The sequence below is a fragment of the Tympanuchus pallidicinctus genome, unplaced genomic scaffold (genome assembly GCF_026119805.1).
Source record: "Tympanuchus pallidicinctus isolate F22 unplaced genomic scaffold, pur_lepc_1.0 scaffold16, whole genome shotgun sequence".
Lineage (NCBI taxonomy): Eukaryota > Metazoa > Chordata > Aves > Galliformes > Phasianidae > Tympanuchus > Tympanuchus pallidicinctus.
The window spans coordinates 530,644-813,564 of NW_026294679.1; the positions used below are offsets into that span (position 1 = coordinate 530,644).

Below are 282,921 nucleotides of genomic sequence, written 5' to 3' on the forward strand. Positions count from 1 at the left end.
TGCCCTAAGGATGCAGTAACCAACATCCCTGTTTCACAACATACCATAAAAGAAAACAGCACAAGTCTTAAATTAGAAACCATGAAGTCAGGTCAGGTACACGCTGCGCCTTCTCGAGGGATAAGAGGTGGAACCAACAGCTGTGCCCTTGCTATGGCTTCAACACACAGCTGGGAGGGCTGTGTGCCATATGGAAAAGCTGACACTTCAACACTGCTTATTTTCCTAATTTAATTTAAATCCTTGCATCGCACCCTGAAATGCTAAAACATGATAGAAAATTCAGCAATAACAGCAGAGTAACGAAGACCAACGCTGCAGCAAAGAACAAGCTGAAGCACAACAACTGAAAACACAAAAGCAAAGGAAAAAAACTTGGTTAACTTTGGAAAAACTACAGGCAGGCAGGGTACCAGCAAGGCACCCTCAGTGCCGCTGCCAGCCCTTACATGAGGTCTGGAGGGGGCGGATCCTGGCTCCAGCCCTTCCTGTCAATCAGGTACATTGCATGCAGCTGAGCTGCCCTGGGCTGGCCCTGCCTCCCACCAGGTGCTCCATCACTGCTTCAGGCCGTGACTTTGCATTTCTGCTGCACACCCACATTGCTCTGTGTTGCACCTGTGTTACATTACAGCTATAAGTGGAATCAGCCACTTCACTCCTGCACTGCAAACTCCAGGCCCGGTTGGCTTTTCCAAATCCAAGCTTAGAATAATGGAATCACAGAATAGCGCAGGCTGGAAAAGCCCTTCGAGACCCCAACTCCACAGTCCCACAGCCCACGTCCCTCAGTACCACATCCCTGCAGCTCTGAACGCCTCCATGGATGGGGACTGCCCACCCCTGGGCAGCTGTGCCAGCGCCGCTCTCTGGAGCAGACATTGCTGTGATACCATCCTGACCCTCCGTGGCGCAGTGTGAGGCCATCGCCTCTCATCCTGCTCATCTCTGCTACCTGGGGCCTCTGCCGACCTCGGCACAACTTCCCATCAGGGCGTTGCTTCTATGGGACATCCTTAAGAGCGCGGCAACAGAGATCTTTCCGGTGGGGAGATTCTGAAACTCTGGGGAACTTCCGTGCAAGAGAAACTTCAATTTTGTTACCAAAAGGACAACGCCCGCGGCTGCCTTCGGACGGCCGGGTTACAGGTCAGAGCCGGCTCGTGCCGACCGATTCCAGCCGCGCGAGCCCCGCTTGCACGCACAGCTGCCGTGTGCAGCCACACTCAGCGCGCGCCCGCGACGAGAAGCTCAGCAGAGCGGCGCCGCCCACCGCACCTGGAGCGCCGCTGTCCTCCCGCCGCCGCCGGGGGCGCTGCGTGCCGCCACTCCCGGCCCTCCTCCGCCCCGCCCCGCCCCGCCCGGCCGCGCTCGCCGTCCCCGCCGCCCCGCGCTGCGGCAGCCGCCGCGGGCAGGAGGAGCGGGGCTGCCATGCGGGCGGTCGGCCGCGGCGCGTTGGGCGGCTGAGCGCGGCTCGGGGCCGTTCGTCCCGCTCGGTCCCGCTCGCGGGAGCCGCCGTTCGGCGGGGAGCGGCGCGCGGGGCATGCCATCCGCTCGGCCCGATGTTCCACTGGGGCAAGTGGAAGAAGAGGATGGGAGCGAGCGCCTCCTCCTCCAAGAGACCCGTGTTCGACGAGCGGGAGGACGGTAAGCGTCCCGTCCGCACCTGTTGCGGGGCGCGGCGGATCCGCGGGGAGCGGCCGGGCGGGCCGGGAAAGTTCGGGTCGGAACGGCGGCGCGGGGCCGCGGGAGGGAAAGTTGGAGCGGGGCGGTGCGGTGCGGGGAGACGTGCGGGATGTGCGCGAGGGGCCGGGAAGCACCGCGGCCGTACGTCGGGCACGGGGAGCCGCCGGCGTGGCGGTAATTCGCCCTCGTTCGTCCTCGTTACCGCTGGGCCGAGAGGAGCTGCGTGTCGGAGTCACCGCCGGCCCCCAGCTCCCGTCAGTTGCCGTAGCCGTGTGTGGGGCCGGCACCGCGCTGCCTGCTCGCGCGGCCCCGCGCCTTCGCGGGGCGTTGTGAAAGGGTTTGGCCGTGGATGCGGGCCGGCGGCGGGAGCGGTGAGCGGTGCGAGGTGGGGACTTTGCTCCGGAATTCAGACGGAGCTGCGCCTGCACGCAGCCTGTGCAGGGAAATGGAGCTCTGCGGGTGAACCGCTGCTGGCCAAAAGCTGCTGGCGCTGATAACGGGGATTGCGAGCGGTGCTCTGCGATGTTCATCGGCACTGCTGCTCCGCGTGCCTGCTGCGCTCCGTGGTGCGGTTCGGCTGCGCGCCTGTTTGCTGCGCAGCATGGTTGCTATGGAGATCCCTTAAGACGTCCCAGTAAGTTCCTGAGATAAAGAAGGCGGTTAGTACTTCGGCTCTGTGTGTGACACTGTGCGGAATGACGGCCAGTGCTGATGACTTTAAGTAAAACAGTAATAAAGGATATAAAAAATGAATAGGTGAGGACGTGACGTTTAACCTGTGGTTTCCCACTGGTGCACGTACAGGAGCCCAGCTGCCCTGAGCCAGCATCCGACTCCTTTCAGTTGTGGAAGGGTGTGTGTAAAGAGGAGGTGAACGCTTATTCTCATAAGTAATAACATAAGGTCCAGAGATTGCCTTCAGCTCAGTGTGCTGCCACGTGCAGGTTAGGGCATAGAAATGCTTGGTGCTGCCTAGCCCGGCTGACTCGAGCAGGGCTGTGGGCTGGGAGCTGCCTGCCCGACTCTGGCCCTCTGCTGCTGCTCCATGCTGTGCTGCTGTGTGACTGCAGTCTGTGGTCCTGGGCTGCTGTGCTCCACTTAATTGTGGCACGGAGCGCTGCTTCTCCTGTCTGCTCCCTCCATCTCTGGCAGCATGGTGTCCTGTTCTCTGCAGGACATCTGGCTGTTTTTCAGGGGTCGAGGCAGTGCTGGGTGCAGCAGTGGTGCAGCCCCGCTCTGCCTTCCTGCCACCACCTGGGCGCTGGGGCTGTGCAGCACCTGCATGGAGCAGGCTGGCACTGACCAGCAGCGTCCTGCTCCTCGCTGCCCTCATGCTGGGTGCCGTGCCCTGTGCCGCCCCAACGCAGCTGCTTCTGTTAGCACTGCTGGGGCTGATCTGAACCCCCTGGGGAGCGGCTCCCTGCCTCCTGCTGATGCTCGTGTTCCTGGTGCTGTGTGAGACTGCAGCGCGTTCTGCTGTTTGCTGATAAAATCTGAAATATTTCTGAGGGTTTCAGAGCTGGGATGCAAAACGTTGGAAAGCTGACTGCGATAGGAGGGCAGCAGCGTGCCTGGTGTTTGCTTCCTGAAGGCAGCAGTACGTGCAGAGATGGGTTCTGTCATCTTTGTGAGTACTGGCATCGGGTGCTTCCAGTGCGCAGACAGCAGCTGATAGAGCTGTGTCCATTTGGGTGCCGCTGCCCAGGGATGTGGTGCCACAAGTGTTGGGCGAAGCTGAGCCTAATTTTCTCAATTGGGTGTAAAAGAGAAAAAAGCATAAAGGAAAAAAATAGAAGGTCTAAAAAACCCAACAAACCCAACCCTGTAGGGCTGAGTGCTCCCAAAGCTGCGATGTGCTGCAGTTGAGGTGGGGTGAAGGAAGCCTGCATGTATGTGGCAGTGTGTTGGTCATTAACTCTGTGAACTGTTTCATATTGAGAAGAATGGATCCCTTTCTGTAAGGGTTTTGTAGGACTTCTTATTTATAACCGTGAAAGCCATTAGAAATCTTGTTGCCTGGCCCAGGAGCTGGCTCTCAGAAGCAGAGGTGGTGCAGCCTGGTGCCTCCATTCCCTCCCGGGGCTCCCTTCAGAGCAAAGGCACTAAGGTTTCCCTGCACAGCATCCATGTGTTGTGGGGCTTATACGTTTTTGTCGTTAATGGAGGCAGGAAGTGTTTTCTGTCCTTACTCTGGGAAAGGAACAAACAAGTCGTTGGTTTGTTTCTATGTTTGTTTGTTTGCTTTCCCAAATGCAGAAAACTGCTGTTGTGAAGCTAACAGGAATGCTTCAACGCTGCTATGCTAGACTGCTTACAGGTGAGCTGGGCTCAGGAGCTGAGCTGAGCAGTAGAAGTGCATGGCAGGGGGGCAGAGCACTGTGTGCGTGTGCCCCGTACCCGAAGTGCGAGCAGGCCGGGGCTCCTCCCATCTCAGGGGCTCCTACGGCCGCGCACAGCACACGAGGGACAACGTGCAAAGTCATCCGGCGTTGTTCTACCTTCGGCTTGCGCTGAGCCGGGCCGACCCCAGGGCTCCATGCCGACGCGGTGGCACTGCCTCACGTTCGCAGCAGATTTACGGGGTGTTAATGTGGCAGCCTAATTGTTTTTGTCGCCGTCTGCGTCGGCGGTTGCATGCCAGCCCTGTGACACTGCGCTCCGCCGGCTTCACCTTTCTCGTTCCCCAGCCTCGCTCCTCATGGAGGCTCCCAGCAGCTCAGCTCCGGCAGGCCGGAGGTACGCAGCACAGCGCTGGGCGATGTGACCGCGGGAGTTCAGGTTTCCCCTCTCGAGGAACGGAGCTCTTTGCTCAGGTGGGAGCAAGCCCTGACCGGGCACTGGGGGACCGTTGCTGGCTGTAGATGGCTGTTGCTGGCTCAGTGCCCGCCCCGCGGTGCCGCTCGGTGCCGGGCCGCCCCGCTCCGCTCGGTGCCGCCGTGCTCGCGCACCCCGGGAGGCGGGTCGGCCCGCGGCTGCTCCGCTCCGTCCCCATGGAAACGGGCGGCAAGTTGCAGATGTGGGGTAACGTGCCGCGACCATCTCGCGGCCATTCCGAGCGCTGGGCCGGTGGCTGCGCGGCGCCGCCCGGCACGGCGTGGCAGCGGGCGGCTCCCAGGCGCCGCGGGGTGCGGAACGGAGCCGGGCCGGCAGCTCCGGTTCCAGGCCGCCCGCTCCTCGCAGCTGCAGCCCTGTCACAGGTGTGAGTTACGGCGTCGGGCTGCCAAGGCGCGCTTTTATTTCTCCTCCTGCTTCCTGTTTTCTGATCTCACGGCAGCGTGTCCAGCTGGAAGGCAGAGCCTGTCTGCAGCCGGACTCGCACGGCTGTGGGTTGGGAGCGCAGAGGCGCTTGCTGCCTGCTATTGAAGAACAGGAGAATAAAGGCTTTCTGTTCCAAAGTGGTAACTCAGTAAGTGTCAGGGGGGAGGAGGAGGGAGTGAGAATTGCAAGGAGGTGTCAGAAAAGCTGTGTTTAGTGTTGTCGTTCGTTTCTTTGTGTTCCTTTTTTTGTAAAGGATCTTTCTTCCTGCAGATCCGTGGCCTTTTTTGGAGCGTAGTTTACCCAGAGGCAGGTTCTTGTCACACGTTCCTGCTGCCTGCCCTGCCTCGAGCAGGAGCCCTTCGCTCCGTCTGGCAAGTTGGAGCTGTTTGGCAGTTGTGCTTTCAGATGGTCAGGTGAAAAGCAATGGGCAGCTCAGGCTGCTTTCCTGAAGTCAAATAAGGAAAAGGTAACAGATCTGACTGCGGTTCATGGGATGCTGGCTTTATTGGAATGGAGAAGGCAGATCAGAGAAAAGCAGTCAAAGATACAGGTAGAATGTCAGATCAAATTGATACTTCGCCTGTTCTCTAAAGGTCCCAATCACTACAGTCTGCTTGAGAATTGAGAATAGCTCTGAAGAACGTGCTTCTAGGGGCTTAAACACCTTCTTTATCACATTAGAATGGCAGAAATACAGAACCTTTCAGGCTGGAAGAGCTCCCTGAGATCCACTGCCCGCATCCCTCTGTGCCAGGTCCCCAGGGGTCTGAACAGCTCCAGGGTCGGGACCCCCAGCCCAGGGCAGCCTGTTTGTTGCCGGTGTGATGACCTCATTCTGCCGCTGCTTCCCCCGGTGCCTGCAGCTGAGTTTTCCAGGGGCTACAAGTGCAATTAAATGACGCTAAACAGGAGCTGTTGTGCTTGGTTCCGGGTGCTGAGACCCAAGGGCGGTGGGTGCCTGGCATGTGGAGGTGCAGGTTGTGTGGTGCATAACGGCAGCTTTTATAAGGTAAAAATTACAACCTTGGAAGTGAAAGGTGTTGATTTGCGTCGATTTGATGCCTTTATTGTGTGGAACTTCTGAAGCGATGAGCACTTCACAGCCGTGTATGGCTGGTGTAGTTCTCACATGATGGTGGTCACAGACATCCAGAGGCGGGCGCGCAGAATGTCTGTGTGTAGACATGGAGAACGGTTCCTTTTCAGTGTTTGTTTCTTGTGGAATGGTTTTACTGCCTTACCCCAGGACCCCAGTGGCAGAGCACCTCTAATCACAGATAACAACTACGTAATAGCTGCCTGCTGTGTGACGTGCAGGTCACAGGGAGGCAACTGCAGCCAGCAGTGCTGACAGAAGCGTGAATCCGAGTGCTTCTGTGCCTGTGTGTGCAGAGGTGTGCAGGAGGAGCTGTGAGGGCGGGGAGCTGAGAGCCAACCTGGGCTTCAGCCTTCATCTCCCTAATGACGGCGGGTGGCTTGTGAGCACCTGAGTGTCTCCTAACAGGAGAAGATAAATGTCAGCATCCTCTTCTGTCCCACTTGAATTCTTCAGGAATTAAGTTGTTTTACGTGACAGTTATGGAAAACTAAAACTGCTTGGGATGTGTGAACAGACGGCTGTGAGCACCGCTAAGCAGTGAGATCTGACAGTGCCAGAACGTCCATGTGCTGAGTCACCTCCCTGTGGTTCTTCGGGGGCTTTTCCCGAAGAAAACCTGGACCAGCAGAGGGATGAGGTGCTGAGTGGTGCTCTGACTTCAGCAGCCCACTGGTCTGGCTGTGCACCGAGTCCTTGTGGGTGACGGTCAGCCAGCCCGTGTAATTAAGTGGGACATCACGTACCAATGTATTCACAGCTCAAATGGCAGTTCTGGAAGCTGATCATTTGTGGTTCAAAAAATAACCCTGTTTGGCTCTTGGGCACCAGCAGCGAGTTCGTGTGCTCCAGGCAGGTCTGTGTTAACCTGCAGCGAGTTCTTCCAGTGAGTGGAGCACATGTTGTCCAGGGCTGGTGCGGAGTGGGGGGCTGGAGAAATGTACTGAGCATCTGGAAGCAAAGCGGTGAGGCTAAAGGCATGGAAGCATGACCCGGTGCCTTGCCCTGGGTCTCCCTGCTGCACTGTCTGTGCAAGGGAAAAACACGGCTGTCTTTGCTCAGAAAAAAATATTTCCATCTTTCTTCATTTCAGGTTCAGTCTCTCACTGAGCCCCTTCTCCCCACCCTGAAGCAAATCCCACGACCGTGCAAAATACTGACTTGTGATGTGTGTCCTGTGAGAGAAGGATTGCATGGCGGTATCAGAAGGCATCGTGTGTATTTCAGACACCCAGTGTGGGGGAAAAAGAGAACAGCAGTGACTAGGAAGGCACTGAATTGGTGAGAAGCCATTGTGGTATGTGGGAACTTGGCACCTGAGACACTTCCTAGCACTGGACTCTAACGCTACTGGTGTAGACAAGTTGTGTAGTATGAGAGCACGGGGGGAGTACTTGGAACCACTTCTATGGTTATTTAAGGGATTGTGATGTGTTTCTGATTTAGAACCTGAATATAGTGACAAAAGTCAGAGCGAAAGGCTTGGGCAGAAGCTCTGGCTGCTGAGAGCAAGCTGGTCTCCATAGGGTAGGCCGGAACTCGGTGAGGAGGGGGCTGCACATGTGCTGCTGCTGAAGGAGTGGGGCTGTTGTGTAGCTGTGTGTGTCAGCTGGCCGTTCGTTGTGCTGGAGGCCATCAGGTCAGTCAGGTTCCTTTGAAATCTCTTTCCTGCTGGCTGCACAAGTAGTGCAGTGTGTGCACACCTCGGAGGGCTCCGGACATCTCATGAGCACATCTTTTCCTTGCAAATGGCACTGCTACTACTATTTTCTGTGCTATTTTGGTGTAGAAAAAGCACTTTCGAAGCATTGGATGGCAAGTGTGTTGCTGAGGTGTGACACTCCCTGGCAGTGCATATTGCAAACACCCACAAGCCAGTGCCATGACAACTGAGCAGGAATGAGATCTGCCCAAGCATATTGATGGCTGTGCAGTTGGTCTTCGTGTGCTGCAAGTTGCTGTGGAAGCATGGTTACCTCTTGGATCGGGCTGTCAGTGGGTGCATCTTCCTCCATGCTGCCAGCATCTCATGCTATCTGGCACTGTCAGAATGGTATCATATCTTATGTGAAAGGTCTTTTTTTTTTTTTTTTTTTGAACCGTGATATGGAGAATGCTAAATGACCTTGTAAAACTATGTCACACGATCCATTAGAAAGAGAATGTGCTGCATGTTTTCCTGGAACCCCAGTTAATGGAGCTGGCAGGCAAGGCTAGAAGGTAGGAAGTGCAGAAAATAATATATATTAGGCTTGGGTTGTTTGCACCGTGGGAGAATGTGCTTTTTGCTCTACAGAAAATAAGGCTAAAGCCTGGTCCCAAGTAATTTGCATTTTAAAGGCTCAGTACTGCGTGTTGTAATGAAATGAATAACTCACAGGTGTTCAAACAGCCCCAGTAACTTCATGTTCCAGGTTCTGGGTTTTCTCCATGCTCCAGCAAATGGGGCACCCAGCCAGGCTTCAGCCCCACGCCTGCCCTGGCAGTGCCAGCAGTCAGTAACATCCTGCCTGGCTTTCGCCAAACACAAGAAGTGTTTGTTTACTGTCGTACATCTCTGCGCCTTTGACCAGTAATGAGCACTTCCAGGGAAGGGAGTGCTGGCTTGAGCTGTTGCTATGAGCTGGGTTTATCTTTGAGTTCCCCAACTGGGAAATGGTGCCTGTTCAGAAATGTGCTCTGTCTTGTAGGAAGAGAGTAAAGCTCTTCACTGCAAGAAAGACATCAAGGCTCTGGAACACGTCCAGAGAAGGACAGCAGTGCTGTGCAGAGTCTGGAGCGCAGGGCTTATGTGGAGCGGCTGAGGAAGCTGGGGTTGTTGGCTGAGGAGAAGAGGAGGCTTGGGGGAATTCACTGCTCCTTACAACTCCTGACAGGAGGTTGTGGCGAGGTAGGGGTTGGCCTGTGCCCCAAATAGCAGCGATAGAATGAGAGGTGGTGGCTTCACATTGCACCAGGCAGGGTCAGGTTGGTATCAGAGCAGTTTGTTCTGCAGAGAGCGGCCAGGCGCTGGCACAGCTGCCCAGGGTGGGCAGTGCCCGTCCATGGAGGCGTTCAGAGCTGCGGGGATGTGGCACTGAGGGACGTGGGCTGCGCTTGGGGATCTGAAGGGGCTTTTCCAGCCTGCAGTGCTCTGTGATTGTAGAATAGCACGCAGTGCTCAGCAGCAGAGGTGGCTGTCCTGCTCCCGCAGCGCGGTGCTGTGCTCGGCTTATCCCAGCACCTGCACACTGCCTGGCAGCCAGCAGCAGTCCTGCTGCGTCTCAGTGCGGCTGCTCCGTACGGGCAGCTCTGGGGGCAGGTGGGGATGTTGCCGTGTCAGTGCTGTGCAGAGGTCCTGTGGTAACTCTGTGACAGCAGGGCAGGTCTGTGTGCAGCTCGGATGCTGTGTGTGGCACAGCGCAAGCTCAGCGTGCCGGGGCGCTGGTGTTTGCTGTTCAGTTTGGTTTTTATCACACATTAGATGCCAGAGTGAGAAAAATTGTGAGCAGGTGTCAAAACAAGCACCGTGGTGAGCAGAACTGAGGGATTGGTTCAGGTATGGTGCACTGAAACGTGCATCTTCCGATGTGGCTTTGTCCTACAGAGATCAGTGTGTGAAATTATGCACCAAACACCAGGTTTCTTTTAACTGGGACAAATTGCTTCTGTTTGTCAAAACGCCAAGTAACAGCAACAAGAGTTGTGTTGTTGTTTGCCCCTCTGTAAAACTTAAGCAGTGGTTTTAGCGCCGTGTTCCTTCCAGCCTTGGCGTAGTGTTTTTCTGCGCTTGGTTCAGCATCTCTTCTCCCATTCAGGCTGGAGGGCGATTCTTTCTCCTTTCCAAACCACGGCAGGCCCTGGTGCTGCTGTGATCCTCTCCAGCTGGGTTTGTCAGCGCTGTGGCCGCGTTTCCCACAGGGCTGAGGCACCGCTGATGGAGAGAGAGCAAACTGGCTCCTCCCTGCTGAAGGTATTTTGGGAGCGCGTGTCTGCTGCTCGTCACTGCCAGGACAAAGATAGGACTGTGCTCCTGAAATAGCACTGCGGGGCCACGTGTGCGCTGCAGGCTGCACTGGTGCTTCTGCTGAGGAGGAAAATCCAGAGTTTGTTTTCGAGTTATCATAATTGTGTTGACAGTGCTGTCGCGTGGAAAGCTGTCTTAACTGGGTAGTGTATAAATTAGCTGCAAGTACAATGTGTGTGCAGATACCACACGCTGCTCACATCACCGTGTGAGTAAATGAAGACCTTGTCGGCTTTTTAAAATGCACGTACATGTAATTGCCTGCCTGGTGAGGCAGCCAGGCCTGCAGTTGCTGAGTGCCCATGTGGGATTGAGCGCAGCACTGCTGGGTGCCCCAGTCTGCTCCTGTGGCTCCCATTATGTGCATGCATTGAGGACATCATCGCAGGCATGAAGTGAATCTCTGTGGTACTCGTCTGTCCAGCTGCCAAGAACTGAGCAGAAAGGAACGGCTCCAGCTCTTTTTCATGAAAGTGTTTTTTCTTTGTTTTCTTGTTAAAATTTTCTTCGCAGTGCTTGAGTGGAGTGAAATGCTGTAGCAGAAAGCTGCAGCAGAGACCGCTCTTAAATCTGTAGTTATGATATGTGCAGCATTTTTAGAGCTGCAGTAAATAGACACTAAAAAAACCCAAGCAAGTTGCATTTTGGTAAGCGCATCTCCAGTTGCAGTTCTTTTGGATAAAATGTTTCCTATGGACTGTTTCTTTTGCACTGGAACAGGCTGCCCAGGGAGGTGGTGGAGTCTCCTCTGGAGATGTTCAAGACCTGCCTGGATGCCTACCTGTGCGACCTGCTGTAGGGAACCTGCTTTGGCAGGGGGGTTGGACTCTGATCTCTGGAGCTCCCTTCCCACCCCTACCATTCTGTGATTCTGTGATTCTGTGACCCACAAATGATGAGCGATGATATCAAAGTGTCTCTGAGCTGCACCACTGCAGGGTTGGTGTGTGCTCACCTTCCCACACAGGGGAGGTGCTGGGTGCTCCTGGCCCGATGGAATTGCTGCTGCAGCGGAGGCGTACGGCCCCATCTGTGCACGGACACACAGTGCCTTTTGCCTTTTCTCTCCTGTGTTCCAGTGGTTGTTACCAGCCACAGTGAAATGGATGTGAAAGACAGTCTTGTTCTTCCTTATGCTGTGGCAAATAGTAAAGTCCCTTTGGATGAAAACCCAGTTCAGGAATGAGGGAATGCTGGTTGGAAGCTCTGAGGGGCGGCTGCACAGCCACAGGTATGGGTTACTGACAGAGTAGGGCTGTGGTGGGGTGTGGGAGCCTGCAGTGCTGTCAGATATGGCTCCCAGCACAGAGACCGTTCCTGCAGGAAGGGAGATGCAGTGGAGCAGTGATGGAGTGCAGCAATAGGCGCAGTTTGGAAGGCGCTGGCAGGAGGCGTGCAGCAGGAGCCCTTTGCAGCTCGCAGCTCCAGTCCTGGCGGTGCAGATGGGGCACAGGGCAGCGCGCCTCTGCACTCCTCAGTTTGAGAGCTGGAAAGAGCCAGAACGTGCTGTGAGGAACCTTGCACCAGGCTGTTGGTGGGGATTGGGTCCCACGGCACAAACGGCCCCGGGGCTGTGTGTGATAAAGGTACGGGGCCTTTTCCTGTGCCACAGGGTCCATCGCGCACCAGTCGCTGCAGAGCCCAGCCGTTTGTTCACCATAGCGCTGCGTTCTGCATAAAACGAGAAGTCAGCCAACAAGTGGCAGCCCCCGTCCTTCCTGAGAGCCGTCTTTGTTGCCTTCTGCGGCTACACACAAAAAAGTACGTGAGGACTTCAGTTACCCACAGTTACTGGGTTTAACGCGAATGACTCACTTTTTCACAGAAAAGCATTTGTTAATTACTAATATTGAAAACTTTTCTAGTGATTGATGTTAAAATTTTTCCGACAACGGCGTGAGAGCCTTTCCAAGCAGCGCAATAGCAGCAGCTCTGTGTAACTCCGAGTCCCGCTGATGTTCTGATACCAAAACGGCTCTTATCCTTTGCTCCCCAAGGGCTCCGTCTCTCGGCGCTGCGTTCGTGTGACGGCAGCCGTTGCCGGCGCTGCCGGGTTGCTGTGGCGCTGGGTTTCCCGCCCTGCTCTGCTGCTCCCCGCCCCGGGAGGCCGCCGGGCTGCGGGAGCCGCGGCTGCTGTCCGTGGTGCTGAGCGCCGCTCCCCGCGGCTCCGCCCTGACGTCCCGTTCTGCAGCCAGCCACCAAAACGTTGTTGTCTCGTTTTTCTCAAGCGGATAGCATCATTTCCTTGCTTCCTGTGCGACTGAATAAGTCTTCTGAAGCGTCTGGGAAGCATCCCAGCTCCACGAGCGGCCTTAGAGCGGCTGAGGAGAGGTGCGGTGCAGCAGGGAGGAATATCTCTGCCCTCCAGTTTGTTCCTTGGAGAAATGGCCTGGCTGCTATTGCTCTCTTGGCGTGTCAGCAGTAATACAACCCGACAGTGCTGTCAGCACGCGGCTGGGGACTCTGCCTGCATCTCAGGGCACCGATTTCCACAGGTTTAGTATTGCTATATAAAGGAGTAGTCCGTTGTTCCTAAATTTACTCTATTAATGTCAGAGAGCATGAAGGAAAAATAGCAAAAATAAGCTGACATTTACAGCAGGGAGTGATACAGGGAACGGGCCAGTTGCTGCTGCGCTGTTTGCACTGAGCAGTCTGTGAGTGTTTGTTCCTGTATCTGGCTTAATTACTCAAGCACGGAATCTCATCTGCGTAGCTGGCTTTTTCCACTTCAGGCATAGCTCCTGAGTGTGTTATGCTGAGGGCTCTGATTTCAAGCACAATGCTGACATTGTCAGCACTTCTAAAGAAACACAAAGGGGAAAGATGGGGAAACCAAATTTACCATCATTGTGGAGCTGGACGGTCGGTGGTGCCTCACAGTGATCAGCACTGGGCTGTGTGCTGCTATGGGGGTGGGCAGGATAATCACTAAACTTAAAGCAGTGCTTCAGTGGACTTAATTATAGGAACAACTGAAAGGAAAGTGTCTTTGTTGGGTTTGGTGCTGCAGAAGAGCAGACCTGCTGGCTTGACGAGGATCGCTCTTTAATTAAATTGTTCTGTAGTTAGAGGGTAGAGAAAACCATTAAGAGGCACTCTGCTGAGGCTGCTGGGGCGATGTTAATTATCGATGGTTAATTAAAAAGCAAGCGAGAGGAACGTTCTTTCAGGGACTTGAGCGAGGGCTTGGGGTTGCCTGTCCCGTTGTTCTGCGTCCCATTGCAACCACGCCCTGGCTCCGTTCTGGGTCTTGTGTAGAAGGAGCAATGCTGTAAGGGCTGTCCCTGAGAACACACAGGCTGCTGTGGCTTTCGCACTGCAGCCCAGCTGTGCGCGCTCTGTGGCTGCCTTTGCTCATCAGCCGGCCCTGCAGCCCATGGCCGTGTTCCTTGTTTTGCCACACGCTTCACTTAAATCCCTCATCCAACACATTCGTTTTGTTTCCTATGCAAATTTATCTGGGTAAATGAGCAAAATAAGTGTTGCTTATATGTTTTGACAATTACAGTACAATTTTCATTACGATCCTTCCTCATATACTGCTGAATGTTATGTGGTGTGTTTGGTGTAAACAAAGATGTTCTGCTAAAGTGCAATGCGGTTACTGGAGCTGAAGCCTCGTTGCTAAAACCCAAGTTAAAATATGGTGAACTTCCAGCTTCTCTGGTTTTACATTCATTTTTGCAGCTTAAGTGCAAGGAAATGACATAAGTAATGCACAGAGCAGTCAATGAGAATGACTCATTTGAACCTTTGGGAAGTGGGCTAAGAAAAAGGAAAGTAAAGGGGAAAAATTAATGCTTGCGTTCGTTTATTTTGAGTTAAAAGTTCAGGTATTACAGTGTGTTAATGCTCCCAGTGAGCTCTGTTCAAAGCTGTGGGCACCAGCAGTTGTTGCTCACCAGGACAACGGCCTGCTCTGCCTGATATTCCTGTTAATCGCTTTCTGCCTCTGAGGGATCTATTTTGAAGCCTAAGCCTATTGTGCCAACACGAAGGCAGCTGTAACGTTGTCATGCAGTGGTAAATTGGCAATGACTTTGCGTTTCATAATTAGTTAACAAGGAATAGCTTGGAATGCACGTGTCTTTCAATGTATCATTAACGCGCGCCTCACACGGTTGACACACTGTTAATTAATGGGATTTTCCAAAGCTCTCAGTGACAGGTTCCATTTTGCCTCACGCAGTTGCCTGACGAACCACTGATGCAGATGGGAGCACGTTAAGGCTGCGGCTGGACTTTTATTTGGTATTTATTTTTTTTCTGACAAATGCTTTGGGACTCCGGGCTGACGAGAGGCTCTTGGCAGCACAGTGCGTGTGACGGTGCGTGTGCCCCAGGTCTGTGGTGCAGCCCCATTGCAGAGGGGTGGGTTGCTGCCCAGAGCTTCGTGGCTGGGGCTGGACGTGGTTGGGGCCCATCTCTGTTCCCTCTGCTCACGGTGAAGGTCGTGAGAAACATTTCGAAGAAGTAATTTGAGAAACTATTTCCAGAGATTTGTGCCGAGTTAAAGACTTCAATTCAAGGTGTCTGTTACTTAATGGCACTTAGAGATGCACTTCGGAAAGAAGCTCTGGCTTCTGAACTAAAATTTGCTTTGCAAACTAGTAAGATAGAGGTAGCTTATTCTGCTCCAGTACAAAAGCCTCAAAGAAATTAATGTCTGTCTTTAGAGGTGTTTGTTGTTGGAAGTGAGAAACGTTCACCTGGGCCTTTGCAGGCATTCTGCTGTGGAGGAGCTCGCAGTGACAGAGCAGACTGCAGCGTTTTGTTCCCAGCTCGATATGGAGCTGATTAATCAATCTGCTTTTTGGACTTAGTACCGCCATACTCTCCTGGGTTTGGTGCTCTTTTCCTTTTCCTTACAGTTCAGAAAATTGTCACACTTTTCCTATCAATCTCAACACCAGCTACTTAGAAAGGGTGCATTCCCCAGAACGGGGAGGTGGGAGCACTGGTGGGAGGGCACCCAGCCTGGGGAGGGGAGGGAAGGAGTGCGACCACGGCGTGCCAGAGGGAGCGCAGCCTGGTGTGCAGAGCACAGCAGCCCTGGGGCGGTGGTGTGCGTTTCTGCACGGCTCCCGATGGCCCATCCCTGTTGCTACTGGTGTTCGGGTTTAGGGTTTGCTTAGGCAACAAAGAAGAAGAAAACTGGCCCCGCTGTACCGGTTGAGAATCAAATCAGTGTTTTTGCAATTTCCCTTACGTCCTCAGGGTATTTTTATCAGCTACCTCATGCTAACAGCCTTGTCTGAGTCATCTCTTCCCTAGTTTGGATTTGTGCTCCTTTCTGTGCCTCTTCGCTGCAGGGCCTTGTTCCACTGAGCACAGCCTGGTCTGCTCTCACTGAGGCTGTCTGAGGTTATTAAATTAGGTGGTGGTTGTGAACATTGATGTGTTTTATTTAGCAGCCTTCTGAATTAGCGAGTGTCCGTAATGCAGCAATTCATAATTTATCACAGAGGTAACAGGTAAGGTTTCGATTTAATTATTGTTTGCTTTGGTAGTTGAGAGGTTTATGTGGAGAAACGCAGAGATGAAAGGCAGCCCTTCCCAATCTGCAGGCCCTTCTTTGAGCAGTGAGATGGGGGAACATTCGGTGCTGCTCCCAGAGCAGGACAGCTTTGCTCCAGAATGGTTGGCAGGATCATGTTGTGCTTCCTAATCAATAGCAAAGCTACTGGGAGAGTTGCCCTGTCGGTGTTTAAGACGTGCTGTCATTTTCTGTGCTCCTGCCATGCTTGATTTCCTTACTTAATGAACAGAAAAATGTCTGCGTGGGAACAATGGACAGCTGTACTGCTCATATTATTCCAAATGGTGACTATTATATTTATGATAGAATGATCCAAATATGAGCCATCTGTTATTAAGATGTTCACTTCATAGAGAACGTTTCCTTATCTCATGTAATGTTCACATGAAGAACCGAGGCTGTAATCTCTTCGTAGAAAGGATGCTAACTGAGAAATTGCTCCAAATCGTACATTTCTTGTTCCTGAAGTGTTGCTGAGGGGTTGCTAAAACATTTCGGTACCAATGACCTCTGACTCACCCCCATACACAGCCATGTGTGCTGTGGGCTCTGCATGCCTCTGGCTCATTGGGACCCCCAGGTGCTCCCAGGGCAGCAGGCAGCTCTGCACAGAGGCAGCTTCACCCAGCGGTGCTGTGGTTACATGCAAAACCTATGGCTGTGCTGGCCCTGGGCACAGCAAGGCTCTGCTGGGTTCTCCTGGGCTTGGTGGCTTCGTGGTGCTGACATGGACGTGGGGAGAGCTTGTGCCTCATCCTGCCCTCAGTTTGCATGGAGCTGCAGTCGCTTGGGCTGAGATCCTGGCTGGTGACCTGATTGAATCCGTTGGGGCAAAAACCTCTAAGAAATCAATTTGTTGCTGGAGGACCTGGCAACATCCAATTTTGCATTGTAGAGTAAGGGGAGCAGAGTCAGGAGTAATCAGGGGAAATCTAGAAGTAACCAGAGATAAGGGCCCAGTCTTTCTCTTTGGGAGCGTGAAGTGTTTGTGATTGATTGCGTGGGAAGCAGCACTGGAGTCTGAAATGAAAGGGAGGTGTGGAAGATGCAGTAGGTCAAAGGTGGGATGTGCTAAAGGATCCGTGAGCTGACAGCTGCCAAGCATAGAGTGTGCCTGAGAACAGTGAGGTGTGAGGAGGTCTGAACTGATGCTCGGGTATGGCCACGTCTCCAGTGATGACAGTAGCAGCAGAGCTTGGGGCAGACAAGTTGGCTTTTGGGCAATATTCTGCAATCCTGTGAAATTTTCTATGCTGAGAACACGTGTGCAGCTTGGAGCCCGTTTAAAATCTGGCTTTTCCATCTTCAGAGCCTGTCGAGGTCACCTGCAAAGAACGTGGATTTTTGTGTGATGTAACTGATCTCGCAGTGCTGTATCCCTGCTGTGCTTCCTTCGTTTCCTTTACTAAAGAGCATTTTTCATCCCTTTGATGAGGCTCCGTTTGTCCTACCTGCCTGGCCCTCCCAGATGGGAGCTGGGTGCTCCCGGCTCAGGGCCCGCAGCACTGCTCCCCATCTCTTGCTTTATTTGTGTTTTTCAACAAGGCCACGTGTGCTCCATGGTAATCACAGGCTTTCAGTGCTTCACAAGTGGAAGGGAGCTGGAGGCTTGCTTCCTGAAATAGAAGATGTCAGCAGATATTGTGTGGTTCGGGAGCACATCTATTATGCCGGTGTCAAGGTAAACACAACGTGTGTGATTTTTAGTTTTGTTAAAGGGAAAATCTGACTTGCACCAGTGTAGATAATTTACCTTTGTTACCGGCTCCTGTGGGGAGATGCGTTCTGCCTCTCGCCTGCCTACCGATGCTCAGCAGCAGGTGTGGATGCAGGCGGCAGGAGCTGGAGGTGCTGCGCTGGGGGGCTTCAGAAGTCATGGGGACGTTTTTGGTTTGTCCACATTAAGGAAAAGATCTGCAAGCGCGCCTGCCGGCTCGGTGTCGTTCCCTGAAGTAATCATCCATGTATTTTAGAAACTAATTTACGCTGGAGATAATTTCTTAAGAGATTTTAATCACCTCAGCTTGAAGTAAATAGATAAACAAAAATTTAGCGTAGTTCAGAAATGTGTTGACACAAACATTACTTCAGCACATTCTTTGATCTGCTCCATGTGTGCTGCGGGGCACGTAGCAGATGGAAATGCTGTGGGCAACTTCTGTGGTTTTTCCATTTTTGTAGCACATTAAATTTTGATTCTCGTCTCTGACGGGGAAAGTGCTGCTTCACAAAAGGGGCTCATAGCTGTGCTGGGAACCACAGGCGTGCTCTGCTCTGGCCGCAGTTTGTGCAACTCTAACCTATTATTTAGAAAATTGCCTTTGTTACTGATAATTGGGATAAAAGGAAGACTGCTTAACACTGGCCAACCCAAGTTTCTGGGACATTAAGTTCTAATGGACAGATATGGGTTGGTCTTAAAAGATGAGTCTGACATCATCCGGCTCTTACTAACTATTAAACCTCGTTTCTGTAATTCTCTTGGCAACTATAATTGTGTTGCCATAGTTCCTTTGTTAATCGAGCAAGGCATTAATGCATTTTGAGTACTTCTCGCTCTAAAGACACACAAAAAAATACCTTACGTTTGACAACGTTAACTGGGACCTCTGATAAGAAGAGGCAGAGTGTGCATTCTGCATACATCTGATGTCCCCACGGGGCCTGCAGTGCTTCATGTGCCAGACGTGGCTCTGCCCAGCTATAGAATTGATGACAGTCCCCCCATGGAGTCCGCGTTTGGTGCAGCTTGTCAGAGCAGTCCTGAGACAGGAGGCGGTGCATTTCGGCACATCTGACCAGTGCTGACTTTCCACTGCAGCAGAAAGTCAAACCCTCGGGGTTGTTCCTGACACCGCGGTGCTGGTTGGCTGGCGCGCGAGGAGCTGCTCCCAGCCTGGTGTCGGTGAGTCGTGTGCTGGCAGTGCTTACTGTGAAGCATCTGCCCCATTTTCATGGCACAAAAGATGGGCTCTTATTTCCCACTTCCTGTGATTCTATGATACCCTCCTCATTGCCTCCTCCTCTGTCAGCCGCCTCTGCATAGTGCCCTGTGTGCCGTGCTGGTGGTACTGGTGAGCAGCGTGGGCACAGAGCTGGGGCCTTGCTGGCAGCTTTCTGGGCGGTGCTGACAGACACGCAGAGCTGTTCTCCTCTCTCCTTGTCCTTCGGGCAGGCCTGTGGGATAAGTCAGTCAAAATCAATTTCCGTCTTCTCGGATGGAAATCTTCCGATTCGGCCCAGACTTACTTAGAGAGGGATCCGTGGGAGATTTATATGGTCGTAAAAGGCTTTTGTGAGTAATTACAGGCTTAAAGGAGTTGTAGCGTTGGGTAGTGACAAGTGGTATTTATTTCATATTTCATTCAATATTGCAAATTACACACTTATTTAACAACGGGACTGCGCAGATAGAGCTGAGTTAAGCTGCCCGGCCGCAGTCCTGGTGAACTCAGTGAGCCCTGGGGCAGCTGGGTGCAGCTCTGCACTGCTGCGCGATGGAGGGCAGGCAGAGCAGGGCTGTCAGCCTGTGCCTCTGCTGGGTGCGCTGGGTGCCTTCCCTGCTGCCACTGGAGCACGGCGAAGTCAGCCGCTAATTGACACGGCAGCGTGAAAAGATGGGAAAATTGCCTACGTATTCACAACATTTACCCTTCTTGTACTTAAGATGGCTACGAGCTGACTGGTGGTTGGTGACCCTGCCCACGGCAGGGGGTTGAAACTAGGTGATCATTGTGGGCCTTTTCAACCCAGGCCATTTTATTGTTCTATGACTTGTGAGGCAGAATTTCATGTCTGCAGATGATTCAGCGCCCATCGTTTGTTCTGTCATCCTTCTTGCAGATCCGAAGCGGGTAGATAAGACACTGTGTAGTCATGGGTTGGGTTTGGTTTTGACGCTGGACGCGTCTGCATCTGATCTCTTGGTCTGAATAAGACTGAATCCTTCGCCGAAAGAATTGCATTAGAGAAAAGCAGTGTGTCCTGAGCACTGCCAGCTGTGCTGGGAGCTGTGTGTGCCCTGGTTCCTCTTGTGCTAAAAGTGGAGAAATCACTCACAGGAGTAATTTTCTTAGATGTTTAGAGAAATGCCAAGACCAAAATCTAATGTAATTAGTGGCTTTGTTTCTTTTAGATTTTTCTTTCCTTTTTTAATTACGCAGATGGGTTATGAATGGTGAAATGCAGCCAATGATGGAGCAGCTCGCGTCCTGCAGGCTGCGATCGGCAGCGCTGCGCTGAGGGGGCTGTGAGCTCACGTAAAGCAGCTCAGGGAAAGGGAAAACACTAAGAAGGGGTAAAAAGGCAAGAAAAAATGTCTCACTCTCTCCTCATGACCCCCAGGTAGCTCTGGTGAACCAAGCTGCGGTAAGAAGGGATTTTAAAGTGGGAGGTTGGACACAGGCTGTGTCCTTGTGGCTTTGCTGGTTGAAATGTGTGCGTGGAGGCTCTGCCAAGCAGACGTGCTGTGTTTGTACCTCACTCCTCTGGCAGCACATGGCTTGCCCACAGTGGTTAATTATGGTGTGAAAATACTGGCGTATTAATATAAGTATCTCTTTATGTATTTAAAGCTGATGGTGGCTCTTTGAATATACCTGGGTGCCATTAAGCTATTTCAGGAGACATTTAGTCTTCCTGTCACTATTTTTAGTCAAGAGGAAACAGATCTTGAGCAATTTTTTCTGTTCTCCAGAAGGTAGGAGATTCATATTTGCCTTTAGGGAATAAGGAGAACACTTTCCCTTCATTAAGTCTAACTGGAAAGTGCTCGAGATGTCAGCGAGGGAAGAGGAGGCTGAGAGGAGGAAAAGGTTGCAATTTATTTTTTTTTTTTGTTTGCTGTCAGTTATCAGAAATTTTTGAAACTGGGAGTTAGGAAAGATGTAAATAACCTGCTCCTAACAGCACGTGTGGCACAGGGGCTATGTGAGGTGCAAACAAACGTGGTGCAGCCACGGGAAATGTGGCAGAGCACAGATAGGTCTGCAGAAGGTTGCAGGGAGGGCAGGCAGAGCATCGTCTGCATGTGGGACAGGGCTTTAATTGCAGGGATCAGCGCTGTGCTCACCTCAGTGCTGAAGTGGAACGATTGCAGAGATAATTGCAGCCCTTTTATCTTGGGGGGATTTTGCATCAGTTTCAGTGAACACAGGACTCATTGGAGCTCGAGTTGTGCATTTCGAGCTTGCATTTAGTGCTCTGCATTGGGGGTTGCTCCTTCACACACACGCTGGGTGCTGCAGTATCACACACACCCTGCTTTTCCTTACTTCCCCGTGTAAGTCACAGCTCGCTGCCCTCCCAGGGGCCAGCAGGGATCCTGCATCCTGTGACGAGGGCTGGCGGTGCTGGGAGTCGGTGGAAATCCATGAATTCACAGCATTGTTGGTTTTAATCTCTGTAATTTGCTTCTAATGAGAGGCAGACGCGCGCCCCTTCCATGCAGCTGATGCAGCGCTGAGCTCCCAGCTGTGTGCCAACCTCTCCTGAGCTTGGCTTATTTTTTCCTTTCCTTTTTTTTTCGTTTTTAATGAATCATTTTTAATGGCAACATTTGCAGTATGTAGCTGCCACGTAAGAACAACATCCTTATTTAAGAAGGAATTGCTTTAAATCCGGTGCATCAGCCGATAGATAATCTGGGAGGTGAAATGCTGTGACATGTAAATGGGAAGTCCATCAAGTCCAGATGGCACAATTTTCTCTTGTTTGTCGTTGTTATGCTGATTATGGCTTCTCCGTAATGCATCTCATTGTTGCTCGCTGCTCCTGCACTGTTACTGAGGCTCCCAGGGGGGCACTGAAGGGTTGGGACTGAGGCCCCAAGGTATGGCCATACAGCATCTTGTCTGCACTGTCCTGTGAATGGCAGCACGTCTGAGACCAGAGGTGTTCTGAACAGGTCATTCACGTTCCCAGCATTCTCTTCCATTCCAAGACAGACCCAGGCCCAGGGCACTGTGCATAATGGAAAGCCCAGCAGCACGTAATGTCAGTACGTGTGGCTCACACAACATTCGCATCTTCTTTCCACACGCAGTGGCATAGGAGGAAATAATAATTACAAAGGCACAGGTGGAACTTGTTGGCACCTGTGTATTATAGACTTCTCACTTCTAGTGGGAGGAGAGAAACGCAGACTTGGAAGAGAAACAACAGGCGAAGGGGGGAGTAAGCAGCAATGGGCAGGGAATGAAGGGGATGAGAGAGGGCTGACTAAAGCTCAGTTTTTATTTCTGCATGTGGTGCTGAGGCCGTGCCATGCTGTGCTTTAGAAATTCTCCGCTTACTCACATGCACACCATAGCATGTCAGTGTCCAGAACGGGAGGGTTCCATCTTGTTTGCAGGCGTGAGTGTTTGTGATTTATGTTCTGAGTAGGACCTAATGGGGCTGACCCAGCGGTCCTTCAGCGATGGAGGAGTGCAAGAGAGCTGCTTATTACAAGGATTTGGTTTCAAAACTTCTGTGCTGGTGTGGGAGGTGCTGGTTGCAGCTCTGTGCCGGCAGAAGGCACTGCCTGTGGCCGTTGGGCTTCTTGGCCCTGCAAGCAGCCAGCCCCAGGCGGGACGTGCTGCTGGGCCGAGCGGGGCACCGTGTGCCATGGGGGCTGCGGCGCCGGGCCCATGGCGGGGGCTCTGCCCCGTGGCTTTGGGCTTTCCTTGTCTCGGGGTGCTGTGCCGTCCTTGCGGAGATGTGGGAGAGGAGCCGGGGGGGCACGGCGGGGAGCTGCTGCATGGCACTGAGCCGCGGCTGCCGGGGCGCCGCGTGTCCGCACAGCTCGGTGGGCTGCGGGCGGCAGCTGCCGGCCAGGGCCGGGCCGCTCCGTGCCCCTGCTGGTCCCAGCAGCTCCCGGCCCCTCGCTGAAGGCTCCGCGTGGCGGCGCAGCTGTGGCTCGGGCCGCTCTGCCGGGGGCAGCCCTGCAGGCACGGTCCGTCTGCTGCTGGGAGGTCAGGTGGAGAGGGCTTTTCAGGAGGTGGTTTCCTCCCTGCCAGAAGGGAATTTCTGTACGCCCTGAAATCTGGCGGGGAAGAGCCCCTGTGGGCACTGGTGCTGGAGCTGATGTGCGCTGCGGGCAGCTGAGCTCAGCCTGGGAAACGGCACTTCATTGCTGCGCCTCGTGTGGCTCCTTATTAAGCGCCTCAGAATGAGTGCAGAGTGGATGGCAGCAGTTTAAAAATGGTGTCCTGTTTGGTGGAAAATACCCTCAAGTTTGGGCTTTTCTGACGGTGACAGTTATATTCTGGGTTCGTTGTTTTTCCCTGACAGTCAGATAACACTGGTGCAAGAATAACGAGCAGATGGAAAAAAGATTTTATTAAATAAGTCAATGCAAATTGGAAAAAAAAAATAACCAGGAGAGCAACATATTGCTGAGTGTTTATTAAATTATTTTAGAAGTAACAAGGTTTGGATTCATACTATTCATCAGTAATATTCTGGTGCAGGTTGGATGGTTTGAAGTCCTTACTGCAGATAACCTGTTTCTCAGAAAGCAGCCCCTGATGCCATAACAAATAACTGAACTGGCTCTCGAGAGCATGCATGTATTCTGCTGGAGCCCTGCTGGCTTCCTGCTGCTGTGGCCAAGGCATCCCACATGCCATGCCGATGGCACCGTCAGCTAGCAGAAGTTCTTGCTGTCCTCATGTGCTTCTGGGGCTGATTTCTGTTCACTTGACTGCTGTACCCTCTGCACATCAATAGTGTTTCACAGATGGAGTAAATTATTTTGTTTATTGTATTCTTAAACTGAGGCTTTATGTTTGTTAGTCTTTAGAACAGTCCATTTTGAAGCGCATATAAGTGAGGGTTTTTTGACTTGTTTCTCAGTTTCTTCTCTTGAAACCAGAGACAATGGTGGATGGATTTTGGAAGCCCAGGAAATGGAGTGTTTAGTTGTTATCTTGCAAAACATTTTCCTTTTTCCTAGCAATCATTACTGGCTGGTTGTAGATTTGGAGAAGTAAGTTGTCTGCACAGAGTCTGTGCTACACAGTATGGCTTCCAGAACATTTTGTTCTTGGTTTAGACAGCGCTGAAAAAGTTGAGCTCAGCTCTACAGGAGTCCTAATTATCTCCATTGGCGTATGTGCAGCGCAATCATTACACGTGCGTTGCTGGGTGTAGCTAAGGAAGGAGGAATATCAAGTGCCACCTGGATGCACATCATTAATTTTAAGGCAAAAGAGCTGGTCCTGCTGTGCGTGAGGAGTTGTGCCACTTCAGCATGAACTCTCCTGGCAAGAGTTAGTGTTGGGCAAGTGCTACGAGTTAGTAGGAGTTGGTGTTGTACTGCTTGCTGTAGAGCCGAACAGGTGGTTTGAATCTAATGCTAGCTTGGCTCGTGTGCAATGCTGTTATTAGCTCTGTTCTTACTGAGGAGGGAACATCACCTCCGTGTGCGGCAGGAACAAAGCGATGCTGCAGTCAGCACAGTGCACAGCCCCTCACTGCCGCCAGGCGATGTCCCACCGGGCTGCAGTGTGTCTGAAGGACCGTGTTCTGCTGTGGCTCCTCTGCCAGTGCCACCTCTGTGCCCTGTGCTGCCAGCAGCCAGCTGTGTGCTGTGCAATGGGGCTGCCACATGTCCCTGTGCTCGTGGCCGGCGCCCCTGTGTGAGGTGGCACCTTCCAGAGCCCCGCAGGGCAGTCGCTGCTCAGTGGGAAGGGCTCCTACTGACTGCCGCTGCCACTGTGGGCATAGCCCAGCTTGGACCCTGGAGTTCCCAGGCTGTCGGTGGGCCGATGGAGCCGGGCCTGCAAGCAGCAAGCGCAGCTGTGCTCAGGCTTCTCACAGTAGCTGTGTAAGGTGAGACCCCGCTGTGCCAGTTCCTTACGTGTGGCACACAGTGAGGGGCGCTTCGCACTGAGAGGAGAGCTTTCAGCCTGCAGCACGGCGGGACGGGGCAGCACTGCTGGGTGAGACGCGTGGCCCGTGGTGCTGCGTGCCCCCACCAGGCTGCGCTTCTTTGCCCTCCCAGCCGTGTGGTGCAGCCTGCAGCCATCGCAGTGCTGCAGGAGCTGTGCTCAGCCTCCAGACTGTTGCTTCTGGGTGGGGTTGTGGAGTCTGCAGGCGCAGCCTGATGGAGCAGCGTGAAAAATGCAGGGAGTTGAAAATTGTCCCGTCCTCGTGTGGAGCAGAGTATAAAGATAGAAACGTTGGGGGGAGCACAAGAAATGTATGTTAATTCTTCTCTGGGATGAGGCTGACCTATTTCTGCAAGTAACTTCGACTGCTAACTCTGGGCAACGAAAACACGCTTTGTGAGCGGTAAATAATTCAGTACCAGTGATTGACACAGAAGGAGCTGCAGAGGGGATGGCAGTGCACAAAGCCGGCAGCCGGCCTCTGCATCCCTCCCACCCCGCCAGTTCACTGCAGGAAGGTTCCCACTGGGAGCAGGTGGGAGATCCGTGCTGCGCTCACTCCCAGGCAGGGGCACTGCAGGCAGGAGGCTCTGCCAGCTGCTGTGTTGCTGCCACTCAAATGGAGGGCTGAGGTGGTTCTGTGAAAAATTCTATTCTTTTCTTGTTGTATTACACAGCACCAAAAACTGGCAAATGCCTGAAGAAGCATGCTGGAGAATCACATCTCCTCCTGCTCTTAATGCACGCACTTACTGTGCTGTGTTGGTGTGTGGTGTGAAGCCTTCCCTGCCCTCGTGCTGCACTGCTGTGGTGCAGGCTGAGGGCTCACAGTGCTGACACTGACTGCCAGGCTTCCCAGAAATTTCAAATAGGGCAATTAAGTTCGGTTGACAAATTGCTTCCTCTCAGAGCAGTAGCAACTGCATTAAAGATCCACTCATCTTTATAGCAGAATTTCAGAAAGCTTCCTGCTCTAAGTGGGAGTAAGGTAAAACCTGCATGTTTTTTCAACACTGTCCATTTTTGCCTGTGCCCTCCGGCTGTACAGCCACAGCCACCTGCTGCCAGAGTGGCCCAGGGGCAAAGCCAGAGGGAAGTGCTGCTGGGGCACTGCAGAGTGCTTGGTGGGACCTCTGCCATGGCACAGAGGAGCATCTGTGCATCCTCTGGGCAGAAGCTCCAGCCAGCAGCTTCTGTGTCACCCCTTTCTGCTTAAGCACGGGTTTGCATGAGTTTAGCTGCAAACCACACTGGTATTGTCATGCTTCCAGACATCATCAAGCGTTGCTGGATTGGCTTAAATATTGCACAGCCCAGGCACAGCTCTTGGGGTGCCGCTCAGCTCCTGACATGCATGGGGTTGTGGGGGGCTGCAGCTCTATTTTGGATGAGGAGCCAAGCAGCAAGGCTGGTGTCCTCCTGCACTGCAGTGGGGGTGGGAACTGCCCCTCTGTGCCTGCAGATGGTCCAGACTGGGCTGCCTTCACTTCCACTGCACCCTGAGTACCTTGCTGGAGGCTTTGGAGGAGAATCGCTCTGGGAGGGCAGCAGGAGGGCCAGGCATGGAGCAGTGAGGGCTCAGATGTGCAGCTCCAGCTCGTACTGTGTTTTCAGGAAATGATTGGAATGTACTTGAGCAGTAAGAGTGAGAAGATGCTGCTGTATAAGCTTGCTCTGGAATGAGATGGTTTGAGTTGTATTTTAGTCCTGCTATCTTAGAAAATGAAAACAGTCTGAAATGAAAGTTGAGTTTGTGTGAGAAACGGGAAAGTGTCAGGAAGGTAAAATCTGGAAAAGGACAGGTGGTTTGGCTGCCTGGTGTGAATATTGCAGGGTGCCTGAAGCTGACTCATGGAAACAGGCTGTAAGAAAGCCCACCTTTGGGAGAAGGGGGCCCTGGTGTTTTTGCTGGGGCTGATGGGCTGTGGGGAGCTTTCAGCAGCACTTGGGGACAGCCAGCGCCATTCCTGGCTTTGCAGCACGTGCAGGAGGAGGAAGTTGCAGCTGACCTGAAGTGCTGGCAGGGCTGGAGCACAGAGGTAACAATCACGTTGTGCTGTGGTGTCGCTCATGAAGATGGATCCTCTGGGCTCCAATGTGTTCATGCAGACTTTCAACAGATTTTTTTTCTTTTCCCCATGTCAGATTTTATCTTTTATTGACTTAAAGCCAGCACAAACCTCAGCAGCCTGCTGCGTCCCTCGGATTTTAGGCAGGAGAGCAAGCTCTCACATCTGCATCAAATTCATGATCCCAGGGGACTGTAAGAAGATGCATCGTTGATAGATATTGATTCGTAGTGCTAATTGTCACAGTAACTTCCCTGGAGATGGAGATGAGCTCCGAGCAGCGCCTTGGGCACAGCCCCAGCCAGGCTGCGCTCTCTGATCTTGTGGCTGGTCCTGAAATAGAAGGGAGCTCCAGGCTGCAGAGCAGAGGTCAGGGCACAAACACCCTGTGTGTGCGTGGCTCCAGTGCTGCAGCTGCCGCGGGGGCTGAGGCTCTTCCAGGCGGATTTATGCTTCTCCATCTCTTGATTTAATTTTGAAAATGATCCTTGAGCTTCAAACATCCACAGTTTTATTACAGATGTTGTCAGCGTTCGCTTTTTCTTGCTCCTCGTGCTTTATGTTTCATCACGAGCCCCTGGTGGCGTGCTGCTCAGCCTGGAGCTGGGAGCGCTGCAGCTGCTCTGTTACAGTGGCAAGGTTTCTTTCTGCACACAGTTTATTTCTTCACTGTCTGCATTTGATTTCTGATGACAAGGTGTCTGCGTCCTCCTATGAGAACTCTTTGACTGCTTTAATCTGGGTTGATCACCAGCCTTGCCCCAAGGGCGAAGCATGGTGTGAGCAGTGGCTGGGCAGCGTACGTCGTCAGCTTTCAGTTTGAGATGGAAATAGCAAGTTGCCCCAAACTCTGTGTTTGGACGAGTTTTCAAGACTCATTTCTTTAAGATTCTTTTTTTTTTTTTTAAATGTCAGTGCTCCCCATCAAACTCCACTGGGGTAGAATGCTCTGTGCTGTGGCCCCAGGCAGGAGGTGGCCCTGCAGCATGCTTTGCCACATCCCTACACGCAGTGAAAAAATGAAATTAAACTGAGAAAGGGGATTCAGTGCTGTGGTGTAGGCAGGTTTGAATTTCTGTTGGAATAAATTTATCTAAAACTGCTTGGTCTTAGTGAGGGTCAGAGGTGCAGCTCAGCACTGAGCACAGTGTGAGGCACCCACAGCCATCCGTCCGTTTGTCTTTTACAGCATATGTTGCAGAAGCGTTAAGTAACATACAGCAGATGCTTATTGCTGGTGTTGTATTGCTGTAAATGTGCTACAAAGCCATTCCTTTTTGATAAATCAATTTTAGTTACTTGAAGCACAATTTCCTGGGCTGGAGGCTGCATCCAATCTGCCCATTAGACAAAATGTGGAGATCGAGCTGGATTTTAGTTAGATTTGTTTTGCAGTGCAAAATGCAGAGCCCTCGATGAAGGAGGGCTGCGTGCATTTCAGTGGCAGCTTTCACCATGGCTGTGGCGTTCACCCAGGGCTGGATGTGTGCTGGGGGCCCCTCGTGCCCCATGTGCAGCCCTGCAGGCTGGCACTGACTGCACAGAAACTGCACAGACAGAAAGGGAAAGGCGAGTGGTGAGGAGGTTTTCTCTCTGCCCCATCTGGGCTTGTAGGGAGGCCAGCGGATGGACGTGGTGGGCAGTGGGGTCTGGAGGCGATGGGTGCCAGCAGAGGCATATGGGGAGCAGGGTGTGCAGGGGTGTGCAGAGAGATGTTTTGTTCCTTCTCTTTTCCCTTTGTGGCTGGAACATCCAAACTTGGTAATTATAATGGCACCGCCCTGGGATTAAATGGCTCAAATAACCTTCCTGATCCTTTTGTTCTATTCTGGGAGAAATAGCAGGGAGAGATGAAGAAAAATAATTACTGGTGCTGTGGAGCAAGAAGCAGTGATTACCCTGCAGCACCGGCCGGTGCTGACAGCAGCTGTGTGGGAAGGAGCGCATCAGAGCTGCAGCACTGCAACCCCTGCTCCATCCTCCTCCTGTCCTGACTCACACCAGGCCAGGGCAGTGCCTCAGAGCAGAGCGGCTCGTCCCCACAGGTCCAGCTCGCTCTGTCTCATGCTCACGGAGGCCTCCCAGAGCTGCGGCTGTGAAGGCAGTTGTTCTCTCTGCCACATCAGCCTTCCCTTTCAGTGTCCTCATGCATCCAAGCCTGGATGTCCTTCAGCATGAAATGTGCATCTGCCCCAGGAAACAGATTTCAGGTTTGTTGCAATGACGCATCCAAGGAGCTGGAGTAAAAGCTCCTGTTGTGCCTGACAGGTCTCTAGAGTCCTTCAGCCCAGATATGACAGTGATGATCAAGTGGCATCAGCTCTGCCCTCCTGCAGCCTTGGTGCACTGTCAGGGTGACAGCTGCCCAGTGAGCTTGGCAGCAGCTCAGCACCCAGCAGCAGCAGGAACACAGCCAGCTCAATGGCCCCGTCCATCCTTTCTTTGGCCACGCATGCAACCAGCTCTCATGGTAGAAGCAGCACTCTTCTCTTCCAAGTGAGTGGTTAGTGTTGGCTTTGTTGCTGCGATCATCATCTTTAAGAATAGTTACTCTGTATGTAGATCTGAAATAGTGTGTTTAATACACAGACAAGTGCATATCCTCAGCAGCATCCAACAGAGAAAATAGCACTTCAGATGCAAGCTGTAGAAATGCGCTAAGCAGCATTTAGAAATCATTGAATTTTCCCTTGCACACTGCCTGCCTGGAGGAAGTGCCTCTACACAGCCATCAGGAGCTCTCCTTAGTTGTGCTGTCAGTGGTGTGGTAGGGGAACATAGGGGAAGGCCTCTGAAGGCTCGGGTTTGGAAGCAGAACTCAGCAGGTGTGGAGCAAACCCAGAGAGAGCAATGAGTGCAGAGCATCCCCAGGCACAGCCCTGCATGGGATGCTCCTGAGTGCAGAGCATCCCCAGGCACAGCCCTGCATGGGATGCTCCTTGCTGCCTCCCGGCTGGTTTGAGGCAGCCCAACTCATCACGCCACGCTTACATGGGTAACAGATGAATCCAGTTTTCCCTTCCTTTGGGGGGCAGCATCTAAGGACAGTCTTGAGTTGGTGTTGCTTGGAAGCTGTGAGGTGAGCCATATCAGTGTAGCACAGGCCAGTTACCAGGATCAGCAAGAGATTTGCTGAGAGGCAGTGACTTCTGCAGTGACTTTCATGTCTGAGCACTAAGAAACAGAACGTCTTTTGTGTTGGCCCCAGGCGCTGGTTGCTCATTTCGCTGTGTACTGGGCACAGCAGTGAGTGCTGCAGGCCTTGGGGATGTGCTGTGCTGTGCTGCAGGGCTGGGGGTGCCATCAGTGCTGTGCAGCTCGGCCTGGCACCGCGTGTGCAGGGAACATGTGCTGTGGGCTCTGCTTCTGGCCAGCATCACCAGGAGCTCATCCAGCCCTCTGCACCCACAGGGAGCTCGGCTGGGTGCTAAGGAACAGTCAGGTTACCTCTCGGGGTTATTGTCATCAAGCATGTTAATTAATCCAGCAGCATTAACACTGCTGGAGATGGAGGATGCCACAGAGAAGGTGCTGCACTGTTACAGCTGTCTCCAGTGCCTCCTGAACTTGTTGGTGCAGAAGCAGATGAATGTAAAACACTGGCACACATTTGGGAAGCATCCTAGTGAATGTAAACAGTATTTTTTCATTAATTAGGAAGGATTCGTGGCCAATGTCAGCAATCCAGTCTCTCTGAGGTATCTTTGCAGTTGGTTTGTATGGTATATTTGATTCCTTACAGAGTCAGGGACTCATTTTTCATCATGCAGTGATTTATTGGTTTTACATGATTTCAGAGCTGCTTCCTAATGGTATGTTTGAATCCTCAGTTTCTAAACACTTTCATTTCTAGCACTGGGCTTGTATTATACCTTTAATTTCTTTCATTATCTACCAGTGTTCCCTGAATTCCTGGGTAGTTAATGCTCCCTTGGGTTTCCTGACAGCCACTATTCAGATTTCCATCTTTCTCCCCCATGTAATCTCCTCTATGGATGTGGATAAGTGAAGCAGCCCCGCATGCCCTGCCGTGAGCTTTGTGCCGTGCAGCCCCCATGGAGCTGCTGCAGCTGTGGAGCTGGCACTGTTCCCTGCTGCACTGCACTGCACAGCCCTCTCCCCGCCAAACCCCTCTGTGTTTCAGGCACATCTGACCTCAATCCCTACTTTTGGTTTTCCTGATCTTTCCAGTTTTATTCTCCATTTTGAGAGCTTTTCATACCAAGCCCCATCCCTCCTGCGGTCCTGCTTCTCTGTCCACCCCTCTCAGCAGACTTACCTTCCATTTGGGAGCTTCCCGTGGGCCTCCATTTGCACTGAGGTGTTTGCCTTCCTTACAGGTCTTCATGTTCCTTCCCCGCCTGCCTGTAGCCCTCGCCCTGAGATCTGCCCCAGCCCAACATCTGCTGACCCCCCAGTGGCTCTCAGGACATCCCCACCTCTCTGCAGCACCCCTTGCTGCCCTCTGTCTGCAGGGCCCTTCCCTCTGCTGTAGGATGTGGAGCCAATGTGAGCTCCTGGCTGTGGGCTGAAGCTCTTGGCATGCCGTGGCAGCAAGTTTTGTGGTTCCTGTGGCCATGTGTTAATGTTTCTGCATCAATTCCTGTGGTGTTTTCTCCCAGAGCTAGGTTGCAGTAATGTAATAGGTAGACAAACACTATGAATTATGCCAACATATAGAAATGCATTGACAGAGAAAGTTAATAGTGCTGCGCTGGTCCTGCAGCTTTGCTGTTAAAAGAAAGCCGTGTCTGCATGCAGTGTGAGGTCTCTAGCACTGTTGAGAGTCATTCTTGGGGCTCAGTCTTCCCCAGTTTCACTGTTGAAGCTGGAGAATATGCAGATAAGCAGTGACGGGTTGCCTCTGTCCTGAAGACGTGATGGTGATTTTCTGTTTTCCTCAGACATGAGGCGCTGGGTGCAGGTCTGCAGGCTGCAGTCATTGCTTTCCCAGGAAGGGCACCAGGCCCTGATGTTGGCCTGCACACGGCCTCTGCTGAGTGTGGAGTTTGACGGTGCTTTTTGTCTTGTCGTACTTTGGGGTATTTCGTAAAGAAATACGGAATAAACAGCAACAATCTCACAAACATTTGCAACGTGCTGCTCCTGTGCCTTCCTCCCTCAAATGTTGAGGTTTGCTTTTTTACTGACCGGGATTGCTTGCTAATTCCTGAAGAAAATAACGGGACTGGAACACGTGCACTTGAGGTGGACAGAGCTGTCTTACATTTATTCACGGGGTCATGTTTGCTGGCAGGCCCAGGGGCCTGGTAAATGTCAGCACCTTGATTTATTCCTTGACTACCAACCGGAGCTTAATCTGGATCAGCTGTAGTCATGGATACGTGGAAAGGACAGTTGGGGTTTGTTTTTTAAGCAAAACGCTCTTCTACACGAGCATTCAAACAGTGTTTTGAAGAATTGTCAGGCTGTCCTGCCGGGCTCAAGCAACACGAGCACTGGTGCATGATCGCTCGGCTCGGTTTTCCTCTGAGTATTTCTTGGTTCAATTCATGGATTTGCTTGCGTGTGGGATCTGTTGCCCACGGTGCTTCAGCACTGCATGCTAGGAGGCTGGATTTCAGCACTGTGCCGCTAGCAGGTTGAGGCCTGGCTGTGCGTTTCTTTGCTGCTGGGGTGGTGGGGAGCCTCGGTGCGGTGCTGTGTGGCTGCAGCCCCCGCTCTGCCCCCCGCTGCCCCTGCCCACATCGCCGAGCCCTGCTGGGGCAGCTGCTCGTCGCCGAGGGTGGCAGAGGTGGGGAGATGGCTTCTGTGTGCCGGGCGCTGCGGGAAGGATGGGGCGGCCCCGCCGCTGGGCGCCTCCCACGCTGCCCTCGGTGGAGCTGCCGGCGGGGGGCTGTGTAGGCAGCGGCCAATGTGCTGTTTTCCATTTCGTTTGGCAAAATCGTCAGAGTTCTTCTGCAGAAAATGTCCCGCAGAAGTGACAATAACAATATTTTGGATATAAGCCGAGCAGAAAAGGATAATAGGAACTCCGCAGGCATGTGTAGGCTTTTGATTCATCCTCAGAGATGACAGATGTGCATTTATGGAGGTATGGGAGTGGGACTCTGCATATTTATGGTGAATCCTTTGCTCCCACTCCTCCTATGTGATTTTTGCCCTGCTCTCTGTTCAGCGCGCTCTTCCCATCCGTGTGTCATTCCTGCTGGAAGCCCCGCAGCTGCTGCCTCCCTGTCCCACCCTGCAGCACTCCTGGAGGGGGAGGTGGTGGAGCGGAGGTCCTTCACCAGGGCAGGGTCTCATGGGGTGCTGGGTGGGCTGGCAGGGCAGGATCACGGGGGGCACCGGCGTCGGGGAATGAGGAGGCAGTTTGTGCACAGGACTGGTGCTGTGCCCATTGTATGGGCTTTTGTGGCCGTATTTCTTCCTTCATTTGTCTGCAAGGCTCTCTGGTCATACTGCACTGGGAGTTGCCTCACCGTTGGTACAAATAGGCATTTTTTATGTATTTAAGACCAGCATTCGATCAGATCACAGCAACAGGTTAGAGGAAGCGGCTTTGTTTGCAAATTGCTGACAAAGGCAGTAACTGAAGGGTTACGTCTGCCTGCTCCTTCCTGTCGTGGCTCCTCACTGCAGCTATGGAGCAAGCAGCAGATCTGGTGCAGGTGGATTTGCACGTGAGGAAGTCAGTGCCATCTGCTAATTGTTGTCCTTCGGAAAGCACAAATAAAGCACCCACTGAATGTGCACAGCAGGGACGTGGGGAGCAGGGGAAAGGAGGGGAGCGAGAGCTGCCTCTGTGCTGATGTCCTGGCCCTGTCCTTTCTGAGCTCACGCCTGTTTGTGGTGCTTCTGTGAGACCCTTCCACACTGCCGTGGCTTTGCTTAGCAAACTGGCACAGGGTGTTTGTTAGCAACTTCAAGCAGGTGAAAACAGACCACTGGAAGAAAAGCAAGCAGTGCTCTGCATCTTCCATGTGAGCCAAGGTGGTGATTTTTAGTACAGCTCAACCAACGCTCCCCACTTTATTTTTCAGTACGAGCTCTTTGCAATAAAGCACTTACAAATTTAAATTCTTTTTTTCTTTATCTTGTAGTGAACTTTGACCACTTCCAGATTCTCCGGGCGATTGGGAAGGGAAGCTTTGGCAAGGTAGGCTTGGACACTCAGCTCTGACGTTCCTCCGGCATTTCATCGGGTAATTGCTGCTGAGTACTTACAGCGTATTGGAACAGTATTGGTGCTGAAATTAATTATTTTTATTGTGGGATGGTGGCTGCTGAATTAAAACACAGGAAAAATGCCTTCAGGAAAGTAGTTTGTTGCCATGAGGCGGTGCTTTAACCCTTGGCATCTTGGGGAACAGCTGTATTTTACAATACCGCGCAGTTCTGACCATCTTATGGCAGGTATTTGTGATGTTTTCTGTTTCCTGAGGAGGTTTGTTGTTAGTGAGAGCAGGCAGTAGGGCAGGAGGGGCTGGGAGCGGTGCAGTCAGGTCTCTGCGGCCTCGGGCAGCTCTCCCACTCAGAAATGAATTCTGCCTAAGAGCTTTTGTTGATTTTTTTTTTTTTTTAAATAAGGTTCTTTTTGCCAAGTATGTGGGAGAAGGTGGGAGAGGATGATCAAAGAGCTGGATAGCTTGGGAAGTCAATTAGTTTGATTTGCTGGTTTATATTCCTTTTTCGTTCCCTCTTTCACTGACTGTGTTTGCTGCTTTTATCACAGCATTTTACACTGCTTATTTGAAGAGAAAGATGAAAGCTCAGTATGCACCTATGGGACTTCATTGTGCTGTTACTGTTTCACAGTTATTTTGTCACCTGCATTCTACTGTGTCCCAGCAGTAGCTGTGCCCTTCTGTTTAGATGAGACACCTGCACCCAAGAGACTGGACAGGAGCCATGGGAGCAATTCAGACAGTTGCTGAGTTTGGTTGTCCTAATCACCTCATGCCATGGCTACGTAGTGTGGGCTTTGTGCTAGGTCTGACTAACACTGGGTCAAGGAAATGCACCTTTGAAGATGGGCAAAACATGGAATATTAAACTTGTAAAATAGCACAAAGTAGCTTAAAGGTGAGTGCAAGAGCCTTGGTATCTCCCTGCACTGCTGAAATAATCTGAAACTCAAGTTGAATCATCAGAAGAAGACTTTATGTCCTCGTTTCCTTCTGGTCATCTGGGCTGGCTTCTCCCTGTCTGTCTCTGATCAGTGAGGGCAGGGGCCCAGGAGCTGGGCCGTGCTGCTGACTGCTCCGCACGGCAGTGGCACAGCGAGCAGCGCGCGTGAGCAGCCTGTCCTACCCTGAGCCTGGCTGCTTGGGACCCACGCAGGCAGAAGCTCAGGAGGTCTATGAGATGTGTTTTGGCAGAGAGCCCACGTTTTTACCGATGGCTCAAAACTTCTGTTAAAATACTTAAAATCTGTGGAGTCCTGGTAGTGTTGAGAACCAGTAGAAGTTCAGAGTGCGCCCACAGTCCTGATGAGGTGCCGTCCAGCTCTGCTTGGAGCTGGGAGAGCAGACGTGTGAGCAGTAGCACTGTTGGTAGCACTGCTTGCTAATGAAGATGTTTTGTCGCGGCCCCGGTTAATGGAGGTATCTGTTGCATCGTTCTGGCGTGCGCGGGGCAGGTCTGCCCACACCGAGCCCTGCCTGCCTTGCTTGTGAATCCCACGGGAGGAGGGCTGAGGAAAATGTTATGCCGAGTGCAGTGCAAGTCAGGGAGAGGGTGGGTTTTAAACAGTCGCCCACATTTGCGCTCATAACTCTTGATCAAGGAGGCAAAAGCTAAAAGGAGAGTTATGTAGATTTGTGAGGTTAGGGGGACCGTGGAGAATGAGGTCCTTCATTTGCATGGTGCTGTAGGTGTAAGGCAGACAGCAGGTGCTTCTGACAGCAGCAGGAAATGTCAGTGTTATGACTTCTGCTCGTTGCCTAGGACAAAAAACTGAACTGGGATTGTTCAGTGCGGAGAAGAGGAGCTCAGGGGAGACCTCACTGCACTCTGCAACCTCCTGAAGGGAGGCTGTGGTGAGGAAGGATTTGGCCTCTTCTCCCAGGCAACGAGCAGCACACGGGGTAATGGCTGCAAGTTGTACCAGAGGAGGTTTAGATTAGACATAAGGAAGAACTTTTTCTCTCAGTGGTCAGGCGCTACAATGGCTGCCCAGGGAGGTGGTGGAGTCGCCGTCCCTGCAGTGTTCAAGAGGCGTCTGGACGACGTGCTGCGTGATGTGGTTCAGTGCTGGTGGTGGCAATGGGGATGAGGAGACGGTTGGACTGGATGATCTTGTAGGTCGTTTCCAACCTTGTGATTCTATGATTCTATAATAAACCAAAACCTGACTAAAAAATAGCAGGGAATGCTTCTTTTGAGGTCATGTGAGGCGACTCATCCTTCCAGATGTGAATTTTCAGCAGAGAAGGGAGTTGTTCTGGTGTGCAGCAGCACTGCGTGTGCTGGAGAATTACTTGTACTGAGAATGAGAAAAGGAGGAGAAATGTTTGTGTCTCAGGGCAGGGTCTTCCTGACTTTGAAGAGACAATCATGGCGGCTTTGGTTTCTGTTTATGTTAAAGAAAGATGAAGTTTACACCATCGCAGTCTTTCAGCCATCAGAACTGTATATCATTTCAACAAAATGCTGAAATGATTCATCTGTCATCTTTCTGGATAATTATGTCAATATGATAAATTTCCTTTGATACTGTGAAAAGCTTTTTACATTCACAAAGTCATTTAGAACGCATTTAATGATGGAAAATGTGGAACTACCTATATGAGAGCTGTTATTTGGAAGCAGCAGGTGAAGCAAAAGGGAGCTCAGAAATTGCCTTTGCGGAGACTGTTTTTTGAGCTGCCTGCAGAAAACAGCCCCTTTTTGTATCCTACAGAAGATCTTAATCGTCATTAAGATACTATTAATCAACTAAAGGTCGTGCTCAATTCCTTGCTCAAACTGTCAAATTTCTAATACTTTCCATGCGTATCAGGGATCGTATTATTTAATTTGCAGTTGTTTAATAGGAGTGCTGTGTCTGTCCTGTGGCGCAGCCCTACTTCTGGCACGGGGCAGCCTGCTGCAGTTCTGCTGGGCAGTGACTGGAGGAGCAGCAGCCTGGGGGGCATTTCAGCACTGGGTCCGAGTTAGGAGCTGCTGTGCTAATGGGAAACTCAGAGTGAGTGCTGGGCGGCTTGTCGAGAGGCTTGGAAGCCTGGCATCAGTTGCATGGTAGGAGCCTTGACATCTCCCTTTGAGAAGCTGACCTTTCCTGGGTTAAGTCTTTTCAGTTCGAGCCAGGAGGCAGAACGGCAGATCATTCTCCCGAAGGTTTCCTTTTATCTGAGCTTCCATACATACTCTGAATCGGCTGCTTTTTCTTTTCTTTTTTTTGCCAAGGATTAAAGAGCTGAGGTTATGGGAAATGCATGATTTTCACTTCAGTGCTGTGAGGACATCCAAGCATATCCATCTTTGCTTTTGAAGTCAGGGGTTGGCTGGGGATCCCGTGGGGAGGAGCGGCGATGGGGGCACGAGGTCTGATGGTGTGGTGGAGCCCCTGCCCCAGGGCTCAGCCCTCCCACCGCCCGCCGTGCCCCTGCCTGCTTTGGCACTGCGTTCCCACTGCATCTGACCTGCTCAGGATGGAACGAAGGGCCGTGAAGCCAATCAACCTACAGATGGAAGGGAGTCCAAGGGTGCTGGTGTTATGTGCAGAGCAGTATTTTGCTGTGCTGCCGATCCCCATTGCAGTTGGCACAGCTCAGAGCTGCCACTGCTCCTCGTGGGGCTCATGCAGCTCAGAGCTGCGCTTTGGAAGCTTTCCTCTGCCTTCCAAAGGTCACCCGTGCCCGTCCCATAGATACCCTGTCAACAGCGTTCCCTTAGACTCTGTTCTCAGCCGAATACCTCTTTGATATCAACGCAAACTTTATCCTTTGTATTTTTTTCACAGCTTTACAAATGTTGAGTTTTCCTTCTCTAAAAGAAAAACTAGAAACACGATCCTTTGGTTTTAAAGCACTGCAGGTTTGGCCCTTTTGTTTCTCTGCCTGCACGGGACAGGCACGAGGCTGAGGTCACCCCAGGCTGTGTGCCCTGCAGGCCCTGTGTCAGCGCCGTGTGCTGGCCCTGCGGTGCCACCAGGCTGGTGGTGCTGTGCTGCGCCCAGCAGTGCTGGGCTGTGCCAGGCACAAGGGCTGTGTTGCAGTGGCTCCATTGCCCTTATGGAGGACTGGTGGTGTGCAGCCCACCCTGCTCTCTCAGCGCCTCCAGAGCAGACCAGGCCCCATCCGGTGGCATTACACTGAGTCTCGGGTGGGGTGTGGGGGTCTCTGGCGAGGGATCTGCATGAGCTCCAGCATGAAGGGCTGCAGCAGGGATGGGACTTCGGCCTCTGCTCCCTCATGACCTGGAATGGTGCATGAGGTGCTGCAGAGCACAGCTGTGGTGACCTTCCTATGGGACTGAAGGGAGAGAGGACGGCAAAGAACTGAAAGCTGAAATGTGCCTTGGGGTCAGTATCTCTGGTCAAGAGCAGTGGGAGTAAAATTACAGAGCAGAAAACGCTGTCAAGTGATTCTGCGTGAGGAAATGAACAGTAATGTCATCTGAAATGAGTCTGGGACATGCTGGCTTACCTCACCGAGGACGTGTCTGGGGTGTCAGAAAGATCAGCCTTCGCAGGATGGTGATTCTCAGTAGGAGCTGCCCCCTTTTGTCCCCGGTGCTGCCCAGTGCCTTGTTAACACTGGCTTTAGAAGCCACTTGGCTTGGTTTGTTCCAGCCCCCGGCATTCCTGGGTGGGATGGAGGAGGGACCGACCCTGCCACCAGCAGTGGGGCTGGGGACTGGCAGAGCCACCTCAGCACAGTGCTGTGCCCAGCTGTGTGCCCCTGGCCTGTGCCCAGCTGAGCTGTGCCAGCTGCAGGTGCTGGGAGCTGATTCTCCACACAGTTCTGTTTGCTGCTTGCTTGGTGGAAGTGTGATACTGGTTGTAAATCATGGCACTCAAGCACTGTGCCTGTTCTCAGGTAGGGTCTGACCCTGAGCTCGCTCCCATTTGTCCGCTGATTCATTACATCATGTCTCAGGGAAGTGTCCTGCCTATTTTGCTGAAGCTTCTTAATGAGGTGAGGATGACTTTTCTAGGGCAGTACTTGTGACTCGCTCTGCTCGTTTGCAAGTGCGTGTCTGCTCCCACACCTTCCTCTTTGCTTCCCACCCCAAAGCAATGAAGGGCAGAGGCAGAGTGTGCTGCGCTGATGCTGCCTTCTGGGCTCGGGTGGCTGGGCAATGTACCACAGGTCGTGTGCGCAGCCAAGACTGAAGTTTGTGCATGAGCTCGTCTGTCTCCTTGGTGGGTGCAGTGTAAGCCCTGAGATGCTTTCATCAGGCTCACTCCCCAGCACTTGTTAGGCATGTTAAGTGTGGGTCCCAGAGTTGTTGGGGAAGGTGCCTGCTTATGCCTCTCCTGCAGTTTTGTCACCTTCTTCTCTTGTCATTTCTCATCAAAATGCTGTAGCGCTGGGGAGGAGTGAGCGTCTTGCTGCCAGAACAAAGCCTGTCTGTATTGAGACAAAGCAGCAAGCCCTGACTTGGTATGCTGAATTCATGAAAATGCCCTGGTGCCCAATAGCATGGGTTAATGGCTGATGGAGCCCTCCTCTCCTGCTGGCTCTGTGTTTTGCACTCTCGTTGCTGTTCACAGAGCTGAGAGGAGATGCAGTATTTCAGGACGGCCCTCCCTCCGTGAAATCTGTCTGAAAGTGGACAACAGTTCCAAGTCAATGGGAGCAAGTATGAAAAAGCCACATGTCCTCATCTTCTCCACAGATGTTTAATTCATGAAGCTAGGCTAGCAGACCGGATCCCTAGCAGCATGAGTCTGCACTGTAATGCAGCTCATAGCAGAGCTCTTCTATGGAAAAACCTGAGTCAGGGCTGTGTGCAGCAGCCGTGTCCCTGATGCTTGGAGCAGCTGTGTGACACAGCTGGGCAGCTCAAGAGGTGTGCAGTTCCCACCAGCTCAGCCCTCGTGGTGGCTGCAGCATGCCAGCTCCATCTGTGTGTCAGTGCTGTAATAACTATTCCTGGTTAAATTCTGGCTCCTACCTGGGACTTCTCTCAGTAGTAAATTCTTCTGCCCGTCCGATTCTAAGCTCCAGTCTAAGCTGCATGCAGGCTGCTGTCTAACATGGCCAACTTTAAATGGTCTTGTTTTAAAGTGAAAAAAACCAGTGCCCTGTTTTTTTGTGTTAATTATAAATCTCTCATTGGCTTAAATATGGTGAGCATTTGGATCTCCTCTGTGTTCTGACAAGCCGTCATGCAGCCCACCCCCACACGCCCATTCATTGTACCGAGAGCAGGGGATGTTTCAGCATCAGATGCAGGATTTGGCAGCAATTAAGCTGAAGCTAAATTGGATGTCCAGATCATCTGCAAGTCCTAGAAGCGGCAGCTTATGTTACACCGGTGGTTGGACAGTCCAGCTACGAACCACTCCTTGTCAAAAGCAATACTTAACAGTACTGCTGCTCTTAGGAAATGTTGAATGTGTTAGCATGATACAGCAAATATTCCCTTATTTCTTTTGTAGTAGTTCATTAAAGTAAATGTCTGTATTCACCCTGAGGGCTATGGGGTGTCCTCTCCTTGTTATCTAGGCAGCGCCGCAGTGCAGCAGTGGCTGTGGAGCGAGGCTTGCTCCCTGCTTCTGGTGCTGTGTTCCTCCTGGTGGGTTGGCCAGAGCTCCGAGCAGTCTGACATTCACAGACTCCCATGTAAGTGTGAGCACCGCTGAGAAACAGATCTGTTTCTCACAGTAACGGTGCAGACATAGAGAAGCTGCAGTGGGTACAGTTCTGTTCTGTTTTCACAGTGGTGACTGTGGGGTCTGCCCACAGACCAGTGACAGTGACTGAGATTCTCCCTGTGTCGAAGTGTAACATAAGAAAGTAAGAGCTGTCCTTGTGAAGGCAGATTGCAGGTAACGCTGCTGCAGTCGGAGCTCTGCAGCGCAGGGCAGGAGGTGCAGCAGGAGCTGCGCCCAGGGCAGGAGCTTCTCCCAGCCTGTACCCCCAGAAGGCATTTTCCCCACGGTGTGCTTTGATTCCTCCAGTTCTCTTGTCTATTTTCCAGTATTTTAGGAATTTGGCACTGGTTTTCCTGGCTTCCAGGAGGACCATGCAGATTGGTCTGGAGATGCACTGAAAGAGAATGTGTTTGGGGACCCTCAGCATCTGCGTGCCTTCTGTGTTCTTGCTCTGCAGGTCCGGTGGGTCCTTGTCCCTGTGTTGTCAGTTCCAGCTCACAGCAGCAGTGATGCTGTAAAAGATCCCACTTCACTGTTACAGAGCAGAAACTGGAAAGTAAAGATGTTTTTTTTCTGTTTCCCAGAGCTGTGAAACTGGGTTGTACTGGAGGGCAGTGATGGATACGAGACAGGCAGATATCCATTGGATATCCGTTTCCACACAAACATGAGATTTCCTTCTCTGGACCAAGATCTAAACTGTGCTCTGGTTTTCATAAGTGTAAGTGTGCTTTTCTCATGTTCTGTACAGTTTTATTGTTGTTGACATGTCACAGTTCTGGTGAAGGATGTATTTTCCTGTCTGGTCAGGATTTCTACCTTCTTCAGTGTACACCTGCACGGTATAGACATGAAGTCTCAAAAAACAAGAACAAAAAGTGAGCACTGCTTTCACCACTTAGTTACAGCTTGCATACAGGATCCAAGAATCTGTGGTTGTTACCATTCCCTCGCAGACAAGCAATAAGATTATTGTGTTATGGTACTACTTCTGACCTAAAAAGTGTTTTTAAAGTACCCCAAATGCTTATAGAACACCTTCAGCAGGTTGTGCAGTTTAACAGCCCGTGCTGAGGACCAAAGAGCACCCAGCCTGTTCTCAGCAGCTGCAGTCCTGCTGGGTGCCGTTCAGAGGACGCTGGGAGCTCGGTGCTCACTGCTGCTGATCTGTGAGGTTGTGCTGGCAGAGCTGCTGCGTGCTGCTGCAGCCAGGGCGCACAGCTGGGCTCTGTGCTGCTGCCAGCAGGGCTGTGCAGGGTGCTCAGCAGGCAGCTGGGGGATGCGATGGGCACTGAGGGAAGGCGAATAACTCGGCAGGATTAATTAGTGGAAGCACAAATCTCCACTAGTTAAAAAAGCTCCACTAAGTGCCTAATGGGAAGCTGCAGTAGATAGGCGCTGTGCCTGGTCGGGTCCTGCGAGCTCTTGGTTTGGGCTGTTCCTTTTTCACAAGGCAGAGGTAGTGGGGGTTTTAATGCCATAGTGTAAAGCAGCTCTGAACAGATGGGGCTGTAACCTGCCCGAATGTCTGTCCTGCCAACTTGCTGGCTCCAGACCTGCACTTGATGGAAGAATTCCTGCTCGGAGCAGCATGCAGTGTGTGTGTGGAGCTGTGTGCTGTCAGGCAGCGCTTGATTGAACGCCCTGTGATTTCTGGCTACCAGCTGGCAGACCCGACACCCAGAGTCAAAATTTGGGAGGTTTTCATACAGCACTGGCACGTTGGCTGGTTTTAATGAACTGAGGTGAGCTTTGACCCCCTCCTACTGGAAATCTCTCCCAGTTTGCTGGCCTTGCAGGTGCCAGCATCTGCAGCATGGCAGCTCGAGCAGCTCCGTGTGATCCCACGTGCCTGCTGGTGTGGGAGGAGCGTTGTGGGGGGCAATGTCTACCAGGGCTCTGTAAGAATCCAGTGATAAACTCATCAGCACAATGCAGTCAGCTCCTGCCAGCGCCACGCTGAGCGCCTGGCTGCACGTTTCATTAGCTCCCTCCTGAGAGTCCGCACCTGGGGCACGAGCTCTGCCTGCTTGGCTGGGAAGCTCGTCCCGTGCGTGCAGCCCTGGCACAGCGCGGTGCTGCCGGCACACGGCCCATGGCACAGCATGGCACAGAGCTGCTGCCCGCTGCGTCTCTGCAAGGAGAGTGGGAGGGTTCTGAGACAGCGCAGGGAGTGTTTGTGCCTTGGGATCAGGAATAGCATCTTCATCAGTTTATGTTCAGGGATTAAATAAAGCCCTCCGTTCTTCGTTGGGAGTAATTAGATTTCTGTCTGCTCCCAGATTTTATCGAATGTGTAACTAAAAAAAATCATGTCTACCTCTTCGACTGGCACATAAACATCACAGATCTAATTATGGCCGTAATGAAAGATGGTTCCAAATACAAAGCTGGACGCAGAATGCACGCTGACCACAGAGGATGTACTTTTCACATGTTATTCAGAGTTGATTCGCAGACAGGAGCCCTGATCTCCACTGGAATCCATGGGTTGCTCCATCCTGCAGTGAACGATGGCTCCAGGATGGACACAGCCAAAAGGCAGAAAGAAGACGAGTCTCACTGTCTTCAGGGGTTTTTCTGCAGGTTGATGTGACTTTTCACCGTTGTTCTTGAAATAAAATCAGAACCAGCAAATCCCAGCAGGGAGATGAGCGCGGTGAAAGCTGTACAAAGCGCTGGAGCCTGTCAGGTTTCTGAAGGACGACTCCAAAGCAGGCTCCCCAGGGTCCTCCTCCCCATCACGGCAGTGGGAAGCACAGCTCCCATCTGCTGTGAGACTCCCAGGGAAGTGCCTGCAGGGCCACACCGTGCTGCACCAAGGGTTGTGCTGGAGGCTGTGAGCAGAGGCTGCCCACGCGCTGCTTCAGTGTTCTGTAAAGGCACCACGTTCTGGGATATCAGTGATTTGTATCAGTGAGACCACAGAGCTGCTGTGCAGGAGGGGAGAGGTGGGTAAAAAAGGCAAAACAAAAAAGCAAGTGCAGCTTTTTCTTTTCTGGTTCCTTGGTTTATGTGCTGTCGTGTCCTTAGCTTTTCCTGGTATGTTTGGGTTCACGTCCCTAAGAGGCTGTGAATAGATAATCACTCATACCCCAAACTCGATTATAGAGACATCTGTGTAATATCTGACTGGATGTTATTTCCTCAGCGTAACGTGAAAAGGAAGCGCCTAATCTGAGCCATCTAAAATTGCTTTTAATCATAGGATTCATAGCTTGTGGGTAACATCTGCAGTGCCTCTCTGTGAAGCCTTAGAGGGAACCTGGAAGAAATCCCATGGTAGCTGCAGATGGAAAACATCCACTCCCGACTTGCTCAGTACAGGAGCCGGCCAGGAGAGCTTTTCCTGAGGTGTTTTTATGTGCTGGCTGTGTTAGTTCAGATGTGATTTATGTAGGTGGCAATATAGGAATAAGAGTCATTTGGAAAGAAAATAATTATGCAGCTTTGAGCACTTGCCCAGCTTTCCTAGCCTCGTGAGTTCCTTTCCCTGGCACACGGAGGGCTGGCCCTGCTCCGAGGTGGTGTGCATCAGTTCTGCAGCCTTGCACAAGGTACGAACACAGGCACAAGCTGAAGTCGGCAGTGTGGGGCATGAGCTCTGAGGCTCACGTTGTGCACGGTGCTCTTTATTTTAGGTCAGACGGGGTTTTCATCTCTATCATAAGCAACTGAGGGAGGGATTTTTCATGGGAGTGTTGACATGACCTGAAAGCATCGGCAGGCTTGCTGTGAATAAAAGTTTCATCAGCTACCGCTACAGCTTGGCTGGAGCAAACAGCGGTATTGAATTAAAGAGCTTTTAATGATTTATGGCGCTGTGGCACACCGGTCCTTCCTCCATCTGGTGATAAAGCATAACTTTCAGCAGGGAAAGAGCAAAATTGTAAGGCTCTGTGAAAAAGATCTTCGGGAATAAAACGTGGTGTTTGGAATAGAAAATAAAACGAGCTCTTGGGGTGAGGACGTGGGAGCAGACATGTCAAGCTGCTGGCCCTGTGCTTACAGCATGTCTCTGGGGATCATTGGCTTTTTCCACTCGCTGCAAGTTCATACCTCTTAACTTCTCTTATACCCGAGTAAACCTGTTCTGATTTTGACCTTTGCCTGTGCAGAGGAGGCTGTGTTATCAACACACTGCTATTGCTGAGATGTCACTGTAACGCGGCCCCAGCTGGCTGAAGCTGTCACCAGCCCAAGGGCTGCCCGGTCCTTGCTGGGGAGCTCAGCTCTCCTGCTGCAGGCTGGCCTGAAAACATGGGGGTTCACAGGCAGCATCTGAGTGCAGCAAGAGGACCCGTCAGTGCCATGTGTCCCTGTCTGCAAGCACCGAGTCCCACTGTGAGTGCAGCAGCAGCAATGAGCTGTGGCTCCTCCTGAGCCAGGCCAGGGCACAGCGATGGGATGGTGGTGTCGCTTTGGTTGTGTCACTGTGCAGTGAGGGTTGTGCTGCAGTTGGAGCTGTGTTGTCAGCTCTGCACTGTGCAGGAGGTTGCTGTGCAGACTGCCTCTGTGATCACGGCTGCAGGTGTCCCATTCTGTTCAGTGGGGCTTTGTGTGCTGGAGATAATGGTCGGGTAAAACACTGCCAGAGACACTATTGTCACAACTGTTCCCAGAATGAAATTCCAGATAAATTAGCTGCATAATGAAAGCAGTGAGGGCTCTTTGTTGTTCTCAAGTCTGTTTGCATTCTGGACCAGACAGTATCATGGCAGCACCCAACCTGGCCACATCTCAGCCCCTCCAGCCCGAGGAGCCCACCCTGAGCAGCACCTCCCCGGGGTCAGTGTGGCTCAGCTCCCCCCAGCCTTTCTCCTTGGATCAGCCGGTGTCACTGCTGTGTGTATCGTGTTCCTTCTGCAGCCTGCATGACTCTCTGCTCCCCATGCTGCCCTGCCAGTTGCACCTGAGGTAACACCGCTGTCCTGCCATCCATCAGGTATTCTTGCCGTCCATTTGTTATTCTGTCCCTTCGCTCCTCTCTGGGCACCAGGAGGCCCTGCAGCCCCATTGCCGGCTGCTCGGGACCCCGAGACATCCACAGCCCAGGGCTGGAGCCCCACGTGTACCCGGCGCAGGGCTGGTGCTGAGGGCAGGCCTGCATCCTGCGCTCCTTCCCAGCTGGACGCGGGCTGCGGTGCTGAGCAGCCTGTGGGAAGTGGGTGCAGGCTTAGCATTGAAAGTGCAGCAGAGCTTTGCTGGGGGGGCCCTTACAGCCCCCTGCTGTGGGCTGGGTGCTCCCCACCAGCTCGGGCTGCCCAGGGCCCACCTGTGGCCTTGGTTAACCCAAGGATGGGGCATCCGCAGCTCTGGGCAGCAGTGCCACGGCCCCGTGCTTCCAGCACTGCTCTGCCCTGCTGCTTGCCGTGGTTTGTGTGCTTGGTGCTTTAGATGTATCACTGCAAATACACCTCGAAGGCAGCTCTAGGCTTTGTTATCTTACCATGCCAAAATAGCATTTGATTGGAGGTTTTATCCTTAACATTTATTCAAAGTGTAGTGCAAATTAACATTATCTTTTAATTACAGTTCTTGCACAGATGTTAATTACCAGACAAAGACTGTATTTCAATTACGATCAGTGCCATCATAATACGAAATGGATATGAAAATTGGTTTGAAATAACAGAGTAACTGTTGCTGCCTACTGTGCAACTGTGATGCTGTGACCACGTCAGCCGTCTTTGGTTTCCTTTCAAAATGATGACATCCCTTGCTATTACTTTCCTGATATCAGCTGAAATTTGACTTTCATTTTTAAAATATAATTGACAACGTTATGATTTCAGTTATTGGTGTAGAGCCACGCTAAAGCAGCATGGAGGAGGCAGGATCTGCAGAGGAGCAAGTCCCTGACAGCCACGAGATGCACGGTGGCCTGGGGCTTTGGGGCCTGTATATTAGGATGACCAGGTGCTGGAAGGTCTGTCCATTGGCATGACCATACGATGGATTCCTGCGCTGGAATGCGATAGGTTGGAAGGCCGTGAACTGGAAGATCTGTGCTGATGGCATTTACTGCCTGCAGTCATTGTGAGAGGACGTCTGTCTGTGCCTTGGAGCGATGTGACAGGGAGGGTCTGCATTGAGGGTGTTGCTTTCTGGGGAGCTCCTGCAGCTTGCTGGTATTTTCTTGGCTGGTTGAAGAACCAAATTCTAGTGGTGCTTTTGCTTGTGTTGTTTCCTAATGACTTTGTCAGGTTGGCATCATTTCTGAGAGCAGAAGCCTGCAGCTGCAGGCGCTGAGTGCTTGGAGGTGCAGCTGGGGTCAGCAGAGCCCTGGGGGTGGATCGCCGCCCATGTCCAGAATGCCCACGTGTAATTGCAGCACTTCTCATCCCTGCAGAGTGGGAAATATAAGGATTTTCTTAACTTCTGAATATCTAATAGGATATTTTGTGTGTCTAGGAGCCCAGACATAATCCCCAGGGGAAGTCAGCGAAAACTGAAGTATAAATCACTGTATTTGGGTCAGGTGTAACCACTCTGAATAAGTGTTTTACAGGCTAGAGCAGTGTCCTCCTGTGGTTCACTTTCACGTGGGATTAGGATGTTTGATGAGAGTGTGCAGTTTGCTGGTGCCGAGCGTTGACTCTGAAGACAAAATAAACAAAATCCAGGAAAATTCCTGACGGCCCTTAGCTGAGTCCAGCAACATTTCTGGGAGAAGTTTATAGAGCGTTTTCTGGTCCTTCAAGGACAGAAGCCCGTGGAGAGGCTCTAGAAGATAACGTACTGCTCCCATGCCCAAAGCAGAAGGAAGATATCTTGGACCCAGCTGTGGGCATCAGATGTGGCAGTGATGTCTTGCAGGGGACGGGTTCACGAGTGCCTTAATTTGACATGTGCATCAGCAGAAGAAAAAATAATCTTTGTGTAGCCAAGAGCAAGCAATCTCAAGTGCTTATCTGCTTCACGAAGAGTGCCCGGCATGCAAAGTGCTTGCTTTTATTGGAGCCCACAGACAAATTGTGATATTCCATTATAATTAGCTTGAGGTAAGTCAGGACACACTATTAAATGACTAGATGACTTTTCATCCAAGTGAAGATTTCAGCCACTGGGTTCGCTCGGAGTCAGCAGGAAAGAAATTGACTTTCTAAAGCCTGGCTGCATAAAAGGTAGCAAGTTGAACTGAAAATGTGCAGAGCAGCAAAAATGCAGAGGATCAGGGAAAATATCCCGAAATAAGAGCGGCAAGGACAGAAGCCTTCCTGCAAAAAATAGCACCTCGTGTCCCCCGGGCACCACGAAGCCCCAGTGACTGTGCTGTAGTTCCGTGCCAGCTGACACCGTGGGCAGGCGCAGCTCGCTGGGCGCTGCAGGGGGCGGCACGCCGTGCACTTGCAGCAGCCCAGCCATCCCCAGGACCCGCAGCAGCAGCTGCAGGGACTCTGCTCTTCTGAGGGTCTCTTGTTTTGAAACTTGAAACACGTGGCTTTGCTGTCTGCTCAGCAGTGGGAGAAATGCTGTGGCAATGAAGGCTGCAGGACACGCTGCGGTAACAGCGGCAGGGCAGCGGTGCGGGGAGCAGCAGTGATGGGCATCTTGAGAAGACCCAGAGGGCTCTGATGCCTTTACAGACATCCACGTTTAGATGCTTTCACGTGCTGCGTGCTTTAAGGGCAATGCCTACCTTAAGCTGAGGATTTCAAAGCCAAGGGTCAGTTTTCCTCTCTTTTTTTTGTTTTTTTTATGCATCATGTGGGTCAGTGACCCTTTGCACTGCTGTGAATGCCTGCCGTAGCTCGGCTGCTGGGTGCAGCAGCCAGTCCAGGCTCAGATGAAGACCAACTTCGGCTCCAGTGACAATTTCTGTTGTCATTGTATGTGGCCCCATTAAGTGAGGTCGAAATGGGAGATGTTAAATGCTCATCTCATGTCCTGAATAGCAAATGCAAGTTCCAGCTCCTTTGTGCCTTTAATGCAATAAAAGCAAAGGCAGCTGTATACAAACCATTTGGCAGCTGCTGAATGCTCAGGGTATCTGGGAGTCGATTAAATCTTTTATGTGCCATGTCTTGAGCAATATACTGCCAGCTGATGCCTGCCTTCTGCAGCGTGGATCTGGCAGCATTACATACAATTTTTCCTGACGGCTGTACTTAGCCACAGAAAATGTCCTTTGTGCAGGGAGGGACCACATTGTGCAGCACGAGGACGCGGTCATCTCTTCTTTTTCTTTCTTGTGTTGCTTTACATTGTAGATCTGCTTGAAAAATGGATCCAGATTTATTTTAAAACCTCTCAGGCTTGTTACCCTGTAGGTGTTCCCTGCTTCCACAGGGGCAGAGCAGAGAGGTAAAGATGTGTGCTGGGCACTCACCTGTCGGTGCATGGGCTGTGCTCCTGCAGCCACAGACATTTTAGGGAGGGTTCCTGCTGGTCATGGAGGACCTAAGCGACATGGATGGAGAGGGCAGGAGCAGCACTGGTCCTTGTGTTGTGATGGGGGACAGCAGGGCGCAGAGAGCTGCACAGCACTGCAGGGCTGCACAGAGGTGTGGAGCTGCACCAGAACAGAGCTGTGCTGTGCTCCTGTGGAGCTGCACCAGAGCAGTGCTGCCTGGTGAGGGGAGGAACGTTCCTTTGACCCTCGTGTGTTTTGTTTCTTCCCTAGAAAACAGATGAAAAGTTTGTATAGTACTTGAAAGTGGAGTTACTTTGCACGTAGGTGATGCTCTTCTGTTTCAGAACACCACTTGCTGTTACACAGCAAGAGAACCTGCCATTGTGTTCTCATTTGTTATGCTAGATGTCCATTTTTCCTGCAGAGAAACAGAGAGCAAATGACAGAAATGTGAAAAGCAGTATGTGGAAGGATGGAAAAGTCAAAATCTAAACCAGAACTAATGACAAAGATTTAGAAATTGATGTTTTTCTAGCCTTAATGTGAAACAAATCAGAAAATAGCATCGTTTGGTATCTGAATTACTGTTACTCGTGGACTTGTTTTTAGATAAGCTGTGTAGTGATGCCCATGTCCTAAGGGGGTATCATTGGGTCTTTGCTGCTGAAGGAAGTTACAGGGTGCAGTTACTTTCCCTTGGCTTATTACTGTCAGCTCGAGGCAGCAGTCGGATCGTGCTGGTGCTGTGCGTCGCAGCAGGCAGCTCCCTGCTCACATTCAAGATGCAGGCAGCAAGTTTCAGCCCTTGTCTGTGCTGTCTGTGCCGTGTGTCTGTCTGTGCCGTGTGTCTGTCTGTGCCGTGTGTCTGTCTGTGCCGTGTGTCTGTCTGTGCCGTGTGTCTGTCTGTACCATCTGTCTGTGCCATGTCTCCCTGCAGCTGCTGGTGTCCCCAGACAGACCCCTGCTGCCCCCCGGTAGGAGCCAGCCCAGAGCGTGCCCTCAGCACAGAGCTGTGTACATCCGTGGTTCTCTGCTTGTGCAGTCATTGCAATGGCAACTGCAAAATAATCCCCGTAATTTCATCGTGTTGCTAATTAGGATGTTTGTAGCAGGCTAACGATAACCTCCTATTATTTTGTCATCTTCTGCTGTAATGTGTCCTCAGTGATATTACATTATGTACCATTAACACTTGCAAATTGTTATTAATGGGAGCATTTTGGAAGTATGAAAGAGCTCAGATCTCCCTGTGACCTTTCCTCCATCCAGGGATGCTGTGGGATGCTGCAGGACCTGTTAGATGATGTGGGATCCATGGGGTGCTGCGGGTGCTGTGGGATGTTAGATGTTATGAGGGGCAGTGGGTGCTGTGGGATCCGTTGGATGCAATGAGGGGCAGTGGGTGCTGTGGGATCTGTTGGATGCTATGAGGGGCAGTGGGTGCTGTGGGATCCGTTGGATGCAATGAGGGGCAGTGGGTGCTGTGGGATCTGTTGGATGCTATGAGGGGCAGTGGGTGCTGTGGGATCTGTTGGATGCAATGAGGGGCAGTGGGTGCTGTGGGATCTGTTGGATGCAATGAGGGGCAGTGGGTGCTGTGGGATCTGTTGGATGCTATGAGGGGCAGTGGGTGCTGTGGGATCCGTTGGATGCTATGAGGGGCAGTGGGTGCTGTGGGATCCGTTGGATGCTATGAGGGGCAGTGGGTGCTGTGGCTCCAGCAGCTGGAGGTCACCTTTGGTTGGGTCTTGCTGTGGTGTTCCAGTGAAGGCTGTAGGAGCAAACTGCCAGACTTCTTTTTTCAAAGAAAACGTATGCAGCTCACTGCAGTCTGGTAATGAAGAGAGGACAGACATAATGGTACCAGCTGCAGGATACTCATTAGTTCATTTCAGAATACCTGCCTTGATAATTAGTGTCGTCATCAGCCAGAGATACGGGAGCAGCACTGAGGATGCTCTGGGGGGGCAGTGGGCCCCACTCTGTGCTTGGTAGCTCTGCGCTGTGCAGGGACATGGAGCGTGGCCCAGTGCTGGGCACAGTGGTGGTTGTTTTCCTCATTTTTAACCTATTTACATTTTAATCGCTTTCAGCTGAAGCAAAATGGATCGTTTGACCTTTCTGAGTACAGCCATATCTGAAATAGGTTAAACTCAATCTGCTGGCAATGCACACTCAGCGTGTGTGAGCTTCCCCTCCTGGAGAGCTGGTCTCACATGTCAAGCAGCAGAAGAGGGTAGGGAACATTTTACTAAATCTTTTCCTTCTGCTGCAGGTGTGCATTGTGCAGAAGAGAGACACTGAGAAGATGTATGCCATGAAGTACATGAACAAGCAGCAGTGCATCGAGAGGGACGAGGTCCGCAATGTGTTCCGGGAGCTGGAGATCCTGCAGGAGATTGAGCACGTGTTCCTGGTGAACCTCTGGTGAGTGGCTTCTGCCCTTCCCCCTGCCCTCCCCTGCCCTCCCCTGCCCCTCCCCGTGCTGCAGGGCTGCGTTCTGCCCCAGGTGCTCTGCACACAGCCCCATGGGGAGGTACTGCGGAGCTGTGCAGCAGGATGAAGCGCTTTCAGGGAGCACACGCACAGAAGACATCCAAGTGTTACATCGCAAGCATTTTCCAGCAGTCGGTCTGGTTTCATCGAACCCGTTGTGTTGGTTCTCCTTCAGAGGCTCCTCGCACACACTGCTGCAGGCCGAGGCGCAAGCAGTTGAGCTGCAGTGCCGGTGTGCCACGTGTGCTGTGTGACCATGGCAGTGAACGCGTGTTGGTAGCTCCCAGCCTGATGTGAGGAGAGCTGTTCTTTTTAATGAGGCCCTGAATTAGTACTGAGTGCTTTGGAATGCAGCTGTTTTCTGTGATCTGTTCCTGAGAAGTGCTGTGATCTCTGCAGATTGCCACATGTGTGGCCTTTGGCTGGAGAGCAGCTGATGGCAAAACAGAACTGCAGCAGTTTGCTGCTGAGTGCAGCGTTCCCTTTAGAGCTCAGCTATCTCACTGAATCTTGCACAACGTAAATTCATTTCCAAATCTAAAAAGTGGTCCATTATATCTGAAGGTTGCTGCTTGGCTTTGAGTGAGGATGTAGCAGCCAAGAAGAGTGGCGTCTATACAAGGCGAGGGAACCACTTGTGGTCCCACAGAGCAGAGGTGACAGGCTGAGGAGGAAGGAGGCTGGTCTCTTGTTGCTGAAATGTAGGTGGCCGTGCTTACTGGTGCTGTGCCTGGGGCTGCTCGGTGCTGTGCATGCTCTGTGCCTTCAGAGGACAGCCCTGGTAGAGGCAGCAGCTGCAGTGGGGTCAGGGAGTGTAACTGGGTCCTGGGGGCAGCATTTCCACCCCATTGGCTGTTGGCACTTCAACAACGGCAGATACATTTTCCAACAGGTAATGAAATCTGTGAGCAGACATGCTGATGCATATTTTCCCAGCTCCTGCATTTGGAATAAGCACACATTCAGGATGAGAAGTGTGTGATTCATAAGCATTATACAACCCCACACGCTCTCTCCTTAGAAACACTGTGGCCAAATATAACAATGGGACCTTATTTGTAGTGTATCCTCACTGCTGTCACTCTCCTCCGGGATCCTCTGCAAATAGAGAGGCGTTTTACTCTACCGTAAATACAAATCTACTTCTCTGTTTTTATGGTTAAACCAGCACTTGCATTTTCTAATCTATTTTCAGGATATGCAGGGATATTTTAGGTATGGTTGTGTCGTGCTTTTCACAACTGAAAATCCGCAGTGGCTCTGAGATGACTGTGAGCAAAGCCCCTGGGCTGTGTGCCAGGGAGCTGGCAGTGCGGAGTTTGGTACGGGATGGGTGCTGTGGGACATCAGGCTGGACGGGGCTCTGAGCACCAGAAGGAGCTGTGGGTGTCCCTGCTGAGTGCAGGGGAGTTGGACCAGGTGGCCTTGGAAGGTCCCTTCCAACTCAAACCATTCTATGGTTCTGTGGTTTGTTATGGGATGTCTGAAGCAGGGAACAGCGTGCCTCAGGTGAACCGAGGCAGAATAGCAGGTAGGAATTGAAACACTCATATTTGCTCTGTGGTTTTCTGGTCTGGAAGGGCAGCCCCAAAGCCCAGCCCCTGTGCCTGTCTGCGCGCGTTGCTTGCTGAGTGGTTCTATGGCATTCTGTGGGGTTTTGGTGAAGGATGGTGCTGGGAAGGCAGGAGTTACCAGGGGCAGCCGCCTCAGCGTGGAAGTGCCGCTTAGGACAGCAAAAGCATCGTGATGGCCTCGTGAATGGTGCCCACTTAATTAAAGAGAGGCGACACCGCGGCCTCCGTATGCTCGTCGTGGGGACGCAGGCAGATTGTCAGCAGTGCTGTGCAGTCACAGGGAGCTCTGCTGACTGCCACTCCCCGCAGGTACTCCTTCCAGGACGAGGAGGACATGTTCATGGTGGTGGACCTGCTGCTCGGCGGGGACCTGCGCTACCACCTGCAGCAGAACGTGCAGTTCACGGAGGAGACGGTCAGGCTGTACCTCTGTGAGATGGCCCTGGCGCTGGACTACCTGCGCAGCCAGCACATCATTCACAGGTACCTGTGCTCTGAGGCGCTGGGAGCGAGTGGCAGCTTTGGGGCTGCTGTCTGGCTGTGGGGCGGGCTGTGGGTCCGGCTGGGCTGCGCGCAGGGGGCTGGCTGTGTGTGGCTCACAAACCTTGCCCACGGAGCTGCAGCCTGGGGACCTTCCTCCTCTCAGGGGCCCAGTGCGGTGCCTGGGGCCGTGGCTGGGGCTGGGCTGATGGAGGGCTTCCCAGGGTGGGCTGACGCCTGGAGCTCTGATTTCACAGACGTGGTGCATGAATAAGCCGGATGCTCCCACATTTTTTTTCCCAGGAGAAATATGCTTGTAATGTCTGAAGGGACTTGTTCCATATTAGGGTGTTTTGGGGCTTTATCTTTCTATTTTTAGATAAAAAGGTAGATAAAAGGGTTGCAGGGTTTTTTGTAGCAGTTAATCTGTCATCTGACTGAGATTTCAGTTTGCTGTAATTTTGCTTCTCTTTGCAGAGATGTAAAACCAGACAACATTCTCCTGGATGAGCAAGGTAGGAGCGCTCTGTCTCACTTTGTCCACCCGCTACAGATTTCTTGCAGTCGAGGATTCTGTGTGTCTTGTTATGTGGGAAAGGTGTGAGAAATACACACGCACCAGGCTTTCTGTGAGAAGAGAACCGGGCTGAGCCAGGTGAAGTGAGCTGGAAACCTTCCTGGGAGCTTCTATTGGTAGTGTTGTTAACACACCGTTGGTTGGCTATCATGATCTATACAGGACAGCTCACATATGAGATCCCATACATTCAGCTCTCCAGTCATAAGTCTTAGAAAATGAAGATTCACTTTCTCAAGACAGCAGGCTCCAAATACTCCACGTTTTAGGTAAAGGCTTACCAAGACCACAGCTTGCATGGGAGTTTGTTAGAAAGAACCACAGAGTATGAAGGCTAAATGCCAGTGCCTCAGACTGCACGTACTATTGGACATGACCTGTATCTGCATTCATATGGTGAGATTTGAAAACGTTCTGCCCCATCCAAGGCCCCTGGCCTCCCCACACAGCCCTGGTGACAGGCAGTGCAGGAACAGAGAGAATGTTCTGCCGTACTTCCTGAAACATCTCAGTGATTTCTTGATACAGACTTAGGGTTTGCAGAGTGTTAGGATTTCTTGAGATTGACGTGTCTGTATTGGCTGTGCTCTGCAGTGCCAGCTCTGCCTTGGCTCTGGGATGTGGATGTGGTTGTGGTCCAACGCTTTCATCCACAAACTGTTACAGGTTGTTTTCATTCAACATGAACAAGGCGGTGTCTTAACACAGTTTCCTTGTCTTCTTTACTGACTCTAGGTTCTGATATGTCAGTGTGACCAAGTGCTGGAGCTGTGTAAGTTACAGCTCCCAAGGTAGGCTGAGCTAGGAGTGTTTATTGTAAGCTGAAATATTGTGGTATTTTTCACATTACTTTGCACATCCCTCTGTTTTTGTGCTGCACGTTGGCTCAGTACTGCCACGTTACATTGTTTGTATTCAGTGGTGAAAAACTGAGCCTGAGTTTCCCAAGCAGTAAAGAATTTGGCATTTAAAACTGGACATGTCCCAGGTTTGAAACTCAGAATCCTGTAATGCACCGCAAACAAAGAACAAGAATGGCCAGGTATGGTGGATTAAGTTGGGTATTTTAAACGGGCTCCATGCAAAATGTGATGCTTCATATGTGATTCAAGATGCAGAAGCACAGCAAGGTAGCACTTAGCATCAGGCAGGCCCGAGGTCCTCAGAAGGCTGCAGGAGCCCTGGGGCCCAACGGGGGGCTGGGGAGGTTCCTGCCTGCCCTGCTCTCTGCCCCTGGGAGCAAAAGCTTAAATACACCTTTATTCTGCACTGTGGGGTTCTGTGCTGCAAGTAATTCCTTCCTAACATCTGTCTTTGTTTAAGGTCACGCACACTTAACAGATTTTAATATTGCAACAATAATTAGGGATGGTGAAAGAGCAACTGCGCTAGCTGGAACGAAGCCATACATGGGTAAGAAGCAGTGGCAGGTTGTTACTCTGTGCTTTACCTTTAAGGAAAGCTCCCTGCATGCGGTCTTCTAAATCCTGTCTGTCACAAAAGCACTGAATGGATTTCACCCATTAATGCATGCACCGAGTCATTCAGCAGAGCTTAGCTGGCTCAAGAGGGGAGCTCTGCAATGGCTGCATTGCCATCAAGTGCTGCCCGTCCCTCCGGCGTTCCCAGCGTCCCCTCAGCTCCCTGTCCCCTCAGTTTCCTGTCCCCATGGCCCAGTGTCCCCATGTCTCACAGTCCCTGCTTGCTGCCCAGCCCCCTGTGAGACCAGCTGTGCTGCTGGCTTGTCCTGGAAGCCCCACTGGTGGCATTAACTGCACTTATGCGTGGACTTGCACGATGTGGGTGATTTTAGCAGAAACCAACTGACATTGGAGATAACCTGCTGTGGCTCTGCTCTGTCTGTTCAGCTCCGGAGATTTTCCATTCCTTCCTGAGTGGTGGCACGGGTTACTCCTTCGAAGTGGATTGGTGGTCACTGGGAATCATGGCTTACGAGCTCCTCCGTGGCTGGGTAGGCTTCAGAGCCAGAGGCCTAAGAACATGGCTCCTTCGTGGGCTGCGGAGAGGAAAGGGAATTCCTTCTCACCCTTGTGTGCTTTCCCCAGAGGCCGTATGACATCCACTCCAGCAACCCGGTGGAGTCCCTGGTGCAGCTGTTCAGCACCGTCAGCGTTCAGTACTCATCCACGTGGTCAAAGGAGATGGTTGCTCTGCTGCGAAAGGTGAGGGCTCTTACAGTCGTAGAATCATAGAGTCCTCAGAGCTGGGAGGGACCTCGGAGGGCCGTGTGGTCCAGCTCCCCTGCGATGCACGGGGCAGCACAGCTAGCTCTCCTGCTGTGCGCTAGGCTGGGCAGTAGCTGTGGTGCGTGCAGGTGTGCCTGGACATATTTCAGTGTGCTGGTAGTGTGAAACTGAAGGTGGACTTTCACAAAGTCCAGCAAAAAGACATTACTCGGTTTAAGCACAGATTAATCTTTTGTTATGATTTATTTATTTATTTATTTATCTATTTATTTACTTCTGTAAGTGTGGAATCATAATGCCTTAGGTTGTAAGGGACCTTAAAGGTCACTGAGCTGCAACTGCCTTCTGCAAACAGGGATAGGATGCATTGTTTGCTAGCCAACGAAAAGGCTGTTTCTTGGTGTAATGCTCAGGTTCCTCCCTGGGGAGGCTGGGTTCTTTCAGCACCCGAGGGTAAGGTCCTTGTGCTGTGGCTGGGTCAGCTGGGGAGCAGTGGGCTCAGCGCTGAGGAGTCCGGTTCGGGGGCATTTACAGTGAGGGATTTCGTATGTGTGCAATGCTTTCGTGTTACTGCTGCACCTGGAGAGCTGTCGGTGCGCTGTGGAGGTTGGCTTTCAGCTGTCGTTTGCTTGAAAACTCTGAAAAGTAACTGATGGGCGCGCTGTGAGGAAGGTACACCCGGTTCCGAGTGGTGCGAGGCTCAATGGCCGCTGGTGCCGATCGGCGGCGCGGCGCTGGCCGGGCTCACATCGCCCCCTGCTGGCAGCTGCAGGGAGCGCCGGGGCAGCGCGTCGCGCGCCGGGAGGGGCGGACGGGGCTTTGCGCCCTGCAGGACGGCCGGCACCGCATCTGCTGCTGGATCCGCGCTGCGCTGCGGCGTTGTGCACCGCTCCCCTGTGCAGAATGGCACGCGTTGCCCCCAGCAGAAGGGGTGCGGCACTGCCGGGTCCCCGGTGCGTTTGCGGGACCGGGGCTCTGGGCTCCATCTCTCCTTGCTCACAGCAGTGCTGTTGTCCCGCAGCTGCTGACTGTGAACCCCGAGCACCGCTTCTCCTGCCTGGCCGACATCCAGACATCAGCATATCTCTCTGCCGTGCCCTGGGGCGATGTCTGCCAGAAGCGCCTGGAGCCGGGCTTTGTCCCCAACGTGAGTACCACAGCCTGCCTGCTCACTGCCCCTGCTGCGGGCTCGGGGAATTCGCTGGGGAGGGATGACCCCGTGTGTCCGTGTGTCTGCAGAAGGGCCGCCTGCACTGCGACCCCACCTTCGAGCTGGAGGAGATGATCCTGGAGTCCAGGCCCCTGCACAAGAAGAAGAAGAGGCTGGCAAAGAACAAATCACGGGACAACAGCAAGGACAGCTCGCAGTCTGTGAGTGCTGCTGGGATGCTGCTTCCCATGCAGATATATTGGGGTGGAAGCGTTTGCCAAATGGAGTCTTCCTGACAGCCAAGTGTTCCTCTTCATAAGTGCAATAGAACCCTTTCACAACAATCTGTGCTTAGGGAAGTGAATTTGACAGATAGAGGTGTGGGCACAGTGATCAAGGGTAAAACTAGCAAACCATCCAACTGGTTGTGGCCTTTCTGAGAAGCACTGTCTTATTGCCCGGCAGCTCAGGGTGAGGCTTGTGCTTCGTGGTTTGTCTGAGGGCTGGATGATGGCCGCACAGAAGCACCCACTGTGCCCATTCCATGTTTGGGTGCATGGCCTGGTGCCACTGCGGCCTCACAGCTCTGCCAGGCACTGGGAGGGAGAAAACACAATGAACAGGCTTGGAAGTGCCTCTGGGAGAGGGTTTGTGACCAGGAGAGCTCAGGGCTTCTGTTGTGTCTGCCACAGTCCTCAGCTGGCATGCTCACTGCACAAGGTGGCATGGGGTAGGAGCCCAGCCCTGGCTGCAGGGTCTCTGCACGCCACAGGTGAAACATGCCACAGTAAAAGCTGCAAGGCCATCAGTTGTGCTGTTTCTTTCATCTGGTGGCTGCTGTGTGCTGTGCATTGGTTGGGGCAGTGCAGTGCTGTAGGAAGCAGATGTGCAAACGCGACTCTTCACGCACGTGTGGTTCTTTTCTGTTCTTCAACAGGAAAATGACTATCTCCAGGAATGCCTTGAAGCTATCCAGCAAGACTTTGTCATCTTTAACAGAGAGAAGTAAGTGGGGGCTGTTTTGGGGAAATAAAAGATGTTCTTTTCCTGGCTTTTCCACAATATCAGAAGCTTGAGGACCTGGAGCACCTTGCAGTGGGCTTGCTGCAGAGAGGTTGCTGGAGTCTGACCTGCACATGCCGCACCTCCTCGGCTCCCTTGTGCCCCCTCTGCTCCCACTTGGCACCACCTCAGCTCCCCCTTGTGGAGAATGTTGCTTTGGGAGATGACACAAGCATGCAGGAGGAATGCTGCAGTTCAGCCTGCAGTTCAGTGCTGCCTCGCCATCTCCAAGCACACAGAGGGGCCCTGCTGCGTTCGGAAGCAGACCAGCGGTGTGTGGGGTGGGTGGGTGCATTGCTGTGCAAGCAGGCACTGGAGCACTGAAGCCCACACGCTGTGGTCGGGCATCTGGGAACGTGGTGGTATGTTCTGCCGGCGCTTCCACCCCTGTAAGGACGTCACCATGCGCTGGAGGTGCCACCAGTGTGAAGCCCCCCTGCTTTGCCTTACCCAGGCCTGCCATGGGATGCTGTGGGGGTGCTGGGACAGCCAGGGGCTCACGCTGAGCCGGGTGGCTGTGTGATGTCCTTCTCTGCCCCACGCAGGCTGAAGAAGAGCCAGGAGCAGACCGGCGAGTCCACGTCTGCCCCCGAGGGCACCGCTGAGGCTGAGACAGAGGCTGAGCCCTCCAACCTGAGCATGTGCAGCTCCGTGTGCTCCTCGGCGGGCAGCAGCTAAGCTGAGGCCGCCCTGCTGCCGCCCACTGCCGCCTGCCCTGGGTTGCACTGAGTGCCTCTGGCAGTGCCCTGCAGCACCTGGCACAGCAGCTCATCCCGCAGCGTTGTAGCAAAACAGTTCTCACAGAGCTGAGCTCTGGATTTACACAGGCACCAGTTCCACTCACTGAGGTGCTGCCGTGGGTAAGGATACTCGCTATGCAACTTGTCGGAGGAAGGAGACTTATTTCATTACTTGTTCTTTTATAATGTCAGATTGCTGTTTTAATGCAGTGCGATGGCAACGTGAGAAGTTACATCTCCAGGATGGGAAGCCAGCAGGAGGAAAGCTGGATGGGTGGCTCACGCTGTATGAGGCACCGCTGCTAGCGAGGGCTGCGTGGGGCCGAGTGCTCCCACTGTGAGCTGGGGCTGCCCCTGCTGCAGCCACATCTGGAGCAGGATGGCCCTGCAGATCAGGGATGGCGTAGGCAAACTGTTGTCCCCTCACCACTGCCAGAGTGTCCTTCCCGACTTGGGGTAAATAAATGTTCTTTGTGCACTTCTGGGGCTGGGTAATGATTAAATACGTGATCAATATGTAAAGTGTACTTAAGATACTTGCTTCCTTCATGCAGCCGCTGTGAGTGGCAGGAGCCGTGTGGCAGATGGGGCCATTTGGGCTCTGTGTGCCCAGGTTTGGGGGATGCATTTTGTTACAGGTTCAGGTTTTTTCGGAAGCAGTTTGTGACCTTCTAGTTTTGCTTGGCCATGAAAAGAGGGCAGTGTCTTAATTTACTCTTCAGTTTTCTCTAATTTCAGCGTAAAGTAGGAGTGCTGTACATAACTTACCAAAACCTGTTTTTATCTTCTCAGTAAGACAGGAGCTCTCTGATGGCTCCGCTCTGGGGGTTGCCTTTCTCTGCTTTCAGAGGCCTTCACTCCGTCGGCTGCTCAATCTGCTGCGTTGTGGCTTTTGGTTGCTGTTGTCAAACATGAGCCGTGGGTTCTGCTGCAACAAAGCAGTTGTGCTGCACAGACTGTGGCAGCGGCGTTCACCTTAAAGCTAGCGAGATGTGTTTGCTGGCAGATGCCAAGGAGGTGGCTGGGTTTGCATCCCTGTTCTATATTTGTAACGCAGAAATGCATAGAAAAGGTTTTTAACAGATGCAGACTTTTAGGACGAACACTGCTGCGTTTTAGTTTCTGTGGATGAAATGGATCAGCTTAACCGTGCACAATTATTTTATATGAAAGATGACACTAAACATTAATTTTCCACAGTTTTATGTGGAGATCAGTGACTGTGCAGAACCACACGTTCATGAAGGGGCAGCAGAGGCTCGAGGTGCAGACCGCAGCACCGGGTGTGCAGCGATGGCTGGGAAGCCCTGCCCCCAGCCCCGTGGGACGGCCCATCTGAGCGCTGCTCCCCCCGCTGTGCCCACACGCTGCCTCTTTCCCCGGCGCTCCCCAGCCCTGTCCCTTTTCCCCCTGCACGTCGTGCAGTGCCCAGCAGTGCTGGGGGCACCGCGTGGCCGCCGCCCCAGGGTGAGATGGGGGCTCAGAGGCGGGGAGGACAGACTGCAGTGTGTGCGTCTGCCCCGGCACCAGAGCAGGGGACACGGCCAGCTTTGGGAGCACGGTGCAGCCAGGGCGCTGTGAGTCCAGCACCACTTGGGTCTGTTTTCCAGCCGTGCGTGGCTGTGTGTTTTGCTACTGCCTGCCACAGAGCAGGTTCTGTTGCTGCCCATTTACTTATGCATAGAAGCCGGAGATGAAACCGAAAGCGAAGAGTGATGGTGAGAAGGAGGCACAGCGATGGTGCATCAGGCTGTGCTGGGCTGCGGGCTGCACTCTGCACGGGGGCTGAGATGGCTGCACTGCCAAAGCCCCGAGCCCTCCTGTCCATCCTGGGTCAGTGCAGCTGTGAGCAGAGCTGACGGCCATGTGTGAGCCCTGACCCCACTGCAGAGCCTGCACTGCTGTGCATCTCCACCACAGCGTTCTGTACGTAACTGTTTAAACACGTGCATCTTTTGTATGACAGATTTATACAGGGAGTGCCGTTACCCGCTGTGAGACGTCTACTTCGCCTAGGAATTATTCTCCTTCAATTCTTGCCATGAGGTTTTTTTTCTTATCGCCGTTGTATTTGGGAGTTTTGCAGAATTGCATATTTTCAAGTGTTTCCATTGAATTCCACAGACTTTGCTGGGAATTTTTGTAGAAACCAATGCCAGGTCAGGTCCGGATGGGTCTTTTGTTGCCAATTCATCACTCTGCACCTTGGTGAGAAGAGAGTAAGAGTAATACGAATGAGGCAGTGTGAACATGAGGTTGGACAGTGCCGAAACCCTGATGCCTTGGTAGGGAATATTTTTAAGTCATCTCAGTGTAAATTGAATAGGTAAAGTATACCTTTGTATTTTATGTTAATACATTTCTGTAATTTATTGCATAGCAATACTGCCATGTCACGGAGCGTTTCAATTAGGACAACAAATTTGAGTTTTTACAGACACTGCAAGAAGCCATTGCCTATGTGGAGTAATAAATGTGTATTTTTAACATTGCCAAGTCTTGGCAGTCATTTCTGGGTTATTGCTCTGCAGGACAACAATGAGTCCAGGAAAGAGCGTTGGGGTACAGTTAGTGCTTCCACCTGGGTCTTGTGCAGCCACTGCTGTCCCTGCGGTGCATTGCAGAGTGCTGCACTGTGCTGCGCTGTGAAGGCTGCCCCCAAGATGCATCAAGATGCTGAAAGCTCCGTGCAAATACAGCCTGACACCTCAGGACTGCAGGATGCTCCGTCCATCCCACAGCAAGGTAATGAGATGAGCTGCAGGAATGCTGTTGTGGTGCTTAATGCAGGGGTTTAGGGGCCAGCATCGCTGCTCCTCAGTGGCTGCAAACCGCACCTGTGGGCCTTTCCCAGGGTCAGACAGGCGTCCCTGTGCCTCATGCCCTGCAGTGCCAGGCTCAGCAGTGGCACTCAGCTGCTCCCCTCCGTCTGGCTGAGCCAGCGCCTGACCCAGAGCCTGCGGTGCTGTCAGAGGGAATTAGGGCTGTGCAGCTCAGTGGGGCTGCTCCCTGCAGGCACCAGACATGCTGGCAGGGGGATGGATCTTCAGGAAGGGCTGAGACATCTTGCTGAAACAAGCACTGGGTTCTAACCTTGCTGCTCCGTGCCAAGGCCAGGTACCTCCATGCCAGCGCTGCTTCAGCTCCCCCAGGCTCCTCCTGCAGAGGGGCTGCCCACAGCTGTGCCACAGAGAGCAGAGGGGAGGGGAGGGCCCATGCCCAGGTACCCTAAAATAAATGAGCCCAGCTGCTGGGGATTGCAGCATTTCTCTTGTTAAGAACAGCTGTGCAAGGCTGGGGCAACCTGTGCTGGAGTTACTGCTGCCTTTGTCCTTGCTGGCTATGGTTTCAGCATTGTGCAGGTGGGGGATACGAGTTCAAGTGAGTGTTTTCACTTGAAAAAACACTCAGTTTTCAAAGATGCTTTTATTTAGATGTAAGCAAAACGCTGCTTGCAAAGAAACTAGATGGATGTTCAATAGCCTTTGCAGGCAAAAAAAAAAAAAAAAGAAAGACATTAAATAAAATTAAGTAATTTGTTTAAATATATCTGAGCATAGATGCTTGATCCAGCCACCCCATCTGCATTCTGGTCCCCATGCTTGGGCTCAGGCCCACAGCTGCAGCCCAGCCCCGCACACAGCAGCTGCAAGGCCACAGGACACAGCACAGACCTGCACGAGCTGTTCCACAAACCAGTGCACATGGCAACATGAGGTACAAGCACACAAAGTGAGGCAGGGCAGCTGCTTCCATCACTTCAGGATTTCAAACAAAGTTTATTCAATGCAAGGAACAGAAAACCAACTGCGAGGCATGGGGCGGAGGGACATGCATAGATTCATGGCACAGAGGTTCACCTTTCCTGTACATACCTTTAATGTAACAAACTGCCTCGCAGAGATTTTATAAAAGAGTCTGCCCTGTGCAAGCAGCCTTCAGCTGGGCCTTTTAGTGGCTGTAAGACTTCACTTACACTTGGTACTTGAAAAGCTGTATAAATAACCCTTTTTTAAAAAAAGTCTGCCTACAGCAGCCCAGCCTGCAGCCCTGTGCACAGCCCAGCACAGGGACAGCCCCTGGGGGCAGCTGCCAGCACACAGCGCCTGGCAGCGCTCATGGGGTAACAGTCCTTAGAGAAGGGCAGTCATTGGGATAGAAAGAACACCAGACAACCTGTCATGGCCTTCCAGTGCAGAGCAGCGAGCAGCACTGCTGAGCACACATTGAATGTACCTCTAGGTGTGGGCATGCATACGCTAAGGGCTCTGAGGATCCAGGTAAGAGACACGGAGCGGGAGCTCTAGGGACTGGGGGACATACAGGTGAGCTACCTGGGGGTGGGCTTCGTCTACTTTCTACCTAAAAGAAGGTTCATCAGGTGCCCAGGGCCCACCTCGCTTCCACCCTGAGCTGAGGGAACCAGCCGTGCCCTCCACACCAGCACCACGGGAGCAGCATCAGGACAGGGAGGTGATGTTGGAGCGCCCGCCCGGGGGGGCCATGATCTTCTGGGCTGTACGGCGGGCAACGTGGTCATCAGCCTGAGAGCCTGGGGAGAGCAGAGCAGGACATCAGTGTGCAGCAAAAGGCCTTTGGGGAACAGCCCGCATCTCTCTCTAACTCCACTTGGATGCTGCGTTAGCACAGTACAGTATAAATGGCCGTGTGGCCTTCTGGTATTTTAAGGGGCTTCTAAAAGAGGCATGGTCTGACAGCCAGAGAAGGGGGAATGGCTTTGTGTGAAAAGAGGGAAGATGGGGTGGAGGTAAGGAGGCTGCACAGGGTGGCAGCATTATGCTCCTTCCTGGGAACAGAGCTGCGTGACCCAGCCCTGGAGCAGCACAAACACATCCGCATTGAGCCCTGCCCCACTGACATCCCTGCCCCACTGACAGCCCTGCCCCCACCTACCCGACAGGCTGAACCCCGACTGGTGCAGGTTGCGCACGGGCACGGCCGGCACTTTGCTGGCACAGCCTGCGATCCTGGAGGCCGCGATGGTGGGCACAGCTTTGGTGCTGAGGACGACATCGTGGACCGGGCCGTCATACAGCCCCCGCGGGACACCGTGCACCTCTGCCAGCTGCAGGAGGGAGGTGAGGTGTGAGCCTGGCACTGCGGTCCATGCCCTCCCTCCCCCTTCACATGCAGCAGAGGCAGCCCACAGCCCAGGGCTCCAGGTGCTGGTAGGTGGTGGGCAGCAGAGGCACACACCTCAACCAGAGCAGCACGGTGCTTCGTTCTACCAACCTCTGTATTCTTGGGCATCTGGCCAAAACCAGAGTAGAGCAATGGCCCCTGTACCAGTATGCATCACAGCTCTGCTTCAGGCTGTGTTGTCTCTGCAGCGAAGCAGACTAATGACTGAGAGGCATTTGAGAACCAAAGGGTCAGCACACACGTGGTTTGCACAAGAGAAGAGCAGGGTTTCAAGTTAAAAGCACAGGGCCTGATGGGTTCTCCACAAGCATACAGCATTTTCCACAGCAAGGTTTCTGATAGATCACCTTCATCCTGGCCCCTATCTCACACAGACAGTGCTCTGATCAGCATCTTGCTGTGCTCCTTTTGACCCTGGCTTTTCCTGAAGCTCTGCTTGAACCACAGACCAGGAGGCAGGGGCCGGCTGTCTGGTTGTTTGCAACGTGCCCAATGAGGCTGCCCAAGTGAATTAGCTTAACAAACAAATCACCAACAGCCGGGTCTGACACTCAATTATCATCTACTGGGAGACCGGGGACCTTCAGGACGTGAGCGTTTATATTTAGCAAGCTCTGTCTGTCCTCTGTGACAAAGCAGTGGCACCAGGCGTCTCCTTTCAGCACTGACACAAACACAGGCTGACTGCCAGCCCCGCACAGCTCCCTGCACACACAGCACCGAGGTGCTGGGGGCTGCACCACCACCGCGCTGCAGCACGGACACAGAGGTGCACACTGCGAGCACTGCTGCAGCAGCCAGCGCCGTTGGTGTGCCTGGGGTTTGAGATTTTTGCTCTTCAGTGCATAATGAAATGTCTGAAATAACACAAGGAGAAAGGCAGGAAGGTGCAGTTGTTACAGGGCACTCTATGCCTTTGCACGTCTTTGTGTCTCCCAGGAGAGCTGTGCTGGCACACTGGGAAGGGCTGCTGTTACTTGCAGTAACTACGACCGCTCCACTAGCCATGGGCAGCAGCCAAGTTGCAGAGTGGTAATACAGCAACACCATAATTCCCAACAAAAGCAGAACCAAATTCTTCCTCCCTACCTATAGCACAAACAGGTAGAGGTTGCATTTTTGCTCTGTAGCTTTGTAATAATTGAGTAATACTAACACCTGCATAACCAGCTGCAATCCTGCAGCAGGCACTGCAAGCAGCACGTGCCACGACACTGACCAGGGCATCCCACTGCAACATTCCACCAGCACAGCTCTGCTGCCTGCTGCACCCCAGTGCTTGGAGCAGAACAGGGACCACAGTGCAATAATGCAGAGGTTGTGATTATGGCAAATGAAGTTCTCCTTACCCTGTTCCTCGCCTTTATTCTCTTATAAACAAAATCAGGGAACGTCTTTCTGGGAATGAAGCGACCCGAGCCCTCGGTGACAAACAGGTTCCCATCCTCAAGAACGATTTTCCCCTGACTGATGACCACAGCAGGAGCCCCATGACACTCCATGCCTTCAAATATGTTGTACTCTACGTTCTGGAAGAAACAAACCAGGATGTTTAATACTCAGAATGAGGTCAGCACTTAATTTCTCTGCTCTGCAATGAGCACAACCCATGTGAGCTCTGTGTTCTGGCAGCAAAGCATCGTGGCTCAGTCACTGCTGCTCAGCCCAGTCCCAGCCCCCCCGACTGTCCAGCGGTGCAGCAAACAACACGTTTTGCATTTCACAAAGGAAATGCAAGGTTTTCCACCTGCTCCTCCATTCACATGGCAAACGCCCTCATCTTTTTGATCTGAAGAAATACAGTGCTTTGCCGCTCCCTTCCAACTGTAAAACCAGCTCAGGAAAATAATTAAGATATCTTACCAAATTGTGGGTTTTTGCTGAGATGATTTTTGTAGCCTTGGGGTTCCACAAGACCAAGTCTGCATCAGAGCCCACCGCAATTCGCCCCTTCCTGGGGTAGCAGTTAAAGATTTTGGCAGCATTTGTGCTGGTCACTGCCACGAAATCGTTCTCATCCATCTTCCCTGAGACCTGAGCAGCAGGAGGAGGGAAGGGCCGTTTAAAACAGGACAGCACAGCAGTCCCACCACAACCAAATCATCCCTGGGAGCTAAGGATGCACTAGAGGGTTTGCTTTCTGCACTGGGAAATGTAATGTCTCTGGAGAGGGCTTCCTTTGTAGGCTCAAGTGAGACAGGAGACTCACACCCACCAGAGATGGCTAAGGATATTTCAATACAGAAAGACAAGAAGTGAACCTAAGAATTAACTGCCTTAAATAAGACAATTCAAGAGAATTAAGATAAGATAAATGGTATTTATCTCAAGAACAAATCTTCCGTCAGGCTGTGACCCAGGGATGCTCGTGGGGCAGCGGCCCAGGGCTGAGCATTGTGCTCAGTGTGGGGCCAAGGTGTCTGCAGGCAGACAGAGGCACTGTGGCGGTGCTCCATCCCCACCCCCTGCGAGCACCAGCAGAGAGCAGCATCTCAGCCCTCACAGCATCACCGAGAGCTGCCTGCTGACTGTGCGTCACAGCGCGGGCTGCTCCCCCACCGCAGCCTTTGAAGAGGCTTTGAAGGCGCTCAGTGTCACATTTCCTCACTGCCGAGCTCTTGAAGGAGCCGTCTAGACAGTGTCACTCTGCAGGGCTCATCTGAATTAATGAGGAATCTGACATCACCCGATTTGAGCTCTGCTCCCATCCACTCGCATTCACAACCTGGAAGGAACCAGGTTAGGTATTCCTGCACCTACCACACACTTCTCCCAGATTATGGCCATCCGCTCCTCGATGCCATTCGTCCCCTCAGGGATGAGGGTGAAGTTGTCCTTCCCCACGGCCTTCTGGGCGGTGGTGAACGTGCAGTGAGCGCTGCCTGCCACCTGCAGGTCCCCACTGCACCAAAAGGAGACGCGGTCAGAGGACATCGCAGACACAGCAGCTCTGAACGGGCTCCTCAGCAAACCTGCCCTTCGTGCGGAGCCGCGTTGTTGTGACACAACAGCCCTGAGCTCTGACTGGGGGACGTGGGCACTGTGCGCAGTGTGGGCAGGCTGGGGTTGAACCCGGGGGTCAAGGAGGGCTTCCCCACCCTGAACTGTTCTGTGATTGTATGATACACGTTGATCTCATCAATGCAGGCTCACAGGCAGGCGGCTTACACCCCAAGTCCCACTGGAAGTGAAGAGGTACACAGAGGTACTGCTCTCTATTCACTCATAGCACTGGAATCATACAGTAGCAGCAGCCATAGCCCCATGAGCACCTCTGCTCTTTTCTCCTAAACTGGCTGTAATTTCTATTTATTCAATATCTTGATCTCTGCACCTCCCTTTTGAACCTCAAGCCCTTCTAATATGAAGACGGTTCTAAGAAAAACCATTCTGATGCACTTCCAAAGTACCTTTTAAAGGAAGGATACAACAAGCACATCCCAGCCCCGTAGCATACTGCAGGTTACGCAGTGCTGCATGGACATGCACTGCACATGGCTGCGGCCAGCCCCAAAGGGTCACTGCTGCATCCTGCCTGCAGTGGAGCATGCACAGATGTATTGCTGTTTACCCATCCCCGAGCCTGCAGGGCTGTCGGTGCTGTGTTTGTGCACAGAGATGCTCGTGCAGACATGGGGGCAACAACTGACTGAAGCAGCCCCACATGCACCATCCCCAAGCACTTACAGCTCAGACTTCAAACCTCGTGAACACACAGCACAGCTGCTGATAAAACTCTTCATCTGACATCAACACCCTGGAGCTCAGTGGATGCCCAGGCTGTGCCGCGACCCCAGGGCCCCCCCCCGGCCGAGCCCCAGGCTGCACTCACCAGGACAGCAGGGAGGAGAGGCGCTCCGGCGTGGTGGGGTCGGGGCTGAGCGGGGGTGAGGTGACAAAGGCCGCAGCCTTGGCCCAGTTCTTGCTCCAGTAGTGCGAGCCGTCGGCGCCCAGGCTGGCGGTGATGGGCTCACCGTACACCACAGTGCCTGCAGAGGGGGTCAGGGCAGTGCTCACAGCCTTGCCTCCGTTCACAGCACGCTCACTGCTCGCCGTGCTGCTTTCATTGCTCTCCAGTGTTCTCAGCATGGCAGCTTTTTAAACTCAGACTAAAACCTCCGATTACCTCGGATGTCTGGTGCCAGAACGCGCTGTGAATGCATCTATTCATCCTCAGGAAAACACACATCTCCAGCTGCAATTTGCCCTGCAGCCTTGGGCTGGGCATTGGGAAAAAGAGAGCGGCCAGGCGCTGGCACAGCTGCCCAGGGTGGGCAGTCCCCATCCATGGAGGCGTTCAGAGCTGCAGGGATGTGGGCTGTGGGCTGGGTGGGGGTCTCAGAGGGCTTTTCCAGCATTAATGGTTCTGTGGTTCTATTATCTGTACCCAGCTGGTGTCCCTCTGGCTGGGAGCAGACGTGGCCATGCACTGCTGCTCTCTCAGCACACCGCTCTGCTCACGACTCCCCGCAGGAGCACAGCTGGCTCTCCCACCATTCCCCGGTTTGAATTTAAAGTTTGCTCCAGTTCCATTTTTCACTTAGATCATGATAAATGATTAGGAGTTGTTTTCTGTTCTTTTTCCAGCTGCGTGTGCTGGGATTCAGGTGTCAAAGTTTCAAGAACATCACATCTTCTGAGTGCAGCTCAGAGCAGTGAGCTCCAGCACACGGCAAAGAACAGCCAACACCACGAGTTAGCACCCTTACAGCAACAACTGGGGTGATAACGAGCTCGCAGGCCTTGCAGCTAGAGTAGCATTCTTGGACATATGTGAGTGGGCTCACATAGCACGCAGACATGACATAGAGCCTTACCTTTTCTCTTTGCTTGAGCTACCACATCCGCTGCACTTTTGCTCATTACTTTCGTTACGTACAAGGGGCAGTTGGCTTGTTTTGCTATTGTAATTGCACGGTACACGGCCTCTGCTTCAACCTGCAGACACAAAAACAGAGGCACAGAGCATCTCCTCGCAGCCCCAGGAACATGAGCAGCTGCTGCCTGCAGTTCTTTGGAAATGTGGGCACCATTACCTCCTCGGGGCGGCTCAGGACGTGCCCCTCTGGCCCAGTGATTCCGATGTCCAGCAGCCTCTTCTGCTCCTACAGGGACAAAGATGAACGAAAGCAGTCGGTCTGAAGCAGTGGGACACAGTGTTCAGGAGCAGCCACGGGCTGACAGCAATGGGGAATACAATGATGTGACACCACAGAACACGAGGTGGCAATGACCCTCCAACCTGTTTGTTTAAATAAACCAATTTCAAGGATCAGGATTCTGCTTGCTGAATGTAAGCTACAAGGAACTGCACGTCTAATTCTGCTGCACAGCACCCATTTGCAGTGTTTGTCTAGCACTTCCTTTTCTAATGGGAAAAAGGAAAATAACAGATAGTTTGCAATACCAAATGAGGTACTGACTGTTGGTTCTGGTGATACATAGCAGCTGTAATGCAGATCACTGAAAAAACACAACTCTTCAGCCTTCTCAAGTAGTAGAGACACCTGGCTACACAGGGGGTCTACACAAGATAAACAGAGGGATAAACACCACTGAGGGTGGGCAGGCAGCCTTCAGGGAGCCCCTCAGAGTTCTTGCTGGGAACTACTAAGCAGATTTCTGTGATGAAACCCAGGTGAGTGCGTGAAACTGGGAGGATGCTGCTGCTGTTACCAAGAGCCCCAGATCCCCCTGCAATTTCCTGCCACAACAGGATTTCCTACCAGCCCCGTCCTTCCAAAGCTTTGGTAAGCAGATTGTCCTGGAGGCCAAATCCCACCACCAGGTGCGTGTGGGAGGAGGGAGAAGGGGTGGGATGCAGGGACAGCCACAGCCCCCAACCTCTTCACATCTCAGTTAACGTGCAGCAAGCAACCAGAGACTGCTCTGCTGCAGCAAGGCCAGCCCACGTGGTGAGGTTTCTATCAGAAACAACCTGATGCTGAACAACCCAGGTGATGCCAGCAGACAGCATGCACTGCAAAATGCACGCTGATTGTCTTCACAAAGCAATAGTGTCCGGAGCAGGCTGCTCCTCTGTCTCACTTGGACAAATCCCTATTGATTCTGCAGCATCAAATGAGCACTAAAAGCATGCTGGCACTTCCTATCAGCCACTACGGCCCATCTGCTAAGTCAGCGTTTTGCCTCACACCAAATTACTCTGATCAGCTTGCAATGTGAATGAATGTAAGCACAATACCTCCTCTATGATGTCTCCATTTTCAGCATGCACTTGGGCTATGGCCCCCAGGTCTCGAATAATGCAGAATATTTCATACATCTGCCAAGAGAGAACAGGTGCCCAATATCAGACCAACGATGGATTCTGCTCACTGGGGGTCACTGCTTCCACCGCACAGCAGCTGCCTGCATTACCTGGGCATCGGTGCACTGGAGCCTGTCCTTGTAGGCCATAAAAACCAGGAAGGAGTTCACACCTTGGGAAGAGAAAATGAGATGTGCAGTGATTGCCAGAGCTCAGAGCCTGGGCACGGCTGAGCTCTGTGTGGGCTCAGCTGTGAGGGTCTCTCCTATTCCTAAGCACTGTTACTCAGTGCACTATTTCAACAGAGAAACAGGCACACTGCTTTGCACACAGCATTGCACACAACCTCTTTTGTTCCTATTGAACGCAGAACACGATTCACGGAGCAGAGTCAAAGCCTGAGAACTGCCAGCATGTTTTATATGGATAAAGGCAACAACTGATTCCAAACTATGATCAAACCACAAACAAACTGTATTTCAAGAGAAGGTAAATATGAAAAATATGTTTTAAGCTCCAAATGATCCATTACTCGGCTGCTCTGCGTTTTAATAGGAGATTCATTGCAATTTTTTATGTTAAATGACCAATTAGGGCCTCGCTTGCAAGACTGCAAATTACACTGAAGTCATTTAGCGTTGCGTTAGCGTATCTGAAAGCTCCAAACTCGGCATTAAGAATTAATGAAAGGCACAAATTCCTGACGCCGGCCAGCACCTCCCTGGGCTGCATCCAAGGGATGCTCAGAGAGCGCAGGAATCAGAACACAAAGGACATCTCCGGGAAAAGCCCAACGCTTCACCCCATTCTGGAGCCCAACCTCCAACGCTTGTACTCGAATAGCTTCTGTAAGTCAGAGCTCCTTACCCTTGTCCTTCACCAGCGCCTCCAGCTCCTCCTGCAGGCCCTCGTGCCAGCGCGGGATGTCCATGTGCAGCGCGTAGTCGCAGCAGGCCCTGCTGTCAGCACGCTGCCGCCACTGCTCGTAGGCAGCCAGCAGGCTGGTCCCAGCCTCGGGCAGCACGTGGTCCACTGAAAGACACCACACGGAGCTGGGGGGCTGCCTGGCACCACCGTGTGTGGCTGGACATCAGCGCAGCCGCTGCCCCAAAGAAACACCCCGACAGCAATTCATATGCACAGAACCATCTGAGTTGGAAGGGACTTCCAAAGGCCGGCCCCTGCAGGGAGCAGGGATGTCCACAGCTCTGTCGGTGCTCAGAGCCCATCCCCTGCCCTGGGCTGCCTGCAGGGATGGGGCACCTCCACACTTGGGTGGGCAGATGGATGCACAAAGCTGGGGCAGGGCTTGCTGAGCTCCCTGCAGACAGGTGCTGTTCTGTGGGTTTTGGGATCAGAATAAGAACGAATAGAAATCAAAACTGACATATGTAACAAAGTGGAACCCACACTCATAGAGCTGATAGATTTGTAAGTATAGTTGCATAGCTATTAAAATATACAAAATGGTGATTAACATTTTCTCCTGTTCTATTGTCATGAGATTCAAGTTGGGTATTAGGAACAATTTGTTCTCCAGAGAGCAGCCAGGTGCTGGCACAGCTGCCCAGGGGCGGGCAGTCCCCATCTACAGAGGTGTTCAGAGCTGCAGGGATGTGGCACTGAGGGACGTGGGCTGTGTGGGGGTCTCAGAAGGCTCTTCCAGCATTAATGGTTCTGTGGCTCTATGAGGTGAAGCAGGAACTGCTAAGTGTGTTCAATATACATGTATTACAAGAGGAGGTTACTGAGAAGCACATCATGCATTCGACTTTGCTTTTTAATGCTTCGGTTACTACAGAAAAATGAACATTTCTCTGCTAGGAGGAGAACAAAGCTCTGCCATGACAAAGGCCCTGCACAGCGCTGCCCATCTTACTTATCATCGTGGTTCCTCCCGCCAGGGCCGCCCTGGTGCCTTGGTAGAAGTCATCAGCGGAGGCCATCCCCATCACAGCCATCTGCAGCCTCGTGTGCACATCGATGCCACCCGGCACCACCAGCTGCCCGTAGGCATCCACCGTCCTCACTCCGCTGGGAACAGCCAGGTTCTCTCCAATCTGTCTGAACACAGCATTCAGGTGAACACCCAGCCCAGCCCCGCAGACAGGAGCTTCGTGCACATTGAACAGCACTGGGATCTGCTGGCAGCGACATCACAGAACTTCACTTACTTTATTAAGCCATCCTCCACGTATACGTCGGCATAGAAAGACTGGTCGTCGTTGACGATCTTCCCGCCCTTGATCAGAAGCTGCTCGCTCTAAGTGGACAAAAAGCAAATGTAGGATTTCTTCCCGTGGACGCTGCTCACGGTGAGATGTGGGGTTGGGGCTGCAAGCACCGCTAAGTGCATCTCATTGACCTGCTAATTTATTGACACAATTAGCTTTTCCAGTCCCGGAGAGGTGGTAACGCCTCGAGGCCTTTCCTCCCTTCAAAGTAAGGCTGCAAGCCGCTGTCAGATTGATGAGATCTTTAACCAGAAACGTTAGAGAGCTGCAGCATAATTAGAGGGCTCCTTTCCGACCCTCCGCTGTATTAGCGAATATCAGCGAGGCTGCAGTGGGCGGTGCTGGGGGCACAAACACAGCGAGGGACGCACGCGGGGCTGCCGACCGCCCCAGCATTGCGTGCTGCTGCGGGACAGCCTGCAAACACGTCGGGGTGCGGGGAAAGGGACCTCCTGGGTGCACGAAGGAACCACGAGCAACGGCGCTGCCTTTCGGAAAAGGCATTTATCGCATCGCTATTGTTCGTGCGCGTCCCATAACATCAATCACGAGGAGCTGCGCCGGCTGCCCCACGGGCACAGCGCAAATCCCCGCCCCCGGCCGGGATGGCGGCTCCGATCCGCGCGGCTGCGCTCAGACAGCGCGATGCGTGCGGGGACCGCAGGGTGAGCCGACGGGAAAACACAGGATAAAAAGGAAAAAAAAACACCAAAAACAAAAAAGCAGCGTCGCTGTCTGGAGATTTCCCTCACTTCTGCTCGGCAATAGGAGCAGGGAATCCCCTCCTACAGCAGCAGCGGCGGCGCCGGTTGGCGGAGCGCTCCCAAACAGAGCGGCGACAACAGGCGGAGGATCTCCGCCGGACCCCCGCAGCGCTCCGGGCGCGGGATGAAGCGCGGGGCATCGCGGGGCTCGGGGCGCTGCGGAGAGCGGCGCCGTCGCCTTTGTGCGCGGAGCGCGGCTTTGTGTGCGGGGCCGCCGGGCAGACAAAGGCGCAGAGCCGGAGCTCCGAGTCACAGCGGGTCACGCGAGGCCGCCGCCACCGAAGGGCCCTGCGCCCGAAGCCGCGATGCGGGGCTGGGGGTCGCGGTTCGGAGCCGAACGGCCCCAGCGCTGCGGGGCGCTCTCCCGAAGGAGCCGAAAGCTCCCAGCCGGGACGCGCGGCCAGCCTCGGCTCTTCCGCTCCCGCTGCCAAACGGCGCGAGCCCGGCTTCCCCCCCTCCGGAGCCCCTCACCGTGCCACGAGGGCCGCTCCTCTTGCCCGGGTTCGACATCTTCCGCCGCTCCGTGTGTCTGCGTCGTGCCCGGCCGTGCGCGGCCCCGCGCCTGCGCGCCCCCCGCCGCCGGCTCCCCCCGCCCGCCGGGGCCACGCTCTCGCTGCTGCCGTCGGAAGCGGCTCCGCGGCAGCGCCGGTGGCTCCGTTAGAACCGGCCAGAGCAGTAGCTCCGCTCCTGGCACCCACGCTGACCGGCGGCGCCGTGCTGGCCGGCCCGGCCCCCGCGCGAGGCTTCCCCGACGGCACAGGACGGAGCGGATGGCCCGGCCAGCCCCACGCGCACACAAACACACACACACACACACACACACAAACACGCACCTGCCGGCAGCCGTCGGACGTCCCGACGTCTCGACCCGCGGTGGCGGCCCCCGGAGAGCGCGGCGGCGGCGGCGGCGCGGGGCTGCTACTGCCGTCGGACGGGGTCGCGGAGCCACGGGACCGACCGCAGCCACCGCCGCCGCCGAGCGAGGGGAAATCCAACGTCTTGTTGTCGAAGGCGTCCTCCACGCTGCAGAACATCCCGCCGCGTTTCTGTCGCGGCCGAGGGCTGCCCGCTCCCAGACCCGCGAAGCAGGCGGGCAGCGGCTCGGCGCTCCGCTCCGCCATGGCCCGCACCGGGCGGCACCGCGCGGGAGGAGCGCCCGCAGCCGCTCAGCGCCCACCTCCGACGGCCGCGGCCCGTCCTCTGGGAGCGGCCCCCCGCCGCGCCTGGCGCTTCTCCGCGCCGCCCCCCGCCGCGGGCGGCACTCCGCAGCGATGGCAGCGCCGTGCCCCGGAACTCCGCGCTGCTGGGGACTCCGCGGTCAGCGGTTTGAGAACGGCAGAGATCGGCGCTGAGCCCGGCAATAGGGGCTGCGCTGCGGGTGCGGGTTTTGTTCCGGGTATCATCGATGGGTCGGGTGGAACTTCAGCTGTTTAAAATTAGGGCATAATGGAAAGGGTGAGCGAAGTGAGTAACACCTGGCTTCCACCTGTGCCAGGGAGAAAACAAGTCGCCTATTTCAAGGTTTAAAACAGCTCTTTTTATTAAAAGTTTACAATAATTTATGTATTTTACAAATGAATAGAAAGTCTCTTGATATATATCATATGAATCACGATACAAAAATACGTGTAAAATTCTGTAATTGATCGATGCAGCCCCGCCTTGGGCCCAGCAGTCGTCGCCTCAGCACCGACCCAACGTTCTGCACTCGGGATGCGGCTGCTGGAGGTCACAGCGCGGCGCACAGCACGGCGGCCGGGGAACCATTTTCTCCGGTTCGCATCGATGTTCAGCGTTCCTTTTTAGCAAACACACCTCGCATCAGTAGGGGCTGTGCTGCACTATTCGCAGCACGGATTCCTGAGCCCCTGGGCTGCCGGTGGCTCCGTTTGGGAGCTGCGTAAGGCACTCGGGGATGCGCTGAAAGCTGGGGTGCTGCTGGAGCACAGCGCTCGCTGACGGCCGCGCTCCTGCAGCCGGGTGAGCTGAGATCAGAGCGGCTCTTAGTTCAGCTGTGTGGCATCAGTCCAGCCCAGGCCGTGCCTCTGCCCAGCACTGCAGCACCCGAACTGGGAGCACCTGCGACTCCTTCGGCGTTCCTCCAGAAGCTCCCCGTGCTGCACATAACACACTGCACGCTCTTTCCAAGCTCCGGTAGGTGAAATCAGGCTGCCATAGCAGAGCAGCGGTGAGCGGGCAGTGCGTTCAGTGCGTGCCCCTCCGTCCTGTTTGGAGCAGGGCTGGGGCTGCCCAGGGCCCCTCAGCCCCCAGGACCGAGCCCCGAGCCTCCCCAAGCCGAGCACAAAGCTGAGCTTACGTTGAGCTCAGCAGCACGTCTGTGTTGCTGTCCTTCTGTGCCTTTAGACAGAAGAAACTGTTTTAAAAACATTCTTTGAGCCGTTGTTTTCTTTCCTATGTACATAACTTTTTACATGTAAATATTAACGTCTACATAAACGTAATCCCTTATTTACACATGGACGCGTCCTGTACAGCTTTCTCATTAAAGAAAACACCGTAAGGAAATCTAACCAAGAGCTGGACCTGTGCGGCACGCACGCGGGACCGGGGTCTGAGTTACGGGGAATCTCAGTTTGGAAGCGGCTCTCTGCCCCACGCCGCCCCCCGGTGGGGTTAAGGCATTCTGCAGATGCCACAGAGCACATCCCGGGCCTTCCTGGCTTGCAGAATCTCCACGAGGGCCCGCCGTGTGCCACACACAGCTCTGTGCAGTGCTGCCACGTAACCGAGTGCGGTAAGACGTTGCGTTTAAGTGCAATTCAAAACGGACGTTTGGGATTTGACTTCTTTGTGCATAAAATGTGGAAGGGACTGTTTGGCTCATCTGCGTCACCCCAATGTAGGTGCTTGTGTGGGGTGGAGCTGGGTCGGGTACATGACTCCTATCAGATATATGCTGATATCGAAGTCCATCACCTTTGATTCTCGTTTTGTCCCATTATTTCAGCACAGATGAAACACTCTTCTGAACAATCTGAGCTCTGACAGTTCTGCTGTTGGTTCCCGTGCTGCTCAGTGCCCAGTGTGAATGGAGGGCTGCTGTACCAACACCAGGGCTTTAGAATTTTGTTATCAACGGGTTCACTTCTCAGCTTTCTAAAGCTGCCGTGGGTTGCAGAAGCAGTGCGGGCACCTATGGGAGAAACAAACACAGGGGTGAAGCACAGCCAGAGGCCCCTCCTGCAGCGATGCTGATCCCAAACACTGCAGCACTTCTGGGGACCCCCTCCCACACTGCGGGGTGTAACTGCTGGGCAGCACGCGCACCTGTGTGAAGGAGGCTGCAGAGCAGCCATGCAGGGCTGAAACAAACTGCTTTGGGACACAGAGCCAGCGTTGGCGTGGCTCCCAGATAGGAGCCTTCAGCTCCTTCAAAGCCTTTTGTTCGTTTGGCAGCATATGGTGCTACGGGTGAATCTGCACTACACCTGTGTGGAACTGTCGTGCAACCGCGCAGTTGTGTTTAATTGCTTAATGATGTTTGATTGCTTTTTAGTAAGACAAATCTATTAGCTAACAACTGTAATTGTACATAAACCACGTGGAACCATTTCTAAGTAAGGAAAAAAATATGGGGTGGTGTATTTGCAGCTGTTGGTGCTCCGCAGTCACCCTACCAGAGCAATTACTGCAGGCTGGGCAGGCTGTGCTGGTCTGGCAGGGGTGAGTGGTGCAGCCCCCATCTCCACGGCTGTCACAGCACTGCCATCTCCTTCACAGCCCCCTCATGGTCCTCCTGTCAATTTGTGGCAGCCCCGGGGCTTTTTCTGCTCGTTATGAGAATGATGCCAGCCACTGGGACAGCCCTACTTCAGCGAAAGCCACCGACGGAACACGTTTGCCTACATCTGCCTCTGCAGATCTTTGTAAGAAAGCCATCACAGGTCTGAGCTCCTCAGACAGGTTCTTTTCCTGGCAGAGGTTCGTCTGGGAGCAATAATTGCCCAGTGGGGCAGACACATCCTGCACAGCACCCGCACTGCTGCTCAGGGCAGCCTCCTGCCACGCACTGCCCTGCTGCTCTGTGCCCACTCACACCACGGCCTGCTGCAGCCCTGCACCTCACCCAGCCCCAGCCTCCTCTCCTGCCCTCCAGGAGCTGCCTGTCACTGCTGGAACTACTGGCGAAACCCTGGGCTGTGGGCTGGGTGCAGACACATCCCTGTCCTTAGGAAGCCAGGCTGAGAAGCAGGAGCTGGGCAACAACACCTGGAACTTAAACTTAAGCCAGGCCAAAGAGTCGTTGTTCTCACTCTTCAGAATTGTCATTCTCCACAGTACATCCTTCCTGCAGCTCTGTCTATGCACACTGTGGTGGTGCTGGCAGGGACACACCAGTCCCTCACCGTGACACCATTGGGCAGCTGGATCTCCTCCTCAGCCCCACCACACGAGATCTTTACAGATGAGGACGAACACGACAAGCCGTGACTGACAGCACTGTGACTTACACAACTGAAGTTTAATCTAGCTGATTTGTGTGTATACTCAAAACTCCATTCCTCAGACAATAGTTAAGGGCTGTGCTGTGCAGCCCCACCAAAGTGAAGGAACACAAAGCCCACACGTCCCCAGCTCACTCACAGTTCATTCCTGGGACTCTGAATGAATGAAATGGGAAAGATTGACAAAGATGAGTTTGTTTTAGCTGGTCAGTTTCCCTTGTTTCCTCCCTAACAGAAGAAGATCCTGCCCTGTCTGGAAGATACAGTCGTGAAATGAGAGTAAACCAAGGAGAGAATGCTTTGGACCTCATAGAAATGAGATCTGCAGTGCTGCAGCCCCCCTGAAGGGGAATGATAAAAAGGGCAAAGTTTGTTTCAGAAAATGCTCCATGGCTCATTACCTCTACAGGGCAAATCTCAGCTTCTGTGCCGCGTTAGGGCTGAATGGGTCACTCGATTACAGCTACTGCCTTGCTGGTTTTGGTGAACAAAACATCGCATTGCCAACATGATACCCAGTGAAAACAGTTGTCACTGCAGAGCGTGTAACCCGGCTGGCATGCCAGGACGCTGGCAGCACGAGCAGAAAACTCTGTGTGACACTGCTCCAAACCTCAGCTCTGTGCTGGATGCTGCTGTTTGAGCAGAGCACGCTGTCCTGCAGCAGCTGTGGGAAGGCCCGACAGATGTGGGGGCCCTTTTAAATGTTAATCAAGGCGTTTAACCCCATATTTATGCGAGCTCACAGATCAGAATTGGACTCTTCCACAAAAGCACAGACCCAGAGTTCAGGAGGTTTGAGGGGGAGGCCCTGCAGGAACTGCAGCACTGAGAGATCAGAGACCGCCCTGCTCCGTACAGCAAACATGAGGACACTTGTATGAATTAATTGTGCGCTCGGCATCAAACACCACCCCGCAAAACAGGGCTCTGCACATCAGGTCGTGCTTTCACCATTTCTTTGACTTCCATCCTTTCACTGAGCTCTCCTGAAGAACGCACGGCGAGCACACAGCTCTGCTTTTGTTCACCTCTGGGTCTGGAGCTGTTGTGCTCCCGGATCTCAGCAGGAAACTCAATCAAACAAACCCTGTGCTATTCAAAGGTGGTGGAAGCACCGTGCTCAGGCCCTCAGAAAGAGAGCAGAAGTGTATCTGTTCATCTGGCTGGAATGGTTGGCTGCAAGCTGACCTTAACAGCAATACAAGTCAGTAGAAATATTTTTCCAGCAATGTTAATTCTAAGCATTTAACTGTCTGGGGGGTCCTGCTTCCTTACAGAAACATTGTTCTCTGCTTAGCATTTTAGGTGTCTGCATTTTGTAGCTGTATCTGATGGAGAAGGACATGATGCCATTGTCTTTTCTGGGTTTGTGTCCAATTAATGCAACAAATCAGTCCTGTGTGAAGTCTGTTGGAGCAGCATCTCACATAACTTCCAGAAAGCAGACTTTCTGCTTACAAGGAAAACCTCATCAGTTCTGCTTCACACTGTTTTCTGGTGGAATTGGCTGAACAGTAATTTGCAGCCTTTCACTTGGGCTTCATGAACTGAAATCCCTCAGTGACCAAACCTCCAACCTGCGCTGTGCTCAGGCACCACCGTGTCGTTATTTCTGCCCGAGGTTCCTCCCTCTCACCTCTTCTCCAGACACTGCAAATTCAGGCTGACACTGTCATTTCTGTGCATTTCTATGCACTTCAGCCCATATAAATCCCTGAAATATTAAAGCAGAAAAATGGTGCAACGAGGCGCTCCACACTTTTCTGCATGTTGGTTGTTATTAGTCTGCAGGAAACCCCTTTGTTAATACTGAGCCACATTCTGCTCTTTACTGGGATCAATTACACAGGATTTACATCACAGTAAACACTTTGAGCCTTCTGCTTTATATGCTCCCATTCATCCCACTGGGGGGGGCTTCCTGAAGTCCTGAATTTCCCCTATTTGGCTCATGCTAAACAAAGATGTTTTGAGTCCTTCTGCACAGCAAAGGATCCCCAATTAGTATTCTAATAACGTAGCTTATTAACCTTGCCTCCATACCCCTGCAAAGTAAGCCTTTTACAGCCCCTTTGAAAATAAATGGAAATATACAGGATGTGGCCGATGGAACAATGAAGCAAAATTTAAGCTCTAGCAGCTCATCATCTCTCCTGTGGATCGTTTCTGCAAAAATGTGCTGCTGACCTTAAAAAAAATCTCTTCTGATAACTGAAGCACAGCAATAAAAAGTGCAGTGTGATTACACCGTCAATAAATAAAGTGATTTAGAGAAAAGTAATTATCTACCAAAGGAACAGGATAGCATGGACAGATCCTGGACAGAAGCATGAACATAAGGCCGTGGGGTGACCTCACTGCAACCTAAAGGAGCCTACAGAGGGGAGGGGAATCAATTCTTTGAAAGGGTTGATGACTGCAGGATGAGGGGAAATGGTTTGAAGTTGAGGGAGGGCAGATTGAGGTTGGATGTCAGGGGGAAGTTCTTTCCTATGAGAGTGGTGAGGTGCTGGAGCAGCTGCCCAGAGAGGCTGTGATGCCCCGTCCATCCCTGGAGGTGTTCAAGGCCAGGTTGGATGGGGCCCTGGGCAGCCTGGGCTGCTGTGAAATGTGGAGGTTGGTGGCCCTGCATGTGGTGGCAGGGTTGGAGCTTCGTGATCCTTGAGGTCCCTTCCAACCCGGGCCATTCTGTGATTCTGTGATCCAGCAGAGGTGTAAAAGGAGGTGACCCGACGGGACAGCTGGCAGCAGAACGCTGCTCTCCAGCTTCACTGCTGGGCAGGTGTGAAGGCGCCCAGAGGTGCCACGGGGAGATAAAAAGAACAGGTGCTGAAGATCTCGGTTTGGCATTTCTAATTGCTCTCCTGCCTGCAGTAGGAAAGAACGCTGAATATTCTCCGTTAAAAATGCTACATCCACTCCTAAAGCAAATTCGTGCTGCTGAAGAAGAAACAGGAGGGTAGAGCTGTGTCACTGCCCGGGATTATTGTGCACCGTGAGCCCGAGGGCGGCCCACTGCTGCTCACGGGGGTCAGGAGGAGGCAGCTCCCCGTGCTCTGCAGGGCGTCCTGCACGCCCCGTGTGCTGAATGGCAGCGGCGCCCACCTCGCAGGCTGAGCTCTGCCAACACCTAACATTTTCAATACCTAAGTTTAATTCGAATAGTAAATACATTGCTATCTTGTATTATCAGTAGGAAACCTTTGCAGTCGTGAATCTGGATTGCTGCCTGAGTGCCACCCTGCCCCACGAGGGGTCTCTCCTATGAGGGCAGACACAGGAACCGCCTCCGTCGTTCTGCGTTATCTGCGCCACTCCGCAGCGCACTTTGACATCAGGGCCGGCTGCTGAGAGCTGTGCGGGAGCCCGAGGGCAGCAGGGAATTGTCCTGGGAACCCCGACAGCAGCGTGTGCTGCGCTGCTCCCGAGGGACGGGGCTCCTCTTTTTAACTTCTCTTTATTAAGCGAGATCAACGGGACAAAAATAACGCCTCTGGGGGCGCTTAAACGCTTCTACGGGTCCGAGATCAACGAGCCCCAGCGGCTCTGCCGCCCCCTAGCGCCGGCAGCCCGCAGCGCCGCCATCGCCGCCCCGCCGCCCGGAAGTCAGTGAAGAGCAGCCCCGGAAGTAGCGGGCTCTGCCGCCCCGCAGCCGCTCTCTGTGCTGCAGCGCCCCCTTGCGGCGCGGCGGAGCTCTGTGCAGGAGGGTTGGGGGCGGCCCCGTTTCAGATCGGTAATTTCCAGCCGCAGCCCTGCGCCGTGTGTCGGCAGGCTGGGCGGGAGGGAGCGCTGCGGAGCGGCTCCTTCAGGGCTGACACGTTCCAGCTGATCCTGATGGACTCTGCTTTTGGGAGTGAGCACTGATTTGAAAAAAAATAAAAGCCCACCAACGAAACAGCTGTGCTCATACTGAAATTCGGTGTCGAAATTATGGACTGAAGTAAGACAAACAAACAAGTCATTTACATAAAGACCGTGGACTATTCCATTTCTTCTCTGTGTTATTATCACAAATAGGTTGAGTGAGCCAGACCGACAGCCACACTGTTACAAAGGAAGTCATACATGTAGTTATATAATAAATCAGCTGTTAGGAATCTCCTGCCTTACCTGTCGGAGCTCCCTGGCTTCGCGTTCCTCCCGGTGCTCCCAGCGGTGGGCAGAGCTGCTCCCTGCAGGCTGGGGCTCCAGGAACAGCAGGCGGCTCCCATCCACCAGCAGGTCCGGATTTACACACCTGGCTCCAGTTCCCATGTGGCGAAGTACCGGTGGGACTCCCCTGGGGCTCTTCCTCCTCATCTGTTGCTATCGAAGATTCCCTCTCCTGGCTCCGAGCCCGGCCTCGGGCACATGCTCTGCATATCCGTGCCTGCGCCCCTCGTGCCACCTCCCGCATCGGGATCAGGGATGGTGTGTTTTCAGGTTCACTCTTTCTCAAGTTGAACGTTTTAATGGACAGCGTTGGGCCTGTTAGCATCATTCAGGAATAGCGAGCTCCACATTAGCATGCCAGTTTTGTCATCGTGCTGCGCAGCATGGCCTCCTGACAGCTCACAGCCAAGTACAGTTTCATTTCCTGAAGGGTTCAAACAGAGCTTCACGTTTTTCCCCTAATCCTGGCCTGGTGGGGCAGTCAGCAATTTGGGCAGACCCCGTGCTGTGATGAAATGCCTGGAACACAACGCACTCTCGTAGCTCATGTTTGTCTTTTCAGGAGTTATTCACCTGGAGCTCCCTCTATAAATTTCTTTCAAGACAGATTTGTAAATAACTATGAATCACAAATATAAATGACTGACATATAAAACGGGACATAGTCACTTCCACAGAGAAGCAATTCTCTACCTGCTTAGCAGGGAACTAAAATATATTCAGTGTATCTGAATTAGTATACTGCTCCTTAGGTAAAGCTGAGTTATTCCAAGCAGCAGAGACAGGCTTGGGAGAAGCCCATAACTGTTAGCAGAGGCAGGGCTTTTTGGCTTTCTTCTTTGTCAGCTTAGTGCCAGCTTTTGAAAATGCATGGACAGAGGTTTCAGCGGTGCAGACCCCGCCTGTGCAGGAGTTCCCACACAGCCTGGTTCATCTTCAGTCTGAAAGGATCATAGGGTTCACTCCTCCATCTCCAGCAGCAAAATACAAGATATATTTGGCTTTCTTGACATTGCAATGTCTCTTTCTCTGTCTTGGCAACCAATGCCATCTTCCACTTAGTAACAGTAGAAGCAATTCCAGCTTCATCAGTAGGCTGAAACAAGAAAAATATGTTAAAACATGGATCAAAGAAAAGAAAATCCATTCCTGAATAACACGCACAAAAATTCTGTAAGGTTCATATTTGCATATATCTGTTTGAATTGTACAACAAGTAAAAAAGCATTTATGTCATATCCCATTGACTTCCGTGAGTAACAGAGACCGTTCCTTCCAAAGCTGCTCATGGCCAACGTGGCAATCTCTGCCACCTCTCCAGGCACAAATGGGTTGGCCTTTTTTCTCCTGTTTTCATGAGATAATGGGTAATCCCAGCAACACTTCAGGCACACGTTAATTTAAGGTGTGGGCAGCTCTAGAGAGTGCATGGACACAGCCAGGGCAGGCTGTGCAGCACTGGTGGGCTCTGTGCCACGTGGGAAGAGGAGGGGACCCAAGCAAGCCGAGTGCTTACCTTCTGCATTTGGCCTGGAGGGCTATGACCAAAGAATGAAAGCTAGAGAGAAAAATAAAAACAAAAATAAAAACTGAAAAGGGGAGGGAAAAGAGGAAAAAATGGAAGAGAAGAAAGAGAGTGAGATTTTGCAGTGTGTTTAGCTGAGAATAAGCCATGGTTACAGACAGTGCAACAAATCTTTGTGTTGGGAAGCAATACCGACTGCGGGGCGACCCCCAGAGCCAGCTTTGCTCAGCTCAGGCAGTTACCTGCATCCCTTGGGGCATGGGGAAACACGGCCCAGCTGCAGCCTGGGGCAGGCAGGCAGGGAGAGCAGCAGCTGAGATCTTCTGATACTCCAGAAGTATGCACTGCTAAGGTTGGAGCTTGATTTTGGGCAACAGTTCAGCTCAACAACTATTGTGCCTGCGGTAAGGGGAGACTTAGACTGGGTATAAGAAAGAAGTGGGCAGTGAGGCACTGCGTGGGCTGCCCAGAGGGGGGGTGGTCCCTGCAGACAGCCCAGTGCAGGGGATGGGCTCTGAGCACTGATGGAGCTGTGGGTGTCCCTGTGCATTGCAGGGGGGCTGGAATAGATGGTCCTTACAGGTCCTTTCCAGCTCAAATGATTCTAAAATTCTGTGATTCCACAGTTCTGTGATTCTGCAAGTTCCCTCTTGGCAATTGCTCCAGGAATAGATGTTTCACATGAGGGTCACGTTAGGGCAGAATGTGAGTTATGGTTTGGCCAAAATTGAAGCTGTAGGAGGAGAAGTGGCGCCAGGCACGTGGGAGCTGCTTCTGTGTGAGATTCAGGTGGGAGCTTTGGGCACAGGGAGAGAACTGCGAGAAGGTAATTTATGCACAGCATCACTTTTTGTAAGATTATTTTCTTAGCAAAGATGGAATGAAGATACAGACATGCACACATCATGTATCAGCTGCTTCATCTGCATTCCCTTACCTTTTCCTCTAACTCTTTTATTTGTCTTTTTTGGCCTTCAATTCTTTCTTCTAGCTCTTTAATTCTCTGTTCAATTTGAAATTTAAGAAGAATATATTAACCAACCGAACACAAACGTACCCAGAAGATGTATTATTTTCAGGGATGTGACTCGCATATATCTCTTCTAAAAAACAAATGCGTGTTTTAAGCCATAGACGAGTCCTCTGTTAGTGCAGCACCACGCACAACAAACCCACAGACGCCAGGCTGCCATTTCAAGGGATGCTCTGAGGCAAACCAAACCCGGCTCCAACACCAGGGACCCCGGTGCGGCCCTGCAGGGGTGGCATGGATGTCACCGTGCCCCTGCGCTGAGTGCTGCCTGCCCTCTGCAGCACATACCTGCTGGGCGTGCTGGACGAGCTCCATGCGCTCGCGCAGGATTTGGGCGTCCCTCTCCCGCAGCTCGCTCATCACCTGGCGCTTCCACTGCTCTACCGCGCTCTTCAGTTTCTCTTTCTCCTCTTCTGAAAGAAGTTCGGAAATTTTGGCTCCAGCTTCTTGCTGCAGGGCATCATAGAGCATGGCTTCTAATTCCAGAATTTGCTAATCAAAAATAATATATACGGCTGTCAGCTCAACGTGGTCACGGGTGGTGGGAGGGTTCAGCGGGGAACTGGTCATCCTTCCTCTGTACGACAAGGGGAGGGCTGGGGGCTGCGTCCTGCACTGGGCAGCACAGAGCTCAGCCACAGGCAGGGCGCTGGGAGCCCCGTGCTGCAGGGCTGTGGGCTGCGTGGCTGCTGGGAGGGCCCCGGTCCCCCCGTGTGCCACCCAAACCTTGGGGCTCAGCTCCTGCTTTCACGGAGTTGGCGGACGGTTGCGGAAAGGGAAAAGACGAAGTAGTGTGGTTGGAACCTCTGGGCTGGTTGAAAATATCAGAGATGTCTGCTGTGATAACTCAGCTGAATTCAAAACGAGCAATTTGCTCCATCTGAGGCGGCTGTTGCTGCTTTTTTATTATGACTTAGCAGAGTCGGGACGGAGTAGCACTCATATTTACAAGAAAACAAGGAATTGCACTTTGGAGCTGCAGACATGGGTGAGAGCAGCAGTAGCTGCTGTGTCTCTGCAAGGATGGTGGGATATACAAGAAGGTTCTCCTTCCACTTGTAGCAATAACCCCAGCAAGCGGGCTGACCATAGCTGCCCTAACAAAACCCCACTGCTGGGAACACGTTGGGCCCCACACCTTGCTTAAACACCATTATACCTCTCTGCTGAAATTGAGTTGCGAATAAAATGGGAAGAACTGAGAAATTCAGTGTCTTTGGGGCGGTTGTATCTGTGTGACAAAGCGTTTCTTGGAACAAAATCCTCAGCAGCAATCAAGGGAGTGAAAGCCGTGCGAAAAGCGTGGCGGTTCCGGCTGGTAATCGGCTTGGCTGTGGCTGCAGGGGAGATTAGCAGCAGCTCGTCTTGGGGAGCACAAAGGGAACATGGATGTGAGACAAGTTACACAAATCAGAATGGCTTTTACCGTTGGAATTTCAGGGAAGAACAAAGCTTCCTGGCTGCTTTCAGCCCGCATTTGTGCGTGTGCAGAAACTCACTGCGCTGCCTGAGAATGTGGGGAAGTGCAGATAATCCTCAGCCAGTTCTGCACGGACGAAGGCGCACTTCATTATGCTCCTTCCTTCTGCTCCAGTGGCAGACAAAGAGCACCAAGCTGAGCATTTTGCCAAACCAGGCTTAAGTCATCCACACAGCACTGAAAAGTGTACTGAAAGCTCTCCCAAGTGGTTTGGCATCTGAGTAGATAATGGGTTCCCGAAAAAGAGGTGTAAAAACCCATTGCTTCTCAGGAAGCATAACTGTCCTCAGGATTTAAGGGAAACCAAAAGAATAGGCTAAATCTACAGGTCAAGGTGTGCATTTATGCCTATATTATGACTACACAAGTACTTTCACTGGAGGAAGTAGAATGGCTGCAGGCTGAGGAGGTGGTTGAAATGGCATAGGATCCATTACTGCGTGCAATGAACCTCACCTAACAGCAGTTTTGTTTCAAGTGTGCAGAATCCCATAATATCTCCAGGTATTTTGGTGGCAGAGACCATAATCTAAGATCTAAGAGAAAGTCTGGGCTAAAATCTCTCTTTCATAAAGAAAAGCACTATCATTAACTACAGCCTCTGCTAAATTTAAATCCGTGTTTAATAACTTTACATTTAGGTCCTAAACCTGCAGGGACCACGCACACCCAAGGACCACCATCCCCAAGGAGCTCACTCTGAGACCAGGGCACAGAGGATTTGCTTAGCATTCCAGCCATGCAGTCCTTGGGTCACTCCATGAGCAGCAGTGGCAGAAGCAGAGAGCATTTCTGGAGACAGCACAGCACACACCTTACAGGGGGGAAATGGGTCCCTCTGGCACTGCCCGGTCCTCACCTTGTGCGCCTGGTCCAAGGACTGCTTCCTGAAGTCCAGCTCCTCATCCAGGTAGCCCTTCTGCTTGCTGAACAGCTCCTGGTGCACAGGGAGGTGCAGTCAATGCTGTGCCTGCCCTCCCTGCCTTCCTGCAGTTCCCCCCCTCCCCGTTCCCATACCTTTTCATTCTCCAGATCCAGCATCTTCTGCTGCAGTGCGGACTCAGTCACCTCAATCTGCTGGAGCCACTGTGCACACAAAGAGAGCAGGGCTGAGGCAGAGGCTGGGGGCTGCTGGGACACAGGGCCACAGGCAGCAGTCAGCCCTCACTGGAAATTCAGAGTGCATCTTTGCACTGCAAACATGCAGTTAGCTTCACTGACTGACAGGGGAAGGATGGAACCTACTGTGACACCTTCACTTTTATAAGAATTTGTGATGGAAAAAAAACATTAGTTCCAAGTTTGCCATTTGCCCTCCAACATTTCCCTAATTAAATAGCTTTTTAAACCAAACAGTCTGTGCACATGGCTCAAATTTTCTCTCTATTCTGACAAGAGCCCATTCAGGTATAGTGCCCTATAGGGAATCATAGCCTTTGGTGAACACCCCCCGGTTCATCCCCAGCACCTCCAGCAGCTGCTCTGAGCACCAGGGCTCATCGTGGGGCTCCGCAGCCGTTACCTTTTCAGCCAATGTGAGAACTGTCCTTGCTTGTATGACAACCACTTGCTCCTCGTTGGTCAGGTTCTGCACAAGATCAGAGCAGAATTACAACAAGTCCCGGCGCCTGGCACGTAACCCAGCACTGGGCCACTGCTGTGTGAGATAAATACGAAATTAAATCATTCGAGCAACAATAAACTAAGGCAAATAAAAATAGCATTGTAACGCAGCGTTGCTGTAGGAACAGCTGTCATTAACTACTAATGCTGAATGGTGATCACACAGGTGGGGAGTTCTTCTAAAACTCTGGCATTAAGAAAGAAGATGCAGACACCAAATCTTATTTTTGTCCAGCAGGGAATAAAAGCAGCTGCACCACACAGAACTGAGCCTTGTGGGACGTGCTGTTAGAGGAGAGGTGCAGTCCTTGGCCTTTCCTTGCATGCACAACAGGTGTGACTGCGGGCACAAGGCTGGAGCAGCAGGGTGGGAGGTGAGCCCTGGGCGTAGGACTGACCTGCCATCACCACTTCCAGTCCCGCATGGCCTGACATGAACAAGGGCTCATCTTTCTGCCTTTCCCAGGGCCAGCCTCACTCACTGGTGCTTGGGTTTATGCGCATGCTTTTGTTTTCCACACCCCAAGGATTTTAGGATTTGTCACGCTTCTGCCAATACAAGCATCCTTAACTGCAGCAGCAGTAAATATTGCTAATTACTTCAGTATCTTCTGATTGCTCTGCTATCTCCTAGCTTCAGGGCTGTCTGGAGGGGCAGATGGAGGGTCTGAGCAGTGAGAGGTGCTGTTCTGACTGCTCCATGTGCCCCATGCACAGGGACACCCACCCCACTGCAGCTGCAGTGCCTCTGCTACACAGGTGTGTGGGTGCACGTAAGATGTGTATGTGCGCAATCACTCCGACTTGGTACAGGTGAAACACTTTCAAACTTCTTACTATTTGTTTCTTCTTCTCCTACTGCTGTTGTAACTTGTTGCGTAACATCCTGCTTCCATTTAAACGTTTTTGGCATTGGACAAAACTAAAACACACAGCAGTTAAAACGGAAATGTAAAGCAAATGCAGAGAACAAAACGTGTGTGAGCAGCGGAGAGAAAAAAAAAACAGAAGCACGAAAATCCAAAATTTCCAAGTATTTTCTAAACCATTCATTGGCAATTTAGAAGCAATACTGTGGTATCGAGGTCCTGTGCAGCATTTGCAAGAAGGCACTCAACAAAAGCCTTGACAAGCTGGGGAGCACATAGCGTGCAGCTCAGTGCCCGCTCTGCACACAGCTTTGGCCATTGCAACCCAAGCAGCTTTGCTACAATAAACGTGAGGACAACGCATACCAAAGCATGCACAATATATTAAAGGAACATACACTTACGGCGTTATCCCCTAAAATGTCCAATTTTTTCATCAGCTCTGCCACTACTATGTCCTAACAAGAGAGGAATGGAAAAAGCAGGAGTCAGAACAGAGTGTCGGATTTGATTTAGAGAAAGGAGAGCCAGACGTGGGGATCCTTACTGTGACACCTTCTGCCTCGCAGTAAACCTGGAGAGGGCTTTTCCCCTCCGTGAAGGGAACGTGGTGGAAGTTGATAGCAGGCGATCTTCTTTCTCTCTCCTGAAAGAAGGATTTTCTGATTACTGCACTGCTGTTGTTGTTACACGCACCAGGATTGCCTCCAGCAGCTGGCAGAGCAGCCCTGCCACGGGCACGGCGGCGGTGCTGGAAGTAACTTGGGGTACTTTTCCTCTCGTCAGCACCTTCACTGAGCGCTGTGTCTTACAACAAGGCAGTCGGGACGGGCCCAGCTGTGGTGCCCCAGCCCCAGTGACACGCAGTGCGGGGCAGCAGCACAGCCCTGCGGCACGAGCTCACCTCCAGCTCCAGGATCCTGAACTCCAGGAGCTCGTTCTGGTCTTTGACGTCCTGCACATCGTGCTTCAGGCGAGCCTCCTCTGCTTCCATTTGTTTGATCTGTACAAGAAAGCAATACACCTTGGTACCATTTTCTGCATTCCGTAAGCAATAGATGTTATTTGAATAATACCAGTAGAAGTGCTGGGCACCTTTTCCACAAGTTCTTGGTTCCTTCTGTACAGTGCTTGCTTCTCCTCAATCCACTTCATGTCCTGGGAAACACAAATGGTTGATAGCACGGGTGAAAACCGGCGGTGTTTGGCACAAGCACAGCAGCACGTCATTCATTAAGTCACACATACAGAGAGGAATGATGCTGCATAGGAAATTGCAACTCTGTTGTTTGCCTGTGATGCAGCAGAGCAACTCTTCCATCTTATTTGAGAAAGTCTGGAGCATACAAATGGAATTTAAAAACTCTAATGACCAAAAAGAACTCAGGTTAAAAAATGTTTGCCTTCAGAGGGCTATGCCTCACCACCCAGTTCCTGTTAAATTTTGGTCACGTGGATGCAAGTCATGTTGGTGGACATGAGGCAGGCAGCAGCAGCCTGCACTGGGCACTGCCTCCCACCCCCAGCTCTGACAGCTTCCCCACCTTATCCCTCCTTCAGCATAGCAAACTCTTACCGAGCTACAAGGAAAGCTGGCGATGGAAGCTTACTGTAATGCATGCAAACCAAGCGTTTCGTTAGAGAATGGCCATCCTTCCCTTGCACTCCCCTGCCCACCCTGCACTGCAGCTGCCCCTGGGATGGGGCAGGGGCTGAGGGCATTACCTGCCCCTGCTCCGCCAGGGCCTTTTCCAGGTCCTCTATCTGAGCCTGGGATCGGTGTATCTCTGCTTGGAGCTGCTCACGTGTCTGTAGGAGAGGAGGGAAAAACACCACAGAAATAAATAAGTAAATACAACTTTCCCTCAAAGCCGAAAGCTAACACAGACACGGAAAATGCTTAAAACATCAAATCCTTTTCACAGATAATTTTAACAGCTCTATGGCAGGGTAAATTCGGGGCTAAGCACGCAGCATTGGTCACTCACTGTAAAACGAAGCCTACAGGATGGCACGACAGTTTTAAGATTGTAGATGAACATTCTGGTGGTAGGTACAAGAATGGGACAGGACACATGGCTTCTTACAGCCGACCACAGGAGGAGCAGCTGGCAGCCCTCTGTGCTCCACAGCGAGGGGGGTGACACCAGCAGGCAATGCATGCATTCGTCTCGCCATGAAAACCAGTGCAAGGAGTGATGTGGGACTCAGCAGAGAGCACACTGTGTGAGCAGGGACACACTGACAGCACGCACTGCTCCCTGTGCCCTCAGTGCCCTTCCTTCTGCTCCTACTGCACGGTATGCCATTCTCACCCACGCTCATAGCTTCCTTCTTAAATATCCAACGCCTCCCTGCATTTTTGAGGGAGAGTACATGGAACTGTCAGTAGCTGTTTTATTCATCAAATGCTATGTTTATAGAACATTTTCTTTTCTCAAACCATTTATCTGCTCTTTATCCTGTCGTTTGCAAATGAAAATGATCCTTTTTTGATCGCTATGCCTGCATCTTTCTCTTAGGCTTCAGACTGCCAGCTGAGAGCACCCTTACTGGCTGTGTTCTCCCTTGCACTCTGTGCCCCAGCAGCTACACGACACACTGTGCCCTTGCAGCACAGAGCAGATTCCTCATGACCAGAACGTCTTACATCTGATAAGACATCAGGTAAGGAAATGCCACTGGAGGTGATGAAGCTGCGTGGCCATGTGAGCCAGGCAGACAGGCAGAGCTGCACAGGACACTTGGAAACCTCATTAAGAAGATGAATTTTGGGGCTATAATCCATATTATGAAGAATCAAATAATTAGAATCCAGAGGAACTGAATAACAGGCATCATGCATTTAAGGTCAACCATAGTGGACTTTTATAGAAAGAGAGCTTAATTTTAAGGATTTCCCATTAAAAATCTGGCTGAATTTCTCTTAATCTGATCACGAGGTGAAAACAGCAGAAGGAATTCACCTCGGCAAGCAGCGCAGGCTGTAGTGGGCTGGGCAGGAGGGAGGGAGTGGGGTGGGAATGGGGACTGGACCCCCCCCGGGATCCCCATCCCACAGCCCAGCCAGGTGCCAGAGGGCAGCTGACAGCTGCAGTGTGAAGAGGTACAACAGCACGGTGCACACAACAACAGCCCTTTAGTGCATGTAATATAAGCCATTTAGACCTTAACTTCTCGCTCTGCATCCAATGTTCCTCCGACCTGTTCCTGCAATAGGGCGTAAGCGCGCTGCAGAGCCTGGTACTCCATCGTCAGCTGCCGGAACCGCAGTTCTGTCTCTTCTTTGGCCATGCCCTGAAATTGTTCAAAACAAGAGGTAATAAGTTAAAATAATAACAGTAATAATAACAGATGAGTGGATAATTGCTTTCTCTGGAAGCACTTCTCTAGAAGTGCTGAAGTCACTACTATTAGAATGCAATTTGGGAAGTGCAGCACTGAAGATCTTGTTTGTGTGTTCTCACACTATTGCTACTCTGTCCAGTAATCACCTCCTGCATACACCTTACTAAGATAAAATATACAATTATATAAAAGAAACAGAGAGAATTTCCTCCTCCTTGAGAAGATGAAGACTTCTATCTGAGTCATACACTAGCAACTGGGTGACCCTATATTACTTTACCAGGCAAAGCCATCAAATGTGAAGGTGAAACCAAGCTTTCTTGCATCACGAATAGGTTTCCAGTCTGCAGATTGACTCACACCTAATATCTCATTTATTAAAACAGGAATCTGGAGATACCAGCTGCAGAAATGGTGACATCAACAGGAAGAGCACCTTTCATCTTCTTTCCCCTCCTTACCACATCCAGCACTGCGTGCTTCCATGTCAGGCTGACCACAATATTTCACTCTACATGAGATGAAATGACACTGTGGGTGCATGCAGAAGCTCAGAGCTGTCTGCATGGGGGGAGATGGCAATAGAAGAGTGAAAAACAAATAGGTTCCAAAAAATAGATTCAGCCTCCTGCAGTGCAGCTCGCACCTGGCAACCACTTGTGTATCTTCTAGGGTAGAAATATCAGTGTTTAAGTTCCCTTTCAGAACCAAGAGATCTTATTACAACCTATGAAACAAAGTGGCAGAAGAGAAACTGCAGCTATCATAGCCTGCAATGGCTGCTGTCACTGTTAGCAAGTGGTGTTTATTACAAGGCTCTTGTTAAGCTGAGGAACAGGGCTGGCATACACCAGGGAGTGCATCTGTAGGGAAGAGGTGCAGAATGCTGGAAACAATCCTTTCCCTCCATTAGACACACTCAGAGTCCCAGAAACGCCATATCCTCAGAGCACTGCAGGGAGCCAGCTCTTCCCCAGCACCGTGCTGGCTGCAGAACCCAGGGCAGCAGGGTCATACTGCTCATGGCTGCACTCACGCCAAGCTCCGGATGACAGAGGAGAAGCAGGGTGCATGTTGAGTGCAGGAGAACCATGGGAGCAGGCCTTCCTCAGGGCACCTGGGACCTCCCCTCTCCAGACCCACTCTGGACCCAGTGTCCTTAGGATAACAGTATTTCCAGTTAGGCTAAAAGCTGTGAAGTTACCAAAAACCTGAGACCCAGAAACATTACCCATCACACCCAGTGTGACATCAGCACCAGTCTGTAATGCTGTGGTCAGAGCCGACCACAAGTGGACAGACCAAGGGTTCCACTGCACAGCAACAGCAGGTTCAACGCCCAAAACACACCACGCAGCTCCGTGAATACCTCTTCCAGGTCATCATCAGGGGTGCACGGGGTCTGGTCCGTCCGATCCGTTTGATATGAGATAGAGGAACCATCAGACTCCAAGGAGGCTTCTTCATCGTAGCCGAAAAACGTCTCCACCACCGGCTTCTGGCCAGAGAGAGGTGTCAGTGTGTCCTCGTGCCGTGCCCCGCACTCAGCCGCTGGGCCTGGCTTGGGAGGGCTGTAGGAAGGCTCTCCTACCCCACAGCTTGTGGGGTTTGTGCTCACACCCCGTTGGACACCACCCCCAGCCCTGCCCCCAAGCCGTGCCATGGGGGCAGCCTGCTTTGGCCCTGCACTCACACCCCGTTCCTCCCCCAGCCCTCACAGCCCCTCTGCCCACTGTGCCCATCACAAACCAACTTAGTTTTTTTTTGCTTTTTTCTTTTACCTTAGGAATTCTTGTCATTTTTTTTCTTTGCTTCCTATACCTTAACAGCTTATCACGTTCCTGGAACAGCAGATACAGAGCAGTTAATTAAGTTAACCACTGCAGTTTTCATAGTCACGAGGCAACCTAAGATGGCAGTGCTGGACTGGTTTTAATTTTGCTCCAATGTCTTCTGAGTTTACAGTAAACAACTGTCAAACGCTCTTCGTGGTCATGAAAATCCAAATAGCAAAACAAACGCAGGACAGCACAGGCACCGCTCTGCACCCTGCTCCATGCACTGAGGCTCTGTGCTGGGACAAAAACAGAGCCCAGCCCTCTGACTGCTCTGTGCCACGCATGCATGTCATCGCCCAGATTGCACAGAATTCTGAGGCTGTTTGCAACAAGCACATCCAAAACCAACAACATTAACAGCAAGCCCAAGCCAAACCCGCCTGCATTCCCCAAGGATGTGCAGCTCTCAGAGACTCTGATGGAGGGGCTGAGCCTGTTCTGCTGCCAGCCAATTTTTCTCTTTGCTGGTAATTATGACTCTCTTCATAGAGTGCTATTAATTTTTTATTGTGCTGATTACTTTATTATTGTTATTCTGGATGGCACGTCCATGCAAACTCTGGAGCTGAAGAGCCAGTGAATTCCTACAAGGATGCTCTCCCACTGCCTCACCTCAGCCCTTTGCTGGAGGGTGTGCTTATGCTGGGACACTCCTGCATTATCCGCAGTGACAGAGAAAAATCAAACACTTGTTTTTTGCTTGGCAACATAAGCTTGCTGCACACTTAGCAATGCAAAGCAAAATGGTACAGACGTTTGGTATATATTGGTGGCTAAACTTAATGAAATCTTCAGCACCAAGAGCAAAGGGATGAGCTGTGCAGGGCCCTGTAGGGGAGCTGCTGTGGGTACGATGAGGCAAGGCTGGGATATCCTTCCAAAAACACCCCAGTGATGTGGCAGAGCTGTCCCACAGATGGGCACCACGTGCTGTGCCACTGGGACGAGCCGGCCCTGCTGCCATCTGTGGTGTCCTTGGGACAGGGGAAAGCTTTCCTCCCCCAGCAGAGCTCTGCTCCACACTGGCACTGCATTGTTATACAAAGAACAACTGCTGGTAGGGCCTTCAGGGGCAAAGGCACTGGAACAGACACTGAGTTACTTTGCTGTCCAGAAAGGGAGGAAAGTGACAATAAGTGTCTCTTGTGTGCTTTTCATGACCTGCATTTAAAATATGTAAAAAGGTGAGGGTAAAGTTAGCCTCTCACGTACCATGACACTCTTCACATAGCCGGCAGTTTCCAGGGTCTAACAAAAAAAAGAATGAAATAACTTCAGTAAAAGTGCATAAAAGAAACAACCCACAAATAAAACAAACACACTTTTCTTGAGGAGTGGTCTGGTCACAGTATGTGAAGCACTTTCACCTGCTCTTTTCAAAGACTGAGCACAAAGCAAAGAAGAGAAAACCAGAGCACAGTGCTGCAGAATGTGTCCCTTGTTTATGCAGCAGTTGCCCCCAGGCCCGGTGCTGCTCTGGCTGAAGGAGTCTGGGCAGTTTGCTTTGCTGGTGCAGGATCTGGCCGCTGGCGTGTGTGTGCTGGGAGCACTGCAGTGGTCATGCTGTGCAAGCACTACATGGGATGAAGGATTCTGTCCAGATGCTGTCCCACATATAGCCTAGATTCAGGTCAGTGGCTGCTGATCACAGACACCAGCTGTGCTCCCTCTGCTGCTGTGCCCTCCCTTGGGCTTCCCCTCCTCTGTGTGTCCTCAGATGGCCTCCTGTCAGTGGGGCACTGTTCCACCTTACCTTAGAGAGCTCATCAATGATATTCTGCTGTTCGATGATTTGTAGTCTCAGCAGATCCACTTCTCTTTCTTCCTGGCTGTGGTCGAGGTCGTTTAAGGAGCTCGGTCTCCGCATTGCTCCTGCTCTTTGCCTCTGAAAGAAACCCATGTGGCAAAAGAGGAAACAATCCAGAGGCTTTGCTGAAGAGCTGCATTCAGCCTTTCCCGTTCCCAGCTATTAATGCACTCATCTAGCAGCTGTGCTCACAGCTGCCTCTTGGTTCTGCGGTTCTGCCCACATCCCAGGCCATTCTCCTGCTGGAGAAGGCACTCAGGGGGCTGTGGCCACCAGCTGTGCCTGCTGTGCTGTGCACTCGTGTCCACCTGCAGCAGCCCAGGTTGCTGTGCTCTGGAATGATGAGGGGCTGAGGTTGGCCCCGTGGTGATGGCATCTATGAGTGTCACCACCAACAGCTGTTGCTCGTGGCTGCCAGCAGTGCTGGAGGTAATGCTGGAGGGGAAGGGAGAGCACAGTGGGTGCGGGCTCCCTTGGGTGATGGGGTGACTGTGGTACAAAAGGCAAAGCTGAAGTGAACTGCTTTGTGTTTGTGCTGTAACAGCGCTCTGTGACCGAGCAGCCATCTGATCGACATCCACAAAGCTCACACAGTTCCTTTTCTTCACAACTATTGTTCTGTCAGGCCAAAATAAAGCACGTTATGCAAAAGAAAAGCTGAAGCCACAAACCACTCAGGACATCACAGCAAACAGCAGAAAGGAGAAGGAGTTCCCAAGCACCTCACAAGCTGTGGTGCTGCTGTCGCGTTGCCCTGTGGGCACGGGTTGCCTGTTCCGGGATGGCTCTCATTCCCAGACTTACCATTGCTATGTTTTCCTGCGTTACAAATTTTAATTTATTTTCCATTCGACGTAAGGCATGTGACAGCTCTTCATTCTTCCTGCTGAGGCGTTTGTTTTTGTCCAGGATGGGCTTGTACTGACTTTCAGCTTCTCTGAGGCGTTTCAACTGAAAAATTAAGAGAGAATTGGCACCTCAGGAACAATTATGTTTTATCAAATAAATTAATCATTTTCTTTCACTACTATAGTAGCAGTACTTTCTCTTAATATGTAGCAGAATATATCAGGAAATTCTTGGTATAGCCCATTGGGGAGTGGGTTGTTCCTCACTTGTGAGGTTTGCAACAAATATAGCATGTGGGGAATGTGTTTATTGAAAATAATTATAATCACAGAATCACTGAGTGGTTTGGGTTGGAAGGGACCTCATGAATCTCCAACCCTCTGCCACAGGCAGGGCCACCAACCTGCACATTTAATGCTAGACCAGGCTGCCCAGAGCCCCATCCAATGGCCTTGAACACCTCCAGGGATGGACGGGGCATCACAGCCTCTCTGGGCAGCTGCTCCAGCACCTCACTGCTCTCGTAGCAATGAACTTCCCCCTGACATCCAACCTCAATCTGCCCTCCCTCAACTCCAAACCATTTCCCCTTGTCGTGTTGTTATCTGCCCTTTCCAGGAGTTGTTTCCCCTCCTGTTTGTAGGCTCCCTTTAGGTACTGCAGGCTGCACTGAGGTCACCCCACACCTCCTCTTCTCCAAGCCCAGTTCCCTTAGCCTGTCTTTGTAGGGGAGCTGACAACTCTTGCCAATTCCTTCTTAAAAAAGACACCGTTTTAAAAGCCAAAATCAGTGTGATCAGTGCTGTAGCAGCGCAGTGCCCATCCCAGCGGCTCACCAGCTCGTTCCTCTCCTCCGACAGCAGCGCATTGCGGTCCTCCAGCTTCCTGATGATGGCGCTCAGCTCGGCGATTTTCAGTTGGAAGCGCCGGGCATCCTTTTCATCCAACTGCTGTTCCTAAAACAAAGATCAACTGCAAATAACTGCTCCTAAGTGCGCAGGGGATAGCAGTGTTATGCAAAGCTCAGCCTCCTTTTTATCCCGAATCCAAATATTTCAAAGCTATCAGATGGAAGAGTGTAAGGTACGCCTTAGTGGAGCTGACCACTGAGAGCTGCAAGATGGGACCGATGGAAAGGCAAGAGTGAAAATGTAACAAAGTATGCAAATGCAAAGTATGTGTATGCAAATACAAGGTGGAAAATGCTAAACTTGGAAATAGAAAAGAAAACATAAAAAAACAAGGCAGTGTTTCCAATGTATGCCACTGTTGAACTGAGTGTTTCAGACACGTCACCCACTCCGAGGACTTTGTTATAAGATGGTATCAGAAGTACTGACATACAAATGGGGAAAATCCATGCAATTATACCATTGCATAAGCTCTCTTCCATAAAGCTGTGGCCCTTATTGGGTAGAGTCACTCGTAAAGCAAATGGGGCAGCAGTTTATCTGAGTGAAAATGCTTAAATCAATTCATAAATGAAGAAAAATACAGATAGGTGCTCTCATTCAGAATCAGAGAAAAGTTACATCTATTTACAGGTGTGACGTGCTATTTTTTCCTCCTCTGTACTTATTCTGATATTTGGCAGAAGTTGAGCACAAATCAAAAGAAGCAAATTAGTGCTCTCAGTCCCAGTGGCACTTTCAGGAGGTCTATGATTCCTCATTCAACAGGTGCAGGAGAGGCTTGGGATAAAGAACAAAATAGATCGCTTTGCTCATGTGTGACTATTTACACTTCTACTGAGAAAATTAAGGCTGTTGCAAAGGAAATCTTGATGAGAATCAGCAATGGAGAAAATTGGCAAATGTGAGACATACAAGGTTAGTTAACTGAAGCTTTCTGCTGTTAGCAAATTAAGGCAAAAGCAGAAAGGGGCTGTTGTTACAATTTAAAAAAAAAAAACAAACAACATCGTGAAAAGATGACTAAGATTTAATGTTTTGGATATTGTGTTGTAGAAAAGAGATAGGAAAGAAGAGGTTAACAGGCTTCTAATTGACCTTCTGGCCCACTGAAAGCAATTGCAGCGTGAGGATGGAGGAGCAGGGAGTGCAGCACGTGGGCTTCCAGTGCTTGTGCACCGGGCAGCTTCACCCACCTCCCTCTGTAAAGCAGCCTTGCACATCTGCTTGCACAGTACATTGTCAGCAGTTCCAACAGCTAGCACACATACATCACTTGGTTAGAAAAGCATTTGCATCATTTGTTGGCAAGAATTGTGTCAGACGGTCAAATTAAGGCAGGTGGTACAAGAATGGTACGGTAAGGAAAGGAAAGAAGAGAGAGAGGAAAATTTTCACCCTGGTATCAAAAACAAACAAAGGAAACCAGAAAACAAAACGACAAACAAGCAAAAGCTCTCCCATAATTTGGTTCGGTTTGAAATGTTAAACATCCGGCTAATGAACGAGAGCGAGAAATTAACGCCTCTCCGTTTCCCCTGGGTCACTATGGGAAAGCTGTTGCTCACAGGGCACTCATCAAGATCCTGTCATTTGGTGTCATTTGGTCATTCTGCTCGTTCGTTTGTTTAGGTGAAACCACGTGAAAGTGCTTACGGGGCTTCCCGAATGATCTGAAGCGTCTCCTGCACCACTTGCATAAGGAAGTTCCCGCTTGGGGCTGCCCAGGTGCCGGTCAGACTCTTTGATCTGGGACAGTTGTTCATCTAAAGCCTCCTTTTGGAGCTGCAGTCTCTGGGCATGCCCGGCTTGAACCCCTAACTCTCTTTCCAGCACGTAGACTGCTCTGTCTTTAAACTTAATCTCCTCCATCTATAAGGAGAACAGAACACAATCACACACACATGCAGCAGCTCGGCCGTACGAAGCGCCCTACAGCCCAACCATTGCCACAGAGCCAACCCCTGGACATGAAGACAAACCCTCCTCTTGCAAACACAACAGCAAGGAAAAATGGACAACGAACAAACCCAGCATTGCTTCAGTAACTCATGAGCATTGTGCATGCACGTGTGGCCGACCGACAGCTTCTAGAGACCGCCCCAACTTTACAGGAGTTTTTCTTTAAAGCAGTTAGGAGACAACCCGCAGTTTCAGTACCACATCAGAACACCTCCCCCTTCACTTCAGTGAACAACAAAAGTAAAAGGGATAAAAAAAATAATAATAATAACTCTGAGAGAAAGAAGTTAAAAGTTGAACATTGTCAATGCTCGAAAGGTTTTTCTTCCCAAAAGTTTCCCTGTTGAGTGATTTCCTTGATGATCTCCACAGCAGGGCAGCCCTGGGCTCTTGGGGCAGTGCAGACAGGACGGGGCCAGGGCTGCCAAGGACAAGCAGTTGTGCACTGGGGCATCTGCCTGCAGGTGTGTGCAGTGCTGCAGCACGACCTCAGGCCCTTCACAGCTGCATTGTGCTCATACACACAATGTGTGAACGTGAAGCATTAAGTGCACACACACACTTCTGGGTGGCCAGCTGTGCTTACAGGGAGTGGATCTGGGAAGCTAGAGATTGCTAAAGCACATCCACTGAAGCGCCTGTGCTCTCCAGGCACAACACATGCATCCTGGGCAAGTGAGGTTTTAAGCAGTTCTGAAGCTCGACACATTTCGTTTAAAACATGGCCTGCTCAAATAAGAATGCTTTGCCATGCGAGGACTGGATTTGACACGTTTATCTCTTTGTGACAGCTTTGTCTGTGACGTGGAAAACAGTGTGAAAACTTGGGGAAGAATGGCACAGCACATGGACACATCTCTCCAAGGATGTTGTCCCTGCCTCCTGGGAACAAGTGCAGGTTCTCTTTGTAAAATGCTGAAAACAGGAGCTGCTCAGCTGCACATTAGTATGGGTGCTCTCAGGAATTCCATTAAGGCAATGATCTGCTGACTGTGACTCAGATATGTCTGTAGAGGTCCTTCTGCTAAATATCTAAACAGTTAGAATCATAGGCTGGTTTGAGTTGGAAGGGGCCCTAAAGATCATTCAGTTCCAACCCCCTGCTGCAGGCAGGGACACCTCCCGTAGCCCTGGTTGCTCACAGTCCCATCCAGCCTGGCCCTGAATGCTTCCAGGGAGGAGGCATCCGCAGCTTCATTGAGCAAAGAGATCAATAGAAATCAGTATGGATCCATAAAGGAAAAGATAATGCACCATCAAACGATTATTTGCTTAAAATAGGTAGAATGTTGGTGGTTATCTCTATTTTTGTGAAAGCAGAGTCATGGCACTACACAAACAGCACTTTAAAAGGAATAAAGATACAGCAGAAAATGCAAAGGACTTTTAACACAGTGCCTCAGCAGTGGTCTATGTTTTAGAAAAAAACCTAAAAGAACATGTGGTGAACAGCTGAGGAAGCATCAGTGGCCACATTTCCTTTCTTAGGATGAAATTCACATTCATGAAGCACATAAAACAATTTGATGCTGCCATCTCACTATTAAAGTGAAATGGTGTGGAAGCAGTACCAAAGGAAGGAAGCATTTCACTACAGTTGTTATCCAGCACATTTCTTCCTTGCATCACAGACATCAAGAGGAGGGGAAGATGAGGTCCTGGTAGCAGTGCCAGCCATGAGCACAGCTGAGACCAGTTAATGCAAACCTAATTGCATGCGGAGCACAATGTGTTTCCTCTCCTTGTGCTCTCCAGTGCAGTTCCTAGCACAGTTTTCACACTTAGCTGGTCTTAAGCCTTGTGGCTCTTTTAAAATGCAGTATTTCCACAATGATTTTAAAACCTACATGTAGGTTTCCCTGTTTGGTAAATTTCTACTTGTGATGTTCTTGGGGCTTTGCAAATTCTGCAGACACCTGCATTTGAGGCACGTGAAAGAAAGGCAGCCCTCCATGGGCAGCAGCTGAGATGTCAGTGAGAGCAGCCCTTTGCAGCAGAGCCATTCCCTAACAACCTCCCTGCCTGCATCGTGTCCTAGACAGCAGCCAGGGTGTGCAAGGGGACAGCCAGCAGGTAGGGAATGTGAGGGGACAACACTGGCCAGAGAAGGACTCTGTCTGCAGGCTGACTGAACTCCAGCCAAATGTTTGTGACGTGCCCAGGGAAAGCAGCATGCCCAGCAATGCCCCTGCATGGACACTGGACATGGACACTGGCACAGGTTGCCCAAGGAGGCTGTGGATGCCCCATCCCTGCAGGCATTCAAGGCCAGGCTGGATGTGGCTCTGGGCAGCCTGGGCTGCTGGTTGGTGACCTGCACACAGCAGGGGTTGGAGCTGGATGAGCACTGTGCTCCTTTGCAACCCAGGCCATTCTATGGTTCTATGGATGGTGATGGGCTGGGTCAGATCCAGCCCTGCAAAGCACCCGCATTCCTGAGTGGGGTGGCATCAGATGGAGGCCATATGAATGCATCTGAATTCATGTATCTGCTGCTTTACATTGTTTTGAAACGTACAAATTAAAAATTGAAGTTTACTAAAACCAGAAGGGACGTTGCCATATGGACTTGTTACTGTCTGCAATATGACTCTTGTCTCTTACGTTAACATCTTGGAAGCATCTGAGCCAGGAGAACTGGTTTTCAGTAATAGTTTGAGGGTTTTGAGAAGAACAGTTTTCATAAAGAACAGTTTTCCATGGAGCACCACACCAGCTTGGAACATCATGGCCCTCCCCCGTGAGGTGCCAGCGGCTCCATTGAAACCAACTGTGGTCAAGTCAGTGGAACAGAGAGAGCTTGATGTCATTCAGGAAGCACTTAGGGCCTGGTAAAGCGATGGCATCGTGTAATTTAATTAGTATGGTTAGATAATCTGATTCATTGAAGCAGGAATAAAAAAAGTTTGATTTCCAAAGGCAATTTAGAAAACATGACATTCAGTCGCTCTATTCTTCATAGCTAAGGACATATTTATTTTATAACTTCTACATTAGAGGCCATTAGCGTGGATTTTATTGTAATGCCTTAAGTTTATTTAGGATGTACATTAGCCATCCTTTCACTGTGATGTATTAAATCAATGCATCCAGCAGTGTATGTTTAGAGAAGAATTACTTACACTGCAGGATATTTGAACAGCACTGACAGATCAGTTGGTTGTAAATTGTTTTAACATCCCCGTCTTAAAAGAAAATAATATATGAGGGGAAGAAGCAATGTGAATTCTGAGAGAACGGGTGGCAGAGTACAGGGTGAGCAGTGCTGCAGGGCATTCCATGGAGAGACCACACTGCCTTGCCTTCACATGGGGCCATTTTATTCCTGGTGCTGGTCTATGTCAACTCCGTGACATAGAACCATGACAGTCTAGTTGGCTTTGATTTAGCTTTCTTAATACTCAAGTGAGAATGGGTTAGAAGAGACATTTATGAGTTTATCCTGAGACACTGCATACCTTTAAAAACATGGCAGACCCCAAAAGCTGGAAGCATCAAATAAATACTGAAAGAAAACCCAAAATACACCACATTGGAGTATGGGTGTTAAATATGTTCCTGTGTTCTTGGGAATGGTAGCAAGGTTAGGAGAGTCCTGCAGATGAGCTGTGCTGCACTCAGAGGCTGTGGGGGAATGGCAAGGCAAGCAGCCAGCTGCCAGTGCAGGAGGAGTTGTTCCAAACTCCAGAAAGTGCAGGTGGCTACCAGGTTTGCTTGCAAAGACTTCCCTTCCATGGGGAATTCTCCTGTTTTTCTTTAAATGGCACATTCTAACATCCCTAACTAGCTTCCAAGTCCATTGCATTTATATTCTGAAGCTGTTGGTGTGTAGCTTTTGAGATCCAATCTGTCGTAGCTGAAACTCAAATGGTCTGAAGAGCTGATTGAAACACACAGATGCAGCAAGGCTCAGATGGGTCCACAGAGAGGACTGTCACTGTCTGCCCTGGGGGAAAGCCACTGAGGGGGGACACAGAGGGGAGAATTCCTCCTGAGCACCCTGCAGAGTGGTGGGGTCATCACCTCCAGGCTGCAGGGCTCAGGACTCTAGGATGGGAGAAAACAGCATGTTGGGATTGCATACAGCTTGTTATGGAATGTTTACAGGAACCAGCAATGGGGAGGGATGGAAGTTGGTCAGTGAGGAGCAAAGGGTGGGGAAAGAGAGGGGGGAAAGGGATGAAAGGCTGCAGGAGGCCAAAAGCATGGCTATTTTGTGGGATTCCCCTCACACAGCTGGCAACAAAAGGCCTGTTCCTCACATCTGAAACATGGCTTGTACCAACAAGCACTGACAGAGGTAAAAAGAAGCTCCATACAAAATCATCCCAAGCAGGTTTAAAAAAAGACATTTGGACATCACTATTAGCAATCAGAAAATGGGTCTGGAGTAAGCTCCAAAAGCTTGGTTGCCCATCCTCATGCGTCTAAGCAGCCCAGCACTTTCATTGAACCGCTATCAAGAGCAAAAGCGTTAGTAAAAGCACTGGTACAGACAGCAACACATACCAGCCTGCGGATTTCCCTCTCACACTCCCTCTTAATCCTGGTGATTTCCTCTTGGTGCAGGTGATACACGCTCCTTATCTCTGCGGCTTTAATTTTGTCAGCTTGGATGACCATAGTCAGAGCCTCCTCCACTTGTTTCTTAGCCCCCTTAAGTTCCGAAATTTCCTGCTGCATTTTTATTTTCTCTACCTCGAAGCCCCTCTTGGCCTCCTCCTTGGCCTCTGTCAGCAGCACGGTTTTCACCTTGTCGGGAGCCCCGTCGCGCACAGCAGTCAGCAGGGCCTGGAGTCTCTGGATTTCGTTATCTTTAATTTTGATTACTCTGAGCAGTTCGGCCTCGTGCTGCCTCAGAAGTGCTTCCCGAACAGCTTGGAGCTCCTTCATTTTCTCTTCGTGAAGTTTGACTTTGAGCTCTGTGACCACCACTGTGCTTTTGTGCTGCTCGTGCTCTTTGATTTGCTTCACCTCCTGATTCTTCTCTCTCTCCAACTTGCTGACCTGCATGGAAAACCAAACAAGAGCAGCGTTTTTACGAACAAAATGATTACCAGAAATTCTGAGATAATCTAGGACAGATATGGATCACATTATTGTATCAGACCTAATGTTTTACATCTGTGCCTGGGAGAGCTGGTGCTACTGATGCAGGAGTACAAATGTCCTTTGTCTCAGCTGCTTTAGGAACCCTCTTCAGAAGAGCTTTTGGGTACCAATGGGATCAGCAGGCACTGCCTTGGCTGCTCTGACATCAGATCCATCCCTTAGCAGACCTCACTGCTCCCCCTGCCTTCATGCTGTATGCTTCAAAAAGAGAAATTTCCTCTCTTGAGGCATTTCATTTGAACAAAATGCACAATACGAAACCCTTTTCCTCAAGGAGAAGGCCTTTATGATTTGTGGGAAAGGTTCTTTGTGCTCCCACCTGCAGTGCTGCTGGACTCCAGGTCTGGCCCCATCAGATGGGGCCCTCGATGGGGCCCCAGTGCAGCCGGGGGTCTCAGGCACACCAGTAACACCAGGATCACATTTGTCACAGCCCTAACAGGATCCGTCCCCTCCCACGGAAGCACCAAATGTTCACCATGTAGCTACCAGAGCCAGTGTAGCTGCACGTAACCAAAACTGGTGGTGGCAATGGATAAAACTCTTCAAATGCAACTGGTCCTCTGTGTGCTGTGGCTATGAACCAGCGCACTTCAATGAGGCACTAAGTCAGAGATCCTTTCCTTTAATTCTGACCACAGTAGCAGTGAATGCAGCTGTGTGCATGGGGGGTTACACTTGCACACGCACCGGGAGAGCTGGTACTGCTGGCAGCAGCCACCAGTGGTGTCCTGGGGTACCAGTGTGCCACAGGTCCTAGGGGACCATATCCACCTCAGTGGGAGCAGGTTTGGCTCAGTGGCAGGCGTTGCAGTGCAGTGTATTCCAGCATGTATCTGCTGTAGCACTTGTGGCGTTTGCATACGTGACCACCTCCTTGAGCAGCTTTGCTCAGGGGCAGGGAGTGCAATTCCATTTGCTCTCTTTTCTGCTCCACGTTGTTTATCAGATCAGTCTGTGCATATATTCAAATGCCAAGATTAGGAAATGAATATTCGGTACTTTATAATTATTTACTTACTGGGAAAAAAAGGTCAGGTCAATTCTTTTTAGCGAAGCTGCGTTTGTCTTCCTATGGTGACACAATAAGGCTTCCTTGCTAAGAATATGTCTAAGTCTGTCTCCCAAATGAGAGCACTCTATAGAACTAAACAGTGCTGCTGCAAAGGAAAAACTGCAACGTTACAGAGAACTGGAAGAAAATAATTTGTGAATAGGAGAAAAGGAATCCTGACAGCTCAATAGAAAAGACTTTGTCAAGAAGTCAGCCTCAGTGGTAATCTCTGTATATTTTAATAATCCATTGCGGTCTCAGAGACTTCAGTTTGCCTGATTTAGTGCCCGAGAAGCATTAGCTGACATGTAAGTGTAATAAATTTCTGCAAGAAGCACAAAACCCAAGTGAACTAAGCACTAATATCCAAACACCACATGAGGCAAATGCTCAGAAACTGGACTAACATGTCTGTGATACAAGCTATGGACAGAATTATGTTTCATACACACCTAAGAATTAGCCAGCACCTTCCAGAGAAGTCTGAGCCCTTTACTTTCTGGGTCTCTGAAGAAGCCCTCCTGCCACATCCCATGGGGCTGCTCAGGCACAGACCTGAATGCAGCTGTCTGCACACGCAGGGAGGTACAGAAAGCCTGGCGACAGCTGCTGCGAAGCCCCAGACAGCAGAATTTCATCAGGTGCTTTTTCAGAGATGAATTCTGCATTGCAAATAACAAAATGTACCCGGCCACAGAAGGGTCAAATGATATTTCAGTTCAAAACCGTAGCAGGAACTCAATAGAAGCTACGATGAGAAGCCTTGTATCAAAAAAGGGGATGGCAGTGGGATGGAAAGCAGCGTCCTTGTTCTTAAAGCTGCAGACCCTGCTTCACCACGGAATTATTGATTGCCGCCCTATTGAAATGTATGAGTGTGTGTTGCCTTGGCCAACTTCCTTAAAAATTAGAATCGTAGCCTCCAGCGTCAGATCACGGGGCCGAATGATGCAGAGCACCGCGCTGCGCTCGCGGGCACTGCGTGCCTCTAGCGGGGCTGCGTCCCGGCGGCCACGCAGGGCTGATGGCTGCCGCGGGGCCGCGGCTCCGGCTTGGGAGCGGGGCGCCTTGTGCTGCAGCAAGGGGGAACCGCTTCCGAGCTGGATGGGAACGGGCCAGCTCGCTTCACACACGGTCGATCCCCGCTGGCCACGTGCTTCCCAAGGCACGGCAACGGGCTGCGCGCGAGGCGGAGGGCCGAGAGGGGTGGGAAGGAAGCACACCTTGCTCTTCTCCTGCTGGAGCTCGATCTGGATGTCGGTGAGCTTGGCCCGCAGCTCCTCGTTGGCGGCCTGCAGGGCGGCCAAGGCGTCGGGCCTGGCGCGGCTGCTGCCCCTCCTCGACATGGTGCGGCCCCGCGTCCCCCTGCGGTGCTGCTCCTCCGGCGCTACATCTTCTCAGCCGCCTGCAGGGAGGGAAGCAGACGTGTGAAGGCAGGGCTGGGCAGCGCTGCCGGGCGCCGGTGTCCCCTGTGGGCACTGCGTGGCTCTGCCCGGGCTGCGCACCACCGCCCTGTGACCATCCACAGCCAGGTTTATGGTCAATAAACGTGTCTGATAAATACGGGTTTGCCGCCACGAGGCGTCAAAGGACGGGCTGCGTGCCGGCATCTCGCCCCACGCTGTCCGAGCGGAGCTTCAAAGGCACGGAAACCCATCCGTGCCACGAGCTGCTGAGCCTTTCTCACTCCTCCGCCCGTCTCCCGTTGCAGGGAGGAGCGCAGAGCTGGGAGCTGGGATTCGGGAACTCGAAGCTCACACCTCCAGCTCAGGTGCTCCGCCTGTGGTGCGTGAGGCTGGCTGGAGCTCAGCCTGCGCTGCTGGGTGCACAGCACACTGTTTACACCGCTGGCTGTCATTGAAACGTTTCTCACCGTTTATCTCATCATTCACCTGCACTTTGCATTCACACAGCACGCAGGATGTGGACTGTGCTCTGTTGGACTCAATGATCCCGGATGCCATTCCTAGCCTTAGCAATGCCTGGCCTTCCACCTCCAGTCTCAAGGCACCCTCACTGCTCTGGCTGGGAAATCTGCTTCCAGAAAAATGTCTCACATAAAAAAGTTTGCTTTCCTCCAAATAACTTTAAGAAAGCAATGGTAAACATACTAAAAGTGATAGAAATAGCAAGAAGCTATAGGAACAAGCAGGGGTTGCACAAAGCCCCAGAAGCTCTCTGTGCCAGCACACATTTTGTTGTTTGGGAGCAAAGAGCAGAAAGGATGGCGCTTCAGAACACGATTGAAGGTTGAAGAATAACAAAAAATCTGATGAAAAATGCTTTGCTGGAGAAGTAACTTGCTAAGATAAAGCCAAACTGCAGACAGATTGCATGCATTCATCAGTTCCAAAATCCATTGGAATGCATTTTTAACTGTCACCACACTTCTGTTTTGAAATAACACTTTGTTTCCAAATTTTGGTGAATTCATACAATAAAACATACACAGAAAGCTCTCATTTGGAAAAGTATTCCCAGACTCCTTAACACTAACCTTATTAATGCAGATAAAAATGCTTTTAGACAATGACTTTGAATGCACTGAGACATTCATCTTGATTCCTAATGAAAAGCACAGTAGAGCAGCCCTAGTCCTGTCCAAGTGCTAGGAAGGAGGCTAAGCATTGCAGACAGCTGCAAAAGCAGAATAATAATAAATATAAATAACATCATAATGAAAGAAATCCAATTTATGTTCTAAGAGCAAACACTTGCATCCATGAGGAGAAAAGAGCAGACAGGGGCAGCCACCTCTGGTGCTACTTAACAGAGATGAGAAGGTAGGACAGGGCTGAGAGCAGCCGGGGGAGGTGGCCAAGTTTGGGAACAAATGGACAGAGGTGCTGGGTGATGGGGAGCACGGATGTGGAGGGGTGGAGGGAAAGAGCTGCACTGCTGCCAGGGGACCAAAGCAGGGCAGTGCGAGCAGCCTTAGCTCTGCTGTTTCCTGTGGTGGTGTTTGACTGCAGCCTCCATTTTTCTACAGAAAAAAAACAACATGTTTTTAGTAATTCAAAGAAATTAAAATGAAATAAATGTTGGATACACGCTACAAAATCTCTAAAGAGGTGGTGTAGATGTCCTTTGCGTTTGAAATTCCTGCTTGTTTCTGTCAGAAGATACACTGCGTCAGTGACTGCTCGAGAACAGAGGTATCTTCAAGCAGAAAATGGGGCAGTCCACAGCCCATGGCACTGAATTCCTCCTTCTGAGATGAATGAAGCATTTATGTGTATGACGACTTTCTTAAACAATATGTTGCAGTGATGGCTGCGGTCAGTGGAGTCTGGCTGCTCCACAACCCTGGCAAATGAGAAGCAGCGTAATCCAATTTTAACTGCTTATATGTGAATGTCAGAGAAATAACAGATTTAATGACAGTGATTTGTCAGAATAACTTACATCAGAACCTCTACTTCTGAAGGGCAAAAACTACAAGAACGTTTGCTTGTTCACAGAAAGCAAACTGAAGAAACTGGAACAAGAAAGCAAAGGGCAAAACTGTTAATAGAGGCACAGTAGAAGGAGCATGAGCCCAGCAGCTGCTTTGGGGGACAGCACACGGTCACAGCACAGAGCTGTCTGACACCCCCAGGGTGACAACTGAGCTACAATTAGCCTGTTCTGCTCTGTCCCATAGGAGCCTGGAAAGCTGGGTGCTGCCCTGAGCCCACGGGTGGCCACTTTTGGCCCAGATGGGGCTGCCCACATCTGGCATCCATTCCCCCAGGAATCAGAGTGAGAAGTTCGCTGCCAGCTCAGCTCTGGTCGCACAACACGTCCTGTAACACAAGGGAGGTGGCAACGGATGGGCACAGAACTGGAGTGCAGATCCCACAGGCTCCCATCAGATCAGTGCAGGCATGGAGCTGCCATCAGGAGCTTCCAATCTGGAATGCTAAGGCTTTAACAAGACTTCCCAGAGAAAAATCTGCTGCCTCACCACTACTTACTGTAATAAGACTGGTTCTGAAAAACTACGCAGAAATCGACGATTCTTTTTCTCTTTTAATTAAATCTTCAAGGCTGAAGAAAGGATATAATGATTAATCTTGAATGTAGCCAAGGAAAACATCAGAGGATTGAGGGATGCAGATAATCGGAATTTGATCAGCCTTGGTAACGATCTCTGCACAGGTACTGCTGGCACTGAGAGCTGCAGCACGATGGAGAAGCCACTCTGCATGCACATTGCAAGCTCCAAAACTTGTGAGGGAGGCAGGGAAGGTTTCCCAGAGGAAAGCACGCAAAAAGAATTGTGCTTCTCCAGCTTCCCAGAGGAAACATGGGTACATGAGATGTAGATCTGTGCAGAGCTACAGCAGGATGTATTATTGGGTATGACAGAGTGCAGACCCCCATGCCCAGGCCCAGGCTGGTGGGATGCCCTGCACATACAGAATCACAGAATGGCCAGGGTTGGAAGGGACCTCAAGGATCATGAAGCTCCAAATCCCTTGCCACAGGCAGGGCCACCAACCTCCACATTTCATAGCAGCCAGGGCTGCCCAGGGCCCCATCCAACCTGGCCTTGAACACCTCCAGGGATGGACGGGGCATCACAGCCTCTCTGGGCAGCTGTTCCAGCACCTCACCACTCTCTCTGTAAAGAATTTCCCCTCCTGTCATGGAAGAACATCCCTCCTGACATGGAAGATGTGGACCCTGGAGCACACAGAGAAGGAGGTGCTTCCTGCCCTGCTACAGACCTCAGTCTGTGTCCTTCCCTGAGAAGGAGGAGAGAGGGAAGGAAAATCAGCCTGGAACCAAGGACTGAGCATGTCAGCATTGCTAAATGCTCCCTTGTATGGTTTCACTTTAGTTTTGCCTCATTTTGTTCAAATCAATGAATGGTTAGTGAATGGTAGACAGATTTTAGATAATATACATTCATGGAACTCCACTGGATTCAGAGACACTCATTTCAAAGACAAGAAACAGTCAGGCTCCCGAGCTTCTAAATACAAACAAATTAAAATGCAGTATGAGCATTATATGCAATTACTGACCAGATTCGTTCACCTCTGTCAAAGTAAGGGACATAACCTGAGCTGCTGTTCACCTGCGAGGACATCGATTCAGAGAGCAAAGCAGCAAAAACCCTGCTGGAATTTACAGCAGAGACTTTGTGTGAGACAGAGCAGAGGCACCACAACGTTACAAAAACCCATTCCCTTGTTGCTGCTTATCCATGAAGACAGCGGCAGGGAGGGCAAACGAAGACACACAGCACCAACCACGGACCTGCCCACCTGTGGGCTTCTCAGGCTGACACACAGCAGTGTAAGGGATTAAAGGGGAAACCCCAAAGCAGTGTCATTATGGGCTGGTCTACACACAGAGCAGCCCTGCAGCGTTTGCCGTTCCAGCGATCAGGAAGGGATCACACAGCTCAGAACGGGGCGCTCAGGAAAAGCTGCCCTGCTTTCCCTGGAGATACGATGGGAAACTGGTCTGAACAGAGTGTGGCAGCTTTCTAGTGACAGCCCTGAGCTTCTGTGCCTGCTGGGGAACAAGCATCATTGTTGCAGAGTATGAAAGCGGTTATTTGTGTTTCAAAACCTTGTGGCCTTGTAACACTGAGACAGCGGTGCCGGCTGGTGCGTGCCTGCCTGCACATCAGCCATCTGCAGGCTGCTGGGACAGGGCCAGGCGTGGGGGCATATTGCTCCCAAATACTGGGAGAAAAAGAACCCATAAAAGTATTTCCAAGGTAACAGCATCATCCGTACATTGATATCATCACAGAATCACAGAACGGCCTGGGTTGCAAAGGAGCACAATGCTCATCCAGCTCCAACCCCCTGCTGTGTGCAGGTCACCAACCAGCAGCCCAGGCTGCCCAGAGCCACATCCAGCCTGGCCTTGGATGCCTGCAGGGATGGGGCATCCACAGCCTCCTTGGGCAACCTGTGCCAGTGCCTCACCGCCCTCTGGCGGAAAAACTTCCTCCTCATCTCCAACCTCAACCTCTCCTGTCTCAGTTTAAAACCACCAAAGAGTTTTCCTTTCTGAAGAAGGAATGCAAACCCTGCTGGCTCTGTTCTGCTCTGACAGCTGCAGGTGAGCGGTGCTCCAAGGGGCCGAGCTGGGGTGTGCACAGCTGGGACAGCAGGCAGCATGGCAGGACATGGAGCTTGTGGTCCTGGGAAAGAATGGGCAGGAAGCACTGCCTGTGACAGAGCCATGTCACATGGGCAGATCTCCTTTTTTTTCCAGCAAGTTCTGTAGCTGGGCATCTTTAAGATCTATCAGCAATAAGGCCTTCGTATTTTTGATGCTGGGAGAATATAGTATGTGTATGATTCCTGACATGTTTGATATTGAAAATGGCATTAATAATGCATCATACGCTGCCTCCAGCAAGGGCTCATCATTCTTTTGGCTCCTGACTTGGAATCCAGACATCAAGGCTAATTGGAAAACATGTTTTCTAGATAACAGTTTCTGAAATCAAGGTTTCACCACAACTTAAAATAAATGAGTAAATTGCAACCCAGTGTATCATGGAATCACAGAATGGCCCGGGTTGGAAGGGACCCCAACGATCATGAATCTCCAAGCCCCCCCAACACATGCAGGGCCACCAACCTCCACATTTCACAGCAGCCCAGGCTGCCCAGGGCCCCATCCAACCTGGCCTTGAACACCTCCAGGGATGGACGGGGCATCACAGCCTCTCTGGGCAGCTGCTCCAGCACCTCACCACTCTCATAGCAAAGAACTTCCCCCTGACATCCAACCTCAATCTGCCCTCCCTCAACTCCAAACCATATTTGTACTTTAAGCAAAACAAACTTTTGCACTCTGCCTATAGGCTCTCATGATGAAGAGGCTCTTTTGCTCTTTTAATCTCTTCTCAGCTTGGAGCAGCCCCCACACCTGACAGAGGATGCCAACTATCAGCTCACACAGCTCAGCACTGTAACCCAGGCTCTCATTTTCTGGACTCTGCAACAGAAACTTCCAAGGATGTTACCATGAATTTTTCCTAATTTTCATGAAGACTTAAATTTTAGCCCTAATCTATCTGATAAATTCAGCACAGTTTTGCCACCCAAAATCTATGTTTTCAGTGCATAAATGTTTGTCACAACAAGTATGTGGCTTACCTGCAACATGAGGAGAAGAAGAGCTGTTGGAAATGCCATGGTAAAGCACAGCGAGCAGGCAGTGAGCCTTTAAAGCCCCGAGATCAAGAATTGCCAGGACACAAATTGTCATGCACACAGAGTTATGCTGGTATTCAGCTCATGCATGCTATGAGGATCTTTGTCTTTATGCTGTTGATATAATTGCTTAACTGAGCTGAGTTTGATTTTAAATATGTATACATATTTATATATATGTTTAACGAGATCAAATGCAGGTAACCCAAACTTCCAAAGGAGTGTATCTGTCTTAATCACACTTCTGCTGAGAAAATGTCAGGTTTAAAGCCAAATCTCACGTGAATTTGGGTAGAAGACAGCAGAGCAGGGAGAAGCCTTGCAGGCAGGACAGGAGTTTGGGGCGCAGGAGCCTTGTGCTCAGCAGCCTCCTTCCAGACAAGTGCCACGTGAGTGGGAAACTGCATCTCGTCTTGGAGATTTCAGCTCCAAAAAGAGGTGGTGCCCTCTAATTTGTGCCAACAAATCCCTGGTGGTCTACCTTATTTATCAACAGGAGGCTGTTCCAGAGCACATCTCAGTCCCCACCATGAAAAACAAGCAAACAGCCGTCTAGGCTGTGCCTTTCAAGAAAGAGCATGCAGTAAGAAAGGAAACAAAGCCACAAAACCCCACAGCAATGGGTTCCTGCAGCTGGAAGTCCATCCTGGCCGTTGCTCAGGATTAGATCAGTGCCAGCTACAGCTTTAACAGACACATGCCAAATCCTACCGGCCGCAGTCTGTCCCCAAAGATTAATCCTCAGCCATCGTTAGCTTCCACTCACTGATGGCCAGGCCAAGGTCACAAAGTCCACAGCAAAATCCTGGCCCCTGTCAGCTACACACACATAGCTTACATACATGCACACACAGCCTGTGTGTGATTATGTAATTACCTGTCTGCTTCACATCCGCACTGACCTTTCATCTTAAATGTTACAGCCATTTGTGGGGTTTCTTTTCGTGTGCTTATGTTTTTTAAATGCAGAACGTAACTGGGAGTCACATCTGTGAGCAGCATGGTTTACAGTTACATTAATAGCATGTAAGGACCAGAAGGCATAGTTGTTCCCAAATCCCAACACACAGAACTGCCATTGTAACACAAGTTTGATATTGCCTGAGCAGGACACCTTTTTTGCTCTTATATCTCCTATGGCTAAATTGTTAAAGAAATTAACAAAAAATAGAGGCGGTGGCTGATAGGTAGGAAGTTAATTTTTCTTTTTTCCTTGGATACTCTGCAGTACTTTGTGTACACAAATCCATCGGGGTGTTACAATAGCAGTGCAATGCACACCCACCCGAATGCCCAGCTAACCTAGAGCAGCTCGCAGTAATTTCACAGATCTCCCTGGGATTATTACTGAGGGATGCATTTCAAACTTAATTCTCTCAGCTTAATGCTGTGTCACTGCATTATCTCGATCACAAGCAGTCTGCACAACCCATCCACTTCCCCGAGGAATTCATTCCTGTGTGATGAACCACAGGCAACTGCAACACAGATGGCATCGCGTGACCCGAAAGCACTTCATGGCAGCGTTTTGAGCACGTCATTAATATCGCCAAATAATTGTTTAATGGTGCTTCTCCAACCCTCTTCTGTGCAAACACACAACACAGCTGGACTGCGGAGCATCAGGTGGCATTTCACTGCAGTGCAATCAGAAAAAGATTCCAGTTCTTGCAGCTATTCAGTTGATGAATGAGATTGTAAATAGCAGGCTGTACCGTGGCAACAAACAGCACTGCACTTCAGATTTCAGAAACACGACCAATTTCCAGAGTGACTCATCCTCAGCCAATGTGCCATCGAGGATCAGGCAGCATGGGAGGATGCTGATGGCAGGTGGGACCTTTCCTCAGCCTGACTCTGGTTTTCCAAGAGAAAAAATGGATTTTTAGTTGGAGAATTTGTTTCATTTGTAACCAGATATGTGCCCAGTTCTACGCTAATAGAAAGACATTTAACAGCAGCAAACAAGAACTTGCTAGGAAGTCTACTACAAGTTGTTAGATGCCCATAAGCTCTAATGCTGCCTGCTCATGTCCCAGAAGCTTATTCTTTGAGGGTCAGATTATTTCAAACCTGTTTTTTCATCGGTTTAAATTGCCACATCTTGGCAATTGCTGAGGTCCCCTCCCCAGTCTCAGCCCACCTCTGTCCCCTCGTTTAGCAGGCAGCACAATGCTTGGCCCATAAGCTGGTTAAGAAAGCAGAAATTGGATCAAAACAAGAGTACTGCTGGCGGTGTGTCTGAGGGTGTCGGCGTGGGATGGGGGTGCACACTGTGGGCCCCACTGCACTGCATGGAGCTCAGCTCTGATCCTCTGCCACGAGCATCTGAAAGGGTCCCAGGGAAGGCTGGGGGTCCCAGTGCCCATGGAATCAGGTCTGGGCTTGCTGGTGGGGAGATGGGAAAGACCTTGGGAAAGACCAAGAGAGCTTTGGATGAATTCTGGTAAAAGGGAGATGTTCTGTATTGCAGTCACTGGAGGACAGAGGGCTGCCCTTCACATCATGCAGGCTACTAGCAGGAACACTGCTGGAAAGGATGGAACCTAGAGTGATATCCAATTTAGTAATGATCTGTGAGTTCAGAAAGGAGAAGCTGTTTGAATGTCACATTACTGCGACTGCAGATTTGTCACTGAGCATCACAGCACGGGGCTTCTTAGCACTGGAAGTGGGCAGCACCCAGCTGACCTCAGCACAGGAACTGGAACTGGGGCAGCAAAACTATAACAAACGCAGCTGTATTGATATGCATTGTTACCCAATTAGCTGGGATAATTGTAGGTACACAGGTTTCTGACACATTACAACATAATAGCATATGGCTGGGAATAGATGAAAGCTGTTGCTGGAAATTGTGTGCTCTGGGCTATTCGCATCCTGAATCTCACCGACGATCTCACATGAACCCAAATGAACTGCGATTAAGAACTGCTGTAATCTGAAATAGCTGGGGGCAGATCTAAGTGGAAACCAGAAGTCCTTCGGATCTTCAAACCTGAGAAGGGGGACTGAACCTACCGTGGGTGTCCCTGGGGACAGCAGGCACCGCCTGCACCCATCTGCTGCAGCTCCTGCCCTGGGAGCTGCCCTGGGCTGTGTGATCTGCCCAGCACTCAGCAAGTGGGCTGTGCTCCTCAGTGCTGCTGAGTGCTGTGGACAACCAGAACACACTGCTCCGTAACATGGCATGTTTCAATGGTGCAGAGCACCTGCCAGGAGGACAGAGAGGCGCTCAGCAAACGGAAAATGATTAATGCAAAAAGGAAAAGGAGCTTGCGGGGAGAATGGGGCAGCAGGATGAGCGCAGCACTTTGACAAACCTTTCTCTTTTTGTGCCTGCTTCTGGCACCTAAAGGCCCCTTTCAGGCAATTGCTTTCTGGCAAACGAACCGCCACCCTGGGAGCAGAATGCTGGCCTCCTCCATACAGCACCCATGGGTGCTCAGTCTGCAGGGCTCTGTGTTCATCTGTGCTCCCAAGCTAAGCCACAAACATGTGCGTGCTATGATCCATGTGAGGTAATTGTTATCTGCCTGACATTTCCAGCTACAAGGAAACAAAATGAGTGCTTTAAATTAAATTTGAAGAAATGAATAAGGTTTAAACAACAGCAACAAAACCAGAAAAACCCTGAGTCATTCCAGGCCTCAGAAGATGACTGAATGACGTCTTGAAGGCAAAATGCCCTCCCAGGGAATGGAATGGGGAGAATACCAAACCCTGCAGCAATGGAGCGTGTGGTCCTGAGCGCAGAGCACAGCAGCTGTGGGGCAGGGGCTGCTGTGGGGCTCCCTCATTGCTGCTGACCATGGCAACGTGACTTCTGCTCGGAGGGGGTTCTGGGTTCTGCTTTAAGCAGATGCACATGGCAAGGAATTTTTAAGCTGTAAACTGATTTTTTTCTTTAAAGCTGACTTGATCCATGATGCCGCAGCAATCATTCCGGTCAGTTTTGTTAGCTTGCAGGTATCCATTTCTCTGCAGTTTCATGGAACAGAACAGTCAGGGAGTTGAGAGTTCCATTCGGCAGGGCAGAACCAGCCCACCTAAAGCAGGGCCAGGAATCCATTCCTTTAGGGAAATGTTTTTTTCAGCACAGGAGCTCTGTCATCTTTTAAATGTTTTCTTTAACCAAGACTAGCTGCCAGAAATGGTCTGACTTCAATGGAGAATCACATCCATTTTGTGCACGTTGCCATATTCAAGATACAACTGCAGAGTTACAAAGAAGGGTGACGTAAATCAGAATCATAGAATCACAGAAGCCTAAGAGTTGGAAGGGGCTCTGCAGGCTATCTAGTGCAACCCCCTGCCCTGAACAGCGACACCAAAGCTGGATCAGGTTGCCCAGAGTCTGATCCAGCCTGGCCCTGAAAGTCTCCAGGGAAACTGCATCCACCGCATCTCTGTGCAGCCTGTTCCAGTGCCTCACTGCCCTCACTGTACAAGAGGGCCACGTTTTACAATTGAGTCTTCTAATGCTTCACTAAATGTAAGAAGCAATAAATGTACAGATAAATTGAGTGATCAACTCAGAAGGCAGTTCATCCAAAAAAGATGAGTGCTGTACAGCCTCCTGCAAGCAGGACCAATGACAAACATGCGTTAAGGTTTACAGCTCCAACAGCACCAGGAGGCTCACACGCCTTCCACCTGCCCTCAAGAGACATCCGATATTCAAAGGCAAGAAGTAAAACCAACCACATCAGTGTATCTGCTGCCACGCTGCATGCAACAGACCAGAACTGAACAGCAGCTTGGAAATGTGCTCTGTGTCAGCAGTGAGCTCCCAGTGGCACAACGGCACCAACAGTGGCTGCCTGCTGCAGAGCTGAGGGTTGGTTTAACCGAGCCAGGAACAGAAAACCCCACACTTCAACACAGGGTGCTAACGTAATTAATGGGGTGTAAGCAGAATGTTGGCTGTTCTTCTACAGCTGAATCCTACAATGCAAAGTGAAATGTGCCACCCCCACCCCGATGAGATTATTTCAATGAAAAGCCCCCTACAGATCATCTGCAAGGAAATGCATGTTGCTAAGCACCTTCCTATAACAGACCAACTTGTCTTCTACATCAGGTTCCCAGTATTTCCATTTAGAAACCAGTGGTGTAACGTGACAGCTCCAAGTATCTGATGCTATGACAAACAGTGAGAAAGACCTCATCTCTCAGCTAGGCCAAACATGGCTTCAAAATACAATATCAGCAACCCCAAACCTTACAGCCTGTCCCCAGGTGAGCTCTGGTCCCAAACACCTTTTTGTAGTCTTGGACTTCTGTGGTTCATCCAATAGAGAAGAATAGATTTAGCACCAGTGCTTGACCTCTGAGTGCTGCTCAAGCATGGGAATTGTCCAGATTTGCAGCACTGTCCAAATGAAAGAAAACAGAGATAAAAGAACACACACAAATAAAATAGAAAATGGATGTTTCCAGTTTCTAAAGTCAAATGTCGAGAAGTGACAGACTGGAGCCCAGTGTCAGCTGGTGCATCCACTGCCCAGCATCACTGCGTGGGTCTGTCATGTCTGTTTCTGATAGCTTAGTTTCCCAACTTGCTTTTAATTTCCCACAAGAACATGCACATCTATAGAACGAGCCCTTTTCTTTCCAATAGCTGCTAACCCTTAGATGCTTAATTATTGGTTACAGATTGAAACTGTTCTGTTGCACTCAAGGAGTACCTGGGTACCAGAAGGAACATGAGTCTGCCTTGCTTAAAGGCTGCCACTCACTCTCCCTTTCTATCACTGGAGCTCATTTATCCATCCCAAGGACCTATCCCACATCAGTGCCGTGGCCTTTTTTAGCCTGCACAACACCAGGTGCCAAAATGCTCCACCAAAAGGAAACCTGCAGCACCACATGGGCTCTTCTGGGCCATAAACACCAGGAACGAAGTCACCCATTCCCAAATGGAATCTCCTGGGAGCAACGCCAGCCAGTGTCCCTCCCAGAGATTTGTTCAGGCTGGAAACAGCGCTGGCCTTGCTTTTCATTGTGAAAAATGCAGTTATCACCAAGTGGTGGAACCCTCTGACAGAACTCTCTGCCTACAGACAGGGCGCAGCTACAGAAGAGCTCTTTCCTTATTATTTGTTCAGTGGCTAATGGCAGAATCCCAGCATGATGGGTTGGAAGGGACCTCAGAGCTGCACAGCCTGCCAAGGGCTGAGTGCCCCCTGGTTCTGGCTGCCCTGGCCTGGCTGTGACCTGGGGCTCCTCCAGGGATGGGGCACCCACAGCTCTGGGCAGCAGTGCCAGGGCTTCACCATGCTGAATAGTACTTAAATTCGGCATTTCCCATCTGGCAGCCCTCTGCACTCACTCCTCCAGAGAATATTGCTTCTCACAAGCCTGTGCTGCACCACTCCTAGTTAGGAGGATGCACCCTCCTGGCTCCCGACCTCCTGGCTGACCCTCGCCCTTGGCAGTGAGCAGCAGCCTGTGCTCAGTGAAACCTTGCAGGTAAACACATGTGTACAGCATGAGAGTGCAAATCTGAGTCTCAGTTCCATGGTGTATGCTTAAAAGCTGGGTGCTAAGCAATCAGCTGCTTAAGAAGATTTGGTAAGACGAAGCTTAAGCAACTCATCATGTACAGGGCACAGAATCAGAGGGGGAACAGCCATTGGGATGGACAGTCCCAGCAAAAGGGCTGCCTGGACTGGAGGTGGGCTGGCAAAGTTTGGGACCCTGGTGGCAACCTGTGGAAAGAGTGGACAGGCTATCATAACCTGCTGATAACAGAGGATTATCTAGGTCAATCGAGATGAGGGAGGGATATAAAGCAAGAAGAAGGAAGAAAAATTTAAAACAATAAGCACAGAAAATTAGGTAACTAAGCAACGCAAGATTCAATATGAAAAGTACAAGATAATCTATATTTAAAAATACAATTTGGCATACCCTGCAGACAGAGGTTTAGAAGGAAAGATCAAGCCATCACTGGGGACATCTGGTGTGTAGCAGCAAGGTAAACAAGGTATTAGATTGCAATAGCAGGAGATAGGAAATAAGATGGAAAGCATTGCAATGTTGCAGGAAGGCAGTCATTATCACACCAACACTCATCTGAAACAAAAGGTACAGCCAGGAGATAAATGACCAGGATCCGTGATTTGTGCAAGAGACATTAAGCAGGCAGTTATAAATTATTGATGTTATGAGAGTGAGAACAACTGTTCTGATTTTTTTCCACAATACTGCAAGGACAAGAAATACCCAACATTATTAAGGGACACTGGCAGGGGACAGTTATGGGTTTTGCAGAGGAAAGCTGCACCTTCCCTTTTGCACTGTGCTCTGCAGGCAACAGCAGCACGCCCTGCCCTGCTGCTCCCATCAGCCAGGCAGCACCAGCACAATGCCACGCTGCTCCAAGGCTCTGCAGCCCTGTGGCACCTGCAGGGCACAGCTTCCAGCCCTGCACACCTGTCTGAGCCTCCATAGGGTGCTGTTGGACTGCTCTGTGCTGCCTCCGTGAACCTTAGCATTGCTGGGTTGGTGAGCAGTGGGTAACAGAGCCCCAGCAGCACTGGTAGGAGAACAGCCTGCAACACCACGGTGTGGAGTGGCCTTCTGCAATGGCACAGCAGTGTGGAAGAGGACTGTCCCAGTGCACAGAAATGCACCTGCAGCAGCTGAGGAGCACTGCAGCGAGCGCCCTGCTCCGTTACATCTCCATCAGCAGATACTGAAAGGAACACAGGAAATATCAATATAATTATGCAGCCTTTGTATTGCGCTGCTCACTGCTGTGATTGGGTTCTGGCGTTTTTTGTGGCTGTTTTGAAGGGGCTTGCAGCACAGTCACTGCAGTTTCTCTTCCCTTGCAGCAGTGGGCCCTGTGGTGAGCTGCCCCAGCACTCAGCTCTAGGCATACAACCCCTCTTGCATGCTCTTTTATTTCTTTAAAACATTCTCCCCACAGAACCCAGATTCCTCCAGAAAATAGTGGAACCCAAAGCTCACCACAGGGCTCCAGCTGCATCCTCACTTGTTCCAACAAGATCATCGTTCTGATTCCTTCTTGCAGCTTCCCTGAGCACACATGGTGCAGGGAAGCACCCAGCCCTGCTGCCCAACCACAGCACAACCAGAAGGAAGGAGATCAGCCCCATCGCTGGGAATGTCTCACTCCAACCCCAGCTCACATCAAATGAGGGTCACAGAGCGAATCTATGTCTACATTTAAATTTCCTGACTGGAAAAAAGTCACTTTTGTGTCAGATCAGCATGGGAACAGCCCAGGGCAGCCAGGGCTGTAAGCAGCCTCTCTGGGCCAGGCACCAACTCCAAGCCCACGGCCGGAGCCACAGCATATCATCACTCAGTGCCTGCAATAAGCCCTGTGGCAGACCAGCAGGCTGGGTCAGCTGTGCGGTTCGGGCTGTGGAGCTCCCATGGCTGCAGGCAGAGCATGACAGCAACGCAGTTGGCCTGCGCTGGAAGCCCACCTTGCTGTGATGGAGAGGACGTGGTGCAGAGCCAGGCTCAGCACTGCCCCGAATCACGCCAGTTAGGAAAGCATGCAGTACTCAGATGACCATGAAAAGCACATGGCCTCAGCTTCCAGCCCTGGGGAGCCTCAGTGGTTATCGTTCAGCCTCCACATGCCATTTTGCTTTCTCTTTCGGAGAAAAAATAGCCAAAATGTACCTGCTGCTCAGAACCAAAAGTGGAACAGAACACCAAGAAATTTGTTTTGGCAGTAAGACACATAAAATACTGTCTTCAGTGAATCTGCAGAAACATTTCTAGCTGCCAGCACAACTGTGTTGCCCCCAGCCCCAAATCAAAGTGCTCCTAGGCTGGGACCGGACCTCCCTCGTACAACACTCCAGGCATCAGGGCTGAGACAGCAATGTCTCTTGGTCCTTCAATGTAGCAAGACCTTTTCCCCCACCCTTTCAGTTCACTTTGTCCATTTCTGTATTAGAATAGGAATGGACAGGAGTGAAGGAGTGGGGCCTGAGCGAGGAGCAGGAGCACAAGGGCTCAAGGGTGGTGGAGAATAAGTGGGGTGGGGGGGCAGCCTTGGGGGCTGGGCAGTTCTGCACCAACCACAGCCCCTCGGGATACCAGTTCTTGCTTTTTAAAATCTATAGAAAACACATATTTACCCATGATCTTAAGTTTAATATTTACATTGGAAGTGGTTTTGTTCATAAAATACAAATCTGCAACCTACAAGGGACTGCCAATTAAACTTCCATGTCTGTATCTGAGATTATAGACAGAGATTATTTTTCCATCTAAATAATCTATATCTTAGCAACACAAACAGGGCTACTTTCCAAAGCCAAACGCTGTGTTTTAACGGTGGTCAGGGGATGCTGCTGTGCAGCTCTGCTGGTTGGCTCCCAGCACAGCCAGCCCCCTCTCCCATCCCCCCATGCACACTCACACTCTGGATTTCACCCCAGTTCTGTAGATTTAAGAAGACGGAAAAGCTTCAGAAAGCAAACAGCCTTTAGCTGTGCGTCCGAACCGCTGGAACGCGCCATAAAAACGCGTCTAAATAAAGCTGTTGCTTCCAGCCGGCGGGGGAGCGATGCGCCCGGCGCCCCCAAATTCAGTAGGATTGCACTGCGGGGGCACAAGAGGGGCTGTGCTGTGCCTCAGGCCGGGCCGGGGGCACGGGGCTGCTCCTGCCATGGGGCGCGGGGGGCTGCCAGCAGGGCTGGCACCGCGTGTGCCTCGGAAAAGCCACGCAGCCGCGAGACAGAAACGCGACAGAACCCTTCTGCAGACAGAATCACACCTGCAATGCACTGCAAGGAGGTGATCAGATGGGATCAGCTGAGAAACGCGCTCAGCAGGGATTCCGAGCGGCGCTGCCTCACCTGCGCGCTGCCTCCGGCGCCGAGGGGCTGTGACTCAGCACAGGGAACAGCTTTGATTTTTCAGATGGAACTTACCAAACCGTGCCAGCGTTACGGGGAGGATCTGCTTCCTGCATCCGCCTCTCTGCCGGCCTCTCCGGAGGTATTTTCACTAAGCCCTCCCCATCTGGTTATGTTATGATGACGGGAGTCGGTTTATTTGGGGAAAATCAATTGCAAGCCTGCATGGGAATCATGTGGAGCAAGACAGAAAAACATCCTCAACCTCTATCTCTGCTGCGTGTAAGAGCAGATGCAGCATCTTATCATTAGCCATGGAGCTGTGTGGCTAGGAGCAGCAGCCTCCACTCTGAGCATCCCTGAGGCCACAGCCCCCTACACATGGGGAACACCTCACGGGGGGGCAGGAGGGCTGGGGGCTCAGAGACAGCAAAAAGGAGCAGCTCAGGGCACAACCTGTGGCTGCCACTTCAGAGAATGCCATCTCCAGCAGGTGAGGAAGAAAACAGTTTGGCCTGTTCCAGTGCAAAATCCAGCCTCTCCATCTAATGCCAGCAGCCTGTCTTGTCAGGTAACACACAGCAAAATGGCATGTCCAGGTACATTGAGCTGCCCACTGAGGGGCCACAGCCCCAGGCCAGCTCCTGTGCTCCTTCCACTGCTAGCACAACTCACTCGCAGCCACACTGCACATCTGCATGGATTCAGCACAGGTCTCTGCAGCCATTTATTCATAGAAACGCATCATGGCTGGCTGGAAAGGCTCCTAGAGCCCCCCAGCCTCACCCCTGCCATGGGCTGGGTGCCCCCCAGTTCAGCCTGCCCAGGGCCTGGCCATGGCCTGGGGCTCCTCCAGGGATGGGGCACCCACAGCTCTGGGCAGCAGTGCCAGGGCCACACCACCCTCAGCAAAGAATTTCCAACTAGCATTGCGTCAAAATCTCTCCTCTCTTGGTTTAAAGCTGTTCCCTTTCGTATCAGACCATGTAAAAAGTCACTCTCCCTCCTGTTTATATGCTCCCTTCAATACTGGAGGGCAGCAACGAGGTCTCCCCAGAGCTCTCCCTTCTCCGTGTTGAACACCCCCAGCTCCCTCAGCCTCTGTTTATTTAATGGCTTGTTCAAACCACTGAAATATTGAAGACCATCAGCTACAGCTGGGCAGTTGTTTATCACTGAGAGCTCTGAATACAGCGCTGCTTGGGGCCGACAGGCAGCTCCAGCAGCATCCCCAGCACCTGCTGACAGCCACAGCATGTCCCAGTGCTCCTGGCAGCAGTGCTGCTGGGTTTGGGCACCACACGGACACAAACATTGGCCCCGCTGGTTGCAATGGGAGAATAGCACAGCTGAGAGATTTAGAATGGATTCAGTGTGTGAATTAGTAAGAAAATAAAGAAATGAATATTTCATGGCATGTGGGAGACTGCAAGGTGAATGAATACCTGGGGGGGGAAGGGTTTTTTTTACTAACCTGAAGTGCTATAAAACCAGAATTTAAAGTACTGGCCATCCCAGAGGCTGTGCCCATGCAGCAGGGGGAAACACTGTGACTTCACAGCCACTGCTGTGTCCTGCAGCAGGGTTGAGAGGGATGAGGAGAAACTGCACTGTGTCCATTTCTCCCACAATGATTTCATGCATAGCCCAGCTCCTGACTGCACTGCTTTGTGTTAGACCCTCCAGGTGGAAATAAAGCATCTTGGTGTGAGCTAAATAGACATTTCCTTTGATCAAAGTTTGCCTCGCTTTCCTCCCTTTCTGCTTCTCTTTATAGCACACTTTAAGGAGGAAAAACTATTTTGGTTTGATGCACGCTTCTGGACAAATTTTTAGCACGTGTGCATGTCACTGAGAATAGAAAGCAGGTTCTGCAAGAAAAGAAGAGCCCACATCTCATCGCCACGGGCAATCAGCCCCTGCCTGCCTCCATCCTGCTGCCAGGCACCACGGCCCTCATGCAGGAGGGGCTGCCTGCGCTGTGCTCAGCCCCTGCTCAGGAAGGCATGGCCACTGCAGCCTGTGGGGCTCCTCCTGCCCCAGCAAAGCTGAGCTGTGGGGGGACAGGAAGGCTCCTCACCAACAGGAATGCTGTGCCCTGCTGCTGTCAAAGCAGATGTTGTCCCTTGGCGTCAACTTAGCATCAGATAACAAAGAAAAGTTCTGATGCCTCTCGCTTCTGAAGTAGATATGGTAGAAAGCAGAACAAAACCCCTGTGTGTGAGATCAGAACTACAAATATTTCGGAGTCCAAGCAGAGCGCAGCACTGCACGGCTCTGCTTTCCAGCCCTCGTCTCACAGGTGAATCATCACAACGGGCAGGCACACATTTCTGAAAAGCAGCCGAACGCAGGGTGCCTAGGAGTTACTCCACAGAGGCATTTTTGGAAGAAAATGGCCTGAACTGAGGCACCGTGGAGGCAGTTCAGCAATGCTGTGACCCCCAGGCGGCCCCGCTTCCTTTGCAGTGACTTGAAGGCGCAGAGCACATCCAAATCCCTGCTTTCCTCTTCCACATGAAAATGGCAGCAATAAAATGATTGCATGCTTATCACAAGTGCTTGCTGTTGATCTCACCCGAATGGCTGACACCCGAGGCTTTGCAGTAATAAAGCAGGGACTTCAGTGGTCAAAGCATGAAGTATTTGGACTCAGACAAGTCAAGCCAGTGCTTGGAACTTTGAGAAAACTTCAGAGACCTGAGTTTGCACATTTGCTACTTTAAAAAGTGAGTCACATCAACGTGAATTGGGCATCTGCAAAATGATGTTCTTATTGATGGCCCTCAGCCAGAAAACCAAAGCTAAGTTTAATGAGAAGTTACTGCTATCCAAAGTTGCCTTTTTTAAATGGCATCTGAAGCTTTGCAGGTTCTCACCCACTGCTCTCCAAGCTGTCAGTGGGAAGTGGCCTGTTGTGTGTTAGCATTCTGTGCTCCTGTCTGTAAGGAAACAGCCCCATCTACGTCAGTGCAAACGCCTGGGTCCTTTGGGCAAAATAGTAATCATTGCTGTTACTGAGACAGAACATTTCATGCATATGGTGCTGATCTCAGTGGTCAAATAAATAAATACATAAATTGTAAATAATAATAATTCTTAGAGGAGTGCTGAGATACCCTGAGTTACCAACGAGAGCTGTGAGAACGCCTGGGCTGTAGAACAGACAGATCTGTGTGCCCCAGGATGTGCCTGGAGCTGGGAGCAGCACAGGGACTGCAACAGCAGCTCTCAAAATGAAAAGCAGAGCAGGAGGCATTTCCAGTGTGCTTAAATCACAGCCCAGAGTTAGCAAACGGGTTCCTATAGACAGCAATGTGTAAAGTAATGATAAAGGATGCTAAAGAAAGCACAAAGATGAGGCAATGAGCCCAAGGGCTGGCTGGGGGCAGGAGCAATGCAGCTCATAGTTTCCAGGGCAGGCTTTATCAGCTGAATTACCTGGCTTCATTAAGTGCTGATATTCAGTTATACCTTCAAACTCTGATCCACAGATATGCCTGTTGTTTTAACAAACCCTTGCATTTCTCACTCCCTGCCTTTCTGTCTTTCACTCCTGATCTGGAGATCTCCATGCACATCTATTTCTGTGCAGACATCCCTTCCCAGGAGGTACATCTACTCCTGAGCCGACTAATGCTACCTGATATCACTGTTGGTGGATTGACATCGAAATGTAAGGAGAAGGAAAAATATTCATGTCTGTATGATACCATCAGTGTCAAATGCAGCTGTTGAGTGACTCATTTGTAACTGACAGCAAAGATATTTCTTAGCAGCAGCACCTATTTTCCTTCGGTTTCACACATTTATTCTCAATCCTGAGTTAATCAGCAACTTTCCCCCCTCACATACTGTTACTGCTCATAAATACAACCAAACATCCCTGATGGCATCCGACCAGAAGGCTGGCAGAGCTGCCACGTTCAGATGGACACCCGACCCACTTCTGCTATGGAGAGCTGCCCCTTGATGGCAAAGTAAAGGGGCTGGTGCCAATAGCAAGCATCCTGCTTGTGGAGGCCATTCCAGATTTCCCCAAAGCACTCAGTGCTGGTGCTAAGCCACTCCTGCTGAGCATCTCAGCTCTCCAGATGATGGAAGAAACTGCTTACATCTTTTACATCTTTTTCTTTCCCATGAACTCTGCACAAATGGAAACCCCCCCCACACACACACATTACTTCTTATCAAGAAAAGGGAACGCACTGCAGGCTGTAAGGATCATCTGCCCCCCACTCCTCACAGTGCTCCTCCTAAAAGGCTGCCAGTGACTGCAGAGTGAGCACAAGCAGTGCTGTAAGGCCAGTCCCAAAGCCTGCTTTGTTTCCTTGCCATGCACACCTCTCCTAACACTACAAAGACGGGCACCTTGTGGTATCCTTCTCCTGAGCTCTCCATCCACACTATGGGGTGACATTGGGTCTACCCAAATAGGACCCCAGCCCCAGAGGTGCTGCCCAGCGGCCAGGTACTGCACTGAACCAGCCCTTCCCTCGTGGGACAGCCCCAGCACATGCCAGCTGCTCCTCTTTTTTTCATCCTGCATATCTATAATACTTCCCATTTACTTCTCCACTATGCTTTAATTTGGTTTGCGATACCCAGACCTCATCAGGCCAGGCCCCCCACCAACCAAAGACATCTGCAGCACCACCCTGTTCATAAGAGCTGCCCAGACCAACCCCAGCCAGGCTGTGCTGAGCACCAGGTCAGCAGCTCCGTGCTTGTTGGGTAACTGACAGCCAAGAACGGACACCTGTGGGCAATCAACCTCTGTGCTGACAGCTGCTAAGCCAGGATGCAGCCTGGGGTGGCTGTGCACAATGAGATGCGTGCAGCGAGCCAGCAGAGTGCGCAGCTTCACAGCCCCACCAGTGGTCTGAATGGTGGGAGCAGCGCTGTGAGCATGGCTGAGCCCAAACAGCACCACGTCCTTTTCCTGTACCTCCTCTGACTTTACCTCAGATGCAAACAAGCTAGAAGCAAACTTCCCATCCAATGCAAAAGCATTTCCCAGGAACCAGCGAGGCCATCTGGCCTTACCTCACATGCAGGAAGGAGTTTCAATATCAGCAAGTGAAGAAATAATGCACTGCGAGCAACCATTTCACTTTGCTACCAACATAAGAGGCGAGTAATGTAGAAGCACCAGTGAGCACCCCATAATCACCGTGGGGATCTGCTGTATGGGCCAAAGGCCACTTGTGCCTCGGGAGCAGTTGGAAGCACAGATATCACAGCATGCCATCACTGCAGCCCTGCAAAGAGAAAAGGCTGTGACTGAAAATCGCTGCCTGCCCGACACGCAAACGTGGCACCAAGGATGTGTGCAGAATTTTTTCCTATATGTAGAGGAAAAGCTGAAGCTTTGCCTTTAAGGCAGAGAAAGAGGTCTGTGCTTTGGGTGGTTACATTACATTTGCAGTGTGCCTTCACATTTCTCGAGAGCTGCCTTTGCTGATATTTGTTTTCAGATGGAGTAAGAAAATATCGCACACGAGAATGAGCCCCGAGTCTATAAAAAGCCAACGTTATGGAAGCAGCTGTGCCAGATTTAGAAGGAATGTAGAGAAGACGTCTTATGAGCCACAAGAATAAAGAACTGGGTCAGTTCAGTGCTCTACTTTATGTGAGCTCCCACATAAAAACATGCAAGCCATTAATATTCAGGTTTTATTTCTTAGGATGGGATTGGATGAGAGGTTTTCTCTAATGGTAACACACCTCACTTGTGTTAGTGTTGCACAAGCACCAGGATCAGTAGTGCTTTGTAATGCCATTAGTTCTTCTGACACATAAATAGATACAAATTATTGCCTTCAAATAAGAGAAAATAAGTTGGGATGTATCACGTTACATAATGTTCTCCATTTCCAGAACTCAGCCCCTCTTGCCTCTTTTTCGTCTGTATCTGCCATCCTCCCTGAATCTGTGCTCTGTGTGACCAGTAGAGATCAATCCTTCAGAATATAGGAAATATGGCATTCACAGTTCCCACGTCATCTTCATCTGCTTCCGCTGGAGTTACCTTGTGATCCGACTGCATTCAGCCCACTTTGCCCTGACTGAGTGCCATGAAGCCCATTTAGAAAATGTCATTCTGATGTGCTGCCATAAACTTCCAGAAGTACGCAAACAAAAGAAGGAAAAAAAGGAGATTATTTTTCACATTCGCATCTCAGCCACTCTAAAGGGAAAAACAGCAATTATGAAATAATCATGCAGTCATGAAGCTGTTTGATAATGTTTAAACTGGAGGATTTCAAACGTTCTGCACGTGGTCCTGAAGATGCAGCATCCATGGCTTGGACTGTGGGTCAGTTCTAGGGTGCTGCTGCCATGCGCTGAAGTAAACATTGCTGAGGCTATAATTGGGGTGGGAATTCCTATTTGCGTATGAATCACACTGACATTGGTTTCTCTGCTATCTATCGTAATACCAGAAAAGTCCTGGCTTGAGAGCAGCCCTGAGGAGAAGGATTTGGGAGTGCCGACTGATTGCAATGCAACACAGCCAGCAGTTGCTCTCACAGCCCAGAAGGCCAACTGCATCCCGGGCTGCATCAAGAGAAGGGTGACCAGCGGGGCGAGGGAGGAGATTCTGCCCCTCTGCTCTGCTCTCAGGAGACCCCACCTGGAGCACTGCGTCCAGTTCTGGGCCCCCAACACAAGGAGGACTGGAGCTGCTGGAGCGGGTCCAGAGGAGGACCACGAAGATGATCCGAGGGCTGCAGCACCTGCCTGCAAGGCCGGGCTGAGAGACATGGGGCTCTTCAGGCTGCACAAGAGAAGGCAGCAGGGAGACCTTCCAGCGGCCCAAAAGGTGCCTACGGAAAAGCTAGGGAGGGATTTGGTGTAGGAGCATACAGCAACAGGACAAGGGGAAGTGGCTTTCAACTGGAAGAGGGTCGATTTAGACCAGAGGTTAGAAGAAATTCTTCACTGGGAGGCTGGTGATGCACTGGAACAGGTTGCCCAGTGAGGCTGTGGATGCCTCCTCCCTGGAAGCATTCAAGGCCAGGCTGGATGGGGCTGTGAGCAACCCGGGCTACGGGAGGTGTCCCTGCCTGCAGCAGTGGGTTGGAACTGGATGATCTTTAGGGTCCCTTCCAACTCAAACCAGCCTATGGTTCTACGAAACGTGTGCCTGTCCCACCCAAACAGCCACGCTGCCTGTCACCAACTGGGATGATGCTGTTGCTCACTGCCCGACCCAGTCCTCATTAGGGACGCTGCAGTACAACACCAGCTGTCATCCCACAGATGGATGTGTCCCTCTTCTGAGGCGCAGCTCGAGCTGTTCTCCTTCAGAAGTTACCAGCTGATGGTGGCTCCCTGCAGGCTGCCTGGGGCAGGCAGGGCAATGCGTGCTGCATGGTGATAGAAGTGGTGCTGAGGTCCTGACCTTCACGTTATGCATGTTTTAATGGGACTTCAATCTTGAGTTCTCCCGTGTGTGAGAATGAGCTGCTGCTTGGAGGATAGCTTCTGATTCACTTTTAGCCAAAGGGAATCCAGACTGTGGATGCTGAGGCAATGCATAGCAAAGCACAAGTGGGTATTGACAAGAGATTTGCTCTAAGAGTGCTGTCCTCTCCCCAGCTGGACACACCTTATCTCAAAGCATGGCTCATTTCCTATGGAGGCAACTGGAAAAGTAACTCGCTACGAAATGAATCAAAGAGCAATTTTAATGTAAAAGTAGTTAGAGTGCAAAGTATAGCAAAAAATATTGTAAGTAGAGCCATGGGAATTTGAGTGTCAGAGCTCTATTAACAGCTAGTGCAAATCTGTGCATCTTCAGACACTTGTTCTCCCTCTGGCACATCCTGAGTCTCCTGGAGTCAACAACACTTCTGACACTTATTTGGTGGCATCAGAATCAGGCTCTTTGCATGCAATGTCTGTTTAATTGGGTGCCACTAATACAGGATTTGTTTCAGATTTACATCCCAGTGAAATACAGCATGTGCCACCTGGGGTTGGTTAATGCTGCCCTGCACTGACAGTACGTGCCAGGGGACACATCGCTCTGCATCAGGGATGAGCACGACAAAACCGAGCAGTCCTCCAAAGAGAATCACAGAAGCAGGGTAGGCCGAGTTGGATCACCGAGTCCAGCTCCCAGAGAAGCATTTTTGTTATCGAAAGCCCAGCTTTGAATCAGTTCCACCTGTACCAGAAGTGCTGAAACAGAGGAGCCGGGGTTGCCACAGGCTGAGGGTCTGCACAGCACCTCCTGCTGCACTCCGCACAGCTGAGCTCTGTGCAATCAGCACCCGGCCTCTTGCAGCACTCAGCTCTGGCTGTTGCTGCTGCGCAATCAGCATGTGCAAAGCACAGCATCACCCCTGGGTTCTGGGTAGCATGGGGATGCCCAGGGCTCATCCTGGCAGCTTGGGGCCAAGGCGTGGTTGCACCACGCTGAGATGGAGCTGAGCCCTGGGGCCAACCAAAGGAGAAAGCAGGAGACCAGACACTGTGCTTACGAGGACAGAAAACGCACATTCTGTGTCTTGAACTGACTGCTTTTCACTTGAGCAGGAAGAAACACGAGGTTCCCAGTTGCACTTGACCTTGCCAAGGTCAGATGACCACACGGCAGAACTGCCTGCAGAGCAGCACAGCAGGAGCCCCCTGGGCTTACAGCAAACCAACGCGTTGCCAGGAGCTGCCGTGCCCAGCTGGGAGCAGCGCTGATGGGTGATGGACCTCCTCCCTCCCCACGGTCACCTCTGCCAGCAGACCCTGGCCACATACTCCTGGAATAACGAGCAGTGGCTGCTGTGGAGCTGAAGGAGTGAAGGGGTTTTATTAAAAGAATGATAAGGACATCAGTCTCCTTTAGAGTATTTTCTACTGAACTACATTGCATTCCTGAGATCTTTGGGATTTGGCCTATCTTCAGAAGACCTGACTGTCAGAGACAAAGGAAAACAGGGGATTACCTTCCCAGGTCAGAGCCCTAAGAGTTTGTGTGCTGTTCAACCACTGATAACAGCCAGCACTTAAAGCTCCGGGGACAAGTAAGCTCCCCTTTTCCTCAGCGTGAAGATCAATGCTATTAGCCTGGTCTGGAGAAATAAAGATGGGATTAAAGGAATGATTTAATTTGGAAGCCTGAAGCACAGCCCGATATCCAGCTGCTTTCCCACCACCTGTGTAGGTGCTGCTGTCTTCTGTCAGAGCCCCACAGCTGAGGCAGAGGGATGGAACCCACCTGTGCCCCAGTCTAGGAGCTCCATCAATCAATCTACATAAGGATTCAGAACCTGCTTTTGCTTTGTTCTCCACTGCTGTTACACAAGAAGAGCTGCACCTGACACAAGGTAGGAGAAGAAACGTTTTGAAAAGAAAGCACTGTAAAGAAAGATCATTATTTAAAAGCCTCCACTTATCCTAGAATGGCTTAGGTTGGAAGAAACCTTTAAAGGTCATTGAGCTCCAACCCAAAGCCATGGCCTGGCTGCTCCCTACCAGCTCAGGCTGCCCCATCCGGCCTGGCCTTGGGCACCTCCAGGGATGGGGCATGCACAGCTTCTCTGGGCAGTTCCAGCATCTCAACATCCTCTGAGTAAAGAATTTCTTCCTAACACTCAACCTAAATCTTTCCTCTTTACTTTAAAGCCATTCTCCCTCGGTCCTATCTCCATTAGAGCACACAAAAGATGGGATACATGAGAGATACGGTTGGAAGAACAGTGAAATAAAAGTCGTATTCTTTGGGTCAGTTGACTGCAGTTGGGAACTTCGTAGAGATTTGTAGAGTAGGAGATGTCAGCAGCCACCGCTTCCAGGACGTGTAAGAGGAAATGCTCCAAGGCGCACGGCTCCCCACACATCGCAGAGCAGAGCTCTCCTAACAGCCCCTCAAAACGGCTGCTAACTTTTCCATCAGGCCCTCACGGCAGCTGCAGCTCCCCCTGCTGCAGGCACTCCTGTCCCCCACCCATATTTCACTTGCCTTTGGGCCCACATCCCCGCTACCAAACGTTCCATTCCTGAGCGCTCTTTAGCACCAGCTGTGCTGACCAGGAACAGCAGAGGTGAAAGAGGCACTGTGTTAAAGCCACCGCAGGCCTGGCAGCAGGGAGCTCCTGCCTGCACACTGCTGTGCTGCAGTGCCTGCGCTCCTCTGGAGGTGTCACCAGCTGAGAAACAGCACGCCAAAGCCTCTCTGGCTCCGGTGCATGTGATCTATAATTTCTGCCTGCTTCAGTAAAGGCACCACCGTGTTACTTGAGAGGGACAGAGATGGCAGTGAGATGATGGGACTGACACCACGGGGGGAGCAGGCAGCTGGGAAAAACGAGTGCTTTCTCCAAAAAAAAGAAATCTGACAAGCAGCCCACAAGGTACGCAGTACGTGCAGTACAGTTCAGAGAACAGGATGTATCCAAATCAACAGTTTAATGATCCCAGGAGCCAGTTTCCCTCACGACAGCAATCCGTCACAGCCTTCATTACCCTGAAGCACCAACGCTGCCGGCACCAGAGATGTCCCTGCAGTCCCAGCGGCTCTGTCACACGCTACAGGGACGGCCGGGTCTGACAAACGCCGCAGCCGGGAGGTGCAGCCCCGGAGCTGAGCGCAGAGCCGCTCTGCAAAGGCTTTTCTGACACCCAAACCCGCGGCTGCTGCAGAGCAGGGCTGCGTTACCCACAGCAAGCAGAAAGTGGTTGGTCAGGGAGGGGAATAAACGGCACCGAGTGGAAAACAGGGCGTTTGAAAACGGGTTCTACGAGGCCCGTAGGTAGCACGCGAGTCAGACATGGCATATAAACGAAACCCATCAGGCACACACTTCCATACAGACACGGATAGGAACTGACCTTGCAGGCACGCTCCATCATGGTGCACGCTGCCCGCCGGCGCTACCTGAGGACACTGCCATTCCTCCGCACTCCGGGTTAAAACCTGTGGGCTGTTCCTAGCGGGCAGATTTAAAGGGATTTTTTACCATAAAACTGCGGAAGGCAAAACCCGATAATCCATCCCCGCTGCGTAAGATTAAATTTTCCATCTGCGTCCTCTTGAACCGCGGAATCAGACGAGAAACCGTTCATCGGTGCGTCCGGGGGAGCATTTGGAGGACGGGGAAGGAAAGGGGAAAAAAAAGCAGCAGCATCACCAGGCGCTGAGAGCCGCGCGATGTGCGCGCAGCGGGGCGGGGCGGTGCGGGGGGTTGCGGGGGGGCTCGGAGCGCGGCGCCGCCCGCAGCCATTGCGGTGCTGCTGCGCATCGCAGCTCCCGGCGCCGGGAGCGGCATTTGGAGCTGAACCGCGGAGCTCGAGGCTCGGATCTCACGCAGGACGGGTCCCGTCCGAGCTCCTCTCGCAGCACGGCTCGAGTTGCCGAGAAGATCCGGAAAGCGCGCGGGGCTGGAAGCAGCCGGCAGCCCGTGCGGCGTGCTGGGGGTGCGCAGGAACGCACGGCTGTGCGGAGCAAAGTGGGAATGGCGGCACCGTAGAATAAGCATCGTATGAGTGGGAGAGGACCTGTAACGGCAGCCCGGTGCCACCCCTGCAGTGAGCAGGGACACCCACAGCTCCACCAGAGCTTAAAGCCCGTCCCCTGCTCCAGGCTGTCTGCAGCGACCACCCCCACCTCTCTGGGCAGCCCATGCAGTGCCTCGCTGTAACACACTTCTTCCCTATAGCCCTCTTCTAGTTTGAAACCAGTTCCCCCTCTCCTTCACAACAGCCCCAGCTCTACAGTCCGTCCCCTTCTTTTTTACAGCCCCTCAGATGCCGACAGGCTGCTCCCAGCTCTCCTACAGCCTTTCCCTCTCCAGCTGCACAGCCCCAGCTCTCAGCCTGTCCCCTCAGGAGGTGTTCCACCCCTCCGCTCGTTTTGGCAGGATCACCTCCCTCATCCTGCTGGCTGCACTGCTTTGAATGCAGCCCAGGATACAGCTGGTTTTAGGGCTGTGAAAGCACACTGCTGGCTCGTGTCCATCCAGTACCCAAGTCCTTTTCAGCAGGGCTGTGCTCTATTCTTACATTTCCCAGCTTGTACTGGTAGTGGGGCTTGCCATGACCCATGTGCAGATCTTGCACTTGGACTTGAACCTCATGAACTTCATTTACTGCTCAAGCCTGTCTAGGTGCCTCTGTTGGCATCCCATCTCTTGAGTATGTTGGCTGTACCACACAGCTTGGTGTCACCCACAAGCTGCTGATGGTGCACTTGATCCCACTTATATCCCAGTATCAAAGAGCACTGGTCCCAGTGGTGATCCCTGAGGGACTCATCACTGATCTCCATCTGGACACTGAGCCATTGACCGCCAGTGTCTGGGTACAGTCTTGCAAACCAGTGCTTCATCCATCAAACAGACACCTATCAAATCCACCTCTCTCCATTTTGGAGAAAAGGATGCTATGGGGGACCGTGTCGGAGGCCTTACTGAACTCCAGACATCAGTGACATCAGTGGCTCTTTCCCTGTCCATTGATGCAGAGATGTGATCACAGAAAGCCATAAGTTGGTCAGGCAGGATTTGCCCTTGGTGAAGCCATGCTTGTTCTCCTGTACCATAACCCTGCATTCCATGTGCCTTAGCATAGCTTCCAGGAGGATCTGCTCCATGATGTTCCCCAGCAGTGATGTGACACTGACAGGCAGGTGCAGCCTGCCTCAGCCCCCAGCTGGCTGGCAGTTTCTATTCACCCAGCTGCATCCATCACAGGTTTGCTCAGAGCACCCTGCTGCATGCTGCTTTATCAAGAGGAACAGATATCATAGCATTATAGAACCATAGAATGGCCTGGGTTGCAAAGGAGCACAGTGCTCATCCAGCTCCAACCCCCTGCTGTGTGCAGGTCACCAACCAGCAGCCCAGGCTGCCCAGAGCCACATCCAGCCTGGCCTTGAATGCCTGCAGGGATGGGGCATCCACAGCCTCCTTGGGCAACCTGTGCCAGTGCCTCACCACCCTCTGGCTTAAAAACTTCCTCCTAATATCTAACCTCAACTTCCCCTGTGTCTCGGTTTAAAACCATTCCTCCTTGTCCTATCGCCATCCACCCCCACAAACAGCTGCTCTCCCTCCTATTTATACGCTCCATTCAAATACTGAAAGGTTGCAATGAGGGCTCCCTGCAGCCTTCTCTTCTCCACGCACGTAGCACTGCCTTTGTTTGTCCATTAAGACCAAAGGCACAGCACACTCTGGCCCACGGTTTGCAGAATTCGTTGTCAAAGCCAGGGAATTGTTGGCACACAAAGGAACAGCAGCCTTTCCCAAAGCTTGATCTTAAACTTCAGGATTTGATAAGATACCTAACCCACAACTTGAGATATCTTTTTCCCGATTGTAATTTAATTTAATACCAAAGCACTCCTCCGCCCTGTTGAGCCAGCCGTTGTAGCACAGCGAATCAGAAAGGTGCAGAGGTTAAACGTAGCTTCTGGCCGGGAAGCAGCTTTGCAACATTCTAACAGCTGTGCTCACTTCGCTGCCGAATGAAGTTGCTGCGGTTCCCCACGAGGTGGAGGGAGCGCTCTGCTGTGCCCCAGGCCGGGCGGAGCGGCGCCGAGCTGTGCAGGAGCAGAACGGCCCTCGGCCCGTGCTCACAGCCGCGCTGAGAGCCGCGGGGCTGCCGCTGCTTCCAGAGCAGAGCGCTACACAGGCTGGCAACCCCCGTCCTGCAGATTTGCTGTGGCCGTGAGCGGAGCGGAGATGGCAGCTGCCTCCTCCGCAGCTCCGCGCTCGGGCTGCCGGCGTTCCGCTCCGCAGAGCAGCGGCAGAGCTGCGCGCAGCCATCGGACGCGACGCCTCAGCGGCACCGCGTGCAGCGGCCGCTCTTCTGTTCGATGGCCCCGCCGTCTGCTCGGATGGTGCCACGCCTCAGGCACCCCTCAAAAAGAAGGAATTCATGCCCGTCATTAATTAATCGCCACCTGTAGGCTCCGTGCCGCCGGTCTGGGAGCTGCCAGGGTCGGTTCTGATACCAGCCCCCGCCCTTCTGCGGTCAGAAACGTTTCCCTTAGAAACGCCAGCGCAGCCGCTCGCCCCGCGCCGTGAGGAACCGCGCCGTCCCTTCCTGCTCCCAGCAGCCGCTCGCAGCGCCCACGGCGGAGCCGCGCGGGGGGCGAAGCGGGCGGGGAAACAGCGCCCCCTACCGCCCCCACCGCGCCGTCATGGCGGCGCTCCGCCTCCCCCTGCCCTCCCCCTACGGCCGTTCGCGGAGGGCGGGAGCGCGGCGGCGCCCAATGGGAGCGGGGCGGCCGTGACGGCAGCGCGGAGCCGCACCGAGCGCCGGGCACTGCGCGTCCCCAGCTCCGCGCCGCCATGTCGCGGCTCAGCCCGCCGGAGGAGAACCTGCAGGGTAAGTAAGGGCCGCGGGGCGGGGCGGTGGGAGCCGCGCGGTTTCCCTCCATCTCCGCCTTCGCTTCTCCCCGTCCGCTCGCCCTTGCCGCCGCGCTTCTCCTTCGCTGTGCCTCCGGCACCGCATCTCCGCTGCTCCGGCTTTGCTGCGCCCACGGAAACCCGGCAGGTTTTGCCCCGCACGTTTTTCCTTGCGGTGCATCCCGTCACTGCGCCGCGACGGGCAGAACTCGGCAATCTGCTCACGCTGTTGTGTCAGCGCGGTGGACAGCCTGAATCCCCCGGCGGTCGCGTGGCTCAGCGCCGTCTGCCCCGTGAGCTGCTTTGTAAGCGACAGGTTGGCTCCGGGTCCTGCCGTGTGTTGGTTGCCATTAGCGCAGGGCTGCAGCTCGGAGCTCTGTTCGAAACAGCAGAGCCGCGTGTGACCTCCCGCATGAAACAACGCCGCGGGCGGCCGCACGTGATGGGGCATTGCTGCGTGCCTGCTGCTCGACGAAAAGCGCCGGGCTGCAGCCTGGAACGCTTTCGGTAATCAGTAAACAAACTGGCGCAGGAAGTCTTAGAGGTTGTTGTTGTTGTGTTGGGCTCTTTTTAGACGTTGCGTGCGTTGAGCAATACGAACGACGTGCGGCTCTGAACGAAAATAAAAGCCCTCGTTTGCAGAAGGAGACACAATGTACCGCCTGGCTTCTGCTCGGCTCCCTGGGGCTGCAGCTCTTGCAGCACACCCCCGTGTTTTGGCACTGCGCGGTGCTCGCCGAGCTGCAGATGCTGGCACTAAAGCCTGTCCTGCCGTGTCATGGGGAGGATCAGCAGTCTCATGTTCTGCATGCCTTTGTGCAGAGCAGCCGGCCTTATTCTGGTCGTGTTTTCCATTGTGCCCGACAGGTTCCTGGGTTGAACTTCACTTCAGCAGCAATGGAAATGGCAATGGAAGCAGCACGGCAGCGACCAGCCAAGAACAAGTACCAGCTTCTATCTCCATTCACAATGGTGACATGGAGAAAATACTCCTTGATGCACAGCATGAGTCTGGAAGAAGCAGTTCCAGAGAAAGTTCCCATTGTGACAGGTAAACAAAATGCTTTACTGTAAGTATGGCTACTATGGGGAATGGTTTTACACTGAGACGGGGGAGGTTGAGGTTGGATATGAGGAGGAAGTTTCTCAGCCAGAGGGTGGTGAGGCACTGGCACAGGTTGCCCAAGGAGGCTGTGGATGCCCCATCCCTGCAGGCATTCAAGGCCAGGCTGGATGTGGCTCTGGGCAGCCTGGGCTGCTGGTTGGCGACCTGCACACAGCAGGGGGCTGGAACTGGATGAGCGCTGTGCTCCTTTGCAACCCAGGCCATGCTGTGATTCTATGAAGTAAAGCAGAGCTCACTCTTGCACAAAGCCATGTTTATGCACAGTGTTCCTGCTTGTGCACAGGCAGCACTCTTGTTCTGGTGAAGGTACCACACAGCAGCGATGTCAGAGAAAGGTGATAACAAGCAGTGTGTGTTTTGTCATGGGCTAAAACAGTCAAGAGTGCTCAGGCAACTGCTGAAAGGAATTGTTCCGTATCTAGTTTACAAAACATACAGATTTCTAGGTATATAATAATAAAATAGAAAAATACATTTGAGACTGATGGTCAGTTTTGTCAATTCATGCATTTGATTTGGATGGATTGCAACGTCTGCAGCCTGAAGTTTATCTAGCAAAAGAAACTGAGGGACTTAAAACAGCAGGATGCAGAACCTCCTTGTCTCACCTGCCTTGCTAGAGTTGAACCCCCCAGCCATCACTGCTGCCCAGGTTATTTAGTGAGCAGTGGGAGCCCAGCAGCGCAGCCTCTCGGCTGCTGAGAGGATCTCGGCACAGCGCTGTGCTTGGCAGGTTGTTGGAGCACCAGAGATGGACTGGGGGAGGTGGCAGCTGTGTATCACCTGGGGACAGATGGATCTCTTCAGTTGCGGTCAGGGCGCTGCAGCTCTTCAGGACAGCCGTGCATACAGGCTTTGTTTGTTACTTTTTGGTCCCAAAAATGATGTCATAAAGGACTGACTGAGCTCCTTCTCACTTGTTCTTCTCTTTGTTCAAGCCCTCCTCGTTCCCAGACACCTCTGGACAGCCACAGAGCTCTGGAAATAGAGAGCCACAGCAGTGGGGAAAAAAACAGCTTTCAGGTAAAAGTCTCATTTTGCTTTGGAGAGCAAATTTGTCACTGTTTGACACCCGGCAGTAGGAAACCAGCAGCTTCACCTTCTGTGTAGGGACTTCAGCAAATTGCTCTTAGGATAATGGCAGCAGAATCGCTCAGCATAGCAGATTCTCTCAGCCTCCTCTTGTCCAGAACTGACGGCCCAGGTTTTACCAATGTGGCTTTAATAGGTTCTCAAAATGGCATAAAACGTGCTTGGTCCTGTAGGCCCTCCCTTTATCCCAAACTCACTGGCTCTACAACTCCTTCAGGAATCTGTCTGAAGGAATTGCCCACCTTGGGTTAATTAAATACATTACTGCAAATTAATTGTTCTTAGATTACGTTTCCAGAAAACCTTTCATGTGTTTGAAGATGTTTGTTTAGATTTTGAGATCCAATAATCTCAAGTTAGAATACCATCAGAAATAGCTGCCTGGGCAATCTTATTTCATTGTTAAGTGTGTGTGCAGCTGCTTAACTTCTATAATCAGATCCTGCTCTTATTGCACGACCTCTGCTTCATCCAGTGTGTATGAAAGCAGCAGGGAATTGTATTCCTGTGTAGCAAAGCTTCTCTTTTGCTTGTGTGCACACATCTGTGCAGCAGAAAAGACCTGGGATCACCCCTCCTGCTGCCAACACTGTCCCAAAAGTCGTGTAGCTTTTCTAAACTGAACTGGTTTCACTTGGTGCGTGTTGGCTGGATTAAGGTTCTGCAGGTGGATGTAACATCCAGCCAGATCTGAACACAGGCAGACTTGAGAAGTGCGTTCTGCCGAGTGTCTTTAGATTTGTGAACGTGGGATATTTTCAGATCACACATGAGGATGGAATACAGGGCGCCTGGCATTTCATTTCCAGGTCAGTCTATACTTACACAAATAAGAAATACCAATGTGGGATGCGACCCCTTTCCATTCCCGTCCTGCTCTCAGGCCGTCCCCTCTGCCCACGTCTATCCAGGATGCGAATGCTTGGGGGGATGAGGACGGTACACAGCAGGGAGAGACGGGAGAAGTGAGCTGCAGGTGCAGCCTTGGGCGCAGCACAGATCTGCTTTAGAGGACCGATCGCTACCTCTGGCAGTCACGTGTTCTGTTTGGTCGTGGCTCTGTGTTTCAGTCCGAAGAGGACTTCCTTGAGAGGAGGAAAGAGGTAGAAAGGCTGCTGAAGAAAAATGCAGACTGGATATGGGATTGGTCCAGCAGGCCGGAGAACATCCCCCCAAAGTGAGTGCCCTCAGGGCTTGTGGAAGAGCTCTGACACAGCTGTTATTGCCACCAGCAGAAATGTGTGCGTTATTGTTCTGACTGCATTTGGTGTGTGTGTGTGAGTGTTCTGACTGCTCTCTTCCTCAAAATTAGGGAGTTCCTGTTCAAACACCCCAGGCGCACAGCCACGCTCAGCATGAGGAACACCAGTGTCATGAAGAAAGGGGGGATATTTTCAGCAGAATTTTTGAAGGTTTTCCTCCCATCTCTGCTTCTTTCTCATTTGCTTGCCATTGGACTGGGGTAAGTTTATTTTTTTTTTTGATTGGCTTTTTTTCTTTACCTGTTTTCTCAGGTCTGACCGACTTCCTCCTTGTCTGCAGCTGAGCTGTGTGCTTTTCACCACACAAGGATGGCAGTTGGTTGTTCAGGGTTTCCTATTTGCCTGTGGTACTGCTGAATGCACCCAGTTAACTTTAATGCTTTTCTTAACCAGCTGAGAAATCTTCTAAACAATTGAAGAGCAGTGAAATTAAGATTGCATGTATGTACTTCTCAGTTCCATGGGAGGTGTGAGCTTTAATCTCAAAAGGTAAAAATGTAGGGCAGCTGTGAAAGCACAGCAAGGTGGGAAATGGTGGCTACAGAAACACGAGTCCACAAGGATGACAGTAAAACCAATGGCTTACAAACACCAGGTGAAAGAGAAAGCACAGAGTGTTTGACTTCAGGAAGGTCCCGAAGTGCTGCACTGTCGCTGACCCCGTGCTTATCTCTGACTCCTGCATTCCTGAAACTGAGCAGCTTGCTCAGAGAATTACTCACAGTTTGGGAAGCAGTTGTCAGAGAAGGGTTTGCACAAACAACCAAAGGCCGAGAGCCGCGGTGGGCACTGCAATAGCTGGTGCTGCTGCCCTGGCTGTAACTTAAATAACTTGTAACCTGAGAATGGAAAACACTTTCTTTCGCAGGCTGTACGTCCCTCCTGAGCTGAAGCCAAATGCTTACTGACCCCATGTTCTTGATCCTCAGGATTTACATTGGAAGGCGCCTCACAACCACAGCTTCGAGCAGTTCTTTCTGAAGGCACCCGACGTGGTTTCGAAGCAAACATTGGTGTGGGAATGCAGGAGGTGAGCTGCAGCACCTGTCCCAGCAGCGACTGCGCCATCAGCGTGCACTCGTTCTGTGAACGCTGTGTTCCTCGTTTAGTAAGAGTGTAAGGGAAAAGACACTAAAGCTAACGTCTCGTGTCGTCTTCTGGAGCAATGCATAACGCATCTGAATCATGCTCTGGCAGCTGCTGCCTTGCTTTGTAGTGAAGTATCTCTGAGAGCTCACATAAATGGGTGTTTAAAAACAGAAGCTTAGCTTTGAGTATCTCGCTGAGTCACGGTTGCAATATTAAAGTGCTGCTTCCTTACACTTTGTAGATGTGGATGTTTGTCACTGCTCTGCAGTGGTGACGATGAGGGATTAGCCCAAAACGACGTGTGGCCTTATGTATCACAGACAGGATTCTCAGTAAGCTTTCACCTCGCTTGAAGCTGTTTCCTTTTAGACTTTGCTCAGCTCTCCTTCACTTTTGTGTGAGATGTGAAACGGGCACCTGGAAGAAATTGCTCTATTGGTGAAACTTCCATCAGTTTTTACTACTCCAGTGTGACACGCAACAGCCTGAAATGAAATTTGGACTCTAGTGCCTAATAATTTCTTCTGCAAAGGCAATTTAACTCCCCAGCTAATTGGATCTCCTTCTGCTGTATCTCAGACTGTCGCTTCTCAGTCTTTTTTACCTGTAAAATAAATTTGCATCTTCTATTTGCCTCATCCACATATAAACTTCAAGATCTGCTTGCTTGCTTGTACTAACGGAATGCCTTTACCTACAGTAATTTTATCTTATTTAATGAGAAAAAAGCAGATGTTTGCCAAATTGTTTTGTATATTTCAATAAAACAGTTCCTCACAGATTGCTTCTTTGTCTTCATGCTTAAGCACTGTTTCATACTTAAAGTGCATAATTGACAAATCAACAAGAGGTTTATATAGAAAATAATTTAATCATTGGTTCTTGAATCTGAATACGGGTAAGCTGTCTTTGGAAGTCGCTTAATGAACAGAAACTCACTGAGCTTGCAGAGACACTTTCTGTTCTACCGCGGTCATTTAGAAACAAATTAGCTTTCTACTTTTTGTCCTTATTTAGCAGCACTGATTCCTTCTGTGCTGAATCTCTCAGGGCAGAGCAGCGCTGCCTGTGGGCCCCAATCCAAGCAAGGCACAATTCATTTTCCATGGGCTGATCCTGCTGAGGCCGCTGGAAATCCCCACTTGCAGGGTTTGCTCAGGATGCCTGCTGGAGGAGCAGGCTCTGCTCGTTGGCTGAGTGTATGTCCATCTGCAGTGAAAAAAAATACATCATCATCAGCTTCTGAATAATAATTCTCATGAAATTGAGCTTTTTAAGAAATCTGACTACAGTCTGAGCTGAATCTCAGGGTTCCTCCTCAACAATAATAAAAGCAGTGATGGCAGAGCCATCATCAGAACAACCGCTTCCTCCCTTCGGAAAAAAAGAGGGTTTAATGGTGCTGTATCTGAATTTCAGGTTTTCTTACAAATACAAAAAGAAAAACCCAAAAAAACCAAGCCTAAACACGCATGCAGCAATTCCTCACATTCACAAGGACCTTTACGTGGCAGCAAGTGGAGCGGGGCGTTCTGCAGCCCCAGCACACCTTGTGCATTCATGCCTTATTCCACCAGGGCTCCTGGCACATTTGTAGTAGACAAGTAGAAAGCCATGAGAAGTAAAGATATGCTGCATTGGAAGCTTCCTGTGCTCCAATAACTACTGGCATTTCAGAAAGGATTCGTGGAAGCTGCTAATGACACCTCAGCATTCCAGCAGTGCGGCCCCTGCGTTCCCCATCCATCCCTGCCCTCAGCCTGTGCCCACTCACAGCCTGCAGAGCAAAGTGAGGAAAGCCCAAACCCACCCCAGGTGGCATTTGGTGATACAGAAATAATCTCAGATGCAGGAAAACACTGCTTACCCTGCTCAGAAAGGCCAGGACAGGGAAGTTGCATGGGAGTCTTGAAGTGCTCGCTGGGCACCAGAGAGGTCACTGTTTGGAGACACGGCCTTTGGAGGAGAACCTCTGGTGAAAGCTGGGCAGAAACCACTTCTCTGACTCCTGAGCCTACAAACAGAGCTTCCTGGAACGACAGGACATGGCAACCTTCTGTGGTGAGACACACGCAGCCCTTAAGGCTTTAGAGGTAGGGACAGGAACTGAAAGATATCCCCGTTCCTGATAAGCAATAAGCTTACCCTATTGGAAAGGAAATCAACATCTGTCCTTACCTCTTCTTGCTCCTGGAGCTGAATACAGCTCCTTACCTCCTGCTGCTGAAGCAGGGCACAGCTTCCAGCACACAGTGCCCCTGGAGCCGGTAGGACCGCCCTCAGCTCTGGAGACTCAAGAAACATTGTGGCACATAAGACACAAAGCAGAAAGGCTCTGTGTGACAGCCGTGCCCAGGAGGGGTCACAGAGCACAGCGTGCACAGAAGGCAGCAGCACTCAGCGCGCAGAGCTCAGGGCACAGCTTTGGGCCAGGCTCTGTGCAGGGGCTCCCAGTGCAGCTCCTGCCACATCCCACAGCTATCAGTGCTGTTTTTGTTAAGCCCTTTTCACCCAGGCCCTAAGTAACAGAGCACCAAGGATTCACCACGTCGAAACGAGCAGTTGTTTACAGCAGCCTTCAATCATCTGACCCACAATTCATGCACAGCCCATTCCTCTTGTTCCGTTTATCCCCCCAGAACCAGCCGAGGACAGAAGTTATTTCATTTCAGGACACATCTGCAAAGCTGTGGATTCGTACATCGCTTGAAGCTGCCTGTGTGCGCTGGGACCTTTCACACACCAGCCTCAAACTCTGCACACAGCGCCAAGGCAGCAGCCTCGTTTTTAAGCAGATGAATCATCAGAGGCTACTTAACTGACAGAGGTACGAAATAAGACTTCATCATATCCTCTTTATACTGACATTCCACTTACAGCTGCTGAAAAAACAGATCAGAAATAGACAGCACAAAAGTATCCACTGTGTGCAGACGGCCAGGCACGGGCCCAGCCTGCAGGTCGCACACAGCACAGGGCTCAGTTGGTTAGCACAGCCAACCATCTCACAAAAGGAAGAAAAAGCTGTTGAAATACACAGAGCACATCCAGGTAAACATTTAAAATTTATTAAACTTTTTGGTCAAAATAATTGAACAAGTATGTACAATCCCATTGTATTAGCTCTATTATGCATTTCAGGAACAAGGTCAAATTGAACCCTTTCATGACCCAGCAGTTCCATAGTTCAAGATTTGCAAATAGTGTCACAACCAATATACAGTAGAAGGTTTTTTCTTTTTTTTTTTCTTTTTTTTTTTCTGTTTTAATTTAAACTTTATTTGCAGAACCTCAAAGTTAGCCGTACTTACTAGCTTACCGTGAACAAGAGTGGCACTCTATGGACAATAATTGAGGGTAAGAACAGACACTCTCACGTTTGCATACGCGGATCTGATTCAGTAATCATAACACACCTTCATTCCAATACAAGCGGAGTGTAAACCACACTTCTTGTGTTTGCTCTGGGAAGCTGAAGGGATCTCTGAGAACATTGAACTTGCAGGCACGTTTCCCAGAGCGCGACGCCCAGCCGCCTGGCACTACCAGGTGTGCTGACCAGCTTCGGGAGCAATGTCTCACCCAGTTAGCTCAGGGTGAAGAAGAGGTTGATGCATTTTAGGCCCCTTTGGAACAAAAAGAAGTACCTAAGGCTTTAAAAACCAAAACAACTAGCAAGAACAGTTATAACATAGTAACACCAGCTAGCAGCCTCAGTATTTTCTGACAGCCCGATGTCAGAACGTACTAAAATGTATTAAGCTGTGTTGCTGCTTGGCATAATCAAGAAACTTTTTATTGCTGGTTTCGACTGCAATGTGGAATACAAGATATTATGCCAAACATTTAAAATAAAGTGTATCTTCATGACAAGTACTAAAAAGGTTAAAAAACATAATGCACATAAGGTATGTCTCTACCTAACATTGAGAGGCATCAGATGAACTTAGATTTTTTTATCTTCAAAGAAGAAAATTTGTTTTCCCTTCTGTGCAAGGTGGTCGCTTTCTATTAAGGCTGCAGACTTCTTTACGCTGACCTCTTCCATCTCCTACTCTGTATACAAAAGCTGTTTTACAAGAAAACCAGTGCAACTTAAACTAAATGACACTTCCAAGGAAACTCGAAATCTAGAATTCGAAATACTACACAAAAAAGTTTGTATTAGTCTGCTAGAAATCAGTGTGTTGGGACAAACGTCGTGAAAAAGCCATCCTGATGGGCAGACCTGACAATCTCAGTACATGCAATAAAAAAAAAAATAAAAAAGACTGAATACATACCTTCAGATTTAAAAACACTTGTTTTAGTTTGTTATTTTATTAAGTGGTTTACACCAGAAGGTGTGGCAATAGATACAACTGGTGAGTAAATACCCATGGAAACCTGTCTAGCAACCCAACTCAAGACCTACCTAAGTGCTCCAAGGTAAAAACACCTAAGCCTAGATACAGGCCAGAGGAGGAATGTTTACAGGCATTAAGCACAATATATGTCTTGAAAGGCCCAAATATTACAGCAGAGAAAGAGCGCAGAAGATAGAAATTACGTTTCTATGACTTTTTCGTTTTCTTCTTGGGTGTTAAATTTTTGGTCTATAAACTGGAAAGGAAGGCTCAGACTTCAATAAATACATTTGTTTTGAGTATTGGCCCGATTGAGCACTGTCCATCAGCTCTGCCTCCAGAGGGTTTCCCTCAGAAAACTGCAACTGACGCTCCCTACCCTCGGCGAAGGCAGAACCGCACCGTGAAAGCAAAAACCAGGCCAGATCCTCTCCTTTACCTAAAGGGAAGTAAGTGCATCAATGTTCTTCACTGGTAGGACAACAAGGCCTTCTCTTTTACAGATAAACAGCTGAGCTTAACTATGCAAGAAGACAATTCTGTCCTCAGGTCAGTCACCTTTAGTTAATTTTGTCCTGGAATATATACAAATTATTGGTGGCAGCTACAGCGATGATGTTCTCCACGGGGTGCCACGCTGTATGAAGAATCTTCTTGTTGAAGTCCAGACTGTCAACATTTATCTCATCTTTCTTCCTTTTACCACCCGTACACACTTTGCGTGGCTTCAGGATGGCACGAGGCTTGCTGCTCTCCCTGGACGCCTCCAAGGTGACGTCCCGCCGCGTGCTGCGGTCAAACATCCTGAAGAAGTTGTTGTACGAGCCGGTCATGATAGCGCTGCCGGGAACAGACAGGAAACGTCAGGCTCCCAGCAGGGCAGCTCGCTCCCTGCCTTCCTCTCCAAGGCAGCCCTGGCCCTTGTTCATCGCAATGGAAGCAAAGCAGCTCTTCCTATTCCTACTGCATCCCTCCACCCTTCAGCACCAGGAGCGACAGAGGAAGCACATGCACTGCAAGCTACTTAATTTCAGACTGTCACAAGAGCCTTCCTCTGCACTGCGCTCACCTTCATTACTAATTACCAAAAGTTATTCTGAAGCAATAGCATTAACCCCTCATGTGCGTCTCTGATGCAGCTCTTCAGGAACTCTGCATAAAATACTGAATTCGTTTTTAAAAACACCTAACTTTCAATTACCAGCTTGCTTGTAGTCTCAAGAAACACGCTTGAAACTGAAGGTAAGCAGCTCATTTTTTTCTGTGTTAAACACTGATCTCTAGCACTTGAAATAGGAAAAGCTGCCACCCCACACAGAAAAGCTGCCTGCACTCCTGCATGTTGTTTAAGATCTCAGTCACCTTAGCATAACACTGTCAGCTTATTTATCAACACAACTGTCTTCATGGTATTCCAAAATCAACGAGTAAGAGCAGGATGAGATGCTATTAACAGAAAATACATCAGACTGCATGAAGGAATGCAAAGAGGGTTTTTTCCTTTTTCAATGGGAGGCAAGCAGAGACTGGGTGAAATTACTTGAAAAATGCAGGAACAAGCATTAGGTTCTTGGCATTTTAGTTCAGTGAGAAACACCATTTCTTCTATGCATTTTCCACTAAATATTGGAAATGCAGGGTTTTTTTGGTAGGCCATTTGATGTATTTTTCTCTCCCCCTGAATAACTCAAAGCCACTTGCAAGTGGATATTGACAGCAATGTTCTATTCAATCTATTCAATGTTCAATTCAATGTTCTAATGTTCTATTTACTTAGAAAATTAATTCCTAAGTGGTGTGCAGCTTTCCATGCACTGTCTACAGGACTCCAATGGCAATGTAGGTTGGTTTTATTTCCTTCACTGATGCCCATACACACAGAGCACCAAGTCTGACTTCTGTGGCCACTGCTCCCTCAGAAATTACATGGTGGATGTTTCAGTATTAGGCCCAAGCTTGCTTCCAAGCACGGCTCCTGTTACTACCAAACTAAAACAGGTACATCTTCTCACTGAGCAGCTTGAAAGCACTTCAGAGAAGGACACAGGTTGGTAGGAACATAAAAAGCTCATCTGCTGCCAATGTTTCTTAGCAGACAAATCACCATTAGAGGCGTTTCAGAAACACACAATCTTGCAATAAAAAGAAGAATCCCAAAGGCGAGCCAACAAAAAGCATCCAGATTTGCCATGCTCCTACCCACGGCTACTGAAAGCATTTGAGAACGTAGCCAGCGACAGGAAGCGTGCACAAGAAGTGCTTTGGTATTTGATGACAATGCTTCCACAATTTGCAGGCAAGATAAGCATTCCTGCTCTCTGTAACAGTTTGATCTTCTTTAGCCTACAGAAAATACTGAAAGATGTTTTAATTTGGAAAATAATGCGTGGATGTTCTTGCAAATGCTTGGAAAATAAAGCAAGGCTTGAACTGACCAGTTTTGACTGTACTGACAAACACAAACTTATTCCTGCAACTGGAGGATGAAAGATTGAAGTCTTCGGGGGAAATACAAAACCACCACCACAACCACCACCAAAAGCAATCAGAAAAAGCAACCAAAAACCAACCCCACTGCAAAAGACACACCGTCACCCCTTCCCCACCAAGGGCTGACCTGAATGTCACTCACTGATCCTTACAGCTGAGCACCACTCACTGCTCTGAGGACAAAACTACATTTCTAAGCTGAGAGAAAAGCAACCCAAATCAGGACAACTCACCCATCAGAACCGTTCCAGCAGCACTCAAATTTGTCAAAGATGCAGTCATTTTCATACAGGGAACAAAGCTTGCTTCGAAGGTACTCATGAACCTTTTTGAAATATTTAGGTTGATGTTAGAGATTTAAAGAAGAAAAAACAAGAGATGATATTTAAGAAAAGTTGAACATCATACTTGATATGTCTCTACAGGCCTGTTCTCCATATTGAGATCCCAGACTTTGACAGACAGGTAGTCCCTTGTCATCATGTAGCGCCCGCTGTGGCTGAATTTTACATCAGATATTGATGATATTATTTCTGAAAAAAATGATCTGCTGCTAGGATCTTCAGGTTCTTCAAAAACTGCAGACAGAAGACAATCACAAATGAAACCAACACCAAGTTCTACAGCTTCCAGCATTTCCCAGAACTTCAACAACAAGCCAAGGAACTAGCTTCTTTTACCACATGTTACTGTTAAGTTACTTTCTAAATGGTCTCTTTGAAATAACGTTACAACGTCTGGCACCTGCCTGATGACCATCTCCAGCATTCCCAACTGGAGATGAATTCCCAACGTTGGGATGAATCCAGAAAAAAAGTTAAAAGCAAAACAACAGAAAAACCTCACAAAACCAACCGAAACACAGCTGTGGTGCAGTAAAAATACTGCAACTGAGCTACAAGCTCTGCTGAAGAACAGACCTGCATGCATGACCCAAGTGTTCTGGGCTGTTATACAACAAGCTTTATCTAAATCTGAGTTGTACAACTACTGAGAGGAAATAATGGTATCTACACTCAAAATGCAGCAGGTTTCAGGAAGCAACAAAAGAAATGCGACTTAAACTTCAGGACACAAGCTATCCAGCATTATTTTTTCCATTTTTGAATAGATCATTTTAACAGGATATTGTTCAGTTAAAAAAAAAAAGTGCCAGCATGTTTTAATGCAGCACTAAGGCAAACAGATGAGTTGGCATAGCATTCTACACGGCACACTGCAGAACTATTTCCTTTCTCCAGTAAATCCTTATCTTCACTGCAGAAAGCTTACCTGCAAGGATCAGTAAGGTAGGACAGCCCATGAAAAGCAATGCTAATAGACAGTGGTAATAACCAATGCTAATAAACTCCCCCTGCTACAGTACTGAAGCAGAAGCAAGGGGCTGGGAGCTAAGCACCAACAACGCTCATTCTGACCTCAACAGAAAAGCCTTCCTCACCTGCCAGGCTTACGTGTGTCAGCAAACTAAAAACCATTCACCTGTCATCCTTGGAAACTCACCTTCAAACTCAGTGCATATTTTTAATATCTTCTACCCTATATGCTGCAAATCACAGAATCACAGAATCACCGGGTTGGAAGGGACCTCAAGGATCATGTAGTTCCAACCCCCTGCCCAGCAGGGCCACCAAACACACACATTCAGATCAGGCTGCCCAGGACCCCGTCCAACCTGGCCTTGAACACGGCCAAGGACGGGGCATCCACAACCTCCCTGGGCAGCCCGTTCCAGGGCCTAACTACTCTCCTTGTGAAGAACTTCCCCCTAACATCCAACCTCAATCTTCCCTCCTTCAACTTGGATCCATTTCCCCTAGTCCTGCTGTTGTCAGCCCTGTCACAAAGTGAATGGATCAGCAGCAGCAGCCCAGTTACAAAGGTGAATAAGCTGCCCTGAACTGGCATTCAATAAGCAGATACCTTTGAGAAGCACCAAGACTGAGTCTGGACAGAAGACAGGTCTCACTGGTGCCAAAAGCACTCGTTCCCATCAGTTTATGATGCAAAATGGGTAAACGGGAGCAGAGTCAGATGGTCAATTGGCTCATGCTCCACTTCAGCTTGCTGATGGCCTAGAACAAGACAATTAAAACGTTCCATTCTACAAAACTACCACTCCTTACCTCACGTGGTCTTTGCTGACAGGCCGAACTCGCTTAGATTACGTGTAAGGGCCCACCTACACCTTCTATCTGAGCAAGAAACCCCAAAGGGAAGAGCAGAGCTGCTTACATTTGGAATGCCTGTCGCAGAGGGCTGAGGAGCGCATGTCGCAGAGCCGAATGGTGCCTTTGCTGCTGCTGTACACAAACACGTGGCAGTGGTGGGGGTGGAACTCTGCAGCCGTGATCACCTCAGTCAGCTCCTCCATGTTGGCAGGCTTAATATCTACAATATCTGGGGAGGTTCTGGTAAAGGCATGCAACGTCTCACACCTGAATCATTTCTAATACGTAGCATCTTAAAAGATGTTAAAGATGCAGCAGAGACAACTGGGGCAAATAATTGCTGCTACTGTCAGCAACCTACAGAGTGGCTTTTTATTAACAGAACAATTTTTAAAAGGAAAAGAAAGAGGAATAAGAGGCTGCCCAACAACGAAACTAGCCTCCACACCCCAGCATCAGCACCCAAGACGACCTGAACTCACACAGACTAAATGAAGCTCACAGATGGAAGTTTAAGCTTCGTCTCAAACCTCCTTTTCAACAAATCTCATTGAACACTGTACTTTAATTACTCAAACAAAGCCTTAGAAAACTTGTTTATCATTTTTTTAATACATAACATCTCTGTAACACCAGTTTTGTTGCAGATTTGCCAATATAGGACGAACTATTGCAGTTATGGTCCAGCCTGCTAAAAGATCCAGAAATTATTTCTACAGTTAGCAATACCATTTGGTATGGAAAAGTAACTGTTTTCAAGAGAAATGTTATTTTAGACAGTTTAGAGAACCTAAGCTTTGGAAAGAAGTATCTACTTCTCAAGTCTTTTTGCTCATATTTGAAGTATAGGCTAAACTCAATAAATAAAGGGTGCTTCCAAAATTCAAACCATCTATGGAATTCCTGCTGGCAGTTTTCCAATGAAAGAATGCTTGCACTTGAAGATGACTGAGGCCATTCTGCAAGCTGCTTGCACTACATTAAACCTCCACGTTTTTAAATCCTGTACTTTAATCCTTGGATTCAAACTCTACTATAATTAGTAAAATTAAGATAATTCTCTTCAGCAACTTACGTGTGCACAAGTGTTCACAGAAGATTTTAAAAAAGGATACTAAAACTTCTATCTGTGATTTCTAAATGCCATAGGTTAATTCTTAGGTCATCTGCTGAAAGGTACGTTTCATGATCACTATTTACTGAAATAGAGTTTATATGGTAAGTATGTGCATTTGCAAATATCCTTCTGGGACTTGCTTCTACCATTAGGTCCATGGGTTTCAGTATTGGCACCTGAAACATAAAAGAACAGTCAACTTGGGCACAACATTGATTTCTGATTCAAAATATGTTAATTACTTGCACCCCACCTATTTCTGTTTTAATTTACTGACATCCTCCCCCTGGTTCTCCAGTAGGAATATCAATTCCTACAGTAAATTCCTACACCCACCCCACACCGTGAAGTTAACAACCTGGGGTTGCAGCCCCGTGGGCTGTGAGATGTGCAACAGAACAGTAACACCAAGAGCAGAACTTAGATTTCCTGTTTTGTAAAAATCAATTAAGTTCTAAACACCTTTCAACCTGTGGAACAAGAATTGTACTAAAACAGGCCATGAATGCAGACCTGTCCCTCTGCCTTCCACAGAAGTTACCTGGCACAAACAGGAGCTCTGTACTTCACCCATCAGGGCAGTGGTGCACGTTTATAATGAAGGCCATCACTGAAACAAGTGCTTAAAAGTGACCACTGTATCTTAAGGACTGCTCAGGTGCTTGGGAACAGAAGCTTACAAAGGAAATGCCCAAGGGCATTGAGCAGCCAGTGCCACTTCAGGATCAGAAACGCTCTGTTGCCACAACTAGTTGATATAAAACATAAGTTTATCACAGGTAAGGGGATCGAGCTTCTCTCTGGCTCCTTCAGCAGCCTGCGCTGCCACTGATCAGCATGCAAACAGGTTAAGGTTGCCTGGGGCTGCCTTGTGCTTTTGCAGGACTGTGAGTACTGGAACATTACCTTACGTCACTCAACCAAGAAGTTACAGCACTGGTTCAGGTAATTTCTCTTCCTTCAACAAGAAACAAATCAAACCAAAAGCGCTGTAGTTGTTTTCACTATATCTGTATCTCAGTCTGCTTAGATCATAAATGGTCGTTATCAAAATTAACTCCTTGCTGCTCACTAGGCAATCATTCTAACTGACCACGAGTGTCCTGGCCCTTCAGTTGTGAAACCAAGAATGCTTTACTGTGAATCAGCAGGACCTGTGCTAGAAATGACTGCATCTGCACACAGGATGCAGCTCCTAAGTGCTGCCTCTCCTACTGGTGCACCTCATTAGCAACACACGGAGGTGCTTCTGTAATGAGGAATGGAAACAATCCCTCTAAGAGGCCAAGGTACCCCCGCTCCAGATCTCCAAGCTGGTCATTCCAACACGGAGCTGTAGCTCTCTGGGAGGTTTTCCTCCTTCCGACCATCTCTTCTCACATCGTTCATTCCATCACGTTTTCTTCTGAGATGCCAAATGTGTGGTTTGCTGGAAGGTTTGCTGCCTTCTTCTCCCAAAAAGGCAACAGAACTAGGAAGATAACTTTTAAAGGAGAGGTTCTTGCTTTTTCTTGCTCTCCCTCATTCAGCCTGACGATTCCTAAATACACTGTGCATTTAAAACAGACACCAATGTACTCATTGAGCAATGCAGCCAACAGAACTGCCCCAGCTGTGCTCTGGACTTTCTGTGCTCCTACATAGGTTGTCTACTTCTACATAAATGCAGGGCTGGAGAAGCCCAAATTTCATCTCTACTTACTTCCAGCCAAGGCATTTTATAATTGGTTTACTTGGCTTTAGACATCTTAGTTGGAACACTCCATCACAGTGGCCCAAACAGGCTAAAAGATACTTCCCAAAAGGAGTGGGTAATCCTTCCCAGCGTGTGAATACCTGCATCTTCACTTCATCAGTTTAAGAAAAGGAAGAAAAGAAAAACAAAAAACCAACACAAAACCACAACAGTACGGATCCTAAAGGTGCCAAGAGAGGCAGCAGAGAGCCTTGGCTCCATTCCTACTTCTAGCAACAACAGCAGAGATCGAAAATCCCCTGCCCCTGTACAACTGCTTTTCCTGAGCTCCTGCTTTAAATGGCCTCACATCTGGAGCACCAGCCTTGCCGTCACATCACCATGAAACTGGAACAACACCAAGGCTGCAGAAGCATTCATGAGGCTTTCCAACTGCCCCTGACCTCTAGCTAAAACACCTGCACATTACCCAGCACCCTGCTTAAATATATCAGTCCTGCTCTTGAAATAAAAAGCCATTATGAATATGAGCACAATATGAACATTAAGTTATCAACACAAAGGCGCTCTTCCTAAACTCACAATGGCACACGCCTTAAGCCAAACAGAAGACCCTCACCTGCCAGTTTCACAGGGAACTGCCAATAAATCTCTTTTTCTACACCTGAATTTCCCTGAGTTGGATAATTGCAGTCTCCAAGATGATATTTTAATTTGAGGATTTTAGATTTCAAGTCTATTTAAAGTACAGTAAGTTTCCAAAACAGGAAGAAAAACAAAACAAGAATCAACCTACTGCAAGGAAACATCGTAGTTACGGACCAAAATATTTCTATCTTCACATTTCAGTTGACAACCTTGGAAATATAAAGGCAAAGAAGTACATGCAAAAAGATATTTGAAGTCAAAGAGCAGAAACATACCCGTAGTGCTGTGATTTTGAAAGGATCCCTAAGTCTTCCATCTTCATCTTTTAAATTATAACCTTCGGCTCTTTTATCCCTTTCACTTATTTTCCATAATTTAATAGTTTTATCTAAAAATCAACAAAAATTCACATCCTTGAGAACGAATCAAATTCCAAAATTAAATCCCCAAGGCTGGGGCTGAGCAGAGCGTGTTACCCATCTCTCTACATTTCTACTGCTTGCAACAGAAAGGACCCCACTGGAGTCCTTCAAACAGTGTAACACAAAATACAGAGCTCTCAGCACAGATGTGAAGAGCTCTGCCTTTGGCTACATTAGTTAGCAGAATTAGTGCATTAAAAAAAAAGAAGCATGCACTTACGGGGCGTGAATGGGAAATACACCAAAGGACCAGTAAAAAGAAGGGAAAGGATCAGCAGGTTTCATTTTAACTCTAATGTAATATTCAGTTTAACAAAACCCACAGGTCTCTGCCTGACCAAGGCAGCAGACAGCTTAGCATCCAGCTATGCCTCTTTGCAACCTGATCACCACAGCTCGCTGTGAGCCCCTAAGTGATTTTAAGCAGACAAACGCTAAGGAAAGAAAACAATCATTTCAGATGACACAGTTGAAAGGCTGCTTTGAGTCTAGCAAGACTTAGATCAAAGCAGATTAACTTAATTTCCCAGTCCAGTAGACAGAAGTCGTTCCTGCTTTGAAGTTTTGTATAGCAGCACTATGTAAGAGCATTTAAGAACGAGGCTAAAGGAGATCCAAAACCTCAGGAACAGGTGCATGTGTCAACAAAAGCCAGGTGTGGTTTCTTCATGCCCAGCTCTGCTCTCGATTTACAACTTGCTCCACAAATGCATCAGAATGAAACATCCTAATGATCGTGGCACTGATCATCTCAGTAACACGTGTAAGCACTAATCCAATAATGGAAGAAAAAAATAAAGGGAATGAAAATTGCACAAATGTGCTGCTCAGTGACTGCTGACATTTAAGCCATCAGCTGCTCAAAAGCACACGTGATGTTTTGGAACCAGAGAGGCAAGAAGAGTATTGAAACCACAGCGTTTCAATTTCAATTTCTATTATTCAAAATTGATCTGGCATCATCAAAAATTGAATTTCAAAATTAGGATGATCAGGTTAAGACACATTCAGACTTTTGCTATGGTTCTGCATACTGGCAGCCCCATTATAGAGAACCCATGCTAAAAAGCAGAGCAGCAGGGTGTGCAAACTGATGGCATGGGCAGCACAGCCCAGAACACAGCTGTGCAATGACGTCTGCTCTGTTGCTGCTAGGTTACCTCATTTTGTAAATCACTAATTGACAGGGTATTATAAGCAAAACAGTGCTGCACACAACTGGAGAAGACAAGAGAACCACCCCAAAACACTCCAGAAAAACCCCACAAGTGGATCATTGGTGAGACAAAGTTCAAGTGACAGCAGTAAGGACTTTTTGCAAAAATAAAGTGTTCTTACCATTCGTAGACAGCAGGAAATGAGCAGCATTCTGTTGTGGTAACCACCTAATTTTATTAATTTTTTCCTCGATTTCTAGACTTTTCAAGTAGTCAAACTCAGGTTCATGACTCTGGAAGGTACTGTAAACATTATATTCTCCCCTAGAATGAGGACGGCTTTTGTTCTGTAAGGAAACATAATATTTCTTGAAGCTGATGTTACCCAGTTCATGAGGAGTTGTACATACAGAGTAAGCACTACAAACTGTCCATGAGAAAGTAACCTTGTTACAGTGGTCTTGCTGAATTTGGTACATTTACTGTACAATGTCTGCCATCATTACGTGCAGGCTTCCTGTTTAAAACCATGCCTTTCAATGTACGTATTTGTCGAGTCATTTGAGAGCACCTGGAAGAGGCATCTGCCTGCACTGCTGCTCCCAGGCACCTTCAACACAACTGGAGCAGAAATCAGTCACATCCTACATCCTAAGCCACAGAAGCCAGGCGTTTATTTTCTGCACCTCACCAAACTCGTTCCCCTAATTAACACAATATGGACATGGTGCAGGGTTTTCAGACTGGCAAAGAAATGTTGGAGGATGCAGTACATGGTGTAATTAGGTATGATTTTATGCAAACATGACTACACGAAGTTACTCTGTCACATAAGCGTTAGATCTAGCTCCTCTGTGGCTCATTTTAAGATGTGCTGCATCCAGGAGTGCCATCAAGGCTTATCATTAAGCTTTGACAACATTTTTCATTATAAAAATCCACAGGCTGAAATGTCAGTATTTTCACCTCAGGCTGCACATCACAACTCAGCACAGAGTTGTAAGTGCTCAAAAATATCTTCCCCTCACAGAGCCAGGGGACAACTCTGCACCATCCTCATTTGTAGGTGCAGTACCAAGGAACAGAGACCAAAGTCACGAGTATCTGTGGGTACATCCTATCAGATTTGAGAAGCTGTTGTGGGGCTCTTTAAATAAGTCAGCATCAGATAGAGATTCCTGTTTGGATTTCACTTGAAGAGCTGCAGAGCCCCGAACTTCTGACAATACAAACTCCCAAAACACAAAGAGAAATCACTCACGTTAGAGGAAGCAACTCACTTGTTCCCAAAGGCAGCTAAGAAATCAATTGCCCAGGAGAAGTCTGCAAAGGCAACCTTCGTGGTCTGATGCTCCCTTCCATTTCCATGCTCCACCGTGCAACTTTCAGAAGGTTTTCAGTTGTTTTTTTTTCTCCCTCCCCCTCAATATCTAACAAGTATGAAGTTAGTTAATTCTGAGACCCGATTTTTCTCCCTGTCATTTAACTTTCATGCACGTTAGATAGGATCCTCTCTACTTTTAGTTATCTCCATTACTTACCCAACCACCCATGTCTTGGTCAGGCTGTCCTGTCTGGTACAAGGCACTGGTCTCACTATGTGTGAGTAACATCAACCAAGTGTGTGAGTAACATCAGTTTCTTGGAACTGATGTAATGCCCTGTGAGTTCAGGGCACAATGCCCAACATTTCAGCCTGCATTCCCAACATGAAGCCTATGTGAAATCTCACAACTATCTTCAGTTGTTATTACACAGGCAAAAAAACTACATGGTTTAAAAAAAACAGTTGTGAAATTGCATTAAGTTTGCAGCATTATATACTTATTTGGTTTAGATCTGCCCTCCTCCTCTCCAGGAATTGTGCAGTCTTGTACTGGCAAGAGAATGAATGGAGTGTCACGGCCATCTCCTCCCTGCAGCCCACGTTCTCCCCAACATTGCTGTGTGAGAAGTGTGCCTGGTGTAATGCTAAGAGGAAATGATGTGACAGCTGGGTTCTGACTTACAGCACAACTGAGCACAAAACCAACAACAGTTCCCCTCCAAACAAGTGTCAAAAAGATAGAGATCCTGAGCAGGTGGCCACTCCTTGACCATGGTCTCTGTGCCTTACTTAAGTCTATCCAGCAGACTAAATGATAGATGAGCAATGAGCCATCCAGGTGTAGCAGTGTAACATTTCAGCAGCTTTTTCAGCAATAGGATTTTCATTTCACCACCTCTCAAAACCCTACAGTCAAACTGACGAACCGCCCTTGATACAATGCTTTATGAACAGTATCACAGTCAGGATGAAACATGAAATATGGACCGTTCATTAATTAAGCATTATTCAAATCATACAATGAAAAGTGGAAGCACCTCGAGGTCAGTACACTTTGTGCACAAACTGAATCAAAACTCCACCATTCCAGCATTTCTGAAGCAGGAAAATGCTCAAATTCTCCTCAGCTCTCCCAAGCAGGGGATAAACACACTGCTTGGTGGTGGAATGCTGATGTAAGATTTCTATGAGACACGACAGGGCATGAAAGCTGTTTGGCAGCAAAGGCTTCATTTGTCAGGATCCAGCACACATTTCCAGTGCAAGCCTTTTCGCAGGATGTGAATAGCCTGGTAAATACCTGCATTGGTGAATGGTCAGAGCACAGCATCAGCACACCAGCGAGCAGCGCTGCACCGCTGCCTGAAGACATGCAGCCAGGAGGGAGGGCTCTTCCAACCTCAGGACCAGAAATGCCCACATCTTCCCACTGACACCAGATGCTTAATTCTTTAAATTTGAACTCTCACATCCTGAGGTCCTTGAAGCTTAACATGTACTTTTTCCTTACCAGCTCATTTTCTTATATTAATCTCAAAAGAAATAGAACGCATCTTAGATCAACCTACATGTAAGGCTCAGGAGAATGCCCAATGGCAACTCAACATTTACAGCGGAGAATAACAGTTACATATGAGGAATTCACTGTATTTTTGGGGTGGTTTTTTTTTCCAAAGCAGTGAGGGGCTGAAACCACCACCAAGCTGACCTCCCAAATTCAGCACGGGGTAGACAGACAGATAGATGGCTGACATTGGGTTTCCTGAGCAACCCATCCAGTCACATAACCCTTGCAGCATGAGCAGATGAAGTGAGATGTGCAACACAAGAGCAGTGTAGTAACAGCACTTTTGTTTTTCATGTCACTGACCTCTTGTTCCCTTTGAAATATAACCACTCTGCCACCTTTGTCTCCTGTTGCAAGAAGATCACCAGAGTAATTAAATTCAACTGTTGAAATAATATCAGCTGTAAACAGAACAGAAATAAAATAGCACTGTAATGTGTAAAGCAAATCAAGATGTTTCAAGACTCGAAAACAAAACAAAATTACAATTTGCATTAACGCAGCAGCCCAAATAATTTATTTACATCATTAGCATCCAGAAATTGTTTCAAACCCCATCAAAATCTTAAATATTCATTTACTGTTTAAAACATTCTCTCATTTCTCCATGTTCTGAGCTTGAGAGCCTTCAATCACAAGAGAGGCAGCTTTTAAGAACCCAGGCTGTATTCGACCCATCTCCAGTTAGCACAGGCACACATAAGGGAGCTGTGCCTGCACAGAGCTTCCCAAAGTGAGACCTGTGCCCAAAGTGGTCCAGCTGCAGCATCAGCTCAGAGCAGCACTGCAGCTTACACTGGTCAAAGCCATGCCCTTCCCCGAGCTCACCACTGATGCACTTTGTTCAGGAGCCAAAGGAAAAATATAACAAAAAAAAAAACCTCTGCCAATTAACCCTACTGAACCAACATCAGCATTTATACAACAAACAAGAGGCAAAGATGACAGCAGCTGAAGGAACAGACAGCAAAAGAAAGGACTGCAGGATCTCCAGGTGAGAGTGCCTTAAGCTCCCTTAGAACCAAACCTGAGAAAGCAAGCAGTATTTACCACTTCAGGCCACAACCTCTGAAGGAGGCAGTAAATGAATAACTGCCATTAAAGGACCTCTAATGGACCTACAGACATCTGTCACAGGTTTTAGGCATACAGGAACAGCAACAAAAGCTGCTCACCATAAGGACAGTACATGAGCACCGGAGCCGTGCTGGTGCTCACCAGCCATGTAAGAGCTCTGTAACATTATGCAGGTACAAAAAACAGTAAGACTTGAAATATCTGCTGCCAATCAGTTCAGAGTTGCACTCGGAGACTGATGGAAACCACATCCCTGCATTGATTCTGGTGTGCCAACTTTTAAGTTCCTTAGAATAATGCCCACCCTTATGAGGAAGGTGACTAGGAAATCTGATCAGTTTTCTCAGCTTATCATTCATATTTCTGCTTTAATTAACAGATCCTAGAGACAGGTTGTTTTTCTAGTGCACAGAGATCTTTGTTTACTTGCTTTGAAAACAGCAAGACATGATCTTTCTACAGGTTTATTCCAGCCTTCAAAAAAATCACTCTACTACCTTGCTCCAGATATGCCTACTTTCCTATATTCACCTTTAAAACATTAAGATTTGATTTTGGTTAGAGCCTGTATGGTGGCTAATGCCATGTCCTCGGCCCCAAAACAAGAGAACAAAGCCCACACAGCCATACTTCACGCCCCAGTTTCCCTCAATTCATCTTGCTACCCTTGACAAAACTGATTATAAAGCTATTTCTGAGCAGTCTCCCTATAACAACTTCTCCACTCGGGATCCTCACCTGCCGTGTGCGGCCTGGATGTGAGCTGGCGGTCACTAACAAGCCTGCAGAGCAGCCAGAGCTCTTTGCTAACCTGGCCCTGCACCGATGGCCAATGCCTGATACGTGGCCATTCACCTTCCTACCAGACTGCACTGAAATGAAGCCTTAAACAATCTGTCCCCTGAATTTAGAGCAATAAATAATTTCAGAAAACAGCATACAGCTCAAGGTTTATTAGCACTGCCTGACCTTACCTCAGAAGCTGCCTCACGATTGCAAGCTCCTAGTAGCACCTATTGATAAACACTTAAGATATGCACACACACCAGTGAATATACGTGCAATACACACATATGCACAGCCTAGACCTTATTTAGTAGCACAATATGTTCAATTCAAAAGTGACTTATTGCTGTGAAGTGCATCATAAAGATGTACTCTGTCATATCATACCCACACGCCGGGCACAGCAGTAACAATTCACATGCACTTCTCAGCACTAAAACAGGGACTGAAACACCTGGAATTCAAACAATCAAACAGAATCTGTCAATTCACACACACACAGTCTCTCTCTGTTCCTCTCCTTGAAGGGAAGAGGACTCACTATGGGCACCCAGAGCCTTGCCAGTCTGCTGGCCCTGCCCTCCCTGCACTGCACACCTCCCCGCCAGCCCCGGCTCCAGTTAGTCACCATAATGCACACGTTACCTTGTGTCACTGTAATTCTTTAATTCACTTTGTCACCACTCCAACAAGGCCATGCTGACAGCCTGATGCACCACTTTCCTTTCCCAAAGCTTGCCACCTTTTCAGATGCACCACGTAGTGCAGCAGGCTGCACACAGCTGGGCCACGCTCAGCTCTCTGGTCATTTGGAACTTCTCTCTTTCTTGAGAAGAAAACAACCTTAAGCAAGGCCCTTCCATAACGACGAGCATCATGGATGCACATGGCAATTATGAAAATATTTTGAAGTCAACCTATTCTTCCTGCATGAAAACTGGGGGGAAATGATGGGCACAAAGATGCTGATTCAATGTCAAAACAAAACAAAACACAACAAACAACTCAAAATTCACAATCCAACAAACCCCAAACCAACAAAAACCCACAAACAAAAGACTCCTCTTCGCATACGTTGCTAATATTACCATTGGCCACTAATGCTGATCCATGTTAATTATTTCCACAATTACATGTTTGCTTCACACCCAATGGATGTTTGATTGTCTGAATGTATAAATTACAAGCTATTACAGGCTGGTTGGCTGTGAGGCTTTCTAGTTACAAATACCAAATATCACAACACAGCAAAGAGCTCTGCGCTAAGATGGCAAAGCCAGCACGTGCTGAACCAGCTGCAAGCGTAGTCCTAAACTCTACACCAAGACTGACAGCAGTGCAGAATAGCAATGCCATGGCATTTTCAGCACTCTAAAGTAGCCCTAAAGTAACACTGCACTGCTACAGCACCTGAAAGCCATTCTAGCACAGATTGCTTTTACCCTTTCAGACATCTACCCTAGCAGAAACAAATCACAGAATGGTCTGGGTTGCACAGGAGCACAGTGCTCATCCAGTTCCAACCCCTGCTGTGTGCAGGTCACCAACCAGCAGCCCAGGCTGCCCAGAGCCACATCCAGCCTGGCCTTGAATGCCTGCAGGGATGGGGCATCCACAGCCTCCTTGGGCAACCTGTTCCAAGCACTCCTTAACACATCCAATTACTTCAAAATTGTGCAAAACACTTTTCTTTATGGTTTCGGAAAAGAAATAAACTACCCTTAGCTTCTCCCATGTATACTATCAAGGGGCATTCTAAGCTGCTTGCTCAAAATACACTGTGCACTATTTTTTTACTATAACATGCATAACAAGTCAACAAAATTAGTCTGACAGCAATTGTTTGCTTGATGTGTTACCTATCCCAATGTAACCTTGAGTTCCTTTACATTAAGCACCGTGGAAACATGATGAAACAAACTGGAACAGTGTGGCTTTTGGTAAAGGACAAGGAGAAGAGGGTAAACCAGACAGCTCAGACAACGACCATGCCAGTGCAGAATGCCACATTATGGCAAACTGGGAAATTAGTCTGAAACCTTAAATCCTCACTGAAACAGTATGGAACAAATCTACTGCAAAGATGCTTGACAAACACAAGGGGAGGAGCAAAGCTGTGAGCCATGAAGAAAAGCAAGATGTGCAGCTTTACCAGGACATCTGTCCAGCAAAACTTCCTCACACCATGACAAACTAACGTTTGCTTTCACTTCTGGGAAGAAGTTCTAACTTAGCTACGGTCTGCAGAGCAGGAAACTCCCAGTTGTTTCCAAAGCCAGGACGTTAAAAGGAGTGTGGAGTGAGAACTGCTGGCAACTGCAGTCTGATTCTGTCAAATCCTCACATCTAAAAGCACTGAGCACTTCCATGGGGGCTGCACGACCTCCAAACATGCTGGAAGGCTAAAAATACCCCTCTATAATAACACAGTGGGAACCGTTCTCAGTGGATCAGGTGACTGTATCACAGGCCTTAACAGAAGCTCCAAACTTCAGTATAAATGCTCCACGCCTTTTACCTTCACCGCTTAAAATTGACTTCTATCACAACCCCCTGCCTTAAGTCTGCTGTAATTCTATAAAATTAGGCCTCCAAATCTTGGGCTGCTACACAGGGAGCGAAGGTGGATGGGATGTCAGAGGGCAGCTTTTGTTACACTTCTGAGAGGAGAGCAAGCTTGGGCTCACAAACTAATTTAATCCTACAAAGGAATCACACTGTGTATTTCCGACACCGATACCAACGCCTGGGCTGTTTAGACATCTAAACTAGATGTCTAAAATTAGCCACCCTTCTCTAAGCTGGCTGCACAGTGCTGCTCCTGTTAAAAACAGAAAACTTCTACTGCTCCTAAAACTGAAAACCAAGACAGATAGGTTATAGTCTGTGGTACATGGACGGCTGTACAGCAGGAGACCTTGCTTGGCACTAATGCTAGTGAGGCACAAGCAGCATCAACTTCTCCCATTCTTAAAAGCTATTCAAAGACTCTTGGCAAAATCCTGCTCCTGGCACTTAAAGGACAATCACAGAATCATAGTGTGGTGTAGGCTGGAGAGGACCTTAGAGTCACCCACTTCCAACCCCCGGCCACGGCAGGGCTGCCAGCCACTGCACCAGGCTCCCAGAGCCACATCCAGCCTGGCCTGATTGCCTCCAGGATGGGGCACCCACAACTTCTCTGGGCAACCTGTTAAAGCCACCCTGTGTCCTGCCACTATCAGACCATGGAAAAAGTCCCTCTCCCTCTTGTTTATATGCTCCCTTCAAGGCCACAACGAGGTCTCACCAGTGCCTTCTCTTCTCCAAGCTAAACAATCCCAGTTCCCTCAACCTTTCTTCATAGGACAGATGCTCCAGCCCTCTGATCATCTTTGTGGTCTTCTCTGGTCCTGCTCCAACAGCTCCACATCCCTCCTGTACCAAAGCCTTGGAAAAGTACTTCAGATAGGGCCTCAGAAGGAAGTGAAACAGTTCTATTTTCAGTCATCACCTAAAAAGGAGGCTGATTCACTTTCTAAGGGATCTTAATCATTATTTTTTGGGAAAATTTAAGTAACAGCTTCAAATTCAACAAAGAGAGTGACAGAAATGGCAGCAGATCTGCATCCTGTCCTCCTCCTCCTGAAAAATGTTATACTACAAATCCTTGTCCACGATCTGTTCTGAGATCCAAAGAATCAACTGTTGTAAGGGACTGCAGCACTGAAAAGGCTCAGGCTCCAAGAGGAAGTGACTGGACCTGGACCAAAGCCAGACAGCTGGCATGAACCATAAAGGAGATTGTAAGAGGAAACGAAACATAGGCAGAACACTTCTGTGCTTGAAATCAAGACCAAGGTGACAAACCTGCTGCTGCCCCTGGGCCCATTATTCCAGAGAGCCTTCAGTGCAACAGCTGAAGGGAGTTGCTGGAGACATCACATGGCCTCTCACAGCTGATGGGAATGAAATGGAGAGCACAGAAGGGGATAAGTACAGGCTACGTGCTCCTAAACAACTTGGAATCAGAGGGTGGGATGTCCCAGTGATGTGCTGAACTGTAAAAGGAGCAGAAAGAGCAGGAATTTCTTTTGCAACAGGCAGTGACAACACACCGAGATACAACTGCTGAAAGATACAGCCAGCCAGGGCTAGGCTGAGAGCAGCTACACGAAGAATTAAGCAGATCAGCACAGGAAGCAAAACGCATGGAGATGCACCAGAGGGAACAATAATTAAATGGGAAAAAAAAAAAGAGTGAACGTAGACACTAGTGCTCGTTAAACTGTTACAAAAAATAGAAAACAAAATTCTATCTGAACTTAACAAGTTACAGGTGCACAGTGCCTTACAAGCGTAAGGATAACCAGTTTTTCACCTTCAGATGGTTACAGGTATCCCAAAGGAAAAGCACAGATCTGCCAGCAAGGCTCTAACCAGCCTGTCCTCCATCTGCTGAGGCAGCCAAGCGCCAGCAGAGCTTTGGCCGCTGCAGGTTTCTGGTCACTGGCTTCTACCCTCAGCATCACCTCTTTCTGCCTGTACCTTTAACTGATTTGCTTCTGGCTGCATAAAAATCCTTCATGCTACGGCTGTAAGAAAAGTCAGTGAAAAAGACTGCTATCACTGAGCAGTTAGGACGGCCCAGGACTGGTACAGCTGTTATTGTAATGCCTGAGTTCTCATAACATGTTTGCCAGTGCTGTTCCTTAGTTTAGGATTTGATAGAAATCAGATCTCTCTCTCTGAATTACATGGGAAGCCTTGCAGCTATCGACACTCATTTGAAATACACGGAGTTACTAAAAATAACCCATGTTTCACAATATGCTGTTTTTAGGCTCTGTGTTCAGACTTTCACTTCTGCGATTGATTTGAGAGCACACAGAAGTGAGATGCATTGGGGTCAGCACAACACCACAGGGCTGGCACTGTTTTGCTCACACCGAGTTTCTTCCAGCTTACTCTGTGCCATCCTCCTGTGCCCACCAGGCTTAACCACTTTTTTTTTTGGTAATTAACAACTTGCAAAATGGCTTGAATTGCCCTTACATAGCAAGCAGAATTTCACTTAGTTCACAGGCAGTCTCCTTTCTGAACTAATTTACATCATTGAACGGATGATCAAGAGCATGAGCAGGGCACCCAGGCTGCTGCAGTGGCTTGGCAGCAAGCAGTCTGTAGCTTCTTGTCAGTGAACCTGGCTGCCAATGGACACTGCTGGTCAGAGCTGGGTTACGGTGCGTGTGGTCGCCTCCAAGAGAGCACAAAGCAAGGGTGAAGCAGCAGCACGATCAAGCTGGAGTAAAGCTGAAGTTCAGTAAGATGGAAGTGAACTTTACCCTTGTGCTTGCCACGGCCTACTGTGCCTTTTCTTACAAAGGAATGAAAGCTCATGCAGACACACGTATATGCCTGCAGCATGAGACAAATTTTGATAACACAGTAAAGGTAAGAGTCAGATTCATCATTAAACACATTAGTTGGCAGGACAGATTCTCTTTTCCACACACACACAAAGCATTACTTGACGAGATCACTTTAATGAAGACTGAAGATTGAACGGAACATATTTTTTCCATTATTTTTATTTCTTCAATATCGTTATTCACTTGCAAATCTAGGCACCCTCACTACAAGCAGTCACACTGCAAAGCCTGTGAGAGAGAAGTGAATGATTCAGGTAAGTGGGAGGCTCCAGAAGTTCTGTGACGTGCCGTTTCTCACACAACACCTCAGCACATTCATTACTTACACAACAAGACAGTGCAACTGACTTTCTGGTGGCTTAATGCCTCGTGTTTATGGTTGGTTGATAGAGCTGGAATTCAAAAGAGTGCTTATTATTAAATAGTACTGTCTGATAACAACATTTTTAAGGAACAGTGTATTGTGGAATAAAGAGAGAAGATAAATTCTTGGTCCCTGGGCTGTATGAAAGAACAGAAGTGTTCCACCCGACACGCTCAGACTGCCTTCTCCAGAAGAAACTGCTCTATTGTAAGGGCTCAGGTCAGAACTGGCAACAAAAGTGTTGAGCGTGGACAGAGAAAATAAACAAACAACCCACCACCAAAGCACTTCCCAAAGCTGATTTCAGGTAACTGCATACAGAGCACCCTGCACAACACAGCAAGGGGGAAAGGACAAAACCTTTGGTGTGCACAGTGCTCAGTGCAGTGCTTCTGGGAGCAGACACACAGCAAAGCAGAGAGGACCAAGGCAAGAGCACTACAGTGTGCCAGTGCAAACCAGGCAGAAGTGCTTAATGCCCTGGGCAGAGCAGAAGGGCAGGCATGGGAAGCTGCCTCTGCACCTCATGGCAAAACATCTTTTCAAGGAAAAAAAAAAACCAACCTAAGAACACACAAACAGCTGAAACAGAGCCAACTTCCTGCCCCGTTCCAGCAGTAAGTGACCTCCTCCGGCAGAAGCAATTATTTAGGATTAAAGGAAACAATACAGATGGCTTAATGACAACTCCCTATTGGATTTTCCAGTTCTTACAGAAAATGGGCCTTAGAGATAATAACCAAATTTGTCATTTATTCTGTACAATTTTATTCAGATGTCAATCAGATGAAGCTCTTCTGGAATATATAAAAAATGAAGTGCAAAATCGCTGGAGTTAGCTTTACAAACATCAACAGCAGGCCAGTTAAACTCCTGGACATTTTAAAACCATCATCTGCGAAGACAACTGAAGACCAAGACTGTTCTGAGCACACTCCCATCAGGACTCGAGAGCTGTGCCTGAGCTCTGCAACGAGACTCAGGAGAAGCACAGCATGTGCTGAAGGCAGGGTAAAAAGCAATGTCAGTTGCTACCCGGGTCATTTCAAACCAGCGTTTTTAATTTGATCTTTAGATGCAGATATGAAAGTTTTCAGTGAGCAGAAAATCCTGGCATACATTACTTTGTTGTACTGGAAGTCAATGGTGATTCTTAGGTCAAACGACAACTTTTGTTTTTCGGAAGAACTGGAGTTCTGCTCATGTGAAATACCCTGTAAAGGTTCATCCCCAGGTTAATAACAGAGCTCCAGTCCATTGCAAAAGGGCACTGCGTACAGCATTTATCTGCACAACTCAGTGCTATGCTCAGCTCCTTCCAATGAGATTTCCAGTAGAACAGAACAGATGAAGACTTCAGCTAATGAGACTCCAACAGGAAGGCATGAGCACTGCTCCCTGTGAGCAGCTGCACCTCAATGCTGCCTACATCGAAAAGCAGGAATACACACACATCTTACCTGCCCCAAACTAAAGTGGCATTTACAGAAGGAGAGAGCTCCTCACAACCCAGAAAACCATACAGACTGATCCGGGGGGATGAAGAGGGGCAGGAGCTGAAAGCAAAACTCCAAGAAATCCCAGTGCCGATAACAGGAAACCCAAGGCCTCCACAGCACACAGGTTCCCATTCCGTCACAGACACTTCAAGTGCTTGCAGCCTTTCACCAGCACAGGTCAATTAGGAAGACTTACAGTGACACTATAAATATGTGTGTATACATATATATATACACTCTGCTAATTACATCCAGAAGCAGCCACTACTTATATGCTGCACATCTGTCCCAATGGAATTTGGGAATATCTGAGCATTGTTTAAATAATCATTTCATATTTTGCTTAACAAAAAAAAGCAAAAAACCAACCCAAGTCCCCAAATCCACCCACAGTATTCCTGAGCATGCAGAACAAATTACACCCTGACATCTCAAAATCAGTTAGGCCTCGACTAGCATAAAATAAATACCTGAAGCCTACATTAAGAAAGCTGATTTCTACCACAAGAGGAAACCCAAGATGACAAAGTCCCACAGGCAGTCAGTATGGCTTTACAGCCACATGTTGTTACACTAACAGCCAGGTCACAAATGCAGTTTTAGACTCTTCTCTTCACCAGAAAGACTGCGTGGCCACCCCCAGCACCAACCCCTCACTTCAGAATCTGCTTTTGATCCAACCCTCCTTCCAGAATCAAATCAAACTTTCCTACTTCAGAAAATTCATATTTCCAAACCCTGTATGTTTTCCTGATCTCTCCATATGCCCTATCTGACCATTTCAAACACTGCTCTCCTACTGCATTTACACAGAGCACTGCACAGATTTCAGAGATCACTCACTAAAGAAACTGCTTCCATACACAGAAGGCATAGGAGAATGATTTTCTACACTAATGACTTAGAAAAAAAAATCTTGTGAATGGAGATGGCACAGCACAGCAAAGTGCCATCCCAGTACTTTCATTAAGGCAATACATTTGAGACAACTCTTGAGTATAAAATGCATTCTAGAATTGCACTTCAGAACGAAGCAAGATTCTAGTTAAGTTGCTTGACTATCAGGCACCTGAATTTCTACTACTGAATGAGCTGTTTGCAAGAACAGCTTGCAAAGAAGCCTGCATTTACTGCATCAGACAGCTGCTTCATGCTGTTACGTTCAGATCTCCTTCACAGAAATAACTTTCCACAAAATGGGGCAGAATGACAAAAGAAGTTGAGTTTCCCCATCACAAACACTTCCACAGAACTCACAGTGGTTACGTGCAGTGCTTGCAGTGAGGCTATCCCAGGTCAGCCAGAGCACACCCAATGCATTCAGATGTGAGTTTGGTAAAAGACGCTAGAAAAAAATGAGTAATTAATAGGTATCCCTATAGCTGTGACGAACTATTTAGCAATTGAATTCAATGCTCAAACTCAATTGTCTTCAGTCAAATTCAAGCAATTATTAGCGAATAAACTGCACGCTGCACTTAATTCCAATTTCAGGACAAAATCCAACACGAAACTAAACCAGAGCACAACACAAAATATGGACTTTAAGCCACAAAATCTTTATGTAGTTCTCATATTCCAGTTGGAAAACAGAACCGACACCAATTCTGATAAAAACAGATGAGCATTAGCATCCCTACTCGCTCTCTGCACTTCCAGTCACTCAAAACAGAGCTCTCTCTTCTTACGAAGAGCTCAGCCTTGGTGAGATGTCTCATCGCTAACGTTCAGTTCCTCTTTGAAGAATCCTGTTATGCATTTAAATAATTAACTGGGTTTAAGGCATCCTGGTATTTCAAAACCCAGAGCTCTTCAGCTCTGCACAAACTCGCGCTGCTCAGTTGCAGGCTGGGAAGCAAGGTGCTCAGAGCTGCTTCACTCAACAGAAAGAAGTGACTTTTAGTTGCACAGATTGATGCTAAGAAAATCGAGACCCATTCGGGAAGTTTGTAAAAGCCACTCAGAGTACATTTTGAAAAGAACTCAGGGAACTTTAGAGTGATACTACATGGTGAAAGTAGGCTTAGTACAACAAAAACAACTGCCTGACCGTGAGCTCCTTGAGCAGCTTAAGCCTATCCCTCCCAGAGCTGCTATTTGAATGGAATGCCCAAACAAGTGGCATGATAACAAAAACATTGTCTGCTTTATTGCCCTGTAGCAGACAGTAAGAGAAAACATTTACTGCACTCGGAAGACTCTGAAGCCAAAGAAGACAACACTTTGGGACTGCAAGCTTTCCACTTAATACACACATTTCAATGCACGCAGTAACAGTCATAATAACAGCCCAGAATGATGTTTCACGCACCTTACACACCCTTTTCAGAAAAGGGAGCGTCTCCAACCACAGCAGTTCCAACAGAGAAAATTTAGGGGGGAAAAAAGGAAACCACAGAAACAACAACCAACACTTTCCCACTGAACCTCAGCAACACCTCACATTGTTTCCACACAACGCTCCTTGAGCACAGAAGGCTTTTTATTTCTTCCTCGTCACCAGCCACGCTTTGCACAGGTCTGGGAGCCACCAGGCCGGGTCCTTTCCTCTCTTCTTTTCCTCTCCTCCTCTCTTTTCCTCTCCTTTCCACCTGTGCTGGGGCTGCCTGGCGGGCAGAGACACGGCCGCAGGCGGCAGGGAGCAGCAGCTCCGCTCGACGATCCCGCTGTGAGCGCAGAGCCGCACGGCCCCGCCGCTCCTCCCGGCCCCACCTGCGGTTCCGCCCGCCCCGGTTCTCCCGTTCCCCGACGCACAGCGGACGCCGCCCCGCCCGCCCCGCCATGCCGCGCCGTTCCGCAGCACGGAGCGCTCCGCCGGCCGCGCCGCCGCTTCCTCACCTTCCGCCACGTCCTCGTCCACGGCTCCCTTCACCTGCGAGAAGCACCACTGGAAGTCGTTGCCGTTACCGCCGCCTCCTGCCACCCCTGCGGAGGGAAAGGAGCGCGCCGTGAGGAGACGGCGGCGGCCCGCCCGGCACCGGCACCGGGCCTCGCCCCGCGCCGCCCCCCTCGGCGCCGGAGCGCTGCCCCCCCCCGCCCCCGGAGCCCGGCCCGGCCCGCGGCACGGAGCCCGCCCGGGATCCGCCTCACCTGCCATGTCGCGCGGTGGCGGCGGGGGAGGCGCCGTCCGGGAGCGGGCGGGAACGAACCGCCACAGCGAGCTGCCGCCGCGGGAGGGCTCGCGGTTTCAAAATGGCGCCCATTGCCGGTCGGCCTCAGCCGGTGACGTCAGCAGCCGGCTGGCCTCGGGGAGGAGCGGCGGGAGGAGGAGCGGAGGGCGGGGAGGAGGAGGATATCCATATCCATATCCATATCCATATCCATATCCATATCCATATCCATATCCTTCAGTATCTTTAGTGCTGACCCAGATGAGGGCATTGAGCGCGCCCTCGGTAAGTTTGCGGGTGACACCAAGTAGGCTGGAAGTGTGGATCTGCCTGGGGGCAGCGAGGCCCTACAGAGGGATCTGGACAGGCTGGATGTCTGGGCTGAAGTGGGGTGAGGTTCAACAAGGCCAAATGCCGGGTCCTGCACTTTGGCCACAACAACCCCAGGCAACACTGTGGGCTTGGTGCGGAGTTGCTGGAGGACTGCATAGAGGAAATGGACCTGGGGGTGTTGATTGATGCTCGGCTGAACATGAGCCAGCAGTGTGGCCAAGAAGGCCAATGGCATCCTGGCTTCTGTGAGGAACAGCGCTGCCAGCAGGAACAGGGCAGTGATTGTCCCCTGTGCTCAGCGCTGGTGAGGCTGCATCTTGGGTACTGTGTTCAGTTTTGGGCCCCTCACCGCGAGAAAGGCGTTGAAGCTCTAGAACATGTTCAAAGAAGGGCAGCAAAGCTGGTGAGGGGTCAGGAGCACAGGCCTTATGAGGAGCAGCTGAGGGAGCTGGGAATGTTCAGTGTGGAGAAGAGGAGGCTCAGGGGAGACCTCATTGCTCTCTATAACTTCTGAAGGGAGGTTGTGGTGAGCTGGGGGTCGGCCTCTGCTCTCGTGTAACAGTGATGGAATTAGAGGGGATGGCCTCCAGATGCACTGGGGAGGTTCAGGCTGGACATTAGGAAATACCACTTCTCTGAAAGAGTGGCCAGGCTCTGGAATGGGCTGCACAGGGAGGTGGGGAGTCACCGACCCTGGGGGTGTTCAAGGAACGTTTGGATTTTGTGTTGAGGGACGTGGTTTAGTGAGAGCTATTGGTGATGAGTGGATGGCTGGGCTGGGTGATCCTGTGGGTCTTTTCACACCTTGGTGATTCTGTGATTCTGTGAGGAAGACGATGGCTGGTGCTGCAGCCCCCAGCTGACCCCCCCTGGTGCACCATGAGGCCATCCATCTCACTCTATTGCCATTACCTGGGGCAGAGGCTGACCTGCTGCAACTTCATTTTAGGGACTAGTAGAGAAATTGGTGTGTGGCTGTTTTTTTTTTCTCTCTTTTTTTTTCTTCTTTCTTTTTTTGTGCATGGATGTGCTTTTGGGATGAATTAGATGCCTTTATACGCTATAAATCAATGGGTGTATGTAATTTGGGTAAATTGAAATCACAATAGCTAATAATTCAGTTAGCCTTCTGAAATAGGTGTGTGTGTCTGCTCATTTCCTAATGAGCAAGGAGTCAGCCTCTGCCCCAGGTAACAGCAGTAGGATGAGAGGTCATGGCCTCATGTTGCACCAGGGAGGGTCAGATTGGGTATCGGAGCAATGTCTGCTCCAATGTCTGCTTGTTCCCCATTACATTCAAAGAGCTGTTTAATTAAAATCAAGGAACTAATTACTGTTTATAACCTCTCTAAAGTTTTGAGCTCAAATTCATAAGAGTGTGTTGACAGAAGGAGATCCAGACAGCTGTGATCTATTTGCTGTGATGTTTGTTTTGCAGCCAATAAACCTGCTTAAAGCTGTTGTACGCTCGCATGGGCTTATCACAGGATGACAGAATGGCCTGGGTTGGGAGGGACCTCAAGGATCATGAAGCTCCAACCCCCCTGCGACAGGCAGGGCCACCAACCTCCACATTTCACAGCAGCCCAGGCTGTCCAGGGCCCCATCCAATGGCCTTGAACACCTCCAGGGATGGACGGGGCATCACAGCCTCTCTGGGCAGCTGCTCCAGCACCTCACCACTCTCATAGGAAAGAACTTCCTCCTGCTTTTCTCAAACCATTTCTCTGTTCACTTGGAAGCTTTCAGTGTTAAAACCAAACGTGTTTTGTAGTGAGGTGGGGGCTGCGTCACGCTGGGAGCCTTTCCAGAACGCAGAGTTCTAGTGCCTGTCACTTGTGCTGGGCACCAGGACGGTCCCAGTGCTACACACTGTCCCACAGGATAACAGTGCTGCACAAGCTGCGGGGCAGGCACTCACACCCTGCTGTGTGCTTCTCAGAATCAAGGCACAGCCTGTCTGCAGCAGCTGCTTCCAGTTTAAAGGCTCAGCGCCATGTGTTTGAGCTGCACTGGGAAGAGAGTGACGCTTTGCTCTTGCCACACTTTGCAAGGAAAGCTCCTGACGGCGATGTTTCCAAATGTTCTCCCAAAATAGCACCCTGCCCAGGCAGCTGCTCCGTGCCCCCTGACGTACGCAGTGCGAGTTATGCTCAAAGTGTGTTTGTATTAAAAAAAATGCAGTGTGAGCCACAGAAATGGCATTTATTGTAGAGGGATATGCAACTAATTGGCATGGAATCAGTTTTCAGTAATAGATGTATGTTACATGCTAATTGACATAATAACATCTGATTAATTGTAGGTGAGAAGAGCAACAGATTTTCCCCATGAGACTTTTGTCTGTCTTCCAAACTCCAGAGGAAACCTGTGGTTCAGAAGCTGCAGTTACCTTACAGTGATCCTTTTAGCTTTACTGCCTGCATTTCTTACCCTCTGGTTGTCAATATGGCACAGAAACATATGCTGAAGTTCAGTCCTCATGCTTCCTTACACCCTTATGACTTTGCTCAACTTCTGTTCCCTAAGGGCCGTGCTGAGGGCAGTGCATCGTGTCCCCTTGCTGCCACCAACCTGTGTGCCCTGCAGGACCCTGCCATGCCAGGGGCAGCTCTTCCAGGAAGCAGCAGCCCGACCTTTCCTCTTGGCTCTCACTTGGCTGCTGCTGTGTGTTTCCTTTCTGTGTTATGGATAGCTTCTGTATGAGGGAGCGGAAGGAGTGATGGCACACAGTTTGCTCTCTGTTTACACCTGCAAAGGCCCTGGTTGGTCACAGCTTCTGGTCCCGCACCCCCCCCTCAGTGAGCCTGACCTCGACTGAACCTCACGTAAAGAAGGAACAGAAGGGGAGAATGGCAAGTGTGGTGTGTGCCTGTGGTGCAGGGGCAGCTGGGATGGGAACTGCACACAGCTAAAAGCAGAGATTTTCTCCTCAAATAGAAAAAAAAAAAGATACTCTTTGATAGCTAAATCAGCCCTGAGAGAAGAAACTCTTCTATTGTGTTTGTCATGCTGTGATCCAGTGATTGCTCTCTGGCACTGTAAGAAAGGAACTTGAGCTCAACCAAAACTTCAGGCAGCTTCTCAGCACTGCGTGAGCGCTTCTGTACAAAGCATTGCTTTAGTAATGCCAGAACCATTGCTTAATGGAGGGTGTCTTGGTTGCTTTGCAGCCTGGTTCAGGAGGAACAAGAATTTCCCACTAAATTACATCAGTGCAGATTGGACAGTTGTTCTGCATAAGAGATGTTGTCTTATTTTCCCTCCCTGCATGGATCAGCTCCTGCCTATGAATGTGAGCAATGCCAAGCATTCTTCCTCGCGGGCGTCACTGAGAGCTGGGTCTGTGAGCATAGCCATGCTAACAGGTTGTTAGTGTTGGAAGAAAGGATGGTAGTATTTGCTGTGCTATAAATTGTAATTGAACTGCCTCTGCTTCCTCACTCCCTTTCCTTTTTGGCCTGCCTTGGTGCATTTTGTGTTTATTCCTCAGGGATTTGGTCAATTCTTATTGTCTTAATTGGGATTTTGCATGAGCAGTCTGAAGATACTGCCTTGTCTTTGCTGTGTCCTGTACCAGCACTCCTGTCTCTCTCCAGGCCCCTTTAAGAGATGGTGGCAGTGGGCTGAAGATGCTCTGGATGGAGCTAATAGCCTCCATGCCATCTGTAAGGATTTAATTATCTTAGTTGCCTTACAGTCTACGTATAACAAGCTTCCTTGTTTTCTTTAGTTGGTCTTTCTCAAGCTGATCACAGCTTTTAATATATTTTAAATCTTTGCTTGTGGTGAAACTAAGCAGTGTTAGAGTTGTTACTGCACACAGCTCTTTCAGCTGTAAAAGTTGGATAACTTGGATGTTACTCAGGAGCAAGGCAGGGATGTCATCTCGCTTTGAGCATCACCTTGCTGCCCCATAAAACAGTGGTTGGCAGTAGCCAATATCAAGTTTGGAGATTATCTCCTATTTTGTTCTTTATGGCCCAGTCTGTACAGATTGGGAAAATGTCCTTAGCTTTGTTTTGCCTGCCCTCTTCCCCTCTTGGATAGCCTTTAGCATAGCACAGTGTGCCTGCCTGCCAGAATGGCAGCAATTTTGACCAGTGCCATAACCTTCATGTCTTGTCATGTCAGTCCACGCGGCCTCATGGTTGGTAGTTGCCTTCTTCATCCAGCAGTGTGGCCTAATCTGTCTTTGCTGTATGTTTTTCCTTCTCGACTTGGACCATTCCTCAAAGTCTCTGATGGCATCTAAAGAGTTCACACTGTTGTTTCAGAGCCCAGTGCCCCACTCCCTCCAGGTGCCCCTGGCAGCAGGTGTGCAAACGCTGCCCATTGGCAGCAGTCACCGCTCTGCTGGGTGCTGGATGCCCTTCGGCCAGCACTCACGGGAGCCATGATGCTCAGCTTTGCTCTTCAGACATGAAGTCCTTCCTCTGGATCCTCCTTCCTGTCTTCTGTCAGTGGTACCAGTGGTGGAAGGAATGTTGGTGGTAATGGCTAATGGTAATTAGCCAATGGTAATATTGGCTTGCAGTTCTACTTGGAGGTAGGTTACTTCCTCAACTGTGAATCTTTGCACTTGTAGCAAAAAAAAAAAAAATCTCTTGCAGCAACTCTGTGTTTTTGCATCTGTTTGCATCTGTTTGCATTCTTTCTTCTGCCTCACTTGGCTCAGAGAAATAACTTTAAAGCATGAAGGACATGAAGGGTGAAATGCCTGGAGAACAGAAGGAATGGCTGTGGACTCAGGCTTTTTGAATTTATTTAGATTGTGACAGCTTGGATCAGAGCCACCCTTAATTTTGAGTTCAGATAGTATGTTCTGTGAAGATGTAAATCTGTTTCCGTGTTTCAGTTATCTTCAATCAAGGTAGAAGAGTGCCAACAAGCCCTCAGTGTTGTTCCCTGGGTGTGTTGGCCCCACCTGCAGCCGGCTTCGGTGTCCTCAGAAGTCCTTTCCTACGTGCCCTCTCCATGCACAGCTGTCCTTGTTACCCGCGTTGTGTGTGGGTTATTTGCATCAAATCCAGTCTTGCTGCACATGTGATTCCTCTCGGTTCCCTTTGAGGCTGTGGCTCCCTCTGACAGAAGCTCTGTGCTGCCCATTGCCCCCAGGCTGCACTTCCAGTCGCTCAGCATTGCAGAGGTGCTGCCCTGTCCCAGCGGGGGGAACTGAGCGTCTTGTTGCATTTCTGCAGTTTAAGCCAAATATTTGCAACTTTGTTCATGTAATGAGGAACAAATAAACCTCTCTGTTGTCACTGGCTGTGTTCTCCAATTTTGTTTTCTGTTGGTGGGTTAGAGGAGCACACGGCGATCTCTCTCTTGCTCAAATAAGGCTTTGTTTTGGGGGCAGTGGGTGCCACTTACCTGTGACATGCCAGCCGTCCAGAGATGAGCACCTTCCTGATATTTTGATGTGAACTTATCATTTGGTTTGAGTGGAATTGCTCATAGAATGGAATCATAGAACCACAGAATGGCCTGGGTTGCAAAGGAGCACAATGCTCATCCAGCTCCAACCCCCTGCTGTGTGCAGGTCACCAACCAGCAGCCCAGGCTGCCCAGAGCCACATCCAGCCTGGCCTTGAATGCCTGCAGGGATGGGGCATCCACAGCCTCCTTGGGCAACCTGTGCCAGTGCCTCACCACCCTCTGCATGAAAAACTTCCTCCTCATATCCAACCTCAACCTCCCCTGTCTCAGTTTAAAACCATTCCCTTTTGTCCTGCCTCATCTCTGCTCTCAGATTGAAATAGAAAGGATCTTGATTTCACAGCTCTGAGAAGACGGATGTCAGACACAGAAGTGAATCACTCATCTCTGTGAGAGTGAGACTTCAGTTCTGTGACACTTTGCTAAATGTCAGCGTCACATTCCCACCCAGCTGCAGCTGCTTCATTCTGTGCAAACGCTATTAAGGCTTCAGAACACCTTCAGACATCTCTGGGTTTGCCCGGCCTCACCCAGGTTTTAATTGCAACTTGTGCATTTTCCAGCGGAGAAGGAAAGTTATAAAGCTGTCACAGGTGAGCCGTGAGTCACTGCTTCAGGCAGGTGTGGCTGCACGACTCCGAGCCTTCGCTTTGAGACTGAGAAGTCACTGCCTGCCTTCCAACAGCAGGGCATGTTCAGTGTGATAGAGGATTTATTCAATCTCAAGATATTCCCTCCTGCATCAAGCTCCTGTGGCTGCCTCATGGGGCGGAGGTGAAGAGAGGAGAAACACTTTTGTTTGAAGAAAACAGTGTTTGAATCCTACCGTAAACACTTCAGTAAGAGGAACGCCTGTTTTATTTGAGCACAGCAACATCCAGCCAAAAGCAGTACTCCAAGGACTGATATGTAATGATGAATGAAGGAAACAGCATTTTTTTCTTGCTGCAGCTTTTCTATAATAAGGTGAAGAAGAACAGAATGAAGACAATGGCTTTTTTTCCTTTTTCCTCTGCTGATTGCTGGGGAGGATTTCCGGAGGGGCAAAAGACCAAAGGGCTGCATGGAGCGAGTTGGTGTCTGAATTACAAACAAGATGAAGGAGCCCTTCCACTTCCATTGATATCTGCTGCAGGACATGCGTGCTGTGGCAGCATGGTGTGGTCTGCCTGCTCTCCAGCCTTTGATTGGGGGAAAGTGTGAAGTGAAACTCGTAAATGTTTGACCTTTTCATTATTTTTTTAAGAGTTGGGACTAGATGAAGTGTTGAAATCCTTTCATGGGTAGACAAGCACGCTGCCTGATCTTTGTCCAATGGAGCGATGTTGAGGTTGGTTGGCTTCCAGACTAATCATCCTTTTAAGATGTTTGACAGTAAGAATTAAAACTGTACCGAAACCAACGTCAGAATGTTTAAGCCGTGGTGACACAGTGGAACAAATGCGGTGTTGAAATAAATGAGGCTGATGGTGCTGGAGCCACGGCTGGTTGGAAGGCTCAGAAAGCGTGCTTGAGATGGCAGTGGATGGTGCTGACAGAACATATGTCGTCATACAGGCTCTATCTGCTGCAATTTTAAGTATCATCACAGAATCACAGCACGGCCTGGGTTGCAAAGGAGCACAGCGCTCATCCAGCTCCAACCCCTGCTGTGTGCAGGTCACCAACCAGCAGCCCAGGCTGCCCAGAGCCACATCCAGCCTGGCCTCATCAGAGCTCTGTGAGTCTCTCTGCTGGGAGCTGGGTGAGCACCCAGTGCTGCTGGCAATGCAGGAGATGGTTGCACACCTGCAGAGATGTACGGCGCTCCCACTGGTGCTGGGGAGGATGGGGCCATGCCTGGGTGTGCTGGTGTGCTCCTTCAAAGTCCTCACTGACCAAAACGTTATGAAATTTACACACGTTTGAGGTCCTCCAGAATGGTAAAATACATTTCTGTCAAAGAAGAGCAAAGAAACGCCATTGATTATTTATGATCGTTACTGTTTGATCTCTAAAACTTGGCAGGGAATTGATTTCCAAGCCTTTAGGCAGGGCTGGGGCTCTACCCACGGCTCGACCTTCCTGCTCATTCTGATACTGAAAGGAAGAACCTTTGCCTTCCATCCTCCAGTGCTGAATGAAGCACTGCTGCTAAGCATGGGTTTACCTTGGGAAGGAGCCATGGCAAACAGTGGGCTGGAGAAAAGCAACACGGGCATCATGCTTATTTCAATTATTTAACTACCCTATATTCTTACCACAAGCTGATAAAAAGTTTACTGCCACTTCTTGAAGTTTACTGATGGAGATGGAGTATTCTAGCTGTGCTCTTCTCCTTGGTGGTGGTGCTCCCAGCTGCATGTTTGTTCAGATGATCACCATCTTGCTGCTGATGTCAATTCCAATCAGCGTTGCCCAAGCTCGTCAGTGGTCCTCCTGCTTCCAGCACATCAGCAGCTGCTGTTGTCCTCGTTGTACAAATCCTGCATATCAAAGCCTGATGTCACCTTGTGTGTACAGTAAATACCCGCTGTTGAAGAGTTCCAGGGAAACCCCAAATCCCTCTCGAGCGCCGCAGTCCCAAGAATGATCCCAGGGCCCTCATGGCAGCATCTCTTCAGCCTCCCCACACCAGAAGAAGCAGTTACAGCCAAAGTAATTCCTCTGTCTCTTTCTGAGCTCACAGAGAAACTTGTTTCCATTTCAGATTGGGATGCACTGCCCCGAGCAGCACACTGAGTCCTGGCTGCCAGGCCAGCCTTGCTCAGGGTTGCTCTGTTCTCAATCTGATATAAACCTTGCAGTTATTTGCCTTCCAGATACTGGGTCCCTATCTCAGATCCAGCGCCAGGCTTCAGGCAATCTGACAGGAGCTGAAGAAGGAGGCGTTTCTCCTCTAATCAAAGCAGCCTCTTCTCCTTGGAGGTGCTGAAGATGTGGGAAGCAGCAGGGAGAGCTGGGTTTGCTCTGGAGTTACTGGAAATTCTCTTTATGGAAGCCTTTTTTTTTTTTTCTGGAATTTGAGCTGCTTAGAATTCAGAGGAGCAAAATTTACTTTGAAGCGCAGAGCCACGTGCTGCATTCAGAATAGGCTCTGAACTGGGGAAGAAGGTGCTTGTGTGGATGTGTGTGGAAAGAGCCATGGCAACGAGGCAGGTTTCACTGCTCTCCTGCCTGTGGAATGAAAGGAGAATTCTTGGTCCTGCAAGAGGAGCAAACTGGTAGGGCTGAGGAAGCTGCCACCTCCCAGTGAGGCTGTGAAAAGCTCGTTGCTTCTGAGGAACGGGGCAAGATTCTCTGTCGCAGAGTCACAGGGTGTTGGGAAATACACCTGAGGTCAAGTTCAACCCTTCAGAAGATCCCTGCCTGAAAATGGCATTGCAGCTTCCATGGAGGCGGTCGCTTTCTGCCGACTCTGCATTCCTCTCCACCCCCTGGCCGTTCTGCTGAGCATCAGCAGATGTTGCTGAGATGTGGAGAGGGCAGAGCACGGAACAACACACACACCAGCAGCTGGAAGCGGCCTGAGGGATTGCCTGGGGCTGGGATGGATGGACCCGAGGGCTGAGAAATCCCATCTGTAGGGGGCTGTGCAGAATTATCCCAGTGCCTGGAACAGCCTGAGCGTGGCCCAGGGCGTGGGATGGGGAGGAGGTGGTTGGTTGGTTTAGGTTTGCTCATCATCATTGTTCTTAGAGCTGAGATGATGTGGACTCCTTGTTTTTTGTTCAGCGCGGTGACCTTGCCTTTGTGCCTTACCTGTTCTGCCATGGACACTGAGCTTTTATCCTAGCCCTTCCAGTGATGCTGATGGAGATTTATGTTTGTCCTTGTGTTCAGAATTCAGGCTGTGCTAAGTGTGCTTGGAGTGCTGCGTATCCTGGCAGCGACGTGGATGGATGCTGCACCCTGACACCTGTGCAGCCGGACAGAAAATGAAGCTGGCTGCTGGCAATCAGGATGTCATGCTAATGCATTCCTCACTGAGCACCGTTTCGGTCGTTTGTATCAATTTAACACTGTTTAATCTAAATAAATTACCAACTGTGCGTTCCAGAATGTTATCTCTCAGTACCCAGTGGTGAGAACATTGCCAGCTGGAATGACTGCGTGGTTCACGGGTTGTATATTTACACTGATAAGGGAAATTTGGCTGAGCTCTGTGGAGGTCTGAAAGGTAGCACAGGGTTTTATCTGCAGCTGTGACCGTAGAGTTTCAAATATTGATTGAGGCTATAAGTGCTATATTTTGATTTCATTTCAGCTTGCTGGTGGGCTGCAGTGGAGAATACAAATACGCTGTAATCCATCAGAAGCATACAGCGTTAAAAAGGATTTTTGTAAGAGTAAGACTTTGCAGTCAGATTTAGACCTTGGATTATTAGATACTGAAATACCGCGTTGTTAAAGTAGCATCTTTTTCTGCATAGCAATTTCTTTTTTTCTTTAATGTGGTTTACCTGACACTGGCGCTGAACTATTGCGTTTAATTTGCTCTTTTGCTCGTAGGAGAAACCCGTTTGCGATGTAACTTCTGGACTCAGGGTACGCGGCGCTCCTCGTGCTGCTTTCTGCGTGTAATGGTGCCCTCTGCTGTCCTAAGGGTGGAACTGCAGGGAAATGCAACCCTGCGGAGCGATCCTTCTGTGCCGCTGGGCTCGAGGCTCTGCCTGCTCTGCTGCTCATTTCCTACCCCTCCTCTGAGATGCTGACCGTCAGCGAATCTCACGTTGTTCCAAAGAGCAAAATAAATGCTTTGCAATTCAGGGTGGTTCGTGCTTCGTCTCTGTGTCTCTGCTTGGGTGTGAGGTGGTGTTCCATTTTGCAGAGGTAGGTGAGAGTCTGAGTGCATTTCCTGGACTTGGAGGTTGTTTGTGGGTAACAGAGAAGCGCATCATGTTCACTGCTCAAGCAGTAGCACTGTGTGCTTACATGCTTCAGTTTTCATGGCATTCTGCTTGCAGGTGAGGACAGTTGCACCATCCATGAGATGTGGAAAGTTTTTAGGCACTAAAATTTGCTTCTGAAATGATTTTGCCTCACTTGGCAGAGAGAAGGAATGGAATGGGGTTTTCCCAGCAAAGCTGCAGCGGCTGTGTGGGACAGCTGGATGTGGAAATGGCTCCTGTCTGCCCTGTTCCCCAACGCCTGGGGGATATAGGGCATTATAGAGGGGCATAGAGGGCAGAGCTCTGTGCTGTCACCCTGCCACTCATGGTTACACTTTGCTTTGACTTCTGCATGCTGATATTTGCAGCCTCATCACAGGATCAAGTGGAGACAAGGGAACTCGATCGGCTCTAAACCAGTCACTGAAATCTGGAGCAGGAACTTTTCTGCAGCTCCCACCAAAGCACAGGACCGAGGACCAAGAAAACAAATGGCCTTCTCAAATAAAGAACTTGCTTGGAACTCATGAAGCAGCGGATTTTGTTGTTTGCATGCAGTTATGTGGAAGGGCAAAGGTGCAAGGAGCGGCGAGGCTCTGCAGTTTGTTCCATAGCAGAGCGGGCTGAGGAAAGGCGCCTGGCGGCCCTGCAGCTCGTCGGAGCGCCGCCCGGCCCTGCAGAGCGGTGCTGGAGCCGCAGGGCTGCAGCACGGAGCTTTGCTTTGGTTTTCTTTTGCTTCTGTGGTGTTTTTGTTCTTGGAGGTCTGAAACGTTTACATCCTGAAACGCGCAAATCCTTGGCGTTCAGTGAATTTCCTTTGCAGAAGCCAACGGGAAACGCTTAAAATGGGGAAGTCGTTTCCAGCTTTTTGATTTTCAACCTTTCGCTTAAGAATCGAAGCAGCGAACGGCGCTCGCTGGGAGCGAAGGGAAGCGCGGAGCGGCGGGCGGCCGCAGGGGGGCGCCATTGCACCTCCCCAGCGGGGCTCGGCGGCGCGCGGCGCGGGAGCGCGCGGAGCTGATTTGAGCGAGCGCGGCGCGGCGGGGTTTGCCGTTAAGGAGGGCCGCTCCTCTGGGTCGGGGTTCTTCATCTTTCTGTAAAGCGAAAAACGTGCGCGACACAGGCAGGTGCATCTGAATCCATTTCCAAGCATTTGCACGGAGTTTGTGGGCAGAATGCAGACGGGGGAGGCGTTCTGCGCGGGGACGTTGCTTTACGAGGGGAAGGTTGAGCATCCCTCGTTATCCTCTGCAGGGATGGATGCGTGATTACTGTCTGTAATTCAGAACAACGAGTGGTGGATTGATAACTACGAGCCCAGAAGGCGCGGTAGAGAAGGTGGATGGCACGGCTGGTACAAATACACGGGTCTCTCCGAAAGTAATGCCTCCTATTGATTTCCACGGGAACTGCACCAGAAGCAAAGAGCGCAACAACGCGATTTGACAGAGCAAATTCTCAGCCACAAAACGCTGCTTTTCAACGCAGCCGTCACCATCAGCTGAGCATTTTCAGCTGCGATGAACGGAGCTGCTTGCTGTGCTCGTACAGATCTGCACCTGTGGATGTGAGCACTGTTGCACTGATGAAATGCACCGCCTGCTGCCTCACTGTGCTGCACCCGCATGGAAAATCGTAGCAACCCCACTTTAATCTTACTTAAACTGCACCAGTTCAGCATTATTTTTCCAGGCGAGCTGGACTTGATGGGCGCTTGCTCTGGTAATTAAGTATTGAATGGGAAGTACCTGATCCTCAGAGATATGCAGTACCTGTTGCTCCCCGTGAAGCTGAATGATGAGGTTAGCACTGGGCCAATGCTCACATGAGAGCGGCTGTGCACTGTGATTGACCCCTCAGCTGCACATATTGACCTCGGGAATCAATTGGCTGTGAGCAGCTCGTAAAAGGTGTTTGTCCAGTCAGCACCAGGATGCTGCAGAGCCTTCTGCACGCTGTGTGCAGAACTGTACCTGGATAATGCACTCACATTGCAGCTGGAAGCAGCAGGCCCCACTGCAGCGCCCAGCAGCTGTGCCCAGGTGCCTTCTGCTCCATTTGCCACCTTTCTGTTGAGATGCATTCAAGGCCAGGCTGGATGTGGCTCTGGGCAGCCTGGGCTGCTGGTTGGTGACCTGCACACAGCAGGGGGTTGGAACTGGATGAGCATTGTGCTCCTTTGCAACCCAGGCCATTCTGTGATTCTATGACTTCTACATGGGCCTCAGCATACTGCCCTGCAGGATAACTCAATACATAGGGTGCTGTCTCGAGTCTTCCCTGCTGGCAGCGTCTTTTAACAGAGTAACTTTCTAGCAGGGTATATTTGCAGTGATTTTTTACTTCTGTGATTTTGCATATTTGAGAAAAATGTACCCAGCTCCTCTTACAGCAGTGTTCAGAGGTGTCCACGTTCCCACTGTGCATCTTGTTCAGCGCATGGCTATATTCTTCAGTTTAAAAAGAAATGAAAAATGAAATCGCTCTGTGTCCCCTGGCTGGAATGGCACTGCATGGGCTGCCCAGAGGGGTCCCTGCAGACAGCCCAGAGCAGGGATGGGCTCTGAGCACTGATGGAGCTGTGGGTGTCCCTGCTCACTGCAGGGGGTGGCACCGGGTGGCCTTTGGATGTCCCTTCCAACTCAAACCGGGTGGCCCTTACAGGTCCCTTCCGACTCAAACCATTCTATACCGTGACTCCTCTCAGGCTGCGATCGGATCTCCCCGTTTGTAGCACGGTTGGAAGACCTTCCCGTGCCTGGAGCTCGGCGTCTCGTTAACCCGGATCCAGGCACGCAGCCCGGATAGGGCAGTTGCGGATCTCTCCCGTTTGTCCCTCGGAGGCGCCGCTTTGCGGAGAGCACCGCGTGCAGCCGCGACCCGCAGCCCCCGTTGCTGGCAGCGGGAAGGGGGCGGTGGGGCTGCGGGCCGAGCAGCTCCGAGAAGAGCCGGGACGGCGCGGGGCTCCGGCGGCTGCGGTCCCTGATCCGCCCGGGGCGCCTCCGTAGCAGCGCGCTGCGGCTCCGCGGGCACAAACGGGAAAGCCTTTGAGGAGGGGCTGTGCGTTCCGCGTCCCGTAAGGGAACTCGGCGATCCGTCACCCTGCTCCAGCCGCTCCGGGCGGCTGTGCGGAGTCGGGCTGCTCGGCTCCGGGCTGCCCCGAGGGCTGCGCTCCGCTGCTGAGCATCCTGCCGAGGAGAGTGTTTGTAACAGTTGTTCGTGAGGCCGTAAAAAAGCAATGAGAGCAGCGATCCAATCGAGGAAAAACGGCCATTTCCTTAAATTATTTTTCTCATTAGCAATTTACAAAGATATTTCTTATTAAAAAGTGGAATTTTAAACCTCTACAAACTGGTTCTGGCTTTTAGAGCGGAGCAGCCGAGGGCTGATTAGTCTCTCCCATGCATCCGTAATGAAATATTAATTTGATAAAAGCTTTAATATAGATTTTTACAGCAGCATTTTTTTTTTCTTTTTTTTTCCCATTTAACGTTTTAGAACTGGAAACGGCTCCCATCTGTAGGAGCAGATCAGAGCCTGGCTTTCTGCTGCCACGGCTGCTCTCTGCCCATTCTTTGGTCTGCATTTACAGCAGGAACTGGAAAGGCTCGGGGACAGAGAGGGAGAGGAAATGCGAAAGGCGAATTGAAGGAGAGAGCGCGCGGCGTTGGGTGAGGTGGAGCAGGGGTCCAACACCAAGGAAATGGGCTCAGACTGGGAAAACTTCATCCCCTGTGTTCTACATAGAAAAATGACACATTGCCTCCACTTTATTATTACTGCTTCACTTTTAGCACAGAGGCAGATGAGAGTCATCCCTGGGATTCACAGACAGGTGGAACTCTTAACCCTGGCTTTGCCTCTTCAGCTTCTCCTTGCCACATAAGGCTGCCGAGCAGCAAGCAGTGCTGGGAGCCTGTCTGCAGATCCTGCAGAGGTGTGTGTGTCCTACTGCCATTACTGGGAGAGCTTTGTCACAGGGATCTGTGCCGGAACGAGAACAGCAGCATGGCTTGCCCCAGTGCAATCTGCATTGGAGCATCCATGGGGCAAATCGGGGCGTTTCGGTGTCTGGCACAGTGGCAACCCATGACTGTGCTCACATTTTTGCCACATCATAGTTAACCATTAATTAGTACGCCTCTGAGAGGGATGGGAAAATAAACCCAAGCAATTAGCTTGGGGGAGAGAAGGCTTCAGAGGGACCTCAGTGTGGCCTTCCAGTACTCGAAGGGAGTATAAACAGGAGGGTGGATGGTGATGGGACAAGGGGGAATGGTTTGAAACTGAGACAGGGGAGGTTGAGATTGGATATGAGGAGGAAGATTTTCCTCCAGAGGGTGGTGAGGCACTGGCACAGGTTGCCCAAGGAGGCTGTGGATGCCCCATCCCTGCAGGCATCCAAGGCCAGGCTGGATGTGGCTCTGGGCAGCCTGGGCTGCTGGTTGGTGACCTGCACACAGCAGGGGGTTGGAGCTGGATGAGCACTGTGGTTCTTTTCAACCCAGGCCATGCTATGATGCTATGATTCAATTAGATTTCCCCAGCAACCTGAGCGAGGATGAGCCTCCAGCTCTGGGTTTTGGTGTCTGGCTGTGTGAACTCCAACAACACCAGACTGCGATGCCCTGAAAGCAGAGCTGAGGAGGTCATCAGTGTTCTGTGATTTTCAGTCTTCTGTGAGACTTCAGAAAGGAATCTCACCAAAAGTGTTTGTGTTTCTTTTCCCTCAGTTGTTTGCTCTCTTTCTGGTATTCTTTTCTATGTTTGTATTTAAAGGCAGCTCAGCTTTGGGCAGGAGGAGGGCACTGCAGCTGGAGGAGCACTGCTCAGCGCAGGAGCCTGGTGCTGCTCGGGCAGCACAGCTGAGATCAATTAGCAGAGCCCTTCCAGCAGGACTGTAGTGGTGTTGGCTTTGCAGAGGAGAGATTCCAGTGCAGCAGCAGAGAAAGCTGCCAAATTATGAGTGGGGAGCAGGGAAGAAGGATGGGTGGTGATTGCCGTCACAGGCTGCGCATCTGGAGTTCTGCATTTCTTCCATTTACTGTAGTAAATGTTAAATGTACTTTGCTGGTCACTGACAAACACTGTAGTGTTAACTGCTTAACACACACATCTCCTGATCTGTGCAAAGCACCCGGTGCTCCTTGCTGCAGTGCTCATGGTGAGGAAGCGAATGCATAAGAAGCCCTGCATTATGGAGAGAGCAATAATACACAGAAAGTTTAAATGAACGTGAACTTTCAGGTAAGCAGCTGAGCAGGATGGGAGTCCGGTCCTCTTTTTCTCTGATATTCCTCGATGGCAAATTGAACCCTGTGAAAGTTAATAACAGATGTGCTGGCTGTTGTGCCTCCAGCTGGGCCGATGGTGGGCACGGCTCTGCCACTGGGCAGGGTGAAATTTCAGTGCTGGTATCTGTGCGTTCCCCTGTTAATCACAACTTGTGTTCGTGAGGATGGCAGTGGTGATGAAGTCAGATGTGCTCTGTGATAACATGAGGTCTGTAGGAAATATTTCTGCTCCGGAGAGCGGCGCTGGCACAGCTGCCCAGGGTGGGCAGTCCCCGTCCATGGAGGCGTTCAGAGCTGCAGGGATGTGGCACTGAGGGATGTGGGCTGTGGAACTGTGGGTGGTGGGGTTGGGGGTCTCAGAGGGTTTTTCCAGCCTGCATGGTTCCGTGATCGGCTCTACGGTCCTGCCATCAGTTCCCAGGAGCAGAGCCTGGCACCTCCCTCTGCTTCCCTTCCACGGGGAGCTGCAGTGAGCAATGAGGTCACCTCTCAGCCTCCTGTCTCATGGACTCACAGAATCATACACCCGTGGAACGACTTGGGCTGGATGGGACGTTAAAGACCATCTATTTCCAACCCCTTACGGTTCATTTAGTTTCCAGCCTTCTCTCCTTCAAGGAGAGGTTGAGGACGTTGGACTGTTTAGCCTGGACAGAAGCTGATGCCGTTGCAGTGAAGCAGCTGGCTCAGCTCAGCTCAGCACCTGCAGAGCCTGGCACTGCAGGGTGATTGGCTGTGAAATGCACCCCTCTGTTGCACAGAGCAGCACACCGAGCACTGCTCTGCTGGGCACATGGACTCAGAGTGGATTCCCTCTGTCAAATTAACGTCCACAGATGCCCCGAGGAAGTGGAGGTTTGGTGCTTGGTTGATCTGGTCTGTTGTCACGGTAGATTCATTCACACAGGAAAGGTTTTAAAGTGTATTTGTATTCGTTATTTCCAGCTGCACACTGCTTGAGAGAGGAAAGCAGAGGAGCTGATGGGGGTGGGAGGTGCAGGAGGTGGGGTGGGCCCTCCCTGCCCCATGGCACTGCCCAGCTCTGTGCTGTGATGTGTGGCCATCAGGCTGTCCCACCAGGGAGCACCACATATTTTTCTTTTGCTTGGATGTTTCATGTCCCGTTTGTCATTCATCAGCTCGCCCGTGCATTTTGCTGGAATATGTGCAAGAAAACAGAGAAAAGAGGCACTGGCTCTGCCTTCACCTGTGCCAGGTCCGGCTGCTGTGAGCGCAGCTCAAAGCCTCCTGTCAGCTCCCAGCTCTGTGGTTCTGTGGCTAATGGATGTGTGCAGACAGCTGTCTTGTTCACTTCCACTCGTGCTCTTCAGGCTGCAGCCCGTGGCCTTTCTGGGAAAGGATGTGCTCAGAAATGTGATTCCCGTCTCCCTCCTTGGCTCTCTCTCAGTGACCTTCGCTAACTCAGGAGCTGCTGTATCAGATAACCGTCAGTTCTCAATAAGGTCTGTGAAGGACGTTTTTGTCTCTCCAGCAGCAGTGGTTGCTTCTTTATTAATGTTTCACGTTGGGAATTTCCTCCTTTGAACTCAGCTGTTAGAGGAAAGCTCGTCTTATTGCGTTCATCCTCAGTGTTCTCCTGAAGTGGCAGCATGCAGCTGGCGCTCAGTTTTACCTGGTGACGGCGCAGTGGGGATGTGAGGCTTTGGTCAGACACTTCTGTGGGCACTTAGCATTTATTCTGACTGGAACATCTCCTGCAGGAAGGCATATCTGAACCTTCTTTGCCCTCACTGTGATGGAGGCTGTCCCGGCAGCTGCAGAGCACACTGCAAGCCAGCAGTGATGGGTGTGCAAAACGGAGCAAAACAGGGCAGTCCCATACAGCATCAGCAACACAACAGGAGGTGCTGAGGTGTGACAGGACGTGCCTGCAGTGTGAGCAGTGCCCGATGCACTTGGCTGGGCTGTGCCTTCCCAAAGTCTTTCAAGGATTGGAGCTGGGAACTGGCTTTCCAAACGGTCATTCTGGTGTTTCTTCCCATATATCACATCTAAGAGAGTCGGATGAATGTGGGATTGCTTTTGTTCAAGAGGCCACAGCTGTGCGATACCTCGTTCTTCTAAGCTTCACTTACTGATGGAAATGTAATAAGAAATCAAAGGCTGCTACTCTTCATTCAGAAATCTGCCATTTTCCAAATATTCGTATTTTCTTTCCTTACTTGCAGACTTTTCTCTTTTCCAGTATGTTGAGCTTTCTTGTTTTGCCAGAAACCTTCAATTTCTGGGTATGAGCATGAAGAGGTTCCTGGATCTTGTCTTATGAAGAGGCTTCCTAAGGCCTGATGGTTGACTGGGGGCGCTGGGGACACGAGGGAATGGCCTCGGGCTGCACCAGGGGAGCTTTGGGGTGGATGTCAGAAGAATTTCATCAAGAGAATGGGTGGGCACTGGAAGAGGCTTCATAGGGAGCGGAGGAGCCCCCATCCCTGGGGGTGTCTGGGAGCTGTGTGGCTGTGGTGCTTAGGGACGTGGGTTAGTGGTGGGTGTGGGTTAGGTGACGGTTGGGTGTGATGATGCAAAGGGTCCTTTTCAGCCTGAATGATTCTGTGGTTCTATGATTTCTTCTCCTGCCCGCACTGCAATACCTTTGGAAAGCTGTGTCTGATCCACTTCCAACACTGCAGAACATTTCCAGAAACCACTCTCATTTCGTTTAAGTTTTGTCTGCAATGTGAACAAACGGGGCGATGCCCCAGAGCTGCACTGCCTGAGGCTGTGGATGGGCTTCACAGCACTGAGCTGTGCTGGAAAAGGCAATTCTGTGCTACATCTGCTCACACACAGCCCAGAGGGGACGTCCCCATGTCCATTTCCAGCCGTGAGAGCGGAGCAGAGCGTACTGGTGCTGCTGTCCCCTGGCTCTCTGTGCTGTGCTGTGCTCCTCGCTCTGCTCTCTGTGTGCTCACGCTGTGTTCGTGCCTTCTGAAGAAGCACCTGAATGTTTCTGCTTACTTTTTTCCGAGACAAAATCAATATTTTTTAGATACAATTATGAGGAATGATGGATGTGCTGCTGGCGGGCTGAGAGCACGAAAGATCATACTAAGGCACAGGCCTGTTGTTAGTGAAAGAGAGGAGGCACAAAGCGGCCTGAAAAATCCCCCCTCAGATCAGAATGCTGTAACAAACAGGATGCATTTTGAGTGCTGGTGTGATGTGGAGCTGATACCTTGCTCAGGGGCACGGGTAGACAAGGGGAGTAAATGGGAGCCGAGAGCATCCTGCTGCTGCTGCAGCATGCACGTCTCTCTGATGCTCAAATATGGTTTTGTTGGTGCGAGCTCAAGGTTAAACCTTCCACTACACAGAATTAGCTGGTAAGAGACAAAGGGCATTGATCAGCAGGGATTGGGGATGATACATTTCACAAAGCGCTTTCAGTTGCAGTACCTGGAGATAGATCGATATTTTCTATTTGCCTTTGCTCTAAGCTTATTTTCCTTCGTCGCTGAAGAGATGCTCACTTGTGTCTTCTACCAGAACATTAAGCTGCTCTGTCCTGATAAACTGCAATACAAACACCGGTGCTTTCCAGGAGCTGCTCCATCATGCAGGAACACATCTGATAAACAGAGAAACCCCGTCGATGTCACAGCTCATCACAGAACTGACCGTGGAAAGGTTGGGCTGGAAGGGGCCCTATGGACCACCTACTCCCACCCTCTGCCCAGAGCTGGGTGTCCCACAGCCGTAGCTTTGATATTCCACATTGAGGAGTATTGATGGGTTGGAGAGTTATAGCTGTATGTTGGTGTTTTTTTTGCCTTTTCCTTTTGAGAGATGAGATGGTAGATCTGGCACTGCAGGACGTGTCGGTGGGCATGGGGCTGGGCTGGGCTTTTCCAGCCTTAATGACTCTGATTCTATGATATTTGTGCATTCTTTCAGTAAAAGCTATGCATAAATACCACAGTAAGTACCCTGCGAGGTGTAAGATAGAAGTCAGAAGAAGACATAAGCTGATGATGTTTTGGGAGCAGGAGTGCCACCCGTCTATTCCTCCCATGGCACTCAGCCCACAGCACCTTTATTCTAATTAATAACGATCATGATTTAGCATCGTGCTGCTCCATGATGGTGCAGTGCCTGGCTTTGGGCAGCTGGCACAGCAGGCCCCAGGTCCTGTGCTTGCCTGTTCCCAGGGCTGCTTGGAGTTCCATCAGTGTAGTACAGCAGCATCCGAGGTGTATTTGTATGTAAACTGGGTTTCCAGCTCTCGTATCAGCAAGCACTGCAATTTCTTACTCAATTGTGTACATGTTTAGTGAGTCAAAGACAAATCTATTCACAGTTGTGTTTCTGTTCAGCTTCACGGCCTCAGCATATGTAAGTCTTGCAGAACGCTGTTTAAAAGTTTTTGCAAAGCAATTTTTTCCTGTATTTTCTCTTTTCTCTTCAGATGATGGCTTCTACTGAACAAGAGAAAGGATGTAAGTGCTTTCTGGTGATGTTTGTCTCTTCAAGCCTGATTTCATACCCTTTGGGTGCACAAATACCAGCGCTGGCCATATGCTGGCTGTGGGCTGGGTGCTGCTGGGGGTCACTGCCTTATGGGAGGTCTGCTGAGGCATTCTTTGCTGTATATTTGTACCAGCACGTATTATTTCATTTGCTTGGGAAGTCGGTTTCCTTCTTAACACAGATCTTTCAGTATTTTGAGAAGAAAAATCTTTATGAATTGCATTTGTTAGAGCTAAAGTACACTAATGTGACTTCTCAACAAGCTTTATGCTACTAAAAAGGCATCAATAACCAAACAGAAATAAACCTCTTTCAGTATATGTTAATGGCAAAGGAAGGAAGAGATGAAACACCTGGCACGAGGCTGGGGCCAGAATCCCCGTGAGCTGCCCTCCCTGCTGACCACACGGCCACGTAGGCATGGTGGGATGGGGGATGTAAAGGCAGTGCAGACATGGATGGAAACGATCTGCTCCTGATGTCTTCCCTCTCCTCTGGAGTAATGCATCCCCTTCTCTCCGTGCCTCAGTTTGAATGCTGTCACACACAGTGGGCAGCAATAGGTTGTGTATTGGCTGATGCCCTCACTGCTGCTCATCGGCACCTCTGGGGGCCTCAGCGGGCTGCACTCTGTCCAGGGGAAGGTGGAGAACCACATAACCAAAGAGGGATTATTTTCAGAGAAGCTCTGATGACACAGGCAGAGTCAGCAGGCTGTGATGCTCTATCTCTGTTTTTGGTCTCAGCTTTTTACTTGGCCACCATCTCTACGTGTGTGCACCTGTGGCAAAGCCCATGGGTGCAGGTTAGAACAGAAAGAAGAAAGATGCAACGAGCTCTGAAGCCAACAACACTGAAACCATCAGCTGAGGATCTCTGTTGGTGTTGGAGGGACGGTGGCACTGTGTGTAGGGGACTCACGGCTTCAGCTTGAGCTGACAGTGATGTCCATTAAGGATTTGGGCATGCATGAAATGAAAATGTCAAGAGCTCAACGCTGTGCTGTAAAGCCATGGGAGCCTGGCTGTTCTCCAGAGGAGCAAAAAGAGCAGCGGTGGCTCTGATGCTTCCCTTCCAATTAAAAGCATTTTCTGCCAGCCGTGGCTCGGGAAGTAAAACTCTGAGAGAGCTGCGAGCTGCTCCAGAAAACATTGTGCTTTGTAAAGCTGTAGAGTTGAGTGCAAACTACAACAGAGAGAGCAAACTGAATAATGCAAACAGAAAGATGGCATTTCCCCACAGGGATGGGAAGCAGATGGAGCCTACACGACTCATGAAAACAGAAAGATGCACACGCCGAGTTTGATCCAACTCTGCTGATGTCACCCAGAGTTTCCTTCTGACTTCAGAAGTGGCAGATCTGGTCCTTCCAAGGCTTCTCCTGTTTGTTTGGGTTTAGAAGAAAACATCTCCTCTGCCAACCAGTCTGTATTATTTGAGCAGAGTCTGGCTGTGGTGTGATGGATATGTTATGTCCAGGTAGATCTTTCTCTTCTGTCATGAGCAATTCTTTGATTTTAAAGTGGTAACACTCGCAGCCCAGGGGCCCAATGTACGTCGAGCTTCTGGGATTGCCAATTGTCATGCAGTGTTGTGTGGAGCTCTCTTAACTCTTAAAAAGGAGAGAAAGGTATAAATGCATGCAAGGTAAATCTGATTGGAAGTGTCATGAAAAACTAAGAGAAGTAGGGGAGTGTGTGGAATGGAGAAACCAACTTCTAGGCACTGCTTCCATCCTTGGTGCTTTGTATGGGCAGCCTGGATGGCCGTCAGCTCCAGGTGAAGCCTTAAATCCTCTCCTTTCCTTGCTGGCTTCCTTGTTCTCCCTTTTTTCCCCCACTCTTTTGTCCTCTTTTCTCTCTTTTCCACGCTTTCTTCAAGCAGAGGTGGTACAGAGAAATCAAGAAATAAGCACAACTTCTGTGTTATTGCATTCAGAGTGTTGGCTCCAAAGAAATTGGCTTTATAGGAAAGTTATTTTTAAAAACTATTTATTTCGGTTGTTATTGTGGAAGTTCTCTTGCACATCCAATTAAAAACCACGCTTCGTGTAATTTATAACCCCCAAAATCAATTTCATCTGAGAGCGTTTTGTGTTTGGTGTTTTAGCATTAGGTGTGAGACTTGGCAGGCGAGGTGAAGGGAAGCCATGGCAGCAGTGCTGGTGTTTTCTGAGGGGCTGGGGTGTTTTTTTCTAACCAGCAGCCCAGGCTGCCCAGAGCCACATCCAGCCTGGCCTTGAATGCCTGCAGGGATGGGGCATCCACAGCCTCCTTGGGCAGCCTGTGCCAGTGCCTCACCACCCTCTGCATGAAAAACTTCCTCCTCATATCCAACCTCAACCTCCCCTGTCTCAGTTTAAAACCATTCCCCCTTGTCCCATCACCATCCACCCTCACAGCCGTTCCCCCTCCTGTTCATACACTTCCTTCAAATACTGGAAAGCCACAATGAGATCTCCCTGGAGTTTTCTCCAAGCAGGGAAGACATGGGAGCATTTCTGATGGAGAAGGCAGCACTGTGGCACTGTGGTGCTCAGCTGCTCCCTCCCACCTCCGTGAGGAAGGTTCACCACCTCCTGCTGCCAGTTCCATAGCACCAGCAGTTTCTCTGGGCCAGCACCCGAACAGAGCTGTGCATGCTGTGGTCCCACAGCTGTGTCTGTGCAGGATCCCAGCAGTGTTTCCGCATCTCAGACTGCTGGGGATTGCTGAGTGGCAAAGAAAGAATGGGAGCTGTGTGCAGCTGGAACTGGGAGCCTATAGTGATGCTGAACAGTGTGCAAGGAACGTGGAGCATGGACAGCCCTGCCTCAGTGCAGATCTGGGCAAACTCTGGGCTGTGAGGTGCTGGTGAGCTGGCAAGAGGTGGCAAGAGCCCCACTGTAGTGTTCATCCATCATCGTCCTGAGAGCTTTCAGAGTCTGCTGTCAGCCCAGGCCAGCTTGGCCCCTTTTCCATCAACTTAACAGGCAGAATTTGCCTGTTTGCCCTCTGTTTGCCCTCTCTTGCCCGATCTTTTTTTTCCCATCCAAACAAAAAAGAGTTTCTCCCAAATGCAGGCTGCACCTCGCTGTGACTGCTCTCCCTGCACAGAGCTCTCCTCTGCAGCCCCTGCTCAGCAGTGCCATGCAGATGACAGCTCCATCCTGCTCCTTCCCCATCCTCTGCTGATTTGAGAAGACACAGAGACCTCTATCACATGGAGGAGGAAAAGCAAGAAGGCAATTGCAAGAGGAGCACAGCACATTTTCTGCCTTGGTTTGAGCACAAACTTTTATCTTTTCTGTGCATAAATGATGCTTCCCTGCCCATCCAGTTTGCACCTCCGGAGCTGCTTTTACATCCTGATGGTAAAAATAGCTGAGAACCTCTTGCTGATAAAAGACCTAAAAAAGAGCGGCAGTGGGAGTGCGACTGCCCTATTTTTGGTTAATTAAAATGGGAACGTTTCCTCTGTTTCCAGCCCTTTGTGGTTTTTCTTCTTTCCTTCCAAAATACCAAACTTCCAGCATTAGAAGCACAACTTAAGAAGCACACATCCCAGCTGCTTCCATGAGGGAGATGTGCCCAGCACTGAGCACCCCAGGGCACTGCCCCACTGCTGCCTGCCCCTCTGCTGGTGGAGGCAGAGCGTTTCTCTAAGAGCCCAAACTGTCCCTTGGTTATAAAGCTGATTTTCCCCCAGAGGGTGGTGAGGCACTGGCACAGGTTGCCCAAGGAGGCTGTGGATGCCCCATCCCTGCAGGCATTCAAGGCCAGGCTGGATGTGGCTCTGGGCAGCCTGGGCTGCTGGTTGGTGACCTGCACACAGCGGGAGGTTGGGACTGATGAGCACTGTGGGCCTTTTCAACACAGGCTTTTCTATGGTTCTGTGATTCACCTTGTAATCTGGCACCTGACCCCAAATCAGCCGACCCCCCCATCAGCAGAGGGCTGGGGAGCCTCACAGCAAGTGATCCTAACAGTAGGCAGCACTTGGCGGTCTGTTGGAGGAGTGCTGCAAATTTGCTGTCACAATAGCTGACTGCAGCTCTCCTTGCCAGCATCTTGCTACCCAGATGGTCTTTCAGCTGTGGTTGCATCGAAATGGGAGCCCAGGTGGCTGCAAAGCAGCTTGGAGCAGTGGGGCTGTGAGGCTGAAGGTCTGCATGGTGTGCCCAGTGCTGGGCTGGCCTGGCACTCCATCAGCTGCCTGGAGATTTGGGCTGATGCACACACACACCAGCGCTGTTTTGGCAGTTTTTAATAGGTTTGCACTTATCTGGCAAGTTTTGTTTTTTTTTGCCCCCCCCCGCTTTTTTTTTTTTCCCCTGAAAGTAAACAAAGCAAAGAAGGAAGGCATTGCTCGATAAGGAACAGTCCCTTCTGTAGAGTGAGATGTGAATGGTGTTCACTCAAGCATTGGATCCCATGTCAGACTTCAGCACGCTTCAGCAGCGGGGTGGGCAATAAAACTGTTCAGCCACAGAGAAATTAGTAATACAGTAATAAGAAGGAGTGAGGTGCGAGGCTTCAAAGGGAAAAACTTGTGCTTCAAGTTGGAAACCCAAGTCTGGATAATAGGACTGAAAAGGGAATTTTAAGGTTTCCGTTCTCCTCTACCCAGAGTCTCCTGCAGAGTGCTGGTGCTGAGCTGCTGGGCAGGGGATGTGCTTTTAAGGAGGTGGGATTTCTGTCTTCTGTATGTTTTCAGTTGGCAGCTTCAGATGAGTCACTTTCTTATGACAAACTGCAATCCTATTAGCGACATTTGTCAGAGTAGAACAGGAACCATCGGTCCTCATTGTGTTCAGGGAGGAGGAAAATGAGTCCTTACGGTGCAACAGGAGGGAACATCTCCTGGGTGTGTGTAGCACAGGGCTGCAGGGCACTGCTGCCACAGCAGAGCTGGGATGCATGCTGTCACATGTGGCTCTAATGGTAGCATCAACTCGAGCATCGCTGCAAAGAGAGACGGTTGCATCTCTCAGACAATTCCTTTGGAAGAAAACTGCCAGTGTCAGCCTGGGAACTGATGAATAAAATCAAATGGCTTGACTGGAAATCCAGAAAACACACATTATGAACAGAAATGCTATCAAAGTGTTGAAAATATTGTAGTTTTTTTACAACAACAGAGAAATTTCCTCCGCCATTTACGTGTAACGACATCAATGGAATTTTTGTGCCTTGGGCCTCCTGCTGGATCTGCAGTCTGGAAGAAAGTCCTTCATGCCACCATGCAGTGACCTTTCCCTCTTCACTCAGGTTTTTTCCTCTGGTTTACTCAAGTTTGGCTGGTTAGACATTTTTCTACACAATATAATAATTGTGTGAATGCACGCACGGTGCCGGTGATTATCCTAACGTCATTTACTTTTGAAGATGGCCAAATGTTCACTTCTTTGGCATTCTACAACTAATTTTGAAAGAAAACTAAGGATGGCTCTATGGAAGGAGATAGACTGAGCACCCTTCTAGCAAGATGCATTAGATCAGAATTGAATATTGTCTTTATTCTCCAGTATCTTGTGTGACAAAGCCTTCTCTCTGCTGCTCCCAGGAGAACAGACATTCATTCCAGTCAGGTCTTCCTCGTGCTCTCTCCAGCCCAATATATTATAAGAGTTCCAAAAATAATGAGGGGAGACTCTTATATCTGCAGAGAAAGACAGCGCAGCAGGGAGAAATGGCCATAGAAGATTTGTCAGAAGGGCAATTTCCAGCTAAGGAACACAGCCATATTAATCTGTGATCTGACATCCAAGCGCAGTTGCTGCTTTCTCACTGTTCAGAACTGCGTGTCCCGAGGCTGTTATGGATTTAATGCTCGTGTCTTTGAAAAACCAAAGGGAAACACGGTAAGTGTAGAGATGTCACAGACGTAGGGCCTTTGTGAAGGCACATCCATACATCCCTGCTCTGGGATCTCCCCGGTGTGCACGCAGCCCTTGTGCAGATTCAGCCCCAATGCTTCGTGAGCTCCCCTCTCTCAGGTACACCAACAATAACAGCACAAGCCGAGAGGGACCGACTCTGTTTATTCAGATGTTAAACTCATCTGCCTCATCAGCAGTGAACATTTGGACAAAAATTAATTCCTAGAAATCATTTCCTATGTGAAAGCATTTGTTTAAACCCGGAGACTGAGCCAAGCCAAGCATGGCGGTGACTGATTTGGACTAACGTTAGTTTTCAAAGTTGAGAAACATTTTGAGCCTAATCCTCCCAGTATTTACTGTGCATCCCACAGGGCTGTTGGCCCTGGGGAAGGCTTAACCCTGCAGGACTTTGTGCAGTGCTCAGAGAATAACTCTCCTGTTCACACTCTCCTTAATAACGCGGGCAGCGATGCAGAAGAGTAGGATTATTCCAGACAGCTCCCAGGAAAATGCTGGTAGATGCTAATGAGGAAAAGCTGAAGCGGTGGCGTTGCTCAGTCTGGAGGCAAGAATTCCAAGAAGAGACACGAGAAGCCTTTGATTATGTAGAAGCAAATGGCACAGAGCAAAGCGCTGCGCCGCTGCCCACGTCCACTCGGGGCAGGGCAAACTCAGATAGACTGACGTTCCTGAGAAGGAGGATTCTGAAGTTATTAATACATGTTTCTGCCATATTTAAGGCACTCGGGCACTGGCACATGTTGCCCATGAGGCTGCAGCTCTGTGTCACTGCCTGCTGTGCCTGGGCTGGGAAACACAGATCAACCCCAGTGTGGGTATGGGGTTTTGGGGATGGAAGTCCCTTTTATCCCTTGTCCTACTGATATCTGACAAGTTTCTCCTCATTTTTGCTATATGGTTAGTAATTAAACCTGATCTGAGATGAAAAGATCCTTAAGTCATGTCAGTCTTAACTAATGGAGATATGGGACAACCCCACCAGGCTGCCATTCCTGCTGCACGGGGACGCAGGCACAGCAGATCAAATGCTCAGAGCACACAGGGCTGACTGCTCTGCTTTTCCCTACAACCACTCACATCTATTTTCCTTCTCCTACCTCTGCAGACCAGTCTCTCACTCACTACCCAGGAAGGGCCTTCATCCTCCTCCCAAACAGAGGAGTAAATGAACACAACAGGAAGGAGCAAACAGAGCTTGCAGCAAGCAGAGGATCATTTCTTGTGAATGGTAGCAAAGGAAAACATACAGAAGAGCCCAGAAAGCAGGCAGCACTGCTGTTAGTGGGGTATCCTCTGAAGTACAGTCTTGGGAGATTGGTATACGGAGTATTTTTTGGTCGTGACAATAACACACCAATAACAGTTGCAAATGTTACATTCTTAAGACTTCATTTTTGCAGACATCCTCTCAGCTTTAACTGCTTGTTTTATTTGGCTTCCTTTCTTGAAAGCACATGAGGTAAATTGGTGCTTTATGCCTTTCTGGAATGGCTGCCCTAGGAACAACCATCTCCCCTCAGTGCTTGAGCCATACCTGAGAATGATGGTGAAATGATGATGATGATAATGATGAAAATAACAGTAAAACAATACAAAGGGAATTATTCTGCTAAATGTCTTACAGGGAACAGGTTTGAGGTATGCCCCAGAGTTCTACAGCACCTGGAGAAAGGCAGCAGCTGTGCTGAGCATCTCTTATACAGATTTGGCTGGCTGATAGGAAGAAGATGAAGTGTGTAAGGAAAACATCCAAAACTGCAGGAGAAGCACTTTGCAGTTCCTGAAGGTCTGAGCTGAGCGGCGCTGCCGCCCTCACTGCTTTGCTGAGTGCTGCTCTGTGTGTTTCTGCTTTGTGCAGCCCCGGTAGAAGAGCAGACTGAGCAAAACTCTCTGTCCACTCCACCTAGTGCTTTCTTCCACTTTTTGTGATGCACGGATTTCCTCAGCTGATGCTCAGCATCCATTTCATGCACTTTCCCATAGAGCTGCGAGTAAGGAAGAAGAAAGCTGATGGAAGAGATGCCCATGCACAAGCATGTGCCTGTGATTGATTTGGAAGCTCAGCAGAGCAGAATCTGTTAATGCAGCTCTGTTACAGGCTCACTCCCCATAACAGCTGCTGTGAAAGGTTAATTGGTATAGAAAGGAGGTGATGTCACATCACCATTGCAGGCAGTGCAATCGGATCAGTGCAGCTGAGTGCCAACGCCCGCACTCAGTGCAGGAGTGCAGAGTGCAGCCATCTCCATTGGAAGTGCTCACACTCCTGCAGAGGCTCTAAAAACTGCCCTGGCCAATCTCCGAGTTGATGAAAGAGACACCATGGTAACTTCAGATCCAGCCCTTGAACAAGACTGTGGGGTTAGGAGTGGGCAGTGGGCATGGCCCTGAGCTGCCAGAGCTCAGCGAGTGCTGTGCCATGCCGTGCTCAGCCATAGGGTCTGGGGTTGGGTGCTGCTGTGTGGGACAGGGGCTGGACTCGGTGCCCCCTGCTGGGCCCTTCCATCTTGATTCTATGATTCTACAGCTCTTAGTATAGAAAGCAATTCAAAAGGATCAGCACACGTACATCTAAACTACCTCCAAAACTGCTGAACTCACTGCAATAATTGGACATGCTCCAACAGCCAGCGGTCGTGATGGAGGGAATTTGTAAAGCACAGCTCATGCAAAGCTTCTTCATCTGAAACGAAGTAAAACTCTGTGGTTAGCACAGCACAGCCATGGTTGCAAAAAAGGCTGCAGCAGCGTTGGGCTGCAATCGGCCGTTTGTCCCCAAAGAGCCCTCATTACGTGCTGTCATCTATTTGCTGACAGAGCACACAGCTTGAGAGCCATACGTGTGTGACAGCCTCTGAGATCCCGCTGAGCCCTTCATGTCACTGGGATACACGTGAGGTAAGGGACCTCCATTCAGTTAATCTTCTGTTCCTGTGCGAGTTTTTTTCTAAGTTTCTGTAAAAGGGACAAAATAGGTTTTCTGATTGAATTTCCTCCATCCTTGCCTCCTCCGGTTCACCAATCAGCCAACCTACGAATCCATCCTGTATGGATTAGAAGCAAACTGACAGTAGTAAATGCATCAAAGGCACAACAGCACCCGGCGGGTCTGTGACGCGTGCGATGCGGTGATCTGATGTTATTGGGAGATTAATTTCATTGTATTAAAATAAGAATTCGTTACATGGGGTCACTTTGTGGAAGTGGCCCTGCGGATTAGTGGCAGACTGCACTCAGTTATTTGGAACTTAATTTGGTGTTTTATTCCCTACCACAGACACAGTATCACTAATGGAGGACTTTATGGATAAAGATACATTTCCAACAAATGCAAAGACCTCCTTTATCCTTGTGCTGATCTTGCCTGGAGGAGCTGTGCTCCGATGTTGGTGTCCACGTCAGAAAACTGCCTCCCCCCCACTCACTGCCCCCTCCCCACCCAGTGCCCCATGGCTTTGGGGCTGTGAGCTGTGCTGGACTTTTCCTACAGCTCACAGAGAACCTCTGCTGCTGCTGCATTCCCCACTTTTTGGCTGGGGGTTCAGCAGGTGATGCAGAGCCCAGTGCTGTGCCATGGGCAGCCAGAAAGCCACTCCCCTTGTCCTGAAGTTACATTTCTTTCTTTTTTTTTTTTTTTTAAATTAAATGATTGTTTTCAATCTGTCACTTTGGATGTATGATTTTTATGGCCTATAAACTAATAACAAGTCAATAATTCCTTGATATACTCCTCGTTTGCACTGCAGCTACCATACCCACCACAAAGCCAGATCTGGTGAAGCTGGTGCATTCCTCGGGCCCCAGAACCTGCCCCAGCTGCAGTGCCTTAGAGCAGGCTGAGCATGGAGAGATGGAGCAGTGCTGCAAGGAGACCTCACTGCAAACAGGTGGGCTGAGAGATGGAGGTGTGGGTGGAGAGTAGGGGTAAGGGAGGGCCGTGGGCAGATGGCTCGCAGATTGGGGTTGGTATGGTGAGATTCAGTGGGGTGTGTTTGGCAGAGTACTGTAGGTTTTATTCTGTATGAAGTCTTGAACAAGATGGAGCTGAAGCTGTTTGCTTTGTCTGTGCTCAGCATGCAGGAGCAGGTAAGCCTTGGTCACAGCCCTTCATCCTCGTCACCCAATCTGAGACTTCTTACTACTGATTAAGCACTGCTACTGAGGGTTAAGAACTGTTTGAGCTGCTCTGCTTGTTTGTTGCTGGGCTGGTAACTTCCAAAATGCTTAATGCAGTTAAGAATATGGATGTATGGGCAGCAGATTTCCAACACAACAAAATCTATTTCAATAAAGGCTTTTCCTTGTTACTGTTAGCATTTCATATGTCTCTCAGTAGGACATAAGTGTCTAAGAGCACCCTGAAGTTCTGCACCAAACCTGCAGTCGTTTCCCTTGTTGTGAGCTTGGCAGCACGTTTACCTCAGCTAACTCTGCCTGTCCTCTGCCAACAGTGCTTGAGGGGCTGTGGGTTCAGTGCTTGGCTCCATCCTGGGGCTGCTCAGCCCATGGTGCTCAACCACAGCACCACCTGAGCACAGGGGACAGCAGGATGCCTGGTGCTGGTGGTCAATGTGTATCATCCATAGCTGTGTGATGGGCTGGTAGAAGTTTTGTGCTGTGCAAAGCATGAACACGCAGCTAGGCTTCGTGTTGTTATAATTGGCTTTCTTTATAAACGTGGCTTTTAGAGACAGAAGGATAGTTTTTGGCTGAATAAATACTTTATTTTTGGTAACTTGTTGATACTTAGAATACAGATAAGGGCGCTGTATATGATTTTGTCTGCCCTGACTTCCCAATGAGCAGGTTGTTCATTGTGATGTGATTACCAGGCAGTGGCTGCAAATCATGGCTTGGGGCACAGCATGGTCTGCTCTGCTTGCTGCTGGGCCTTTGCACGTAATGTGCCTTGGTTAATGGGAAATCTTGCTGGATGTTTGCTTTGTGACCCATGCTGAATCTTCCAGCGACTTCTAACCCACTCTGCTTGTTTCTGTTAAGGCTCGGTGAAGTCAACAGAATAATTCTTCCTGCAGTAATCTCTTCATATGTCTTCTGCTGGGAGGAAGAGGAAGGGCTTGGCAGGTTCTACTGCACTCTGTCAGCAGTACTAACTGTTGTTAAGGAAGAAAAGGCAACCACCCCCCATTCCATCCCATCACTGGTGTGCCCAGTGGTTGTGCTGGTGTGAGGGCTGGAAGGCATTGCTCCTCTGCTCAGACTGGAAGCGTATGCTGACATAGAGCTGGGTGCAAGAATTGCTCGGTTTCAGGGCTGATGAGAAGACTGAAGTGAGAGCAGCAACACTGCTCTTAAGCAATGGTGTTAGCTGAAGCAGAAGGTAATTAAAATGTGAAGTTTTGCACACAGGAATGAGCACTGGTGGCCTGTTTCTCAGGGCTGGTTGATGTGAAGCTGTGCTGAAACAGCCGAAGATTTGGTGCTCAGCTTCTGGAGCCTCCTTCAAAGAAGGGGTTTTGAGTTTCAGGCCGTTTATCCACAAATTGATTCCTTTTTGTCTTGGGCAGATAAATGATCGACCTTCTGAGTCAGACTATCTGAAAGATTCTGGCACTCTCTGTGTGCAGCAAGGCCTTGGTTATTCCAAAGCACAGCAGTGTCATGTTATCTCCCATCTACCTTTTAGGTGTTTTTGCCTTGAAGTCTGTTTCTCTCTGTTTCAGTGGTTTTTGGAGACAGAGTTTGAAATGGGAGCAGTGGAATCGCAGCTTGGTGCAGTGTGATCCTGTGCTGAGAGATGTGCCTATGGATAACATAAAAGAACACGTCTGTGTGGCTTTTCAGATGGCAAATCAAATAGAAAGAAAGTATTCCCATTCAATCCTTTTGTGGCACAGGTGTCCAGCTGTCCTCAGAGCCTGACCAGCATTGCTGAGCATGTCTTGGTTCGAGCCAATGGTAGCAGCTCAGCTACTCTGCATCAAGAATATTCTTCACTCTCTGACTGTATGAACACCGAGGATCCAGAAGTCAACATAACTGTGGCCATTTCATAGAACCACAGAACGGCCTGGGTTGCAAAGGAGCACAGTGCTCATCCAGCTCCAACCCCCTGCTGTGTGCAGGTCACCAACCAGCAGCCCAGGCTGCCCAGAGCCACATCCAGCCTGGCCCTGAATGCCTGCAGGGATGGGGCATCCACAGCCTCCTTGGGCAACCTGTGCCAGTGCCTCACCACCCTCTGGCTGAAAAACTTCCTCCTCACATCCAACCTAAACTTCCCTGTCTCAGATTAAAACCATTCCCCCTTGTCCATTTCTGAGGCAACATCTTATTCATACCACAAGGAGGTCAAGGGAAGGTGAGGCTGTGCCTGAGCACCAAACAGCCCCAGGCACCTCTGCGGAATTTTCTTTCCTTCCCTTGTGTTCGTTTGGTCTGTGCAAGGGAAACTTCTGAGTGGATTCAAGCTGTTGGTGGTAATGCACGATCTTCAAGAGCACATCAGGGAGCTGTGCTGTGCTGAGGGGCTGTGATTTGGCCAGCAGCCTCACTGCACATCTTCGTGTTGGTTAAACAGCAGACCATCTGATGGTGCTCTGAGGCAGCGGCTGCGTAACCTCCTTTGATTGCTGTCCGTATTATAATGATGTAAGTGTGAGCTATCAGTTTATAAAACTGAGATAAAGAAAACAGATGGGTGTAATTATGTAGAGTTTCTGGGAAATATTGAATAACGTAGATTCTGTGGACTGGCTTAGGCTGCATAGCAATTAAATTTTAGCTTAGCGTAGCTGAAACAAAAATGATTACTATGGATTGGAAAAGGGAGCAGTTCTTTATTTTGCTGGCAAAGGGAGAACAATTAATTCAAATGCTTTCACAAGGAGCACTTTTAAATAGTTTTCATCCTAGATCATTCCAATTGGAATTACTAATAGATACCCGTTGAACTGTAGGTGCTAATGGGCAAATAAGAGTTTGGGATGTGTATTAATGAGGAAACAGCGTGCAAAGGGGATGGCACTGCATGGGGAAGGGCAGGACTGTGAGCTCCCTCCATCCTGGAGCTTCTGGGAGGGAGTGATGGGCAGAGTCTTCCTGGCATCCCTGCCTAAGGCACAGGTACTGGGAGAAAGCAGAGATGCCTGTCTGTGCTGGCAGCCCAGAGTGCAGAGAAGTGCCTTTGCATCGCCGCAGGGTGCCTACAAAGCTTTGGTGTAACTCAGAGGATGTTCTGCATGTGGCTGAGCACTAAGAGCAGTACCTCATTGATGCTGCTTTGCTGCTTCTATGGCTTCCCTCCTTTCCTGCTGTCCCCTGGGCAGCATCCTCTCAGGCCTTACTTTGTACATAATGAAGCTTGCTCAGCTCTTAGAGGCACGTCTTTTGGAAAGCACTTAGGGCAAGTTTGCTTTGTGTAGTGACTGCAGAGCGACGTTGTTTCAAGAACTAAACCCAAAACGGTTTGATAAAATAGCTTTTCTTTATTTGCTTACTTGGAGACAAAACTTTTATTGCAGCAAATGGAAATAAAATCAATATACATGGAAATGACCTGCATTTTGGGATCCTGGGTGTTGTTGATCTAATGCTATTTACTTAATACCTTGGTAAATGTGTGGTTTGCCTGTCTCAATAGATTTCTGAAGAAAAGGGTAATATAGAAAACAGTATGAAATTCAAGTGAAGGTATCTTAATCAACTCAAATAGCGATTGAACATGTCATAAGCTGAAGTCGCATTTTATTACGCTGCTCATCTCAATGCTGCAGCTTCTCTTGTGATGGCTTCTCTAGTAGTCAGGAGGGTTTTAGTGCAGAGATGTTCTGCCTTCCTGGCAGAATGTTCCCCTTCCTTATGTCCAGCCCGTTGAGAAGTAATTTGTTTTTCTTTTAAAGCGTTCTGTTTAATGTAAGTGCATGTGAGATGTGTCTTAACCTGAACTTTGGTATCATCCTGGAGGCTTCCCCTTCCATTTTGCTGTAGTATATGATGAAGTCTTTCTCCATATTTGCAGTCTTTGAGAAGAGTATGGACCCAGATGTGGAGGTCTCAAGTCGGAGAGTGGGTCGCCTTGCTGGGGGGGGTCCCACACTGTGGAAAGAGTCCTTATGGCATCTGCCATTGGGGTCACTGGGAGCGAGGTGTAAAACCTCTCCTAGGCTGTGGAGGCTGGCTGATAGCTGCTCGCTTCTTAGAGTATGGATGCCTTTCCACCAAGCACAAAATGAGCTTGAATGGTATCTCTTTTGTCCTGTATTTGTTGTATAAAAGGCAAAATGTATACTGGAAGATCAAGGATTTATCCTCAGTGAAAAATCTCTGAGGAGAAGTTTGTAGATGAGTGTCTGTGGCTTCCATGGCAGTGGTAATAGTGGATGACAAACACCTAAATGAACAAATTTGCATTCGTATTTATTGAAGGCAATCTTGAAATGTCCTGAAGCGAGAGAAGTTTGTGTGGAAAAGAGAAATTAAGTTGACATTGGTAATCAAAGCAACAGCTTCCTTATGAGAAGCATCAAGTGCTGGGGGCAAAGCCAAGAACTTCAGTGCAGCATTTCCATGTGAAAAACACTGTCTGCGTGCTCAGTGGGTCACCGAACATCTCTGAGCTCAGCTGGAGATAACCTGGCTGATGGGTCACCTGCAGGGAGATGCACACACTGGTGATTTCCCCACCTGGCAAACCTGCCTTGTGTTCTGCTCAGCTCTAGCTTAGAGGTTGCTCTCCTCCATGGTTTTCCTCCTCCTCGCTCAGCCTGGTATTTCTTTGCTGCTCAGCTCAGTTTTTTATCATTGTCTTCTTGTCACTGTTACCTCTATGGATGCGACTGTTCTGACAGGTGCTTTGGATCTGGGTACCTCTGGGAGATGGGCAGTGGGGAAATCTTCCCATGGGCACAGCTCTATGGTTGCTCTGACCAGCAGAGTGCTGAGCTGAGGCTGGTGAGCAAACACCAACTGCTTGATGCTCCTTTGCCAAACACAGCCTTCTAATTTTAAACACTTAAACGTTCATAAATAGCCAATTACTTCAATGGAAAATCCCTGAACTCGGTGACAGATGGTCAATCGCACCTTGGATGAAAAGATAACTGTAAGAGTCAGCACGGAGCTCTGAATGATGCTTTTTCCACTGACTCCTGTGGTGCTTATTTGGGTCATGCTGAAAATAGCCCTCACTAAAAGGTACATGAAGCATCTGCCAAATGGCTTCATCTGTCTCGGCTCTCCTAAATAAATGCATTTGTACATCAAGGTTGCAAAGAAGTGGATGAAAGCAAATGTTCAGAGTTGGATTTCCATAAAAATAAATAAACTCAGATACGCTGTGCTCCCATGAATCTGCTTCCACCTCTTTGGTGGAAACCAACAACGCGAGGGTAACTTCTGGATCTTTCCTGTGCTTCTCTTCCAGGAGAATGCCCGTTCCCTCTCCCTTGTTGATAGCTAAGAACAAATCACTCTGCAGAAGTAAAGCTCTGGGGATTTGTTTTTTGGTATTGTTGTATGATCAGATGTTGGTGGCCATAGTTAAAATCAGGAAAACTGACCCTGGTGTCACGCATCCTATAGTAAATTAAACTCACTTACTGTCTCAGCGTGGCTTGTGACTTGTTTCAGACCTGTGAACGGAGAGGGCAGCAGTGCTGAATTCCCTCTGTATCCTGATTTCATTTGTAAATCTTCTCTTCTATGAAATCTGCTGAAGGCAGCCTAGTCATTAACTCTTTTAAATAGGATATTGAAATGTCAAAGTCAATCATAAAGACAGCGGAGGTGCAGAGATAACAATTTCCTCATAAAACACACCCAGCATTAGGTGGTCTGAGCATCCTCAGAGCAGCCCTGCCAGCACTGTGTCCTCTGCAGCTGTGTGCAGGGGCTGGCTGTGCCCATCCCAGCCTGATGGGCGCGTGGTGGTACGAGCGTGGACCAGGGGCCTTGGAAAGCATCGTGCTCAAAGACCCCACAGATCTTTGGGGGTTAAATGCTGGAATTTCTGGACCCTTGCAGGAGATCTGGTCCCTCTCCAACCATGGCTGTGCTCGCATGGTGGACACAAAGATGGTGGTGTGAGTGGGAGAGCCCTGCGAGGCGCTTATTGAAACCTATAGGCGATGTGAAGGGCTCCTTCGGCTGCACGCCCAAACCCCCTGGATTACTCAGTGCAGTGGTGAGAGGTTTCACAGAGCTGTTGCTTGTCCAAAACCTGCTTTTCTGGAGCTGTTGGGAGAGGAATTTCGTTCCTCACGTTGTGTTGGCAGTGCCTGCAGGGAGAGCTCCACTCTGTGCTCAGTGCTGCGCTTCTGAGCCCTCGGGGCTGGAAACTCCCCAGTGCTGCTGCCTGAAAGCATCAGCTATTTTTAGTGCAGGCTGGGAGCGTGGTCTGCATTGCAAATCCAGTCCTTGCTTGGCTCTGTGCTCTGCGGTGTCCCATATTATGGGCTGCTGGGGAAGAAGGTGGGTTTCTCGGTGCCAAGCCTCCATCTGCGAGCGAAACCATTTCTTTGCACTTGGTGCAGGGAATGGCTGAGTGCTCTCCAAGGCTGAAATGAGAATCAAAGGTCAAAGCACGCCTATTTCTTGCAAAGCCCAAGTCATCTTCTATCAGAGCAGGCTGCATCGCTTCCCTCTTTTTGGGGTTGCTCAGCTATCCTTGCCAGGGACAGTTTTTGAGTGGTTCAGGTTTTAATGCCCTGCCACGTGCTATCCTGAAATTCCTGTTCTTAGGGGAGCCTGTGCTAAATTATGCATAAATGCTCAGACACGCTCTGTAGCAGCCAGCATTACAATTCTGTTTGCAAAGAGAGGTTTAAGTCCTATGAATGAAATTGCTGGGGTGAATGCTGGTGGCTTTCAACTGGCACTTAACAGGAGTTACCTTTACCACCACATAAAATGGATAGAAACCTTTGTCCATGTCTAATAACTTGTGTGGTGAGGGACATCAGGGAAACAGAAATTGCATTCTGTAATTTAGCTCCGGTTCATTATGTCCCTTTTCCATCATTTTTGTTTTCTTCTGTATTTCTTCTTTATTGCCTCAGCCAAAATTTCTTCCTTGTGACTGGGAAGGAGGGGACGGTGTGTCACAGCCATTAGTTGAGTTTCTGAAGGGGAAGGTTTTCAGATGAGGGCAATGTAAGGCATTGAATGAGTGCCCTCTTCTGCTGGGAAGGCCCTTCCCCACCTGCTGGCTTCTGCAACTCCTCTTGTAAGTCCCTCATCAGCAGCATCACTGCTGGGGGAGTGCAGTGCAAACAGGGGCTGTGGTGCACCAGGAACTTGCTGGTGTTGCTCCAGGAGGAGCTGCAGGGAGGAGAGCTGCACCACAGTTCCATTCCCTTCTCTCCGTAAACAGATTTATGGCTCTCTGTGCCTACTGGAGGGTCAGGTCTTGAGTCTGAGTGGGGTCGTGGCCAGCATGCAGAGCTGGGATAGCAGCTGCTGCATGAATCCCCGACTATGTTTCTCATGGTAAGGGAGGGGATGCAAACACAGCTTTCCATCCTTTCTGCAAACCTCAAGTACGGGGTAAGAACAGGTGGTAAGCGTTCCAAAATATGGATAAGGAGAAGGTCATGTTTATAGCAAAGAAAACACAATTTAATATTATCCTTATTATTGCAGGTTTAGTGCTACGCATTCCTGAGGGCAGACCAGGGTTTGTAGGACAGCCTTATTTCTGGACCCACTGGGCCAGGGAGGCTGTCCTGAGCCCCAGCTGCTGCTCCTGCTCTGAACTCTTTAGGCAAAGCCACTCTGAGCAGAGCCAATATCAGCAGTGTGACAGCTTTCTGCAGCACTAACACAGGGAAGCAAATCCAGGTTTTCTCCTCTGCCAGACACTAGATGCTGGCAAGGGAATTCTTTCCCCTCCAGTGAGAACAAGCCAAAGCCAGGAGTTTTCTTCATCCTGTCTTCCGAAGTGTCTAATTCCTTGCTTTCAAGTATGCTCACGTGTTTATTTACAAAACTAATGAAGCACGTCAGGAGTGGTGGTGAGGCACTGGCACAGGTTGCCCAAGGAGGCTGTGGGTGCCCCATCCTTGCAGGCATCCAAGGCCAGGCTGGATGTGGCTCTGGGCAGCCTGGGCTGCTGGTTGGTGACCTGCACACAGCAGGGGGTTGGAACCAGATGAGCACTGTGCTCCTTTGCAACCCAGGCCATTTTATGATCCTATGAGTACGGTCCACAAGACACCGAATGCTGCAGACCCTGGTGGGTACTATGAACAGATCTGGGCCCCTAATAAATAAAATCCCCCCTTCCAAACAGGGTCTGCCCATGGAGTAGCCAGGTGCACACCATTCTGTAGAAAGCACTGAGCACTGCTGTTTGATAGCAGTATGTGCCTGATGCTGAGCACTGGTTCTGCTGTGCCAGGCCACTCCTGGCTGCCATCAGAGGGTGGGTGCTGTGTCCTGGAGCTCTGGGCCGTGCAGACAGCAGTGCTGTTCCGCTGTGCTCTGGTGCATTCTTCAGCCTGTGCTGCAGTAACCTTCTGCAGCTCTGAACTTGAGCACAGTTAGCTGTAATGACTGCTCCCATTGAAACAGATGGCACTGTTGGAGAGGAGAGAATCACTGCGTGTGGAAGGTAATGACCCTATTTGTTGCAAAGCTGTGGAGGTCCTGCTGTATTGCAGTGGGGCTGAAGGAGCAGATATATGTGGTTGTAGCAACAAATGAGCAAGGAGTTATGTGAGCATTAAGGTAAAACCTTTGTGTTACTTGCAGTGTTCTCAGTGCATTGATGGAATCCTTGTTGGGCCCTGGTGACCTTCAGGACTGGGAGCTCCCCAGCCTGCTTCCCACTGGTGGGGCATTTCTGGCTTTCAGTTTTGTCTCAATCACTGAAAGGTCGACAAACTGCTCATTTATTGTAAGAGCTGATGTTTTGCTGAGCTGACAAACCTCGAGTCCCTCAGTGCTGCAATATAATAGGCTTCGTCGGCTTCAGAGTGCTCTCACAAGACTGGATTTGTGGCTCTAGAAGTAAAATGGGCACAAGTTAATTACTTTCTAATGGAACTTAATGTTTTCCCTCTTAATTTTCTTACTTTTCTAAATTGGGTTCTAGAAACGCAGTGGCTGTCCTGTGTCAGCCCAACTCTGCCAGTCTTTCAGATGTCAACAGATGTGATTCAGGAATGTTTTATAAAAATTGGTCTTTTATAGCTTTCATGTGAGCAGACCCCAAGTCTGCTGCAGCGAGACTGAATGGCTCAAATACAAAACTATGAAGAGTGAAGAAAGGGATGGTGTTCATTTAATAGAAATTCAAAGATCTGCCCTGTGTTGGAGTCACGGTGGGTAGCAATTGCCCTGACCACAGCTGCATCGTTTGGATCACTGCATCAATATATTACTGATATGTTATTTTTATTGAGAATTACAGCATAAAGCAGTATTCATTTTACATTGTCCAGCTATATCATTGAAAGGAAGGTGGTGGGATATCTCAGGACATCTGTGCCAAACTGAAGGGCACCCAAGCCCTGGAAGCAGCACTGCTGGTTCAACTCTTGGCTCCAGCAGCTATTGAACCATCCAGAGCCAACGTGGCTGCTGTTTGAAAACAAACCCAGCACAACCAGATGGGCAGTGCTGCTTAAAGTGCTTCTGATTTTCCCACTGGCTTTTTGGAGCCTAAATGCCGGTGAACGTATTGAATGTTGCAGGGATGAAGAAAGCCTGCAATAAAAGTAACTTGTGGAGAAATGCTAATAAAGACCATTGATTCATAAAAGAGGTCCAGAGCTGAAATCTCAGCTATAGGCAATGATAAATAAGAGGAAAAAGTAGTCAGGAGTGCTAAAACGGCTGTGGAGGGAGCTGTTATCCACGGATAATGATGTGAGATTAAATGGAAGAGCTTCTTGCTATGGCTCTTTAGACTGGATCTCTGCCAAAGTGGTGGATCAATTTCCAGGCTGACGTGGAAGCTCAGTGCCCTTGCCTTTACACCAGATAACAGGATTAATTTGAGAAAAATTCAGAATACTTGAGTTGAAATGCTTTGTTTATGGCTTAAAAATATCCATACAGAGCAAAGCAACAAGAGTTATCAGAGTTATATAAAGGATGTCTCCTTAAAGGTTTAACTTAATGTACTTCAGAGCAAATTCTGAGGAGGAGAAAGTAGATGGAAAACAAATCTAATTTTAAAATAACAAAGATAAACCAATAAAGCTGATCCTATCAAGCCTCATTTCAATTGTGGCATAAAATCCAGGGCTGCTTAGCAGATGTAGTTCTGAACGCATGGAACAAACAACGCGTTGATTCAACACACAGCGCTGGATCTGGTAGAAGTTCCAATAACCTTCAAGATTCTCGGGCACTGAGCAGTGTTTTTCTGGGAGAGACAAGAGGGCAGAACTCGAGTTCACCTCTGGAGTGCAGCCAGCCTGGACACCAGGGAGTGCTGGCTTTGATGTGTGGAGCTCTGGCACAGAGGGGCTGTGGGATCTCCTCCTTGGGGATCTCCATCCCCATCTGTGTGTGGGACTGGCCACGGCTTTGTGTGGCCCTGCTGGGTAGAGGTGGGAGGCAGAGGGACCCAGAGGGCCCTGCCAGCCTCAGCTGTCCCACCACTGTCACACTGCTGCAGTGGCAGGTAAGCAGTACCTCCTTTACCTGTATCTGGTGCTTCCCTGAAGGTTCAAGAGAAGCAGTACATCCTATTAAGGAGGAAACTGTGTGAAACAAGAAGCCTCACATGGAGCTTCGTTTAGATTCCAGCTATGAAATTGGTTATAAGAACCAATTTTATTTGGAAACATTTTCCAGCACTTTTGAAGCATGCCCTTGGGCTTTGCTACTTGTCCACGTGCCCGTGACCCACGGCCCTCCCACCTGATGGGCTGGTGGTGGGGTGCTCAGGATTGCTGTGTGGCTGCTGGGGGGCATATGGCGTGGTGCACAGCATCCTCAGGCTGGATGTGGCTCTGGGCAGCCTGGTCTGGTGGTTGGTGACCCTGCACATAGCAGGGGGTTGAAACTAAACGGTCATTGTTTGGTCTTTTCCAACCCAGGCCATTCTATGATTCTACTGGGACAGGTGTACCCTGAGGGAGTTCTGCCTTTCTGCACTTCAGATTTGTCCAGATTTGGCCTGATCTTTTTTGTGTGGTGTTTATGGTGAAGTATGGCTATGAGGACCAAGTGCTCACCTGCTATTGTAGTGCAGTGCTAAGGTAAGAGCTCCACAGCTCCTGGTTTGGTAGCTCTAACCTGAGTGTGCCTGAACATGAAGATTGAGAAGTGAATGGGATGGAAGTAAAGCAGCTCACCTGTAAGCAGGAAAAGAGGGGTGTATGCATGACGGTGCTGAGGGGGACCAAACAAATTCTTAGATGAAAATATTGAAGCACAGATTTGTGCTGAGTGGTGCTTTGCTGTGTGGGTTCTCACCGCTCCCCCCGCATGGTGAGCAAGGCAATGGATTCAGCTTCAGAACGAAGCTGCCTTTGGCAGGCACGGCTTGCTGGCAGCTGGTGGTTCTTTAAATAAACTTGTGCAAAATAAAAGAAAAAGTGGAATAAATAGTTGGCCATACATAGTCTAAAAGCTAAAGATTTAAAGAGTTCATTCAGAGATGTACTGGTACCATTGCGAGGAAGTACATCCTTAGGAAATGGTTTGAATTGCCTCTCTAATGGGGTTAGCTTGAAGCACGCTCCATGCTGTTCCTGGGGTTTGTTCCCTGGTTTGTTCCCTGGTTTTGCTGGGCTCCCAGCTCCAGGTGACAGCACCCTCCTTGCTATAGTGCCCACTGGGAAGCATTGGCTGTTGGTGGCCCAGAGCCCTTTCGCAGTTGCACCGGTGGGACACGAAGGGCAGATTCTTCCCAGAAATGGCCATAGCTGCCCTTATCACAGCCATGCTGGCCGTGGTGCTCACAGCATCCCGTTAGCCAGTGATGAGGAGAGGGGGCCATTCAGCCCTGAGCATTTTTGGAACAGTTTGGCTCTCCCATTAGCAAAGTGTTTAAGCAGAGATTATTAGTGGCTTTATTTACTTCCACATAGGTGTCTCCTAAGGAGCACGACTTGCTGGTCTTGTTTTCCACTGTGTAACACTGAATTTGAAGAAGTGATGAGGGGAGAACCAAGAGGCCCATGGTGAGTGATCTTCAAGACCATTTAGAAACCCTCCTTCATTATCATCCAGTGTTTAGTAGGGATCAGACCTGGTTACATACCTTTAAATGGAAAATGTTCCATATTTTGATTCTTGGAATCAGTCTGCAGTTCAAACCTTCTGATTGCAATAATTTCTTTTTGAGTACGTGGTTTTGTTCCAGATGAGTGCATGCAGTACGTGTGCTCTTCCCAGCACGCATTATGTCAGCACCAAACATTACCTGCCTTTTGTAGCTCTTTATTAAGGCTCTGCTTTATATTCATCACATCACATTAATTTTTAACATCTTTCAACTCCTTTTTCCATTCTAGGGCCTCTATTAAGAGCAGACGTTTTGGTGACCTCCACCCTTCATTATATCTCACCAGCAGGAGGAAGTTTTTCCCCCAGAGGGTGGTGAGGCACTGGCACAGGTTGCCCAAGGAGGCTGTGGATGCCCCATCCCTGCAGGCATCCAAGGCCAGGCTGGATGTGGCTCTGGGCAGCCTGGGCTGCTGGTTGGTGACCTGCACACAGCAGGGGGTTGGAGCTGGATGAGCACTGTGCTCCTTTGCAACCCAGGCCGTTTTGTGATTCAATAGCTGGGGCGGAGCCAGATGTGCTTCCATCTGTAACCTCTCCCCACGATTTGCAGGCTGTGTGCTGTGTGCTCACGTCAGGCACGGCGCTGAGGGCAGCGCGGTATCGGTGTTACCTGCAGCTCACTGCTTCTGAATACTAAACCCACGTTAATAATTATGAAGGTCAAAAGAGGTGGGCAGGAGCAGGGCTGTGTTTATTGCAAGCGAGATGAAGCCAATAACGCTGAAACCTGCCGGGTCTGGGCCAAGGCTGCTATTAATTAATCAGTGTCTGCTAACTGGCTGGAGAGCTGCGCAGCTGAGTGCTTTCATGAAAGGCTGTGAAGGATGCATTGCCCAGCTCTGACCTCGTGTTTTGCTGGGGAACCTGCAGGGCTGTGTAGGTCAGCAGGGCAGGAGAGTGGAGCTGGCTGCCAAGCAGCTCGACTGATCACGTGGCGGTTTGTCACTCGTCCCTGCCAGACAGCAAGGGTTGCTGAGTTTCACCTCAGTTTTGTACCCATACTCTCTTATTATCTGCTGTCTCTAAAGTGCTGTAACCTGAGCATATGCTGGAGTTGGAAATCTGTGTAGCAGTGTGCTGTCTGGGTGAGGCTGGGAGCCCAGGCTGCACGAGGGCAGCAGTGTACTGCCCAGGGCTCTGCTTTCTGCAGGCTGCTGCAGCAGGGCTCCTCTCCACCTGAAGGAAGCAGTCACAAACATAAGAAAAAACTCAGACCCTGTATTTCCTGGAGGCCCTCTCCATAGGAATAAAGTTGCAGAGCTCTGGTGCCAGCTGCAGAGAGGAGCCCTGAGGCTCTTCCCTCCATTCCTCCTCCTTTGCTCTGACTCATTTCTGTGCTGCTTTGAAGAGGATTTATTCTGATGGATCAGTTCTGTTGGAATGATGTAGCTTGTCTACTTTATAGGCCCTAAAGTTTAACGCAGCAACCAGCTGGTGGGCAGATTTTGGTGAAGGAGAGGTGTTCCCCTTCAGGGCATTGCCTGTGCAACCTAGCACGGGGAGCCTGCTGTATCAAGGCTTGGAGCTGCTGAGCCCCACAGGTCCCTGTCAGCCTCTGCACTCAGTCCCTGCCTGCTGGCCAGCAGCTCAGTGCAGTGCCTTTGTGTCTGAGCTACCCTGAGCAGTGAGGGCACACAGCACAGAGCAGGATGAGAGCTCACCAGCAAGAAGCTGCTGCTTTGGGCTTACAGAAGACGATGGATGAGGTGTGTGAATGTGAAAGGCAGAAATAGAAGCATTTGGAGTCCAGCACCGCTCTGTTCCATTCCTCTGTAGGAGTTTCCATCCGGAGTTGCTCACAGCTGCACGGAGAGAGGTGGCTGCTGGACTTGGGTTGGTGTGGTGCAGGAGCAGAGCCTGCAGTGAGGGCTGGGCTGCTCGGGGGTTGGTAGTGCTTTGGGCAGCTCCGGGGAGACCTGGTTGTTCACTGCAGAGAGCTGTTCTGAGGGTGGGAGTGTTTGCAACCAGCTATCGCTGTTTCTGATTCATTCTTGCCTACAGGAAAAGAGAAAAAGAAAGGAAAAACAACGTATTTTTAGGCAGTAAAAGATGACATGAGGAAAATTACCATATCTGGGAGGGTTGGTCTAATTTCCTACCAGAGAAGGGATCAGAACAGATGAAACAGACACCAGCAGGGCACATACAGCTGCGCTGCAGGGCGACCTGCTCAGCTGCTCTGTCCCATCCCTCTAAAGGGGTTCCTCCACAAATGTAAATGCTGTAATTTTGAAGTTGCAGAAGGGCAAATCTGAAGAGCACGGAGCTGTGGCAGTGGTTACAGGCATGTCTCTGCCTCAGGACCGTGTTTGCTTTGCGGAGCTGTGTTTCCTGGGGGGTTTGCAGTGAATGCGTTGGGAGCACGGAGCTGCACCCGGGGCAACAGCCAGCATCTGTAATGCTTGTCCTTCCTTGCACAGCCCTCTGACACACAGCTGCTAATAGCTAAAACTATGGTAGGCTGAGTTTCTGCCCTGAGAGACAAACGCAATTTCCATCAAGTAAAGACAAATGACACACTTAGGGCATGAATATGTATGGCTCACACCCACGGCCCTGTGCCTTGCTGTGTCTGCCTCTCTGAATTACAGCTGTGCTCCTGTTGCAGTGCTCAGGTTGCACTCGCTGTTTGAAACAGTTCTTTTTAGAGCTCATCCATCTTTCCCGGAGGCAAGCAGAGGTTTATAATGAGAATTTTGGGTTCTGCTTTGAAAGGATGAAAACTTGTGAAAAGTCTGTAATCAAAATGCTAAGTACAAAAGTAACAATGAACCTGTTGACAAGATCGTATTAACGAGAAGATAACTGAGCTGGTTGGTTTCTGTGCAGTCTCCATGGCCTTGTATGTGCACTGCAGGGCTTTCCTTTCCTTGGGATATGAAGGAGGGATTTTTCTTCCTACCAAACCTTCCCCCAGGGCATATGATGATGGAGGAACTGTATGGGGATCTTGTGCTGTAGTTCTGGTTGGGTCCCTGGGCTCCAGCTGATGGCTGTGGGCTGGGGCAGCCCGTGTGAGTGTTGTGGGCAGCTGGGTGCAGTGCTCCCGTGGGGACACTCATGATGTTTGGACTCTGAAAGCATGAAATTTGTCCCTGAAGGTGTTTTCCAACTGAATTTATTCAATTTCAGACATGAACGTATGACTTAAAATGATCAAATGGTGTCTGCCAGCCACCAGGTAAAGAGATGTGTGGACGTGGCACTAAGGACATGGTTCAGTGGTAAACTTGGTAGCTGAAGGTTACAGTTGGACCTGATGATCTTAAATGTCTTTTCCAACTTAGATGGTTCTATGATTCTATGAACATTTGGCAAACTTCCCCCTTGAAGCTTCCCTTTGGTACCTTACAGTCAGCTGTCTTTGAGCACCTGTTGCTTTAAGAAGAGCTAACATGTCAACCCTCCCATTATCAATGCAGTGGATGGTCTGCTGAATCCCAGTGCTGGGGGATTTTTGTTCTTCATTTCTAAAATATCCACGAGCCTTTGGTAGAGGCCCAGGCAATGAGCAGAGCTGCAAAGGCAGAATCCCTCTGCAGCTTCAGCTACCTTCTGAAATTAATCTCTGTTTTGTTTTTGCCCCTTTCTCGTCTTTTAATAAAACATGTTGGCTTTGCAGCATGCTCTCCTTTGGACCAATGCTGGGTATTCAGCAGTGCTTGGACTTCTTCTGGCACCACGTCAGAAAATCAGGAGCCAGCAGCAGTCACTGCAGTGTCACAACGCATGAGCATCTCCCTGCCTGTGGCTGATAGCTCCTGTGTGCTTAAACTTTCATCAACATAAAATCAGCATGATAAACGTGTAGCAATCTGCATGCCATTAGCACATTTTAATTGTCAGGACTCTGTGAACAAAAGGCATCAGAGCACACATGTATTTTGGCGTGATATTTACGGTGGATATCCAGAAATATTGAATCTTAATTTTAAGATCATGCAAAAGGGTTGATTTTTGTTTAATGATGGATAATCTGCTGATTCTCCTAAGCAGCAGCAAGCACAGCAGCATGGTCTGGGTGGCTGCGGGTGCTGCCCAGGTGCAGAAATGGGTGCCCTCTGGGTGCCAGGAGAGGCCCAAGGGCTGCTTCCCAGCTGCTGCTCCAGTCTTTGTGTGAAGAGTATGGACTGCGAGTTGGGTCCTAATTCAGGAGCAGGCTGTGGGGGAGGGTGATGCTGTAGCAGAGCTGCTTCCTATAAACGTCATTTAGGCCAGGAGCATTCATTCTGAATGAGATTAAGCTCATTATTTATCTTACAGATGCAAACATGAGGGGTGTTATCTAACCTCATGGGTGGAATTTTAAGTCTCCTGTTTGACCTTTAAATGTGTATCCTCCCCTCTGCAGCCACCCATGTTCCCTGGGTGTGAGCACGGCTGCTGCTCCATCCCAGCTCCTCTCTGCCCATGGTGGGACTGGGGCCTGGTGCAGCTCCTGGCACCACCAGCACTACAGCAGGGTGCTCCTGGGTGCTTGATGTTGCTGTGTGGTGGGGAGAAAGCATTACCCAACCTGAAGCGTTTTACTAAAGAGTGTTTTCCAACTAAATCTCTGTTAAGGGGAGGAAAAAAATACATTTCTGTTGAGTCTCATTTGTAGTCACAAGTTGAAGCTGATGGGATGGGATTGGATTAAAAATGGGATTTTAACCTTTGTCACATCACTCCAGCCTGTGATGGAAGCCTGCCCCGGTGGCAAAGCGCTGCTACATCAAAGTGAGTGTGTTAATCCCTACAAATAGCCCATCCCCAGGGCTTCATGGAGCTGGCATCCGCTCAGCAACCCCATTTAAATTCCCCCTGTTTCTTGATGGGGAGAGCAGGATCCCAGACTTCTCTTCTGGGAGAGGAGAACAGAATGATGGCCCTTGTGGTACATCAGATCCTACTTAATGAGTGCACGTTTTGATTAGAAAAACCCAACCAGCACTGCTGCAGGCAGCACACCTGCCATAAAATCCTGTGTTTAAGGTACAAGTGTACAATGAGCCAGTATCTGAAAGCCAAATAGCCACAGCAACAGCTGAAGCCTGACGCCCATCATTGGGTTTGGTCAACACCAGAGAAGCACAGCAAGAGGACGGCAGCACGTGTCACAGAATCACAGAATGGCCAGGGTTGGAAGGGACCTCAAGGATCATGAATCTCCAACCCCCGGCCACATGCAGGGCCGCCATCCCCATGCAATGGTTGGGCAGTGGTACAGCTCCTGACAGGCAACTGGAGCAGGACTTTGCTCTTTGTGCCCCTGGCAATTCCAGTAATGTGAAACTGTGTGTTCTCATCGTAACTTTCTGCTTCAGGGCTGCTTCTTTCTCCTTGTGTTGGCTCCTTCCATTCTCATTGCTGTCTGCATTTTCCTGATGGTGAAATGCACGGAGAATAAGAGAACACACACCGTGCTGGGGCTCACGGTGGGCTGGTGCTGAGGGCAGCTGGGCTGGCTGCCTGTTTAGCATTCGGCCCAGCTATCCCTGCCACTCGCTGCGTTGGCTGCTGGAGAGTTCCTGAATCACAACATCAGTCGAAAGGGTCCTGAACGTCTGTTATTGCATTTTAATGCCACGATGCCTTTGTTTGCCACGAGAGGACGTGAGTCCAGCAGCCTGTCTGAGAGGTGCATGCAAATCAAGAAGAGAAATAATGATTTGTATGTAAATACTGGTGTCATCCAGGGGGTTTCAGGGAATACCGTACAATATTGAGAAGCTGAGGATGCACAGCAGAAAGGTGGAGTTTCCAGCCAGCCATAATGGGTCTGGGGGGGACGCCAACAATATTTGCATCTGTTATTAGAGCAGTGTTGGGCTGCACAGGGTGGTGCAACCCTGGGACCCATAACATGTCAAAAATTCTTCCAGCAGAGGTTTCTGGTTAAAAATCCTTTGTTGTGGTACAGGGACACTTCATTTTTGGCCGTGACTTCTTCATGTAAACAATGATTAGCTTCCTTAATGAACAAAGCCCCACCACTTGGAGCTTTTAAGGAGGTCGTATTTAATTAGAGCTGCTTTTGGGACTCTAATCGTTCAGCTTTGCAAATGCTTTGAGCCATGTGCAGGGTTTTGCTGTAGGTGTGATACAGCAGATCAGATGACCCATAGGACCTCCTTTCAGTCTGCCCTTACAGCACCTGTGACCGGCGCTGTGTGCAGGCGGGTAATGAGGTGCAGAAGGGGAGGGAGAGCCTCATTTGGAGACAAGCCCATAAACTTTTCAACAGGCTTTAATAAAACATAACGCTGGCTTCTCGCAGCACCTATTGCACTTAAAACTGCTCAGTCTCTGTGGGCAGTTTAGTGTCTGTTTGTGAAAGATCATCTGAGCATCCACAATTTTGCTGCAGCGCTGCAAAGAATCACCAATCTCTTCTACTTGCTACCCGAAGCTTCTGCTGCGATGGCACTGCTTTGGTTCTTGGTCACCTTTATCCATCTCCATCACTGTAACACCTTGGCTGTGCAGGGACGGACCGGAGCGCCGCATAATCACACAGAGCAGGAGGAGCCGAGGGGATGAAGGATGCAATGCTGCAGGCTGGCAGTGGGGCGGGTGGGGGTCTCAGCTCCCCTGTCTGTGGGTGCACTGCGTGCACCAGGCGCAGGCTGCTCACCCCTCCCCACGTACATGGGGACCCCGTGGGGGTGCAGGGATGCCCAGCTCTGTGGTTCTGATGCCTTCCTCCTCTGGATGAGCAGTCTGTCTTCCTGACTTTCTGTAACTGTGTTATTCAATATATGCAATTTCTTATCCGTTCTTCTGGATCTCGCTGCCTGATTTATGCTGCTCTGGAAGCTCCGCAGAATCCAAGGTACGATCTCAAGTGCTGGCCTTTTGGCATCAGGTTTTAAAAGGTATAAATCAATGACAAAGTGCCCTTGGAAGATGCTTGACTATCTTCTCCAGTGCAGTAAGAACTCGGTTTAAGATGGATGCTTTATGAGGAAATATGCCAAAGCCCAGCAAAGCTGACATTTAATATCCTCCTTAGTTTTCCCAAAGGTTTTCTTATGGATTTATGAATTCACCCCCTATAATATGGAAGTATAATACAGAGCACTGAGGTGGTGACATGCAGTGAATTGTCAATGTTCAATTCCAAACTCGCTTTAGAAGAGCCCAAAGTCTGCTCTTCGGTGACAGCCTCAGCCTGAACTCGCCCCATTGCCCCCAGTTCCCCTGCCCTGGTGCCTTCCCAGAGGTTCAGTCCATCTGTCCATTCCATGGGGCGCTGGCTGTGTTGGCTTGCAGAAGATTTGGTCTCAGAGCTGTGTTCTCTAGAAGCTGAGTACTTTGAAGCCAGATGTCCTTCTTTAATAGCTTCCAAGCTCTCGTACAGTTTCTCTGGTGCCTGCTAACTTAAACCAGCACGTTTCTGTGCTTTGCTCTGTGGTGCTCGTGCAAAAGCCAGCACCTGGTAGCACCTGTTGGGAAGTCCTCCGTTACATTATAACCTCCATGGGTTGCACTGCAGTGGAAGCAATTTGTCTGCAACGTGGGCAGTGCATTGCCATTTGGGAAATCTCACTTTGAAGTTGTCTCACACATTCTAAAATGCCCGTGCAATTCGTCTCAAGCAGTGTTTGGCCTCAGATCCAGAATGACCTCAGAATCATTTCTTATCCATTTATCTTTCTGGTGCACTGTACCTGTGCTAACCTCAGCCTCCAAAACTCTCCCAGCATAAGTAATATTGGAAAATCAGCTTGTAAGAGCACTCCTTTGGGAAAAATTTCTAGTAAGATTACGTTGTACTGATATGGTTTCCCCTGGAGTACACCTGAAGAGTTCCATTCTTGTTTTCTTTAATCCTGTACTGAGGAGCAGAGAAAGCTCCATGCAGCCCAGCAACAGGAGCCTGACACCTATGGGTGCTGCAGGGCAAAAGAAACACATGCACTGCTCCTGAGCGCTGCTGAAAATGACACCCAAATACATTACAAATACTTGAAAACAACTGTGTATTCTGACTTGGTCTCTTGAGCCATGAGGCACTGCCTGTGGGTAAAGAGAAAGCTGCAAAACAGGGAGCTGCAGTTCGTTGGCAAAAAGGAGCAGAGGTCTTTGTGCTGGGGGTGAGCATAGGGCTCACTTTGGGCTCCTCATCTCTGCTCTGCCCTCTGCTTTATAAGGCAATTCTGCTTCAGGAAACCAGGATTCAGTGCCCAGCCAGTTATCTCTTTGGTTGTGCAGAGATTACTAAGCACTGGCACAGGTTGCCCAAGGAGGCTGTGGATGCCCCATCCCTGCAGGCATTCAAGGCCAGGCTGGATGTGGCTCTGGGCAGCCTGGGCTGCTGGTTGGTGCCCTGCACACAGCAGGGGTTGGAACTGGGTGAGCACTGTGCTCCTTTGCAACCCAGGCCATTCTATGACTCTTAGATGCTCTCTCCTTCTAAAAGTTTTCAGTAATTCATTTTTATTATTCAGCATGTTTTTTTTCCATGAAGAAAAGTGATCAGTGCTACAACTTATCACTCCTGAGCAAAGCAAGGGCTGCTACCTCTGCTGCCCACAGCAGCTGCTTGGACAGGGGCTGCTGGCTCTGAGCAGAGACCACAGAGGGCGTTTTCATCCCAACCTGCTCATGATCCAGAGATGTGTTTGCATGACGCTCACAGCAGGAGTTTTCCTACAACACAAGTGTCTCAAAAGAGCTCCTATTTGTCCTGTGATCTTAACCTGTGACATTTTAGAAGAAAGCAAGTAAATCTGAAAGCCCCAGCATCCCTGGTTGCTCTGAGCTACCTTGCTGTGTTTTGAAGCCAAACTACTGTTTAACAACACCAGCTTGTGGATGAAAAATGCCACTTTGGGTGAAAGCCTTGCTATTGCTTGCACTGATTTGGACATACAATATCCTGGCATGGCAAGTAAGCCAGCATGCTGCTCTGCAAAATGACTGCATTTCACCTCTGCTTGGTGTTGCTGTGTGGATAATAAACGTGAAATGTAATTGGAATTTTTAGGATTTTTAAAGTCAAGCCAAAGGAAAAGACAGCAGTTAAGGATTCTCTGGAAAACACTGCTCTGAACAGAAAGGACAGTGTCTGAACAGCTGGTGGTTCTTCCAGATGACAGCTGCACCCACCCACCCTCAGCTACCAACAGCTCTGACCTGTATGACGTGGTGCTGCCGGCCTCTGCCCCAGGTAACAGCAATAGGGTGAGAGGTGATGGCCTCACATTGCACCAGGGGGGGTCAGGTTGGTATCACAGCAATGTCTGCTCCAGAGAGCGGCCAGGCGCTGGCACAGCTGCCCAAGGTGGGCAGTGCCCATCCATGGAGGCGTTCAGAGCTGCAGGGATGTGGCACTGAGGGATGTGGGCTGTGGGCTGGGTTGGGGTCTCAGAGGGCTTTTCCAGCATTAATGGTTCTGTGGTTCCCCCCCGTCTCCCTGTGACAGATAAACCCTGCAGCACATTCTCTGTACATGCAATTCCTTCGCTGCTCGCAGATGGATGGAGCTTTACTGTCAGTCCGTGCAATGGATCTCAGCCCTGCTGGGAGCTGAGCTGGCAGTTTGCAGTATCTATTTTTAATGTTGGCAAAAAATAAATAACTCCATTACAATTCCATTTGTGGTAAGAAATGAATGATTTGATTTAGAGTAAATAGAGCCTATGATGACTGCTAGGCGTTGCACCTTGGGGTCGTACGGAAGGAGATGTTCTCTCGCAGTGCTCGCACAGAGGGCAGGCCCTGTGCTCATGGGCAAGTTCAACATGTGTGGAAGAGAAACCAGAACTAAACAGCACAACCAGGGCAAAATGCACTTCCAGTTTTCTTTGTGTGTTTTCTTTTCTGTTTGTTTTCGCTTTGCATAAGGAAGGACAATTTTCCTGAGGAATCAGTAGAAGTTTGATACCAATGAAAAAACCTGAATATAGAGCACTCTCTGTATAAAAACTGAGATGATTCTCCTAGTTTCTACAATACATATAAAAAATAAAGGCTAGATCTGCACTTGAGTTCTAGATCTGGCTACCTACAAATGAAAACATTAACTATGAAGAGCGAAGTGACCCCACTGTGCACACATCTAGCGTGGTGCATGCCTTGTGCTATTGCAAGGAAGTACTGCTAAGGCTGGAAGATCAAGTCCTTGAACTTCGGGAACCACATTCTTGGCTTAGCATCTGCTGTGCACTTGTAGGCTTTATTCTTCAATTCCACAGCAATGGGTGCACTGTTGGTGCTGCTCACCACCCATCCCAGCTCTCCCCTTGGCACTCTCTTTGCAGACAGAATCATTCACTTCTTTGTGGGACTTTCAGCTGTGCTGTTCCTCCTCAAGCTGGCGTGCTTCAGAAAGTTAATTAATTTTCTTCCTGACATTCGTGTGAGATGAGTGGGCTTTAATCCCCGTTTTGTAAATAGAAAATTAAGGTACAGATAGATTAAAGTCCAAAATATCTATTAATTCTGCTGAATCTGACATGCCTCGTAGCTGGTTCTTCAGACAGCCTGGCACTATTAATTACTTTCCTTTTTAATCAGAGAAATTGACAAAAACAGTAAAGGAATGGATACCAAGTCATGTAGTAAATCCCTTGCCATAGCGGGATGAATGTTTGGGTATCCAGGCAGGGTGAATGCCTCACTTTTAAAGCAGAGGTTCTGTGCCCCCCCGAGCTGATCTATTCAAGCACTTAACTAGTTCTTTTGCCTCAAAAGATTTCCACAGTGTCTGACTTCCACGTTCCTTGCTTCAATTTAAACCCATTTCATTTTGCTCTTTCGGTGGGGAACAGGAGCAGCAGCTTACTTGCCTTTGCTGTGTGTCGGCCCTTTGCATGTTTTAGGACTGCTGTGAATCCTCCCTTCATTTTTTTTCCAGGCAAAGCAGCAGCAGCTCATCATTCTCTGCAGCCATCTCCTCCTCAGTCCTGCCTGCATGTGGGGCTTCATCTGGAAAACATGAGCACTGAGTTAAGTGGATTTGCAGAGGGATTTCCCACATGAAGGAGCTGCCTTCTCTTCCCACATTGTTGGGGTTGGATTGTAGGAAAACCATAAAACCAAATTCAGGAGGAGGATTCCAAGCTGCTTTGGAACTTGGGGTTATCACACCCAGGCTGTTGAAAAGAGCAAAATTCACAGAGGAACAATGAGAAAAACACTGCTTGCATAGATAAATACACATTCTGTTTATTGCTGCTGTTATTGCAGCATACATGGGGGCAAATGTGGTTGCTTTATTGGAATAATCCTTATTCTTAAAGGTCAAACAAATATGTGGACTGTTTCCTTCCACTGAAATTCCTCTTTCTTTGGCCAGTGCCTTTGTTAATTTGTCTCTACGTGGTAAGTGATGGTGCCATCTGCCAGCACCACTCTGCCCTCTGTGTCACAGCCGCAGTCACTGCTTCCAGCCACCACCACCCCAACCTTCTGCACGCGGCTCCTGTGCTGGGTACCAGCTGGCTCTTCTCAGTGACCCCTGGTTGGTGGAACCCTGCGATGTTGGCAGTTTTGCGTCTTACACCAAAACTATTTCAGTTTTGAGCAGTGACAGTGTCAAATCCACACAGACCGTCCATCTGACGAGGATTCCTTCAGGTTTCTCCTAAGTGAAAGCAAGAGGTGAAATTTGCGCAGAGGGAAATGCAGGATTCCAGCACCATTTTCAGCAGTGTCTGTGGCACCAAGTTCTGTCCAGGAAAAGCAGTGCTGGTGGGAGGTAGAAAGAAGGCTTCCTGCTGAAGAAATTATCCCAAATATATAGAATCATAGAATCAAAGAGTCACCAAGGTGGGAAAAGACCTAAAAGCTCATCCAGTCCAACCGTTCACCTATTCCCAATAGCTCCTACTAAACCACGTCCCTCAACACAACATCCAGCCTTTCCTTGAACACCCCCAGGGTCGGTGCCTCCACCACCTCCCTGGGCATCCATTCCAGTGCCTGACCACCCTTTCTGAAAAGTAATACTTCCTGATGTCCAGATATGATGGCAAACAGCTGCTGGGGACGTGGAGACCAGCAGGCAGAGCCTGGCTCTCTGGGTCCTTCTGGGGTCACGCTTTGTTCGGGTTCTCTCCAAAAGCCTCATTCCCTTACTTGAGACAACAAAACGTACTGTTGTTATTGTAAGTAATGAAAATGAAAGATTTTACACGTGAAATTAAACTGAGCCACACGCTTCATCTCAGCCTTAGTTTGGCAGAAGGGAAAAGCAGATTAATAGTCAAATGTTTGCTGCCTCTCCCGTGCTAACACAAAGACATAAACACTGTTTCAGTTCTTTAAATGCATATATATATCTGCATTGCCTGCGAGGCTGTGATAAGTGCACACCCAAACTGACTGAAAAGCTTTTTCTCATAGTAAGTTGTTAATTGTGTGATGTATCTGAAAGAGTCTGGGGAATGAGAGACTGCTGGTGAGCACTAATTATTAGCAAAACAATAGCTCAGTGGCTCTGATTTTCTATACCTTGCTGCTAATCACGACCACGTTTTGTAATCGGAGGCACAAAACATAAAGCATCTACTAACAAGATAAGCAGATGTTCTTGGTCCGATGATGTTTATAGGAACTCACCCCCACCTCTCAAGCAGCAGCCCTTTACCAGCATTCTTCTTGATTCATGCTAATTACGGTTTTTTTCTTAATGATGACCAACGTACCAGTAGCTGTTTGGAGAAATAGCCCTAAAGGGTCTCATGTCTTTTATACAACTGTATGTGACAATGTAGAGTAGCTGGAGCTGCAGATCATTTAGTTGGTCTAATTCACAAACTGGCAATCGCAAATTGATGCCAATGGTAGCAATTAGCATTAGGAAGTAGGCTTTAATAATGTCACTTCAGAAAGCACGGGTTCAGATTTGATTTACCATTTATATGCAGATTTGCTGATGTAAACGAATGAAAAGAGATGAAAAAGCCTTCCACTCTTCTTTTATATCCCCCAAACTCTTAAATGATCTAAATGCAAATCCATATAAACATGGGACGAGTGCCCAACCTCAGCTCCATGACACTGCATCATACGATGAGCAGCAGGATGCTTTGTTTACAGAGCTTAGAAACAAGCATAACCACACAGTGCGCTTAGCAGCTTTGTTACTGGCTGGAGTAAATCAAAATCTCCAAAGCATCCACTCACAGCTCATTAAGGAGCACCAGGCACGGATGCTGACTGAGGCCCCTGGACTTCAGGAAAGCCATTTGGGGCAGGTAAGGCTGATGCTGGTGGAGATGTGTGTTCAACACAGTGGTATTGAAGGTGTTGCACACGAGTTCTCCAAATCAGAGGTCCATCTGTGGCTGAAAGAGGATGAAATGAAGCGCTGCAGTTGCTGTCAACCACCATCGCTGTGGGAACAGCCAAACCATCAGGTTTTGAGTTGCTTTATTCTGAGATGGACTCCAACAGTTCCCTTGGAAGCCGCTGGGCACGCCCAATTTAAAACTGATATTTCTGTGTTGCTCTTTTAGATCTATCTCAGTTTACATTTGATGAATGAGCACACAGCCGTGGTAAAATGTCCTACCTATTACCCTGATTTCTTTTCCTTGCTGCCTTTCAAGATGTTAATGTTGCAAAGATGGACTCGTGGGCTCTACTTCCACATCAGGTGAGCTGGGTATTGAATTAATGCATCCGGGGGAAATGAGCGATGGCACATTTCCTACTCCTGAAGGGAGAAAACATTTCTGGTAGATTAAGGGTAAGTGGCAGAATCTTCTTCCAACTTCATCTAGCAGTTCTTGGCGCTGTGCTCACAATTGCAGTCCTTTCTGATGCCACCAATGGCACATTGCTCATTGCAGTGAAGTACTCTTTGCATTAAAAAACACCAAAATGACATCAAGGTTACACTGCTAATCAAAAACAAAGCTAAAATAATTAGGAAGCTGCTCATAGCTTGAAGACAACTGTAATAATGTTCAAGATAGAAAACCAATGGGAGATCAATCTGAGCGCACCCGTGGGACTCCACGAGTCGGAAGGGACTTCCTTACAAACTGACTGTATTGGAAGTGGTGGGATAAAGTAATCCAGATGTCAATATGGCAAAATAATTACAAAATGGAAAGCGTCCAAAAGTCACTCCAGGATTTCTGCAAAATCCAATCAGACATCGGAAGGGAAAATGTCATTCTCGAGGAATCAAGACGGGGACACAGCTAAGTGGAGTCGATTAAAACAATGCAATGATTTTTGTTCAAACCCAGTGAAGGATATTAAAGAAATCTGTTCATGAGAGAGGCCTCAGGTTGCCCTCCCCAGCCCTTCTGCCATATGGGGGGAGCTGGTGGTGGGAGGATGCGTGCTCTGCAGGACGCCCCTCAGGCAGCAGAGGATGTACCTGGGGATATAATGCTGTCATTCTGAGGACACATCGTAGCAAGAGCGGCGTTGGAGCATTTCTTCCTTGCTGATCCAAGCATTGCTCATCCCACAGGAGATGCCAAAGGGCTGTGCCCTGTCTGTGCAGTGGCAACGGTGCTGTTTAATGCATTTTTAATGCTGCAAGAGAGGTGCTGTGAGACTTGTGAAAGATTTTACAGCCGAGTTATAGTGTCCATCATTATGGCAATAAAAAGTTACGGCCTTTCTCCATAGGTTAAGAATGTTTTGGCACTACTCATGAGGGATTTTTTATTGCCAAAGAGCATGGCATCAAAAGGTGAGATTGCTATTTCCATAGCAAAGAGTGAAATTCGTGTGAGTACACATTTACAACATATTAGTGTTAGCTCTACATGGAGAAATGGCTGAGCCCTTTTTGCTGAGATTTTCCGTAGCAAATACTCTCAAGGATGCCAAGCTCTTGTGTGGGGACAGCCAGGGGGCTGTGCTGCTCGAGCTGCATAAGAGGGTCCTGAGTAGTTCCTGTATGCAGGAGGGAATGGGGATGATGTCCGGGGAGAAGGTCACATTGTTTATAGGCCAAATACACACATGAGGATCAATGGAAATAGTCTTCTCTTGAGCCATACACACGCTCTATCTACTCACAAAATCACTTCTTCCAAGCATGTTCTGCAAACCTCACCTCTGCACTGTGAGACCTCACCAGGAGCACTGCATCCAGATGTGGAGTCCTCAGCACAGAGACATGGATCTGATGGAATGTGTCCTCTGGATGCAGACCACACACAGTCCACACTACCAGTCTGCAATGTGCCCGTGGTGCCAGCAGGAGAGGACCCGAGGGGCACCCCATGATGGTGCTTCCATGGGGGGACTCAATGCATTGTGCATCCTCAGTACCACACGTCCATCACCAGCACTGGAGCTTGCCCATCACTCTTAGCAAACACTCTCCTTCTCTCCATTTCTTTCTTCTTGGGAAAAGCTTGAGAGCTCCAGAGCTGACTGTGGCAAGATTAATTACAGCCTGAAGGTCTGAGAAAGGCTCTCTGTCCCTCAGGTCTCGGATGAAACATTTCTCCCCTTGAAAGCATTGTCTTTATTCTCATCTTCAGAAGGACTGTAAAGGCCCAAAGTTCCCTTTGCTACAGAAGATGAAGTTGTGTTGGGCTTATTTTGCTTTCTCAGCAGCACTGGATCATGTCAGTGTGTTTCAGCCTCCTCCTCTCAGTGACCCCACCGGCCCCCAGCAGCACCACACCTCAGGCACTTTGAGGTGAGCAATGCATGGAGAGCACAGCCTCAGCACTGCAACCCCTCCTGGGAGCATCCCCTCTCATCCCACTGTGTCTGCCTCCCTGCTCCTCACTGTGGGCTGCTGCAGCTGCATGAGGAGTCACGGGCTTTCCCCGTGTCCTGATAATAGCACGGTCAGGGAGCTCACAGGAGATGGGCTATCTGCAAGCCACAAAGCTTACTGAATCATAGAATCATAGAATCATAGAATGGCCTGGGTTGCAAAGGAGCACAGTGCTCATCCAGCTCCAACCCCTGCTGTGTGCAGGTCACCAACCAGCAGCCCAGGCTGCCCAGAGCCACATCCAGCCTGGCCTTGAATGCCTGCAGGGATGGGGCATCCACAGCCTCCTTGGGCAACCTGTGCCAGTGCCTCACCACCCTCTGGCTGAAAAACTTCCTCCTCATATCCAACCTAATATCTAACCTTCCTAATATCCAATGGCTTCATCCAGCTTTATCTCCAGCCAGCTCTGCTGGCTCTGCTCTGTTTGGCTCCCAGAGCTGTTTTATTTCTTTGTCTCAGTTTGTGTGTAGTACAAATATTTCTGCACACAACTTGAGGAACGCGTGTTTGAACAAACTGTTGGTGCGCGCAAATGAATTTCTCTCTGCAAACACAACAGTCCATTTATAAGTTCATTTGACACTTCTGAGCATATTTCCCTAAAAAAAATGAAAGCAGCATATTGTCTCTGCAGGAGTATGACATGGGCTGTAGTTCCCCCTTCAATACTGAAGGTGCAGTTGAGAATTTAGTGGCTGTGACATTCCGCCTATGGAACTAAAAGTGTCCACAAGCAAAAGGGGTATTATAGCACTCCTGAGGTTGTGAAGACCAAGTGAGCTTCAGGCATGTGTCCTGTAAGCACAAAACCTGAGGAACTGTTAGAAATTCTGAGTATTTAGAGCACGCTGAGCTTGAGAAGCCCTCATTGTATTGGATCCAACAGCATCTTACCCAAATGCAGCCATTTTCACCTGCTTTGTTACCCCTCGGGTCATTCCGATGGCAAACAAAAATATGCTGGGAGCAGAAGACAATTTGGATAGGCCCTGCTATCTGTGATTTATTGTTTTAATTAAAAGCTTTTTAAGCTTTAATTAAAAAGGTACATGAGCACTCAGTATTCAAGAAAAATGCCTTTGTGTTTAGGTCAATTGAATAACGTAAAATATAATGAGATACATATTTCTAGGCTGGAGCTTCACATGAAAAGAAGCAATGTGCATAATTAAAAAGTAAATTCAAGCTGATAGAAGAGAGCTGTTGTCAGACGAAGTAAAAGGTATGCCTCAAATTAGCACCAGCAGAGAGGGGTTTTTTCTTTCCTCGCTGTAGCATCCCTTAAAAATCCCATGGTACAAATTGAGTCGACTTCATGGACGTGTATCAAAGCCACTGTGCTAAACTGAGTAACAGGTTATTATTTCTGATCCTAATGATGCCTAACGCAGAGCAGACAGTACAAGCTGGGATCTGACAAGCTGCAGCACAGAAATGGGAAACTTTCTGCGCTGCAAACCACCCGAGGCTGCAGCAATGGGAGACGCCACTCCGGTTCTGCTGCTGTAGGCTCCCAGGCTGGGCTGGCCCAGCACCCCACTGTTTGGTGGGTCAGTCCCCAGCGGGGATGCAGCACTATGGGGCAGTGAGGAGTGCATTTCAGCAGTGGGATGGAGGCTATGATCACCTCTGCAGGCACAGATCTGTGTGAGCACAGCGTGCAGCTCTTGCTCGTCGCTTTGGTGTTGGTGTGCGCAGTCCATGGATGCTCGGAGAGAAAGTTATTTCTAAACAGCCTTAATTTGTTGTATAAAAACATCTTTCTGTCAGTGTATCATTATCTGTCAACGCTGTAAACAGTGATTAAACACAGTGAATGAAATTTATGAAGATTGTTTTAGCCGACTTGGGCTGGAAAAGCCCATTCTCACTGTGCTTTTATCAGCTCATGAATGCCTCCTGTGCTGCAGGTGCACTGCTGGCATCCCAACCCAACATGAGCTCTATGTAAAGTTATTCTCAGGACAAGGTCACTGCAAAGGGAGTACACCAGGCAGTGCCCAAATGCACGGGACTGGAATGTGCTCAAATTGTACCTGATTCCATTTTTTTGGTGCTACAAGTGGCAGAAAAACAAGTGGCTGCAGCTGGAGCACTGAGGGTCTGGGGCAGACACAGCTGCAGCTCATGCAGAATTAAGGTCAGTGTCTACAAGAGCAGTGCAGACCTCTCTGTTTCTTCCCCAGGAATGTGATCTGTGCAGTGATGCTGTGTGCGGAGGGGGTTTTCTCCTCAGGCACTTTGCATCAGCATATTGTGGTCTCTCCTTGTGAAGGGAAATGTTCATGGTTGTGCTGTGTGCAGTGTGGGAGTTTGTATGGTGCCTTGCTGAAGGAGGAGCCCTGCCTGGCAGCCTGCAGCAATGGGTAGGTGTCTGTGCTTTAGTGAATCTGCCTGATGCTTTACAGCATAGCTTGAGAAATGACTAAAGCAGATCCTTTTTGTGTATGGGACCACCAAAAACTCACAAAAGCATCTGTGTAGTTCTTGATTAGGGTGAAAGCTGTGGCCCAGGGAAGGATAACTTTGTTGTGAGAGTCGTCACAGGATGGCAGTGCTGCTGGTGAGGGTATTCTGTGCAGTGCCAGTGGGGCTGTTCTGTTGCAGTTTGGGCAGGAGGCAGAGATTAGTGCTGTGCATGGGTTTTGGGCTGTCATGCTGCCTTTTGGATCAGCTGCTGAGTGCTCTGCCCTGGGCTGCTGTCCCAGCCTGCAGTCCGGTCCCCAGACTTATTGCTCTTTGTCTGTTTGTTTCCTTGTTGCCATTCTCTCTTTTGCAGTGTGGTGTTGCTGGACCATTTATCTCTGAATGCAGTCACTTTCTTCTTGACTATCTGCCTAAACTAAACTAAAACTAGACCACAACCGAACTAACAACTTGTTAGTTTTGTGTTAATTAGCCTTTGATGAGATACTCCAAAGTTATGCTGCAAAGATGTGTAAAAATCATCTTTCCTTACTTAGAAATTTCAGTTTTAATGTTAAAATCAGAACCCGACTGTGGCTCTAAGTGAGCAAAGCAGGGCTCTGGGAAGGCTGTGCTGGGACGCAGCTTTTAGAGTCTCCTATTGCTTCAGAGTCCCATGGTTTTGCATGTTATAACCTATTCTAGGTCACTGTCACCTTTCCAGCTAAAAGCACTGCATTTATTATGCACTTTGCTTCTGTCAGGCAAACTTCTCAGGTCTGTGTTTCTCCTGCTAACATTTCTGCAAATTTAAAATGACTCCATGAGCTCAATGATCCATTCCTGTTTAACAGAAAGTCAACTTCATTTTCCTCTTCCCACAAGGTGGCCGGGTCTCTGAGGCATGCAGGAATGTCTGTGAGGCAAACTTAAATGTATGAAGCTTGATTTCTGAGTTTTTTTAGCACTGCAGTTCTGTATGAGAATACTGTGCACTAATACTGCATTTAAAAAGCAGCCCGTACATCTATCTGTTAACTACCTATTATTAGAAATTAACGTTTCTGGACTTTTTACATTGAATTTTGTTGCTGACTATCATATAACCTTGTACAAAATCATCTCACCATCTCATTTACCTGCCAGCAGGCTTTGTGGTTCTGTGGATTTTGCATTGATGAGCAATCTTCTCGCCATTCTTACTGAACTCACACCTTGTACCTTTCTGTTCTACTCTTCTCTCATCAATCCTACGCCTTCCCCAGTGTGAGGAGCCCGAGCTCATTGCCCCTGTTCCACAACCATTGAAGCACAGGGCACTCTGCACGTATTTCTCTCTCTTCTGAGCCATTTTGCCATTTGTGGAGATCTCACAAACAGCGCTGCTTCCACTTTAGAAAGACTTGATAACACAAGTGTTATAAAAATGTTTAATGGCTAATCCTATCCTTCATCTTTGGGTTGTTTTGTGACCCATGTTGGCAGTGCCCTGACCAACCTGGATCTCACTCTGAACAGAAGGTTGGGCCAGAGCTCTCCTCGGACTCCTCCCAGCCTGAACCATCAACCTGATAAAGATAAAAATTTGGTTCAGAATGTATCAGTTGACCACTATGTATTGAACCACTTAGATTAAAATTTAATCTATCTAACGATTGATGAACTAGGAAAATATCAATGAAAACAAAGCTGGAGCCAGGTGCTTTGAGCTTGAAGTGCTTCAATCACTGGACAAACTGAACACATCAGCACCAGTGCTGTTGGTGGCCTGGACAGGTTCAGCCCAGGATCTGCCTTCTGCTACACAGGAGAGTCCCAGGGTGCCACCAGGATGAGCTGTGTGATGTAACGTGTGTGTCCACAGGAGCTGGCTATAGTGAGAGAAATGATGGAATTTTGCACATTTGGTTAAAGCAGCTCCCTGTTTGTTCTCCATCAGAAGAAGAACAACAGAACTAATGGTGAGATGCAGTTTCAGATGGCTTGCCTCTGAGGTGTTGCACACAGCTTGGAGAAGCTACTCATCTGACATCCTTCAGTAAAAATCTTGAGTAAATGTATAAAGCATTTACAAGTTTGGGGCACAGCTAGGACAAAATCTGGACCGCCTCATGAATATGCTGGCTTGATGTAAACCCAGACTAAAGAACTGAAACTGGTTGTGCGTGTCCTGCAAAATGGCAGTGTCAAGTCCTACAGCACTTGAGTCTCTTTCTGGAAGTAAAGATGGAACAAACAGCAGCAGCTAAAATTAACACAAGTTCCGAATCCCTCTCTGACGGCTGCTGGTTCCTGTTTCTAAGGAAACAGACAATAAGCCGGTGTGAAAAGATGTCTGAAACACTCAAAAATATTTGGAGTCTAATTCTACCGGGTTGTGTTCTGCAGGTTTTATGGTGGGCCCTTTTCTCTGCTTTGTAAACAACTTTCCAACTGAAATAACTGGAATCTCCATTGTAGCACTGCAGCTAGGGATCTGATGCACAACCTAATATTGCCATACTTTATTTTGAACATATTTCGAGGACTTGTCTGGTTTATTGTTCTCTTATAAGAAGCTTTTGTCAGAAACTAATCGGCTGTGAAGCAGGAGAGCTCACAGCCCTTTCCTATGGCACCAGCCCTCCCCAGTGCTCCTCACCCAGCCCTGCACCCATGGCTGTGCTGGAGATCCCACAGAGCCACCCCAGCTTGATGGAGGCTTTTTGGACGCTCTGTCTGGGCAGAAGAAGGAGGTCTTGCTCTCTTCCTGAGCAGCTCTACATGCTTGACCCCCTCCTTAAAGTTTGACGGAGACTTGTGGCAGTGTGTTTTAGCCTGGGACATCAGGAAATGTCAATGACTTGGGCAACTGCTGTTTTGCAGGGCAGGATACAAAGTGTGTTGTCATGTGGGAGCTTTTGCTGGAGGAAAGTGGAGTTTGTCATCTCCTCACAGATGGTTTAATTTGCATTCAAGTTTGAGAAGACTGAAGGGCCTATACATGCAGATTTCAGAGCAGGATTTCACAAGGGCTTTCAAGCAGGTTGTGGAGCACGGGATGAGAGGGGGAAATGGAATGGGAAGAGAGCAGCTTTGTGCAGTATGTGCTGCATGTGGTGGGAGAAGAGACAGCGTGGTGCTCTCCCTCTGGTTTTGTCTTTAATCTTCCTCTTAGGGGGAAGTTTTTCATGCAGAGGGTGGTGAGGCACTGGCACAGGTTGCCCAAGGAGGCTGTGGATGCCCCATCCCTGCAGGCATCCAAGGCCAGGCTGGATGTGGCTCTGGGCAGCCTGGGCTGCTGGTTGGTGACCTGCACACAGCAGGGGGTTGGAACTGGATGAGCATTGTGCTCCTTTGCAGCCCAGGCCATTCTGTGATTCTATCACTGTTTTCCTGTAGTTTCAATAACATCTTTCATTTCCTCCATTCCCTGTCCCTGGCTGTTGCTCCTCAGGGCTGTATCCTCTTCCCCTGAATGTTCATCTCTGCTGTGCTCCTGTCTCCCACGTTCTGATATTCATTGCATTGCCATCTCCACTCACACACGCTTTCCTGCCTCCCTCCAACAGTGACACATTTATGAATCAACATAAAACTCTTTCCAGCCACTCTTACAAGGACTGCCACACACGCGGTGCCTTCTCCAGCCATGCTCTCTGAGTACAGTCTGCTGCTGACAGAGTGGCTGCTAGTTATTTGTGCTACTTGTTGAGGCAACAGCTATGTTCTTGTTCCTCAGATTCTGCTGTAAAATGCAGAAGTGCAATTATCAAGAGCATGTTCTTCCAACTGCTTGTCATTCATTGTTTCCTTCCAGTTGGCAGCTTGTTCTGGAGGCACCATTGCTTTGCATGCATTTTTTTATTTAAAAAACAAATGTAAACACAGATCCAGTGAATCTAAATTTGCAGGCAAAACGTTGCAGTCTTATTACTCTTACCTATTAATTCTAATATTTCCTCCACCTCTGCTTAACATGCTTAATTACTCTGCTTAGTTAAGCTTTTCAGGGTGGAATTCTGCTTTTACTCTACATGCACTCAAATGGCTCTGGGTATTAAATGTACGATCTCAAGAGCAGGGTCTCCTGCTCCCATGGGAGCCTGGAATCTACCTGGGAATCCACATGCTTCACCTCCTTGTGGTCCTTCATCTACAGCACCAAGGTGGAGTATTGAAAAATAATTGGCTTTAACCATTATTTCCTTGGGAGGTCTTGAGGGTTAACATCAAACTTCTCCTCTATTTGCATGTAGGAGGGTTTTTAATGTGGTTGTTCTGCAGGAATATGCTTCAAAAGAAACAGCACAAAAAATATTCTGAACTATGACTAAGAACCAGTGATCAGCAGAATAATCTCCATCTGTTTTGCAAAATCAATTCTTATGCAGTTGGCCAATGGAAGTATTTCCAAATGAAATGGAAGCATCAAACAAACACATCTGTGTGTTAGAACCTCTCCGTAGCTGGTTCATATGTGCAAGAAATAATGATCAGAAAGGACATCTGTTACTGTTTGCAACAGGCAGCGAGCCTAGATATGCAAGCACCTTGTTTTGACATTAACTGGCATATGAGGAGATTAGTTTTTTTTTTTTAGTGAGAATTTTGTAAAGGTACCTAAGGGTGGTGGAAAAATGTGGATTAGTCGCAAAGGTAAAACACTAATTAATTTAAACAAAACACAGCGAGTGTATACGAACTGTATGCTGTTCCCCTTAGCCCACTCAGTTCACTACTCCAGATCTACAGTGCCTGTTCCTGCACTTCTTCAAAAGCATGGCTGTGATTCCAGATCTGATGCAGTGAAGGCATAGATGAGTGCACCTCTGCAAGGACCCTACAAGGACTGAGCCATGGCTCAGTCAGCCCTTTCTCAATGCTTTTGTAGTGTGCAGAGCACCCAAAGCTTGCCAGAAGTCCCTGGGCTGGTTCTTGATGCCATGAGGTCCTACTGCTGCTCTTCCTCTTTAATTAATTCTTCAGCAATGCAGGGCCTTTGCTGAATGTCAGCCATGTCTGATTGCACATTTTCACAGCAGCATTTTCTCCTCTTTCAGAACTGATAGCTCTCATTAACAGGGCAGGAAGTGTCACTTTGCCCAGCTGTGTGCACTGCTGCTGCACGGTTCTGGAGTCCATCCTCTGTGCTTCTCAGTGACCCTTCAAACACTGAGTTACGTCAGCCAGGGTGTGTAAAACTCTGTGCTGGATTTTGGAGCCTTGGTTGGGTGTCAGATGGAAACCCTTTACCTGGAGGCAGTGGGGCCCTGGCATTGCCAGGAGCTGTGGTTCCCTGTCCCTGGAGGTGCCCAAGGCTGTGGCTGGGCCCTGGGCAGCCAGAGCTGGGGTGGATGTGAGTACCCAACCATCAGAGGGTAAGGGCCCTTCCAAGCCAGCAGTGCTGTGATGGCCATGGGCTCGTGTCACAACCTGCAGGGGTGAAATATGCAACCAAACTGAAGCCTAAAGCTTTGTCTGGTAGTGAACAGAAAGCTGAGAGTGTTAAAATGGCATAGAGCTTGATGCAATTTTGGGTGAGCATTCCTATGGGTTACATACAGTTTTGCCTGGAACTTTGAAATGCTGACAGTGAAATGACATTTTTTTTTTCCTCTTTGTATGAGGGGAAGTGACCACTTTTAGTAACCTCCAGGACTGACCTACTGATGTAAATAAGTATTCCTGAATGCCAATGGGGGGAGATGGGTTTAAGCCTTTTTCCTTCAGGAAACCACAGGAGCTGCGTACTGTAAGCATGAGTATTTCTTGTGTAGTCCCCCTTGTCCACCTTGATATCACAGCATCGCAACCACCATAAACACACAGAGTCCTCAAAAAGTGAGGGAAACTTTTCAGTTTTAATCTCATCTCAAAGATTAAAAAAACAAAAACAAAAAAACTTAATTAAAAATCACAGCCCATCAACTGTGATCTGGAATGTGTTCGTCTCAAATGCTGTCGCTCCTTTCTGAATAATCATGAATTGTTTACGGAGAGGAGTGATTGCTTTATCAAGGGAACAGGATGAGAACAGTGCTGGGGTTGGGAGGTGGGGGTGCTGCCATCTCTGCAGCAGTTGTGCAAGGCATGGAGGGTGGCTGCTGCTGCAAGATGAAGCAGAGGGGTGAAGGCACAGATAAAAAGATGTGGTTCAGTGCTTATGGGTGTCTGTGATGAGAGCAGCTCCATGAAAGCTGTATCCTGCAGGATAGGGTCTGGGAAATGTGAGGGCAGGGTGTGTTGTTTGTTTTCTCCACCTTCATCCTCCCTGTTGCAGAACAACTTAGTATTAAATCATGAAAACATAATATAGAAGAACAGCCCTCGTGTCCCTTCTGAGTGCATTCAGTGGGACAGCAGTGCTCCACGGAGCTGTGGGCAGCCTGGGAAGGAGTCAGTGTGGGGCTTGACTGCACCTGCATGTCCGTTCCTGAGCCCAGGAAAAGGCCATCAGCTGCCTTGCTGCTGCTCTACTGCTCTGCTTTTGGAGGGGTGTATTTATTACTGGCTCTTACTGAGAGCCACTTTCTGGTGCCTGGATGTATAGAAGAACTCTGGTCCCAAATGCCCACTCTGCCATCTCCTCCTTAACAGAGCAGTCTTGTGCTGGAATAAAATATTCTGATTGGGATACAGGAGGACAGGGAAGACTGTGCATTCCCTGTGCAGCCACACTTTGTGCTCTATTAACCCAGCTTCTGTGCCTGAGGAGCTGCAGACTCATACCCCAACTGCAGGGCTGGTGTGGTGAGTCCTGGCTGTGACATCCTCCGTGCTGTGGGTTGGAGCTGCTGCCTGGGTTTCTGTGTGCTTAGCTGTGCTGTGAATCGAGCTGCTCTTGCTCGTGAGCTTTACTACTACTGGATATAAAACATGATGGTGCTGAAGTGGAGCCAAATGTTTTGCAGTGTGTGTAACCCCCATGAGGGTGGGTGCTGCAGGCCTGCTGAGGGTTTAACATTCATTTCTTCCTGTCTTTTTTCCTGGGAGCACACAGACCTCGCAGCCTTGGAGTTTGAGCACACTGCAGGATACGAGTCACAGTGGAAGTAAAGCTTGTAAATCATGAGATAAAGAGGTGGCGAATGTCTCATCCCAAACATTTGTCTAAGTTAGTTTATATTAATTTATGATCTAAATCAGCCACGTTACGTATTTCCCAGCGAGAGATTGCATGTGAGGAACAGAATACACTGCATAGCATGGCATCAGATGTCAGAAGACAAAGGAGCGGAGCTGGAATTACTTCTCCTGGTCACCTGATGAAGTTATGCTCAGTTCTATTCCCATCCTGGCTGATTTCTCAGGGCCTAGCAGCCAGGAATCAGATGGGGCTTCTCACGCTCTAATGCTTTGTCTTACAAATTCATGCCTGGTTCAAGTGTGAGGGCTGACATCTCATGGCGCTTTTCTGAGGTCAGGAGTGCTGTCGTTGCCAGCAGGCAGATGTGGGACTGCAAGGATGGGGAAGATGCTGATTAGTTAGCTGTGGTCCCCCAGTGCTGTGTATGGTCTCACGTAGCTCCTACCCAAGCAGTGCAGCCAACCACCCCATTTCTGCTGGCTCCCAGAGGGCTGGCTGTGCTCAGCTATGGCAGATTGTGGGCTGAGCAGCAGCAGTTCTTACCTGTGGAATTTGAAGAGTTTTGAGCTTTATTTACTTTTGCTTCCCATTTGCAACAAATGAGGTCTCAAATGCTTATCTGTGGAACTTGAGAAGTGGAAGAAAGAAAAGTGAGGCTGTGAAAGACGTTGGGGACAGGGAGTGCTGCTCCTGTGTCCAAAACTAATGTCAGATTTATTTCTAAGGAAGGAAACATTCAGATCAGGGCTAGTGGAGACAGGTACCTGCCTCTCAGTACCATAAATTATGGCTTCTGAATGCTTCCAGTAAAATCTGCTCTCTCCATTAAAGAAATTAAAGCCTTTCCCATGCTGAAGCACCTGCTGCTCAGTTCATAGCGCTCTATCTCAGAGAATCGTTATTTCCAAAATAGTGTTATTGCAGCAGCAGGACTCCACACAGTGTCCGAATATGAGCAATGGCTGTTGGCAGGGCTCTGTTTTGAAGATGATATCAGTGTGTTGCTCTGGTTCTCATCCATTCATATCTATTAGTACGTGGGTTATAACATAAATCATAGCTGCGCTACACTTATTGCCCGAGCAGAAACCAGAACAGTGGGGTGGACCAATACTGAAGATAAATTATTGACAACGCTGCTGAGTGCTGAAACTCCTGAATCACATGGGGGTTTTCTCTGTAAAGGTAAGATTGAAGTTTTTCCAAATTCTAATCAAATTTAATCACAGAATCACAGGGGTTGGAAGGAACCCAAGGGGGAATGGTCTTAATCTGAGACAGGGGAAGTTTAGGTTGGATATGAGGAGGAAGTTTTTCCCCCAGAGGGTGGTGAGGCGCTGTGCTCCTTCTCAACCCAGGCCAGTGCCTCACCACCCTCTGGGGGAAAAACTTCCTCCTCATATCCAACCTAAATCTCCCCTGTCTCAGTTTAAAACCAGCAACTCAGTGCTGAAAAACAGAGGTCCTTTGGAGGTTATTGTGATGTAATGTTCCTGCTGTGGTGGGGAAATGGGCCTTTGACTAATGTGGCATTTCCTTGCACATTTAAGTCACAGAAAGCGCCCCTTCCTGAAAGGTTGCTCAGGAGAAGTCAAAATATCATTCCTCTTTCCTGTCAATAAATGCTGGAGCTTTTGACAGCCTTCACGGAGCTAACCTTAAATTTATTCTTTGTATATGCAGTTTATCAAAAAGGCTTGGAAAGATCATTTTAGAACAATGTTTTGTTGCTCTCTGGAAACATGGTGTGTAAATAATACTTCCTCAAGCATTTAATTTACACTTTGGCTTTTGAATCCAGACTTCAGAAATTCATCTCTGTCTTTCAGTACACATCCCTCTGCCTGTGCTGAGGGTTTTGGTGAGGCTGCTGCAGCCATGCAGTGGGGAAAGGAGCAGTGCTGGCATCCTGCAGCAAGGATCTGCTCCCCTTGGGGCTGCTCAGCTGGATCTTAAGGCAAAGGTCTGAAGGAAGCATTCCTTTGGTTTTCAGAATAGTTGAAGACGCAGTTTAGTGCATATCACAAGATGATAAGGAGCTCAATGTGTTTGGTAGTGGAAAAGCTGGAAAACTAAGCTGACCTATGAGCAATTTTTGTTGTACTGCGCCCTGAGTGATGCACTGCTGTGCTTTGGAGAGGGTGAGGCCCAGGGGGCTCAGGGCAACCCGAGGGGGAGCAAAGCAAACAGCGGTGAATTTCTGTAGCTACAAATCCAGCCCTGGTCTGTGCTGGTGTTACCAGGTTGGAGAGCTGGAAATCAGCAAACCCTGCTGCTCTCATGTTGGCTGTGGTACCGGCAGGGGATCTGGGTTGGCGGTTTTGTTTTGATCACCTCACATCAGTGTTCCTGGAGGCTTTGATGTTCCATTAATACAGGCAACCTTTTTTCCCTTTGCATTCTCCCCATTGCCTATTTGCAGCTTACGTTGTCTTTCCAGCGTCTGTCTTTCCATCTGGTTCTGTGGCCCCTGGGTGGCACAGCTGTTGGCAGAGCAAACAGGTATTTGGGTCGGTCCTTCCGGACGGTCATTTTGCAATGAGCTGAGCTCAGTGTCCATCCAGTGTAACGGCAATTACTCCAGTTTTTAAACACTCCATCTATTTGCTTAATGAGAAGTTAATTCCATCTCATCTAAAACCACCTTTTCCCTTTCCTGCTGGTTACAGAAGTGCAGGTGATGCAGGCACTCTGACACGAGCCTCAGGTGCTCTCATCACACTGAGCCTCAGGTGTGTGCTATCACATTGTTTGGGGACCCAGGCATTTTAACAGCATAAAGCAATGCCTCCTTGGGTCTGAAGGATCTTTGCTACTGCAGTGGGGTGAGAAGAAATGACGTGAAATGCATGTTGCCCTGGTGGCAAGATGTGAGAGCGCCTGAGGTAAGAGCACAAGCTGGGGTCACTTGGAGGCAATGTACTGGAAAAACAGCATTTTTAGTGTTTCATAGGGTATTTCAAGGGTATGGCAGTGTATACCATTCCCTTAAAATACCAGTGTATGGTCCTTGGAAACCATACCTAAAAACTGACAAACTTTGGGTCGGGGAGAGTGGGCCTATTCTGGTATATTGAAAGCCATTTCTTTTTACTAATAGCTATCTGAATTCAGGGCTGGCTTGCTTACTTGAGATCTATTTTTTCCTTCTCTTAAGAGAAAAGATAGAGCAGCTCAAGTGGCATTTGGCCAGCTCAACTGACAGCTGCCTTTGCTTGCGTCTGGGTTGTTTTTATCTCAGCCCAAATATACTGCTATAAACAGATTATGCACTGAATTTTGGAGATTCTCTCAAGAGTGCCCTTGCACAGCTGATGGGACAGAGCTCCAGGCTGTCCCATGTCCCCAGTCCCAGGGACACACGGCTGGTGGTACCTTTCTTGTATTGCTGCATGCATATGTGTGGGAATCCATCTGCTCTTGCTATGTCAACTTTTTTAGTATTTGTCTCACTGCTCCATGACTAATTGCTTTATGTTCTTAAATTCTTCTGTGATCTGTTGGCTCATGTTGTTTTTAATATGATATCAATATTTAAAAGAAGTCAGAAAACATCTGCTTTCACAAGCTGCTCGCTGACGTTCCTTGTGTGGCAGGAGCACTCGTAGTGCAGTTTTGGTTCACTGGGTTGTATGGGGGCCATGTATGATGGAGAGCAGCAGTGACAAAAGGATTGATCAAGGCTGAGACTTTATGGCCCTGTAGGTCCTTGCAGAGATCACAGAATCATAGAATGGTTTGGGTTGGAAGGGATCTCAAGGATCACGAAGCTCCAACCCCCCACCACAGGCAGGGCCACCAACCTCCACATTTCATAGCAGCCCAGGCTGCCCAGGGCCCCATCCAACCTGGCCTTGAACACCTCCAGGGATGGACGGGGCATCACAGCCTCTCTGGGCAGCTGTTCCAGCACCTCACCACTCTCATAGCAAAGAACTTCCCCCTGACATCCAACCTCAATCTTCCCTCCCTCAACATCAAACCATTTCCCCTTCTCCTGCAGTTATCTACCCTTTCCAAGAGTTGAATCCCCTCCTGTTTATAAGCTCCCTTTAGGTACTCAAAGGCTGCAGTGAGGTCACCCTGCAGCTGCATTTCCTCCAAGCTGAACACATTTTGCTGCATGTGTGAATGTGCACAAAATGAGATCCATCCAGAGCATCCCTCCTGCTGTCCCCTCGCCTCCCAGTGTCCCAGGCAGGCAGGCTGTGCAGTAAATCCCTGCTGCTGCACAAAGGCCCTGTGTGTCTCCATCCTGTGCCAGCTTGGGAGGAGCTGCAGAGCTCTTTCACCCAACAGGTTAATGTGCTTCTCTTATTTCTGAATTACGAGCAAAACGTTCTTCATTATAAGCGCTCTTTTGCTTACCTTCCAACATCATTAACTTCTTTGTCAATCTTTTTTTCGTTTGTTGATGTATTACATGCAAAATGCAGAATAGCTCTTGGGTATCTTCTTAACGTAGGCAAGCCTTGAATGCATGAAACCTTGTTATCCGAGTTTTGGGTAATCTGAAATTCATATGTTTCCCCTGAATCCAAAACTCATATAGAAATTAAATGTAATCCCAAGTGCTGGTTATCTGAGTCCTTCAGACTCCCCCTAAGACATACAACTAATCAGGAGCACTGGTATGCGGCATTTAAGCATCCTAATTTTATTCAGTCAGGGAAAATATCATTTAATACTAAAAACTGCAGCATGGTAAATCAGCTGGATCCTTTTAGCAGGCTTTAACTCGTTTTCTTAGCATTTGCCATGAGATGAGTGGAACGGGTTTGGACGCGCGCCCTTCTTGATACCCCTCTTTGGCAAAGAGATGAAACCAAATCTGTTAGTATAAAAATGTGATCCACCATTAAATTTCCAGAAAGACCTACTGATTCTGACACGGATTTTGTTTCCTTAGAAGCTGATGGCATTCTGTGCTGGTAGGCATGCATTACACAAAGCTGAGCTCTGCTGAATGACAGTTCATTTTGCAGCTTACTGAAATGCTGTGTACATGGTTTAAACACTGAGAAAGAGGCAGTGGAAGGGGAGTTCTGTCCCCTGGTTTCTCTCTTTGGTTTGGGTTAGTATTCTCGGCTTGAGTCAGATCAACGTGGTTTTCCAGTCCTTTCTACCATACTTACCACCTGTGGTGTTCTCGTGTACCTGCAGCCTGCTGGGAGGGATGGCAAGATGCAAAACTTAACAAGTTTATAATTGTCCTGGACTAAGAGACCTGTGGATATATTTTGGCTTTACTTTCTACCATCTCTTTCACTCCTCTCTCTCAGTATTTTGTTAGGAGGATGTACGGATGTGGAATGGGTTGGCCTTGGTGTTCTGCTGGAATTGCTGTGTTGTAATTGGTGGCGTAGGAAAGCAGTCAGAATGCTGTATTTTCTCCCATCATGTCTGGAAGCTTTCGGTGCTGAGCCTTAGTAATTCACCCAGCCACGTGTATCCTGTGTGCTGCCAAGCGCTGCGCCCACTGCACAGCAGCAAAGTATGCTCTTCAGCACGTTATTTAATCCAATTTTTATTCAGTATGTTTGAAATGTGGTGATAGAAAGCAAAGAGCTGAATATTGGAATAACTTACAGGCATTAAAGCACAAGTGCCTGTGGATAAGCCAAGGTACTTATCAATCTGTATTTTGCTGTCATTTCTGTAATGATAATACTTAAATGGGCTGATTATACATTCTGAAATGCAATTGGAGAAATGTACAATTTCCTGCATGACACTGAGTGAGGGATTTGACCTATTTAAATCCCAGAAGGAAATAAAGAAAATCTGTGCTGTGGTTGTCTCCTACCAGAGGGACACTTAGACTTACCAAAATTGCTTCTGACTTCAGCTCTTTCTATGTGCACAGGACACCTTGGGCAGCTGAGAGCTGTCACAGCAGCAGGGCATGCTCACTGCAGAGAAAATGGACAGAAAGGCACAGCCTGACCTGCTGACTTTCCGGACCCTACCTGAAATCTGCAGCTATTACTGCTTTTGTGACTGCAGGGAGCTCTGTGGAGCCAATCCTCCCTTCCCACTGAAGTGCACTGGGCTGTGTGCAGGTTGCTGGCCTTCAGCTGCCGGCTGGGCGATGCCCTGAGCTGTGCCCTGTGGCAATGTCTGCTGTAGAAATGCCATCATTAGAGGGGTGAGGTGCAAACTGTGTTCCTTCAGCATGTAAGGATTCTTCCCAGCCGCAGAGGGATGGAGCTGTTGGAGCAACCTACGCCATTTCCTCCCTCCTGCTCCCTCTTGGCGCGATACCAATGCGTGGCCTTCAGCTTCTGTTGATTTGTTTGGTTAGAAAACTTCCCCAAGGAAAGAGAATGGAATGTTGTGTTGCTGGTTGTAGTGACTCTCAGTGAAGCTGATATGTCATTATTTTCTGGGCTTCTAAACAGAGCTCTTGTGTATTTGCATAACTTTGTAGCTACAGTAGCATTAGGAGACAGGAAGATGGCAAATCTTCAGCTCTCACATCTCACGTGGTCCAGATTGAATTATTTTCATCATTTCAAGGGAAGCTCAGCTCCTTGGTTTCTTCCGGAGAACTGCAGGATCAGGGAGATGTGTGAACATTGATGTGGTGCAGATAACTCAGTCACAAAGGGGTGGAGACTGTAAATGACACGAGGGAGAACTTGAAATCAAACGTGACTTAGCAGATGGTTACACGGACACCAAATGTTCATCTCTTTTGCTGTTTACTTCAAAAACCTGCTGCAAATGGCTTAAAAATCAAGTTTTTGTGAAACGAGAAAAACTCCTTAATTCTGGATGATCAGTGATCCAGTTGAACAGAAGGATGATGGCTGGCCCTGTACCCTTGGGTGCAGCAGGAATGGGAGTGCTGGGATGGGCTGTCCCCACTGGCACCTCAGTGAGCAGGAATTGGGGGACAATCTGTGTAACGCTGCCAGGCACTGCAGCTGTGCTTGCTTTGGGGAAGAGCTGGAAAGACTCCATCGGGGTGACTCCCATCCTCCTGAGTGTCCCCTGCAGGATGGTTGCATGTCTGCTGGCTCCTGCAGCGCTTCCAGAAGCCCTGAAAGTGCCTGCTTTTTGAAGAGCAGTGGCAAAATGTCATTACTTAACCAAACGTATTGCCATGTTCTATGCCCAACTAGATGCACATCACCTTTGTAGAATCACAGAATGGCGTAAGTTGGAAGGGACCTTAAAGCTCACCCAGTTCCTGCTGTGGGATGGAATCTCCACAGCTCAGGCAGCCCAGGTCCCAACCTGGACACCACCAGGGATGGGGCACCCACAGCTCTCTGGGCAAACACACTCAGGAGGCTCCCATTGCTGTTGGAGTGTGAGCAGCCACCCAGTGCCTGCTGCTCTTGGTGTTTGGGGGCAGAACTTCTCATCTCGATGCAGCACCTGTGAAGGGGACATGGGGCTGGGGCAGGGCGTCTCCAGCAACTGCTTTCTGTGTGGATTAATGTTATCAGTGCCTTTCCCTTATGCCAGGAAACATCATCCTGCTGTGCACCTCAGCAGCATGTAAAATACCACAACTGTAATTTTCAAGTAGGCTTTTTTTCTGCCCTGCAAGTATAGATTAAAGACTACTGCATAATTTTCATGGTGCGCTGTAGCTTTTCCTTCTTTCAAAATGCAGAACAAAACTGCTTTAAAAACAGCAAACACCAGCTGAAGGTTCGCATGGTTACACAACCTAATTATAAACATTCAGCCAGCTCCAAAAGCACAGCGGAGTAAATAAATGTATCACACAGCTGAAGAACGTATCCCTTATTGTCAGATATTCAACAGTTTTGAAAGTAATTAAAAGCAAAGTATCTATTCGAGTCTGCAATTTAGCAGAAGTTTAAATTTTATTTTATAAATTAGAATGCAGCTCAGGATAACCCCTTATGCAAACAATGATGATGAATATTCAAATTTCCAGAGTTAGAAAACGAGCTATTTCTGTTGGAAGGATAAACACGGTGATTTAGCTTCATCCATCTTCCAGAATGGAGGGCTGCACGCGTTAAGGAATAACATCTGTTGTGCTGTTGTCAGAGGTTATTTATTGCGTGGGGCTCTGCAGTGGGGCAGGGCAGAGCTGCAGCTCTGGGAGCACACGGCCCTGTGGGTTCGCTAGGCTGACTGAGTCTCTCTGTGCTGCAGTCAGCTATGAGCAACCGAGGTCCGTTTCACTGCTGAATTGTCTTGGATGCTGGGGGAGGCATTCCTGAGACAAACAACATCATCCGCTGGAGGCTGATATGAGATGATAAAAGTGATTTTATTTATGGTGTTCTCAGCCATCTTGTCAGCATAATGTATTGTGTTGTGGGAAAGGACTAGATTTGTTTTGGCCTTGCTCTGAGAAGTGGATTTGCCATGTACCTGCCCGCTGAGCCACAGCTTTCGTGTGCTGATTTTTGATGCTGTGGTTTATGTTCTGTTTTCTGGGTCACGGTGGCTGTGCCAAGTATTGCATATTGTGCCTCTCCTAGGAGTATAACTATGAAGATAACATCTCTGATTTTAGTACCAGCAAATGCCTTTACTTGGTATTGCCTCAGAAAGGCAGAGGATGCTCTGTGCTCCCCTTCCAGAGGATGATTCTTGCAGCTTCCTGTGCTCTGTAGAGCTCCCCCAGCTGCTGGGTGGTCGATGCTGTGTGGGTAATCACAGTCATGCAGTGGCTAAGGCTGAAAAAGCCCTCTGAGACCGCCACCCATCCTGCAGTCCCACTGCCCATGTCCTCAGTGCCACATCCCTGCAGCTCTGAACACCTCCATGGATGAGGACTGCCCACCCCTGGGCAGCTGTGCCAGCGCCTGGCTGCTCTCTGGAGCAGACACTGCTGTGATACCCAACCTCTGCAACATGAAGCCATCTCCACTCATCCTCTGGGCAGCCTGATCTGGTGGTTGGTGGCCCCGCGCATAGCAGGGGGGTTGAAACTAGATGATCCTTGTAGTCCTTTTCAACCCAGGCCATTCTATGGCTCTATGATCCCAAATGTTCACTCTGGGAAGCAGCAGCACTCATGGGGCACCAGATCCTGTTCTGTTTGAGGAGTGATGATAGGATGGTGCTTCCCAGGGGAGAGGCGCAGGAGCTTTGAAGCAGTGGCAGCCATTTCCCGGCGGTGCGTCCCTGAGCCTCCTGAGGGATGGTGCTCTTTGGGGTGAATCACATCTCGTGGGCAGGCCCCACTGCATCCAACTGCTGCCCCTTTTCCCTTCGTTTTGGAGGATTTGTCTTCTTTTTGCTGTGCTCTTCCCCGTCGTACTGGAGGTGCAGCTGGAAGCCAGCAAAAAGGGCTCTTTGGTAAAGGAACCATTATTTAATTGACAGGGAGGTAACGTTAGAACACATTTGGAACACTGGTGTGGGATGGGGCAGAAGCAAAACCTGCATTTCCGTGGTATTTAAAAACAACAACCTCCCCCAAATTGGCAGCCCCCTAAGACACACTTGATTGCGAGTTCATCATGCTTCTGAGGAGTCTACAATGTTGACAACTTACTAATAATACTAAACAACACTTCCAAACATTGAATTCAACACATTTCCATTGGCACAAATTGAGAATGAAGCGTTAGTTCCAGTGAAGCCTCCTATCACGACATTTCCCTACCTGCTCTCTGGATGTTCTCTTGTTCCTGACCTTTTCTATTTGTTTTCACAGTGAATTTTCCTTTCTGTGAGTGGATTTGAGCTGCTGCCTTTCAAGGTTTTACAGAATTTTACAGAGATAAACCTTGAAAGTCTGAGAAATTAAAAGGCTTTCCTTTTAGAAGGTGATTTTTTGGAAGAAAAAGAAGAACTGCAGACACAAATACCAAACTATGGTTTGTGAAATCCATTTCACTGCCGTTGCACGGAGTTTAAAACTTCTCATGCATGTCACCATGAGCTGAACTAAGAATTACAATGACATGTTGGTGTTTCATTCAGTTATAGTGCTGTAAGCTGCCCACCTTACAGGATGCTCAGACTGCACCTGATGGGTGAGGAGCTCCTGCAGCTTTTCCTTCCTTTGCAGTCCTCCTTAGCCAGTCATTGCAATACATGAGATGGGCACCTGTTGAGAGTGCAGGCAAGAGCAGAGCAGTGCTACCACTCAGACCTCAAGGATTTTATGGGCACATTCTTGCTTATTAATGATCAGTAATAAGTGATTTCTTTTATAACTTTGAATTCCAACCTACGCATAATTGCTGTGATGCTCTGTGAGGAGCCATGCAGGAGACGTGCCGACAAGTTAAGAGATTTCCTGCACCACACTGAGCCTATTCCCAGCAAATGCAGGGTCTTTCACCACGTAGTGTGGTACAATCTCCACCCGGGCTGCAAAAGAACACGGCCCACTGCTGGGTTTGGCCAAGGCATGGCTGCTGCTGACTTCACAGCACACTGTGAGCCCAGGCGTTGCTTTGTGTTCCCATGAACCTGCAGGTTTCGTGGTGAGCTGGCAGCTTAGTAAGCACTGACTTCACATTTCCTGCTTTGTGTGTCAATGTCAGTGCTATTTCAGATTCAATTTATCTATTGAATTTCTTCCCAGTGATATGGTTAGCAGGTTAGCATTTGAATGCTAAACCTGCCCTGGAAGACAAAGACATTTCCTTACGATAGTCAGTGCATAAATCACTGTGTCAACACTCTTGTTTTGTGTGGGTTTTTTTTTTCATTTTCATTTTGCTTTATCGTAATTGAAATTATGCCCTTGGCATTGCATTATCATCTTTGTTGTTGCTGAATGGAGTAGAATTCCAACAGTTCTCACCTATGAATTTTAGTACTCTTGGTACATCTTTCCTTGTTTGCATAAATACCACAGTTACATGTAGCACAGAAATGTTAATGTAGCTGTGGGATTACATGGTATCTTCAGCTATTTATGGGCTGGAAGCGAGAGGCTCTTTCGTTTAGGAAGAGACCTGAACATGAACATAAGGTACTTGTGTTGAAGTTTGAATCCAGGTGAGTTTTATCTTATGAGTGAAGGATAAGCTGCAGACATTTATGTTTAAAAAAAACCACCATGATTTATATCCCACTTTGCATGAGGCAAAATATCAGTCTTCTGGTTTTTACAAGATGCAAGGAAACTTGAGCCAGCAAGGACATCATCAGCACTTGGAGCATCCGACAGAGAAATGAGATCAACTCTCATTGTGGCCTTCCAGTGCTTGAAGGGAGCCTATAAACAGGAAGGGGAATGACTGTCTACGAGGGTGGATGGTGATAGGAAAAGGGGAATGGTTTGAAACTGAGACAGGGGAGGTTGAGGTTGGATATGAGGAGGAAGTTTTTCATGCAGAGGGTGGTGAGGCACTGGCACAGGTTGCCCAAGGAGGCTGTGGATGCCCCATCCCTGCAGGCATTCAAGGCCAGGCTGGATGTGGCTCTGGGCAGCCTGGGCTGCTGTTTGGTGACCTGCACACAGCAGGGGGTTGGAGCTGGATGAGCACTGTGCTCCTGTGCAACCCAGGCCGTTCTGTGGTTCTATGATCAAGTAGAGGAAACTGCTGATCACAAAGTGGGGAAAGTCCCTCTTTGCCACCGCTTTGGTTATGAGTCTGTGAGAGTGCAGAGCGCTGCTCTGAGCACATTTGGAAGCTTCTGTCCTGGAGCTGTGAGGAGAGACTATTTTAATTGCCTGGCAATTCTTTTTTATTGTTTGAAACCACACGAAACCACTGTTTTTGGGTGCATTAAAGGGATTGGACACAGTTAAACAAGTATTCCCCTACAGGTTTGAGTCAAACAAGCATGGGGTGCTCTCCTTTGGCTGCACACTAGGCTGATGCACACTTTTCCAGCACTTCTGTCAGTTTTAAATGCTAAGGGAAAACAAGTCCAAAGAATTGAACTGTTTTACTTTTCCTATCTGTCCTGCCATTATGTAAATGTGATAGAAGATGCCTTGGTATAATTCTTGAGTTTTTGTTTGATTTCAAGTCTTAAAAAGCTTTATCTTTTTCTTCAGCCCACGGCAATGTTGTAGCTCTTATCCTTAGGCCTGTTATGCTGCTATACTTCTGAAATCCTTGTCTGTTATTTTCTGTGGGTTTCCATCAAATCTCGTTTTATTATGAGGATACATCAGCTGTTACTGAGCACAACTCCCAGGCACATTCTTTCTCTGGTTTGTCAGTTTGTTATTTGCTTAATGCCAATTGTGTTTTTACAGCACACCTTTCTGTTGCCCTTTAGTTATGTTTGTAGGGGATTGTTTTGTATTTCACATCAGCTTGTTTTCTGTATTGCTTTGGGGAACATTGAATACATTCTTGATTACTCAGTTACTTTTTCTTTTTCATAGCGCTCCTGAATTAAATGCGTGTGATTTGTTGCATGGCTTCAGTATCAAATGGGCTCACTACATTATTTTCCTACACTTAGTCAGAGCCAGGAACTTTTAGAGAGTAAAAATATATGCAAACTACCGAGGCTGAGAAAACCTCCTAGACTTTTAGATTCATAGGATCACAGCACGGCCTGGGTTGCAAAGGAGCACAGTGCTCATCCAGCTCCAACCCCCTGCTGTGTGCAGGTCACCAACCAGCAGCCCAAGCTGCCCAGAGCCACATCCAGCCTGGCTTTGAATGCCTCGTATTTCAGAAGGTGTATTTGTTCCTATGGAAGTTTATCAACAAAAAGACCAAAAGCTCTCTGGCTTTAGAAGACGTTTTTTGCTAAGCAAGAATTGCAAATTGAAGTTGCAAATGGAAGATGCAGAGTGAGGCTTGGTGCCCCCTGCTGTGAGAGGGGGAGGATCCAGTCTTAATTTAGAGAGAAGTTGTGAATTCTTTTTGTTGTATTGGGTCTGACTGTGCGCAAGCACTTTGCTGCTTCTTCTTCCTGTAGATAACCGTGCGGCTATAAGGAAGAAATGTGATACAGTGGGGGCAGTGAGGCACTGCATGGGCTGCCCAGGGAGATGGGGGTGGTCCCTGCAGACAGCCCAGGGCAGGGGATGGGTTCTGAGCACTGATGGAGCTGTGGGTGTCCCTGTGCATTGCAGGGGGTGGCACAAGGTGGCCTTTGGAGGTCCCTTCTGACTCAAACCATTCTGCCCACTGCTGTGATTCCTCAGAGGGCAAAGGCTCTCCTGGTTTGGCTGGGAGTGCTGGTGCCAGTGGTGCCATGGGAGTGCTGCTCCTCCTGCTGCTATGTGCACAGCACGGCCCTCAGGAACAGCAATTAGTCCTTGTCCCGTTCAGCAAGCAAACTGCCATTTTGGTGCACTGTTTTATAAATAAAAACAAGAGAGTGAAAAGGGTAATTCCACTCGTACCATTCCTTCTCCACGATAACTATGAGCTGCTTTATTATAATTCTGTTACCTTGACGTTGCTCTCTGTTTATTTTTGCCTAAAAATATGTCCTAGCTCTGCTGCAGCAACTTCCAGCTTCCTTAATTTGTTTTGTTTGAAGTGCATTTCCAGCAGTCACACACTACAGCGCGATGATGGTACAGAACTTGTTATCTGGTGACTACTTTAAATGAAAATAGGCATAATTTAAATAGCCTGAAATGTCTTTAATACTATTTTTAAAGACTAATGGAAAAGCGATGCTGGCTGGCACTGTGCAGTGCTGAATACAAAATAAATAGAATTGTTCAGATGCATTTAGATGGTTCTTTCTGCTCGTCATGGGGTTGTTCAAATGCAGAAAATCTCTGCAGTTATTATAAGATTTATCAAATGGATTGTGAATCGCTTTGATACAGAAGAGATATTTATTTCACTTCAGGCTTCTCTTCTCTGAGCTGATGGAAGTGTTCTCTCTTTTGTTGAAATACAGCTTTAGAAACCACCAGCACTACAGCACGGAGCAGAGCAGTGACTGCGTGGTCCAGGAGCTCTGGGAGCATCCCAGCATTCCCAGACACAAACATCTTTACAGGAGGGATCTTTTTTTCCTTCTCTTTCCTTTCCTCTCTTCCCTTCCTCTTTTTCTTTTTCCCTTCTTTTCTTTTGCTCTTCCTCTCTTTCTTTTTCCCTTCCTCTCTTCTTCCCTACCCCTTTCCCATCTTTTTCTTTTTTTCTTCCTTTTTCCTCTTTCTCCCTTTTCCCTTTAGAAAGAACTTTTTTTTCCTTTCAAATTCAAGGAGTTTGGGAAGCACCCAACACTTCCATGCGTGTAAAGAGAAGCACTGAGGTTTTTCCACATCCTCCCTTCCCAGTGCATACCTGATAAGCTGGGAAAGGAGATGGGGCTGTGTGTGTGCTGTGACTGTGCACACTGTCATTAGGGTATGGCAGCCGTGTTTGCACTGAGCAGCTGCTGCAATCCTCACTCCCTGGTGCATCTCCATGTCCTGCACAGTGTGCTTTGTGTTACAAGCTGTTCAGAGCGTGTTTATTTCTGAAAGGAAAAAAAAAAAGGCACCACAGAGAAGTAGCACATACCAGAGGCATTAAGAGTTTGTATTTCCTTATACTAGTTAATGTATTTTTTGCACTTTCTTTGTAAGAAGATTGAAATCCCTACCAGGGTGGGATTGGCATAATACAGTAAAATCAGACTATTGCAACAAATTGTGGCCATGGAAGGTTCAGAAGCAGAAAATGGATGTGGTTTGAAGTAGTGTAAATACAGCTGACCATGTGGTATATCTAGAACTCAGAAAGCATTCTACTTTGTCATGTTTCCCACTTGAGTACAGACTTAAGGCAAAAAGCCACTCCTCTCTTTTAATCTGGAAAACTATCAGTGTTTTTAATGAAGAATAGAAATGAAAGGAGTGGGAAATGGAAGAGGCAGCAGCTTGGGGACATCTCACACACTGAAAAGTTGTACTGTTTTCCTCCACAGAGAATCACAGCATGGCCTGGGTTGCAAAGGAGCACAATGCTCATCCAGCTCCAACCCCCTGCTGTGTGCAGGTCACCAACCAGCAGCCCAGGCTGCCCAGAGCCACATCCAGCCTGGCCTTGAATGCCTGCAGGGATGGGGCATCCACAGCCTCCTTGGGCAAATCACTGTTATGTCACCATGGACATCCAAGTGAGTGCCAGCATGCCCAGATTTGAAGCTTAAAGGAAAGTTTGAAACCAAACAGAGATGAGTTCTGATTGAAAATGACTTCAAATGAACATATTAAATATGTGTGTATTGGACCATCCAGCTTTTCCTTGTTTCTCTTTGCTCCATTTTGTTTCTCTGACTTCTGAACTCAGTAATCCATTAAACCAGTCCTCGGTAATGCTGTTCCTACAGAGTGCATGTAATAATAATTCCAGTTTACTTGCATGTAAAATTCATACGGAATATCGATAACCATCTCCACAACCTGGTCAATATGCACTCATTAGGACAAGGCATCCAATTTCCAGAAAGCAATGGTTTAAATTAACTGCAGAATTTCAGAGCTGGGCATGCATTTGTTGTGGTAATTTTTAGTACTGCAGGTTTAGCACCTGCAGCGCTGCTTATAATCTAAATGACTGTAAGGAGAAAGTGGTTACAAGCACTCCAGTGCCTCACCTGACTTTTAAAGCTCTGTGCACACTGGGTGGTGATGGAGGAGATGGCAAATGGCTGCAAGAGGAGGGAAAGTTCCTCTTTCCACTTGCTGTCTCTGTCATGTCTTCTGGTTTCACACCAATTTCTCAAGGATAGGTGTGATTCCTTCTATGGTTTGTTGCACTGGAACTAACTGTAGGATATCCCCACTCGCAACAAACCAGTGGAATATTGCTGTTTTCATTCTGCCAGCAGGAATTCACCACTGTTGTGGTTTGTTTTTTTTTTTTTCTGTGTAATGGGTTTTAGTTTATTTTGGGTATGTAAACACCAGGGATCAGTTTTGTTCTCCCTCCTAAAAGTGTGGGGGAGTGGTTGTGTTTGTCTTCAATTTAGAAGAGTTTTGTTGTTTGGTTTTCTTAATAATGACTGTATTTTATCAGGAAGAGTGACAGACTGTACTACCGATATGAATGGAGGTTTTGTTAGTTGTATTTTCACTACAAAACCCAAATCCATCTTCTGAGCCACGGTTTCTGTCTGGGAAGCTCAGGCCCCTTGGCTGGAATTGTCAGTGCAATGGTTGGGCTCAGGGCACAGCAGTGTGAGCAGCTCTGTGGCTATCTGAGCCCAACGGTTCCATTTTTATGCTGTGAGCTTTGCCCTGCTTGCCTGCATCAATCTAAAGGCAGCAGGGAATGATGCCCCTGGTTGGGGTTTGGGCCCAGGTGAATGGGGAGCTTTCCCAACACCCTGTCAGATCACGAAGCTACGTCTTGCAGACACAACCAGAATTACGTTTCACGTAGCTTCTAGTTCTGACTGGACAAAAACACATTTATTTTCAAATTCATTTCCATTCGCTCTCGTATTTGGAACAAACTGAAAGGTGCAAGTAGAAGAAGAGCTGATAAGGACGAGGTGCCAGATAAGCCTGGAGCTGGCTGGGTGCAGCCGCTGCCTTCTGCCTTTGTCAGCAGCTGTAAGTGCCAGAACGGGGTGAGAACAATGTGAACAGTAAAAATAGGAACATTTTGCAGCTTCTCAGCTCCACTTTGAGCTTCCTTACGCTTCATGGGTATCACAACAGGGTCCTTTGTGATTTCTGAAATTATCCTGGGCTGCTGACTGTAAAAGTGCCGTTGCTGCGACGTGAACTCAGTGCAGTGCAGCGGTGTTCTGTTCTGCTGAGTGTAATAATGCATCCGAGCAAGGCAGTGGAGATGTGCTGCTGTGGAAACCCTTGGGGAGGGTGGGACTGGATAGGGATTGCTCTCCAGATTTGCCTCTGCTTGGTGGAATTAACAGGAAGAACCCATTGCTTGGAGCTGCTGCCTTGCTGAGTGCGAAGCATTGGGATGTTCAGAGGGGATAAACTAAAACTGGGAAGTTTTTAGTGTTTTAAGCTCACCAGTTGTGCTGGTTCATTCAGTTTCATGCCATCTATAATGGGGATAGAAAAGCAGTGCAGTTCGTAGGTTCAACACTTGATGAGCAAACGTCTGCCCAGCTGCCTGGCTGCATGCACATCTGTGCTTTGGGAGCATGAATGAAACATCACAGCAGTGCCCAAATCCCAAGAGGTCGGGGATCTCACCCTGTTCTGCTCCCAGTGGAGCTGCAGGATGGCAGGGTGAAGGAGGATGCTGCTCAGGAGGCACCATCTCATTCTCCAATTTACCTTTTAGGTAATTAAGTTGTGATATCATTCAAGAATGCCATTATTTTCTGAAGTTCATCACACAACGTGGATATCCCTGGCTTTCAAACAGCTTGACTGATAACCATTCCCTTATTTTGACTTGGGGGAAAATGTTTGCACTCTCCAAACAAATGTTGGCAGCATGTGGAGATGGATGAGAAGGATGCCCAAGGAGTGGGCACTGTGAGCTCAGCCCCACGAGGTGTGTGAAGCTCTCTGCACAGCTGCTGCTCTTCATGGAGCCCCCATGGGAAGAGGAGAGATCATCGCTGTCATCTCTGTGGAAACAAGACTGAGTGCTGTTGGATGGCTTCTGGAAGTGGATGTGGAGGCTGAAAAATCCCCCCTCGTGCCTTGATTAATAGCTGAACAAAGTTCTGAAGAATCGCCTACCTTGCAGAATGGATGAGATTTGCCATTTGAGGCTTATCCAACATATCATGTCCAATTCCTGCCATCGTTCAGCCTGCACAGCTGCAGTTACTCCATCTAAAACACCTGCTGCGCTCTCTATCACCCCACTGACAGTTGTTTAGTGGCCACACTACTCATGTGCTTTTGGGTTCAAAATAGCTCCATCATTACAACTCACCCTAATGACCTTTCAAAGCTTGTCCACCAAGACGAGGCTCCCTTGTGGATCTCTAAACATCCTCAGCTGTCGTGTATGTTATGCAGGAAGAGCATCCTTGGTGGTGATAAGGTCAGCCCTGGGAGCTGGTGAGCTCTGCTGTGATATGTGGCATTTGCAGAGATGGCACTTCTTCTGTGTATAAATATGTATATATTTTTCCATCCACTGCATACACATCATAGGATGGACATAGGAAATACATGATATTACCTGTGTGTTCTCCAGTCCTGCATCCAGGAAAATGAAAAAACGAGGCTTTAACTCCTCAGATCTTTGGGAAGCCCTGTCCCCCTCCTTTGAGAGTGCAGCACTTTCCAGCTTCCTCAGGACCGTTAGTTTACTTGCAAAAAGATCAAGAGGTCACACAATATCGGCGCAGCGAAGCTTCAAGTGAATTACATCATGCATAAAAATTTGCTATTTTCAAGCTAACAAACTTCTCCTGTGAGGATATTTTGCTTGCTTGAGCAGAAAACAGGCTGTGTTAGCAGCTTTGCTGAGCAGTGTGCTGAGAACAGCCCTGCACGCGTTCCTCCAGCCCTGCCCTGGTGGCAGCATCAGATCTCGTGCTGCCCGAAAGGCCATCTGCAGCTGTGCTCCCATTTACTCAGCAATTGCTTGGGTCACAGACAGGGAAATGAGCACACACACAGGGGCTGGAGAGCTGCACAATAGCTGGTTTCTTTAAGGTGTGTTCTGCACCTAAGCACAGTCTGGCTGCTTGCACTCAATGAGACTTCTGCGTGCAGAACGTGTCCCAGAAGATCCTGTCTGCTGCTGTGCAGGGAAAGGCAATTCCTGGGAAAGAGGGGGGATTTAAAAACCTTCCTGGTCCTTAATGACTTGAAATGTGTGAGTGGAAATTTTGATTCTAAGCAGCAGAGAGATGGGCTTTGGTCCTCTATGGCAGTTTGCAGGGGAGCTCTGTTAGGGGAGAGTGCCTTCCAATATTTGAAGGGAGTGTATAAATAGGAGGGGCAATGGTTGTTTATAAGGGTGGATAGTGATGGGACAAGGGGAATGGTTTTAAACTGAGACAGAAGAGGTTGAGGTTGGATATGAGGAGGAAGTTTTTCCCCCAGAGGGTGGTGAGGCACTGGAACAGGTTGCCCAAGGAGGCTGTGGATGCCCCATCCCTGCAGGCATTCAAGGCCAGGCTGGATGTGGCTCTGGGCAGCCTGGGCTGCTGGTTGGTGACCTGCACACAGCAGGGGGTTGGAGCTGGATGAGCATTGTGGTTCTTTTCAACCCAGGCCATGCTGTGATTCTATGATTCAAGGACTCAGTGTTGTGTTCTGCACAGCACCAGGCAACACCACCACACTGTGGTGATACCAGAGATGTCCTGGGATGCACGCTGACATGGAATATATCTGTTGGAGTGTACAAAGATTAGTGACATGTAAGACTTTGCAGCTATTAGGAGTGTGTCCTGAATGTTGCAACCAGAATCTTTTGCCCCCCTCAGCAGTTGGTCAGAGAAGATCCAGCACTGAGAAAGGGGAGAAAGGTCCAACGGGGAGAGAAGGCCTGTGCCTGCTGGGTCTCTGGCAGAAAGACACCATTTCATCATCTTATGTGGAGGTTCAGCTCTGCTGAGCTTTTCCATCTCTTTAGCGCTGCAAAGTGTGGCATTGCAACAAAACTACATGCTGGAGTAAGATAACACTCACAATTTTCACAGTGAATAGCAGCATTATCTCCTTTGATTGAGCCCAAGCAGATAGCACAATCTAGGTATGTATGTGTTTAGGTGAGGCTTGTGAATTTTACATCCTATCACTTCCAGAATCACATATCCAATTATTGCAAAACTGCACGTCCTTGGGAGCTGGAATCTGGCCACCACTAATGAAAAAATGTGTGCTGGGGGTGGAAAACTGTGAAAGCAGCAATGCTGAGCCCATAGCACCGCTCCCCGTGTTGGAAGAGCTGTGCGGTCCTGCTCAGGTGTGCACTTCCACTGTGAGATGGCAGTGTGGGTTTGGCTTTGCTTACCTGGGCAGCCTGGCTGTCTGTTAGTACATCCCCAGTGAGCCAGGCTTAGCATGGCCACTGCTGGCTTGTGCACACCTATACAGCCATCCTTGTCCTTTTGCACGCTCCCTGTGCCATGCAGCTGCAGATTGCATGGGATCCCACAGCCCCAGCACATGCAGCACAGGGAAGCTCCTTGCTCTCCACAAAGTATTTGTATTTAGCAGAAGGTGATGACAAGAACCCGTCATTGAAGAATCATGCAAATTATAAATTTTATAAAATTATAAATGCAGCTGTGCTTGTGAGGAAACACTGAAAGTGTTCAGTTATTTTTGCTCTGAAAAATCCTGCAGAACCAAAGGCAGTTCTGATGCAGCGGTTGATAATTTGTTCCGATGTGGTTAACAATGCAATAGATCCTTTAAAAGGCTGTGATTTTGCTTGGGCCTGTTTTACACATAGGGTTGCAGCTGCTGCTCAGCACTCAGCTGTTGTACTGCTGGTGGCTCTGGAGCATCTCCACTGCCTGTTGTGTTGAGCTGCCTCTGCTCAGAGGGAAATTCAGTGCCACTGAGGAAACTTGTGAGGCCAAGTCCACAAGAAGTGGTCTTCATGGTTGGCAAACTTACCATAGAATCCTAGAATGGCCTGGGTTGCACAGGAGCACAATGCTCATCCAGCTCCAACCCCCTGCTGTGTGCAGGTCACCAACCAGCAGCCCAGGCTGCCCAGAGCCACATCCAGCCTGGCCTTGAATGCCTGCAGGGATGGGGCATCCACAGCCTCCTTGGGAACCTGTGCCAGTGCCTCACCACCCTCTGGCTCAAAAACTTCCTCCTCATATCCAACCTCAACCTCCCCTGTCTCAGTTTCAAACCATTCCCCCTTGTCCCATCACCATCCACCTCCAACTTCCATTGCTAATGTGTGATATGTGATATCTTTAAATGCTGTGGCACTGGTGGCCTTATGTCCTGAATTTGGAAAATAATTCCAAATGAGTTTATCCAAAAATGATTTCTCTAGGTTAATAGGCAAATGAGACAGGCAGGACATGTTATGCAATGAAAACACTTCACAGCATATGACCTGCACTAAAATGAATATTTGGTGGAATCTTTACAACTTCATCCTGTCCACACTTTCTATTTTTAACGGTTAATCAAAGCTTCTGGCTTGTTGGGAAATATTGCAAATCTTTATATCCCCAAAGCTTTTAAATTATTCACTGTGCTTACTGTTCTCTTCCCGACAGGAGATTATCCTTTCTAATTGGAATTTTTCTACGTTGTGTGTCCGCAGCGCATGAAGGTCAGGGAGCAGCCCAGGCGGTGGCTCAGATGAGGCTGGGGGAGCTGACTGCACATCCCCACCCTGCTGGCATTGCCGCTCTGCCCCCACACCTCCACTGGTCCCATGGGAGCAGTGAGGGCAGCAGCACACAGCCAGGCCCCATGGGATGCTTAGTTTGCTTCTGCCAGCAGAGCAAAATCCCAATGTTCTGAACGCAACCAGGGAATAGAATCGTAGAATGGCCTGGATTGAAAAGGACCACAACAGTCATCTAGTTTCAACCCAACCCCCCCCGCTATGCACAGGGCTGTCAACCACCAGACCAGGCTGCCTAGAGCCACTGAAACGTGGCACAGAATAGACATAAAGCAGGCTAAGTCCTCATCTCAAGGGGATCCAAGGCAGAGCAAGCCATACAGAACGATGCTGCACCTGATTTTATTAATTCTTCACATGCTGGGATAAAGGCAATGTTTTCTTTCATGTTCTGATCATCTTTTACAGGAGTGCTGAAAGCTGGGAGTTAGTAGGAATGTAATCAGGATCTGACAAGGTATTTGCACACCTAGTGCTGCTTTAATTAGGAGGAGCTGGGCACATTAAAGTCCGACTTCACAGTGGAGAGAGCGTTAAGCAACGTGTTTATCAGCAGTGGAAAAGGGAAATGCTGATCCCCGCTGCCTTCTGCTCCGTGTGCTTCCAGCACCACTGGGAGTTGAGGTGTGTGCTACGTTTAGATTTCTAAATATGAGCTATTGCTCTTAGCAGACCTGGGCTGATGTAAGAAAGTTAAGGCAGAAGTGTTTGTTCACATGAATTCAGCTCTGGCTGTAGCACAGTGCCATGCTCTGCACTCTGCCCGAATGGTGCAGTGCTCAGTCTGCTTCCTTCTGAGCAACTGCAGAAGCAGATGGCTGTGGCGCAGCTGTGGGGGATGTTTGGTGCATGCACTGGGCAGAAGGATGGCTGTGGTGAATCCCCAGTGTAATACCAGCACTGCAGCAGGGAGCCCGGAGCAGCCCAGCACACACTGCTCCACAGTCTCCCAACCAAAGGCACTGGCAAGGCAGACTTGACTGTTCCTATGCACAGATTCCCTTCCATGTGACCAAACTCATCCTGTTGGTGCTGCTGACCTCTCCTCCATGCACACAAACAAGTGAGGGGCCACAAAGGACAGAAATGCTCCTCAGAGCCATGAGCTCATCTTCCTGTGATGGCCCCAGGTCTGGGAAGGGGGAGCCTGGCACCAGAGTGGCACCAAACCAGTCTTGCTGAAGCTGGAGGGCTTTGGTCTGTTTTTCCTTTGCTTCTCAGATCATCTGATGGACTGAAGGGCACCAATGACCAACTCTGAAGCGGGGATAAAAAAAAGTAAATTTACATATTTGAGCAGTTTTTGAACAAGCTTTTGCTAGTAGGAGATAATATCTAGAAAAGACCAGAAATGAGAGCCTGGGATCCAACGACTGGAAATCAGTGACTTTCACAATGATTTAAAATACTTTTATCAGTAATAACCTTGAGAGGAAGTAGAAAGTGCATGATCCTGTGCAAGAAGGGGATGAGCCCTGGTGCAGGGCTTGTGGCAGCCCCATCCTGGGGGTGGTGGCAACCACCAGACCCTCTGCCTGTGGGTGTCCATAGGCTGGAACCCAGCTCTGCAGACACACTGCCCCCAGCTCCTTCTCAAAGCTTTGGTTTGTTCCTTGTACCAGGCCCTCCAATCTCACACAGTTATCCACTTGCTCTGAACCTCCTGAGCTGAAAATTTCATGAGAACAGTCTGCCTCATGATTTCCTGCTGTTTCTTGCTTTCTCTCCTGATGGCAAATTGCTGTGAGAATGGCTGCTCTTGTTGATTTCTGGAAGTAGCCTTATATTTTTTTGCTGGTCTGGATTGAATTTAGAAGTGCCTCCATGCAGCAGGCAAATCATGAGTGTTGAGGAGAGCAGGGAACTGAACTGCCTTTGTACATGAAATGTTTGTTTTGAGCCAACGGTGGCAGGTAGTGAAACTGCAGTGTTTTCTCACCTGTGCACATGGATGTGCATGCTGAGGGCTGGGGCAGCCCTGCATGTTTCACTGCTGCAGTGCATGTGTTCTGCTTGTGATGGAGGACAGAACACACCGCTGTGGGTATGCACTCATTCTGCTTGAGCTGAATGCTTGCTGGTTTTATTCTGCACAGACAGGATCATTTATTTACACCTGAAAGGCTGCCCCTGCCCAGCTGAGCATGCAGACCCTACAGAACATCAGCCAAGCTTGATGTGTGACAAGTAGTATTGAAGTGAAGGATGATCTTATGATTTATTTAGGTCACAGTGCAGTTTAATTAGTAATGATGTTATGCTGATTTCCAGAGGAGTTCTGAAGGACTCCTTCACTTTGGTTTGGATGTTTGAGATTCCTGGTGGTTCCCCAGGCCCTGCACTGACAATCAGCTCTTCCTTCTTCACCTTTGGTAAAGAGGGTGGGGGAATACGACAGCATAGGAAAGGTGGGAAAATAAAGCAGGGTAGGAAAGCTGGTTCTGTGGTTGTTACTGGTGGCAGCAGCTCTGGTGCACTGTTCCCTGGGAGCAACGGCTGCAGGACGAGCAGAGTGCAGTGCTGGCAGTGCTGTCACCAACAGCCAGGCTTTGTCACATCGAGGCCATAGGGGTTGGGCTGGGCTGCCCAGCGTGGGCAGGAATTTCTTACCCAAGTGAAGGTTGCCTCTTTTGCTTTGCCAATGTCTTCTACACAGTTGTTTTCTCTCCTGATCCTCACCCTCTCCTTGGTTTGGATGGAATTGTATTCCTGTGATGCCTTTGCTTGAATAGAGTTGTAGACTTCTTGTTTGGACAAAGAAGTACATGAGGGACGTGGTCAGTGGGCACGGTGGGGATGGGCTGAGGTTGGATTTGGGGATCTTAGAGGCCTTTTCCAGTCTGAACAGTTCTGTGATTCTACGATGCTGTGTCTTCTAGGGAGGAATTCCAATGAACTCACCCTAAGAAGGTGATGAATATAGTGGTGGTGAAGGTAGAGGCACCTGTTACTGGCAACAGGTTAATGAATGTGGCAGATTAAGGTGGCATTCTATTCAAAGAACCACATGTAAACATCTTAAAACATTAAGCCTTACAAACCAGAATAATTTGGAAAGCCTCAATTGGTAGATGCTTGGTTACTGCCCTCACAGAGTCGAAGCCCAGGGTCCCCTTCCCAGGCTGCCAACACTGGCAGGGTGATTTTGCCATAAATTAACCCTGGGGTAAGAGGTGTTTTTGGAAAGCTGCTGAGGAGCTGCACTCTGTTGAGCTGTGGGAGATGTGGCACAAAGGGAGCTGATGGGTGTTGATCTGAAACACTGGTAGAGGAGCTGCCAGCATCTCCTCAGGGCTGTCAGGGAAAGGCTGTTGCTGGATAGCTCTGGGTAATGGCAGTTCTGTGGGGTCGGGATCAGGGAGCAGGAAGGGCAGCTCTCATCTCCCGTTCCTCTTCTTGGCCACGTGCAGTAGAGACAAGGTGAATACGAAATAACAGTGGCAATGCCACAATGCCAGGGCCAAGAGCAAGCAGGAAGGAGAGCCTGTGGTTGCGCTGGGACAGTGCTGCAGCTCTCTGTGCTGCTGCCAGCTGGCACAGCTCTGCGTGCTGCACACAGCAGAACAAACAAGAGGCTCCGTGAGTGCACACATTGCAAAGGAACCTTAGGAGGGCTCCAACTCAGGAAATACAGCTTTTATTCCAGTCTTTCTAATACAGTATTACAAAGCAACAGTATTACAACAACATTTCTTCTTTTTTTCTTGATTTCTGCAACTTATCTATGCACTGCCATGTAAAAACAGAGGTATGGCTGAATCAGCTTGGCTCGCAGCTTGTTTTGGTTTCTGCTGGTAACACAGCCACTGAAGTTTTCAATGTCATTCAGTATACTTTAAATACAATTAATCAATACCTTAATAACAAATGCACCGTGATGCATGCTGAGGTAATTATCTCTTTAGATTCTCCAGCTGGCTGGTGCAGATGTCTCTAATGGAGCTCGGGTGAAAGGCGTCCTGTAGTGTTGGTCTGGGTGGGAGGGCTTTGCAGGGCTGCTGCTCAGAGGGGCTGGGAGCTGCACTGCAGTTACCATGTATCAGCCTATGCTCTAATCCCAGAGACCAGGAAACTTTGTTAATCCGACGAGGTTTTGTAAAAGCTATGGACACATTGTGAATGGAGCAGGAAAAACCTTCTCAAGCCTGAAGCACGGTTGGGCAAAAGACTGCCTGAGAGCTGCTGTGAAGCACTGGGCTCTATCAGGTGGTGAGAATCCCTCCTGGGTTGTCCTACAGAATGATTTGCTTATTTAAAGACTGGTTGAAGCTGGTCTAATAGCAATAGATTTCAGGGGGAAGTTCTTTGCTATGAGAGTGGTGAGGTGCTGGAACAGCTGCCCAGAGAGGCTGTGATGCCCCATCCATCCCTGCGGGTGTTCAAGGCCAGGTTGGATGGGGCCCTGGGCAGCCTGGGCTGCTGTGAAATGTGGAGGTTGGTGGCCCTGCATGTGGCAGGGGGTTGGAGCTTCGTGATCCTTGAGGTCCCTTCCAATCCTGGCCATTTTATGGTTCTATGATTCTATGGTCTGCATTTCCACTACAATATTATATCCTTACCATAACAATTCTGAAAATGCTTTCCTTTCATTTTATGTGAGGGATAACTCAGGTTGTGTGAATATCATTCCCTACTACTGCAGCCAACTCATAACCGTGGTGAGGAGAACTCATCAGCACAGTCACATAGCTCTTAAAACACACAATGTTAGAAAACACATCAACTAGTATTAAAGAGCAGCTATAGGAAGCCTATGTGTTACAGTTTTAGTAGTGCATGTCAACTGAGCAATTCTGAAACTCTGTTCAGGGGTGGTGGGGCATGGAACAGAAGCACAGTCACAGAGAGTGGATCTGCAAGTGCTGAAAACTGCAGCTATCTCAGGAAACACATAGCTTGGTTTTAATAGAAGGCTGTTGCTACCAGATTATTCCTGTGCTGGCTGTCTGAAGGAACTGACTGACCAACGTGGTACCACAGAGTGAATAAAGAGCAGGGAGTGTTAGCTGAGTGCCTGCCATGGTCTGCTTACGTCCCAAAGCTTCAAGTTCATCAGCCTATTACTGAATAAAAATGATAATGATCATAACACATACCCACAAAATTCATGTGCGTCTGCTCACCAACCATCCAAGCCACTGCCGTTAAAATCCAAATATCTGTAAATTAAAATTGCTCTTTTAATGCAAATAAAGCTCGTGTGAAGTAGCAACCTCGACTGATTTTTCATTGCTCTTACGCTCACTGAGCCGGATGATGCTATCACAGAAGGGTCAGTGTGAAGCCCATGCAACAGTGCTGGGCTGCCTGGAGGCAGTGTTGGTTTGCTTGGCACTCACTGTGAGCACAGCACTGTTTGCAGGGCCAGGGCTACATGTAAAGGATGGATTCATTCATATTAAAACCCCTGTAAACAGGGATAGTGGATGATGAATATCAAGAGCAGAAGAGGCTGTCCTCACCTCCAGCCTGAATTACCCATGCTTATTTATTGCAAGTGTTATCTGCAATGTCCTGAGATTGTGTGCGAGGCTGCTGCTTGCAAATAGCCTAAATGTTTTTAGATGAAATATAAGATGGATAAAAAGGATCTTTATTCTGTCAGTTCGATGAGTAATTACACTACGGGAGCTACTAAAAAGCTCTGCTTGTAACAGGTTTCACCATCAGAGTTATGGCTGAAAGAGAAATGCTTTACTTTTACTATATTAACTAGAGCTACATTTACAATCTGTGAGCTGACTGAGTACCTCTGGCCCTTCAGTCGTGGATTAATGCCTGTTTGATTCAGATCCATGGCACTCTGTTTTGTAATGCTGAATATAAGGCTGTTTCTGGTGAGGCGGTCCTCTCCTAAATCACAGCACTCCAAACCTCCTCCCCACTTTATGCCTTTTACAGAACAGGTTTTTTGGTGTTTTTTTCCAGTTAATAAAAGTATTTGAACTCCTCTCAATGCAAGATTTGCTAATTAGAAATCCATGTCAGGGATGAAGCTGTTACACATGAGGGAAGGTTCATTTATGGCCATGCTTTTAGCCTCGTGCCGACATCGTTACGCGCACAGTTTGTTTGTGTGATTGAATGCTGCCATAATAACGGAGTGGAAAATGTGCAGGCTGCTAATCTGCATGCTGAGGTATCACGGTCACAAATGTAGTCCCAGAATTAGAGTGTGTTTGCCCATAGCTCAGTACTGTAAACAAGGGCCCAGGGCTTGTTGACATACAGAGAACGGAAAAAAATACTTTTATCCTTGTCCTGTGAGCTATCCCTGTAACTCAGGAGACACAGAAAGCTCCAAACTGAGCTTTCAGGTCATGTCAGGAATGTAATGAATGGAGCATGCCTGAAACTTAACCACAAAAGCCTCTCCCTAATGTACGCCTTCACTTATCAGCCTGGCAGCACGCGAGCGGCTCAGCAGTGCGTTAATCACTGCAGCACCAAACGCATTTCAGAACAGTGGTGTTTTGGGCAAGCACCAAATCCAGCGCCTCTCTGAGGACCTGCTGTGCTTCTCCTTTTGGAGCCCACAAATAAGCAGAGCTCCCCTGGGGAGCAAAGCTGCGTGCAGGGAGAAGAGAAGAGGTGGGGAGAAGCCCACCTGCAGCCCAGCACAAAGCCCAGGGCTGCACAGGCACTGACAGCACTGCCACAGTGGCAGAGCACTGATGGTGTTTGCCTGTTGCTGAGCTCTGGTTTTTGCTCTCAAGGTGCAAAGCCTGCTGTTATCAGTCTGAAAGAACACGGGTAAAAGGATGGAGCTGAAGCCTTCAGAATCAGTTGAATGTGAGCATCTAATGAGAGTGAAACACTGAAATTCTTTGCTAAGAGCCTCCTTGCTTTCTGAGGAACACTTAGTTTGGAATTCAGCCCAGAACATGCATCTGCCCCTGCAATTTACACCTCATTGAATAGGGCTAAAGAGGGAGGAAATGAAGATGATTAATTAAGGAAAAGTAAATTAGTCTCACTTTGTATGTAGCAACTGTGAGTGATTTTCTTATTGCAGAAAAACTATTTGTGAGCTGGCTCGGTTGCCCTTTGTTTCTGCTGTAAAGATATTCAGTTGTGAGGCTGTCAGGAGCTGCCAGGTACCAGCTCAGGTGAGTGGATCACCATTGTGCCTAGGAAAGCAAATATGCAATGCAGCTCAGAAGTGCTCCTTCCCCACGGCTGCCTTTCTCTCTTTCTGTGAGTTTTTGTTCTCGCTTCGTTCTCTGCCAAGGATGGTGATAATGTTGCTATTTTTGAGATGTGACCATAAAGAGAAGTTGGTAGCTCCTGAGAACAGATTAAGCTTTCCTGAAATTAGGGCTATTTGGTAAGAAGCTCTGCCTGTGATGTAAAGGTGTGATGCTGTCCTGCTGCTGGTGTAAATCAGGAGCAAAGTGAGAAAGCCTGGTACTTCCCTGGGTACTGAGAACGACTGTTCTATCCTCAGCTGTTCTACAGTGTGCTCAGCTTGGCCAGCTAGGACAAAGCACTGTTCTGACCCAAATGATACAATGAAGATCCTAAAAGGCAGCGATGTGGCAAGCTAGCAGGCTGCTTATTGCATAAAAGAATGGAAAGGGGCTGGACAACCATTTTCTTCTGTGCTGCTAAGGGAGTGTTCTCCTTGTTCTGTATGGAGAGGCAACAAGGCTGCCTGCAGTCAGGGAGGGGTGCAGTGCTGGGCACTGGTTGTGTGCACACTCCCATGCAGTTTGCTTTTGGAGTGGCTTCTATGTAAATTTTCATTGCTTTTTACTATCTGTGCCTGACTAGCCTGGTGTAGCAGTCACAGTGCTCTAGAGGTGAAAGATGCATTATTCCTGAAGAAGGACTCAGCCTGCCATTCCTTCTTTTAGTTTTTAATGTATCGTGATTCATTTTGCTCTTTCACTGAAGCAGATGTTATTATCTGCTCCTCATTAGGAGAGAACTTTTTTCAAAATGCATACCAGGCTCTCCTTTGGCACTGCAAAGGTTTGGGTTCACTTTGATTTATCATAATTGGAAAAAAAATGAGGAAGATTAAAAGGGATATGACCATCTCCTTTGGACTTTGCTCTGTCTTCAGCAGAAGGAGCATCTCTGCTGGATCCAGAGGAGGAAAAATGTCTCAAATAATGAGACTGGCAGCTTCTATGTAAATATTGTGACTTATACTTGAAGTAGAAAGCACCTAATGAAAGCGCTGCCGGTTTCCATTGCCTGGGATTCAAATAGCTGTGTCTTAAGAGATGACCTTCTGGGTGGCTCTGCTGGTCGCCATTTGGGAGTGAAGGAATTGGGTGTTGTGCCACGGATGTCCTGAGGTGTGGGGGGTGGACAAACTTTAGGCTGAAGGGAAGCAGAGGGGGAAAGCACTTCTCAAGAGGGTCATCTGCGTGTCCAGGAGCCATGTGAAATCATTCAAGACATTGAAACGCTGATTTACTGACTCAGCTGGGCCCACTCCCAAAAGGGGCTGTTGGTGTGAGGTGGAGATCAGTGGAGAGGAGAAAGGCAGTGAGGAGCTCCGCATGCTTTGCCGCGTCTGCTGCCCTCTGCTTGTTGAAAGAACAACTGGAGAAGTTGTGAAAGCTCAGTCTTAGCAACTGCTCAGCCCTACTGGGGCTAGTTTGCCTTCCCCTTTATTAATTATTGACTAGAAATGAGAGACAGGAGGTAATTGCTAACTTTACTGGTGCCAGGCTAATGGCTCCCTGCATGCCAGCCTGCAGAAGGCCTGCTATAGCACTATGGTACTGCTGAGAAAACAAGTGGAATGCTGCTCCTCTCCACCAGCACCAGGCTGCTCTGCACCAGGCTGTGTCTTGGCCACAGAGAGTGGGACGTCTGCTTTGCCATCCATCCATTCCTGCTGCTCTGGGTGGAGCTCAGGCGCCTGCTGGGACCACATCTCCAGCACCCGGGGGCAGTGGGGCAGCAGGCTGAGCCCATGGAGAGAGGCAGCCCATCTGCAGCTCCTGCTCCTTCCCCACTCCTGAGCATATGGCCTCTCTGACAGGCTCAGCTCTCTGAAATGAGCTCTGCTCCAGATAGACTGAAACTTGCTAAAAATCAGTCAATTAAGATAATAGGCAGCACATTCTCACTCTAGGAAAAGAGTACATAAATGACCAGCACAAAAAGTATTGTATTTTCCTCTGCAAACCACAGGTACTTTGATTAAATGGATCAATAAGCCATCTGTATCACAGTAAGAACAGACATAAATTACTCAAAAATTCGGTTTTTTGAACAAGTTCTTGGGCACATGGGCAAAGGCAGAGCTGCAAAGTGCTGCGGCTGGAAGCCGTCCTTGCATGCTGCAGGTTTAATGATTCTACTGATGGTGAACGAGGGATGGGGTGCAGGGATGGGCCAGCAGTGATAAAGGCTTGATGTAACACAGAACAAATGAAGTAGTTCAAATTGTACTCTGCACAGTGGGCTTAAAATCCACGCACTGGTTATGTTTCTCAGCCTGAGCAAAGACAGGAGAAACAAGACAAACACGTGCTCTCAGAGGTCCTAAACTGCTGCCATTGGGCAGCCATGGGATCCCATGGACTGTAAGAGCTGCCCTTGGCTGTTGGCTGTGCTTGGGGGAGCTGCCCAGGTGCCCACTGGTCTATTCATGCTTTGAAAAGCAGCTAGTGATAATTTGAATCGTTAAACTTGACCCTTTGTCCTGCTGTGAACTTAATGGTTTTATAAGCTGGCAGCTAAGTGTTGTTTTTCCCCCTTTTGCTGTGTTGCCCACGCTGGGGAGATGAGGTGAATGCATACACAGAGGAAACATGATGCTGCACAAAGTGGCACTGAAAGCACACAGTGGGGACATTATTTTTATCACCCTCTCTCCTCCTCTCCAGCTCTTCTCACCTCCATTAGTGAATGGAGCTCTGTTCCAAAGCAAACAGAGGCTCTCCAGGTGTGTGTGCTCAGCAGGAGCTGGAGATGCAGTGCAGCCCCTGACCATCACCTGCTGGTTTTTTTTTTTGTTTGTTTTGTTTGTTTGTTTGTTTGTTTGTTTTTTAATTCCTGCCTTTGTCTTCTGCTAAAATAAAGTTATGGGAGTGCTGGATCCACAGGCTTACAAGGTTTCTGTTGAAGAGATTTTGCAGCTCTGAATGATTCCTCTGGGAGGCCGCTATGCAGTTTGCAGCCTGGTGTATGAATCCTGTTAGTTTAAAGGGAGAAGCAGCAAAGGGGAGGGAGGGATTCACCCATCAGCAACTTTATCTGTTACTTCCAGAGGTCACATCAGGAAAGCGTTCTACTCGACTGTGTTATCTGCTGCTCCATCTTTGTATTACACAGCACTTCTCAAGAGGACATTTTAGTACCATTTTTTTCTTTACTTACCAGAAACTCTTATGCTGGGCAAGCAAGATGCATGCTCACAGCTGCTTGCTGGAGTTTATCTGTGGCTCAGAAACAAAGTATAAAACCACGTCTTTAATAATGCAGGATGGGGCTGTTCCTTAAGTGATTTATACACTTCATAGGTAGAGTGAGTTGCTGCTAAAGTAGATTTACTGCTCTCTACATGAGCATGGTTGAAATAATAGGCAAGCATATGCAAGGTTAAAAGAGCCCCCATCAGTTTAAGTGTAGCTTGGAAGTAGATCTATCTTCTGTCACGGCTTTGACTTTTGCTTGTGGTCCAAGCAGAGATTCTAGATGGGATAAAAACAAATACTGTGAGGATGACAGCCAGTGAGAAATGGGGATGGGCAGGATGGGGTGTGCAAAGCAGTGCTGCAAAACTATTAAGCTTCTCCTGCCCTTCCTCCCCATCATGGCCTGCTTTCATCTGGACAGCTGGGAACTCGGTGCAAACAGTGGGGTGGAGACAGCTGTTGCCTTGCTGGGAATGGAGAAGGTCTGTTCATGGTTGGTGCTGACCGAGCCCAGTCGATGCAGCCCTTATGTCCCCCAGAAGTCCTGGAAAATGAATCCTCCCTGACAAAAGGCAGTAGGAGAGGAGGCCTTGGGAGTTGGGAGTGTGGCTTACGTGTCTCCTGAGAACAACAGGAGGGTTTGTGATGGGGGAGAGAATGCTTCAGGCCAGCTCTAGCTTGGCCCTAGGGGCAGCGAGCATGATTTGTGCCCACTGGTCACACAGCTCTCCAGCAAGCACGTGTGCTGGTCTGTCAGCTCCATGGGCATTGAGAGACTGTCTTGCACACTGCAGGAGCCCACCCTGCTCCCTGAGGGGTGCTCTCTGCAGGATCCATCCCACTCCACCCGCACTGCCTCTATATTCACGTTCTCACTGCAGTTTTACAGAGCGTGAATCTTCCAACCGCATTCAGCCAGCTGGGTGCTCATTACTGAGTAATATATCATCCTGGTGACACTGTTACTAACTAACTAATAACAGCTCCAGATGGCAAGGATACATTCTGGGATCTCCTGACCATGAAGGAGTAGTCTTGAAAAATCTCAAATATTATCTTTTAATGTGTCACATGTAGTCTCTTTCAAAAGAGAATGGCCTAAGAGGTGAAGGGATCACATGCAATGCAAAGCTTGAAGTCTCCCGGTCTCGGGCTTTGCTGTTTTCCTTCTGGAAGGGAAGGAGGCCACAGTTAGAGATGGATGCCAAAGCAATGTCTTTCTCAGGATTTCCTTTAAGTAGATTCAAAACCGCCCGCATTATGTTGAGACATTTGTACAAAGGAATGAAGGAGGAGGTTCGTCAACGTCTGCCGTCAGTATGGAAATCCAAATGTCAGAACCAGCGAAGACACAGCAGGAGTGGGCTGAAAACTTTGAACTTTTCAAGGAAAGAAAAAGGCATCTTATACAAATTCCACTGAAATGCATTTTCTCCATGTACTCAGGTCTTCAAAGGAGAGGCCTCTTCCCCTTTGCTGGAATAGAAAAAAGCTTTGCTGATAACTGCGTTAACAGATGAAAGGGTGGGCAGAGTTTTTAAACAGAGTGGGAAAAGGATTCTTCATCCATCTATTTTCTGTCTTCAAATGAACAAATGGGAAAAATAAACACGTATGGTTTCTCAGTCTATTATTCTCCCTCCATTGTCGAGGCAGATGCTTGCTCAGTTAAAAAAGACGGAAAGGTCTGTGGTTCCTTGAAAGGGCATGTTTTCATTTCAGCGGACGCTTTTTGAAATGATAAGGAAAATGATGTGCTATTTTTTCTTGCCAGATTCTGTTTATCCTTGTTGCTATGTCTCAGCTCTCAACCACTGTAATGCGATGGGAGGATTTGTCCCTCTGTTGTGGGTCGCTGCACACCCAAGGCTTGGTGAGGGCAGGGATTTGCACGCCTTCCCCTGCTCTGGCCTGGCTGCAGCCTTATGCTCTCTCCTTGCTCCTGTCTTCCCCACACCCACATGTCTGCAGCCTCTCTTCAGCCCCCTCTGCCCACAGTTCAGCCCTCATGCTGCTCCCCCTCCCTTCAGCCCAGCCTCCTCCCTGCTACCCCTCTCCCCATCTGCCCCCTCTGCCTCCCATCACAGTGCATTTTGATGGGTCTCAGCAGAGTGGGGAACTGGGCTCACTGTGCTCAATTTCATTTCAAATCTATGGTGGAGAGTTTTAATCTGTGGCAAGCAGGTGCTGCTGCAGGTGAGCACTGCTAAAAGCATATGTTTACTTGTGCTGTTGAAATTAGAAAAAGCTGTTATTTAGAAAAATTCCTTCAATAGTCTGTGTAATCATTGGCAGCCATGCACTCTCAGCTGCAGGTGTATTCCAATTTTATTTAAAAAGCAATTTCAGACTAGCAGGAAGATTTAGTTCGAGCAGTTTGGGTACAAAGGAGAGGTTACTGACGTTTGGAGAGTAATGCACGTGCATCCCCCACTTCCCAGGGAGAACAGTGTGACTCCTGGTGACCCTGGTGCATGAGAACCACTGTGCACAGTGGACAGTGCAGCACCCAGGGTGGGGAGGGGGCTGGTGCCTGCTGGAGGTGCTGGGCAATGGAAAGGAGAAAGGTCAGAATGAAAGAAAGAGCTGGATCATGAGAGCACACACTTGTAACATGAAGGTGTGAGCAGGGGCAGAGCCATGGGGCATCTCAAAGCATAGAGCCTCTGGTACCTGGGAGAGACGTGAGGGTTAAGGATGCTCTGCAGATAGAAGGAGAAGGGTGCGTATGTGCAGGACATGGGGGCAATCAGCACTGCTGTGCCAAATGGGGAGCAGGAGAGGCAGTGTGGGGGTGAGAGCAGGATGGGCAGTTCCTGCCCCAAACCCCCTCAAGTGTAGGATGACATCTGTTTTCCTTGAAATCCCATCTCGCAAAGAGTCCTGAGGTTCTTCCAATGAAATATCACCATTAAGTTCCTGGGGAGCGCTGGGCAGGAGCAGCCAGCCATCCCACTGGTGGGAGTGCTGCTGCAGAATTACATTTCAGCTGCAGGGGAAGCAGTAATGTGCAGCCATTGCAGACTCGGTGACTACAGTATAATTTTATTTATGGGTAAATAATACTTAGCACTGAGCTCACAAACATTAATCTTAAAGCAAGGGTTGTACTTCTACACTGCCTCCTATTGTAAAATTAATAACAGGTAGGACGCACCGGTGAATTTAAGGGGCTGTTACTCTCACTGTGCCATGGAAGCATCCAGGTTCACTTGTTTACAGACGCAGCTGCATTCCCAAGAGTCCCTTGATGCCAATTGTCTGAGAGCCTGGGGCAACTCTGAGTGCAAGCAATAACCAGGTGCAAAGCGGAGGTGATGTTTAAATTGCATCCTCTTCTGCTGAATTAGTGCTCTCTAACGATGTAAAACTTAATCTCTCCGGATGGTTCTGTGAGCAGGCTTGTTCTCAAGAACAACAGAGAAGTTCTGCTGGAACAAACAAGGCGATGCACCCCTCCCCTTTGTTGCTCTAAATACGTGTGATCTGGATGCTACCAGGGCATGCTGCTTAACACTGACACAGCCAGCCTGCTCACGTGGGGTTCTGCCTTCTTCTCATTTCTCATCAGAAATTGTCTCTTAGAATTCTTTCATATGAATGAATGCCTCCATTCACCCCAGACCTCCTCTTGACTTCATGGCTCCTCCTTGACTCGAGGCCCCTCCTTACATATGCCCTCTTGCAAATGAAACACTTCTATTTCAAAATCCTTATTCATAAATATCAACACTTTCAGAGACTGGAAAGTACATGTGGGCTCTAAATCTTTATTTAAGCTCTGAATAACATCCTCTCATTTTTAAAGTGCTCGGTGTTAAGCAGTTTCTACAGGATTCTTAGCCTAAACCAGCAGTAATAGGATGTCTCCCAGCCCTGTGGTTCAATTCTTCACCCCATCCATCAGAAGTTTGCATCTCATACATACTCAGTGTGTGCAGCTCTAAGTCCACCAGTCCATACACTGGCATTTACTGGGCATGAAGCGTGAGGTGACTGTAGGCATTGGTGTATTGATGCCAAGCTGTGATTTTTTTGGTTTTGAGTTGTCTCACACGTGGCTCTCTCCAAGACACAGAGAAGGCCAGGTGTTCCCATTGAGGATGTCATTCCAGGGCACGGGGCACAATGCTTCACTATTGATGAGGCTTTAATGCTTGCTGCCTTTGATATCCCTTTGCTCCATTTCCCTCCAGGAACAGGATTCAGAGTTACAGCAGGTGTGGTCCATAAGGACATTGTACTCGAGGGATGAGAAACACAAGCCTATAGGTCGTATGCAGAGCTCAGAGCAGAGCTCGTTGTCTCATTGTGTCCTGGCTCTGGAAGCACTCTGCCCTGCAGAGGAATGGGTTCCTCCTCTGTCAGGCACCCCCAAGGCAGCGTGATGGGAAGCAGCTGTGCCTTAGGGATGCCCTCAGCATTGCTGCACAGTTCCCACCATGCTTCTGTGAGGCTCTGCTGCCCACAGCCTGTGGGAGGCTGCGCTCAGCTCACTCTGCTCCTTCAGAGTCAGAAGTGGAACCTCTGTAACAGCCTTCATAGCTGTGATCACCTGCTGATACCACGTTTGATTTCATCTCGCACTCCGCACCGATGACTAATTCAAATCCCAGTAAGAGATCATCAGAGGCACAGAGACAGAGCTGAAATAAGCTGAAAATGAGTTCCAGAAAATGTTACAAACCACAATCCACCCCGTGGGCCTCCTCTGCTGCTCCGTGGGCATTTGCAATGAATGTACCTAACACAGCTCCAACCAAAGGCCCTTCAATGACTCGGATATGTCGGTGGGATGGTCTGCATGTGCTGCCAGAGCTCTGAAATGCTCATCATTTTCCTAATAAAAGCTGCTGTTCAACGTGTCCTGATCCAGACTGACTCCAGCTGGGTAGACATGGAGTGAAAACTCAGCTGTGTCCTTAAGGTTTACTTGGACACAGGGCTTTTATGAGCTCCCATGGGAGGCTGAAGGACCCATGTTTGCTGGGTGCTCCTGCCCTTGTCCGAGTGCATCCCCAAATGGTGTTTGGGCTGCACCAGTCCATGCTGACCCATGGTGCTTAAGTAACAACAAGCACTGATTGCATGAGGCTTCAGTTCACCAAAATGGAGAAAGAAAACCCACTGTGTTCTGCATTTCAATTTGCAACACGGTAGCTTGGCATAACACATGGTTCTGTTTATCATCCAAAAGATTATTTCATCAAACCCTTCCGCCATCCTCAAAAAACTCCTCACCTGAGCCACTTCTGAAGTAATGACACAAAACACAACACAAGACAAAACGAGCACAATTCCTGTACCTCTGAATCGCTGAACAGTGAATATAAATGGTGAGAATGAGTCAGAAATTAAACCTCTGCTCTCCAGCAGAAATATTTTAAGCTTCACTCAACAACTTTGTTTTGCTTCAGACAGGAACACGTTCCTGGGGAAACGTTTCTCCAGTTAGAGGAAAATCTGAACTCTGAAAAAAAAAAACAACAAAAAAACCCAAACCTGAACTTGTCAGAAACTTTGCAGATATACTCTTCAAAAAGAAAGAGTTGATCTGTTTTTCTGCATGTTTCTGCACTATCCATGCCAGAAGGGTGGTGTGACGGTGGTGATCCGGCCTCTCTGCCCAGGTCCCTGCAGGGCTGCATTGCTGGGCTTGCTGTGCGCATCACGGATTGAGCTCCCTGGGCTGGCTGAGTGCTATCAGCAGTTTAACCCTTCTCATCTGCCTTCACCTGTTTAAATTCAAGTCAGTGTTTCAGCTGGCTTTAGAATCTGAGAACCATTCAGGTTGGAAAAGCCCTCTGAGACACCCAGCCCCGCCATCCCACAGCCCACATCCCTCAGTGCCACATCCCTGCAGCTCTGAACGCCTCCATGGACGGGGACTGCCCACCCTGGGCAGCTGTGCCAGCGCCTGGCCGCTCTCTGGAGCAGACATTGCTGTGATACCATCCTGACCCTCCGGGGCGCAGTGTGAGGCCATCGCCTCTCATCCTATTGCTGTTACCTGGGGCAGAGGCTGACCCCCCCGTGCCACAACTCCTGTCAGGAGCTGGGAGAGAACCAGGGCTCCCTCAGCCTCCCCTCCCCAAGTCTGACCCATCCCAGCTCTCCCAGCTGCTCTCCATAGCACTGTGTTGCAGACCCACACAATTCCTCTGCCCTTCTCAGAACACGCTGCAAATTGCTGAACAAACTTTAATGAAGATGAGCTCAGCACACAGCTAATTGGGACAGCATGCAAACAGTTTTGATTGATGTGGGAAAATTTTACCCTTCTGTCATTTGACTGTCACAAAAGCTCTGCAGGTGAGAGGCTCCTCTAAACCTGATGCTTGGGAAAACAAAAGAAATAAGAAAATAATCCCACCTTTGAAGTAAACTCTTGTGTATTTGCATATATATTTAGACACAGAATTGTGTAATATAGTTGTTAGCTATTTTAGATTAGTTCTTCCATTATGTATGTTAGGGAGTGATGAGCTGGTCAGTGATCCTGTGTTTGGTCTGCCTGGGACCCCTGGGGCTGCTGCCAAGTCCAGTGTCCCTTCACCTTCTGACGATGACATTTCTAAGAGAGCAAGTGGGGTTTGGACACAGAGCATTTACACGTCAGCTGAAATTGGTGTAAATGAAGTGTGTGCTTAACTGAGAGCCATGGGCTATTGGTACGGATCCCAGTAGGACCTGATGTGATCTGAAAGTACTGCAGGTGGGTTCTCTTGGATTGCCTGCATCCTTCCTGCCCTGCAGAGCAGCTCTGGTCTCTCTGGCCATGCTCAGCTGGCATCTCCCACCACTAATTGACTTTCCCTTAGTTCTCAGGCTCAGTGTTTGCCAGCCAGGAGGCACAAACATGGCCAGTGGTACAGTCCTGCAGCCCATCTGCTCCAGCCCACGTGGTAAGGGCTTTATTAATGCATCAGTGGCTGTTCCTTCATCCCTCTTTTTCTGCTGTGTTGTAATGTTCACACTGGAGGATGGTGTGAATATTATCATAGAATCATAGAACCATAGTATGGCCTGGGTTGCAAAGGAGCACAGTGCTCATCCAGTTCCAACCCCCTGCTGTGTGCAGGTCACCAACCAGCAGCCCAGGCTGCCCAGAGCCACATCCAGCCTGGCCTTGAATGCCTGCAGGGATGGGGCATCCACAGCCTCCTTGGGCAACCTGTGCCAGTGCCTCACCACCCTCTGGCTCAAAAACTTCCTCCTCATATCTAAACTTCAGAGAATTCAGGCACTGGGTGCCTATACCATGGTCACATAGACATTTGTTCCTGCAGATAATACAGAAAGCAAGGAGCATAAATTAAAGGAACAGATCTTCCTGCTTCTCCCTCTTAGAAATACACCATTAACGTACGGAATGTTGCTGTAACTCAGCAGAAAACTGAAAACATATCAGACCCCAGCTCCCAGGGAGCCAGATCTCTCTGTGAGATTTCAGCAGGCAGGCGGCCAAGTGGGAGCTGCAGCCACTGAGATGTATTTCTTCTTGCTCCGGCTCATTAGCAAGAAGCAGCTGTTAGTTCATTCAGTATTAATGTCAGCCGTAATGAAAGACACCCACTTGTAGGAAGAGGTGAATTTGGAGAGAACTATAAAGAAGGACACTGTGCCAAATTGCACGGTATCAGTCAGGGTGGTTGAATTATGACAAGACTCAATTTTTGTGAAACCATAAAGTACCAATGATAAAGGCAGAAAAGATGTGCGCCCTCCTGACTCAGCAGACTCTAACCATCATGCGCGCACTTGACTTGAAATTAATGCAACATATAAAATTAAGAGGAATTTTGCTGGGATGATTTCAAGTGTCAAAACCTAAGATATATGCACTCGTATCTGTCTGATACTGTTCATGCTTGATACAACCTGACTGCTGCTGCTCAGACGATCCGCCCCAGGGAATAGCTGAACAAACTCCTGAAATGAAACTCGTTGCACTTCCCACTTCTGAAAGCAAAGGACGAGGCTTCACAAATGTTTAACCATTTTTCTCCCTTTCAGGAATTAAAAGGAAAGCTGTATCTGCAGTGAGGATAGTCATTATAGAACGATGCTAAGAAACACAAGCCTGAAGGATTTGCTGGAGGAAAGATTTTGGTGTAATTCCTCATTTTTCAGAAATATCGAGGGATGGGGCTGCTAAATGAGGGGAGGATAAGAAAGAAAAAACCCAGAAAGTGCAGGTTTTGCTTGCAACTTCCATACCCAGTGTGTGGATATCCAATGGGGTAGCAGGTGAACTCCCCAAACCAGTAGCATGTTTCACTCTGTCCCTTTCCTGTTTCCCTGCCCTCATCTCACTTCCTTTCCACCCAACTCCCTCCTTCCCATTGAAAAACATGTTTCTGAGCAGCGACAGCCTCATTTGAGATCATAGAATCATTAAAGTTGGAAAAGACCTTCAAGATAGTCAAGTCACAGCTCAGGTGTCCCTGCCTATAGCAGGAGGTTGGAACAAGGTGATCTTCAGGGTCCCTTCCAACCCAAACTGTTCTATGATTCAGTGGCATGCACGAGGCCATACACTGTGTGCTGGGGAACCTCAGTGCTCTTATTGGATGTTCCCTTCCACCTGTAGGTCTGGGCAGGTGGGATGTTTCCCCATTAACAACAAGATGAGGCAGAAGAGGAAATGCTTCTGCATCCCACACCTGAGTGTAATGCTGCTCTGAGCAAGGAGAGGAGAAGGCAGTGGCGAGGACTGCTGTTGCTCACCAGGAGTCTGTTCTGTGCAGGGTGAGTGTGGGTTGTGGTGGTTGTTGTCCTCCTGCTGTGTCCTGTGACCCTGGGTGCTGCCTGGGATGTGTGGGCTGAAACCAACCTGGCTGATGAGTGATGCTGGGGTGCCACTGCCCCTTCCTTGTGATGGTGAGTGGAAGCTTTGATTGCAGAGGTGTGTGTTTGGCATTTCTCCTTATGGTTTTACAAGGGTTACGTAGAATCTCTTTAATGGCAAATGATTTGACACTTTGCTTGGGAAGGAATACTTTCATAACCAGCAGATTTGTTTGTTTGCTTTAACAGAAACCTGTGGCAGTGGGAGAGAAGTATGGTGGGGCAGCGGGGCTGAAAGAAGGCAAGTGCAGCCATGTGCCACATTCTGTACAAATACTGGGTGAATTTATAAGCTGTAACTTCTTTTCAGTTTAGTTTGTGGTAGTTATAAATACTTGGACCCAAAATAGGCTCCTTAGGAAAGCTCTGTTCTCATTAGGAAGTTCAGACTCATGATGACTTTGCAGATACATATATTAAGCTGTTTTCAAGGATTCCAGTGGAGTAGCATTATGTGTGTGGATACATGGTGTGGGTCACAAGAGGTGTGATGGGGAAACAAACCCAAAGCTGGGGGGCCACATCCCTTCTGTGCAGCTGGTATTAGCACAGAGATGCTGCTCTCACTGTGTGGTAGCTGTACTGTGGGCAGTGGTTTCTGTATTGATCTGGCTTTCTGCTGCATCATTCCCCACTTTTCAGACTTCCACAAAAGAGGTTTGGAGATGGTTTGGTATGTCCTTTCTCAGGATGTGTGTTTTTAGGGATCTTTAGAGTGTGACTTGTGCAGCCAATGCTGCTGTCCTGCATTAAATGCATTGCTGGGAAGAGACCTAAGGGTGAGCGTGGCTGAGAAATGCAGCCAAAGAGCTGTGGGGTTTGTGGTGATGCATTTATGGGCTGGGGTGAAGTATGTGAGCTGAGTGCTTGCTTTATTTGCTGGGTAATATTCTGTCTTCTTTGCAGGGCAGAGCCAAATGAAAGAAAATCCTCATTTAGGAGCATCATTGTGCATTCAAGCTGAGGGGAAAAAACGCATGAGTAAGTGGAAAGCTTGAGGAAAAGAGCCATTTATAACAGCAGAGAGCAGTAATTACTGCGTGAGGCCACGTTTGTAACTTTGGAGATTCTGGGTTAGACAAGCACTAGATGCACAGGTGTGGTTTTATTGACCCAAGGCATACTTGTGTTCTTACTCCCCACTGCCTCACAACCAGAACTGCTGCATCTTCTGTCTGCATTTGACAGCTTTATATTTGCTCCTCTAGCAATCGCAGTGCTGATGGCTGACACAGGGCTGGAGTGGGACAGTGCAGTGTTTTCACAGAATCACAGAACTGTAGGGGTTGGAAGGGACCTCCAGAGATCATCGTGTCCAACCCCCCTGCCAAAGCAGGTTCCCTACAGCAGGTTTTATTCTGTCAGGGTGGATGCATGGCTGGAGAAATGTGCGTCACTGATTGCTTGGATTCTGTGGTTCTTTTGTCTGCAGCTGTGATGACCAAAGCTGCAGCATCCTATGGAGGTGACAGCTAAGGCCATCTCACTGCTGTGACAGGGCTGTGGGTGCCGTGGGGGGAGGCAGGGAGGGGCTGCCTTCATCCCAGAGCACAGCTCAGTGCCGTGTGTTGCTGTTGTGCCAATCCCTGCCCTCCCTTCCCTGGGGAAACCTCCCCATGTTCTGGTGCATGTGTCTTTCCTGCTGATGTTTGGGCGCAGTGATGGAAATTAAAGGACTGAGTGCTGTCCTGGTGTTTGTATGGACCCTTGCACAGCTGGGAGCTCCTGCCCCCCATGGACCCAGCAGAAATTTGCACATGTGGGATCCTCAGCAGAGGCAGGGCTAAGCAGCTAGGAACCCTGCAGAAGCCCAGCCCTGCCTGGCTGACATCTGCTGTATTCCTGCTTGCCCTGAAGGGAGGAAGGGACAGGCCTGCCAGCCCCATACCTTATGGGTCTCAGCTGTGTGGGTCCAAGTTTGAAAACGGCTGTGTCAAAGCGTATGTAAACCAGAAGTATTGCTTCTAATAAGCCCTGTCTCATTAGCAGTGTGCATGCACTAAGCCCTGCTTTCCAGAAAGATGCAGTTGTGATCCGAGCCCATCAAGCACAGCACTCAGCCCACAGCTCGCAGCCAGTAGTGATTAACAGAAATGGTCCTTTCTGCACAGGGGGCCCTGTGTCTAATGAACTTCTGGTGATGCTGATTGCAATCAGTCCTCTGTCCAAAACTCGTGCAAAGATGGCTTTCCTTTTTTGTAAAGCAATTGAGAGATTTGAGGCATACATCTTCTGTCAGCTGTCCAATGAATATTAATCTATTTGCAATAAACTGCCTTATGAATAATTCGCTTCACAAAATGAGCGACTTTAAGATATTGCAAAGTTAAATGAGCCATTAGTGAAGAATGTCTTGTAAATATTGCCTATTATTGGATGTTTGGGTTTTGTCGCGAGCTTTCATTCCTTTATAGATTAACACATTGCAAAGAGAGGCTTTAACTTTTGTTCCTCATCACACTTTTTATTGTCTCTATTGAAATGTTGGATAGATTTATGTTAAATTACAATGGTTATGACCCACTCATAACCATAAGAGACTGAAATGTTACAGCCAGTGAGGAACAGAGGGCAGGAGACATGGAAATACTTGATTAAAATAAAGGAGGAGGATGCCTGGGTTCGGATTTTGGTTCTCATAAGTTACCTCTGTTAGCTGGGATGTGTCTTCCAGCCTGCCCAACATCATTAAGTAAGGATGCTATTTGGTTTTGTCCATGAGATTTTTGGTGAGAACAGTTGGGCAACTTGTTAAGCAGGTATGCTGCCTAGCTCTGAGAGAAGCTGATCTTTGCTTGGGGTACTAAATTCAGTGCATTATCTTTTTTAATGTCAAAGTTTGCAAAGCTTAACAAAATGGGGATAGGGAAGAAGGCTCCAAATTAATATGGTCTCCATGGCTACTGAACCAAAAATTAATTGGTTGCTGATATCCTTCCTGGAGTGATGGCCCTGTCTGCCAAGGGCCCTCCCTGGGTAGGAGATCTTCCCCTTCCCTCTGGGGAGAAGGCGCTGCATCCAACAGAATGATAGAATGGCCTGGGTTGCAAAGGAGCACAATGCTCATCCAACTCCAACCCCTGCTGTGTGCAGGTCACCAACCAGCAGCCCAGGCTGCCCAGAGCCACATCCAGCCTGGCCTTGAATGCCTGCAGGGATGGGGCATCCACAGCCTCCTTGGGCAACCTGTGCCAGTGCCTCACCACCCTCTGGGGGAAAAACTTCCTCCTCATATCCAACCTCAACCTCCCCTGTCTCAGTTTAAAACCATTCCCCCTTGGGTCCCATCACTACCTAGCAGAGAGGAGGAAATCACTGTGAGGTCCCCAACTCATTATCTAACAAATCAATGACAGCTGAAAATGCCTCATTTCCCCCTGGTACTCTTACCTGGGAGTGTGTTACTCATTTCTGTAGGTGAGCATCCAACAGGTAGTATGAAGATGAGCCTCTAACTATCACAGAAATAGTCAAGCCACATGAGCTTAGGTATTAATCACTTTAAGCTGCAGTTAAAAATTCTATGAACTGCTTCCTGCAAAATAAATGTTTGGTAAACTGGAGAAAGCCATCTGAAAGGAAACACTGGCAGCCATTAGACGAGTCTCCTTCAAGACCATTCTCACCTTAACTCAACCAAAAAGCCAACAAACAAAACCTTACTACCCTAAATTATACAGAAAATAATTAAATCAGTTATTAGTCATAATGACAGCGGTCATTATGGTATGCCTTAGTGCAGCAATACCTTGCCTGAAATCCACTCTTGCTGTTGTTGGAGAATGTCAGCTGCATGTGGAGGAGCAAAAAGAAAAACAAGCAGAGCACAGTTTCTGGTTCTTATTGTCTAATGCAGTGAGGGAAGAGGTTTGTTGGTTTTCTCCTTTGAGCAAACACAGATCAGACAGTGCTTTGTCAGCAGGTTACTCTCTTGCTCTCTAAAATACCACCTGCGACTCCCATTGAGAGAGTCACTGGTTGGACTCTATAGCAATTAACACAATTAGCGTAGCAATATGTTGAAGGGTTCATCAAAACCACCGAGCTGAAAACTTCTGACTAATTAAGTCAGCTGTGCTGGGGACACGAATCTGTTCCTTCTGAGAAATGAGGTGAGCCACAGATCTCAGCCTCCAAACTTTGAAGGGTTAAAGGACCCAGCAATGTGCAGAAATACGCCAGCTGGGCGGACAGATAAGAGTTGCTTATGAATAACATTACCCTGTAACTCTCATCTGACGCTCTTATCCTTTCTCTGACGCTGCTATAAAGATTGCAAAGCAGA

The 282,921-nt window shown here is 49.4% G+C and overlaps 5 protein-coding genes and 1 long non-coding RNA gene across 28 annotated transcripts; 3 read left to right on the forward strand and 3 right to left on the reverse strand.

Annotated features, from left to right (window-relative positions):
* The first annotated feature begins 1,451 nt into the window (after nt 1–1,451).
* On the forward strand, nt 1,452–59,439 carry STK32C (serine/threonine kinase 32C). 4 transcript variants are annotated; one of them, XR_008205072.1, is made up of 13 exons: nt 1,458–1,647; nt 33,595–33,650; nt 50,951–51,102; nt 53,055–53,228; nt 53,703–53,740; nt 55,126–55,215; nt 55,671–55,774; nt 55,869–55,985; nt 57,031–57,156; nt 57,249–57,380; nt 58,097–58,164; nt 58,767–59,081; nt 59,172–59,439. XR_008205072.1 is itself a non-coding variant. In XM_052677061.1 (12 exons), exons 1-12 carry the CDS (start codon nt 1,563–1,565, stop codon nt 58,897–58,899), a joined length of 1,275 nt encoding a protein of 424 aa, XP_052533021.1. In that variant the 5' UTR covers nt 1,458–1,562; the 3' UTR covers nt 58,900–59,439. The 4 variants fall into 4 exon arrangements, 3 of the variants coding, with proteins under 3 accessions (XP_052533023.1, XP_052533021.1, XP_052533022.1); XM_052677061.1 differs by having other exon boundaries at nt 58,767–59,439; XM_052677062.1 differs by lacking the exon at nt 33,595–33,650 and having other exon boundaries at nt 1,488–1,647; nt 58,767–59,439.
* Nucleotides 59,440–62,504: 3,065 nt separating this feature from the next.
* Nucleotides 62,505–74,529, reverse strand: DPYSL4 (dihydropyrimidinase like 4). 3 transcript variants are annotated; one of them, XM_052677036.1, is made up of 14 exons: nt 73,865–73,940; nt 72,570–72,658; nt 72,275–72,459; nt 71,263–71,427; nt 70,506–70,567; nt 70,330–70,410; nt 69,161–69,229; nt 68,942–69,062; nt 67,957–68,113; nt 66,885–67,026; nt 65,988–66,158; nt 65,474–65,653; nt 63,876–64,047; nt 62,505–63,513 (listed from the first exon to the last, which is right to left on the reverse strand). In XM_052677036.1, exons 1-14 carry the CDS (start codon nt 73,901–73,903, stop codon nt 63,422–63,424), a joined length of 1,725 nt encoding a protein of 574 aa, XP_052532996.1. In that variant the 5' UTR covers nt 73,904–73,940; the 3' UTR covers nt 62,505–63,421. The 3 variants fall into 3 exon arrangements, with proteins under 3 accessions (XP_052532996.1, XP_052532995.1, XP_052532993.1); XM_052677035.1 differs by lacking the exon at nt 73,865–73,940 and adding an exon at nt 74,227–74,529 and having other exon boundaries at nt 63,008–63,513; XM_052677033.1 differs by lacking the exons at nt 62,505–63,513; nt 63,876–64,047 and adding an exon at nt 64,336–65,213.
* Nucleotides 74,530–75,479: 950 nt separating this feature from the next.
* On the reverse strand, nt 75,480–133,603 carry JAKMIP3 (Janus kinase and microtubule interacting protein 3). 15 transcript variants are annotated; one of them, XM_052677012.1, is made up of 24 exons: nt 133,288–133,603; nt 106,649–106,830; nt 103,769–104,266; nt 98,954–99,169; nt 97,223–97,342; nt 96,342–96,488; nt 95,484–95,615; nt 94,943–94,978; nt 93,674–93,733; nt 93,262–93,387; nt 91,713–91,841; nt 90,270–90,353; nt 89,640–89,702; nt 89,449–89,547; nt 89,092–89,190; nt 88,949–89,002; nt 87,575–87,640; nt 87,070–87,138; nt 86,912–86,989; nt 84,861–85,064; nt 84,477–84,542; nt 83,531–83,572; nt 81,973–83,110; nt 75,480–76,547 (listed from the first exon to the last, which is right to left on the reverse strand). In XM_052677012.1, the coding sequence occupies exons 2-23, from the start codon at nt 106,769–106,771 to the stop codon at nt 82,898–82,900; spliced, it is 2,724 nt and encodes a 907-aa protein (XP_052532972.1). In that variant the 5' UTR covers nt 106,772–106,830; nt 133,288–133,603; the 3' UTR covers nt 75,480–76,547; nt 81,973–82,897. The 15 variants fall into 15 exon arrangements, with proteins under 15 accessions (XP_052532972.1, XP_052532971.1, XP_052532973.1 ...); XM_052677011.1 differs by having other exon boundaries at nt 93,262–93,390; XM_052677013.1 differs by having other exon boundaries at nt 84,861–85,022; nt 88,943–89,002; nt 93,262–93,390.
* A 3,061-nt stretch (nt 133,604–136,664) lies between these two features.
* On the forward strand, nt 136,665–142,156 carry BNIP3 (BCL2 interacting protein 3). Its single transcript, XM_052677072.1, has 6 exons — nt 136,665–136,788; nt 137,676–137,859; nt 138,873–138,957; nt 140,097–140,203; nt 140,339–140,488; nt 141,218–142,156. Exons 1-6 carry the CDS (start codon nt 136,752–136,754, stop codon nt 141,267–141,269), a joined length of 615 nt encoding a protein of 204 aa, XP_052533032.1. The 5' UTR covers nt 136,665–136,751; the 3' UTR covers nt 141,270–142,156.
* Nucleotides 142,157–144,429: 2,273 nt separating this feature from the next.
* On the reverse strand, nt 144,430–170,685 carry PPP2R2D (protein phosphatase 2 regulatory subunit Bdelta). Of its 3 annotated transcripts, XM_052677055.1 has the most exons (10): nt 170,546–170,685; nt 170,294–170,380; nt 158,622–158,719; nt 155,606–155,771; nt 154,121–154,233; nt 151,500–151,677; nt 150,449–150,613; nt 148,622–148,791; nt 148,447–148,538; nt 144,430–146,563 (listed from the first exon to the last, which is right to left on the reverse strand). In XM_052677055.1, exons 1-10 carry the CDS (start codon nt 170,550–170,552, stop codon nt 146,284–146,286), a joined length of 1,356 nt encoding a protein of 451 aa, XP_052533015.1. In that variant the 5' UTR covers nt 170,553–170,685; the 3' UTR covers nt 144,430–146,283. The 3 variants fall into 3 exon arrangements, with proteins under 3 accessions (XP_052533015.1, XP_052533017.1, XP_052533016.1); XM_052677057.1 differs by lacking the exons at nt 154,121–154,233; nt 155,606–155,771; nt 158,622–158,719; nt 170,546–170,685 and having other exon boundaries at nt 170,294–170,312; XM_052677056.1 differs by lacking the exons at nt 154,121–154,233; nt 158,622–158,719; nt 170,294–170,380; nt 170,546–170,685 and having other exon boundaries at nt 155,606–155,748.
* A 28,364-nt stretch (nt 170,686–199,049) lies between these two features.
* Nucleotides 199,050–224,298, forward strand: LOC128077613 (uncharacterized). Of its 2 annotated transcripts, none has more exons than XR_008205094.1 (5): nt 199,050–199,196; nt 199,689–199,769; nt 200,618–200,758; nt 222,049–222,285; nt 223,921–224,298. It is a non-coding gene; the product is annotated as an uncharacterized LOC128077613 (long non-coding RNA). The 2 variants fall into 2 exon arrangements; XR_008205093.1 differs by having other exon boundaries at nt 222,049–222,231.
* Nucleotides 224,299–282,921: the final 58,623 nt, after the last annotated feature.

Coding starts and splice junctions, on each gene's coding strand:
- STK32C (XM_052677061.1), top strand. CDS start 1,563: ATGTTCCACTGGGGCAAGTGGAAGAAGAGGATGGGAGCGAGCGCCTCC. Junction 1,648..33,594: donor GTTCGACGAGCGGGAGGACG/GTAAGCGTCCCG, acceptor TTTATCTTGTAG/TGAACTTTGACCACTTCCAG. Junction 57,157..57,248: donor AGCCGGGCTTTGTCCCCAAC/GTGAGTACCACA, acceptor GTGTGTCTGCAG/AAGGGCCGCCTGCACTGCGA.
- DPYSL4 (XM_052677033.1), bottom strand. CDS start 73,903: ATGTCGAACCCGGGCAAGAGGAGCGGCCCTCGTGGCACG. Junction 70,568..71,262: donor GGCGCTGGTGAAGGACAAGG/GTAAGGAGCTCT, acceptor TCTCTTCCCAAG/GTGTGAACTCCTTCCTGGTT. Junction 69,230..70,329: donor ATGGAGACATCATAGAGGAG/GTATTGTGCTTA, acceptor TTGTCCCTGTAG/GAGCAGAAGAGGCTGCTGGA.
- JAKMIP3 (XM_052677009.1), bottom strand. CDS start 106,771: ATGTCGAGGAGGGGCAGCAGCCGCGCCAGGCCCGACGCCTTGGCCGCC. Junction 89,703..90,269: donor CCCTGGCGGAGCAGGGGCAG/GTAATGCCCTCA, acceptor TGTGTTTCCCAG/GACATGAAGTGGATTGAGGA. Junction 84,543..84,860: donor TCGTCCAGCACGCCCAGCAG/GTATGTGCTGCA, acceptor CAAATTGAACAG/AGAATTAAAGAGCTAGAAGA.
- BNIP3 (XM_052677072.1), top strand. CDS start 136,752: ATGTCGCGGCTCAGCCCGCCGGAGGAGAACCTGCAGG. Junction 136,789..137,675: donor GCCGGAGGAGAACCTGCAGG/GTAAGTAAGGGC, acceptor TGTGCCCGACAG/GTTCCTGGGTTGAACTTCAC. Junction 140,489..141,217: donor TTGCTTGCCATTGGACTGGG/GTAAGTTTATTT, acceptor CTTGATCCTCAG/GATTTACATTGGAAGGCGCC.
- PPP2R2D (XM_052677055.1), bottom strand. Junction 154,234..155,605: donor TTTCCTGCTGTCTACGAATG/GTAAGAACACTT, acceptor GTTGATTTTTAG/ATAAAACTATTAAATTATGG. Junction 148,539..148,621: donor GGCCTGTAGAGACATATCAA/GTATGATGTTCA, acceptor TATTTCAAAAAG/GTTCATGAGTACCTTCGAAG.